The 288,358-nt window shown below is 38.0% G+C and overlaps 3 protein-coding genes across 6 annotated transcripts; 2 read left to right on the forward strand and 1 right to left on the reverse strand.

The window, feature by feature from the left end:
* Nucleotides 1-2,949: 2,949 nt before the first annotated feature.
* Nucleotides 2,950-11,727, forward strand: ddx20 (DEAD (Asp-Glu-Ala-Asp) box polypeptide 20). The gene is made up of 11 exons (XM_053503219.1): nt 2,950-3,203; nt 4,754-4,848; nt 5,735-5,903; nt 6,291-6,405; nt 6,529-6,671; nt 6,791-6,929; nt 8,671-8,729; nt 8,827-8,909; nt 9,014-9,119; nt 9,686-9,787; nt 10,381-11,727. Exons 1-11 carry the CDS (start codon nt 3,008-3,010, stop codon nt 11,556-11,558), a joined length of 2,385 nt encoding a protein of 794 aa, XP_053359194.1. The 5' UTR covers nt 2,950-3,007; the 3' UTR covers nt 11,559-11,727.
* Nucleotides 11,728-16,594: 4,867 nt separating this feature from the next.
* On the reverse strand, nt 16,595-196,146 carry kcnd3 (potassium voltage-gated channel, Shal-related subfamily, member 3). Of its 4 annotated transcripts, none has more exons than XM_053504485.1 (8): nt 195,692-196,146; nt 193,274-194,387; nt 44,972-45,140; nt 27,794-27,895; nt 24,520-24,552; nt 22,091-22,186; nt 20,794-21,062; nt 16,595-20,427 (listed from the first exon to the last, which is right to left on the reverse strand). In XM_053504485.1, exons 2-8 carry the CDS (start codon nt 194,374-194,376, stop codon nt 20,241-20,243), a joined length of 1,959 nt encoding a protein of 652 aa, XP_053360460.1. In that variant the 5' UTR covers nt 194,377-194,387; nt 195,692-196,146; the 3' UTR covers nt 16,595-20,240. The 4 variants fall into 4 exon arrangements, with proteins under 4 accessions (XP_053360460.1, XP_053360461.1, XP_053360459.1 ...); XM_053504486.1 differs by having other exon boundaries at nt 22,091-22,183; nt 193,274-194,450; XM_053504484.1 differs by having other exon boundaries at nt 193,274-194,450.
* A 63,229-nt stretch (nt 196,147-259,375) lies between these two features.
* Nucleotides 259,376-263,565, forward strand: LOC128530574 (protein NYNRIN-like). Its single transcript, XM_053504604.1, has one exon. The coding sequence runs from the start codon at nt 259,378-259,380 to the stop codon at nt 261,103-261,105; it is 1,728 nt and encodes a 575-aa protein (XP_053360579.1). The 5' UTR covers nt 259,376-259,377; the 3' UTR covers nt 261,106-263,565.
* Nucleotides 263,566-288,358: the final 24,793 nt, after the last annotated feature.

The following is a 288,358-nucleotide window of genomic DNA, read 5'->3' on the forward strand; positions in this document are numbered from 1 at the left end:
ACTAACCTCACTTACTCACTCACTCACTCACAGGGGGTTTAACTAACGGTTTTCCGAGTACAAAACAAAACGAGCTTTACGGCCAGTGGTCTAGTCAATGTCTGATCAATGGACATTTCAGTAGGGGTTCATCCATAAGAATGGGACTGTCCCTATTGTTAGTTCACACACTGAATACACACAGAGTTCCAGCTCTGATTGGATCCCAAATATGAGAAAACGCACTTTATTTTTGGCTCCTGTTAATTTTTTTCACTTTTTATGTCAGTACAACGAACGTATGGAATTATTAACATCAACAAATCAATCTTATAAAACAGGCAGATAGAAAGATAGAATTCCTCAATAATCAAAAATAATAGGCTATGCAATTTAATTACTTTTATTTTAATATTAAATATTATTATTATTAATATTGGTATTTTGTTTCGTCCTTGTGTGATCCGGCACATCGAGCGATGGCTACACACCACACTGGAGATACTGTATACTTGTCATTTTCGTGGCAGTTATTTAAGGGGTCGGGTCCCAGCTTGATCCCGGTATGTCATTCACACACTACAGGCAATTTGGAAACACCAATTAGCCTAACCTGCATGTCTTTGGACTGTGGGAAGAAAATGGAGAACACAGAGAAAAACCACCAAGCACCAAGAAAACATGAAAACTTCAGACAAGACAGACCAGAGGCGGGAATCGAACTCCAATCCTGGAGGTGCAAGGCCACAGTGCTAGCACTAAGTCACTGTGCCGCCAATATAACATATTAGGTAGTATAAGGTTATGTTTATTATTTTTTGCAATTGTACCTAGGGTTAGGGTTATACATTTATTTCTAGTCAAAAGAAATTACACATTTTAATAATTATTCCAACTGCCTTCAGGTTGATTATGGCATGCAATATGGTGGCCAATTCATGTGTGAAAATGATGCGTCATGCTCCCAGAATCACTCTTTTACAAGTTAACTCCTGGAATATGACTGTTCCATCAGAGGAGTAAATACATGCATTGATAGGATAACGTGATCATTCTGTACATTTAGCTAGTCAGCTGCCTTCAATGCTATATAACATTGCTGAGCGTAAACTTGACTAACAGTAGCAACCCCAGATCAGGGGTGCAACTACGTATTGCCACTACTTTTGTCACCATGTGGCACTCATACCAATTTCACACCACTGTCCCACCACGTTCCAGCCATATCACCATGTACCATTGAAACTACTGGCCCCACATTGTCTCACCGTGCCATTCACACCACTATTACAGCATGTCCCGGCAATGTTACCATGTACTGTTCACACCATTGTCCTGGCAATGTCTAGACTGGAACAAAAAATATCAGCAGTGGCATTTTTGGTCCAGACAGACAACCATTAAAATCCATGTATGGCCAAGCTGAACACCACCATGTACAGTACAGTGCATCTCAAATTATTTCAATATTGTGAAAATGTTCATATTTTTCTTCATTTATTACACATTAGGTTAAATATTTTAAGCCTTTTGTTTTAATTGAAATGATTATGGGAGGTGGAAAGGGAAGTGGTGGTTAGCACTGTGGCCTCTCACCTTCAAGGGTTCGATTCCTGCTTTAGGATGATGTTTGTGGACTTTGCTTGGTGGGTTTTATCTGGGTACCCTCCAGTTTCCTTACAAATACATGCAGATTAGGTTAATTGAGTTCCCAAATCTTTCTAAAATAAATTACATAGGAAAAATAACATTTCCCACCAGGCCTGGACTGACCATAGGGCATACCGGGCAATGCCTGCCGGGCCGACGGACATTTTTGGGCTGAGGTTGTTAGTCATAATTTAATATTTTTAAAAAATTTTATTAGGCCAATTCATTTATTACCGCAACGGGAGAGTATCTGAGACATGAATCGCGGCCCATTGGTGGACTGTCCTAAAGGACATTGAGCTAGTCCAATGAAATCTCAGGCCACGCCCTGCCTCCCTCCTGGCCAGCCCTCATCTTCCCTTGCCAAAATCTGCTATTTAGAGTTCGACCAGAATTGTTTGAAACAAAACAGTGAGCGCATATATCCTTTGATGTGTCATATGCCTCAGCATATTGTTTAAATAATCATGGTGGGCCGCTATGACCAAAAATGCCAGTGCCATTTTTTGGTCCCAGTCCAGCCCTGTTTCCCACGGTATTCTTTATATGTACACTGCTATTCACACACACAATTCTGATTAAGAAATTAAAATTAGCTTTGGCCATGTGGAAATTAAACCCAGTCTACTGATCTCTTACTATTCGTATGTCTAATATTGCAGTGGTGATAGGGGGGATTTCACTCAGGTGAAATGAAACACTGAAGTTTTGCACTGGGAGATGTAGTCCAAGATCGATCTATAAGCGAAGACAAGCGAAGTGTTAAGTGTAGTGGAGTTCTGAGCGGTTTCTGGTTATGTCATGACCAGTGTTGAGTGTAACGCGTTAGAGTACTTGGTCTACTTTTTGATGTAACAAGTAAACTAATGCGTTAGGTTTGCCATTTAAGTACTCAGTTATTTAGGTCCTTTTTAAAAAAATGTAATCAGTTATTTAGACTGACTAGACTTTAGTTATTTAGTTAGTTATTTAGTGTGTGTGTGTGTGTGTGTGAAAGTCGTCTTACAAGCCCCGCCCCACTCTGTTATTCCTGCTGGTATACCCCTATCTCACCTATGCGGTTTGACTATAACAAACAAACTGACAGACAGACGAAAATAATAATAAAAAAAATCTTAATGTGTTCTCTCAAATCCTTTTTCGCAAATATCAACGTACAGACATGACAACTTTCCAATTTTATAACATGTATAGATATATGCGGTGATATATGCATCACTAATACCGGTTTCTGGCGCCATCTTCTGGATCGAAAAGTGTATTGCACACAAACCTCTACTCTTGTCCACAAGATGGCACTGTGGACTCTAACAAGACCTATAATAAATCCACGAATAAGAGAAATGAAGCGCAAGGCTCCACTCAGGTAGTGGGAAGTATGGCGGCGTGTGTGCGGAAAGCTGCTCATGAGATTGATGTCCGGACGCGAACAGATGATGTTCTGTCGTCTGCCGGAGTGGAGTTCAATTCCTTACTGCTCTCTAAACCGGTTCTGGAGGGTTTGTCCGCCTCCGGCTTTCAGAGACCTTCACCAATCCAGCTAAAGGCGATTCCGCTGGGGCGGTGTGGACTGGGTGAGCAGTTACACTACAGCCTGAACAGCACATTACTTATAATAATAATAATTATAATAATAATAATGTTTCCAAATCTAACCAAAATATTGTGTTTTAATGCAAAGTTTGAGTGCAATATCAACTAGTTGTCTGCACTCAAACTTTTTGAAGTTGTGGATTTAGCTGTTTACAAAAGAGTTAATATATTGTATTATCTTTATAAATGTGTTTATTTGTGTTTATAAATTCTGTTTATTTGTTAGAGCTTTATACAGCCAACATCTTAATGTCTTAATCTTCAGACAGAATAGTTTTACATTAATTACTAATCTACTGGTTTTCACTAGTGACTCAGCTTTACACTAATTCAATTGATGTCAAATTGCTTTCTGGCTGTAAAACTTTCAAAAGAGACTTAACAGTGCTAGGTTCATGTTTTCTTACCTGTTACAATTTAAGATGATCGTTAGTTAAAAAAAATCACTAGGTTTAGACAATAATAAATGTCTGAACAGTGATTAGTTTAAGCAATCATGTACATGTATGTTTCTATTTCTTTTTTTTTGCAACCTCATTTTATTATTACACAAAGATAACCCGAGTCGATGCAATATACAGGTTTTTTTTTTTTTTTTTTTTTTTATTTTTTAATAATGATTTAATTTGTTAAGAAGAAAAAAAAAAAAAAGCTACCCGAACCTACCTACCTCTGTGTGACAAACCTAATAACTAGTGGTGCCACCCTTGGCGGTAACAACTGCAGTCAAGTGTTAACAGACAATGATTCTTTCACATCTCTGTAAAACCATTTTGTCCCACTCTTCTTTGCAGAATTGTTTTAATTCAGCTTCATTTAGACCATTTAACCTGTTTAAGGTCATACCACATTGTCTCAATCCTAGGCCAATAATTTTTTTTTTTTATTATTATTATAAATAAATAAATAAATAATCTAAAAAATCTAAAAAAAATTTTTTTTTTTAAATTCATTTAGAGGTGGACTTGCTGGTGTGTTTCCGATCTTTGTCCTGTTGCCTAAACCAAGTGCACTTGAGCTTGAGGTCTACTTTAGGTTTTATTTTGGTAGAGCACAGAATTCAACAACAATTATAGCAAGTTGTCCAGGTCCTGAAGCCTGTAAACCCAGAGCCCTAGACCTTCACTGGTTTGACTGTTGGTATGAAGTTCTTTTTATGCATTTTTTTTTTTTGTGCCAGATGTAATGGGATGCACCTTCCAAAATTTTTAACTCGTGTTTCATCAGTCCACTAAATATTTGCCTATTTCCTTTTTTTTTTTTTTTTTTTTTTTTTAAACATAGGGTCAGGTTGGTTTGGACAAATTTTCCCTTAATGAATTAAATCCTCATTTAAAAACTGCATCTTGCATATACTTGGGTTATTTGTTTGATGATCTGAATCAGTTAAGACAAATATGCATATTTATGCCACTGTTCATCATTAATTTGTAGGTGAAATTGTCTCTGTTTTGTGTGTGTGTTTTTTTTGTTTTGTTTTTTACATAGTTGTGTCAACCATAATTTATATATCTTGTTTTTACTTTTTTAGATCTTATTGTTCAGGCTAAATCTGGCACCGGAAAGACCTGCGTGTTCTCCACCATTGCCCTGGACTCCCTGATCCTTGAAAATGCTGCCACTCAAGTACAATGTGTTTGTTTTATTTATGTATTTTAATGTATTTGTTAGTGATTTGTTTATAGATTTAGTACCAGTGTTATTTGTTAATGATTTTACACTAACTGCTGATTTTAGTGCTTGTCAAGGTTAAAATGTTAGGAGCAAATAATCACTGGGTCATTCTACATAAATGTCTTTCCATTGAGGCCTTCTTACTGAATCACTTAGATTTCCTTCATGCTCTATGGAAATTGTCAGTATTCCAAATAAAGTAGTGTGCAAAGCTCAGACTTGCATCTGTAGAAAATTCTGAGGCTGCCAAATAAAAAGGTACCACAAGTCATTACTTTTGAACTATTAATGCTAGGGATAAGTTTTAGAAATTGTTGACTAGTTTAAGTATTTTTATATATGACCTAAAAGGTTCACACTCGCATATTTGCTTATGTCTGGCCTGCTGATTGGTGGATACAGAGAGACATGAAGATATAAGCTTGGTTCTCTACGTCTCCATACTAATTACTCATGTCGTCATTATTATTATAATTATTGTATATATTTTTTAACTATATTTTTACAAAACTGTGTATCTGGTAAAACTCAAGCTAACTCATGTACAGAAAAGAGAAATAAAAATGAATTAATTAATTAATACATGAATAAGTTTGTATGTGACAAGGTCTGGCGTAAGAAGAGGATGTTTTGCTCAGCAACTCCACATTTAGAACCTTGAACCAAACTATATTAATAAAGCTGTCAATGTTGTGTTGAAATTTAGGTATATGCAGCATTACAAAGGCAAAGGGAATATGGGCATTATTTTAAGAAATTATGAAGCAAGAACATTCTTTAGACAATCTTGTCAGGGTCTATCCTTGCATTTCTTTTTTTCTTTATTTTTTTCCAACAGGTTCTTGTTTTGGCGCCGACCAGAGAGATTGCTGTGCAGATCCATGCAGTGGTAATGGCCATTGGCAGTGCCATGGAGGGACTGGAGTGCCACGTGTTTATTGGTGGACGGCCTGTGAGTCAGGACAAACTCCATCTGAAGAAATGTCACATTGCTATCGGATCTCCAGGTTCGTGTGAATATTGCAGAATGTAAGCTGTAGGTTAGAGTTCAGTCCACACTGTATTAAACAAATTTGTTGGTAAATATTTTCCTGGAGCTGTCTTTAGCTGAGCGATAGAAGGTTAAGTTTTTTATCCAAAAGCCTACCATGGGTTTCTGGATTTGTAATGGGACCTTTTTTGGAACTTCTGAGCATGTTTAGCCCATGTGAGCCAGGAGAAGGCATCTAAACCTTGTTTTAAACGGTGGTATTGAAGTTAGTATTGCTATTAGCCTTTTCCCTCCAAATGTGTAGATTCTATTGTGCTTTAGATTAATGCAGGAATAATATTTGTGTTAAGGAGAGCTGGTTTGTGTGTGTAGAGTTATTTTGAATATGGAGTTGATGTTTTAGGTCGTATAAAGCAGCTGATTGAGATTGGAGCGCTGCTGACAGCCAGTGTTCGTCTGTTTGTTCTGGACGAGGCAGATAAACTGCTGGAGGAGGGCAGCTTCCAGGAGCAGATCAAGTGAGAAGCACACTCTTCCCAATGCATTTCTGCTGTATACACTTTATAATGTTTTTGTTGTAAACTGAGTGTATTGTGAATCAGATGTGCTTTTGGATCAATATCTATATCTTTACATTTTAGCTGGATCTTCTCCTCCCTGCCAGTAAATAAACAGATGCTTGCACTCTCTGCAACTTATCCAGACTCCTTAGCGCAGCATCTGTGCAGGTACATGAGAGAACCGACATTTGTGCGCCTAAACCCCACTGATCCGGGACTCATTGGTGAGGCTACATCGCCCTTCTGACACCCTGTTTTAAGGGATACTTAAATTTACCAAAGAAAACCAAACAAGCTGATCATGACTATCGGATGTGTTTCTTACCCATTTATTCCAATGCAGGTCTGAAGCAGTTCTATAAGCTGGTGCACTCACATTCCCTGCCTCATAAGATCTTTGAGGAAAAAGTACAGAATCTGTTAGAGCTATTCAGTAAAGTTCCCTTTAATCAGGCACTGGTCTTCTCCAATCTGCATACAAGGTGTGTCTGCTTTTCTAAAAGATTAGATTTTCATATTATCTATGATATTATTATTATTATTATTATTTATTTCAATTTTTTTCGTGATGTAAGATTTCTAGTTTTCTTATGAAAATAAACTCCTGTGGTTCACCAAGATCTGAAATGAGCTGAGATGTGTTAGGGCAGTGGTTCCAAACCTTGTCCTGGAAGACTCCTTGCCCTACACAGTTTAGTGTTTTCTCTTTTCTCAGTACACCTGATTAAACTAATATTCTAACTAACACCATTTTTAGAATTAAAGTCAGGGAAATCACTAAACTTTAAAATCAGGCTTAGGAACCAGTATATTAGGAAAGCTACAGCCATGGCCAAAACTGTTGGCACCCCTGAATTTCTTTCAGAAAATCAAGTATTTCTTACAGAAAAGTATTGCATTAATGCTTTTTTTTGGCACACACACATTTGTTCTTTGTGTTTTGGAACAAAACAAAAAGGGGAGGGGGAAAAAAAGCAAATTCGACATAATGTCACACAGAACTCCAAAAATGGGCTGGACAAAATTTTTGGCACCCTTAACTTTAATATTGGGTTGCACACCCTCTGGAAAAAATAACTGAAATCAGTCGCTTCCTATAACCATCAATGAGCTTTTTACACCACTCACCTGGAATTTTGGACCACTCTTCCTTTGCAAACTGCTCCAGGTCTTTCATAGTGTAAGGGTGCCTTTTCCCAACAGCAATTTTAAAGATTTCTCCACAGGTGTTCAATAGATTTAGATCTGGACTCATTGATTGCCACTTCAGAACTCTCCAGGACTTAGTTGCCATCCATTTCTTGGTGCTTTTTGAAGTATCTTTGGGATCATTGTCCTGCTGGAAGACCCAAGATCTCGGACGCAAACCCAGCTTTCTGACACTGGACCCTACAGTGTGGTATTTCTCAGATTTCATGATGCCTTGCACACAGGCAAGGCACCCAGTGCCAGAGGCAGCAAAACAACCCCAAAACATCTTTGAACCATATTTGACTGTAGGTACTGTGTTCTTTACTTTGTAGGCCTCATTCTGTTTTTGGTAAACAGTAGAATGATGTGCTTAACCAAAAAGCTCTATCTTGGTCTCATCTATCCACGAGACGTTTTCCCAGAAGAACTTTGGCTTACTCAAGTACATTTTGGCAAACTGTGGTGTTTTTTTTTTTTTTTTTTATTTATGTCTCTGTGTCAGCGATGGGGTCCTCCTGGGTCTCTTGCCATAGCCTTTCATTTCATTTAAATGTCAACAGATAGTTCACACTGACACTGATGCTTCCTGAGCTTGCAGGACAGCTTGAATTTCTGTAGGTGTAAGAAGCTTTTTGATGGTTATATAAAGCAACTGATTTCAGTTTTTTTTTTCAAAGGGTGTGCAACCAAATATTAAGTTAAGGGTGCCAATAATTTTGTCCAGCCCATTTTTTTTTTTTTTTGTGACATTATGTCAAATTAGCTTTTTTCCCCCCTCTTTTTTTTGTTTGTTTTGTTCCAATACACACAAAGAAAATAAAAATGTGTTAATGCAATGCTTGTCTGAGAAATACTTAATTTTCTGGAAAAGGTCAGGGGTGCCAACAATTTTGTCCTTTTATTCTCTGTGGATTTCTTTATAATATTTCCCCAATAATAAGTTATTTACATACTGTGAGAAATGTTTTAACTGTGCTGCTGTTTATTTGTGTAGTAATTTGACTGATTTGAAGAGTCTGTGTTCCTCTGCAGGGCGCAGCACTTAGCAGATGTTCTGTCCTCCAAAGGCCTGCCTGCAGTCTGCATCTCAGGTGAGGCTCTCGGTTATATAGCACTCAGCTCTGTACTTTCGTATGGCTACATGAAGGTGTTAATTCTTAGTGTACTTTTGTGTGTGTGTGCATGCAGGTGGTTTGAGTCAGGAGCAGAGGCTGGAGGCGATGTCTAAGCTAAAGCAGTACCAATGTCGAGTTCTCATCTCCACTGATCTGGTGAGATCAGACATACTGTATCAGTCAATGTATACAAACCTGCCTGCAATACTGTCAACAGTGTTGAAACCTGTCTTTTATGTTTTTCTCTTTTCCTTTTATAGACATCTCGGGGTATAGATGCAGAGAAAGTGAATTTGGTGATTAATCTGGATGTTCCTCAGGATTGGGAGACATACATGCACCGGATTGGCCGCGCTGGTCGCTTCGGTTAGTTTGTTTTCCAGTTAACTCTTTTTGTAACTTAAGAACTACTCCTGTTTAACTATTAGACATCACATCAGGGACCTGTGGGACTTGTGATGCTGATTTAACACCATACATCGGCTGCAATATTTCACTGGATGTTCATGGCCATTTGATTTGCATCCGAAGTTCTTACGAATCCTCACGGGTGCGTGTCATTTGTGCTAGCTGATTTTTGCTATTATTTTAGCATTTAATTTTCTTCCCAATATCAGCTAATCATGTTCATTTAAATGTGGAAAGCTAAGGTAGTGATCAAGATAAATATTTGGATAATTGTGCAGCCCTAGTTCATTGTAAATCTATTTTCCTACATAAAGTGAATAATATATTTATTGTATTACATTCGGTGTCAGATTAGGTAGAAACTGTGCAGATATGGTTTTGCAAAGACTGCAAAAGAAACCTAACTCCCCAGGACAGTTTTGTCTCCACGGTTCACTTCCTGAAAGCTTATTATTTATTTATAATTGTATATAATATATAAGTAGAAGTACAATTAAAAACGAGATTTTTGTGTCTTGTCTCAGGAACTCTTGGGGTTGCTGTAACATACTGTTGTCATGGAGAGGAGGAGAACAAAATGATGGCCATTGCTCAGAAGTGCAGTCTGGCTCTCAGCCTATTACCAGGTAAATAGAGACAGTGATCGACTGTTAATCATCCCTCTTGCTGGCAAGTAAATCAATTGTCTTTGTCTTGGCTTCGTCCAAATTAAGTGTACGCTCTTTTCTAAAATTGATTATTTTTATTTTTTTAAATAAAAATTGGAATTTTATTTTGGAAAATTACCAAATCTGTTCTAACTGTTCCAGTTGTAAAGCAGTTTTTTTAAAGGCACAATTGTCTGCATTTGCCCAAATTATGCCATTTATTCTTTAAAAGTATAATTTGCTATTCTTCAGGAAGAATGGCCTTTCCCTTTGTTTTTAAGCAAATTTCAGGTATCCATTAAATCACTTTAGCCTTTAACCTTTGAGGCATTCCCCCCCCTCCCCCCCCCCACTTGAGTGCACGGAGTTCAAAGATTTTATAATTCTGAGCACTTCTGATGCAAGTTGAAATCAGCATTGGTTACACTGTGTTCTTAGGATCAGTCATAAACGGTTAGACTGTAAGATGCCTGTATAATTTTCAGTGTTTAAAAATAATAATAAAAAAAAATCTGTGACTTCTCGTGTGCCAATGTTGTCTGTTAATTGTGTCCTTCTGTTGTGTTTCTCAGATCCGATCCCAGCTGGACTAATGGAAGAGCCATGTGATTGGAACGTGATAGTTCAGCCTCCTTCAAAAAATGACCTCGCTCCTTCCCTTGGATCTAAAATAGAAAAGAAACCGGCCAAATCTGAGCAGACAGTCTCCAAATCCCCCAGAGAGTCTCAGCACACACTTCCTACTAAAGAGCAGACTGAGCGTCCCAGTACAGCTAGAATCCAAAAATCCCATAGTGACAGGAACAAGAGTAAAAAATCTGCTCCTGCCCATGACAACATACCCAGTGCTGAAAATCATCCAGCTCTTACGAGGAAGGAAATGCAGGAGGCCCTTCCTAAAATCCCTCCCCTGCCCTCTTTTAAGTCTCAAGCAGTGAGACCCGTGTCTTTCGCTGAGGCCATGGCTGATTTTGAGAACTTTATGACCTCTGGCCCTGGACGATCAGTTGAGATCATAAGACAGTATGGAACTCATGATGACATAAACATTATGGTAGATGCGGAGTATAAAAACCATGCTGACAGGGATAGTGCTGGGACAGAAGGGGCTTGTATTAAATCTTCCAGTAGACATGAAGAGCCAGTCTTAATGGAAGGAATTGCTCAATCTCAGCAGTCAGTTGGTTCAACCCCTCATCCAGTGGCCCGTAGGTGCATGTCTGGCAGCTCTTCTTCCTCTTTAGGCAGTGATTCCGAGATGGAGACAGAACAGAAAACGGATGCCTCAGCGTCCAGCTCTCTGTCCAGTGCACCACATCTTAACTCTGGACAGCAGCACATTGTAAAATCAACAGATACAGTAAAGCAACCCATCAAGTGCAGGACAAGTTTTTCCAAATCCCACATCAAGACTCCACATCCAAACAGTCATGCTCAGCCTCGTCAGCATTGCAAGTCAAGGTCAGTACCCGAGGAAAAGAGGGCTGGGAAGACTGCCACGGAAGGGAAAGAAGGTAGCTGGAGGATACAGAGAAGAGCACAGGAGGAAGAGGAGGAGGAGGACAATGATGAAGAAGACAAACAACTCTCTCAAGAAGGGAATGGACAAGACTATTGGAGAGAATGCTACCAAGCCTGGGAAGAATATTACAACTCTTGGAGTTCAGCCTATTACTACCACTCACATTATAACTGGCTGGCTGCATATCGCATGAATGCTGTATACATGATGGAAATGATGAAACGCTGATTCATGGACAAAAATCTCACTTCTGGGGACGGGTCAATCGGGTGACGGATGTAAAGCACATGTAGGAGGTCTGGATCTGGGTGGTGCATTAGTGCTTAAAAAAGTCTGTTAAACTGTTAAATTATGGCACAGTTTATTGTACTATTTACTAATAAAAGCAATAAAATCATTCTATTTGAAACAGCCTGAATTATTAATCAAAATAAATTTATTTATATTTATTAAATTTCTATTTATTTTGACCATTTATTTTATTAGTGGTAACTGGCATAGTTTCATACCTGTGCACTTAACTGCTTGCAAAGTGGAAAAAAGGCCTTATAACGATGTAGTTCTTATCCTCATAATAATAATAGTAATAATAATATATGCTTAGAATCAAAGTGGATCCAGATTCTTACTCAGAAACATGCTGTGGATGGGATGCCAATCCTTGGCAAGACACCATGTACACATCTTAACACTCATTTTAGGAAGGAAACTGGAGAACCTGGAGTAAACTTACAGGGAGAACATTAACAGAAACTCCACAAAAAACATTAAACATGAGCTCAGGTTTGAAACGGCTATGAAGAGGCAACTCCTAACTACTGTTTCATAATGTCCTGTAATTTTAGGCAGTGTATCATAATCTCTTGTTGGTTTACAGGTTTCTTCTATGGTTAGTACAATAATGCTTTAAAAATTGAAGAGAAAACAAGAAACCTGTCTAATAACCGCCTGATCAGATTGCAATTGAAACAACTGTGAACTAATGCTATATGATAAGCATTGTTAATATGTGGTGTGTTTTGCTTGTGGTGCTTTTGTTTAGCAGGATTTATTGTAGTAAGTTTGTAAAAATCAAAATGTGCTCATTTGTAACCTTGAGTCAGGGAACACATTACATGTGATATAAAGAGGTCTCATGTCTGTGCAATTGAAAAAAAAAAACATGGACACAATAGAATCGTTTGACTAAAACTAAAAGTAGCACTATGCACAACCCCACCTGTGCTATGATGGGCTGTAATTCACTAATAAATCATTTACATTTTCTTATCACAGTGATGTTTGTCTATAAAGGTTAACAGAATCAAAGCTATTTTAATATAGTGCTCCATGTCCATTAAGCAAAACAAAAAAGTAATTGAAAGATCTTTGTTAGTTAGTGACCCTTTTTCTTATGACCACACAGCTGTTTAGTCCCAATCCTATAAGACAAACACTTTCACTGTTAAGCATAGCTTCGATTTTTGTACATAATTTTACCAAGAGTGTAAGGAATCTTCAATCATCGTCTTTTAAATTTTAAAATTTTAAGTTTATATCCATTCTTCCACGAATTTGATTGTGCAGCACTATCCTACTAGGTTTTAACATGTGCATTTCTTAATCCAAATTAGGTAACAGCACATGTCCTTGATTTAATTCAATCATTTATTTTGTATAGTGCTTTTAATAATGGTTATTGTCCTAAAGAAGCAATTACAGAATTAAAAAGTATAGAAATAAATTAGAAAATGTACAGAAAAAATGTAAAGACTATAACTATGAGTTAGTCCCTGATGAGCAAACCGAGGACAAAAGTGTAAAGGAAAATCTCCCTGAGACTAAACAGGGAGCCATGCAACATTTGGATGACCAGGATAGATATAGCAGGGATTGATTTGCGCTTATATCATGTCCTTTGAGGCCAAACGTTTGGCTGATTGGGAAGGGTGTTGGAAATTTAAAATAGTTGGAGACTCTATATGTCTCTAATGTTTTTTTTTCTCCAATAGTTGCCTCTTCTGAATAGTAACTTTGGACAGGCAGTAACACATCAAAAGCACCAGCAGCACATCATACCATAACCTCATAAAAATTATTATTATTATTATTTACATTTACCACAATAAAAATACCAAAAACAGTATTCACATAAGAATGTAAACCAAAAATAGTTTCAATTATTTTAATGCTATCAAGCAGAAAGTAGATTGGAACTTGATTAAGGAGTGCAAAAAGGAAGTATTTTGAACCATGTTTGATTAATTATTCAATGAAATGCCAAATGAGACCCAATTGTGTATTTTATATTATACACATTCAATATGTATCATTCATGTATGTAGATCTGGTTAATATGGGAGCTGCAGACCCTGGCGATGGTGTTGACGTGTGTACCTGCTGCTGTAGACCCGTTCATATACACACTGCTCCATCGACACTTCTGTACCGAGTTCTGCAAATTCTTCTGCACCAATATGATGGCTGACCAAGAATCGGCTCGGTGATGGAGATTGAGCCCTGTTCGATTGTCTTAAGTGACATCTAATGGGATAAGAGTCTTGTAATATTCTGGGAATTAGAAATGTATGGATAGAGGGCAAAGCTTGTTTTAAAAACAAAATTAAAACTGATTTTGACTCCTTTTGGCATTATGTTGATAAATAAGTTGTTCTGGTAAGATAAGTTATGACTGGTGATTAGGGTTTTGTTTTTGTGAGTAAAAGATTATGAGGTCAAATCCCACACCTGCCAATGGGCCACAATTCCAAATTTCAGTAGATGAAAATGACTTGTGGTAAATTAACAAATTAAATACAGCACCAAGCACTATTTATGATTTGGTGCAAGTTGGAGACAAACGGGTACTGACATTTTAAGCATTTCCTTTCCAAAACACTGGATTGAAAACAAAGTAGAAAATTTATTTGATTTTAAGCTATTGGGACTTAAGACCTGATTTCTGATACTTTGATGTACAACTTGCATGCATTCACACTCACAGATATTCACTGCTATGTAACATTTATACTATTAACTCATTGTGGCTCAAAAGTTAAGGCTTTAACAAATTGATTTTTTAAATGAATTATGAGTTCATCCCTGATTGTTTAATTATATTTAAGAATGATATATGAATGAAAAATTGCACACACAGCAAATGAGATAGTGACATATATAGAGCTTTTATCAGGCGTTTCACAGTAGTGACAAGACAAGATCATAAATTATATTCAGCATCTGACAGGGGAGGCCAGTAGAACAAGGTGATAATAACAAACAAAAAACAGCAAAATAAATGCTGAGACATTAGGGAAACTAGTAACTACTAAGCAGACGGATGAATACAGGTCTTTAATAACGTATATGACAGGACGCATCTCGAACCTTTGATTACTTTCACCATGTCTTAAACAGACGCTGATTTACTTCAGAAACAGGTTTTAGCTCTGGTTCTAGTTTTCCACCAAAGGTAAGATGTTTTAGTGCTTAAATAGACTGGGCGTGTAAAGTAGCTGCCTCTAATTATGCTTTGAAAAACTGTCCATACACTAACTCTTTTAGGACACGCATTTTGTTTGTGTAAATTCCTTTATCCAAGACTGTAAAGTGATTTAAAGTGTCAAATTAAACATTGTCTCTAAATAAACAACTATCATGTGCTTTTCTCTAAATATTAATAAGACTGTGTATCTGATACAATGCACCACAATTTCTAACATAAGATCCCAGTCTAATTACTTTGTTGATCTGAATTATGGTTTAGGGTCCCGTAGATTTATTTCATTTTTTAAAATTATATTTCATACATTTTCTGAATGTTTAATCGAATAAAAGTGACATGTAAGCATATGAATAATTGCACACATTATTTGTGATTGAAATTAATTAAAAATGTTTTTTTGTAATAAACAAGTGTGATGGATGCATGTAAATGATTGAATAGAAAATTAAATAATTCCTGTCTCTGTATGGCTATATCGACTGGGGGGAGGGGGGGTGGGATGGATTTTGATCTTGATGCTCTTGCTTATTTAAAACCTTCATTCTGTGTCAGTTAAATATTTTAAAAGAACATTAAAGAAAAAAAACCCACATTGGTGCAATGTGGTAAAATGTGGCAGTGTAAGTCTCAATAGTCAGACACAGGGAACCGATGGTCTTGAACAATTATTATAATATTCCTAATTTCCTGAAGTAAGAACATTTACTCTATATGCTGGTGTTCTACTATATCATCATTATGAGAAAATATTTTATCTCTAATACAGTATATTTCCAAAACAGCCTTTCAAACCAACAATGTCTTTTACACAGTTTTAGTTACACAAGAAGTTATCATTTGAACTCACAGAGCTGTACAAAGCACAGGGGCGTAAATAGGGCAAGTAAGAAAAAACTGTGATAAATAACAAACACACAAAAAAAGAAAAGTAAATGGCTGCATTTACATTGCCAACCATGTCCAATGTTCGGAAACAGATTTAATATTGTTGCATAAGTATAGAGAGTTTCTAAATCTGAAACATATATTTTTTATTTCTGGTTATTTTACCCACATCTAAATGCATGTCTCCAATATCCAGCAAGATAGTTTTATAAACCAGGCTGTCAAACAGGACGTCTCTCAAATGGTGTTGTCCAAAACCACCTGAAGTAGTAAGTTCTTGCCAAGTTACACAGCACATAAAAGACCATGGATCAACATACTTACCAAGGTTAAGCTCAATGCTTGTATGAATTCCTGCTGAAAGCTGATTGGCTGACAGCGGCTGTGTTTTTAAAGTAATCCATTTAACACTTAAAATCCAAGAACAGATTAGCACACTGATGCAATACTCATACCGAAGCTTTGTTCGGACTAGCAATTATCCCACCCTGATCACTAAAAGCTTTGCAGACCATTTCATAACCTTGTACACAGATCTTGTATTTATGACTGTTTAAATAAATAAGAATTAATTAGCGTGTGCCAGCAATGTTTTAAAAAATCTCTATATATTTTCATACTCTTTTGATTAAGTAGTTACAAATGGAAAAAAATGCCTTTAGCCCTCAGGGTTCTTGAGATATGGAGAAAAAGATAAAAATGTTGCTCTATAGCACCACCATTAGGCCAAATGAGCCCATTTCTTGCCTGATCAATAGAATGGTGTAGTATTGCACTATTTGTTTTTAGAAAAAAAATAAATTAATTAATTTGGTGCTTGGGCCTATAATTTAAGGAGAAATATAAGAGAGTGTTTATAAAATAATTATAATAAAAAAAAGAATCATATCCGTGTCAAAATATAGGAATTGTGTCTCAAATCCAACAATGTAAATGCAGCCTAAGAAATAAAATGTAAAATAATGAGTAATGATGTTTTTCCAACAACATATACAGCCAGAACCTCAAATACATATCAAATAACCAAACAAATTCAAAGTAGAGACATAGATCCAGGGAGAGAAAAAAAAAATGCAATTTTTAAATGCAAATTTGAATTCAGGAGTATAAAACATAAAACATAAAACAAGTTCATTGTTCCTGTCCTAAAGCACAAACACACTTATCTATACTATTATTGGCAAAGCCATTCTCTCTACAAATGGCCGTCATAAAGAAACAGGGACTATGTAATATGTGTGACAAAGACGTCTGATTCGTCCATGGAAATGTCAGTCAAAACTCATTGTAGCTTCGCTGACACTATGGCAATATCGACTCGTTGAGTTCATTTAAGACAGTCTGTTGTTTTTTTTTTCCTAGAAGAAAAAGACAAAATAAAGCAACACAGAAGAGTGGCCAACACCAAAAGTTTCTATGCAGGTAGAATACACATATACACACAACAAGGTTTACTTTTTTTTTCTTTTTCAATAAAATGCCCACTGAGCAGGAAAGAAAACAACACTTAGGACCAAACCAACTATCAAAAGCATGGTTTTTCAGAGAGACGAGCGGACAGGGCAGCACTGGACCACAGTGAAAGAGGACAAGGGCGGCAGCTGCACTCGTTTTGCCAAACAATGGCCAAATATTACAAAATATCCTATTAACAATATTCACAAATGAACCAAGGCTTAGTACATGTCCTACTCACAAATTCTCAGCAAATGCCTTGTGCTTATAATCACAGATATTTTGAATACCTATTTCATATATAGAGAATTTTTTTTGGTTCCGCTTTACGTGGTTATTACTGATGATTTGGACACTGACACTGTTTGTCCACTCAACATCTTGGACCCAAAAAAGGAAAAGAGGGGACGTGGATTAGAAGAGGAAAAAAGATCCTTTCCCCAAGAGAGGCACATACTGTGTGAAAGGCTCCAGGCACGCTGAGAGCTTACGGACACGCACACACAAACCTATGGAAAGATCCTAACGTCTCAAATACACTCTATCTCTCTTAACCTTAGTTAAAACACTCTCTCACTCATACAAAGAAAAATAGAATAAAAGAAAATAAAAATCATCCCATATTCTTTGTCAAGCTATCCCTACGTTTTTTTCTGTCTTTCGAGAGTTTAAATATGGATTTCTTTTTGAAAGGCTGCATGATATCCTTGTAATTATAGACTAATATATAGATAATAGCAACAACAACAACATCAACAACAACAACACAAATGGAAAAGACTTGAAATATTACATTATGCTTATATTTAAATCGGATTCATTCTTCTATGCTTCTGTCTTGAATCTTACTTTAAAATGATAATCTGCAGCACCGAGTGAAGCAGATTCTGGGAAACTTCTTTAATTCAGCAATTGCCATGCAGTGTGCAGTTTCTGTATCTAATTATGGTTAGAACAGAGTTTCTTCATGTGACTGCTTTTCATCGTTAAATACTGCATTGTGCATGAAATAGTCACAAAGCCATAAATGATGGATGGTGGTCAATAAAAAACAAAAAAAAAAACAATGATGGACAAAAAGATATTATTATCTGTTCTCTAGTAACTGTTCATTCTGAGAAAACCTGTAATAGAAATTAATGGCAGGAGTGGACAAACCATAAGCCCAGGCCCAGGGACATTCACATTACATATCCAGGACGATCATTTTACATTAACAGTATTCCCATGGACAAGCAGGTTTAGTGGGCTGTTTATAAAATGGACATCAGTGTGTGTTTTGAGCAGAGAAAGAAAAACTATCAATGACATTTACAATAGCCAATCAGAGATGTCTGTTTTACTGTATACACATTTTTAATTGGTTTGTTGCCGTCATATTATAAAGGATGAATCTGTTGGAAAGACCTGGTAAATATAAAGACATTAGCCGTTCTCAATGATCTGAGAAAAGAGCCCACCACACTAGATGCACCTTTATGAGCACTAATATCCCACTAATAATCGCAATAATAGCCCAATCAGAATGAAAATGCATCATTTAAACACCCCAGTCAGAGCTGTCGGAATGCATCTGGACCAATCGTAGTTAGAATGAGAAGATTGGTGAAAATATTTGATAATCCATTCATTAGATGAATAGTAGCCATGTAAACATTTGATCTGATGGTTTATTACTCGTTGAAATAAATATATTCTTTCATGTGGGGGTAACATTAGGGGGGAAACGTTAGGCAATGTGACAACTTTATGGTAAGGAGATCTTTTCTTCCATTCCTGATCGGTAAACCCTGTGAGAACAACTCTCTATCCCATCTATGATTACTCAAATCCACTGGGTCTCTGTCTGAGGAAGGGGCATGGATTGGGTCACCATTTCACATGCAGTTAAGCTTCTAAGCAATCATAGATAAGACTGAATTTTGGTAGCAAGTTAGAAGACAGAATGCAGGATTTATCAGGAAAAAAATGGGAAGTCTAACCTAACCTCAAAACCTGTAGTTCATAAAATTTCTTTTTCTTTTTCTTCTGCTGTTATATTTCCATCACAGGGGTCAGAATGACTTTGTGCATGTCAAAAGAGGTTACATTCTGCTTGAATACTTTGTTTTTGTAAATGCACATCTTATCGGATCAGTGCCCAAGTTGACCGGAATTTAAAAAAAAAAAGAGAGAATTGTCCGTGCACACGCAAAGATAATATAACAAAGACATTCTGCATTTTGTTAAGGGCAAAAACATGATGATTCATCTGCATTGACATTATATGCAAAATGTCACCCCTCCCAGGAATTAAAGAACGTGGTTATTTTGCAGTCTGGAAAATTATTTTTACCTCTTTTTCACTTTCAGGTTAAATAACATTTGTTTTCACATTTTAGTCTCGTCTATTAGACCAAGTACATTGCAGCTTTGATTTGCTCAGTGGTTCAGCTAATGAATTTATGCTTTGTCCACCCCTGAATGGTTATCACTATTAACAAAATCTCAATCATATATTCCACTAAATAGCCAGAATTAAAATCTACTGAGTAAGTAACATTTGCAATATCATTCTCTTCACTTTTTAAAATGGTGAAATCAAACTACATGTGGCTGTTACTGTGGCTTTACACATTTTTAATGGTTGAACAGAACTGGTACAATGTCCATCAATGTATTTTTAGATGATGTGAAAGGTAAAAGTTGCTTATAAGCAGTTACTAAAACTGTTGCCTGTGAAGTTGATGAGACATCACTTCTCTAAGACACAATACAAGACAATAAGACAGGAAAAGAAAGAAAAAGTGCTTGATGCGGAGTGACTTTTGACATCCTCATCTAATCAATCTTGTGATGGATTGATCAAGTTGTTATGGCTCTTCTGCTATTGTTATCTCTCTTTCTACATCTTTCTCGCTTTCACACACACACACACACATACACGCACACACTTGTTTCCATCACCCCTTGGTTTTTGTTGTTCAGGAATCTGAGTCAGTGTTGTCCTTCTCCCACAAGGGGGCAGGCTACTCTATAGTTTTCACGTCCTGAGTGCTCCTCCCCACTCTCTGTTCCGACGTTCGCTTGGTTCTACCACATGTCCGTCACAGCGCTGAGACCTTCACCACACCGGCGCTGGAGTTGGGGGTGGGATTAAGCGGAACCTCTGGGCCGCTGGGGGAGGTGTTGGTGGGAGGAGTCGGGATGCTGATGATTGCTGTGGTAACCTGACTGCTGCCCTTACAGTTCAGCCCTCCTGATTCATCTGGCATCATGTTGAGACTGGAACGACTGTGGGGAGAATGAGAAAGAGAGAGAGAGAGAAAGAGAGTATTCATATACTACTATATCTACTATTCATATTGTTCGAGACACTAGGTCTTATAAAGACTTTACAGACACATTTAATGTGATAATCAAAAAGCAAACAAGGACAGAGTATTAAAGCACTTTCTTTCACATCATATGCTGTAAACCCGAAACAATGCTCCACAAAAACCACGTAATACACTAAGGTTGCTTAATTATTTACTATAATATATACCTATATAAATCAGTACTATATTAAGTACTATATTAATCAGTGTTAAGTATTGGATAACAAGTCATACTATGATATGCAATATAAAAATCTTATGTGTGTGTGTGTGTGTGTACCTAGTGCTGAGAGGCTGTTGTTGTCCACACTGGATATGTATGGCGCTAAGCTCCTGCAGGTTGTGAGCATGTGGATGCATGTGAGGGTGTGTGTGAGGGAGGGAGTGCGCTGCATTAGCAGGCTGAGTGCTTTTCTTGGCTCGTCGGGAACAGCAGGACCCCATGATGCCCTCCTGGCTGGCGAGGGAAGAGCTCTGTGATGGGAAACGCTGCAGGCCGCTATCCACATAACTCTGCTCAAACAGCTGCTCGTCCACAAACTCGTGGTTCTATAAACAGAGCGAGATGACGGTGAATTAGAGAACAGAAAAGGCGAAGGTTCTTATCTTTAATCTCTTGCAGCATTAACCTCATTTTAAATACATATTTGGGAAAACTGTTATTTATTACAGTAATTATTTTATACGTATATTACTGTTATTTATTCCTTATTTCTGGTATCTTACTGCTATTGTTTTGGCCTGAATATTTTGTTTATTACAAGTCAACTGGGGCTAATTACCTTACAAAGACAGCAAAGGGCGTAAAAAAAATTACAAGCAGCTTCTGTAACCTCATTTATATAAATGCATTAATGTATGTTTTTAGGTTAGAACGCAGCCTTATGACAGAGCAGATGATTTTAACTCCCTGATGTGGTCCAACCTCTCACGACACATCTGGCTGAATTTATTAAGGCCGTTAAGTAATTAGCTGAGCAGTATGTAGGTGTGTGTGGTGGGGTGGTAGGGAACACTTTGCAACCATGAGTTAGAGCGATCATTTTTGAGCAGTGATTCATCATAACGAGGAGTGATCAACTTCTACACAGCGACTCCCGGATGAGAAATGCCATGTCTGGTCAATTAGTTAAACTGCTACAGGTGATCTAAAACATGGCATCGTGCCGAGACGTGTCCCAGCGCTCCTCGTGTCACCTCACGGTCTCCTTTAAAGCTCTCTGCATCGAATTAAAGTTATCTCCAAAACAATCTGTGAGTAAACAGCATCTGATGAGTCAAAAACCTGTTATCTTGTTTAGATCACTGATGACTGAATGAACAGCCTAGCTTCATTTACTCTGCGGATTCCCTCACGACCTTCGTCTGAGTACTAGCACCAGCTGAAGCTTGTCAGTTGTTCTCCTGACGGTCTTTAACAGCTCAGTGCAATTCATTTCATTTCATCTTGTTTGGATAAGGAACGAATAAATGTCTCCATCCATGCAAGCTAAATTGTTAAACGTTGAGGGTTCGTGCGATTGTGTGTGTGTGAGTGTGTAATTCGATGTAGGTGTGTATTGTGGTGTGTGTCTGACCGTTGTTTTCTCCAGGCAGTGCAGCAGGTGGTGGTGTTGGCTTTCTATTATTGATGCCGTCTTATTCAGATGTTGCCCTTCGCCCGTGGAGCCCTGCTGTAGAGAGAACACAGACGTACACATATGAGATGCCCTTTATCTTTATTTACAAAGAATTCTCACCTGTGTCAGCCTTCACTGCTGATTTCTGCCAAATATGCCTTTTTTCAAAGGTTTAATAAAAAAATCTGGGTTTTCTGCCTGTATGAATTGTTATTATAATTTTTTTATTTTTTATTTTTTTAAACATACCTCTTTGGCTCCCTGCAAAATATCACATTAGGTAAATAAATTGTGATTTTAACCAACACAGCTGGAAGACCAGTCTGCTTAAAGACGCTTAAAATTTGTTTTACTTACACACGCTATGTTTCGATTGATTGTTTGGTTACGTGCAATAGCGAAACAGCCATAAGACTAATCTATTGTATTGGTAAAGGTTTTATGTCCCAGCTGTCATGTTATTATTAAAGCGTATGTGTAATACTGTTGAATGTTAATCACAAATAGGAAATTTATTTCTGCACAGATGTATAAATAGACCAAAAGCGGTCGATTGAACTTAGGCATGAAGAGAAGAGAAATGCTTTTCATTGTAAACATTGTAAACTCATGGGCCACTTCATTAGGTACACATTGCTAGTACCGGTATGGACACCATTTTGCCTTTAGAACCACCTTAATTTCTTCACTGCATTGATTTAAGAAGGTGCTCGAAACATTCAGTAGAGATTTTGAATAGCAGTTGTCGATCAGCACATGTATTAGATGCATATCCATGATGTGAGTCTCCAGTTCTGACACATCCCAAAGGTGCTCTATTGGATTGAGGGCTAGTCACTGTGGAAGCCTTTTGAGCATGGTGAACTCATTGCCATGTTCAGGAAACCAGTTGGAGATGATTTTTATCTTTGTGGCATGGTGCATTTAACAGGGTCCATAAAGGGATGTCCGTGGACATAAAGAATACTCAAGAAGGCATTTAAACAATAAGCAATTGGTACTAAGGGGTCCAAGTGTGCCAAGCAAATATCTCCCTACACCATTACACCAGCACCAAAATGAACTGTTGGTACAAGGCAGGGTGGATCAATGCTATTATGTTATTCACACCAAAGCCTGCCACCCAAATGCTGCAACAGAAAATGAGACTGATCAGATTAGGCAATGTTTTTCCAATCGTCTATTGGCATTTCAATTCTGTTGAGTCCATGTGAATGCAACCCGAATGCAGCAAAGAATTCTCTTTTTTTTCAAAGATTTAATTAAAATCAGGGTTTTCACAACATATGATTTATTATTATTTTTTACAATTATTATTATTATTTTAGGTATTATTTGGCTTCCTGCAAAATATTACATTAGGTAGATAAGTGGTGAGTTTAGTTCAGTCTGCCTAAAGACGTTTGAAATGTGCTTTCCTTACACATGCTACAGTATGTTTTGATTGACACGAGTGGCACCTGGTATGGTCTTCTTCTGCTGTGGCCCTTCAAGGTTTGAACCAGTCTGGCCATTCTTCTCTGACCTCTGGCATCAACAAAGCATTTTCACCCAGAGAACTTGTGATCACTGGATATTTTTCAGAGCATTCTCTTTAAACCCCAGAGATGGTTGCACATGGAACTACAGTAGATCAGCAGTATCTGACCAGATACTCAGACCAGCTCGTCTGGCATCAGTCACCTTTCTCTCTCATTCTGATGACCTTTAGTTTGACTTTCAGCAGATCGTCTTGCCCTTGTCTACATGCCTTAATGCACGGATATGCTACCATATGATTAAAATATTAATAATAATATTGATAATTAATATAATATATAATATTAATATATAATATAATATAATATAATATAATATAATTAATATTTTTGTTAAGCAGCAGTTGAACAGGTGTACCTAATAAAGTGGCTTTTAAGTACATATAAGCCACTTTATATATACATATATATATATATATATATATATATATATATAATCTTTGATATAGTGCAAGTAATTTTGATTTTCCATAAATGGATTAGAATATTAATGTAGAAGTAGGTGGGCATTTTTCAATAGCCTGCCGTCTCATGCTCTGTAAGCTATGAACAAAGCCCGTTATAAAGACAGAATTATAATTATTAATAATTAAAAATCAAAAGAAGAAACATGTTTCAATTCAGGAGAACTTAACAACTCAGATCTTTAAATAACACGAAATCTAAAAATATCACCATGGTCTCACATAGTCGTCATGCACACTGAATACACTGTATATACGTACAAAAAGAATGAATATATGCTTACACATACAGTACAGGACATACATGGTTTAATTATTGACTGTTTTTTTTTACTAGTTAGACAGAAAGAGACAGAGACAGAATAGAATGTGTGTATCTCAGTACCTCATGTGACAGTTTCATCTTGTAAGGTAGTTGCTGTAGTTCAGAGGTGACAGAGGGAGATAAAAACATGGGAAAAAAGGTTTACTGCCTTTGGAAACTCTCCTTCCAGGAACAGTGTTATGTAACACAGAGGTTGCGGCATAAGTGAGTTCAAAGCAAACAGGTCATGGAACATCGCGCCAATTTCAACACACACACAGCCTTTGGCAAGCACTGCTAAAATTACACCATTGTTTGACATTAACGCTCCACTGAGCCAGTGCACTTCATTAGGCCTCCCGAGAACACCAGAGCTCTCTGTAATGCCACACCAAGTATATGGATCTCTGTTAGTGCATAAGGTGTGAGCTCAGACACCCATAAACACACACAGACACACGCACACACACACACACAAAGACACACAGCCCTACGATTTCTCTCCAGTTCTAGGTCGCCTTGGCTTGAAGAGAAAACCAAAATAATAGCGGTGAGTCAGTGAGTAGGTAGAGAGAGCAAGCGAGTGAGAAAAAGACAGAGATACAGGGAACGATTTTATACCAGTTATAGTGGAAGAAGGGATTATGTCTGGCATCTCATGGGACAGAACAAAAACGTTGCAGGTGCAGGATGTTTTTACTGTTATGTGCGTGGGGTGGAGGCGGGTGTTTAGAAACGAAGTTTGTAGGTCTAGATGAGAGAACATATTTTCAATAATGCTCAGAAAAAAGAAAACATCACCAAAAGTCTTACTTTGCACAAAAGAGTGTTTGTGTAAGTTGGCAAGAGTGGGTATACGTGGGAATATTTTCAGGATTGGGTGGGAGTTCTCGGAGCATTTTGCAGGAACGGGCAGGAGTGCTTAGTGCATTCGCAAGACTGGATGAGCGCGGTCAGTGCATTGTGCAGGAGTGGGTGAGAATAGTGAGATCGTTTGCAGAAGGAGTGTGTATGTTTGGTCAGGGTGTCTATAGGAGCAAGAGGTAGGGGTCAAGGTTATTTATTTATTTATTTATTTTTTTTATTTTTCCCAGAATTCCTCCCCTTCAATAGGGGGCTCCCACATTAAGACTACTCCTACCACACAGTCGGGAGGGCCGAAGACATGTTTCCTCAGAACCATGTGACGCCAGCTGATCACATCTTTTCGAACTGCTGGCTTACGCACCGTTAGGCGTGACACACTCAGCGCTCACAGACGCCCCTTATTGGCTGTAGAACCATAATTAATGTAAGAGCACAAGATACCTCTCATCCCTCCCCTCTGAGAGAGCTCGGCTAATCAGCTTTCTCCAGACCTCTCCGGATAAGAGAGGTTACAGCATTACCCGGGAATCGGGCCAGGGGTGGCTCAGTGGTTAATGCATTGGACTACGGTTCGGAAGATCCCAGGTTCAAACCCCACAACCACCAAGTTGCCACTGTTGGGCCCTTGAGCGCGGCCCTTAACCCTCAACTGCTCAGATGTGTAATGAGATAAAAAATGTAAGTCGCTCTGGATAAAAGCGTCTGCCAAATGCCTAAATGTAAATATAAATGTAAATCGAACTCACAGTCTCTGGATGAGAGAGTGAGCACTTTACCGCTGCGCCATTCGGAGGCCGGGTCAAGGTTTCTGTCGGAGCTGCTGGGGATGGTAATCCTAATTCGCAGAAGTGGGAGGGAGGTGATAGTTTTTGGAGGGGTGGAAGGGACTGATCAGGTAATTTGTGGGAGTGGTTCGAGTATATCTTGGAGCGGGTGGGGGTGGTCCAAATATTTGCAGGTCTAATTGGAAAAAGAAATGGTTGCACACATCAGACATCTCAAGACGTCAGACCTTGTTCCATGATGATGGGTCTCGTCTTGCCCGTCACTTTCTTGCCTCCTGGATCAAACCCATATTAACAACAACCCCAGCTATGGCACAAAACAAGCAGCGTGAATGGGGCTTTAATGTGTGGGCGTAGTTAGAGAATCTGTGGGAGTGGTCAGAAGTTGTGTGTAAATGGGTATAGAAGGGCAGACTGTACATAGAAAGTGGATGGGCATGATGTTAAAAAAATAACCATAAACCTATTCTGCCTACCAACCCTTCAGTGGCTTCCATTTTTGGTTCCTAAGTATTCTCTGTGCTTGCCTGACACGCAGCACTCCAGATGCACATGACTGATGTTGTATGAATGAACGTTTGCAAGTGCCTAATCGATGAGCCACTGTGAGCTGTTCACGTCCTCAGCATTTTGACGCAAATCCGTTGACGTGCATCTTTACAGAAGTAAAAATCAGCCCCTTATAACGCTTCAGGCAGGACAGGCTGATCTGAGAGCGGTGGCAGTGCCACCCACAGGTCTGTGTGGGCACAGTGCCCCGAGGCTGCTCAGCTCCACCAGTGTCAAGAACAGCAGGAATAATCACACACATTGTGCTGTAGGAGATGCCACCGGCTTCAACTCGATACCCTGAAATCCCTATTATTCTGCTGGGCAGCATTGTGTTGTAGGAGATGCCAGTGAGTTCTACCCAATATCCTGCAATTGCTATTATTTTGTTGGGCAGAATCTGTTGGGGTGAGTCTACGGGGCAAAAAATAGCAACAAAAAAGCAATATAGGAGGAGGTTTGATAAAAGAGGCAAAGGTCCTTCATTATTTCTGCCTCTGTTGTTTGTGTCTGATTGTGGGACTGACTTGATTAGCCTTTGATTAAAACAGCACGGAAAGGAGTAGAGTAGCGAGAGAGAGAGAGAGAGAGTGAGAGAGAAGAGCTTTTATTTTGGTTCCACATCTTGTGTAAAAGAAAAAATATATATTGTGGATATTGTATATACAGAGCCTGGGTCATACTTTTTTTTCTTTCTTTTTTCAATATCAGAAGCAGGCAGAAAGCCATCACTTTTAATGAGGTGTCCAGCACAAGCTTTACTCTGTGTGTGTGTGTCTCTCTCTCTATGTCTCTCTGTTCATTCCTGAGTAAGAACATGCTGAAAGCTATGTGTACACTATGTATGAGGTCTGTTTCTTTGCTGTGTGTATAGTTCTTTCATGTTCCACATGCTGACAGGTTTACATTACACACGCACAACAAAAGAGGCTGCTCTTAGTTATTTCTTCCTTTCTTTCTTTTTACTGATTTCATTCATGATCCAAGAGTTTTTATGCTCAAGAGCTAGTCATGCATTCATGCATCTTTTGATCCATCCATGCATCCATCCATCCATCCATCCATCCATCCATCCATCCATCCATCAAGCTGTCTTGGGTCAGAAACACAACATAGATGTGGAATGATGATGTGTGTACGTGCATGCTTCTTACCGTTAGCTCCAGGGCTTGGTTGAGCATGCCGTTCCGCTTGCTGTGCAGGAGGGCGTTCGAGCCGCCCGTCTTTGAGATCCGCATTCTGGCCAATCGAGCTTTCTGCGGTGAGACAAGAAATCAGGCGTCAGGACTCTACGCTTATTGTGGTCCCTGGGAGACACTTTTAATATGCTTAAATTTCACACGAACTGCCGAAATCCGGTCTTAATTTACAGTAACATCAATTTGACAGACCATTAACGGTGTTTCTGATACCCGCATGCATTAAAGTGAGTAGTAGAAAGAGTGGGAGAAGAAAGAAGAGAGGCATACAAGTCACTGAGGGAAAGTTTTGCAAGTATTTGGAAACTCATTAAGCGTATGATAAATTAGGGTACATTACAGCACACAAACATTATTCCTTGGTGACTCGAATGAATGAAGGGAACAAGTATTTTCGAGGGGGGTATAAACAGGCTGCTCTCCAGGACTGTTTATACTTAGGCTTTATCACAATATTGAAAGCCTTAATAGAATTGTAAATCAAACCACTTCTGATTTGTGTTCCTGTCAAACCTCCAACATTAAAGTCTTTTTAGTAAGCAAGAGTGCGCTTCTTGTTTAGACAGCTTATCAGCAGAATGCACAGGTAGTAAATCTTCAAAGTCTTCATCTAGTGCTATGTAATATGACACACACACACACACACACACTGACTCGATATATAAGATCACCCACAAACTACGTAAATATGACACTCGAAAAGTGCCTTGATATCAGAAAACTCAAAGTGGTGATAAAGAACATGACGATGCAACAGCAAGTCTGTTCGTTTCAGATATCAGGACACCCCAGGTGTTGTTACTTTGCTTATGCATTTTATCTAACAAAGTTTTTAGCCGTCTACCCCACATACCATTATACACTGACTCACTGGAGCATGGACTCCATCACAAGACCTCTGAAGGCGTGCTGTGGTACTTCGCACCAGAATATTAACAGCAGATCCTTGAAGTGCTGTACAGGTAAGTTGTGTATGCATCAGACTTTTCTTTTTTTTGTCCAGCGCATCCTATAGATGCCCTACGCACAATTTAGATTTGGGGGATTTGGATGCCAAGTCAACACCTTGAACTCTTTTTCATGCTATTTAAACCATTCTTGAACATTTTTTTGCAGTGCAGTAGGACAAGTTATCTTGATAAAAGATGCCACTGTCATTAGGGACTACTGTTTTTATAAAGGGGTGTACTTGTTCTCTAACTTGGTACATCATAGTGTTATTTTTTCAGAGCTTTTGTGGGTTTAGACCAGACAGGCTAGCCTTTCTTCCCCTGATGTATCCATGGGCTTAATCACCCCTGACCTTGTACAGTAAGTGATTCCCATGGCATAATAGGGAATGACAAGATCTGCCATTTTGGAGATGCTCTGACCCAGTCATAACCTTTTTAAAGTTGTTTGGAATGTCCATTTTTCCTGCTTCCAACACATTAACTTTGAGAACTAAATGTTAACTTGTAGCCAGATATATCCCACTCATTAATGCTACTGGTGTAGTGATGTCATTTCTATCCACTCTAGCATGTGAAATTAAGGTTGACCTAAAATATAACTGGAGACAATAATTCATGATATCAGGCAATAAAGTTTACTCTAGATAAATATTTATCCAAGGGCAGCTTATTAGTGGCATCTATTTTTAATTGCTTACAATAAACATGAAAATAAATTAAATACTGTGGTTCCACTTATCCTGTACAGGGTCACAGGAGGCCTGGAGCGTATCCTAGGGGACTCTGGGTACTAGTCAGGGAACACTGAATGGGGTGGCAATCCATCAAGCATGCACACACACACACACACACACACACACACACACTCTACATATGAAATCAATCGAACCCCCAACTATCAAGTCAAACCCTTGACCCCAGATCAAAAGAAACAAATACCTCTAAATAATAATAATAAATATATATTATATATATACACATAAATATATACCATATGACTAATTAAATTTATTAGAAAAAATTACAGGCACTGTCTGTGTGAAACTGTTTAGTGAAATATAAAAAGCAGTCCTCTACCTTTAAATCCTGTTTAGGCCAAATTAGTTTAAATCCATATACAGATAGGAATCTAAATATCGCAAAGACTTAAAAGATACAGACACAGATACAGTAGTGACATTTTGCTGTTAATTACAACATGGATAATTATAAAAAGCATTGATTTTGTATCATTTTATAAATCATAAGCAACTGGCTAATCCTTTGTGATCCACATGCACAACAGTCCCACAAGATGCAGGAAAAGCCTTTGCCAAAATTATATTTGCCCTAAAACTCACAAAGGAACTGAACACCCCAAGCTTTCTTCAATATTCCCTTGACAACCTTAAATACAGTATATAATCAAATCAAATTGATCTGCAGGTGGAGAATAGAACCTGTTAGGAAATTTGAATTCCATGTCTACCATTGACTACGCTAATACCTCGACACTGTCCTTCTTTTAAGACCAAACATTTCCTCATCAATGTCAGATGTCATTGCACAAAATGCATATAATAAAATCTCATTTTGGGTGATAATTTTTGCTCGGTAGTTTTAAAGAATATCTTTTTTTTATGACTGACAGCACCAGTCTACATTTTATATAATACAGAGTAATTACTAGAGGACTTTTGGAATTACTATACGGGTCAGAAAAGTTTAAAACTAGTTTGGAATATGAAGTCTTTGCATTCGCAAAATGCTTTAGGCGACTACATACATTACTGTGTGGCTATTAAACAATTTTGGCAAAAAATCACTAGTCAATTATTCATCCTGTTGAGCTAACCCCCACGTCTCTTTATCCTTAGCACTTTGTCTGCTTAAAGTCACATTAGAGATTAATCAGTAAGGAAAAGCAGCAGCATAATTCTTACAGGACCTACCATAGCCAGGACAACTATTCTGAGGACAAGAAAATAGGACACCATAGATAAATATATCAGTGAAAAAACTGTCTGCCTCAATCAAGAACAAAACAACACAATTTGATTCTATAGGAGCACCGCGGATCACCTGCTTACATCAGTGACCCACTAACATTTACTACACCAGGTCTGTACAAGGTCGAAACTTGTGCATGTCCTTGTCATGTCATTTGATCCCCACCAAGATGTAAAAATATGCACCTGTGATCCATGACATCAAATCAGATATTAAGTTGCATTCGGATGATTTGAATCAAGTATATTTTCAGATGCCTGGATCAATAAGGTCCAAGTTTATTCCTGTAACATGGCCGGTTATTGATATGAAATCCATATGGCCAGTGGAAATTTGTTTAATCATAAATATCCATTAAAAGTCTATTCTGAGAATATTTCAATGAGATGTCCAGGAAAGTAGTAAGAAAGAAGGAACCCTCAGCCTCATTTTGACACCAGCTACAATGTTTAGGATTAAAACTGTTTAATTTCTGTTAAAAGATCATGAAGATAATATATTTATCATCCGATTTCTGCCAAAATTGAAAATGATCAATTTTACCTACTGCACCCAATTGGCCGTAGCAGAAAACTAACCTGTGCAACCTGACTTGATATGACAGGTTACAATTATTATTATTATTGTTATGGTGTCACAACTCTCATTACAGTCATTTTGTTCCATCATTGCTGCTTTCACATCATTCTTCATACTTGAACACTATAATTAAACATAATCAAGTTAATTATGAGGGACATTTAAGTCATTTTCAGACCACTTTAAGCACAGTACGATGATGAGCCACGGCAAAACATTTGAATGGTGCAAGCGTTTTAAAGAAGGCCATATGTCCGTGAATGACGATCCTGGCCAAGGTGGGATGAGGCCTACTACAGGTGTTCTAGTGAACATTCAGTGTGTGGATCAATGAAAATCAACGGATAACTTGACATCAACTTCCGGTTGATGTCCTGAACTTACTCCAAAATTTGTGTCAGCATTCCAGATGTGAAAAAAGTGCAAGAAAACTTTCTACCTTGATGTTATCCGAGCACTAGCGAAAAATAAGGATAAGGGTTCAAATAAAATAGAATGAAGGGTAGAAATAAAGGGAGTTTATACTCGCATAAATGTGGTCTGTTATTCTGCAACATTACACATAGTCCAGGTTTTCTCTCGAACTTCATCGTAAATTTTCACTTTCACTTTAGATTTGTAGCAATATTAAAATAAATAACATACACCTCCAGAAAGTAGTATTTTCTCTGGTTATGATATATGGCCTGAGGCTTGAACAACGATGAAGTGAATTTTATGAATTATACAGTGCATTTTGAGGGTATACGGATCAGCTTTTTCAGCACGGAGTGACTGTATAAAACTTGAAGCCTGCTTGAAGTACCTCCCTTTTATTTGGATTATAAGTCTCTCTTAGCTAAATCATTTTCAGCAAGTTTTATATTTACACTCATGTTTTTTTCATTTACTTCATGATGTAGTAGATGTTTTTTCCGTGGAATATAATTGCACACTCATAAGGACGGTTTTAAAAATGTACAACGGCATCTGTTGGATTTTGGAATAAACTAAAATTTTTACATGTTACCATGAAGTTAGGTGTGAGATCGCATTTATTAAGTAGATTTCAGTTGCACACTTATAAGCACGTATTAAAGCTCCATCCAGCGCCATCTGTTAACTAATGAAAAACGTTTTAGATTTGTTTTTTATAAGGGCGTTTTCCATTTAAAATATGATATTTTCTCTTCCCGTGGGCCGATTGCAATAATAGAAAGCCTATATGTTACCTCAAGCTTGGCCGAGTACATCTGTGAAAACCGGTGAAAAGTTTTTACAGGTTCTTTACAGTTTTATTATGTAATGACGGGACACAGTATAAGCAGGGTGAGGTTGCCGCACTCCACAGATCACATCTCTAAAGCTAAGAAACTACTTTCTGTTAGGGAACAGGTGAGTCCAATACAGCGTGTGTAGAATGTCAAGGTTCACACACATTTGTGGAAAGACAGGAGTGTTCTCATACAGCCAAACCAATTTAATTCTTCATAGCCTGCCTGTGTTTCTAATAACCAATAAAAAAAATCTCCTACTCTTAAAAAAAGAAATAGAGAACGAGTGCAACAAGATGTAAGATGAAGTGATTGATCAAAGTAATCCAGAGACCATCACGAGCCAGCATGAAGTCGTTCAGCTGCAGACCAAAAGCATATTGCTTCTCCATGCACAGGGATCGGATGTGTTACGTTGGACATGAGGAACAACCGAACAAGCTCATTTTCACAGCGGGTATCATTTGGAGACGCTTATACAAGCTTTTCTATGGTACATTACACAGCAGTCGGAACCTTCAACCTAGCAGCAGTTTAATGGAAAAATGTAAAATACAAAGAAAAAAATGTTTGAATCAGTGTAGAGTGAAAATTTGAATCCAGACTTGCACCAAGGCTCGGATTTTTACGAAGGCACTGAAGCAAAATGTCATCAAAACTGACACAGAAGGATGGAATGAATAAAGAGCTCGAAGCAAACGTTTATTTTATGGTGTGAATTCCCATTTCCCAGCAGCTGAGGAGATGTGAGTGCGGTTACAGTGCTGATTATCTTGCTCTAGGAGCCACATGAGGTCCTTGAAAATCATCAGCACAGCTCTGCCGAACCTTAACACCACATGATAACCATTAACCAACATCCAGGCTGCACTAAATAAAGTCAAAGTGTACTCAAGCTAATTATTTGTGTGTAGTTTGCCAGTTTCCCAAATAAGGTAAAAATAAATAATAATAAAAAAAAAAACATCACTTATGATTTGATCTCGTGTTGATTTACTTATTCATTCAGGAACAAGTGGCAGGTCCAGACCTTCTTCCTTTGTAATTACTTTTTTGTAATTACCTATGTTTTGTGTTTAAATGAATAAATAATAACGAATTGGGGTTTAATGGGGTTAATAGAAGTATTATTGTCACAATATTAATTGAGATTGTATGTTAAAACTAAATGAAAGTTTTAGTTTTCCAATGAGTTTCTTGGTGTCAACTTTATAGACCTTTGCAGTATATAATAAAAAAATTGGAAAAAAAAAAAACAACAAAAAACAAAACTTCTGAATATGTGAAAGACAAATAGGGTAAAACTTACTTTAAGCAGTAATTGAATTCATAGAAACATAGAAATCACTATACACCGATCAGCGATAGCATTAACACCACATAACATTAACACAAGATCATTGATTATAAATTTTATGCCAGTAAACTGGTGACTCCAAGGCTCACCCATGCCCACAGGAACCAAAAGCCCAGTCTAATCCCACAGAAAAGCCAATGCAGCACAAACATGTGAAAAAAGTCAATGCTGGTCACAACAGAAAGGCACCAGAACAGCCAGTGGACCACTGCCCGCTATGCACGGGACCCAGCAAGCAAAGAGCCCAAGCACACTGACCCTGCCTCCAAACTTCCTGGATGGAGCACCCGTGGATGGGTTAGGCGTTCATGTCGGATACACGGGGAGCTGCAGCACCCAAAGGAATCGCTGTCAATGTGCTGGTGCCAGACACCTCTAGAAGCCCTGTGGAGACATGTCCTGAGGGGCAAGAGCCTAAGGGAACCCAAAACCTAGCTAGTTTTAATGTCACTGCTGATAGGCGCAGAAAAATGGTTCTTGAATTACATAAATTTTCCTTCAAGAACATTTAATAACAAGTTTCATACTGTATATTCAGCACTGTAATGAATGAAAGCTTCTTTTTTTTAGTTTTTTTTGGTGTCTGCTTAATTGGTATTGAAAGCCTAAGGACATACACAGTCCCTGTAAGCAAAAAGATGATATAAAAAAAATTCCAGTCACCATTGTATACAGGTTACTTCCCCTTTTTTTCCCCCATATTTCAAACCCCCAGATGTCAGTCTAATTGTTATGAGAGAGCGGTGAACTCTTCAGTGTTAGTGCTGGAAGTAGATGGAAGAGAAGGAGACAGGTGCAGTGAGGGGCTAATCTGTGTCACCATTCTGTCTGTCAATCTCATCAGTCCTGCACTGCACAGGGGAGATTTCTTTACAGGAACTGTCCTCCGTCTCCATCGCTGACTTTTTATTTGTGTCTCTTTCGCATAATGATGGAGTAGTAGAGAGGAGAGAAGAACTCTCTCAGGCTTTCTCTCGATCCTCTCTCTCTGCCTTTCTCACAAAGTCATCTAGTTACTGAGCTACGTTTTAGGGGGTGCTGAGAGACCGATAAAATGTGAGGTTAGATGGGAATATAGTAATGATAGGGCTGTCTGCAAGCAAACAGGAACTGAAGTGTCATCAAAGTGCTGTCAGCTGGCTGACTAAAACTCATCCTGGAACCATGAACTGTTTCCTGTGCAGCGGAGATGTACAGCAGTTACACAACAGCACTGGAGGAGCTGCGCTTATTATCCACATGAGCTACTCGGAGCTCGAACTAGTGGGTGGAATTTAAAGTGGCCTCTCGTCCCTTTGATGTATGCTTCATTAGAGTGAAGGCTACTTCATAGATTTTGCTTATCAACCAGCTGTCATTTCTCTTCAGTGTGATATGCCACTTCAGATTTAAGATGAAACATAGTGAATTAGACAGATAATTACAGTAAGGCGCAATTGTGACAGTGGGTACCACTTTAGTTGTTTACAGGGGAATGTGGCAGGTTTGTGGGGGGGCATGTCATATACATTACCATTTCTGCCTTGCATTTCGAATTTGCAGATCATACACTCACAAATATAGACATTTCTCAATACCAATGCTGTGTTTGCTCACAGAGCAATGCTATTAGACAGTTCTGCATACAGTCATACCATTTGACACTGATGGGTTGTGCTACACTGCTTCGTTTCCTAAACCAGATACAATAAATCTGATCAAAGGATGTGAAGATGGTGAGAATGCAGGTGCAGATGCTACCTTATTAAACGTAATGACAAACACTTAACCTAACCAAATGAGAACAGGAACTTTGGCTCTAAACAGGAAATGTCAGATAATCACTAACACTTAGTTTCGCTGAAAAGACAAACACAGACTAACTGAAAACCTGGAGATAAATACACAAAATAATCAGTGACAGACTCAAAACACATGCCCTGCTGTAGTTTTGGTGCTTGCTTCATCGTCACTACATGGTAATATAGTTGGAGAACTACGATCATGGGGATCTTTACCGCTACAGTGGGAGCCACGTCAAACAGCCGCTTGGAGCATGATAGGTCCATGACAGGACCGTGACAGGACCATGATCGATCCGTGCACGGAATGTGATCCCCCGCGATGACGTAGTTAACAATGCCCCGCCCCATAAACGCCCCCATGCGCTTTCTAAAAAGATGGTTGCAATGCTGTATAATTCCGCCAGATGGAGCATTGACTGCTTCTGCAGTGTCCAAGCATCCGTATACTATATTTAATATATATAACATAACTTACGTCAACATAGTTTCATAAATAGATGATGTGGTAAAAAAGAGGGATAAAAAACGATTCATAAAACAGATTTAAATCACTCAATACACAACCCATGATGCTTATGCTATTTTTAATTAATAATTAACTAATTAATAAAACTACTTATTGCAATATTTTTCACGACATCCTTAATAATACTTAAAGACACGGTAACATCTGTAATTTATCTATACCGGTCGTTGTAGGTACGGAATACAAGTGCAGGCTATGTACAGTATTTTACATTACAGTAACACCAAATCACTTACTCACTCACTCTAACTCACTCATCTTCTATACCGCTTTATCCTGTGTTCTGGGTCGCAGGGACCTGGAGTCTATCCCAGGAGGCTTAGGGCACGAGGCAGGGTACACCCTGGACAGGGTGCCAATCCATCACAGGGCACACACACACACACACACACACACACACACACTACGGGCAATTTGGTAACGCCAATTAGTCTAACCTGCACCTTTGGACTTTGGGTACCTGGAGGAAACCCACCAAGCACAAGGAAAACATGCAAACTTCATGCACACGGGAGACGGGCATTGAGCCTTGCCGGGAATCAGAGCCGGACCCTGGAGGTGCAAGGCGACAGTCCTATCCACTACACCACCGTGCTGCCTACCACCAAATCATAGTCCAGAATTACATTGGATTGGCCCTTCTACTGTATATGTTAATAAATTGTTTGATTTAGCAGTTGGTGTGGTGATGTTGTGATGTGATGTAAGATCAGCAAAATAAGCCATGAAGTATCATACTGTATAAATTAAAAAAAACACACACAACTGCAACATGAAATAGTTACTGTGATTTCCAATGAAACATCTCCATAATTCCATCTATTACAGCCCTTTTGTGCGAGAATTTTTTTCTTTTTTATTTAATCATATTAATATATTTAATAAGATTAAATAAATATAAGTTTTACCTGTGTGTAGATTTAGATACACATAAGAAAGGTGGCAAGACAGTAGAAAAAACAACCCTCCCTGAAATGACATGAAGAAACTGTTAGAGGAACCACTTTCAAAAGGGAACCTTTTCTGGCACCGTAGGATTTACTCCATACAGGAACAAAATGCAAAGAGTCTTACATGTGTCGAAAAATATAGACTTTGCACACTGCAAGTAGAGTCCTGGGATGAGTACAGGATAAGTTTTTTTTTTTTTTTCAATCACAGCAGCAGTTATATTCTACAGATCTTACTTTATTTAGATGAGACCATCCTGGCACAGACTCACCAGTAGACTCACCAATGCTTTATTACTTTAAGTTGCAAGCAAACATTTTATTTTGTGTGTGTGTGTGTGTGTGTGTGTGTAAAACTGAGTAAGAATATGCACAGGAAAGTACAGCTTTAGTCATAAGCTGTTTTGGACATCTCCAGGGTAGCTATATGAGATTATCCTAAGCATTAGATTTAAGTAAGACTTACAAGTGTTTAATATCATAGTGTTAGATGTATTTCAAATTGGATACAAGCCCATCTAATGGATGAGCCAAAACACCCACATACATTATGCTTACATTTTACATTTTACACACACACATACAGTGCACGTCTTACTATCCTTTCGAGGACATTCCACTGAGATAATTATTACTGCAGTTAATTAATATTAGGTTCACCCCTAAATCAACCTCTTACTTTAACCTCAGCAACCACAACCTTTCTACTTTTACAGTATTCTATTTATAAGTAAAGAACCAGTTCTTTTCTTTTCCTAAAAAAAATGAATAGATAAAATTCTTTCCCGGGACCAGGCACGTATCTGTTCTATTCTATCCTTGTGGAGACATTTATACCTTATAATTATATAAAAACATGTCCAAAGAGAGTGAGAGTGTGTGTGTGAGAGAGAGAGAATCCACTGCTCTATGATTTCTTGCATTCATGCTTAGTAAATTATACATTTAAGACTACTGAGTTGGCCCACCTTCTGGTTCCTTACTTTGAAAAAAGATTGCATCATAATCTAAATAACCACATTTAGGAATTTTTAGGAGAAGTTCTGAAAACTAAGTAGCAGACTGGTTCAGATGTCTTGCCTATTTGAACCATTTGGAACAAAGTGATTAATTTTAAGAGAATCATAATGTAGTATATGTTTTATTGGTTGCTTTTTTTTTTTTTTTTTTTTTTTAAAGACCTAATATGTTTTAAACAGATTTTACTCGTATTATTCACAACCAACCAGTCATAGTGGTCATACTGTATGGAGCATTAACATGTACAGTCTTTGATGCAGTGTATTCTGCTCTACGATTCTGCAGACAGGTGAGATGATACAAGGTCGTCTGCTGAAAGTGACAGCAGGAACAAACAAGGCAGCGCATCAGTACCCAGCCAGTCGGCTACATCTGGGAGAGCTATTTGTAGAAAGCGTGCGCCGTGCCTCTCCGGCTCATTCCGCCCTCCCATCTCCCTCATCAACAGTAAGCACAGATGTTCCTGGACTGAAGGTTAACTCAGAGGGCTGGGGAAAAAGGCACTCACTGTTATTAGTTAAGGCTGAAATGTGCAGGGAATCCACGGCCACAAGTGGAGGTAATAAATAAAAAATATACTAGGCAAAAAGAATAATTAATCCAAATTATATTTAATACTAGAGTTTTTTGTTTTTTTTTAGTCTAATCTTCCCAGCAGAAACAGATTTAAAGAGTCAGAACCCCATTTGGAAACTTTCTGGAAACCACCCAAGAACCCTTGACGTTTTTTTTCCCCTTTAAGAGTGTAGTATATACAGACAAATACACCTCATAAGCTTTTTCTAAGCACTGTTCGAAACTTTCCATCTGCACAATCTCCTGATACACATTAAAAACTGATCTCAGGTCAGCTAATGAAGCATCTGGGCTGCAGAGGGAACATTAACACATCGTTAAGCGCTAATGCAGCATCCGTCATTGTTTAATATGGCATAACAAATAAGCAAAGCGCAATGCAGAGATCCATACTAATATAGCATAACCGACTTTTGGAACAACCTCATTAGCATGCACCACACATAGCGAGAAGTTTACTTTGGCGTCAAGTGCTCTGTGGCTCTGTAGTCAACAGCCATGCAAGCGTTCACGCTCTTGTTAAAGCAGAAGCCTTCGAGTGCAGTTACGAGCTCCCGTACCAACATACAGCAGTTAACAGTGAAGTGAGTTGTGCTGATAAACTGGAATATTTATACCGGGAGAGAAAACAAAGGAAAAACTGCAGAAGCATGTAGGAGACCCATCAAGGAGTGATTGTTGTCCATACATGATCTTAATTTCACAGGGTTCTAATGTTCCAAGAGTATAACTCAGCGTTTTTCCCCTTACCTCACTGCTTCCATAACAACAATTAGAAATGCAAACAGACATGTCGTTAATGTCATATTGTGTATACATCACTGCTGAAATGTCTCGTCACAAAAGAAAGCTGGGAATCCTTGTTTTTTTAACATGCAAGGCAGTTCATAGTTTCTCTGATGTACAGCTGATTACATTTCTCGCAGGAAAGATGACAAACAGCTCCTGCAGTGATGATTGACAACAACGGATTGTTACGGCTTGTGATTTTAGGGACTGTGTTGATGAATTGAGTGGAACAAAATGCATGCAGGAATGCTGTCCAGAGAAAGACGGATCATTTCCGTTCCATACAAATACAAGGCTGTAATTAATATGTAGACTTATTTATCATTCTGGGAAAGGAGATAACATGTGCAAACGCATAGGATAAAATTTGTTGGTGGATGTCTCTAACATTAAAAATCAAAGTAATATCACTGTTTTTTCCCCCCTAAAATGTAGGCCTCAGTTTCTAAAGAGATTACAAAACATTATTACTGCATATTAGATCATATTAAATATTTGTGGGCGGCGTGGTGGTGTAGTAGTTAGCACTCCCGCCTTGCACCTCCAGGGTCTGGGTTGGAGTTTGCATGTTCTCCTTGTGCTTGGTGGGTTTCCTCCAGGTACTCTGGTTGCCTCCCACATTCCAAAGACATGTAGGTTAGATTCATTGGCGTTCCCAAATTGCCCGTAGTGTGTATGTGTGTGTGGCGTGTGATGGATTGGCACCCTAATCCTGGGATAGGCTCCAGGCCCCCCGCGACCCTGAATACAGGATTAAGCAGTATAGACAATGAGTGAGTGACTGAGTAAGTGTGTAAATATATGTGGAAGTTTTGCACCTTTGATAAAAATAGCATTTAAAGACAAAAATTTGCCTTATGAACACTTATTCATGTTTACCCTATTTTGAAAGTGTTGTGATACATTACTGATGTTTAATCTGTGATGCTGATGTCATTTGCACCATGGTTAGTCCCAGTATAATGTTAACTGTTTCTAATACCTGTGAAGCTAAGCATGCAGCTACATAACTGCAGAGGATTTATTGCCTGTTATGGATGGATTACAGCAGTACATCTTGTGTAAATACACGTGTATCAACTTCAGGTTTGGCTCATGTAAGTACACAAGCGAAACAGGAAATTCTTACTTGGGGGACTTTTAAGGCGTTCTTACTGTATATTGCAGCCCTCCGTGATGCGTTCAGCGCAGAAACTCACACTGCAGTAGCAATAAAAAAATAAAAATAAAAAATAAAAAAAACGCCTCAATGTACTGTATTCTCAAACCGGAAATCCCTGTAACTGGTGTACACGTTTGCAACTCTGAATCCCGTGATCCTGTGATGCAACCTTTCAGGACGTCATTTGTCATGCTGCACTGTCTATCATCGAACTCATCTCCAGTACAACTGACTCAATCATTAGACTGCACATAAAATGGGAAATGAGGGAGACAGGCCCGTGGTGATTTTACAGGCAATTAGATCACACTTAATTAAGCAATAATAAACACTTGAGAGAGGAGAATAGAGGGAGAGAAGGATAGCTGGATGGAAGGATAGATTTTGCTGTGGGCCTCCGCGCTGTCACTGAACGAGTCCCCCCACGGAGTGTTTGTTTAACATGACGGCTGGTGGTCTGGTGTGTGTCATTGCGGAGCGGCATGTGGAGAGACGCACAAGGCAATGACAGAGCTAATACTCTTATTCATCACACTCCAGAGACAAGGGAACACACTGTGTTATTAGCCGTCTTCATCTGGATAAAGCAGAACATCTGTCACACCAACAACCGAGACTCAGTGCAGCAGCACAAACCCACACGTGCATACACACATGCGCAACACATACGCAACATGAAGACATACAAGAATGATAAGTGCTTCTGTAACACGGTTTTTAACAAGACATCAGATCAGGCATGAGTGTTTCTCGGGCATTTCTTAGGAACCACAAACGACCACTTTAACACATTATATGTTTTTGAAAAGTATCACATGGCTGCTTGCAGTCTAACGCAAATGCGTAAAAAACTATTTATGAGGAACAGTTTCCATTAGGATGGATGGCGCATTTCGAACCTGATGAGGTTTTAACTGGATTAAACACAAGTCTGATCCTCCCGTGCTCAGTTCAGTCTCGAGTAAGTGGTATTAACCCCAGTTACAGTCTCTATAGCAACCATAGAGGAGGATTCACTCCACATAGCAACATGGGACTCGTAGTAACCTTTGGCCTTGTTGTATCATAGTTCCTGACTCATGAGAGACAGAGATACAGAACACAGCGATATACACTGATTAGCTGGCTGAAAGGGCCTCATTGTAATTCAGGACAATGCTGATTGGCCTGTGTCTTTCGGGAAGATGGGCATTACTAATCAAATCTCTTTTCTTAACCTCATTAGCAGATGCTTGAATGACCTGCTGTCACCTAATGGTTACTAAAAAAGCTCTGTCGCTTTTAGTATAATGACTGTCATGTCTCTCCAATATCGAATGAAATCTTTAAAAACTGAAATGAGGAGAGGAGATACTCAGACAGACACTACATAATGAAGGTTTGAACTGGGTTATGGGAATGAAAATGCAAACCTCCTAAGATGTCTAACTGTAAAAATATAATAAATAAAGTCAAACTTTTTAAGATTTATGACAGTTTCACCTTTCATGATAAAAATAACATTTGATGATAGCCTAAGAATATATGTTTTCCCACTTATTTCTAAACTCTTTACTATTCTGAAAGATTTTTCATCGCATCGGTGATGTATACAGTAATCTGTGTACACTTGATGCACAGGTGTGCCGATGTGTTGCAGGATTCAATTTACGAAGAAGCTTTTTTAAAATGCATCAATGCCCTGGCTATTAAGAACTGACCCCAATTTTATAACTCTGTCACTATACACACTCCAGTGTACAGTATATTGTATGCTTTAAAAAATACAATGGGGCTAGAGATAAGACATTTAATTTAAAATTTCTGTAGTTTTAGGATACTGTGCTATACAGGATTAACAGACAATAATTCCAGCTTCTTCTGATGCATAGTAAGTTCTTGTATTTTTCCATATTCGCATGTTTAATTGTAATTCTATACATATAATAAAACTGCAAAGCTGGTGTGTCTGTACTTTGAAGATAATCTCCCTCACTCATAGTCTATACCGCTTCATCCTGTATTAAGGGCCGCGGGGGGCCTGGAGCCAATCCCAGGAGACTTAGGGCACAAGGCGGGGTACATCCTGGACAGGGTGCCAAACTATTGCAGGGCACACACACACATTCACACACCACTGGCAATTTGGGAACGCCAATTAGCCTAACTTGCAGGTCTTTGCATTGTGGGAAGAAACCAGAGTACCTGGAGGAAACCCATAAAGCACAGGGAGAACATGCAAACTCCATGCACACAGAGATAGGAGTCGAGCCCGGACCCTGGAGATGCAAGGCGGCAGTGCTAACCACTACACCACTGTGCCGCCGCATTGTAGATAATTGCAAAATCCTTTTTTGGAGAGGCGTAAGATGAGTAATAGAACAAATTAATTAGATTTTTGACTGTCTTTTTGTTTGTGCATGCATCACATAAAAACTACTGAATTAATTTTAATGGGGTTTTCAATCGGCCCACTGGAAGAGAGATATGCTATTTTAAAATTTAAACAGGAAACGCCCTTATATCTTAAAAAAAAAATCTATCTAGAAATAATCATTAGTTCATCTTAAAATTCTTGCGCTGTACATTTTTAAATATATATTTTTATTTGTATATTATAAATGTACAATTAAACTGTACTTAATAAACGTGAGCTCATTCCTTCAATCCGTGCACGTCATGGTAACAGAAAAATTTTACTGCCTTTCAAAATTCAACAGATGCTGTTTTACATTTTTTTAATACACGCTTATGAGTGTGCAAATAAATCCCATGAAAAAAAAAAGTCACGGGCACATCTAGTATATGATATGTAACGAAAGTAATGTTTTCGGTAAATTGTGGCCATTCACGTGAATTTCCACTGTGTGTACCAAAAAATCCTTAATCCTTAACTCCTTAATTGGAGTAATGAATTGGCGTGAATATCAAAATATTAAATAAACACATCATTCAGATTTTCCTTTTCTGTTTTAGATGAAGTAAGGAAAAAGCACCGTCACTTGCTTGGGACACATTTCTGCTCAGTTTTTATTTTGCCCCATACCAAACTACAGAAGAACACAGCATATCACAACTAAAAGCAAAACACACTCAATGCTCCGTTGTTGGATGCAAACAAGAACACCAATCCTGCTTTTTACTCCCAAACCCATATGTGTGTGTGAGGACCTATTCCGACTGTCTGTAACTCAACTGTGAGTAACTTTATCACTTTGTGATTTGCCTGTGAGGTTAATATTGCTTAAGCTAGCTTGTATTACATTTAGGCATTTGGCAGACGCTCTTATCCAAAACGACTTACATTTTTATCTCATTACACATCTGAGCAGTTAAGGGGCCTTGCTCAAGGGCCCAACAGTGGCAACTTGGTGGTTGTGGGGTTTGAACCTGGGATCTTCCGAAGCGTAGTCCAATGCCTTAACCACTGAGCTACCCCACTGAGCTACTCACCAAAACATAATGACGGATAAATCGTTTTGAGAATTTAAGGGAATTTGATTTGAGTATTATATCAGGATAGTGGGGATTGCTCTTAAAATACATGAGAATCAAAATGTGAGGTTTCAGCAGCAATAAATCTATTGCTTTGGACATAAGAGTGTGATTTGTAATGCCGCTCTCAATTTTTATCCTGTTTTTATACATAAAAGTCAAAACACAACAACTGGTATTGATCTTAATATCCTGGTGGATAGCTAAAGAATAAAAAGCTAAAGAATGGTGGGTTAGACATAACCAGCTAAAAATGGGTGGAAAATGCAAGAAAATGATAAGTGAAATGCTTAAATAAAGATGGGACATTTGTTTCCCATTTCTTATGTTTTGATCGGTTAGAAAAACACATTTCTGCAAGGGTGTGTGTGTGTGTGTGTGTGTGTGTGTGTGTGTCTGTGTGTGTTGACACTGAAACAGCATATTTGAAACAGGGGGCCAGAATGCATAATCTGAGTGGTCTTCCAGCTGGATCATCATTTTGGAGACCTCTAATACTCATGGTAATGCATCAGGAAATAAGTCTAATAGACGTGCTTCCAGTGTTAAAGAAAAAAGCTAAACATTTGAGATGTATTTTTGTAGTTATTCACTTAATAATATATTAAAAAAATTATGCAATTACACGAAGTGCATTATTGAGCTGCCATGGAGAATGTGAGTGCCAGGGAACCTGGTAGCATATGGTCACTAGCCAGAGGAGAGGGACGGCAACACTGACCTGCACCTTCTGCGCCCTTCGCTTGTCCGCTCTTTGGTTCTGGTGGTAAATTCGACTAAAGTTGGAGACGATAACAGGGACAGGCAGTGCGATCACCAGCACACCACTCAGAGAGCAGATTGAACCGAATATCTTCCCTGCTATTGTCTTAGGGACCATATCACCATACCTGAAAGAAAGAAAGAAAGAAAGACAGAAAGGGAGGTGGGGTTGGCATTAATACATGTGCAGCTTGTCTCTACAGATTGTCTTCCTGGGGAGTCAGTGCCCTATCTAAGAAAGTTAAACACATGCATGTACAAACAAATACATAAACATACTGTACATATCCCATCCCTACCACACACATGCTGTACAAACACTATTCTGTATCATAGCAAAGTTTTTGTAGGAGGGGTGTTCAAATCAAACCGGGACTTGAAGGTATAAAACTGTTAGAGATTTAAAGAAGAACTCAAGCACAGTGCAGAGATGAGACTCCGAGCCACAGTGAATGACGACCCCAACTTAGGTGGATAATACAGAGAAATAAATAGTTATTCTGAACAGTCAAAAGTCTCGGTTTGACTTGAACATCCTAAAACTTTTTTTCTTTAAATGAATTTCATTGATTAATAATCTTATCTGATCCAGCACAAAATACCTGTTTAAAATAGGCCACAATAGAAAGGCACCAGAACACCCAGTGTAAACAACCCACAATGCAATGGGCTGAACCCAAGCTGACCTGGCCTTCAAACTCCCCAGATTTTAATCCGATTGAACATGTATGGAATGCCCTGGATAAACAAGTCATGGAAGCCCCACCCTGCAACCGACAGCACCCAAAGGACCCACCATTAACGTCCTGGTGACAGATCACAGCACACATGCAGTGGTCTTGTGGAGTCATGGCCTGAGAGGCCAGAGCAGCACCAGGGGAACCAAAACACATAAGGCTTAATGCTGTGCATTCAACAACAATGATAATTTGTCGATTTTAGTTTTGGGGCAGTTTTTATTTGTTTGATGTTTACTATATAATAGTTTTAGATGCTGCGCTTCACTTATGCTCTCATCTAGTGAGTCTAAAAACCTCAGAGCACACCACTCAATGTTTTACATTTGGAAGCGGGAAAATATTAGTATATCATTTAGTAACATAACTTAAAACACACTTAACAGCCACTTTAATATGAACACCTGTACCACTAATCATTAATACAATTATCCACCAAATTAATCATGTGGCACCACTGCAACGCATAAAATCATGCATCTTGATGAGGAAACATCAGAATGAGGCAAAAACAGACAGCTGCCTGGTACCAGTTGCCACCTTTTTCCAATCAGTCCAGTTTCAGTGAACCCGTGCCCAGAATAGCCTCAGATTTCTGTTCTTGGCTGACAGAAGTGGAACCAAATGGGGTCGTCTGCTCTTGCAGCCCACTGGCCTCTAGCTTCTACGTATTATAAAATGCTTTTTTGTTCACCAGGAATGATTATTGGCTTAAGTATAGTCTTCCTCTCAGTTTGAAGCAGTCTGAATAAAGTTTTTGCACACAGAACTTGCATTCATTGGATTTCTTAATTTTTTATTATATGTTTTTGCTGTTGCACAATTCTGTGTAAACTGTAAAACATAAAATCTTTCCCATAGTGTGTGTGTGTGTGTGCAGATATCGCAGGTGGGCTGCAAGATGCAATTTACAATAAATAAAGTATGAATATTGTTTTTCGTTTTTGATGTTATTTATTTTAATAAACAATTCATTTGAATTGAATGAATTCAATTTACAATAAATAAATTAATGATATTGTTTTACATTTTTGATGTTATTTATTTAAATAAATAATTTATTTCAATTTAATAATTTTCAATTTGACTTTTAAATAGTAATCACGGTGAATAAAACAAAGCAACAGGATGTTTTATTTTCATTCATCTTCATCTCATATGTTGATCAGAGTTTTGCCTGGCTGGGCCAGAAATTTCATATTTATATTTCAAGTTGGGCCATGGCGTTCTCACTTATGGAAATAGTTGCTCTAGAGACTGATGTGTATGAACATTTCAGATAATTGCTGGGTTCTTCAGGAGCCAGAAACCACACCGTGGTTAAACAGTTGCATGAGCGGACAAGCAAACAGGTGTTTCTATTAAAGTGGACAGCATACCTACTGTACAATAAAACGAGATGGAAATTTTGTTTAGTTATGACAATTGAAATGCATTAGTACTGTATGCATTGTGTAAAACTGCGTGTTTTTTTTTTACATAGAAAATTGGGAGGAAAAAAAATGAAAGATTGAGTTATAAATGTTTAAGCAAACATATCTAAGATTGCTAATTATGCTTTTGGTGTAAAATATTGGACATTATTAAATAACTTAAAACAAAAAAGCAACAAGTAAGCAGAAACAAAAGGAAAACATGCACAGCTATTGTGTTCCTTTACAATACAATTTATTCCCTTAAACATATATTATCTTTTACATCTGAAGGATTTATTCAGTGAAGGATAATGGGTTAATTAAAACTTATCCGGTTCCTTCATTACATCCATTTAGTATAGAGGAAAGGCTGGATAAAAGCTCACACCCTAATGAAACATGCACGTCCCACTCTTGGCAAGAGATCAGAGCAGAGACTTTGTGGCCTGAATGATTCACTTTGAGTAGAAATTGTTTTGTGAGAGAGACAGAGAGAAAGAAATGTCTCTATCTACCCTGCCAGATCATTACCACATAACAAAAATAAAAGCTTATTCATCGAAGTCACACAGACACACCAAAATATGACTAGACGTGACTCATTTCCTCAGTAAGCTTAAAGCATATGAATCACTTTAGACTCTCATACGAAATAGAGATTTGACTAAGAAGCGACATCAGAGTTAAACAAAACCAACCTATTAACCATTCTAATGAGAAAGATATAGTGATTATTAATAAATTAGCTTTATTTTACTCTTTGATGGCCTTATGGAGGACTAGTAGTGCACATTTGAACAAGTTCCTGGAATTGAGATGACACACAAAACTAGTCACAAAAGTGTGTTACGCACTGTGTCCTTCTTTCTCTTTCAACCTTTACACCCATCCTCACTCCTTTTATTTTTCTTTTATAGCTTTTCCATGGGCTCTTTGATTAACCTTTCTTGTGACGGACCATGGTGGGAAAAAGAGAGAATGAGATAGGTGGGGTGAGAAAGAACAACATACACAGTGAGGAAGAAAGACCGAGCTCATCATTTCTTTTTACAAAGCTAGCTTGACACTAGAATGAGTTCCACTTATAATAATCGATGTCTTGCAACTCCACACAATTTTCACCTTTACTCTGAACCAAAGCATCTATTGTAATTTTTATGCACTTTTAAAAATGTAAAAACCTGCATCACTTTAATAATATCTGCAGAGTCTTTTGTTATATTTTCTCTAAACTGAACCAACGCAGCATTTTTTAAATGGACATTATGTTTAATTCTGAGCGATGGACTGCTTGATATATCTACTGCAGCTTAAGACAGTATACTTGACACACAGACACACTGTCTGAATGTCCTTTAACTTTAGTCACAGGACAAAGAGGTATATAAGCACTAATCCAATGGTGGGCTTTTTCAGTCGTCACTTTGTCTCCCCCGCTCCACGCTCATCTATGATGCTATCTTCCAGCTTCTAATTGACTGAACACATCTGATCCAGGGATAATTTGAAAACATGCAGGCCTGCAGATTTTGAGAACCGGAGGTGGGCACACACTTGCACTAATCCATTCCCTAAGTGGAACCATAGGAAAGTTTTGCACCATCAAGGGACAGTTTATCAGAAAAAAAAATCCTAACCGACATTAATCATGATGGATATTTTATATGATTTATATGATTTAATATTTTCATTCATTCCTACAACAATATAAATAAAATGCATTTTATTTATAGGTTTTAAAAAATATAAAATATAAATGTAAAGTTATTTCACAAAAAATGTCTAATGATTACATACGTTTCACATACATAAGATAAGTGCTCTCTTTCACAATCAAAGCAATGACAATGTCTTTAAAAGGTACTGATTCTGTATTTACTTCTTACTTTTATACAAACTGATTGTTTCCTCGCTTGCTGTAGTCCACTATATAAGCAAAGGTATTTGGAGCTTAGGCTAATTGCCTGGAGCGTGTAAGTGTATACTGCATGTGCGTGCCCTGCAATAGACTGGCACGCCATCCAGGGTGTACCACGCCTCGTGCCCCAAGTGCCCCTGGGATAGGCTACAGGTCCCCCATGACGCTGCGCCCAGAACAGCAATGAGTGAGTGTGTTGCCACAAAGTTGGCAACACACTCACTCCTTCAAGCGCCTGCATCCCAGACAGCCTTACCTTAGCATAAGTTCCTTTTCAGTAAGATAGAGGTTGTTATAATGGCAAGGGGAACTACAGTATATGTGTAATGGGATGTTTACTGTAAATATGTTTACATTAAACAATGATGTTTAATTCATTGTTTTGGAACTTGACCAGTATTTGGTTTTGTGTTGCTTTTGGTGGGAGATAATAAAAATGAATGACCACATTCTGAAATATTTTTACACTAAAGGAAACAGCTTTCTAAATGTGTGCACACACAATGACATGACAGGTTTAAATGGAAATCAGACAATGCTTACACAATAATTAAAGTTATAAGTTTTTATTGTATGTGTAGTTAACAAGGACCTGACTTTGCCATATCTGGAATAGAAAAGCAAGCATTTATATGGTCTAAAAGAAGTAACATTATAGAAAAGCTTTCTCTCATCCACAGTCATGTGTGTGTGTCAGTGAACTATAGCTCAGAGCCAATGATGATAGACAGAGCAATTCTCCATGCCTCAACAGCAAGCGGTAGAGTGCTGAGAAGAGGTCATTGTGGGTGTGTGTATGTGTACATTCTATTCATTCTGTGTCCTTGTTCTGAATTTCCACTTGTTTAGCTCTTCTGTCTGAAATGCTATTGTTCCTGTAGTGTCTCTCTGACCAGACAAACAAAAGCCTGCATGACTCATGTCCAAATGAGGCACAAGCTGATAACAAACTGATTCAGTCACTTTCCATCTCTTACACACACAAACACATATATACTGTATGAGTTGAGGGTTAGGGTTAGAAAGCAAGCAAGAGAGAAAGAGTCTTTTCCTCATGATAGCTTGATAAAAAACATTGACAAGTGTCACTTAGACTATCAACTGTTGCCTTGTTATATGTTTAGAAAAATTTAACCAAAACGCTATCTATAACATATTTAAGGTATATTTGGAATAATTGTAAACATTACAACTTCCACATACTTTTAATGGAGCTATGGAATCATTCAAAGTACATATGTAACAATATCCTTTTAAATATCAGCCAAAAAAAAAGGGGGACTTGAAGAGGTTTAACTAGTGTTAAATCCTGTATAAAGCTTGCTATGCTAGGTTGCTACAATTAACTTAAGTTAGCTTTGTGATGTAATTGGAACATTACTGCTTGTCACAGTATACAAGATGAACTCAAAAACAGGTTATATGATGAAAATTCTTGATTATGTTTTTTCCTATGTTCTTACCCAGCACATTCAAGTGGTGTAAAAAAAAAAAGTGATATAATAACAGAAACATTCTTTAAAATTAATGGTACATGAGGTACATTTTATTATTACCACTATATATTTATTTATTTATTTATTTATTTGTTTGTTTGTTTGTTTGTTCGATCGTCATTTCACCCTTGCATCATCCAATGCTGATGATCAGTGTGTCACATTACGTTTCTGAGACCCCCATAATCATTGTTTGGCAGCACAGGAGCTCAGTAGTTTAGCCTGTCACCTTGCTCCTACTTGAATATCACCTTAAGTCAATGTGCTTAATGGAGTTCTCCCTATGCTCTGATTTTCCTAGCAGCGCAGTTTGACTGGTGCTTCCAAATTGGCCATTGTATATGATCGTCCTGTAGGTTGCCAGAGGCTGGGATACTCAGTAAGGAAATTTGCTCTGTAGCAATGAGCACTGTCAAAAACTAAAGTCACAACTTAGCAATGTCACACTAAATGGATGGAATCTATCTTTTCTTTTTATTTGTGTTTCTTTTTTTTTTGAGAGTATAAAATGGCATTGATAACTGTGAAACTGGTTTTACAGTATCAGTAGTTAAACCGTTTTTAGGACAACAAGTTAAAATGTACTTGATTGCAAACCGGATTAGAAATTGTGAATGAGAAAGAAAGTGCAGGAAACCAGAGTAAGGGTAAAAGGCACATTTCTTGATGTTTTTTACTAAAAGCTAATATTTTCACAGTGTGTCTAACACTTCAGTAAGTTGCATTTACCTTTAAAAAAGAGAGAGGAGAAAAGGGGATGAGTATGTGAAAGACAGAGAGTACATATGAGACCTACAGAACGAGAACTGACTGAGACTGCAGTGCAGAGAAGAGTAATAGGCTGATGTTTTGGGAGCACTAATGTGAATGAAACACTAGGTGGTCAGATGATGGCTAGTAGATGAAAATAGAGGAGAGAAGAATAAGGCTGCGGAAGAGTTCAGCACCATGGTCAGCTCCTCACACTCTATTGAATGTCTGACAGTAAATAAACCGAGTCTCACAGCAAAACCTTTCACATCCAGCCTATCCTACCTTCAAACCATTGAGTATTCAATATACTTAATTTAATGAACTTTTATATAACATAAGTACTGTAGCATATATATATATATATATATATATATATATATATATATATATATATATAAATTACCATGCTGCTCTCACTACATTTCTCTTTAGTCTTGCAAAATTGATTGTATTTGTAGTAAAGACGAGATGCTTTATTCATAAGTCTGGTCATTTAATAAAAAGCACAAATGTTATCCATGAAGTGGGCTTGCTTTATATGTCCACAAAGGTTTATTACATATTGATCAAATTCAAATGGAATGTAGTGGTAAAGGTTTACTTGATGACGTACAATATACTGCAATAGAACATCTTGTACAAAGCATTAAGGTTAAATCTCTGATAAACAATGTACAGTGATCTTGATTCTTGAGACACCCGTCATTTCTTTATATAAAATTAAATTATGTAAATGATCTGATCATCTGTCATCATCTGCATCTGGTTCTCACTGGTTCAAGCCTTATTTAGATGTTTTTCCGAATACCTGAATAATTCATAGGACACTGTGTGGCTTAAACAAAAAACATCCCTCTGAATCTGGTTGGGTACAGGGACTTGACTGAAAATGAGAGCTAAAATCTTGTCAAAGATGAGAGCCAAAAAACTCATTCAGGAAACCTGGAGAACTCTTCCTCAATAGTTTTCTACATTAAAAATACAAGAAAGTCTGGCTTCTCAGAAGAATAATATGAAGAAATATGGGCTGGCTCAAGACTCCTGCACAGTACTGTGCTTGCACCAAAATATATTGATACGTCTAGAAAGTGCTGCAAATGCACTCCATGCAATTTTTCCCCCTATGAAACTGCGTTGGACAGTAAACAAGTTACACCATCATCATGTTCAGCTTCTTCCTGGCCTCCATTTGCCCAAATCTCCACACGATAATGATTATCACTGCACCTGCTCTACCAAATAATGATGATCTTTGCACTATTATGCATTTCAGATACACAGGACTGCTTTATTATAATCAGATCAAGTACCCCTGCTTTTTCCTCTCTCTCCTTCGTGTTAACAAATGTTAACAGACCTGATCTGCCATGATCGTTTTGCTGAACTAAATCTCAGGTAGTTGCAGTAGGCTTTGGTAAAAGAAATGTGTGGGTATGTGTTTCTGTGACAACAAACTCACACAGAGAAACATTTGAAACTAGAAATTAAACCCAGGTGTGCTGTAAAAACCAAACTTAAATCATATATCTGCATTTATTCTAGCTGAAGGGGGATTATGAGGCAGTCACATAACAGAGTTATTTAGAAGGTCTGTATCTTTTTATAAAACATGTTACAGGAATAAAGAATTGTGTTAGGATTGATGTGTTTTGGCAGGTACACTCATGTTCATACTGCCTATAAATCCCAAGTCCAGCATTCATTGATTTTCATGTATAAATTTTAAACCAGCAGAAACATGGCGTCTGAACCAATTGCAAAGTTTTGTTTAGTTAGCGAAAGAACATCACAGAACAGAGGTTATTTTTAACTTGACAGCAACAAAATAACAGCATATAATTAGTCATTTCAGAATTTAGCATGTAATCATAGGATTGTGCTTTTTATAAAAGCCTCACAGATGTTAGAAGCATTTAACCTTTGTAATAAAGGCTCTGCATAATTTAAGTGCTGAAAATGTTGAAAGCAATGTCATTTTAATGACACAATCTGACAATGTTAAGGAGGTCAATTATTTCTATAGCATCCCTAAAATCACAAAAGATAAAGAAACAGACGTTAAAAAGAGAGCCAGAAGTTAAGGTAGAGGCTCAACCAACAGGTACAGAACTACATTGATCGAGGGTAGATAAAATTTGGTGCTGGTGCAGGAAATCTCCACCAATAGCTACTGAAATCAAATGTCAAATTGCCACAATTAAATTCATTAATTAAACCATTTATTTAAAACCATAATATTTCCAGAGGTATCTGTGACTATGCCATGCATTACAGATGACAAAGACTCTCAGGTGCCCACATCAACTTTGCAGTCTCTGTTTCCAGCTGCTTAAAATTAATTGGAAGAAAGAATCAAAACCAGAGGGACCTCATGGCCAGATATCAATTGATTAAGTAAACTGGGCTGGAGGAAGATAATTGTGGTTTCCAGCACTCGTTAGGAATAAGTCAAATACTGGGTGTCAAATTTATTTCTTATAATAAGGCATGACCTGCAGGAATAATTTATAGCAGTACACAATTTCCTTCAGGTCATTTGATGGAGACTATTATGCAGCAGTTAGTTCTGACCGAGTAATCTGATTGCTAAAATTCTAAAATTCCATGAGCCTCAATTATAAAAACAGATGTATGATACTACTTTCCATATACTTTCTTACAATTCCAGATACTTGTTCTTACAATAAAAGTGATATAAATCATGAAACTGAAATCAAAATGTCTTTAAAAATACACAAATTAACGAATTGTTGAGTTTCATTGAATGAAACAAAGTCCATGAAAAATAGATATAAAGTACACTGAAATGTCTTCATCTGTCCACTTATTGCATGTACCCCCCCTATAAATAAGGCCACAATTTTTTATCTTTTTCATCTTTTCCTTTCCGTCAGCAAAACTAAAACAAAAAATAGGTACAGTACAGTATATTTAAGTTAGGTGTGGTGAGCTGGGTGTACTGTATCATATTCATTTACAGTACATTCTGTCTGATATTCATAGATGGAAAGAAAAAAAAAACAGTGATCAGGGAAACCATTTCCTACCTCTCACCCAATTATTATTTCATTTATTGAGTGTATTATTACATTAAACCTCTCATCACCATTACATTAGACGAAGAGAAGAAAATGAAATGTGAGCAAAAAGAGATGCAAAGTAAGGTAAGATTTCAACCAAAAGAAGCCTTATAATAAATAACAAAAGAAACACGAATTATTATATGTGTCTATGTGTTTATTTCTGAGTGATCATCTATGGCTGACTCAGTAAACAGCATCTCTTCCCTACTGAGAAGAAACACTGTTTACGGAGAGTGTAGATTATGTGTGTGTTTACACAGACTGTTACTGAACACTCTTGAGGACACACAGGCATTATACTGAAGCGAGATTGAAAAATATTTTTTCAGATATTTATATCATCAGATACATTCTATTCATGTTTCCTTAAAAAAAAAAGGACAAAGGAAAAACTTACATTCTCATATATTTTGAGAAATTACTGTAACGTTATTAAATAACAAAACTTACAATCTTATTATACTGTATAAGGACACAGATCCCTTATTCAATACTAGTAGAAGCATTTTCAGCAATTCAAGCTTTTATAGGCTTTGTATACCTGTATTGTATTTCTTAATTGCCATTTTGAAATCTCTTCAAGCCTGAGCTTTGGCTGGGCCACTCAAATACTTTTGACTCAGTGTGATGTTTTGTGCACTATACACTTCACTGACTTCATTGACTTGACTTATTCTTCCTTTTGGCAATCACTGCCACTTAGAGACACTTTCACTGCTTGACGCTACCACCACCATGCTTCACCACAGGGAACAACATTATTCAGTTAATGAAAAGTTTAGTTTTTTGAAAGATTTCTTGCTCAAAGTCAATCCTTAAAGTAAAAAATTACACTAGAGCATCTTTTTTTTTTATGATCATGCCCTATGCCTTCTACGCATGAGAGGCAAGCAAAAACAACACTCTTGAAAGAGAAAATATTAAACAAAACAACATGAAGTATTGAAATTTTAAGCTAAGGTTTTAAAATAATTGCCACTGGCATAAAAATGGTAGAGTCGAGTTGTAGTCTGAATGGCAGTAAATCTCTAAATAAGTGTTTTTTCCCCCAATTTAGTATTCTTTCATTTATTTATTTTCAGTAACCCTTGACAGGACCTTGATAGATTCACAGCCTATGCTGGGAGCACTGGACATGGGGCAGGAATTCAATACAGAGTGAATTATAAATGGAATAATAAATAATATATTGACCAAGGTAGAGTTTATCTATGTATGAATCCAGTCAATTTATTTACAGTTTTGGAAAGCACTTCAGCCATTATGTTATGCTTTTCCTATTGTAGTCACAACTGTTCTCTCACAAGCCTGCTACTTGTTGGTACAGTATATAGACAAGTGCAGTCTCTAGAGTCTCTGATCACGGTTAGAACAAAGATCAATTGCAAACATGAGTTCAGTGACTATTGGCATTTCCCAGGGCTAACACATAATGTAGATTGTGATCTGCATGATATATGTGCTAATAGAAACTACTTGACAACAGAAAGAGCAACAAAAAGAAAACCCTCCATTTTAAACCATGAAAGAGCTTTAGATTTGAACTACGATTTCACAAAAGTCAACACCTCACTAAACACTATGCTAATTTGTGGTGACCTAAATGAACAAGTGCTTAAATACGATTTTTTTGAATGAAGAACCATAAACCAAAATAACTAGGGATGCACCGAAATGAAAATTCTGGGCCGAAAACGAAACCGAAATTTTTGGATGCACTTGGCCGAAAACCGATACCGAAACCGAAAATGGCTTCATTAAAAAACATGTTTAAAATATTTTCTTTTTGTTTGTATTAAAAAAACTACAAATTAATTAAGCAATCAAACTTTTATTGATAATAAATAACAGTAATAAGGCTGTTTAACAATAACAAAACTTGCTTCCAAGTGTTTCCAAACCGCCGACATACTCCGTGTTTGATGCGTAATGACAGCGCGAACGAGACGGGAGGATGGGAGAGGCGTGGCGACAATTTCGGCTTTTATTTTCGGCGCTTTCTTACGTTTCGGCCGAAACCGATAATGCTATTTCGGCCGAAAATTTTCGGCGGCCGAAATTTCTGTGAATCCCTAAAAATAACAAACCTGTGTTTAAACAGAATCATGTCAGATTCTACCCAACTGGTAGGGTCTCACTGCATAAAAAAAAGGACCAGCCTTAACCATTGAGCAAGAACCTTTATAGCTGCTAACCGGCCACTAAAGTTTTCTACATAAAGTCCACATTCCCTTGTCTACAAAAGAATTGTACATGTCCCAAGTGTGTCTGTGTCAGCAAGTCGGTTATCTCTGACCTGTTCACTACACTGTCAGGTGAGAGAGGTCTGGTCTTAAAGGACTCTGACAGCCTAAAGGAGCACCAAGAGATCAGCTCACAGATGGAGAGTCCTGATAGACTTCAACACCCTCCATTTCATTCTTTTTTTCTCCACTCACACAGTTCTATCTGATTCCGTATTGGTGACATGTAACAGAACAGGCTGAAAACTGCTAAACAAAGAACAATTGTCTGCAAAGGATTGCAATTTACTGCAGCAACAATTGAAAGACTTCTGGTGTGTGCAAAGAGCAGGAAAAGAGTGAATGGTCTGTCTGAATACTGCAGGCCAGACGGCGTATCTCTGAGCCCATATCCTTTGAGTTGCATGTGAGGTCAAACTCGAAATTCTACAGTGTGACCTCACGTTAAAAACACAAAGGATATGTGCCGTCTGGCCTTTGTAAAGAACATTCATTTAAATTGAATTCATTTTTTTTATAGTGATAAACAGCTTCTTCCCACTGACCGACTTTGGCATTAGTAACATTTTTCCAAGAACACTTGTGTATTTAAACAGATACAATAGGTGGCAATATTGACCTAGTCGGTTTGCAAATTGCCAATATACAAAAAAGAAGAAAAGTACAAGCTCATGACTCATAACCCTCATGCTATGCCTAACATTATTCATATTTTGATTAAAATTTAATAAGGGTCACTTTCATGTGCCTTCCTGCTTCCTAGGTTGTGACCATTTAGTTAGGAGGATAAGATCAGCATGTGCTGTATACATACACAGATATCTGAGGGTACAGACTGTGTTAACAATGTTGCTTTCCAGTGGTTGGTTACCACAACAAAAAATATGTGGCTGCAGTACTAGTTATATAACTGTAATGTTTTGTAATAGGATGTGAACATTCCCATGCCTCTATGCCTATAAAACAACCTTCTCATCGTGCTTCCTGATTCCTTATATGGTAACACTTCCTATAGCGCGGGTTCAGCCGAATACATACAAACAGCTCATGTCCGCTGGAACCCTTTTGTTGACTGTTAAATGCTAATGTGTTTCCTCTCGTTTGACTTTCTCCAGGTACTGAATGTACAAGACCCAGGTCACCTGGTCAAAACCTTAAATTTGCTCTCTTTGCTAATAATGAACAGAGATCTTCAGACACATCATGCATGAGTGTGTCTTTGTACTTCTCCTGGTTCCGGCTAGTCTGGTAAGTGTACGGAAGTGCGGCGAACAAATCAAACAATAATTCTTCTTCGGGTACTCTAATGAAACCTAACAAAGACACACCCATAACACATTTCTGAGTAAGCACGGCATTATATTGGCCCTCACAAAGGATTGTATCTAGTTAAAAATGATAAACATTTCATAACTTCTGTCAGATTAGCTCTGCTGAAAATTATTAATAGCATTAATTTTTTTTTTTAGAAATCTTGCCAGGATAACTCATTTTGATCAATTATTAGCATTGATGAAAATAATCTAAAATTCCTCTCAGATACCATATTAAGGTATTTTATGTTAGCTACAGCCATAGCTGTAATGATTGTAAACAATTTGAGAGGTAGATTTGTTAAAGAAAATGTGAGTCTTGCTTGCTGTGCAGCTTTACAATGACCCGGAGAGACTGATTGGCTACCTGAGTAAAATGAGCCCTCCCCCTGTCTCTACGACAGTGGGATCCACATTTATTGTAGATTCAGTTTTAAAGTTCTTATGGAACTTACAGTACCATTATATGTCAATGGGGCAAATTTGGGCACCACTTGTGCCCCAGGGGTACAACTTATACCCTTATGCGTGGTATGTTCTGACACAGAATGCAAGCCTCTTCAAATGTGGTAAATTTAAGATTTCTAAAAAATTCTGCCTCTGCACCAGAATCCATTGGTCCATCCATGCACTAGAATCCATCCAAATTGGTCTCAATGTTAAGTCTATGGAATTTACCATAGACTTAAAAAAAAAAAAGTCATGTCAAGTACCCCATTCAAGCACCCCATTCCTGAACGATTTGGACGAAAGAAGATAATAATTGCTTCACTTTGCAAGCACCACTAATTATAAAATTGACCAAGAATAATTCTCAAAAAAACTATCAATTTAGCTCATTTAAGCTAGTGTTGGCACTAATGGGTCTAATCTTCCTACCAAATCTCTGACTTAAAATTCCTGTGAGAAATCCTGTAAGTGGACTCATACAGTATTAGCCACATAGCTAGCATCAGAAGTAAAGGTTACAAGCAGTCATAAATATGAGTTGAAAATCTTCCAAGAAATCCAGCCAGGTTAGCTGATGATAGCTAGCAACTCTCTGAAAATACATGCTATTTTGCACACTGCATTTTTTCTTTCCCACATTCCCGAGCCCCATGTTTGTTGCATTGCTGCTGGGATGTAGAGTAAATTGTACATGTAATACATCATATGTGCTTTTTTTGTTTATTTGTGCTTTATGTGTTAGAAAGAAGTGCTTACCCAGTGTTTCCAGCTCTTAGAGAGATTTAACGGGTTACACTAGCATCCTTTTCACATTTATACACTATGGTTCTGTCTTTACTGCTATTACACAACGTAGCTCTTACACAGTTTAAACTTTCAACCCACTCATGCTTGCTCGTTCTGCTTTTCATCCTCCACTCTTTTTTTCTTCTCCTTATTTCTTTCTTTTTCTCTTCCTCCACCTCTCACAGTGTGTTAGTGTGCCATACTGAAGTAACAGATGCGCAAAACGCTTGCTTTCACACAATCGCAGAATCACTTGTACCATCCACTGAAGCAGATGCATAACAATCGCAAAGCACTACTGTTCGTTAATGGCCACCCTGAGGAGAAAGACATTGGCTATAAAAGGCCAAGATAATGTTTTAATGTTATTAAATGAGATTTCTGGAAGTAGATTTATACCTTTGCTGCTGGAAGCCAGGCGATGGCTATTTCTAAGACTATCGGCATGCTTGAAGGTGCGTCGTCTTTCAAAAGCTCAGCATGACAAAAACATACAAGCTCAATCTAGGCTGAATAACTCAGGGGACATGGATAAGGAAATGCACCCACACAGGTACACTCCTCCCTGGCACCAAGCTCTGAAATGACTAAAGATAAAGAAATTACCAAGACATGAAAGGATCTGTAGGGATTTTGCTTGAAGCAATGACCACCACATGTTCACGAGACGTTCTTTCTTTTTTTGTCCATTTACATGACATTTGGCATGGTTTCTAATAAAACACATTTGGCATGGATTCAGCCTCAAATGCCCCTTGTGGAATTGGAAGCTCATCTGAATTCAGCTGCCTGGTTCTGTTTTGAAGTTTGTAAGTAGGTTGCATGGGAAACTAGGCCACTGGTACACCACCACTCTGGAGATGTTTTTCTGTCTCTTCCTTCAGTAGGCGACTGTCCTACTTCTCCAACACACTCATGTGCCCACACACACACACACTACAAGGCAAGTGACAAAGCATTTTGAGTCAAGTTGTTGGTCACAAATAGGACAGAATGGATTGTCTCAGTGACATACAGCTGTCAAGATACAAGCATTTATGATTGGCGATTTTTATGAATGACAGATGATGCTAGATGTTTTGAACTTTAAATATCTAACGATAAAGCCGTTTCCTTTAGTGTTTCTCCAAAGACATGTTCCAACTGACAAGAGCAAAATGTCTGGGGAGTGCAAGAATTTTTATATATATATATATATATATATATTTGTTGAATGTCTGTTCTTATTGGCTCTATTTAGGTTTTTTCTTTCCTCCCTTTATAGGCATTGTTTTAATACGTCTTACTTCTGAAAAAAAAAAAAAAATCCACTGGAGTATGGTCTATTATGGCAACTCTGACAGGCCCTCAAATTCAACTAAATCCATCTCAGAATTCTTACTTTGAATTGAGCCTGCTTATGATTAGTTTCTAACGAACTACCAGTCTAATATTAACTACCAAAGATGTATAAATAAGCGAACATTGTAAATAAATTTGATCTTTGCCCCCTGGGCTTTATATCCTCACTACTTACACATGCCCTCATGAAAAGCGTGCCTCTCATACATATACGTATTTGGATTGAGTTACATGCATAACTTGTTGAAATACAGTTAGAATTATAGGATTATAGGGAGTGATTCTAGCATAGGAACCTTTTAAAACTCTACTATAAAGCTAAAACTGTAAAACACACGGTGTATACTGTGTGTATTGCAGTCGGTAAACGGCACCCAGATTCTCTCACATCCTTTTTGATTAAATGTTCTTGACTGATAGACTTGATCTTCAGTCCAAAATCTAATTCAGACAAATTCATAATTTATTTATCTGATTCCTATCTTGTGTGGTTAGAACTTACATTGTTCCTCTTAAAGAGTGATATCAGTTTCGTCTCTGCTGGCTGTCAGGCTAAGGGTAAGGTAATACCTTTTGATAAGGATCTCCAGTCTAATCTGCATGGAGAAGTGGGTTAATGTTGAAATCATCTGAGTAGCGCACAAAGTTTCGACCTAATTAAGGACAGATAGCCTGATCAATCACAAATGGGTTTGAATTTCTTAATTGGCTTTTAATGGTCATTGATCCTGATCAACTGTTTTACAGATAAAAAAAAAAAGTCCTGCTTCCACTTAACAGTACAGAAAGTGAAACTTACTGGCCCACTTCTTTCCCTTTGTGTGTTTCATTCAGTTTAACTTTTGAACATATGGGATGACAAACACCTGCCAAATGTATCACTGGCCAAGCAAATCACATTCTCTCATAGTAGGGTGCCTGTAAAAATGCTGTGAAGTATCATGCTTATTTTAAACACCGTATGGTGCAAAAAATCCAGTTAGTGAACAGCTTTGACCCATCTGATTCAACTGAAGATAAAAATGAGTTTCATAAAGATAGCAATCGAGCCTCATGTTGTTGCCAAATGGGATGTATACCTGCTCTCAGCATACCCCCTAGGTATGATACAGCAGAAGCATACTAATACAACATAGACCATGCATAAACAGATCTCTGTTTCTACAATCCAAAAACAACCACTAGTTTTCTGAGATATGTACATGGATGTAAGCAGATCCCCGAACCCACCAGGGGGCATTGTAAGAACGAGCAGCTAACAACTAGCATGTCATTTAGGATCCTGAAGTCTTCAGAAACAGCCTGGGGATAAGAATATTACTAATCACATTTTCTATAATTTAAGTCATGAATAAAGTAAAAGAATTGGGACTTTTAATTTATTATGAGAAGATTAGTTGCTATGGTAGCAAATTCACTAAGTAATAGAGGGTAAGGTGTGTTAGAAGGATTTTCTCCTTTCGTTTTACAGTGTCAAAGATAAAGACAAAAGCTTAGATTGTACAGTTTCTAAGACTGCAAATACAGTTTAATATGAAAGTTTGAAAAGACCATTATATAGAGAGCCTTTTATTTAACCATCAGTTAGGAAAGTGTGTCTCTTAATGCTCCAGCTGAAATACCCCTCAGATATTGCATTTCTTTTTCTCTCATTTCATTCCTCTTCTGAACAAACCATTTCAGTGTTTATGTTAATGAGCTACTGCTGAGTCCCAGCAACAACAGAGCCGAGCAATAAGCCTGAGGATGGTATTTTGTAATATGAGCTCACCTTAGGGAAAAGATCCAATTGGTCATTGATCAACACAAAAAATGGGATTTTTTTCCTCTTTAGTTAACTATTAATTTTTTTATTTCTACATTTATTAAAAAAATAAGACGGAGAGAACTCTTAATTATGTGAGTATAATCAACATAATAATTAAGCGGCATATGACATCTAAAATTAATGTATCCTGTCAAGTTTGTTCTGATAGGCCATGTTAAAAGCCACAAAAGAGATGCTCTGGGCCAACACCAGGTTTATAACAAGCTCTTTGGCAGAGACAAAGAGGACAAAATAGAGTAAATCAAAGCAGCCGTGTGTGTGCGCACATGTGTGTGTGTGTGTGTGCGCGCGCACATGTGTGTGTGCGCGCGCTTCTCTCTTTCTGGCTCCAAGCCTCCTTTGCCCAGGGCCTGGAGATCTCACAGATGGACATTAATAGTTTCATGTTGGAAAGCTTCATCAAGCCCAGACCGCTGTACTCTAATCCCAACACACTCTGCAAACGAAGAATGACCCTCCCTCTCTCTCGCTCTCTCTCTCCCCATCTGCTCTCCTATTTCTGTGGCTTTTGTCAATCTCTTCCTCTTCTTTCACGGTCACAGTTCCCCTATAGGCTTCTGTCTGATGGTTTCACTTCTCTTTCCTCCATTCTTTCCCTCCTTTTTTTTAATAAGGGGATATTACTGAATGAATGTGGAGGCACGAAATAAACAGGCAAAAATAAAGTAAATAAATAAATAAATAAATGAAGATTTAGTATCAGGTTTATCTTTCCACTGCTGCCATTCAGCTATCAGGTGGGAAATATGATGAACAGAAGATATAATAACCATTATAGTAGAAGAGAGTGGTAGAGGAGAGTGGGGCTATTTGTCACAATTATAAAGCTCTAGTTTTGGAATACATAAACACATTTGACCACGGACTATTCATAATAAACAAACGCCATTTTTATATGAGTAACTTATATTATATTTTAACTTTAAATATTTTGTGATAAGGGATCGCAGGTTAAAGTTAAAAAATAGACAGGCAGGATTATTGTCGAAGACTGTACAGGGTTGCAGGAGTCCTGGAGCCTATCCTAGGAGACTTCAGGCAACATGTGAGGTACACGCTGGATAGGATGCCAGTCTTTTACAGGGCACATGCGCATACATAATCACACACTATGGGCAATTTGGGAACACCAATTAGCCTAATCTGCATGTCTTTGGCCTGTGGGAGGAAACTGGAGAACCCGGATGAAACCCCTCAACCCTGGAGGTGCAAGGCCACAGTGCTAACCACTATGCCACAATGCTACCTAAAACAATAACATAGAAAAGCTAAAAAGCAGATAGTCTGAAAATAATGCCACAATTACACACAGAACACAAAACGGGACACATGAGCAGTTAAAAAATTGGAAAAAAACAGGAAAAACGAAAACAGGTATACTAGAAGTCAGGTCTGTGTGTGTGTGTGTGTGTGTGTGTGTGTGTTATAATGTCTGGGCTAGATTTGGATCAAAATAAATAGTTGTCTAATAGTTGCAAATCTCATGTAATTGTAGAATGTGGACACGAGATAAACCACTTTCTTTGCTAAGAAAGTGATGCATGTACACTACCGTTGAAAAGTTCGGGGTCACTTGCAAATTTCTTTGTTTTTGTTTAGTGATTTATTTTCTACAGTACATTCTACAACAACACACACACACACACACACACATATATACATATATATATATATATATATATATATATATATATAACATATGGAATTAGGTATTTACGTAAAAACAAGAAAAACAACAATTAGTTGTTATTTTAAGACACAGAGGTCAGCCTTTCTGTAATATTTTTTGCAAGAACAGTATTGTCAAGTGCATTTGCAAAATCTGTTAAGCCCCATAATGAAACTGGCTCTCATGAAGGCCGTCCCAGGAGGGCGAGACCAAAACCTACCTCTGCCGCAGACAAGAAGTTGATTTAGAGTTATCAGCCTAAAAAATGACAGATTAACAGCACCTCAGATTAGAGGCGTTATGTAGTCTTTACATTTACATTTAGGCATTTGGCAGACACTCTTATCCAGAGCGACTTACATTTTTACAGAGCATAAGTAGCAGAAACATCTCAATATTAACTGTTCAAAGGAGATTAATGCATTTTTGGACGCCTTCAGAATTCCTTTACGATGTACAAAGAAATAAAAATCAGGAACCATCATGGAGTTAGAAAGTGACCACAAACTTTTGAACGGTAGTGTATGTCCTTGACATGAAAAACAGCTGATGTGCCAGTGTAGTGCTTTGAGCTTCATCCTTATGCAATAAAATCTTTCAGAAATAAAACAATTCAAATATGATCTATATAATATAATATTACTCTAGTGAGTAATTTTTTTTTGTTTTTTGTTAAATATCCCTTATACCTTTATTGGTAGTATTAGCGTCTCACAATAAATTGTATAAAAATTACAATTGCCGTATGGCCCTGTGTGATTTAAATGGCAAAAGGCTGCTTTTTTAGGGTTTGTCAATAATTTAAGTATTTTTTATGTACTTTTAAAGTGACCAATTTATTAGGTGTCAGACTAGATAAATATGTTTAAACATAAAATTTAACATTTATTGTAATTATCTTAATTATGCCAAAATATTCAAAATGTGATTTTTTTTTATTAAACATGCAGCCCCAGGTACCACTGACACAACTGACCCCATACTGTTAACCCATTTATCCTAATTATCAAAGTAAAGCAGAGTCAATTACTGTATCACTTTTCAAATCAAAGTCCCAGTTGTCCTGTTTTATAGTCACTATCGTGACTCATGCATTATGATTGTATTACTGTATTCCCAGACCTGTGTGCTCAAACAGTTCACTGAATCAGTGAATAAATGCGTTACGACTCTTGATTACGAGACTACAGTGTGCTGAATTTCATAGTATCAGCGCTTTTTATATAGTTTCCTCAGTTCCTCAGCATGCTAAGGCTGTAACAGAGCAAGACTGACTGATTACTTCGTCTTACATCTTCTGTGAAAAGCTGCACTCAGACACCCTGCAATGATGAAAGATCTTATGATCTAAGATAAGATCATAAAATAATATCAAGTAAGATCAGTGATTGTGTGAAATGAGGTATGTCACCAGGAGGTGACTGCACTATTGTATATTAATTGATAGTTTGCCAAAAAAAGCATCTATCAGTTATAATTATTTACACATTTTTGTTGTGGTAGTATGCATTTTGTATGGTGGCCGTGAAGTGCAAAACAAATTAACAAAACTAAAAACAAAATAAATTAAAAAACAAAATAACAAAAACAAAAACAACAAAACCCAAAACAAAATAACAAATTTAAAACCAAATTAACAAAATGGAGAACAAAATAACTAATTCAAAAACGTCTCGGGTTACTTTGCTGTAACCCTGTTCCCTAAAAAGGCGGGAACGAGATGCTGCGTGAAAACGCTATGGGAATATCTTTTCATGTTGCCGGTTGTGTACCAAACACGCCAAATTTTGACTTATATAAACTCGGTCAGGTGACGTCATCTGATTAGACGGCTCATTCCTATTTATAACCTGCAGATTATAAATAGGAGTGAGCCGGCAACATTCCTCAAATTGATTGGTATGAACGGACGTCCGGTCATGTGGGCAGTGTGGCATTGGGACGCAGCATCTCGTTCCCGCGTTTTTTAGGGAACAGGGTTACAGCTAAGTAACCTGAGATATTCCCTTTCAAAGGCTACGCTCGATGCTCTGTGAAAATGCTATGGGAACGAGAGTACCAACGTCGCCGCACTGCAAGTGTCTGGACACCGCATTGTGTAGCCTGTGCGCACAAGGCAGAGAGGTCTTAGAACTATGTCTGGGAAGCTGACTCGAGGACTCGTGAGCCCGGCGTGACAGGAACATCCAGGCTATAAACTCTAACAAATGTGTGTGGAGAGGACCAGCCCGCCGCGTCACACACTTGTTGCAGGGGAATACCTCTTGCTAGTGCAATAGATGAAGCAATACCCCTGGTTGAATAAGCCCGGATTCCGAAAGGCGAAGTGAGGCTACGCGCCTCATAGGAGAGAGCAATAGCATCTTTCACCCAGTGTGACAAGGTCTGTGTAGTGGCGGCCGCCCCCTGGTTGCGGCCTCCATAGCATATAAGGAGCTGCTCTAATTTACGCCACTGGCTGGTGCGGTGCACGTAGATCCGAAGAGCACGTACTGGAAACAGTAGGTGAAGTTTCTCCTGCTCCGAAGCTGTAAAAGGCGGAGGACAGAAGGCTTCAAGAACAACAGGGTGCATGTTTGAAAATGGAACTTTCGGAAGATTGTTTGGGTAAGGATGCAGAATGGCCCTGACTAGCCCAGGTAGAATGGGGAGACTGACAAGGCGCAGATCTCCAATCCTTTTGAGAGAGGTAATGGCCATAAGAAAAACCTCTTAAGAGTCAGAAGCGCTGACTCTAGCGGTTCAAAAGAAGTGTCAATTAGACCTACGAGCACGATAGATAAATCCCATGAAGGGGTCGTGGCTCTAGTGGGTGGCCTCAACCGTTTAGCTCCACGAATAAAACGGGCAACTAAAGGGTGTTTTTTTACAGTAACCCCCTTGATTGGAATGTGGCAGGCTGAAATAGTGGCCACGTACGTCCTGAGGGTACTAGGGCACAAGCCTGAGGACAACTTATCTTGCAGGAACTCCAGCACTAAAACAATTCGGCAGTAGACTGGGTCTACCTGCTTCATCATCCACCAACTTTCGAAAACATTCGATTTGAGGGCATAAGCTTTCCTAGTGGAGGGAGCTCTAGCAGCTAGAATAGTGTCAATTACGCTGGCTGGGAGACCAGCTTGACTTAGTTGGTCCCGTTCAGGGGTCAAACGTGAAGGTTCCAAAGCCCGGGTCTGGAATGAAATATTGTCCCCTGCGCCTAAGACAGAAGATCCCTCCTCACTGGAATAATCAAGGTGAGCCATTGAGGAGAGATATTAGATCCGAGAACCATACCCTGGCCGGCCAACGGGGCGCTATCAGTAAGAGGCGCAAACAGTGTTGACGGACCCTCGCCAGGACTCCCGGGAGCAGAGGTATTGGAGGAAACGCATAAAGGCACAAATTGGGCCACATATGGGCCATCGAGTCCAGACCCAGGGGAGCTGGATGAGTCAGAGAGTAGTAGAGGGGACATTGTGCTGTCTCTTGGGAGGCAAAGAGGTCCACCTCTGCTGTAAAGAATCTTTCCCAGATTTGGCTGTTCAAGCGGCGCGAGTGCAGTCCGCCCTAGCGATTTATATAGGAGACTACCCATGTGTTGTCCACCCGCACTAGAACATGGTGGCCTCAGCTGCTGGAGGAAGTGCTGTAGGGCCAAAAATAGAGCCATCATTTTGGGGCAATTGATGTGCCATGCAAGAAGATGACCTCTCCAGCGCCGTTGGGCTGGACGGCCATCCAACACCGCGCCCCAGCCAGTAAGGGAAGCATCTGGCATTAACATTTTGCGACGAAAAGACGGACCTAGAGTGGGACCCAAGGTAAGAAACCGGAGTCTGAACCACATAGAAAGGGTACGACGTCCTTCGCGCGTAACCCTTATTTGCCTTCGGGGATTGGCCCTTGTATGAAATCCCCTGGCTCTTAGCCACAACTGAAAAGCTCTCATGTGCAGAAGGCCCAAAGGTATCACTGTGGATGCAGCTGCCATGAGGCCTAAACATTTTTTAAAGTGATATACAGTCACTTCCTGGTCTAGTCTGATTTCCTTGAGGGTGCTGAGGATGGATTGCCCACTTAGTGATCGAATCCCATCTGACACCCAAGTATGTTGTCCTCTGAGGCGGAACGAAAATGCTTTTGGTAGCGTTGAGTCTCAAACCCAGCGAATGGAGATGAGCTAGGACGAAATCGCGATGTTGGAAAGCTAGCTGCTGAGACTGGGCCAGGATTAGCCAGTCGTCTATGTAATTGAGAATACGGATGCCCTGGAGTTGCAAGGAAGCCAGGACTGCATCTATACATTTTGTATATGTGCGGGGTGATAGAGCTAGACCAAATGGAAGGACCCGATACTGGTAAGCTTCTCCCCAGAAAGCGAACCTCAGGAACTTCCTGTGTTGTGTTGCGTCCTTTAAATCTATCGTCACAAACCAATCTTCTGGTTGGATTTGCGAGGCCATTATTTTGATGGTTAACATTTTGAATTTGTACTTTTTGAGATAAAAGTTCAACCCGCGAAGATCCAAAATCGGACGCAGCCCCCCGCCTTTCTTGGGAACCAGGAAATAACAACTGACACTCTCCTTCTATGCCTCTCGAGAATCAGATCTGATCGAGGCTGGGTGGCCGACGGCCTCGACTCTTGAGCACGGCATGGAAGAAATTTCCCAAAAGCCTGTTCATACAGCTTAGCTTCTCGAAACCTAGTGGCAACGGAATTCACAGCGTTGCCAAATAGGCCGGAAGGTGGGACAGAGGCAGCAAGGAGGAATGTTCGATCCTTGTCCTTGATGCCAGATTCAACCACAGGTGTCTTTCAGCGGTCACCAAGGAGGCCATAGAACGGCCGATTGCACGGGCTGTCTGTTTAGTTGCACGCAGGGATAAATCAGTAGCCCGGCGTATATCATTGAATGCGTCGTGATTCAGTGTGCCGCTCATGCTTAAATCTTTCAGCAGATCAGCCTGATACGCCTGCAAAACCGCCATGGTGTGCATCAAGGGTTTTTGCATCACCGATGTTCGAATAAAACAAAATTTTTTTTTTTCGAATAAAAAAGTCGATGGTACAAAAATACGGGAAGAAAAAGAATTCCTCCAAGAACAAGATAACTCGTTGTGGAGGTCATCAAAAAATGGGAGAGAGCGGCGTTGTGGCTCCATCTCCTGGCCACCCGACAGAAATCTGTCATCTAATTTAGCTTGTTTTGGGCGAGCCTGCTCCTGTGGCCAGTCAATATGCAGTTGTTCGGCTGCGCGCGTTATAACTTCGAGCAATTCCTTGTATTCTCTATCATCTTTAGACGATCGTTCTGAGAAAGCTACTTCCATTTCCACAGAAGCAGAAGAAAGAGTCTCTTCAACACACCCGCGAGAAGCACCGGAGTGCGCTCGTGAAGTGGAAGGAGAGACTTCGGGATCGGAGGAGAGGGCGAGATCCAGATGCCTCGGCCAGATCTGCTTGTGATCCCCATGAGTGCAGCGCGGTTCGTGGTTTCCTAAAGAAAGCGAGGCACGCGCGAAGCAGCTTTATGGGGAGAAGATCACAGTGCTCACACTCTCCATTAAACCCTTCGAGAGCTTGCTTCTTACCCAAACATTCAAAGCAGAATGTATGCATATCGCCCTGCGAAAGGAATTTTCGCAAGGAGGGGGACATCTAACTCTAAACTTCACCATATTATCTGGTGAGTTTATAAGCTTTAATTCTGCTTGTTTATATTTTAGTATGCTTTTGCTGACACATACACACGCACAATGCGGTGAAGAAAAAGATCTGAGGAATGTTGCGGCTTACTCCTATTTATAACCTGCAGGTGCGTCTAATCAGATGTTGTCACCTGACCGAGGTTATATAAGCCAAAATTTGGCGTGTTTGTTACACACATGCTTCACAACCCGGCAACATGAAAAGATATTTCCATAGCGTTTTCACACAGCATCGAGTGTAGCCTTTGAAAGGAAACAAAATATCAAAACCTAAAACAAAATAAGCTAACCCAAAACTAATTGGTTTTGTTATTTTGTTTTCGGATTTGTTGATTAGGTTTTGAATTTGTTATTTTGTTTTGCATTTTGTTCATTTGTATTGCACTTCTCGGCAAGTCAGATACAAACCGGAAAAGGTAGGTATAGTTTGCGAAAGAAATTCTTACCGCTGATTGGACGAGACATCTGTCACTTAAGATATACAGGAAGTAGGAACTTGTTTCTCTATCTTGGTTTTTTGTGTGTTCTAATTCACTTTAAACTACGGTGGCCATGAAGTGCAAAAAAAATAAAATAAACTAGGGTTATTGTAACTGACTTCAGGGCCACCGTATGAACGCCATATTTGAAACCACAATAAGGACAGTACATGTTTGCGCATTCATACACACACGAATCTACCGCTACTACAGTACTTCCTGTATATCTTGAGTGACAGCTGTCTTGTCCAATCAGCGGTAAGAATTTCATTCGCAATCTATCCCTACCTTTTCCGGTTTGTATCTGACTGGCCGAGAAGTGCCATACAAATTAACAAAACGGAAAACAAAATAAATTCAAAACCAAATTAAAAAATCCGAAAACAAAATAAAAACAAAACAACAAAACTCGAAACAAAATAACAAATTAGTTTAATTTTTTTTTAGGTTTTGATATTTTGTTTTTTAAGCAGTTACTTTGTTTTTCATTTTGTTAATTTGGTTTTGAATTTGTTATTTTGTTTTGGGTTTTGTTATTTTGTTTTCAGTTTAGTTTTTTTGTTTTCAGTTTTGTTAATTTGTTTTGCACTTCAGGGCCACCGTAATTTTGGGATGCACTAGCAAAAAAAAACTCTGCTCGGACATTTTATTGCAAACATAATTTAGGCTAAAACAGAACTAATATCAGGCAAATGAGGGTCAGGCTTAAAAAAAATAATCATTTGCTTGTTTCGCTTTTCTCTGGGTCCAATCAGAGCACCAGAGCTGACAGAAACCCACAACACCTGTCTAGTACAAATGCTGCAGGACACACTGCAAAAACCCACAACACTAAAAACAACAGTGCTTGACAGCATCCAATAGATGGCAGTCAGCTTGGTATGTCAGGATCCTTATACCGCAGCTATTCAAAGCAGGTCCCTGCAGATATATGTGTCTCTGAGCATCATGTTGAAATGCTTCCTGGGTTACACAGCCTGGAATAGGTGACTGACATTTCAGGTTCGATTAGCAGAATGCATATGTGTGGTAGCTTGGGAGAATGTTGGGAGAGTGCCATTGTTGCTGGATTCAGAGAAACAAAAAAAAAAAAAAAAAAAAATTGTGAAATCCTGTGTGTTTAACACCTTATTTATTATTCATAAATTTTTGAATTATTTATTATTATTACTACTACTATTGTTATTTTCATTATTACAAAGTTTAATCAACTCTCTCCATCTATCTAATTTTATTATACAGTATGTATATATTTTTAGCAATATAAAAAAAAATAGACAAAGACCAGCTGTCAAAATGAGTATGATGTTCCTCCACCTTTATAGTATATTTAATAAAGACAAAAGGTGCATAATTACTCTATAAGATAGGATGGATTCGGAGATAAATGTTAATGATGCTCATTATCAGAGAGCTCACATTTCTTATGTAAATGTATATATAATCTTGCTAATGTGTCACTAATTTCACATTTCCAAAAGTAGATTAGGTAACATACTCTTTTTAGAGGTGGGATGAAAATTAATTCACATTAGATATTGCATTGTAGAGTATAATAGACATCTTAGAGGTCTCCAAAACGTAACTGTTAATTTTACAGCTGAAATATAATTTCAATTATGCATTCTGTCATGTCTGAATTTTCACTAATATTTCAGACATGTCATTTCGGTGTGTGTACAATAGCTTTAAATTAATGGCCCCCCAATGCCTCAAGGCTGATATGTATAAAAATACCATCTTTTATCCACTCATGTAGACATCTTAAAGCATTTCTGAAGTATACCTAAACTTACTTACAGCTTCAATTTCTGACCCATTGTATTTATACAAAACCCTCTTGCAATTGTCTCTCGCTGAGGAAGCAGTCTGATATAAAATGTTTAAAACATGCACAACTTTTGGGATAGCTGTCAGAACATAATCCACAGTAAATAAATGATGGCCACTGCTGCTTCACTCAGAAAAAATAAAATGGCAACTCCTGTGTGGAGCTTCCCATCCTATTTATCTCAGGAATACTCTAAACGTCAGAAGGAAAACCATCTCTGCAGCAATCCACCAATCAGGCCTATATGGTCGAGTGGCCATAGAGTCTCATCAGACCAAAGAATTTTGTTTCTCATGGTCTGAGAGTCCTTCAGGTGCCCTTTTGGCAAACTCCAGACGGGCTGCCATGTGCCTTTTACTAAGGAGTGGCTTCCGTCTGGCCACTCTACCATATAGGCCTGATTGGTGGATTGCTGCAGATATCTTTGCCCCTCTTGAAGGTTCTCCTCTCTCCACAGAGGACCCCTGGAGCTCTGACAGAGTGACCATCAGGTTCTTGGTCACCTCCCTGACTAAGGCCCTTCTCCACCGATTGCTCAGTTTAGATGGCTGGCCAGCTCTAGGAAGAGTCCTGATGGTTTTGAACTTCTTCCACTTACGGATGATGGAGGCCACAGTGCTTATTGGGACCTTTAAAGCAGCAGAACATTTTTTGTAACCCTTTCCCAGATTTGTGCCTCGAGACAATCCTGTCTCGGAGGTCTACAGACAATTCCTTTGACTTCATGCTTGGTTTGTGCTCTGACATGAACTGTCAACTGTGGGACCTTATATAGACAGGTGTGTGCCTTTCCAAATCATGTCCAATCAACTGAATTTACCGCAGGTGGACTTCAATTAAGCTGCAAAAACATCTCAAGGATGATCAGGGGAAACAGGATGCGTCTGAGCTCAATTTTGAGCTTCATGGCAAAGGCTGTGAATAATTATGTACTGTACATGTGCTTTCTCAATTCTTTTATTTTTAATAAATTTGCAAAAATCTCAAGTAAACTTTTTTCATGTTGTCATTATAGGGTGTTCCATTTTGGAATAAGGCTGTGACATAACAAAATGTGGAAAAAGTGATGCACTGTGAATACTTTCCGGATGCACTGTACAAATGGTCATATTTTTTTATTGTATATCCTATTTATTTCCATAGACATACTGTACAATACATACTGACAATACATACTGTATGCTTTTAGATGTACAATGTTTTGTTATCTTTCAGAAATCCCCTTTTTTTTCACTTATTGAATAAGCAAGTTTAACAGTGTTAGAAGTTTACTTGTGGTTATGAGATTGCAAAAGAAAAACATAGTTCTGTAAAAAGTACTGTCGATTTTAGAGTTTCCCAGTCTGTTACGCTACACTAGCTAGAGCTAAGTGCTTACATGTGAAAATGCAACAAGGGAATCAAAAGAAGCAAGACTCTGTAACAGGGAAGTTAAATACGAGAATCAATCAAAAAACCAAACAAAAGGCAACATGATCAAGGACATGCGACGGTGCGAGTTATTCGCGCTGGCTGGTGGGAGCTGTAATCCAGCACTTTTCCGACACAACATTGACAGTACTATTCCATACAAAGCTTTGCACACTATTAGCATCTTCTCATTCAGCTTAAAATAATAATTTAACAAAAAAAAAAAAAAAAAAAAGAGGAAACACATTTCAGGGACATTAACGATGCTATTTAAATTCGCTTAGAAACAAATTTTAACTGTAAGCCTTACTCATAATGAATAAAACTTTTAAAAATATATTTCTTTTTGAATAGATAAATATTGCTCTGTAGTTCTTTCTTCACTACAATTAGTAAAGACAAAAGCTGATGGCTGACAGTTGCCTTGATGCGGCAGGGTCTTAGTCTTTGTGTTGCTCTAATTGTCATTTGTTAGAGCACGCACACACATACACGCACATCTCTGTGATGGTGAAATGTTTTGACATGCCACTGAAGATGAGCATACACAGTGGAAGGAATGCCAGAAGAACGACACCTTAATTATTAGCCTTTCACTGAGCTTCAGCCAGGCCGTGTGTGCGCATGTGCATGTGTGTGTGTGTGTGTCAGGTTCAAAACAGCAAACCCCTTATGTACCACCATCCAACTCATTAAGACTTCTATCTGTTGTTTTCTGTCCTCTGTGTATTCAGACAGGTGGATTTCAGATAAGCCGCGCTTCCTTTACCCTGGAATGAGAAAGCCGGAGGATTTCTGTCCATCTGTGCAAGGAGATGAAGCAGATGCTTATAAAGATAGTGCAAGGAAACAGAAATAAAGCGCATCAAAGCACTGCCTATGCCCCGAGGGCACATGCTGCATCCAGCTTTAAGGCCCAAACTTGAGCTGTATAAGAAGCAACACACCGTCTCTAGGAATGAGTACACAGTCAGTGATACGTAAAACTGCTCTAAATACTAGAGCTGCTGGGGTAATTCAAAGAGTAAAAGCTTCATCGTTTCACAGTGTCGTAGTACTACAACTGAACTTCTGGTGAATCTTTCAATTATGTGTTTTTGCACATTGAGTAGAGAAAAGCGAATTTAAGTCCGACGTCAGAGAATTGTAAATGTCTAGGCAAGAAGACTCAAAAGAGACAATAATCACTCTAGTAAGGAAGTTATGTTTGTGACTGTATTGATGTTTAAAAAAAATATATATTTTTTCTCTTTTGACAAAAAAAAGTTGACAGTAATTTATCTGACTTATGGTATATATCACGAATGTAAAAGTGTGGTGCTGTAACAACCCTATAGAACAAATATACAAGGCAAAAAGGAGCAGCCAAAAATATGTAGTGTAAGAAACTAAGTAGTGTAAGAGTAGTGGTGTTTAATTTATTGAAGAGGTACAAAGGACCTTTCCATAAGCAGCGTGCCAGAAAATGTAATGAAAGAAAAGCACAGCAAAGTTCTGACCATAATCCTGACACCAGTTGACTGGTATATTGATAATCTTTTGCTTTGATTACAGCATGCATTTGCTGTGGCATTGTTTCGATAAGGTTATGCAATGTCACAACAGTTATTTCTCTCCAAAGTTGCAGTAATTCCTCTCCAAGTTCTTGTATTGATATTGGGAGAGTCTGACTGCTGCATAAAATCTGGTCATATAGTATAATCTTGATGGGTGCATTACATCGTTCACCTCTCTTCTTACCCTGATGTACCCATCACTTTGGAAAAGTTAAATCTAGTGTATCTTTATGCTCCCTTTAGCTATGACTACCATATGACTTCTGACACGGTTGTTTAATGAATGAGAAGCTACTTACTGCATCAGCTAGGGTTAACTAACTTGTTCCCAGCTGAAACATATTAGTCATTGCAGTAATTATCCAATGGAAGGCTCTTACCCATTAGCTTAGTTAAATCCAGGTGGGGACTTTTTTGGACACGCAGTGCTATTAAACAATTAAAAACAATTTTATGGCTCGACCTTGTGTGTGAGCTAAAATTATTGTTTGGAGATTAAATGATGTTTGCAATTAACTTTACCACATGAGAAACCAAGGAGAATGATAAATAAGGTAAACACTCTATGAAGGAAATGATTTCAAGTCCACTGTTCAAAAAATGAGATAATAAGCAACAATGGATTTTTTAGCAATGTAATGAAAGACATCAGGGACAGACTGTACCCAAAGAGTACAATTCCTTTGGACACTACACTTTATTACAGATTGTAGAACTTACTTGCAATTTCATATATCCAAAAGATTTTTCTAAATAGACAGGTTTTTTTTTAAATGATTGACTCAAGGACATCAGACAATTTGCAATTTCGGGTTTTTCTTTACTCTCCAGTCCAGCTAATTCCAAACAATTTCAATTTTATTTTAGATGATTATGGAGGCCAGGTCATCTGATGCAGCACTCCATCAGATTTTAAGATTTTTCAGTTTTTTAAGATTTTCAGGTTAAGTGTGCCCTCAATTGTGACTAAGTCACCAGCAAAGCACCCTGACATGATCACACATTCTCCTCCATGTCTCAGGGTGGCAACGACACAATCGGGAGCCATCGGTTCACCCTCTCTAGGGCTAACAAAGAAATGCTTATCAGGCCAAAGGGCAGTTTTCCACTAATATAATGTCCATTCCTTGTGTTTCATGGCCCAATCAAGAAACACTTCTGTTTGTTGTTCTTTTAAAGTAATAGTTTCTTTGCTGCAATTCTACCATGAAGGCCTGACTCTGACAGTCATAACTGAACAGTGGACGTTGAAATATGTCTCACACTTAAACTACAAGAAGCATTTATGTGGATTCTACTCTGAGGTGCTGAAAATCGATGATTTCTGAGGCTGATAATTATAATAAACCTATCCTCTGCAGCAGAGGTAGCTCTTGTTCTTGTTTTCCTGGGATGGTCCTCATGAGAGCCAGTTTCTTTAAGGACTTTCATGATTTTGGCCAATACACTTGGAGATACATTCAACGTTTTGAGTTCCCTTTCAAAAGCTACACTCGATGCTGCGCGAAAGCGCTATGGGAAACGATTCCTCGTGACCGGTTGTGAAGCACGTGTGTGTCAAACACGCCAAATATTTTGGCATCTATAACCTCAGGCAGGTGACGTCAACCGATGAGGTGCACCTGGAGGTTATAAATAGGCATGAACCGGAAACACCCTCAGATCATTTTCTCTTCAGGATCCATGTTGTGTGTGTGCGTGTGTGCAAGCATTTTAACAGAAAGCGAAAATAGAAGTGTCTTACTACTCACCAGAAAGATGGCCGAGTAAGACACGAGTTCGTCCCTCCGTGTAGAAGAATATCTCGCTGAGGGCGATCTTCGCGTTTCTGTCTGAGTGTTTGGGGGAGGAGCACGCTATCTCGGGCTTCAGGGAGCAGGTAAGTATTGCGATTTTCTCCCTATTAAAGTCCCGCGCGCTCGGGTTCGCCGTCTTAAAGTGAAACCGCGACCCGCAGCGCATTTCTGGCGTGCAATCTGGCCGAGGTGCGCGAGACAGGATTTCCTTTTCTCTCGCTCTCTCGCCAGATTATGAGTCTTTTACCTTCCACTTCTCCAGCGCGCTTCGGCGCTTCTGGTGAGGGGGGAAAAAAAAAAAAAAAAAAAACTTTCTCTCTCGCTCCCGCGGAGATGGAAACTATCACTCCAGACCGCTCCACTAGTGATGAGCCGGTGTGTTAGTTTGTGTTAGAGGTGGTAACGACGCGTACACCTCGATTCGCGGTAAAAATAAAAATAAATAAATTAAATAAATCCCCCAAACGCTCACGGTCAGCCGACAGGTGTCTGTCGGGTGGCCGGAGGAGGAGGGGCCTCAGTGATGGCCCCTCCCCTCCTGGCGACCTCCATGAGTTAACTCTTTCATGGAATAAGCCATATTTATCCTGTGTTTTTGTGCTATTGACATTTGGTTTGTTCCAATGTCATGGATGAAAGCGCGGTCCTTTATGATGATGTCCCAGATCAGAGAGACGCTCACGGGCTATCTCTCCCCTGGGAGCTCATCCTCTTGGGAAAAATCCACACTCCCTACCAAGCGTGTAGACTAACATCTTCGTTGGTGGGAGAAGATTTTTCAGGCAGCGGGTCAGCCTGGTGCAGCCCTGCACACGATGGCTTTGCAGGCAGACCAGACTGACCTACTGAGAGCTGCACCTTTTAGAGCGGCTGGCAGCGGGGAACCTACTGCCAGCTATGTCTCTTTAGGTACGAAGCTATGAAGAGGACCAGCATCCTTAGGAGGCCGTGGTTCAATCTCCGCCACCATTGGTGTTTCGGAGAGCAGCGGTCTCCAGTGACACACCCATCTAGCCGAGGTGGTAAAGTTCGTGCACCTTTAGAGAGGCTGGCAGCGGGGAACCTACTGCCAGCTATGTCTCTTTAAGCACGAGGCACTATAAAAGACCACCACTCTCAGGAGACCGGTGTTCAATTCCCGCCGCCACTGGTGTTTCGGGAGACAGCGGTTTCCAACAAAGTGTTAGGTGCTCGGTTCCCTCCTGTCGTGTTTTCAGGACACCAAACACCTAACAGCCACCACCATCACCACCACTCCTCTGCCTAGCTGAGCAAAAAGCTACCGCCCCTTTGGAGAAGCTGGCAGCGTAAAAGCTACTGCCAAGCATGTCTCCTGGACTACAGGATTCAGCCATTGTGTTTCTACGGCGTGGGTTTCCACCTCCGTGAAACCACAGTGAGCACCTCTGTTAATTCAAATCACAGGCTGGCTGGCAAAGGGGGCCATAGCGCATGTTCCCCTCCCAGACGAAGCCATCCGGCGCCAACACGTCGCCCTAGCTCACCTATCTTTCTCTTCAGGGCAGAGTTCTAACGCCCAAAAGCGTTCTCCTTCCTGCACGAGATATGAGCTTGAGTGTCATGCGGAATCCGAGCGCAAGGCCGGCACAGCTGTTTCCTGCGTGCGCCGAATTCCATACAGCACTCCAAAAGAGTATAAGCTAGGCCAGGTGGTAACATTACTGCTCCCAGAGTGGTTTCAGTGGTGGCTAAGTGCCGGGGGATTTCATCTAAGGGCCAATCCCCAGAGGCAACAAGGGTTACGCGCCGGGAGCTTCGTACCCTTTCTATGTGGTTCAGACCCTCGTCCTTGACTCTGGGTCCCACTCTAGGTCCGTGCTGTCGTCGCGAGTTGCTAACGGCAGACGTTTTTCCCTTAGGGGCCGGAGCGCGACCTTAGATGGCCGCCCAGCCCAAGGGAGCTGGAGAGGTCATCTTCTCGTGTGGCACACTAATTGCCCCGAAACGATGACTCTATTTCTGGCCCTGAAATACTCCCTCCAGCAACTGAGAGGCAACAAGGGTTACGCGCCGAGAGCTTCGTACCCTCTTCATGGAGCTAGCGCCTTGGCATTTACATGTCATCGTAGCTCACCTCGTTTTCTTTAGGATCGAGTCTCAACGCCATGGAAAGCGTTCTCTTTCCTACACAAAGCATACATTGAGTGTCATGTGAGATCCGACCGCACTGCGGGCACAGCTGTCTCCTGCGCGCGTCAAGTCCATTCTGAACACTCTAAAGGAGTTCAAGCTAAGCAGGAAGTAACTTTCACCGCTTCTGTGGTGGCTAAGTGCCTGGGGATTTCATCCAAGGGCCAATCCCCAGAGGTAATAAGGGTTACGCGCCGGGAGCTTCGTACCCTTTTTATGTGGTTCAGACCCTCGTCCTTGACTCTGGGTCCCACTCTAGGTCCGTCCTGTCGTCGCAAGTTGCTAACGGCAGACGTTTTTCCCTTAGGGGCCGGAGTGCGGCCTTAGATGGCCACCCAGCCCAAGGGATCTGGAGAGGTCATCTGCTCGTGTTGCACATCATTTGCCCCGAAACGATGACTCTATTTCTGGCCCTGAAATACTCCCTCCAGCAGTCAGGAGGTTAACATGTCCTAGCGTGGAAAACTACACTAGGACATGGCAAAACATGCAGACCCAGTCCACTGCCGAACTGCTTCAGTGCTGGAGCTTCTGCAAGAAAATTGACCTCAGGCTTTTGCCCTAGTGCACTCAGAACATACGTAGCCGCTCCTCGCCTACGTCCTGACTGATGGGGCTGGTGGAAAGCACCCCTTAGTTGCAGGCTTATTCACGGGCCTCATCAGCCTTCTTATTGTGCTTAGGCTTTGCCATTGGCTAGCTAGAGCTATTCTGCATCCTCACCCAGCTATCTTCTGCAGTTGTCTTCGAAGCTTCTGTTCTCCGCCGTTACAGCTACGGGGCAGTAAGACTTCATTAACTGCGTCTAGTTCATGCTCATTAGGATTTACAGTACACCACCGCACTAGCCAGTGGCGTAAATCAGAGCAGATTTCATATGTCTTGGGGCCGCAGCCGGAGGGCAGCCGCCATTAGACGAGTTGGGTTAAAGATGCTAGCGCTCTAGCCTAGGAGTACAGGAGAAATTCTGTCCCTCGGGACCTTTTACACTCCAGCCCAACTATCTTCCACAGTCGAAGCCTTCTGTCCTCCGCCGCTAGCTCCGGAGCAGTTAAGACTTCAGTCGCTGTGTCCAGCTCATGCTCTTCAATTTACAGCGCACCTCTGCATTAAGCCAGGGCCGTAAATTAGAGCAGGGTTTCATACGTCTTGGGGGCGCGGCCGAAGGGCAGCCGCCATTAGACGAGTTGGGTTGGAAATGCTAGTGCCCTAGCCTAGGAGGACAGGACAAATTCTGTCCTTCAGGATCTTTTACATTCCAGGACATAAAACATGTAGACCCAGTCCACTGCCAAACTGTTACAGTGCTGGAAGTTTCTGCAAAAAAAAAAAAAAAAAAAAGCCGTTCTGCATTTTTACCCAACTATCTCCCACAGTTGAAGCCTTCGGTCCTCCGCCGTTAGCTCCGGAGCAGTAAGTCTTCATTCGCTGTGTCCAGCTCATGCTCTTCAATTTACAGCGCACCTCTGCATTAAGCCGGGGCCGTAAATTAGAGCAGGGTCTCATATGTCGTGGGGCCGCGGCCCAAGGGCCGCCGCCATTAGACGAGTTGGGTTAAAGATGCTAGTGCTCTAGCCTATGAGGCGCGTGGCATACTTCGCCTCTAGTGCTTAGGGCCATTCGACCAGGAAGCTTGCCTTTGTCTATTGCTCCGGCAAGAGGCTTCCAAAGATGGCATGCGGCAGGCTGCCTTTCCGCAAGACATCGGTCAGGCGTCATGGTTTGATGCCATGCTTACGGGGTCTAGGACTCCTTGGGGGTACTGTGCGCACACGTCACAACCCTGGGGGTCCAGACACTTGCAGTGCGGCGGAGTGGGTATTCTCGTTCCCATAGCGCTTTCGCGCAGCATCGAGTGTAGCTTTTGAAAGGGAACGTCTCGGGTTACTTTGCTGTAACCCTGTTCCCTGAAAAAGCGGGAACGAGATGCTGCGCTACAATGCCGCACTGCATGCGTGACTGGACATCCTTCAGACAAAATTGACCTGAGGGTGTTTCCGGTTCATGCCTATTTATAACCTCCAGGTGCACCTCATCGGTTGACGTCACCTGCCTGAGGTTATAGATGCCAAAATATTTGGCGTGTTTGACACACACGTGCTTCACAACCGGTCACGAGGAATCGTTTCCCATAGCGCTTTCGCGCAGCATCTCGTTCCCGCTTTTTCAGGGAACAGGGTTACAGCAAAGTAACCCGAGACGTTTCTTGTCATAATGTGTGTGTGTGTGTGTTTTTTTATTTGTTCTCCTGAAGATAATTTTTTTAATAGCACTGAAGCACTCCATGTTATATGGATTTAAAACAATTCATTTCAATGACTCATTAACATTTACATCTTAATAACATTTCAACTTTATTTATTACCTGCGCTGGTGTTTTTGGTAGCGCCAATGCCATGTGTACCGGCACATGCACAGGTTCTGAATCATGTTTAACCATAGCATTTGCTTTTTTTTTTTGAAAAAAACTTAGCCCTTATTAGTCTTGTTCTTTTTTTTTTATTAGTGTTGTTTCTTTTTTTGGCCAAATGTAACAGCTTCTGTCTGATGCCTGATTTTGTGAGCTGTGCATGAGAAACGCAGCTCAGCACTAGGTGCTTGGAAATAAAATAATACATCTGGCATGGCTCAAGCGCTGAGCTGCACGTGAATTAGAATTACCTTTACATTTTGATTATCCACCTCTGTTTGCCCTAAACTTTCTTAAATCAAAATGCAACATCATGTCTGATTGCAGAGTCATTCTGTGCAAGCAGAAGCAAAGTTCAAAAAGCAAGTTTTGCTTAGGTCAGAATTGGGGAGGGTGCCAATGCAACAACTCAGGGGTAACATTATGTTATATGACAAGTTTCCAGGAAAGAAATTTTGCCTTGATTCCTGATCCATAAATCCAGTGAGAACAAGTCTCACACACAAGTGTTTATTTTGGACTTTCATCCACTGGGTTTGTGGTTAAGGATGCTGAAATTATTGGCTTACATTTCACATTCAGTTAAGCATTTAACCAATCATAGACGAGACTGAGCTTTTGAAACTAATCATAACACATATAGTATGTGGGTATTTGTTGGAAAAATAAAAGAATCCTAACCTAACCTTAAAGTAGTTTTTCTTCTGTTTAGATCAGCATTTCTATTAGTTATATTGGAATCTTTAATCAGAATGAATTCAATCTGATTAAAGAAACACGGTGCATGTACAGTAAACATAGTTGTTGAGTTGAAGCAAAAGGGTGACAGAAATTCCATATACTGTATACTGGAGTTTTCACACCTAGGGGAAATGTTAGGCTGCCAATCCACTGCCAGGCTTTGGGGAAATGAATAAAAACCCACACAGATTTAGAAAAACAGGCAGAAGTCCACAGAATCAACCACAGCTCAGGTTTTAATTTCAGTTGCACTTCTCATACCACCAGTTGCCTGCAAGGTCTAAAAAGAGTTTTTTTTATTGAATAACACTAAAAGAAATGTGTGAGAAATATGTGAGTTTCATCAGTTCTTGTATTCTGTCTTGAAATGGCACAACAATGTAGATTTGATTTCCTTTCACGATAATCAGATCCCAACATATTTGATTTCCTTATTCAATTCCGTTTACTTGATTGCGGTATAAAGCAATCAAATCAATATGTCAGATTCACATACAGCATGCAGAGTGAAACAACACCAAAACAGGAGTTAATAACAGGAGTTAATAACCGAATATTTGGTCAATCGTTCTTCAGTAATAATGTTAGAGCAGTCAGCTTTGCAGGAGTTTAAACCCTGGACTCAAGATAGAAACATAAACTAGCTAGGGTGTGTATGGGTGTAGAACGTGTGGTACTTATTAAGACAGAAACAGAAAGATTTGGCCGTGTTCTATCCTTCAAAATGTGTTCTTATCATTGGTGCTTTAGTTTTTTTTTAATTGATGATTACCTTGGGTTTTTTATTTGCATAGTAATATCTACAGTGCCATAAATGGACTTGCTTGAAATAGCTACAGTATATAAAGGATGAAGTATCAGGATCATCTCTGTGGCAATTTTAGCTACAAAACTCCAGCAGACACCCTGATGTGTGATGAAAGAACAGCGAGGGAGAGCATCACTGCGAATATGCGGGGCTCCCTGCCTTTCCCTGATCTGTCAGCTGGGTGAGTGTGTAGCTGCCAATGAGTGCAGATCTGCCAGGATCATGCTCATGTACAGTAGGAAGCCTGCTGCCTCCGGAGAGGCCCGTATGCCTTCCCTTAGGAACATCGAGCTACTTTATGAGATTTAAAGCCCTTTCAGAACATGTGCTCTCTGCCAGCAACCTCTGGGGTCTGTATTCTTACAGAAGCTCATTGAGGGCATGTTCATTGTGAAGCAGGTTTGCTTATCCCCAGCTCGGTGATGGAGGTGAGAAGTGAAAGCAGAGCTCTCATGCTGGATCAGTGGAACATGTTTTGAACTTGTTTTGCGAGTGCAGGCCTGGCTGGGGGAACAACAGACATTTGGGACAGACTGCACCAAAATAGTAAATTTTATTTAGACAGGACTGTTTATTATAGATGCTGTGAAACTGGGAAGAAAGTTGTGGAACAGCAACAAAGTATATATATATATATAACAGCATTAGTTAGTTACTGGCTATCTGGAGAGAATTTATTTTAATGAATAATGTTAACATGCTTTCAACTGATAATAAAAAACAAAATCAATTTCAAGCTGATCTTGTATCCCTCTCAGTGAACTTGCTAAAGAAGAACAACAAGCTGCATGTTTTTTTTTTTCTTTTCGGCTTAATTTTTGGTAAATAAATAATGGCAGATAAAAAGTTATCTCGTTGTCTGTCTGAGGTTGTACATACACAATCAGACACACAGATCAGATACATGTCACTTTGTAAACATCTTTGGCCATTACAGATCTCAAAGTGTGCAGCTCACTTCCGAAACTAGAGAGGTAAGAAAAAAATAATAGATGTTTTACTCATAGATACATAATGAAAAAGCCCAGGTTTCCCATTCTCACAGCTGTAATTGTATCTATTCCCAGTTCAAAAAAGACTTTTGGATTGTAATTTCACAGTGGGGCTGAAAAAATTGGGCTTGATTAGTTCCAATCAGCATGATGGTGTAAAAATATCCCAAACTACTTAACTGACATTACACCGAAATTTTGTTTGCTATTTAGCAGCCCATCGCCATCCTTCCACAACTTCTCTCCAGCTCTTGTAAAAAATAACAAAAACAGACAAGAAACTGGTTAGCATTTCATCTATATTTGCTGTACATTACATCCCCCCCCAAAATAATAAATCAATAAAATACACATTCAGTGTACACCTAGGAATGTAATGAAGGTGGCACAGTCTGGTAACATTTATTTGGCCATGTTATGGACATTGGGATGCCATTGGTATCATAAGGAAATGATGGTGGACCAATGTTGACTAAATGACAGTGGGATACCTTTCAACAAATGACCCTAATACAATGCAAATGCAAATATTTACTGATTTATTTTTAGATCTTTTTCACGCACATCTTCAGAATGCTCATACCTGCTTTGGTTTACCATTCAGCAGTTAAGCCAAGGCCCTGAGTAAGACTTGAACTCAGGGTAATGAAAGGGCTGAATGCTAGCCACTAATCCCCCAGGGAAACACAATTAAAGCTATTACAGTAAATGCTCATATATTAATAAACAATGAGCACCACAAAATAACTCCTGCAAGTCAAAAAAATACTAGACCACTGTAGTTTTTTTAGGGCAGATGACATCATAACCTATGACATAACCATGTGTCATCATAACTATATGACAATTTCATACAGTGTTAGGGTTCCTGCTGCAAAGATGCTAACTTTTTACTGATTGTATCTAGGCACAGATCTGGAGAAGGGAACAGAAAAATGTCTGCAGGTCCAGATGACCAAAGTGGCCTCCATGATCCATAAATGATAGAAGTTAGGAACCACCAAGACTCAGAGCGAGCCACACGGCCAAACTGAGCGATCAGAGGAGAAGGGCCTTAGTCAGGGAGGTGTCTACAGACCATTCCTTGTTTTGGATTTCATGGCTTGGTTTGTTCACTGACTTGCGCTGTTAACTGTGGGACCTTATATAGACAGGTGTGTGCCTGTCCAAATCATTGTTGCTTTTTTTATATAAATGCTTCTATAAACAAGTTATCAAAGAATTTCTTAATATACAGCTTGATAAATGAGGCAAAATGTACATATAAATAAATATACTCAAATGGCAGGTAAGTCTGTTTTTGCTGTTTAAGGGCAAAAAAACATTACTTATCCTCTTTATTTATTTATCATTCATGCACTTATCCATTCATCTTCTATACCACTTATCCTGTACAGCTGGGGTACACCCTGGACAGAATACCAATCCATAGCAGAGCAGACTACAGGCAATTTGGGAATGCCAAATCGAACCCTCGACCCTGGAGGTGCAAGGAGACAGTGCTATTATTATTATTATTATTATTATTATTATTAGGTAGTAGTAGTAAGTCTGGGTATCTTTAAATAATGAGAGCGTTTCCTAAAATACACAATTTCATATATATTTTTTTTTGTTCCTGGGCACAGGTCCCAGACCCATGGTAAAACACAAACTCTGTCTTTAAATAAATCAAAGGAAACCCCATATATTAGCCCTGTTGGTAACAAGCCCCAGAAACCCAAGACTAAAGAACCGGTAGCCTTGTGTGCCAGTAAGTGTAAACATTAGAAGCAGATGGATTTCTCACAGCAGCAGCTTTTTTCTCTGGCTATTACACAGTCTCACATTGCCTCTTCTTTCTTAGTTTTTTTTTTTAATTATTATTATTTCTTCCTTTTTCTTTCTGAACTCTTTTGATCATTTTGATTCGGCAAACTTTTAACTCTGACTGAGTGCTTCACCAATAAATGAAAATTTTAATGCTGAATTTTCATTTTGCAGTTTTAATTAGTTTAGTAGAATACATTTTGGATAATGATTGCATAGTCACTCAATTTATGGCTTCTTTCATCTGTCTGTGTGTTTTTTCTCCCACACACAGTGCAGTATTAAATTCTACAAACAGAGTTGAATGATGTAAGAATATTTTTGATTTTAAAACTTTTCTTTTTAATTATCAAGCACTAATATGGATAAGGGATAATGCTGTAGCACAACCTCAAATAATTGAAACAATACAGACAAAAAACCTCAGCCATACAGACTGTTAAAAATAAATGAAAATAAAACCTTACCTCTGTCATATTTAGGAGGTTATATGATTAGTTAGAAGGAAATAAAGTTGTTTTTCATTTGTTGCCTCTGCTCTTTTTAAGGGAATGGCTGTGTCTTGGGTGCTGTTGAGTCAGTGTGGAAATCGATGGCAGACAAAATGGAATATGAATGGTGAGCCAGGGGCCACTAAATACCAGAAAAATCCATCTTGTCTGCAACAGTATTGGCTGCAAAACCTGTTAAAATAGATATCATCTGGCACCGATAGGTCATATAAAAGCTTTTTGGCCTGCAGGCTTAAATGTATGTAAAACTATATACAATGTATGAATACAGTACATGCTAAAAGCATGTTTTATGTACTTTTCTGTAAGTGCTTTGTTATGCGCTGGCTGTTGACTAGTCCTCTCTAGAATAACGGTGAAGCAGCCAGGCATGATCCTGCTGCTTTATGATTTCCTTGACACAGGCTGCAGAGTTCAGACTGCACGTTTTAAAGTGTCAGAGTGATTTATGCCTCCAAGTCGAATCTTCGGTCTGCAATCAATTTTAGAACAAAGGACGTGTCAGTCACAGAACTCCAGTGGACAGTAGACTTTCATATGACAAGAGAAATGCATTCAGAGCCCTTCTAGAGGGCCTAGAATGTGTGAAACCATCCATGATACCATTCAGACAGGTGGCAATAAAATACAACACGAAGGAAAGTTTAACAGGTAATGCAGACATCTCTGTATGCTAATCTGTCAAAAGTGCCGAGTGGAATTTGGAGTCGGCACAGACTGTCAAACATCAATTAAGCAATATCACACAAGCAAAAAATGCTGTTAAAATAACTATCAGCATGTCTGTAATTTGGCCATTGCCGGGAGGCTATAGGAAATCACAGTTGTCCTGATATTTAGTAGAGCGACATGATAACGAGTGTGATACAACAGATCTATAAACAAGAAATTAATACAAAGTCACTGACTTTTCAGATAATATGCTCTATTTTTATTATTTTTTATAATCCTTAAGTTTTGGTAATAGTTTCAATGTAATTATATATTGCTAAAATTGGAAATTTATTTAGCAAACACAAACATGCCAAGTAACACAAGTACAGTAAAATGTCCCATTGCTAATGTAATGATCATTAATAAATAACAGATCAGTTGGTGCTCTGTTTGTCCAATCAAATTAGTATACAATGCCGAATCGAAATCCCGAGCCCAAACCTCATTTAAACTAAATTAACAAATATTATAAGTAAAAAACAATAGCCAACGTTTAGAAAATGTTTATAAATTGAAGCTCAAGCCTTTGAAATCGTTGGGGCATTCCTTTTCGAAATAGACCCTATCTTTATTAACTGATGGAGGTTTTGAGTTGTATACACACATTCTTGCCTAAACAACTGTTAAAACTTCACCTGTGACACAATAACAGTAATATTTTGAACATTTTGCAGGCTGCCATTTGGAGAAACTAAAGAATAATAAATAAACCAGTTGTTGGGTCAAAATAACCCAACCAGGTGTTCATTTGTAAATGACCCACTACATCTCATATGATCCAACATGAGCAACCCAACAATTGTGGTTTGAATAGTGTTTGAAGTACCTGAAATAACCCAGAACTTAAATAACAACAAACAGACACAGAGATACGCTATATAGTGAACTTGATCTAAACAATATTTAACCAATGTTTTTTTTTTTTATTCATTATTGTACAGTAAATATCAGTAGCTCTGGTTCGAACTTTTTATGTTTGTTGTGTAAAGTACTCATGTGGAAATTACCATCACTATTGTATTCCTTCGATACAACATTTTTATGACTAAATTGCATTTTAAAACTGTGGCGAGTGAAAATGTCGCTTTGCGCCACCTGGCGGTCATTTCACGAATGACTTTGAAATGGCAGTGATTTATTTTGGCCGCTGTCGTTTTAACGCGGCTGTGAGCGTGACGGTAATAACCATTCCGAGTGGGTACCTACTGTACACTGATTAGCCCAACATTAAAAACATTGACATTATAATTACTTTGGATTTGAGTTCCTCTTTAGCCACTGGGACAACTCTGGCCCCTGGAGGCGTGTCTCTAAAGGGCCTCTAGGGTTGTTCTGTGGTGTACGGCACCAGGACATTGGCAATGGATCCTTTGTTGTGCTGTGGAATGTGGGGTGGGTTCTCTGTGGACCGGACTTCTTTGTCTGGTGCATCACATGGGTGGGTGCTATATGTGAAATGGGATTTGTGGAGTTTGGGGGTCAGCGCCCTTGGGCTCTTTGCCTGCTGGGGCTTGTGAGCAGCAGGCTATCATGCACTGGGTGTTCTGGTGCCTTTCCATCGTTACCAGCACTGACCCTATCTACAAAAGGTTTAGGTATAAAAATCATTGATATAGTGAAACTTTCTGTTTGGAAATATTAATGTAGATTTCATAAAAAAAGCTTCTAGTCTTAGTGTCAGATTTCAACAACAGGAAATATCTCAGGACAGAGGACGTTTGTTTCGGCATTGTTCACTGCCACTGCAACTCCCTCCTTTAGCCAGCAACAGGCTGTAAAACTTCCTAAGTATTATTTTCTCTTTTTCTCTCTTTTTTTTGTAATTTCCCCAAATTTTCTCCTTAATTTATGCTAGTTCCCACCCACCGTATAGGTCTCTCTTCGCGTATGACAGTTACCAACCAAGGAGGACAAAGGTGCTTCTTCTTAGACAAATAATGGCAACAATCTACATTTTTCAAACTGCTGTCACAGATGAAAGAGATATTTATTCTTTTCTGCATGCTTGAGTTATATGACACCCAATATTGACTAATGTTTTTATAATTGAAAAGATAGAGAGAGATTATGCCACCCTTTCTCACACAGAGAGCATGGCCACTTTGTCTCTCTTGGACTTACAGTCACAGATGGCTGTGGCATCTACAGGATTCAAACTCATTCTTTGTGGCAAATGCACTTCTGTTGCACCACTCAGGAGCTATTTCTGTAGTGTTACTCAGGAGTCCTTAAAATGCTTTAAAACTCTTATGTCAGTTCAGGGCAGATATATTTCCATTAGGCACCAGGCCAAATTTCCCAGTAGAGACAGAACTGGTTTTACAAACTAATCTAATCAATAAAAAAAAAACATCATATTTGTTTAAATTATTTCTATTGATATTGTGTTATTGTTATTGACCCCATGCACATGGACAAAGACAAACCACAAAGTCCTTCCATTTGTCCTGCTAAACAATGTATTATTCATGCTGCATAGATTACCGGTCAGTACATGTGGACAAACTGCACTATTATTCCACACCTTTCCTGTGTGCATTATGAAATATATATGAGCTGCCTAATTTACTCTGGGCACAATTCATGACCAGTATATACTGTAGTTCAACTCTATGAGACTGACACACCTCATGCAGGCAGCCTAACACAAAATAATCCAAAGGGCAACTAATACTACTTGCATCATCAGTCCACCCAAAGTAAATAGAATAAACCTGAATAACCCCAAACCTCAAAGCCCTAATCTCTACAACAATACTGGGGTAAACTATGAAATAACACATATGAAATTAAATAACAACAACAAGTCAGTTGTTATTTTAAGACACAGACGTCAGCCTTTCTGGAATAGATCTTGCAGGAACAGGATTGTCTAGGGCATTTGCAAACCCATCAAGTACCCTGATGAAACTGGCTCTCATGAAGACCTTCCCAAAAGGCAGGACTAAAACTTACCTCTGTCGCAGAAGAGAAGTTCATTTAGAGTTATATGCCTAAAAAAGCCCAAATTAACAGCGCCTCGGATTAGAGCCGTTATGAAGGCTTTACAGATCATGAGTCGTAGATTTAAAAAAATATATATATATATATAAATATATATATATATATATATATATATATATATATATAAATATATATATATATATATATATATATATATATATTTTTTTTTTTTTTTTTAAAGCAAAATCATAAAGAATTCAAGAAATCTGGTCATGAAGCAGCAACATTATGCTGCAAATAAATAATAAAACAAAAATCATTTGAAAATTCTGCTTCTGTAAAGCCTGGGATATCTGATGAATACTAATGCGCTCATGATTACATGAACGAAAAGACTTCAGAGTTCAGTAGAATTATTCAGTAAGACAGGGAACAAGTACTACAGTATGTATGAGTGTTAGGTGTGTGTCTGCATGGAACTCGGGAGTGGTTTAGTTTCCACTTATCCACTGGTGTGTCTTCAGGACGCCTGGTGCTGTGCTTCAGCAGAAACACTGAAACTAAACAAACTGCCATGGATACTTTATGTAACAGTGGATTATGTGAGAAGCTATTCCCACTCCTCCAAACAAGTGAGAGTGTGAACTGGGGTGAAGGTATTGATTTATTTTGTACTCTCACCTTGGTAGATTGTGGGGAGCTGGTGTGAGCTAGTGTAATGTAGAAATATCTCTCTCCTGCACACACAATGGTTATATAAGAATAGTATGGAACTTTCCATCTATCTAGAAACTTCTGTTACACCAACTAGGGACTGTGGAGGCCAATGATGACCATTGTATTTATTCCCATCTTTATAACCGTGTTAGGACCTCCGGTTAACATTTTCACAGGCATTTCCACATTACAGGAAATTTGGGACCACCCCGGAGGAAACACACCAATTATGGGGAGAACATGCAAACTCTATGCACAGAGATCTGAGAAGGGAATTGCAACCGGACCCTGGAGGTGCAAGGTGATAGTGCTAACCACTACAGTATATATATATATATATATATATATATATATATATATAAGATATATATTGTAGAATCAAGCTAGAGCTAGCATGAAAATTTTAAATCTATTGACCAGTTCTACCCAGCCCTCTCTTTTGCTCTTCTTTACACTCTGCTTTGCACCTTGTAACTTTTTCTGAAGGGCCCCCTTGGTAGAAAGGAAAATCTCCCAGCCTATCCATCCCACTCTCACACATACACATCCAAACTGCACCGGAATTTATTTTAAACACTGTAATTCTTACAAAACTGCAACTTTTTATTGAACATAAAATAAATAAAGCGATGAATCACTTTAACAGTAGAATAATTAAAAGTGGCATGCATCGTTTGTCTTAAAAGTTTACTATGTAACAGCATTCAATGGTTTTCAACATATTTTCCACAAATTTCTCCAAACTGTTTAACAACGTTCATGGAAGAAAAGAACTAAAACCTTCTCCATGTTATGCTAGAAGTGCACAAGCATGTATTTGCTTTGCTGCAACCCTCACTTTGGGAACCACTGACCTAGCACATCATGACTAACATACACCATGTCTTGAAGATTCAACTGATGGGCATTAAATAATAACCAAGCTATAACTGGTCCTGCTTCATATCTACAGTACTATAAAAACAGCACAACTATTTAGCAATTCCACTACTTGACAGGCTACATGACACATTTAAAGCCAGCATAGTTTGTAACCATGGGCAGAGAAATAACAAGTGGGCCCAGCACCTACACTGAAATCTTACATAAAGCTCATGCTGGTCAAAAATACATCTAAAATGGAAAATAAAGCACTGATTATTTTTAGCGTGTTGTAGTAACTGAAGTGAACAACAAACCGGCAAAAAAAAGTCTTCATGGACAATCTAGCAGATGCAAACCAGTGAGCAAGAGCCACATTCCTGGGGGGAATCACCAGGTTAGTGGATACTAAACCACTTTCTACTGGTGTCATAAATTGCTTCAATAGTCACAGCTGCAGTCAAGCAGAAATAATGCCGAATCGGCATCTCTTTGGAAATTACTTCTCTCCCTAAACTCTTTTTATCTGCTGATTGCAGTGCCAATATAAATTCTTGATCTAGATATTTTTTTTAATTAATCGAATTTTAAAGTTTAATAATGCTGTCATGAGTGTATCATGTTTTAAAATAGATTTTTTTTTAAATAATTTTTTAAATTAATATATGTTCCAATTCAAGGGGACAAAAGATGCCATTCCTCTATATTACTTTAGGCAGTCTGCTGTAAAGTATCTACACCTTCCAGCCAGCACAGCATTCTGGGTGACAGAAGCGAGTTATTTGGTGAGGTTGTTTACAATTGTTTAAAAAAAGGACTATTTTATAAAATCATAAAACAAACACAATTGCAATACAAATCGAATTAGCCCCTATGTATCATGATTAATATCATATCGTCTGGTCCTTGGTGATTCTCATTTCTACAACAAACCAAACAGATTGACAATAAGGCTAGGCCTACTGTAGGCTATAAGCTAAATGCTAATGCTAATACGGCAAGCATAAAAAAAAAACTTAGCTGAAAAACAAAAAAGAACATCATATGTTAAATGAAAACTCAGGACTTAAATAAAGACATTTATTAATAATAATAATAAATAAGAAACACCTGAAAGCAATTCAACTTAATATAGTACTGAAACAGGATGCTGGGAATCAAAGGCAGTGTCAAAAGAAACGTCTCACAAAAAAAAAAAAAAAAACACGAGAGCTGTGAGTTACCTACCTGGTTGCCAGATCACACTGAACCACCAGTCAGTTCTGAAGATTTTCCCCATGCACAAATGATAGACACTTAACCTTACTGGAGTTCCCCACAGCTAAGCCACTACATGCAGTGCTGGTCACAAGACTGGTTGGAAAATGGGCATCTGCTGTAAAATCTGTTCTATATCATGCGGATCAAATGACCTGAAGAGGCGATTTATAATTTTTTTTAAATCTTTTTTATACACCAACATGTAAAAATATTTTCCAAGCACCCTTCCCACTACCCCTCATACAGCCACACATGTTTTGGTCTTATCATCCTTGAGAAGACCTTCTATTAACATAATTAATAACAGAACTAATTAATGCTTTCTCACACCTAAATCCTACCCTAACAAACAAACACACACACACACACACACACACTCATGCACACACGCACCCACACACAGCTTCTCTGCTGAGAAGGCTAAAAAGCTTTAATGTTCGTTAATGAGGTAAACAAAGTCTCAGGAACAAATACACAAACACAAACAAGCAACAACAAGATAACCGCAACCAAATTAAACTCCAGTGGAATATACTGTAAAACCCATTACCATTCCATTTTCCAAGCAGTGCAGTCAGCTATTCAATACTTTACAATGTGATTATAGAGTACATACACTTATCTTATCATACGTTTTTAAATGTGTTAGGGCAAATAAGTATGAAAAGCAGGACTTACCTACAGCAAATGCATGCACGGGTCACAAATTATGGGACATGATGAGAAAAAACAGAGAGAGAGAGAGAAAAACACAGATTTAATTAGGATAAAGAACCAAATGGTTACTTTTACAATTAAAGATGACTTGAGGTGATCTCATTATCATGCTTTATTATTAGTGCCAGGAAGCCAAAGAATGACTGAATCCAGATCCTTCTGCTTAATGAAAAATCTTCAGGCATCGATTCTGCATGACCAGAAGCAACCTATAAAGGAGCTCTTGACATTTTATATCCTGGAATTTGGATAAAAATTTTAACAGGTATTTAGCATCTCCCTAACCAACGCCCCATCAGCAGGATACCGGAAATTATTCTAATCATTTCTGACGTATATTCTTAAATGGAGGAATTTTTTTTTTACATGCTGAGAGAAAATTAATAATAATCTCTCCTTAATGTAGAGGTTCAAAAGTCAGGTATTGATGACAGATTTATCTGATGGCTGTAAATATTCTACAAAACTCTTGTGTTTCTGACCCCTCTCAACTCACTTACTCACCTTTTTAAACACTTACTACAGGGGTGAGATACCGGCTCAGTTCAAATAAAACCTCGAAGTACAGAGACGGTTTCTTCCCCCAAGCCTTTGCCCTGCTCAATAATCGACCGGACAAACCTCATTAACACAAACCAATGCACTGCTGAAATACTGCATTGTGTCCTCACAGTCCAAATTCTATCAATGTAATATACAACCCTCATAAGTTTGCATATATCATTGTGTTTGCACGTACTGACTTTGGTTCAGAACTGTTTATCCTCTTCATACTGCTCTGTACTTTGCAGATTGCACACACTAACACCATATACAGGTAGTGTATATATATACGCTTCATTTATATTCATTATTGGATTCATATGATTTATTTATATTCATTCTTCATATACCTGCACATTAATGCAAATGTTAACACATTGCCTCATGCATCATGCAGATAATGTACAGGTCAAAACCTTCAGTTCATACATTAAAATCATGAATCAATGTTTAAATCATACATCAAAATAAGGAGAAATGTGATCTAAGTAACTTTGACTGTGACATGGTTGTTGGTAATAGATGGGCTGGTTTGAGTGTTTCAGTAACTGTTAACCTTCTGGGATGACACCATTCAACAATTTTAAGAGTTTATGCAGGATGGAGCAGAAAAAGGAAGAAAAATAGTGAGCCCTTGTTTTGGCATCTGACAAACCTTTCTGAGTAGAGATGAATGCTGAGAATAAACAGACAGTTTTAAGCTGACAGGAAGTCTATGGTGACCACTCGTTACAACTATGGTGAGCAAAAAAGCATATTTGTATGTACAATATGAGAAAAACTGGGTTGAAAGAGCTGAAATCCACAATGGGTTACACCCACCTAAGAACAGGAATCTGATTCTAAATTGGGCACAAGTTAATCAAAATGCCAAAGCGTGATGTTTCCTCAATTTCTAACTGAAGTCTAGGGGCAAATAATAAAAATAAATCCCTCTACTTGGTTTATTGTTTATTGGCTGTTGCACTCATACTATCCTGTCAGTCATATGCAACTTTATTATAAACATGCATTACCACTGTATACATATAATTACAAGGTTTTAGCATAACTAAATAATCACAGCATAGACAAGACCTTTATTAATACGACATCTTTTATATAATTTCAATGAGCTTTTCATTCGAGGACTAAAAGCATAGACGTTACAGAGAGAGAGCCAACACATGCAACATTATGGTGCTGTCTAGAATTATTGGCAGAGTTCATAAATAAACTGATAGACACATGCTTTCTCACTCACTCATTTACTCACTCATTTACTCACTCATTTACTCACTCATTTACTCACTCACTCACTCACTCATTTACTCACTCACTTACTCACTCACTCACTCACTCTCTCTCTATACTGCTTATCCTGTACAGGGTCAAGGAGGCCTGGAATCTATCCCAGGGTCTATCCATACCCTGGACATTCGCCAATTCAATGCAGTGCACAAACATCCACAAACACACACTTACACACTACGTGCAATTTGGAAATGCCAATTATCCTAATCTGCATGTGTTAGGACCATAGGAGGAAGCCAAAGGACCAGCAGGAAACCCACCATGCACAGGTAGGACATGTAAACTCCACACACACAGATTCGAACGCGGGACTCGAACCCTTGACCCAGAAGGTGCGAGGCCACTATGCTGGACACATAATCGAAAATTGAAAATTTTTAATGAAAACAACAGGAGATATTTTTGTCTTTTTTTTATTTTAACCAAAATAATTATAATTAAAGCATTAAAAAAATTTTATTTACCTTTAAATGGGGGCTATAAATCTGAGAATGCACATGCAAAAGCACCATCTCATGCATTATATTGAGGGGAAAAGCAGTGGTTGTTGTGGTTTATATTATATAGAAATATGTATATACAGTAAAACTATAAATGTAGTTAACAAAATTGACATTTCTGTACAACTGGCTGTTATCACAAAGGAAGATGTGAAGATCAGTGATTTTGAGAATCCTTTATAAGAACGTTTGTATGACACAGCACCTGATCTCTAGCCTGAAGCGGTTTGGTAATGCAGGAACTCAAACCCCTTGCACATTTGGCCTGCACTGGCCTACATCATTAGCTTCATTATGAGTAGAATGAGCTGAGTTACAGATCTGCTACACAACCGCTTGAGCTAAGTGGACATGTCTGTCCACTTCAGCCGATGAGCTTAAACTCTCACGAATACAGGTGTGTGTAACTACCAGAAAGACATGGCAAGTGAATGTGATCAGAGTCAGTGAAGGAGAGGACAATAGCATTAAGTGCAGTTATTTCATCGGGAAACTGCTGGAGCTCATGTTCAAGGTTACACAGAAAGTGTCCATAAACTTTTCTGATGAAAAGGCTCATAACACAGCATCCAGAGTAGCTGTCTTTCATCAAAGATCTCAGAGCAATGGTGCTTATCTGATATCCCTTCTGGCTGGTTATTACGAAGGACAAAGTCTGGTGCAAAGGACAAACATTCAGCAATCATTATGAAACAAATAAAAAGTTTTATTTCATCTTTAAACTTATTAATGACAGCATGGTGGCATAGTGGGTAATACTGCTGAGCTCGTTCCTGAGAATGGAATTCTGTATGATCTATGTTTGAGTTTCCATTGGTTTTCAGGTTTCTTCCTTCCTCCACAAACATAGTTATAGGTCAACTTGTGAGAATGAATGCATGAATGTGTGTGCTGGTGCTAAGAGATATACTGGCATCAATCCAGGATGTACAGTATTTCTGTCCTACGCCCAGTATTCCCAGTATAGGCAATGAATGGCCTGCAACCCTGACCAAAACAAAGGATTTACTAAATATGAATGAAGAAAAAAACTGTGTTTCGGGAAAACATAAGGACATGACCTCCCACGACTCTCAAATCCACTATTACAGTACATTCACATCACAAAAAGTCTTAGATGGTAGCCACTGGATTAGCGAAAACATAAGCTGTCCATTACATTAATAAAGTATTTAAGCCCTTCTTAGATGAAGCTTACTGCAGTGTGTGATTTGAAAGCTGACTGTTGATCAGGCCAGAGCTGGCTGCCTACCAAAATCGTTAACAGAAAAAGAAAATGGTAAAGCTCACTCTATACAGCTAGCGCCTCATACAACAATCAATTATATTCAAAAATAAATCTTCCTGCATTGTTAAAATCAATGGGGAATGAAAAGCCAGAGTGCTAATGCTCTAGAGCTCCACTGGCTGACTCGATGGCTCTGCTTTCTCATCCACGCTATGCTAAAGATTCGGGGAGCCAAGGGAGGCGAATCTGCAGGGGGAAAAAAAAGCATAAACCTGATGTCATCTTTTACACAAAAGACACTGATAATAGAATTTCAGCCCCTGCCATTTCCTTTTCCCGCTCTCTCCAAATCACCTGCCCCTCAGAGCGCGCATGAGGGATGCAAACCCGCGCGGCGCCCGGCCTCCCTCGGGCTACACTAATTGTGATATTTGTCATTCGCTCCATCAGGGCACGTTTCATTTGCTGCGCTGTTATTGTGTTGCAAATTTGCAGCCACATCCTGAGAGCTCCTGTTTGCACCGGGGTCTCGTCCCCTGCTGTACATTCCACAGGCGCGAGCAAGGACACCGCTGCGCACGGAAGACTTCCCTGTATAGATGCACTAATGGGAGGGAATGGGGAGAAAGGTGCAGGCAGGTAGGGAACCTCTCTTTCATCACTAGTTCACAGTAGGGGACAGATAGAGAGGGGAAGAGTGACAAAGAAGAGGGGGTTAGTACCATGACAGAGTGCTATTTTTAGCACATTCCCCTTCCATACAATGTACTTCTAAAAGGCATAGAGAGACATCAGAACCATGAAGCAGCATGTACAGTATATAAATGAGCCGCGACATGCACCGGGAATCAGACAAAAGGAAAAAGGACAACACCAAAACAAACATGATAATTTCACAAAAAAATATCCGTTTTGCTGGAACTGTTGCAGTTTATTTGACTAATGCCTGACTTTTTAGATCATTCATAATATAGGAAGTGCTAATTGAAGACTTCTGTCACTATACATTTTTAAAAAATCTAAAGCTCACACGTGGCTTAGTGGTTAGCACTGTGGCTTCGCACCTGCAGGGTTAAGGGTTCGATTCCCACCTGGGGTCTGTGTGCATGGAGTAGACATGTTCTCCCCGTGCTTGGTGGGTTTTCTCCCAGTACTCTGGTTTCCTCCCACAGTCCAAAGACTAGTGGTGTGGCAGAAATTGGCTGTAGTTTAAGAATTAGTGTGTATGCGTGTGTGTGTGTGCCCTGCAGACTGATGGACTGGCACCCTGTTCAGGGTGTACCTGCCTTGTGCCTAAACTTTCCTGGGATAGGCCCCAGGCTTCCTGTGACCCTGTACATAGGATAAGCAGTATAGAATGTGAATGATGTATAAATGATGATGAAGTTTACACAAGTAAGTGCCAAATCAGTACCTCTGAAGATAGATCACTTTTGGGGATGTGACTGTAGCCTGTCCTGTGTAACATTGTACTGACCATGTTTTTCATAAGGTGTTCTAAATAATTAAACAAAAATAGTACACTGTGATTTTATCTAGTTTTTTTCTGTTTTTACCAGCTAAGCAGAGTTGAATTGCCACTAAAATGCCAGAGGTAGAAGTAAAAATGACTTAGCTTAAAAAAAAAGAAGAAGAAAAAAGTGTCTGGATGCATTTCCCTGCTCATGCTGAAAGCCCCATGTCCTGCTGGGCTTATTTCATGTCTCTGTGTTTCTCACTTTCCAGCCTAAGTGAAAAGTACACACCAAAGAGATGTATTCAAATTTCTAAATGCTGTGAACTTTATTCAAATTCATAATCAACAACAAAGGCATGAATGTGCAGCTTGTAGTCACAGACCACAGTGTTTATACTGTATAGTAGTAGTGATACTTATGGAGAATAAATGTGACCCAGTCTGTAAAAACGCAGCTAAAGTCATTCTTTTGTGATTCATTGCATTCTGAATAAAACCATTCTACATATTCTACATGCATATAACTTTAGCATACTATATGATAAGATTTATTAAGCTGTTTTACAATATAATTTAGGCTGGATCGACTTTGATGGTCTCTGTTCCCTGTGTTTCAATGACACATCTGGGCATTACTTATTTTTTAAAAATGTAAAATGGTTTGGTGTGGATTAAAAAGATGGTGATGCGATGAGTCCAGTGTAACCTATGGGTACTTATCACAGTGGGCGTAACTTCTGAACTCAGAACCTAAGTACTTCTTATTACATCATATTCCAGTGACATTAAAGTCACATGGCTCAAGTGATATTTTTGTCTTTCTTGCGTCCTATTAAAAAGCTTACTTTAAGGTATTTAGGACGCATCAAAACTATAACATAAATAGTTACACAAAAAAGTTATTGCACACGTGTTGCATATGAGCAAATTAAGGAAAATAATGTATGATTTTATATAATGCACTAATTATATTCTTAATATATATATATATATATATATATATATATATATATATATATATATATATTTTTTTTACTTTTCGCCCTAATTTAGTCGTGTCCAATTTCTCCCCCGTCGCTAGTAGGCTCCCACATTAAGGCTACTACTACCACTTAGTCGGGAAGGCCGAAGACTATCACATGTTTTCTCCCTGAGCCACGTGACTCCAGCCGACCGCATCTTTTTGAACTGCTCGCTCACGCACCTTTGGGGGTGGCATAACACACACGGCAGCGCTAACCGCTCCTTCCGCTTGCATGAGCTCACAGACGCACCTGATTGGCTGTAGAGCCGTGATTAATGTGGGAGCACTAAGTACCTCTCATCCCTCCACTCTGAGAGAGCTCGGCCAATCAGCTTTCTCTAGGCCTCCAGCTGCGAGAGGTTACAGCAATCGAACTCGCGATCTCCAGACGATAGGGTGAGCACCGCGCCACTCAGAGGCCCCCCTCATTTTATTCTTTTACTTTCAACTTGAATGTGTGTATATACATACATTATAATGGTATAAATACATGAAGAACTTAAACTGCTGGTCAGCTCTTAAGAATGGTTGGTTATATTCAGATTTTGTTTGCAAACCTTATTTTGCTTTTACCAGCCTGTTTGAACTGAATGCTTCACTTTTTTTAAGTTCTAATGTAGGCTGGTCAATGTGGGTGAAAATAGGAAAGAAAATTTCCTATAGCACTGATTATTCATACAGTAATAGTAGCTGAGCAGTAATATTTTATTGGACTTTTCTTAATATATTTGAACTTTTACCTCATTTAGTCTATAAAAAATGCTGATTATTTTAATGACACTGCTTTAGTTTTTACGTTATGTTGTTAAGCACTGGCCTTACTGAGGGGTGTGGCTCTGGACTATACCCCATGTATCCTGCTGACTTAATATGCCCCTTGATGTTGGACCATCTGTGCCATTGGACTGATCCAGTAAATTTAATAGAAGCAATGACTTGGGATTGTCATGGTATGAATTGAAATAAAAGTGTCACTTTTAAACATTCAAGTGCATCAGAGAGACAGAGAGCATTAAGAAGGACAAAGAACAACAGCAAAAGCAACTGAGAAGCAAAAAGGAGTTAAAATGGGTTTGCAGAGTGTGGAACGACACAAGCAGAGTAACGTAAATAAAGCATTCTTATTGCAAACTGTGCAAATAAATACCTTCAGTTGTTCCAAAATGTCAGTAATCAACTGAATGCTCTTTCCATCCACAACTAAGAACACAGCTAAGAAAAGCTGTAGCATGGTCAGGATTTAACCTTGCAATCGTCTGACATTAGAAACACTTTTCTGGCGTGCAACTCTAAAGCCAGAGGCTCATTCATTACCATAATATATCACTGTCTATTTGATATGCCTTTATGGATTGTTCAAACACAAACAGGTGTGTACATAAAACCTAATAAGCAGCGGTTAAAAGCTCTCATGTGGATTTTTGTGCCTGTGTATGATTCTGGTCAAAGTACATGGGCTGGCAGAGACCTTTATAGCACAATGATTCTAATCTAATCTACTGGAGAGGATATTGCATTCTCCAGTGGCATGAATCACTGTTAGAGGCAACATCATGAACGCACACAGGCACAAGCATAAGCAGAGTAATTGTCTATGATGAGTGAACTGCAAGCAATGCACTCTAAGCTGGTTTCAGTCGCCCTTTTAAAGGAATGATAGAGGGAGAGAGAGAGAGAGAGAGAGAGAGAGAGAGAGATAGAGAGAGAAAGGCAGTATCAGGATATTCTAGCTGAAAACATACAACTGAATCGGAAATTCATGAATGAGTTTTGTTATAAAGGAAAGATGGATAAAAACTGACACACATTTAGTCCTGGGAATTGAATACAGTCGAGACTCATTTTTCGTTCAGAACGGCTTCAGATCTCCAGGCAGAGTTCAGAATGGGAACAAATTTTATTGAGTAATTTGACACATGGACACTTAAAAAATGAAATAAGATTATCAAAAAAGAGTGAACACTGATCAGCCATAACATTGATTATGAACAATGGGGATTCGAGAATCTGTTGGAGCCCAAAACTGACTCTCAAACCAGCAGTCATCACTATTAACTTATAAATAGCTAAAGGTTATTCAGGGCATTGGCTCAGTGGTAGGTTTCTCGCTTGCCATGCTAAGGGCATGGGGTTCAATTCCCACCCAATGCCCAAACCAGGATATAATAGAAGGGTTCTGTCAAAAAGGGCATCCGGTGTAAAACCTGGACCAAATTGCTGGATGGCTGTTCTTAGATGGGAACTGTCAAAAAAGACTATCAAAACACCCACAGCCTGCTGTGTATGAGGTTTAAGCAGGCAAAGATTTCAAGAATCCTGATCCGGCCTCCAAATTCCCCAGATCTCAGTTCGATCGAGCATCACTGGGATGTGCTGAACAAACAAGTCGGGTCTATAGCAGCCTTAATTTGACACAATTTTTTCACAAGATAGATGGTGTTATACCTAAAGAGATTATTATTATGCACAATAACATCATATGTCATATTAATAATAAATTTTAATAATAATGATTTTTGGCTAAAGCTGTATGTAGACTGTTTACTAATTATTATTATTATCATGTAATACCAATATATTGGCACTCTTAATAATAATAAGTGGTTCAGAAAATTAACGCAGGTCTCGTGTGAGCTTTTTGCACGCCAGCGAGGTGCAGTGACTGATGGGTAATCTCACTTGTCCACATGATGAATTCACAGTGGTGAGTAATTGTTTAAGACCAGCAGTTTTGCTCCCTAGGGTTTGAAATCTTACTTAACATAACCGAACACCCTGTGCAGTCTACTTCACAGGGATCTCCTAGCAGATCAGAGGGCAGCTATTGTCATGCTCTCAATGCCTTTATGACCGATCATGCCGGCACGAGTTGAATCAAATGCATATACTCACACTGACGCAATTGCAAGCGAACAGAAATTCAAAAGCTGAAGCATAAATGTCATAAAAAAAAACTGGCAAACACGTCAAAGAAAAAGCCAGAATCACAAAATTCTAAAAAGTAAGTGATTTTCTCTGACAGTACCTGTGCACTGATTATTCCTTTTATAAAATGATCTCACATGGGAGTGTGTTTCCGAGGGAAGTAAGGTAGCTAAAAACAAACTAATTAATTAATTGCTGTTCAAAAATATAGTTTAAACTATTTCGTGAACTGCATCCAGCGTTTTTTTTTCACTCCAGATATCAGGAACAAGTAATATGTCTGCTGTAGCTCTAAATAACAGTAATAAATACTCCAGGTTAGACAAAGCAGCCTAGTAAATAAGCATACAACTGTTAAATCAGTCTAAGCGAATTTAAGATGCACAGTGGCAGACTGCTTCAAGGCCTACTTTTATGTTTGACCCTTAAAATCCTCTACAAGTTTTTATTACAGGGTCTTAAATCCTGTTGATCCTTAGTGATTGATCTTGTGCCTAAAACAGGCTAGGAAAACAATTAGAAATAGATCAGATGGCTGTTTCCCAAAGCCAGCGCGAGGTGGACAGGGTGCACCGAGCTCAGCGGTAGCTTTGTCTCTCCTCTCGGCAGGTCACATGGACTTGTGCAAATGTCACCAGGGCGACATTTAAAAGGGACGGGCTAAACGTTGCTTTGGAGAGGGAGAATCCTACCGCAGCGCTGCCTCTGAACAGCCTGCTGTCTCTAATGACCTCTTTTCCATAATGGAAACAGATCCCTTCTGCGTCAGACGTAAGGGTGGAATGAAAGCAGTCTAAATAAAGCTAGATTCAAATATAACAGCAAGGATAAAAATGTATTCATGACGAACAGGAGACAGTGTGGGCGGTAGTTTAAGGATGACAGACAACGAGACAGAACAGGTAAAGCCAGGAATATTGGACAAGACAACGAATGATGATCTATTGGAGGTGCAGCTGTTCTCTCCAGGGCTGTAGTGGTAAAAAAAAAAAGGAGACTATGAAGTATGTGGTCAAGGTAAAGCACACTACGGGACAAAATAAATATACTGATTATTTTTTGGATGAAAAAATTCATCCAAAAAGTTAAAAATTCATTTTTAAACAACAGCATAAAAGGAATAAACATTGCCATTCTTAAAGTTCATTAATCATCCTTAAAACAATATAAAACAATGAAAAATTTTAATATCAACCACTACTGAAGAATTGGACAATCCATCATGCGTTTGAATGACAAAATAAAAAAAAATGATACAAACAATAAAGCACATCACTACCTGGATAGCCCTACAATAATATAGACCTAACAATTTAATTTAATACGTTGTGACGGCACTGTGGTTAACCTCTGGCCCGGCACCTCCAGGGTCAATGGTTTGATTCCCGCCTCAGGTCTGTGTGTGTGGAGTTTGCATGTTCTCCCCGTGCTAAGTAGGTTTCCTCTGTGTACTCCGGTTTACTCCCACAATCCAAAGACATGCAAAGTAGGCTAATTGGTAATGCTTTCCAAATTGCCAGTAGCATGTGAATGTTTATGTTTTTGTGCATGAATGTGTACAGGTATGTATACACTCATGGTATTGGCACCCCATCCAGGGTGTATCCCACCTCATGACCCGAATCCTCATTACACTGTACAGGATAAGGTTTTATGTTAAATGTCTTCGAGGTTTTTTGCTGGCATTGGCAGGAGAAGGCTTCAAAAATCCTTGTATATCCATGTTGTCAAACTTTTAGTGACTGACACAAGAGACTACAGTATGTGATTACAGTAGACAATGGAGGTATTGTAAATGCTGATTAATATAGGATACACTACGAGTTGATCTGACAAAACAATATGAATAAACAGAGTTATAAAGAGGCCTTTTTAGGAATAACTTTAGCAGATTTTAAAGCTGTGTTAATGCTAGTCACAGGTGTCGAAACGATATTTCAGAATTTTAGGAGGTAGGGAAATGACATTTATGTGCATTTAGCCTCCACTACAGCCCTGGCCCTCTCCGTAACCACCATTTAAAAAGGGCCATCTGCCAATCATCCTGTCCTCAAGGGCTGGTGTGTGAGTGCGAGGCGCTCTGGTGTTTGTCCGAATGCGGCTCTTCAAAGCGGAATGAAATATGACAGGGCCTGCATCACATCCTCGTCTACCACAACAATTTGCCAACGATTAACAGTTATTATTTGTAAATGAACATTACGGTCCTGTGAATTATGCAACATCTGGGAGACAAGATAGCTCCTGTTCCCATTTGTAAAAAAAAAAAAAAAAAAAAGCAGATACACAGAAGCTTTTGAATTTGTAGTCAGTCCTGCTGTAATAAAACAGTAATAAAAACTTTAGTTATGCCCCTTAGAGGCGTTTTACTAATATGTTTTTTTAGAGTATGGTTTTCTCTAGAGCTGTGCAATTTAATCAATTAAACAATTGGAACAAAAACAGATGGCTAAAAAAATCTATCAATTCAGTTAATTGAATCAGGGGATCAGCTTTTGATTTAGAATCAATTCATAATTTTATTTACAAACAATGGATTTACAAACTAAAATTAATGTAGATTTTCTTAAGCCTGCTTTTCGAGAAAATCTGATTTTCCGTTGCATCTTCCACAAATACTGTCATTATCTAAGAGTATCTCTTTCATGTTTATGAGCGGTTTGTTCAATACCACCTCCTCCTGGACCGAAGTGTTGAGCAGAAAATTGACAGGAAATAAGAATACTGCTTCGTACGGAACATGACAGTTAAACAATCAACAATGCAGCATTCCACTGTTTATTAGATACTTTGATAGTTTTAATACATCAAAAGAAGTGAGAAATAGGAAAACATTTTTTTTAAAAATATATAGCTGTTTGAGACATATCAGACAGTAAACATAGCGCTATTACTTTAAATCAAGTTAAATTGAAAATCGCAATGTCCAAAAATCGAGCTGAAACATCGACAGTCTACCTATTTTTTTCAGCTTTATTTTCTTCGCTATGTTTTTTGCTCTCCTGTCCACATAAAGCCCAGTGTTTTGGAGCACATGAAAAAGAAGATTTTTTGAAAGCATGCTTTAAAATGAAGTCATATTACTCAGCTCACTGTTTTATGTGTGCAGGAAAAACAGTCCCTCTAGAAAACATGGACATCAGAACATACAGCTATGCAGCCCATTTAGTTGTGTGTGTCTGTTATCCAAAAAACAAAACAAAAAAAATGGACACTGGACAGATTGCTATCTTTTTGTTTGTAATTTCTTATATAATAGTTTGCAATTGAGTTCTGACATCTGAGATAATAAGTTAATACGTGAAATCTTTAATGGTGCATTATTTGATTTTTGGTAAAACATACACGGCCAAAACACAGTAGTAGTTTTAATTTTTTTATCTTGAACAAATAATACAGAAAATGTGTGTGGTCAAGAAGCTACTTCTAAAGTTTTTCACCAACCTTGCTTCCCTGAAAATTTCAAGTTACTAAATTCAGCTGTTTTGGAGAGATTGTTTTTATATGTGCCCCCAAAATGGCCTATTTTCAGCATCATTCTGTTTCGTTTCAAACAATAATAATTAAAAATGCAAATTATCCATATTTATTAATAAATACTAATACTAAGATTGGTGTAAACTTCTAGAAGAATATGACCAAAAAATGTTGCTAAAAAAAGTTAAAAAGAGATGGTTTTTAGTAAAAGTAAAATTTAAATGTGTAGTGTCTGTAACCATGTCAAATTCCCTTAACAATATCTTAACAATTTTTGAATAATACACTTTTTCAGGTTTTAATCTTTTCATGTGAAATCTAAATTGGTTAAGTTTCATTGAGTGACAATTAGGATCATTAAAAAAATTTTAATTAAAAAAAATTATGGACACCACAAAAAGTGTGTGAAGTTGTACTGTATTAGACAAATGTGTTACTTTTTATCTGATAAAAATATATTAGATAAAAATGCTTTGTTTTTTATGCTTTTTTACAAAAAAAAAAGCATGAGTTGGGAGATAAGCATTAAGTACGAAAAATGGTTTTATATGATTCTATCTAAGTAGGTGGGACACCATAGACGGTATTAGTCTTGTGTCTGTTTTTCTTATAGAATCTTCGCTGTGTTTCCGCATATTGGTATAATTTCCTACATTTTGTCACAATGCACATGCTCTTAGACTTACTGTCACTGCATTGGAGTGCTCATATGAGTGTTTGCCTATAGATAGACATGCGGTATATTTTCTAAAAACGCTATACATCAGAAACTTTGGTCTAAAATTTAACTCAGACCTCTGGTCTACAGACTTTTATTCAGAAGCAAGACTGAAATAACTCTATTGAAAAATAAAATCTCTCTCTCAAAAAAAAAAAAATCAGAGTTTCTAAAAATATTATTTTACTTTGGGGTTATTAACCTCTTAACCTCATCCATCAAAAAAATACGAAGGATAGAAAAAGTGGTAGAGAAGAGAAATGCTGCTATCCAGAACGGGAAAATGGATTTGGAATGAAATGTCTTTAATATCGGACAGGTCGTGACAGAACGTCTTGCTGGTGGGAGAGCGCGGGAGCAAGAAAGAGAGAAAGGACTGTGAAATTAGGTCTGTCCATCTGTCTTTCCACCCTGTTGAGGACAGATTGACCAAAACTGAGAACATGAATCAGTCTTCCGCAGCACTCTCTCTCTCTTTCTCTCCCTCTCTTTCTAACTGCAAATTCAAATATAAAAGCTGTTTATCCATAATTTTTCAGAGACAAGTGTTTACTCAATCACCCAAAATTAATAATGCTTGCGTGAGTGTGTGTGTGTGTGTGTTGTGGAAGACCACAAGATTTAGAGATAAATAAAACTTGTTTTTTCGGTTTCTATGTGTGTTAAAAACAATGAAACTGTACTGTACCTGCATCTGTATCAGATAAAGCAGTTTCAGCATACGAGTGAACAAACCATGTGGAACCGAATGCGGATAAGTTGTTCATACGTCCAAGAGCTGTTCAAAACTTTTTTTTGGGGGGGGAATTTTTGCATTTTGTGGGGCTTTTGCATTTTTTGCAAGATTTAGAAAATACATACAGTGAGGCAAAAAAGTATTTAGTCAGCCACCAGTTGTGCAGGTTCTCCCACTTAAAAAGATGAGAGAGGCCTGTAATTTCCATCATAAGTATACCTCAACTATGAGAGACAAAATTGTAGGATTTTTGATGAATTCATTGGTAAATTTCTCTGTAAAATAAGTATTTTGTCACCTACAAACAACCAAGATTTTCTGGCTCTCACAGGCCTGTAACTTCTTCTTTAAGAGGCTCCTCTGTCCTCAACCTTGCTACCTGTATTAATGGCATTTGTTTGAAATCATTATCAGTATAAAAGAAACCCGTCTTTTATCTTTTATCTTTGTCCACAACCTCAAACAGTTACACTCCAAACTCCTCTATGGCCAAGACCAAAGAGCTGTCAAAAAATACCAGACACAAAATTGTAGACCTGCACCAAACTAAGAAGACTGAATCTGCAATAGGTACAGTAAGCAGCTTGGTGTGAAGAAATCAACTATGGGAGCAATTATTATAAAATGGAAGACATACAGTACAAGACCACTTATAATCTCCCTCAATCTGGGGCTCCACACAAGATCTCACCACGGTCAAAAAGATCACAATAACTGTGAGCAAAAGTCCCAGAACCACACGAAGGGACCTAGTGAATGACCTGGAGAAAGCTGGGACCAAAGTAACAAAGGCTACCATCAGTAACACACTGTGCCGCCAGGGACTCAAATCCTGCAGTGCCAGACGTGTCCCCCTGCTTAAGCCAGTACATGTCCAGGACCGTCTGAAGTTTGCTAGAGAGAATTTGGATTGGGAGAATCTCATATAGTCAGATGAAACCAAATTTTTTTGGTAAAAATTCAACTTGTCGTGTTTGGAGGAGAAAGAATGCTTCCAAAGAACACCATACCTACTGTGAAGCATGGGGGTGGGAACATAATGCTTTGGGGCTGCTTTCTGCAAAGGGACCAGGATGACTGATCCGTGTAAAGGAAAGAATGAATGATTTTGAGTAAAAACCTCCTTCCATCAGCAAGGGCATTGAAGATGAAACGTGGCTGGGTCTTTCAGCATGATAATGATCCCAAACACACCGCCCGGGCAACGAAGGAGACCCCATAGAAAATCTTTGGAGGGAGTTAAAAATCCATGTTGCCCAGCAACGACCCCAAAACATCACTGCTCTAGAGGAGATCCACATGGAGGAATGGGCCAAAATACCAGCAACAGTGTGTGAAAACCTTGTGAAGACTTACAGAAAACGTTTGACCTCTATCATTGCCAACAAAGGGTGTATAACAAAGTATTAAGATGAAATTTTGTTATTAATCAAATACTTATTTTCCATCATAATTTGCAAATAAATCTTTTGAAAATCCTACAATGTGATTTTCTGAATTTTTATTTTCTTATTTTGTCTCTTATAGTTGAGGTATACCCACAGTATGATCAAAATTCAAGACAACTCTCATCTTTTTAAATGAGAGAATTTGCACAATTGGTGGCTGACTAAATACTTTTTTGCCCCACTGTATCACCATGGGTCCCAAGAATGTTATCAAGGATGGTAGCAAGAAAAAAAGGGAAACACTTTCTGTTTAATTTTTAAAGCAGCCGGTGCCACGAGGAATCATAAATTAAGGTTAAGTGAGATTTAATGTCGATTTATTTCATATTTTATTTTATTTTATTGTATGTATTTTCTAGATATTTGTTTTTTTATGCAAAAATATGATCACTGTGTTGACATTTAATAATATTTTAGGTGGCTGGAACAGATCATTTGCATTTACATTATTTCCTGTAGCCTTGCAACTTTTCGCCTTAAGAACAAAAATTTTGCAAGAATTTTCGACATTTGAAGCATTTTGGGGCTTACAAGTGAGCAAGGCTGTCACGCATACTTTTGGTTGTGCATATATCTGGTTGCATGTACTACCGGTAGCTGACAATAACCTGTTTGCATTAGTGGAAAGCCAAACAAAGCGAGTGTTTTGTTTGTGTTTTTTTTTTGGTGTTTTCTATTTTTTTGCATTTTGTGAAAACTTTTTTACGATATAACACTATGGGTCCCAAGAATTTTAGCAAGAAAGGTAGCAAAAAGAAAAGGGAGACACTTTCTATTAATGCCAAGAGGAATTATAAATAAAGGTTAAGTGAGATTTAATACCTATTTATTAAAAACATATTTTACCTAATTTACATGTCTTTTCTAGATGCTTTGATTGTTTTTCTATGATAAAATATGATAATTTGGTCATGTATTCTTCTGGTAATTTTGGCATTTTGTGCAAAATTTTGTGACGACATAACACCATGGGTCCCAAGAATGTTTAGGAGCAAGAAGCCAGTACCATGGCTTTTCTAAATGTTTTGTTTTTATATGCAAAACATACATACACTCATTTACACACTATGGCCAATTTGGGAACACCAATCAACCTAACCTACATGTCTTTGGACTGTGGGAGGAAACCGGAGTACCCGGAGGAAACCCACCAAGCACAGGGAGAACCTTAACACGAACCCGGACCCTGGAGGTGCAAGGCACCGTGCCGCCCTGCTTAATTTACATATATTTTTCAATTAAACATCTTAATTAATGAGATAGCTCATGTCACAGACAAGCCCAAGATGTTCACTAATCCCTTGCAAAATATTAAACAGATTTAATTAGAGAAAAGAAGAATGTTTGACGCGAGTAATTCAGGCAGAGTACGAAGGGTTTACTGACTGGACCAGTGCTAAGAAAGCACTAAATAAACCCATAAATAAACAAGTAACACAAACCCACTGACTCCAATCATTGAAACTAAAGAGAGCAACAGAGATTAGGTGCAGTTGAAGCTGAGGGATTTAAAGGTGAGTATAGAGCAGGACGGTTTAGCCAAGTGTAACAAATAACATGGCTTTGAAATGAACAATCATCAATCTTCCTGTTACTGAGCCACAAAACCCACCATGCACTTTCAGAAAAAAGGAAGTTCCTTAGGGGCTCTGACAGAAAAACTCTGGTGTAGGATTTCTGTATGGGACCTTTACTGGTTTATGCATTGGGACACTTAAATAATGCTTTTCTTAAGATTTAAGAAAGACCGTTTTTCCTAACAGTAAAGAAATATGGCTTCATTGGGGGTTGTTTGGAAACCTTTCTGAGAGGAAACCACTTTTGTATTGTTTCTATCTGAAAATGTTAGTACTTCCCACAATGGGGCACTTAAGGAACCCTTACAGTTTCTAGGTTCTTTTTTTTAAAGGGTAACATAGACTTGAAGGTTGTCAGCTTCTCATAGGAGCCAGGAGCCCTGTCTGATTTGAAACCTCTACCACTATATTTGCATAGTTGTACATAAAACCTATAAGTTGCACAAAAATGTAGAATTTTAAAAGTGACAAAAAGAGTCATGTGGTTTGTCCTTAGCTTCCAAAATGGATTCTGTACATTGAACCGTCTCTGAAAGGAAAAGACCTTCGCTATGTTGAAGACTTTCACATAGAACCATTAAATGTTAACCAAACTCTCCAAGATTTTAAATTAAAGACTGGAATTTAATATAAAATTTACTTGGTTTTCTTAAAATGGTCAAATAAAAAAGCTCTCATAGTTGTTCTTAGGAAGGTTTTAAGGAAACTACCTATATTTTTGGGTTCTATCTATACCTTTAATAATACCTGAAAAAACAAAATGAGAAAAACTATTTACTTGTCAATTCACTATTTGTAGACCATAGTATTATCATAAATTTAAAAAATATTCAATTTATATGCTATAATAATCAATCTTTCAAATTTTTAGGCTAGGGTTGAATTCGTGGACATTGATAATGTGATACAGGAAAATAAAATCAACCAAAAAAGAAAGAATTAAAAAAAATTCACCATGTTTCCTATGCAGAAAGCTTTAAAAAGTACAAAAATCAAACATTTGACAATAAACACAAAACCAAGGACAAATGGTTTATTAAATATAAAAAAATATTATATAAAAAAAAATCCTCCCTTTAATTCTGGGTTGAATTAAGAGCAGGGGTTGTGATGTGGGACTACATCCTGAGTGGGATGCCAATCCATCTTACGGCATCATGCACTCAAAGATATAAAAGCATTCATTAGTATACTGTAAGTTTTTAGGAGTTTAGAGGAAACGTAAGAACTAGTAGAAAACCCATGTAGACAAGTGGTGCATGAGTAAAACTCCAGGTGATAATGCTAAACTAAAATGAAGCTAACCAAATCCATGTTTGTCCAGAGGCTAAGGCTAGCTACCAGCAGGCAAGTTGCAGCCATGCGAACAGAAACGGCGTGGTGGCTGGTCTTCCAGTATGTGAGCTTATGTTAATGTATGTTTGCATGCATGTGCAAAGCGTAAACACTCAATTACATGACTATTTCAGTACCAACATTTACCCCCTATTGTGAGACAGCGGCGTACTGGTTAGCACTGTCGCCTTCTACCTCCTGGGTTGAGAGTCCGATTCCTGCTTTGCATCTATGTTTGAGTCTGCATGTTCTCCCCGTGCTTGGTTGGTTTCCTCCAGGTAGTCCGGTTTATTCTCAAAGTCCAAAAACCTGCATACTAGGCTAATAGGCCCAATTCTCAAATTGCCCATTGTGTGTATATGTGCCCTTTCATGGATTAGTACCATACCCAGGGTGTACCCCACCTTGGGCCCAAAGTCTCCTTGGATAGAGTCTAGGACCCCTGCAACCATGTATAAAAGCGATGCCAAAGGGAAAATCTACCCACATTTGGCACTTGGTAGGAGTTAATTTTGGATCCTGCATCAAAGGCAACAATCTCACTGGAACTTAATTGGATCAGGGTAATACTACAAGAATTGATCACTCTTACTTTAACTGAAAAAGTCCATGCACACTCATCTGGAGATCATGTGTTTGGATCTTGAACAATCATGGTTGTCGCTTATCTTTAAATGTGTTACAGTATGCCATCCCTGAAGTTGCATGAGCAGAAGTTTGGAAATATTTGATTGAATGTCCTCACATGTGACATTAACCATGTGACATTAAGCCTTGCTCTTCCTGGTTGGAAGCTGCTGTGTGATAAGTGAGACATGCCTGTTCGGAGGTACCCGACCCACACAAATGCAGTAATACAATCTGATTATCTGAATATTTTTAAGTAGATAATTCATAATATTTTTTCTTACGTCTGACCGGTGACAGTCCCTTTTTTATTGTAATCTCTGAACTACAGTTCTACCCATTTTTATAAACGTGTAACCCAAACACATGCCAGATTAACTGCGCCTTTTGAAGTATTCCGCTTGCCAGTACATTTGTAGCCCTGACAAATAAAAATCGGAAATGCGACGTGATTTAGCACCCATAACATACAGTATTTCCCATGTGATCCTCTAGAAATGAAAGTTTATTATCCGTTATGACAGGCCTGGAAGTGTCAATAAAATAAAGCTGGGGAAGAAGCCTCAGCTAATTATGACAGGCGTTTCAATCTTCTAGAGAGGGGTCCAGATTTACAATTCAAATTCAGGCACATGAGGTGAATATTTACATTTGCATATTGGTCTAGCCACTAGAGTTTCATTCCTTTATAAAGAGGTTAGGTGTCATATTTCTGACTTTCTCTTTAACAAAGAATTGTAGTTATAAAAAAAGAATAAGCCTTGGCATTGTTAAGTGGACTACAGCAAGGCATTAATCCTAATTTGAATTAACCCAGCATTAATAACTATTGAGCCAGCATGTAATTGAAATTCTTAACATGGAAAGCTAAATGAAAAGACTATTGTAACAGCAGGAGCGTTGATCACGAGAAGGTCTTGGTCAGGATACACACTGTGTAAGTGCGACAAAATTGAAAGCATGGAGCAAGCGAAGGAGTAATCTCCTGCTTTAAGAAAGAACAGGAAGAAAGCAAGAGGGGTGAACGAACTGACAGAGAGAAAGGGGGGAGAAACGTGGCTATTTCAAAATGGTAAAAATGGATTTGTAAAAAAATTCCTTTAATATCCCACAGGTCGTGACAGAACGTCCTGCAGTGTGTGGGAGAGAGAGAATGAGGCAGAGAAAGCGAGAGAGTCTGTGTGAAATCTGGGGACATCCTTTCCACCCTGTTGAGGAACAGATTGACCAAAACTGAGAGCACATATTACTCTTTCACTGCTGTGCTCTGAATAGTAAGAGCAAAACTAATCCTCGGCTATACAGAGGCACTAGGACTGCTCAACAAGCAGATGAATCTGTGTGAAGTTCGGCGAAAGAGAAAAAAAATTGCAAACAAAAGCAAACTCACTCCTGAAGAAAATAATATGCTGGAGCATCTTACATCACAACTTTATACGCAATCATCACTCACACGTTGGTAAGATCATTCTCAGCTGTAAATCAATAAATGCAAATAAATAAATGTTTTACTAATATTGTTTGCTTTCAGGCGGCCTTACCCTGCTCTAATTGCTGTGCCAAATATAATCCCCCCCCCCCCATGACACCTAACCCCACCCCCCTACGCTACACTACGCTATCCACTATCCTCAGTATCTGATCACCAGGATGAAAAAAACATCATCTTCATCTGTGGGAGTTTTGTATCTTTCAGACATTTATTTCCACCCAATCATGTACCTGTGAGACATCAGCACAGGATTATGTGAGAGCAAGGCAGAGTTGAAATCCTGGGAAGATTGAACAGATCTAGTTCAATTCTAGAAAAACAAAATCATAATTACGATGTTTCCTATGATGCACTGACGATATTCTTCGGCATCACACTGTGCCTGTTGTCGCTGTCGTTTTTCTTCATTTTAAATGTATGATGTTGTTGCTCTTGACTTTTGCTTTATTGTTTTAATATTTTTAGCTGTTTGTCGAATTTGTCAGCCGGCTGCCTGTTGTGGTGAAGCTCAAGACCCGAGCATGAGCAGCAGATTTCACCCAGCCTTAATCCTCCATGCACTATTAATCTATTACAACATTTAGGGACACTGAAGAACAGAAGAAATGTGAAGAAATTCAGAAATGAAGGTGCTTTAGGGGAATTTGTGCTGATTGTCATAGAAATAGCACAATTATGAGACTTGGTCATTCATATGCAAATTACTTAGCAGACATAAACTAAGTTGAATGAATACTTACTTTAAAGCTCAAATGTTTAAGAGCAGAAAAACTACAGATGTGGGATCGTTGGAAGCATCATGTTGAGTGTCAGAGGGCAACAATAAGCAATGTAAATGTGCACATCCAGGTAAAATACTCAATAGAAAGCTAGAACATGACCCTCACATTTACAGGACAGTGCACTTTACCTGGTTTTGGAGTTACCTGGTTTTGCCGCATGGTACATGCAAATGAAGGGCAAATCTTAGGCGCATCACACTGGCCTCACACTGTCAGGAAGCAGTGTGGATGCAAATGCAAGTAAATGACTTTTAATAAAATCATAGCAACCAAAATAAGCATGGGGTACAAAAGATTGGAGTCCAGGGCGTAACAATCTGGACTACAATTATTGCTGGGACGATATAGACAAAAGGTGAGGAGAATAAACCATGGAGGTACAGGACAGTCATGCAAATCTTTCTTTTCATTAGTAAAGGAGCCCGCTGGGTTTTTAATTGCCATTTTCAGAAAAAAATGTTTCCCCCAAATTCTCATTTTTCCGATTTGGGAATGAGCAGCCATGAATTTTGCACAAGCCTCCACGAAATTTCTATGAAACGTTTGGCAGGGTCTCTCAAGCACAAAAGAACAATCTTAACCTTGTTGCAACTTTCACTTTTCTGAGGGTCTGTTTGTTATCCATGTCGACCCACTTTGCTGATTCTTTCTCACTGCTGGGAATGGTGTGCTATTACTTTTCTAAGGAATCTGACTTAAGGTTTTTTGGAAAATTCTGGTTTTCTGATTCAGGACTGGGCAGCAATGTTGACCTGAATTTGCGACATCTACTGTATACAAATCATACTATTTTTTAATTATGAGGAACTGTTTGGGACCCATGCCAAACCGCTTTGATCCTCTGGCTCCTAGCTTGATTGTTTCTGGTACAATCAGAAAGCATGGCATGACACGTCGAATGGCTGAAGATGTGGTGGATGAAAAAATTCACTCCATAGATTAGAACAGAGTTTTGTAGTGTGGACACACATAAAAAAACACTTTTGGACTAAGTAAAAAAAAAGGGCCATCTTGTGCTCAATTTTTTAAATACACACATGAAGCTTGACATCCAACAACCTGAAAGACATTTATGCTGGATACATTCTCTATCCCTGAGAGATTTCCGTGTGGAGGGGAGGGCGGGATGCAGCGGGTAGCCCAAACCACACCTTCTTGACTCACACACAAGCCCTGGAATCACAGGCAGGACACAGACTTATATATTTGTAGCCATATGGGCTAAGAATGAGCACTTTTCGCAGCATTTTTAATCGAAGAAAAGCATTGTGCTATTTTACACCTACTTTAATAACAATTTACTAAAATTTGATTCTGGTTCCATTTATTCCACTTTAGAATATCAGCTAACTTACTGTTTTTGGATTGAATCCCGAATAGGGTTAAATGGAAAGCTAGTGTGTTATGTTTTGTACGATGTGGAATCCCTTGTTCCACACACCAAGGAGTGCCCTTATTAAGGGGTTAGAGAGGGATTTGGGGTTCAGCCTTTTGTTAGGCGCTAGCTAGCTTTGTACAGTAGCACTCGTTGGTCATGAATTAAGCAGTGAGGTGAGTCATGAACCTGTTATCACCTTGCCAGAAGTTCTTGTTAGTAGATAACTAGCAGTCATGAAAGATCAAAACATAACACGGGCGGTTCCGAGGCAATTCCGAACAACTTAAAATCAAATATTAAGGAGACAAAGTGTTGTTTAAAAAGGCAACTACCGAGAATAGGTTGTTCTCTGTAGATCTAAGATTTGGACCCTAATAGACGAACAGATTGACAGATTATACACAAAATCATCTAGTGTAAAGCCAGCTTCAGGCACATTTTAAGAAATTTACTCACCCTTAGACTACACTGCTTTATCCTGTATAAAGGGTCTTGGGGGGCCTGGAGCCTATCCCAGGAAACTTAGGGCACAAGGTGGGGTACACCCTGGACAGGGTGACAATGCTTCGCTGGGCACACATACACACACATTCACACATGATGGGTAATTTGGGGACGTCAATCAGGCTAATCTGCATGTCTTTGGTCTGTGGGTGGAAGCCCACCAAGCACGGGGGGAACATTTACTGTAGTTAAGCATAAATAATTCAGGAATTTGAAATGTATTTAAAAAATAATAATAATAAATACACAAACATAAATCAATATTACATGTAAACATTGAAAAATAAACTTTTATGCAGACACTCACTCACTCACTCTTATGTAGACACACACACTTCCTCTAAGCAGTTCCTTTAAGCAGCTGTGTAAGACTTTGAAAATGTATGTTATTAATGCCCACAACGCAGGAGAGGCTACTAGAAAATAGCAAAGCGTTGTCAGCTTGCAGTTTCCACTGTGGAAAATGTAATTAAGAGATGGCAGTTCAGGGAAACTGTGGAGGTCAAGATGAGATCTGGAAGACCAAGAAAACTCTTAGAGAGAACTGCTCGTATGCTGGTCAAAAAGACAAATCAAAACCCCATTTGACGACAAAAAACCTGCAGGAAGATTTAGCAGACTCAGAAGTGGTGGTGCACCGTTCCACAAGACCTTCATAGAACTCTTTGGCCACAATCAGCAAAGGCATGTTTGGAGAAAAAAAAAGGAGCAGCATTTCATGAAAAGAACACCTTGCTAACTATTAAGCATGGCGGTGGATCTATCATGCTTTAGGGTTGTGTTGCAGCCAGTGGCAAAGAAAACATTGAACGGGTGGAGGGAAGAATGATTTCCACAAAATATTAGCAAATTCTGGAAGCAAACATCACACCATCTGTAAAAAAGCTGAAGCTGAAAAGAGGATGGGTTCTACAACAGAACAATGAACCTAAACATACCTCAAAATCCACTATGGAATACCTCAAGAGACGCAAGCTGAAGGTTTTGAAATGGCCATCACAGTCCCCTGATTTAAACATCATTGAAAATTTGTGGGTAGATCTTAAAAGAGCTGTGCATGCAAGACGACCAAAGAATATTACAGAACTTTGCATAAGACTACAGGCAATTTGGGAATGCCAATTAGCCTAATCTGCAGATCTTTGGACTGTAAGAGGAAATGGAGAACATTTAGTAAAGCATAAATACTTAAGTAATTTAAAGTGTCTATTAAAAAATAACTCTTATGTAGACGGTTTCATTAAGTGCCGGCGCACACTTATTACTCTTCTCCCCTAGAAATCATTGCACAATCCATTTATTATATCCCTAAAACATTGCGCCGTTTCTCGTCCCGCAGTTTCGAGACGACCCACACGTATGTTACACTGTTCCGTGCGGCTCGCTCGGGAATGGTGTGCTACTGTATGACTTAACTTATAGTTAACATACTTATAGAATTTAACATTGAGGCCGGCCTCTGCTGTGACATCACTGCCGTGACTGTGATGCCCAACCGTCACAGAGGCACACTTAAAATTTCTTTAAAATATTTTCGCTCTCTAGTTATTATTTACAATTGTTTATTGTTTACAATTAAATATCTTGGTGGGTAGTTACCAACATCTTTGCTCATACTGTATGTGCTTTGGTATATCAGACATCCTCTGTGATGTTTTTTCTTTGTTTCGTTTTTTCTTTCTTTCTTTGTTTCTTTTTTTTTTCTTTCTTCCCTCCCTTCCTTTTTAACTGATCTGATTTAAAGGTAAAGATGAAGCAGTTATATGTCCAAAAAAATCTCCATCCCATGTTCTGTGTGTAGACATCAGACATAATATACTGTAGTGAAATAAAAATAGTACATGTTTACTGTGCAAGGGTATTAAAGAGTGATGGAGAGAAAAGATGTGTCACTCCACTTTTATCAGGAACAGAACGAGCAGTTGGTTTGCGTGAGCTCTCAGAAGCGTTAGGGGAGTGTGCATAGGCAAGCACTAAATCCCCAAATGTGAGCTGCTATTTTGGGTTCAGCCAGCCGATCTGCGATAAAAGTCAGTGAAGTCCAGCGGTGCACGGGCACACACACACACACACACACACACACTTGCAAACATATATATACCATCAATGCAGCTGGAGTGTTATGAATGACAAAGCACACACTGACCACACTTTCGCCCTGTCGTTCTCACACACCATTTCAATCAAGCCCTGACTTCTTTTGAACGGTGTTGTGTACTTTTGTTGCTTGGCAACTAAAGCCAGAGGGAAAAGAGCTCATACACGCTTTACGGAATCAGGAGCCTGAAATCGCTAGAGGGTTTTCTGATCCTTACAGCTTCACATCGCTGTGCAGGCGCTTCTGTAGTGCCAGCTGGAGCAGTCACGCATTTAAATCTTCGATAGGGAACATCGCTGCAGTTCAACATAATAAAGACAATCCACTTATAGCTCAGAATAACTTTGTTAGATAGCTCTTGACATTGGAGATCAGACCATATTATCAGGATTTGATTTGTTTGTAAGAAGTTGATGGAATAGTGACGGGGCCAATGAGTAGCATAGGTGGAGTTAAAGTTTAATTATAGAGTTAAGAGCAAAGACGTGCCCTAATTTCTACAATAACTAACTAAATTTTAAATTCTACAACACTTAGACAAATCATTCTTTCTCTTGCAACTCTACAATAAGCTGAAAGTAGAATTACAGTTGCATTTTAGACCATATCTTAAGAAGGACACAGCTGACACCGGTTGTCAGGTGTGTATAAGATGACTGCGAATTCACACGTATGTGTCTATGGGTTGAAAACCAATTACAGGAATGTAAACACCTCTAGCACACCTGCTCATTCTTTTCCATAGTGGTGCATGTATGTGAACTCTCAGACGTCCCCTTGGGTAAGATGTGACTGTCACAGTGATACATTAGAGGCCTATTTATCAAACCACAAAGTCTGCATCACTGCTGTAATCTCTGCATACTCTGCGGTCTGAATAAGTCCATTGCTGGATCATTAAAATATTTATATTGTACGTATTTAACCCAGGCGGCACGGTGGTGTAGTGGTCTCTGTGTGCATGGAGTCTGCATGTTCTCCCCGTGCTTGATGGGTTTCCTCCGGGTACTCCGGTTTCCCCCCACATTCCAAAGACATGTAGGTAAGGTTAATTGACGTTCCCAAATTGCCCGCAGTGTGTGAATGGGTGTGTGTATGTGTGTTTGCCCTGCGATGGATTGGCACCCTGTCCAAGGTGTACCCTGCCTCGTGGGATAGGTGGAGGGGGGGTTGGGGGGTTAGGGTGGATTAGTCCAAGTACTGGAGAAACAGATATGTCTTGAGTCGTCGTTTAAAGATCGTTAAAGCTTCTGCTGTACGGAAATCATAGTATTAATAGTATTTCACACAATTTTTTTTAAATATTAGAGGAAATTAATAGCTTTTTGGGGATGTATTATCCCTAAGCATTACGTTTGCGACATAACCACCACAGAATATCACCAGAAGACAAGAAGCACATTAATAAAAAGTTTGTGGAGAGTTCTGGAAATTTGAAACATTGATATTAAACGCACAAATAAAATAGAATTGTATACAGTAAACCATGCATGAAATGAAACTCGAAAATAATCCACGACATGGTGGTGTGATGCAGTCTAACATAATCCACTCACGCCTGGAGCCTATCCCAGGAGACTTAGGGCATGAGGCGGGGCACACCCTGGACAGGGTGCTGATCCTTCACAAGGCACACACATATACTCACACACTCATTTACATACTATGGGCTATTCTTAAGAAACACCAATTTGCCTAACCTGCATGTCTTTGGACTGTGGGAGGAAACTGGAGTAACCAGAGGAAACCCACCAAGCACGGGGAAAACATGCAAACTCCATGCACACAGAGACGGGAAGCGAACCTGGCCCGGATTTAAACCCTGGTCCTGAAAGTGCAAGGCAACAGTGCTAACCACTTCACCACCGTGGTGTATTAAATTAAACGTTTGGTGAAGTTCCACTGTAAAAAATATTAAAGAAGGACTCATAGCAATGTTTAATTATGTTCATTTTTACATGCTCAGTGCAAGAAGAAGTCATAGATTTGGGACTAAATTGTACAAGCCTCTAGCGGCAAGTGTTATGATCAACAAGTGAATTTAGTTGACTACCTGGAGGTACTGAATGACCAGGTTATCCAAACAGTGTACTTTCTTTAAGATTATGTAATTTAATTACATTTTTGTTAGCTGATTAATTGGTCTTAACTTTGCGAACTCCTTTAAAATATACCACAGCTGTTGCAGAAAATAAAAGCACCTTGCATCTTCCACAAATACTCGTGTTTTACAAGAGTATCGCTTCTTTTCCTTTTGATTTTTTGGGCAGTTGGTGCATAACAGCCACCTACTGGCCTGGAGTGTTCAGAAGTTTGGGAGGAAAAACTAGATCGTAATAAACATTACACTTAAATAATCAACAACACAAGTTATACATCATTTCAATGGTTATTAGACATTTTAGTAGTTTTAATTATTTAACACCTTTAGGAAATATAGCTTTTTACTACAGATCAGACTGTGCTACTGAAGCAAATCGCATTGCATGAACAGTCCACCTCACAGCTGTAGCATATTCCAGAACACAAACTGTGAGAGAGCCGAAACACTCTTTGAGAATGAAATATCATTTTCACACATGGATTAGCCACCAACACTGTACACCATAATCATAGCTACAATACGGCAAGTCAAAGGAATATATGTGTCCGGCCAAGGCCCTGATCTAACTGCATATCATAAAACCACAACCCTTACTAACTATACTAATTGAAACCCAAAATCAAGAAATATTAATAATAATAAATGCTCCAATAGATTATGTTTGGAAGTTATTGGCAGAATAACTGCACGGTGGCTTATTATTCCGTGTCTGGGTTTGATTCCCGAGCAGATTCGATTCCCACTTTGGACATGGAGTAGGCATGTTCCCCCAAGGCTTGGTGGGTTTACTCCTGGTGCTCTGGTTTCCCTCACAGACCATATACTGTACATGTAGATTAGGCTAGCTGGTAGTTTCAAATTGCCTGTGGTGTGTGAATAGGTGTGTGGTCTGTGACGGATTGGCACCCAGTCCAAGGTGTACCTTTTGCCCCAAGTCTCCTGGGATAGGCTTCAGGCCCCTCCATGACCCTGTATACAGGACTGTATAGAGGTGTGAGTAATGAAGGCCGGCTGCACAGCAAGATAATTATCATGGACAATCCGAAAAGCATTTAGAACCAAGTGAGTTCTATGTGCATGATGAAACTTCACATAAAGACTATGAAACAGCAGCGTATACAGAGACAAACTAATTAAGCTGTTAATTAAACAGAGCGCATGGGCACAATTGAGTGCCACACCTAACACAGGGCAGGTGCAGTGTCAAGGCTAGAGCATAAACAAAACACCATGGTATGTGATGTAAAAAAAAAGAAGCAAGACTTGTACTGCTTGGAATCTGTGACAAATGAGCCTCAGCAGGTAACCACAGATGCCTGGAAGTGCATCTCTCCATGTTAACTTTCACAGAGATCAGAGATATCTGTTTGGCTGTGTGGGTGTTTCTTTATATTCACACCAACCGATGACTCAGACTGACAAAGTTTTGTGCTGCTTTTACATAAGTCTTAAACATGAAGCCGATTCCCAGAATCGCTCTTTTGTAAAAACAGAAAAGTCAGATCGGCAGCGAACACAGGACTATTCATAAAGCCTGACCTTCAATTCTAGACCGTTCATAAATATTTCTACAGAATCAAAGTCAATTCAGCTTTATTTGAGCGGCCTTCGACAGATACTGACACAAAGAGTTCTGGGATCTCAATAAGCGAAGAGCAGACCTTGAGAAGCCTGAACAGAGAAACGTTTACTCCTGTTACCAATAGCAGGCAGAAGGACAGACATGGCTGATAAGAACATGAAAAAAAAAAAAAAACAGATCCTGAAGCTATACTATTATGCACTGCTACGGATCAAACAAGCAGCCTATATCTCTTCACATCACATACCCATTGGATGTCTGCCATCAGTCAGCCTGCATTGTCTTCCTTTGATGGATATCCATATAGAGAGGGTTCATTTTTCATTACTGACTATGGGAGAGCCTGTGATTGAATAACATGATAAGAAGAAAAAAGAAAGAAAGAAAGAAAGAAAGAAAGAAAGAACGGAAAAAAACCCTTGTTTCTTAAACTGAATTTGTCTCCTAAATTCATTGCACCACAAAGCTAGATGTGTGCAGTGTGCGTCAGATACTTAAGGCTCACTCAGCAGGAGCATAAGCTAAGTAAAACAACACAGCTGATATATACAACACCGTGACAGCCTGAATACATAGTGTATTTTCTAGCCGAGGGACTGGGGAGAGCCATACGGGCCCCTTCTGCTAGCTCAGTAAAGACCGCTATTATATAATGCAAGTGAGATTCTCTCCCCACACAGAAGCACAGAGTTGGACTCTATTCTTCACAGTCAGTGAGAATCTTGTGGTGTTGCAAAGCTGTTCTACTAAAACTCTACCCATTCTGAACAGTTTTACTCTTTCATTTCTCTCCTTTTCCCAAAACCATGGATCTGTGTTCACGCAAGTGTTTTATGTACCTGCTCTTGTACTTACAATGCAGACAAAACTGAGGAAAGCTACCCACATTGACTGCCTACACACACATACAGTACACACACACACAACAATATAAACTCACAACATGGTTTTATAACAAGCTGAGGTTTGAGAGGAATGCTAATATATTTCCGAATCTGAAAGAGAATCAGAATGTGCCGTTCAAGTCAATCCAGGATTTTTAATTGTGCAGAATAACAGAATGCACTTATGAGACTAAAACTAGCTTTTTTTCTCTATCTAATCCCCTGGTACACAAATGCACTAAACCCAGTCCTCTCAGTACACTGCGGAGTTTCACATCTGAAATGCTGGTCTCCCAGGAACTCCTATAAATGGCCCAAAGATATGAATATGGGGCGAGGTCAGAACTATACAGGGAAGTGGCAATCACTTCTTGTAATGTTCGTGAATGTTTGTGTACACATTTCCTACAGACAGGTTTGTCTCTTTTGCAAGTTGGTAACAACATGACATCCATCAGTTTTCAAGGATCTGGTGTTCCCCTTGCTGAATGTACGCGGGAACAACGTCAGTAGGCTCGGAGCAATCTCGGCCGGCGTCATCATTCATGGACGTGTGACCTTCTTTGACATTCAAATGTTTTACTGAGATTTTTTAAGAGTCTCATCATCATATTGTGTTCGAAGTCCTTTGTAAATGTCAATCGACTTTATTTTTTCATTCACAGGAAGTCATCACAAGTCCCGGTTTGACTAGAACACCCGTAATATCTAATATAAATAAACCATTTACAAGAGCATATCATAAATCGATAGATTCAAAATTGTAATCTTGTTCCTGGGAATTTTGTAGCTGGAAGAAGCCTACCAAGCATTGTGAGAACAAGCAAACCCCATGCACACACAGTCCCAAAAGCAGGACTCAAATACTCGATACTGGAGGTGCGAGGCCATGACGCTAACAACTACACCACTATAAACTATAGGGAAGAAATGCGCAGTTTAGATAAACCATCTATCCACTTTGGAACCTCTGTAGTCCAACCAGGAACCATGGAGGCCAGTGGTGACCATGGTATTCGTTACCATTTTGTACGACCTCCAGTTAACACTCACACACCATGGGAAAATTGGGAACGCCAATCAGCATGTCTTTGGACTGTGGGGGGAAACCCACCAAGCACGAGGAGAACATGCAAACTCTATGCAGGCAGACTCAATGCAGTAATCAAACCCAGGACCTGGAGGTGCAATACGGCAGGAGGTGCTAACCACTAAGCCACCATGCTGGCAGTATAAATTATACAATTTAAATATGTCAAATTTCATCATACACAAATGTTAAAGCTTAAGAGAGGCTTAGATAGAGTAACAGTAAATAAACTGGACAAAGGAAAAAAAGGAGTCCGATACTGCACTATACAAAGAAAAAGCATTCATGACTGAAGGATCTTCTCTTTTTTTTGCTGAATTTGTAAGGCATTGATTTGTTCTCTAATTTAATGAGAAGCCGGTGAATGCTACAGTAGAGTATTTGGTCCATTTGTCCGGGCTTATCAGTGAACTTTTTTCACTTAGTTCTTAGTTTTAGCTAGTTTGTATCTGGTTCATGCATACATTTTTGGACAGGCTGCAGAACAAAATATGCAGATTAGATAGGAAAACACATTGTAAAAGACAAACCAGGTAAAAAACTAACAATTCTCTACACTTTTAGCTAAGCAGTTTAAGTTCACCCTATAATAATGCATGCAATAATGATGCAAGTAAATCTTTTATATTTAGCACATGGTTTAACTCACTGCAGAAACTATTCCTTTTTAACCATCACTTGGGTTCATCCAACATTATGTAAGGAGCTTATTCTGCTGTTTATGGTAACACAAAATGTGCTCATGCACATAATCCACTGTTTAACCCAGGGTCATAATCCAGCCCAGTTTTAATAAGTATCATGTGGCAAACTGAGGCATAAGCTAATTTAATAATGTTGTCTATTTACATGTGTATATGTATTTGAATTATACAGTGTACATGCTTTAACATTAGGATTAAATGGTCAGCCTTGAATGACTTCAGGATACAGAAATCTACCATGACTAATGAGAGAGCATTGATCTTTTTAACCCAGCCTCATGAGTAACGATATCATTTTTTCATCAAAGTTGCACATGTTTCTAATAAGATAATTCATTATAAACGCTCATATGAAATTTCATTCACCACTAAAGCCCAGACACCTATAGGCAATTATCTTGGACACCGCTCAGTGTATGCATATGTGAGAAGCGTTCGTCAGGGAGTTGACAGTCAGCAGAGAAAGTTGTTGAAGCGTAAATCAGTGTACATGATTGCACTGTCACCATCTATCCGTTTTATGGCTTGGCGACATACCCTTATAAACAACTGACTTGTATGCATGTGTGTGTTTGTGTGCACCTTCCCCCTTTTGCGGTGTAATCAATAAAGTCCTGCTTGATAAATGACTTCGGTCCCTCCATGTTGGCTTTTGCATCATGGCTTTTGTGTTATTTAAATCAGCTGGATGGTTCCTGTGCTGCACGCTGAACTCCTTCACTGATCTCATTCCTGCTTGTCATCCTTCAGCGTTCCTATCCATGTCCAGTCTGAAATGAAGTGTAATTACCTGCATTGTTTGGTAATTAATCAAAACTTTTAAGTGATTTACACTGGTGAGCCGAAGCTTATACAAGTGGCTGAGGTTTTTTTTTTTTTTTTTTTTTTTATTATTGTGAAATCCCAGGAAACCTACATACATAATTGTTTTGGTCTTATGGGCACACAGTACACAGCACAAGATATGAATAATTAGTAATTTTCTAATGACTACATGGACCAGAAACCCACAGCTTTTCATGTAAAGTGGTGGTCTTAATCTTGAGCAAATTGCTAGACTGATTTTACTTGTAAATCCCACTAGCAAACCCTACAGGGATAATGGGGTTCAAATAGGCTGAAAAATCCTGATTCTTCTTGTTGGTGTTTGGATTGCCAGATTTTAGCCATGGCAAAAAAGAAAAGATAGTCATTGCTACAAAAACAAAAGTCAAAATCCTCACTGTTAACTTTACCCTAAACAACAGAAAATAAGGCCCACTAAACATTGGACGTCGGATAGACGTGCAGATCACGTCTATATTGGGTCCGTCGGTCCATGACCAGTTCTGGACATCTATTCGACGTCCAAACTAGGTCCACTATTTGGACGTCCAACCATGACCCAACTTGGACGTCATTTTGACAACCCAATCTGGTTTATTTTTTTTTTATGTCATTTTGACGTCCAAACTAGGTCCACTATTTGGTCGTCAAAATTACGTCTATCCGACATCCAATGTTTAGTGGGTTAAGGTCATAAAAGAAACTATTATATTATTACTGTCAGGTTTCCACCTAAATTAGTGCAAGAGGTTTGTTTTTTTATAAAAATGGCTGTCAAGCACGTGCTTCGGCTCACCTGATTACTAACTGATTACTAAATAGAGACTATCACACACTACCACCTAGTATGTAAGCCCTCGCTAAGAGTTCCCTACTGCATTGTACAATATACTGTATGCTCTGCTGTTTGTGTATGATCCTATTTCAGTTATGCTGTTTACATGATCGCTTGGCCCCGGTCTATGCCTGTTTGCCCATCGCTCACCCACCCTTTGCATGTTTACTCGATTCTGATCTTGTGTACTCATGTTTACTCTGGTTGCTTGGATTTTATTACAAGTCATTTACCTGAATTTGCATCCACACTGCTTCCTGACAATTACGTTGAAAGCATGTGATGAAATAAATTACAGCTTTTTATGCACCAGTTAATATCTACTGTGAATTTAAAATTAAATTTAGACAGCTATAGAAAAATATATACCAATCAGCCACAATTTTAAAACCATCAAGGTTTTCGGTTCCCTTATGCTTTCTTTTGTGGGGTGGATCTGGCCCCTCGGGATGTGTCTCAGCAGAGCCTCTGGTCGTGTGCTGTGATGTCTGATACCAGGACTTTGATAGCAGATTCATGTGGGGCTGTGGAGTGTTGCAGGTTGGGTCCTCCATGGATCTGTCCTTTTCGTCCAACACAAGCATGGATGTTTGATCAAATTGGGATCCGGAGTGTTGGAGAGAAGGTCGGTGCTGGACCCTGTGTGTGGTGCTCTGGATATTCTGGGAAGCATTGGCCAGATGCCCATGATCCTGTTAGCAGTTTGCTGGTGTATAGTTAGTTGGTAATAAATGTTGTTCAGTTTGGGCAATTTAAGCCCAATCTTCACCAAGCTGCCACTGTTGGGCCCTTCATTAAGGCCCTTAACCCTGTCTGCTCCACAGACAGGAAGCAGTTACTCCAGCTTCCTAACATGCAGGGATATATGAGGATAAAATAATTTCACAGTGCTGTAATGTACAGTATACAGTATGTGACTAAAAGGCTTAAAGTCTTATTTTTCACCTGGGGGTGATGTTGATGTTATGGCTGATCAGTGTATAGTCCTTTTCCTTTTACAAGAAACTGGTAATTTTTACCAATTAAATTCAAGTCCCTATAAGCAAGTTTTTTTTTCCTTATAATACCAACATGCTGTATCATCTTTAGCCTGGAGCAGCTCAGTGGTTAAGGACGGACATACATTTCAGAAGGTCCTGAGTCCTTGTTCAACCAAAACCACCAAGTTGCCACTGTTGGCCCTTGAGCAAGGCCCTTAACCCACAAATACTCAGATGTATAATGATATTAAAAACATAAGTAGTTCTGAATAAGGCGTCTGTCAAATGCTGTAAATGTCATTAAAATAAGAATAATATAAAATAAAATAAACAGACTGGATACCGTTCAAGTTGACAACAAACTCAAATGTGAAACATGAAGATACTATGGCACTCAGTGCTGAAGAGTCATTTGTATTCTGCAGGGCTAATGCTGTTACTATTGCAAGATCAAAATGCACTCAGAGAAGTGTCTTTGCAACATCTGAGCTGTTCTGTAGAGTTGAGTGATTTTCGTTAGTGTGAACACTGAGGCGTGTGTTTGACTTTCATCGGTGTGTCAGCTCAAGGTTTTGCATATATATTTGACATGCTCGCTCACTGGCCACTTTAATGGGAACACCTCTACCTCAGCTCATTTAAGCAGTTATACAAACATTCAATCATGTGCCCGAACACATAAAATAATGCAGATACAGATAAAGATCTGCAGATAACATTCAACATCCAACATCGGAAAAGTGTGATCAAACAAAGTGTGATCTCTATGAAATTCAGCATGGCATGGTGCAAGATGAGCTGCTTTGAATATTTCAGAAGCTGGCGAAGATAAAAGCGTCTTAGGAGGCACAAAATGTTAAATGTTGTGGTGGATGAGTTACAAGAGTAGAATACCACATCAGATTAAACTCTAGTCAGCCAAGAACATGAATCCAGTGCTCCCATGCACACGTAATTATTATAAACCTTATTAAGGATGTGCAAATGTTCCTTAAATGACAAAATAATATTAATATTAATAAATGCTTTGTATATTTGTCAATGCGCACTGCACTGTGCGGTTTATCCCAGAATTCAAACAGACTGAAAAGCAATGCAAGGCAATGTTTCAGAGATATTCAGAGAAAGATTACAATATAGTTTGACGATTTAAAAGAAAAAGGCATAGTTGAACAATATTGCAAATAAATCTAGTCTGGAGGGAAAAAAATGAGTTGAAAGAGCCAGCTTTTATGGTTCAGACAATCAAAATGATGTGTCTCTTGGAAAAAAAAAAGCTGAAATTCCCATCATAGTTTTGGACAAAAGAACATCAAATTAGTTGAAACAGACTTACAGTTTCTCACCCACCACCGTACATCAGTGTTTGTAATATTTCATTTGAATTGGCTCAAGCGAGTTATTACAAATATACAACTGTAGGCCACGTCTTTGAAGAAATCCTTTAAATCAAAGCATGAAAGCGGCCGTGATGCAACACAAAGTAATTTAAGTGTCACTTCATCTTCACGCAAGTGAAGGATCTGTGATATTGCTCTATACAATTCAAAATCTGGTTCACTTTATTTAATAATGCCCTGGCTTATTTTATATATATACGTGATGTTCACTGAGAGCATGCTGAATTTAAAAAAGAAAAGAAAAAAAAAACTTACAGAAACTGGAATCAAAGCACTGAGAAGCCAACGGTCAAACATTCATGTAGCGTGAGAGGAGCATAGCACCTGAATAATTCATGCAGCTTGAACTTTTACATTCAGAATCAGTTACATCACTTACATTCTCCCTCCGACCCAATCTCATAAAGGATTCATAGGAGGTCTACCATAACAGAAATTTAATTGGATTTCATACAGGGGAAGACATAATAAAGCTACAACCACTAACCCTGACCCTAGACCCGATTTGGACGATATGCCTCATAATATAAAGTTGACATTTGGAGGCAACTGAAATTAACCCGTGTCAGTGGAGAGTGCCGATTTTCACGTACTTGTATGTGTTCCTTGTATTGTTCCTGTGAGAGGCTCTTAATGCATCACCACCATGAGAAGGATTAGTTAAGCTTGATGATGATGATGATGACAATACTGACATTTACTATTATTGTTATTATTATTATTATTATCAAGGCTGCATGATGGCTATAACTGTGGCCTTACACCACGGTTGAGGAGTCACAGAGTTTCGTGTGTTCTCCCTATGCTTGGTGGGTTTCCTTGGGGTAATCAGGTTTCCTTCCACAGCTTAAACACATGCAGATTAGGTTAAGTGGTATTCCCAAAATACCAGTAGTGTATGAATGTGTGTGTGCGTGTGTCCTGTGCAAGGTAAAAACAGAAGCATTAAGACACTATTGTAGTCTATTTAGTTAGATTGAAGTAGTAGTTTACCCTTAAATTTGTGTTCTGCAGTCTTTACTGACTGTAGTAAATGCATTCCATCTTCTGTCAGTAATGTTTGCCCTTTTAAAGTTGCAGGAAGAATTTGAATACAATAGCAAGAACAGGACAAGAGTGTCTTGTTTACAGCAGTGTGATTTATAGATGCAATCAGTAACATCCCCTGTTAGCTTGCTTCTCTGGAGACTTCTGGTATTAGCTTTTAGCTTAACTTAGAGTTTTTCTGTGTATAACATTAATATTGCTTTCACTATTATGCTTATATTATTGTGCTATTTTTCTGTTCTGTATTTTATTTGTCTTTATTCAATGTAAAGCTGCTTTGTAAAAACACTATGTATATGAATTAGAAATGGAATTTGAATTATAAATTGTTTCAGTTCATGATTTGTTTGAATTTTAAAGTATAATTATTTTTTATAAATAAAATAATTAACATATTCTAAACAACAATTCTCCACCATATTATGAACACCATTGTTTGTAGTAACCCAAGTTCACAATGTAATGTTGGTTTTGTTATTTACTGTAATATGAATTATTAAAGATTGAATTATTAATACATTGTCTAACTGTTGCATAGACCCCTTTGTATATTTTGTTAAAAGAATTTAGGTAAAGTTACGAAAATATTTTGTCTTCTGATGACTATTGATAATAGGTGTGGATAAAGAAAAGGTGCATTTGGATCAAAGGAATGTGGCTAGGCAGGTTATATAAAGGTTAATAATAGTGAAATAAAAACAAAAGCTATTATCAAAATAGCTATCAGGAATAAGCTATCAGGATAAGAAATCAGGAAATATGAATAGAAGCAATAATGTCTTATTGTCACATCACTGCTATACCAGCACTATAAATGTTGTTTTGCAGAGAAATAAAGGAAACATTGTAATATTGAGGCCACCCTCTCTATATGTACTTATTTCTATTCTAGTTCTAAGAATCTCAGCTCAGGGAAAACTATGTGTGTCTATGTATTAGTGTGTGTGTGCTTGCATATGTGCATGTGTGTGTGTATGTATGAATGTGATTCTGTGTGTCAGTCATTAGCTGATCAACAAGTGAGCTGAGCACTTGTCTCTATTCATATTTAATGAGCATTGGGGCAAACCTGTCTCCATTAATAGAGCATTAGAAATGACCAGTCATACACACGGAACACTGCTGCTTCTACATCTCTCTCTCTCTCTCTCTTACTCACTCACACACACACACACACACCACACCACACTCTCTCTCACATATGTCCCTGTTTCTCTCTTTTTCTCTCTCATTATCCCTCTTCTGGTTAATGACTGTTCTTTTTGACTGTCTCAAAGAGAACAGTTTGAGAAAAGGTACCGTGGTTTTCTTTACAAAGAGCTGCACGACTTAATTAAAAGTTACACAACCTCTCTTTGCTCCAAATGCTTCTCTACTTAGACCTGATATTTTCTCTAGTTTTTGAAGTCTTTCCACATGCACAAAGACATACAGTATGACCAAATTCTCCTAATAAAGCCAGAATATATATATATGTGTGTGTGTGTGTGCTTCATGAAAAAAGTACACATTTGCAAGTGCAGCGTGTTTGCTTTGAAATTGTTTTTGTGTCTGAATTTAACTTTAACTTTTTATACACATTTCGTTGTGCTGTGACTTTGCAGATGTGAGATTATTGTAGGTAACCTTAGTAAAAAAATGCAACAAAAATCATATCGACATAATCACATATGGACTTTAGCTTTAATTATGACACACAATGTGGTGCCCAGTTCACATGTGAAAATGATTCCTTATGCCCCCAGAGCTATTTCACAATTTGAGTCCTGGAACAAAAAAAATGCATTGACGTGATATCAGCAACCCACAGATCATATCTCTGCCTCCAGAGGCTTGTACAGTGGCCAATATATATGATAGGTGCATCGCTTCATGAGTTTCCCTTCTAACCTTGACACACCCATCACTCTGGTATGGGGTCTGGCCTATAATCAGACCACATGACTTTTTTTTTTATTTTTTTTGCTTCTTTATAAACCGAAGCCTTTTTTTCTTATTAGCCTCAATAACAAGGGGTTTTCTTATGGCCACATAGCTGTTTAGTCCCAACCTTGTGCAGATGGAAAGACTCTTACTTTTACTATTAAACATAGCTGTCATTTCTACTGCTGATTTTTTAAAACTAAATTCAGTTTTGTGTACGTAGTGTATGCATCTCAACGAGAAGTAAATTCTGCTTAACCTGAAGACTTAATTCCAACTTTGCTGATAGAAAACTCTGCTCATAAGCATCATCATCCTCTCATCTACCAAGGGAAAATGTCAAAGCTGGCATTTGACAAATGATGACTCAACATTGCTCTTGACTTGATTGATCAGTTCACTCTCATCACTAATTATGTTCAGTTAGATATCTCATGTTGGCTAAATTCCCTATGTTGACCCATCTCCTCTAAATGTCACTGACAGTATGTGTGCTTATTTCAACTGTTAACAACTTGATCAAAGCAATCTTCAATACAGTCGAAAAAAGTATGCTCAGCTAGCAAATAAAACAGACATGCCTTTTTACAGTCATGTCTAGTTTTAAATTATTACATCAAATGAAATGTAAGATTTTATAACATTTAATGAAGGTCTGTTTCGGTTAATGATAGATATTGATATCTTCTTAAAGCATTCATTATGTATGTATGTATATATGTTTGTAAGTATGTATGTATGTATGTATGTATATATGTATGTAGAGTATGTATGTATGTATGTATGTATTTTGTGCCTAAAATATTGCTGTTGTTTACCAGAATTTACACAAAGACATCTAAGCATCTTTTCCAGACGTCACATCGATATCTAGTCAAAACAATAAACAAAAGAAAAAGGAAACAAATCAGCAAGATTATTATTACAATTATTATTATTATTTAGATAAACTTTCTGTTTCTCAAACAAGCAAAAATGTAATGCCCCGATTTACAGCAAATTTATATATTTTTGAAAAATATTAGGCACTGTATGCTGTGCTCAAACACCATGCTACAATACATTAAAGCAAAAAAGGCAAAACAAACAAATAAAATAAAAATTCACAAAGCTTTCATAGGCTGCTATACATTTTACTATTTAATTCCCACATCACACAAATATAACAGCTTAAAATTGATTTAATATATCCTTTGTGTTTCTATTAGATTCTCCTGCAACAGTTTTCCCAACTGTATTAGGAATTCTATTTTAGACAAAAAAAAATCCTCTGACGATGCCATACAACCCGAGCCTACATGTCCTTTGAGATTTTTTTTTTTTCAGCCAGCACATGTAATGTGAAACGCAGGGAGATTGGAGACTCAATATATTCCTGCTTATATCTCGTTTCCCCTTCAAAGCATTATCGATTCTGTAGTTACTGCACATATTAGCTGCATAGTCATGTTACATAATATTTACTGCATTTACTACTGTTCAGTATATATAAAATGCTATTATTTACACTGATGTATATACTCATCTATCTATCTATCTATCTATCTATCTATCTATCTATCTATCTATCTATCAGTTCCATCACCTCAACAGAATTAAGAAGATACTCATGATAGAGACATGACATCACAATGCTCTTACGCAGTTGCTGAAAGCCACGATACATTATACATTGTAGAAATGGCAATATGTTTAGTTTGAAAAGTTTAGTTTAGTTTCATATTATAAGTGTCCAAATTTAACTTTAATCTTTCATACAAATTCAGTTGTACAGTTTGCTATGACTTTGCAGATGGGAGATTACATTATGAAAACATGGTAAATAAATTTATACACTACTTGGCCCAAAAAATAAAATGAAATAAATTGAGAAGTACAATTGAATCAATTGTGTTTGGCTGCCCTTAGCTTTGGTTAGCATTGTTGCCTCCACGCTTGGCTGTTATTCGTGTGTTTCCTTCGGGAACTCCAGTTTCCCACAAGACAAGTATTGTAGACTGAATAGTATTTAATGGTATTTTTTAGTGTGTGATTGGATGTGTGAGTGTGTGCTTGTACTTTGAGTAACTGGTAACTTTTAGGGATTTCAGTGACATACTACAAGCATGGTGCAGATGGGAAAGATGGAATACATCCTGACCAAATTGTCATGGTGATGTGACTGGGATGTTGCTACATCAATAGCGTTCCAAGAAAGACGTAATTATGCTTGTGGTAAAAGATGAACTTGATAAATGCATATTTTCTCAGTTTGACCCCATTCCCACTGCATTCTTCAATATTTTTAGGACACCAAGGGAAATTCATGGTCAGGGTCTAAACAGAAACTACAATATGTGTCTGTTTGATTTGAGTTCACAGGCAAGTTTTACTTTATAATTTATCAAACACAAAATTAATATTTGAGGAATAGATTATTAAACATGCCAAAAACTTAACAGGTACTTTAAATGTACAAATATAATAAGTGGTCCAGTACAGTACATAAGGAATTGATTGGCAATGAAGTGATACTGGCGGTTTGATACTGGATGATTTCCTCGCACAGTCCAAAAACATGTAGATTAGGCTAATTGGCTTTCCCGAATTGCCTGTAATGTGTGAATTAGTGTTTATGTGCATGTGTCCTGTGATGTATTGGCACCCCACTTCATGCCCTGAATCTCCTGGGATAGGCTAGGTAGATATACATACAAATAGAGATTGTTGTTATCAAGGTTAGGAAAAAGTAAGGATGCAGGTGCAAACTTTATTGCATCACATTATGAACCACATTTTACCCCAGGACATTATGAACACAAAGCTGGAAGAAACAGGGTCTAAAACTAAATACTAAAGATGCAAAGAGTAACACAAGGCAAACATGACCCCGACTACCAACCAATAAGGCATGTCATTAATTGCATAAAGGAGATAGTTGTACACTTGTGAGCAAATACACACAAATAATAAGATAAAATGTCTTATTTAAAAAAATAAGTTTGAAACTGGTATCTGGTTTGCATATCACAAAATGCAGTTGTGTCCTCTACCTTGGGACTGTCGCACAATAATGTACTTTTCCAGTGCTGCTGAAAAAAAAAAATGCTGAAAAAGTTGACAATTACTGAAGCACAGCACCTCAGCAACTCTCAACATACAGTCCATCTGTTGTAAAGAGCACACTCGGGAGCTGAAATCACATCAGTGTTTGATGTGGGCTGGATTTCGAATGACAGTGTATGGGTCTGGATGGCCCAAAGAGATTACAGGATTCATTTTTCCTAAAACGACCTGAGAACCACCTCAACTCTGTGAACGATGAGGCCAGTAATCGCTCATTCACTGTGCGCAAGTGGACTGTAGCTGGATCAGACAAATACCTAGCATTTGATCCACACTGTGGTATTACACACACACACACACACACACACACAAACACACACACACAGAGCCCATGGCCCAGTGATCAGTCATATTCATTATTATATATAGCACGAAAATAAAGCAGCCGGAGGGACCCGAGCTGCTGCCTGGCTGCATAATGACAGTTATTTACTGAGTGTTCTTCTAATCAAATCATAAAATCTGCACTGCCTGACAGATGGCTTAAGATCACTAAAGTGAGCATCAATATGTCAGAGAGAGAGAGCATTTTCCCTTCGTTCTCTCTCTCTCTCTCTCTCTCCAACCCAGGAGTCAAAACCGTATCATATTTTTGTAACATTTCCTAAAAAACCTTCATGCATAATACAATTTAAATACATGTAAAACATGTTGTGTGCCATGAATATGTTACATTTGGTAAATATTCTTACTGGAAAAATTTGCCAAAAGCACTATAGCACACAAAGTAGAGAGACTGCACCCTATTCAGTACTACTCTGTATGATCTTAACTATATAATGCTTCTGAGTCATAGATACTGTAGTTATGCACATTATTAGCATTATGTTTATAAGAAGTATAACTAAAATGAGCATAAAGGCACTGCCTAGTCAGGAATAAAAGGTGCCATTTGGATTTAAATAATCAAATAATTAACTCAATAACCTTCAAATGGATAATATACTGCATTATACTGCAGTAATTTATATGTTGTAGCTGGCAATAATTTTTTTGAAATCTACGGAGCCCCTCTGGTGACATTATGGGGAAAGAAATAATCTGTGGCCATGACTTACTAAGGTGTGGGAATGAGATTTTATGTTGTGGCCACGACTTACTAAGGCATGAGAACAAAAGAGCATGTTATGGCACAACTATTAGTCTGGGGACAAGAGAGTATGTTGTGGCCACGACTTTTTAAGGCATGGGAACTAGGGTTGGGTACCTACAGTATATAACCGGTATGTTCCGGACCGAAACAGAACGCGAATTTCCGTGCCTTATTTCGGTGCCACTTACTGTAAATGCCTGAACTGTCGATTAAAATATCTGTTCTTTGGAGTTATGATGACACAGTTGTAATAAGCATCTGATTCATCAACACACATTATCGCAAGTAAAATTTAAATACTGCATTCATGGGATGTCAGAAATGATCGAAAAAATTCATTTTCTTAATTAGAAAAATCTTGAGAACTTCTAAAAGCTTTGATAATACAAATCCAAAACATTGTTGCAGTAATGTTACTATCTATTTTATTTTTGTAGATTAAAAGGTTATTAAATTAGATAAAAAATTTAAAGCATAAATCATCAGGAAATGAGACCATCCGTGATGCAGCAACTAACGTTACACTAGCTCTGACGGCAGCAGGTGGTCTCCCGCTATTTTAGCTGGCTAAAATAAACAACTTTCGTTAAAATGCCCAAAACTAAACGATCGAAAGTGTGACTATATTTCACAAGAAAGTATTCTGACACCGCGACAAATGTGCAGCAAATGTTTTACAGCAGTTGCGTGTAAAGGGGGAAACACATCAAATCTAATGAAACATTTGAGGGCACACGGAATAAAGTTAAAAGCAGAGTGATGCACCGTGTTTGACAGCTTACGGACAACAGCTGGCACTATCGGTGTAGATGACCCCAGACCCAGTCATACCAAACGATTTGTAAAATACCAATGTAACATGGATTCTGTTTATAATTATGGCGTTCCAGCTAGTACTACAAGAGTACTTATATATTTATATATACTTTAAACTTTTAATATATTGTTAAATTTTAAGCATTCATTTTTTTGTTTAATAAAAATGTATTCTTAAGTCATCCACCATCATTTTGTGGCTTTTGTAAAGTATCGGTTCAGGCACCATTTTGGCACCAGTACAGTTTTAAAAGTATTGATTTGGCACCCAACCCTACCCAACCCTAATGGAAACAAGAGAATATGTTGTGACCATAACTTAATAAGGCATGGGAAAGAGGTAATGTGTTGTGGCCATGGCTTACTAAGGTGTGGAAACACGAACATATGTTGTGGCCGTGACTTCCTAAGGCATGGAAACGAGATAATATGTTGTGGCCATGACTTACTAAGGCATGGGGATGAGATAGTATGTTGTGGGCCAAAAATTTGGCCTGTGTCAAGCGAAGAAAACAACTAAAGCAAATGCTGAAATTCTGTGGGATTATTAAATGTTATGGAATTAGATTTAAAAATTGTCCAATGCATTATTAACACTTGGAAGAAAAGTGCTGAACCATCAAATTCACAGTGGTAATGTGGTCGGAAAAATTCATAAATAGAGATCATTTAAACGCTTAGTGAAGTTTCATGACAGAAAATAGACAGTAGAAATTATAGCCATGCTTAATATTGAGGGTAAGAGCATTTGCAGGAGTGAGACTAATCTCAAAAAATGGCTTCAATTTGCCACTGAGCATAAACGTCTTTGGAGCAATGGAAAAAGGTCATGAGTGCACATGAAGCAATGTATCCCCAATGCATCGTGCCCACTCTACAATGTTTAGGGTTATCATCTTGGGATGCTTCTTGGGCAGGTCTAGGCTTAGTAATATTATGTGACAATTAAATTATGTCATCTTACTACCTGAATGCACTAAATGGCCAGGTTTTCCTACCAATGGATTTTTCTTGACAGCGAGGCATGTTCCAGAACAACCCCATTTGAAAGTCTTGAAGGAGACTTTATGGAGTGGTTCATTAATACAAGATCTCAGATAGAAATGAATGCAACTCTGGATAGAAATAAATGTTGTGATGTTCCAAAAAGTTGGTAAAACAATGTTATGGAAATCACTGCTAATGGTGGTCTAGTAAGATATTAGAGTAGGTGACTTTTTGGGGGGCTGGATAGTGTATAACCTTTATAACTGCACTATAATGTATAGAACTATTACTATTATAAAACCTTGCCCATGGTTAATTAAATACTTTCTTTGAGAAGTTTAAAAAAAATGAATGACTGATTATTGACATTCAGTTTTGCTTAAATTATTTTAAAATAACTTCTTGTTTTAACTTCAAAAAACTCATATTTTTTGTCCCACAGCATACCATTTGTGCACTTTTCAATGCATTGTATGCAAGGACATGAGCTCTTTTCTGATGTATTACAACACTTTTATGATGGTTTTATGTCTTATACTTTTGTGTTATAAATGCATTTATAATCTATTGTGTGTATCACCAATAGGAAGTGTTGCACATATTTTCATGATAGAAAAAAAGGACGTTTTTATACCAGGCTTGACGCTGACCATAAATAGCTTTCAGGTCAGAAAGAGAAAGAGAGAGAGAGGAATTGTGAGTTATGGCTATCTCTTCTGGCAGTGGTTTCTTGGTTGTAAATAAACACATTTTTCTATAATAATGTCATCGAGGCACACACACCTCATCACAACCTTTTACTGCAAACTAATAAACCCAGGAAGGCCAACAAGGGCAGGCTGTTTCCTGCTCATACCTCTAGTGACTGACCTGAGAAATGTTTTAGCTCACTCTGAAGAGCAGCAGCATGGTTTGTGTAGGGATGCTCGACACCACATCCGTATATAACAGCATGAAGCACCTGAAGGTCTGTTTTGGGCTCAGGGTGTACCGCTAAAGAAAAAATGCTTGGAGTTTTGAAAAAAATTACTGTACCTTGAACATAAAGAATGGTATGCATGATGTGGTGTGCTGTTATTGGAATGTAATCAGCAATGGGAAGGTTTAATGTTTAATTTGTATCAGAATTACAGTTACCAAACCAAAGCTGATTATATTTTTAAAATGTAGTATATTATTCATCTTATACCCAAGCAAGGCTTCATCTTACACCCATCAAAGATTAAAATTGTAATTGTTAAAAAAAAAAGAGAGATCATATTTTTTACTCATCTCAGTTATGGGTAATGTTTCAGCATACCCTTAAAGCAAGGTGGTCCTTGTTATCACTTACGTTACTGTAGCTATACATAGCTGTTCCCTCACCAACCTCATTTTTTCTTTCACATCAAGTCAATATGGCAAAAATATGCAGCTCATCACATCATCAAGGGAAAAGGAAAAGGTCAAAATCAGTTTGTTCTACACTTTATTAAATATCAATTAGAAAATGTAATCTAGTTGAGCCCAGTCGTTTAAAATGTTCAGATTTGTATCATAAACGAGCAATGTTTGAATAAAGAAATGTTTGACAAACTGGTTAGAGAAAACAGATTATGCAGTTTTATAATATCTCAAACAATAAACATTTACCAAATGTTAAATTCAAATCTCTCAAATGTTATATTCTCTCAGCTGTCATATTGTGAGCCTAGTCTGTTCCTATAGTGGTGACCATGTTGGTTATATCTTCTTTTCAACTTGGTCTGCGCAAATGGATAGCACATGCTTTGTCTAAAAGTCTGTATTCTGTTTAACAGGGCCAGAGTGAATGAGTGCCATTGGCATTTGTCATCAAGTAGTTGTGCTGCTACACTGAGGTAGTTATTAATGGTTGCTTATTAATATTCAGTTCCACTTGAAGGTAGCTTGAGCATGCAACTGTGGTTTTATCCAAACGTCCATCTATAAACTTGCTATAACGAATCTTGCTATTCAGCACACCTGGTAATGTTTCCTCAGTCACCTTATTATCCGCGTTAAACGTGGCATTATCACTCACAGCCCGACTCACATCTCTGCTCTGTAATTATGGGAAGCCAATAGGGTCAAACTCTAGCATCGAAATTTCTGGATTAATCATGTGTTAATGTGTTTATATTGACAGATCTAAAAAATATATTATAGCCTTGTGTAGCTGATATACCGGTGATGCTAATACAACATTAAGTGTGTAAATGTACATCATTTATTTAACGAGATTCCCATAAACCTACCATTATTATCTAAAAAGAACAATTACATACATAAGGGGCATTCACCGCACCCAACCAGTCCCTGTGCAACATTCTTACTACAGAAATCATAATGTGTTAGAATTAGCACATTGATATACTGCACCTACTGCCTGAGCTGCTTTTACAGAAGTTAATGAACCTTCTGCATAATCAGAATCATATTACATTCTTCCTCGTTCCCTAAGGGGCTACTGCAGTGTACAAGTGTAAGACCGGTCATTAATGCTACAGGACGGGGTCAGACCTTTTCTAGAGACCATGCTATTATTAGCAATAAGACTGAGAGAAGTGCCTCAGACCTCTGCAAGCACTGTGATCTTTCATCTCTCTAGGATTAAATTGCTAATTCTATATCCATAAGGTGCTCTGACACAGTCATTTCACTTGCCATTATTATGCATAAATGTTGGTCCTTTAACATTAATCAAATTTGTCCATTCTGAGAAAAAGTATTAACTGTATTTCCATGCCATTAGAAACAAAGAAATCTGATAAACAAAGCTGAGTAAAACAACAAGTAAGTGATAATATTTATGCAAAGGAAAATCGCTGACATGTTACATGAGTTCACATGTTAATATCAGGAACAAAAGAAAAAAAATCTATGTTAACGTAATCCTTAACACCCTTCTACTGGAAATTTCTTTATACAGTATGTCCTTGTACTCTATCCTCCACTGAAAAATCTCCAAAAATGTCATGGAATGACATTATTGTATAAAAAGGGACAAATATTTTGTTTTATTATAAAACATTATATACTCATATTATATAAAGATTTCCCATTCACTTTTTTAGTGTGATGTACATGTACCTGTGTACCATAATTGTCTTGAACCTATGCAGTACAGGACATGAAAATTAGCCACAATCAACTGTAAAGAAAAAACAGTATTATAAGTTTATGAAGAAAAAAAGAGCGTTTTACCCAAAGTTGGGCCGTACAGTAACTTCAAAGAAACAACCAGGAAATTAGCCTTTTAATTAACATATATTCATCAATGACATCAGATTTATATTATAAGACCATATTATGGTTTTCCATCAACTTGTTTTTTTTTCTTTGATTAATTGCTGCTTACATTATACACGATACATTTTAATGTATGGATGTTTTCAATGGGATTAAGCTTGCCTCAGTGCTACCTACAGTACCAAAACTGTCCTCACTGTATTTTTAATAACATGTTTCAGCAGACTTTTTTTTACATACATTAACAGTTTAATAAATAGTTTTATAAAAATGCCACCCAACTTAATTGGCATGACCTCAGAAAATTCCACTCATGCAGTACATATTCACTACCCATTCAAGACCAGAAATCTGGTTTGGGCGCAAAGGCACAAAAGCAACCTTAAACTCAAATTCCTACACGAGTCTTACATGTTGACTCCACACTAGCAGTAGTGAGTCATTCTATTTTGTATCTATGCAACAGATGTCCTTCGTGTTCTGATCGACTCCCAAGCCTCTGCACACTCACTGATCTCACAATTAGCCTGCTGACGTCAATCAGCCCCTAACTCAGGCTACGGGAAACTCATCACCCCCCACTTCCTCTCCGCATTCCCTCTTGCTACGCTCTCCATTTTGCTCCTTCTTCCTTTCATCCTCACATGCTTGACCCCTGTGTACTTCCCTTTGTGTAGTATGTATAAAATCAGATTTCAGGTTTTTGTGATTTCAAGACTACTTGTCACATCGTAGCACATGATCTCAATAATATTTTGGCTGAATTCTATGGCAGACTGTATGATGTATTTTGCATTTCAAATTATATGGTAATGATCCTCTGACTATAAGCCTGTGATTAAACATCATCAACTAGCATGCAGAAAATAGAACAGCATAAACAGAGATGTTCTTCAATATTATTATTATTATTATTATCTTAAGTAAGCTTATGTTAATAAGGTCCATAAATATATTCAGTTTATGTTGTTTCCACTGCTGTATTGGTAATTGTGAGTTTGCATTATCCTTCCTATCGCATGCTTTTAGATGACCGTTATAACCGTGGTGTCACTGTGCTATTTAAATAAACAACTGACTATGTCTGTAGGTGGCTGCTTTTGATTGCAGTGAGCCTGTAAGAAATAACACACAAAGCTAATAGGAGACTTTGTTTGGGTTGGATGGTAACGACCTGCTGCTTTGCATAAGTGTTTTATTCTACAAACACTTCAGTAGTTTTATAATTTTTTTTTTACTTCTTAATGAATAGCATGCTTTTTTTTTAACAGTTTCTGGTTGTGTAGTTAATCTTGTAAAACATTTGCAAGACAAGTTATTAATGCCAGATCACAGGAGAAGCAGTGCTGCTATGCTGAATATCAGCACGGCTATGATGAGGTTGATGGTATTACAGCCATGTTGATATTTAGTATAACAGCACAACCTTGAGTGTGATATTAATATTATACAGCAGTACTATAACCACAATTTATTACCAAAGATTATGACTTGTTTGTTTATTTAATCAGTTATTTTGCTTTGCCAACACATATCCTTCCGCAAATGTCGGAACTAGCTTTCAGCTAGCGACCTACAGTACAGTTATAATTATTAGTGTAATTAATAGGGATAAAAGCAGTTTTCAATTCTTACCACTACTACTGTATGTACACTACAGTAAATGTGAGGAGTATAAATCATAGTGGAGGTGGACAGTCCTGTAAATCTTTTATTTATGTCTCCACTTATTCTCCTTTATACTAGCCTCAGCTAGTACAGTACTAGCTAACTATCTGTTCCGGGAATTAATCCCAAATAGCGTAAAATGGAAAACTAGCTGACCACCACATAGGGTGTAAAATGACTTGTTCCACACACCAAGTAGTGCCCTCATTCAGAGGGTAATGATTAGTAGATGCAGAGTGATACCTATGGATCAATGTCCTGGTGCTGTTATACACTCATGGAATGCCCCTTGTCCAGTCAAATTGCTAATCACCTGTAAATTATCTGCCAGCATCTCCTTTTCTCGAGTTTGTACGTTTAAAAAAATACACATTTTACAACAGGAAAGCATAACCTTTTCTATCCTAAAGACTTTTCTATGGTGGGAAACATTACAAAACCCTATGAATGTTACCAAAGCGTGAGAGCACTAATTTTACGTTTTATGTAAGCATCTTAACAAAACTTCACTGTAAATGTAATAGTAGTTAGGTATTTAGGATAGTTAGGGTTGCTATCATGTAACTAATAGTAAATTTAATTCATTTTTTTACTGCTTACATGTTTAAACATAAATAATATTGCTATACTTAGACAAATGTTAATTGGTGGTTCCATCACAGCGCTTAAATTAAAAGGAATACAATGGTAATCACCATTGGCCTTCACTGTCCTTACTTGGACTACAGAGGTTCCTAGATGGATGGAAATTTAGATATACAAGTCATTGTGTAACAGGGACAACAATGCATTAAACTGAGAATATTACTATAAACCTAGTGCTCATGCTGCAACTGGAACTGAGCCTTTCTGTTACGTGAAATGAATGCAAAACGACTGACCAATCAGATTCAGGAATTCCACCCACACAGTAGCACTGTAGTACAAGTCACAACAGTGCATTTCGAAGATCTCAACACAATACCATAGAATTATTTTATGATGTTCGATTTTTATCTGAAGATGCAAAACTGAGCTGAAGAGCGCACAGCGTAAAACCAGCTTAAGGCTGTGTACCAAGTAATGCCTTCCTCCTCTCTCTCTCTTTATCCTTTTTTTCTCCTTTTATTTCTTATTCACTCTAGTTTTGTTTTCAGGTCTAATAAAAATCTGTTGAACTCCATAAGCCACGTCCATGTCCTTCTGCACAACCTCAGTGTTAACCTTGAAGGGCTATCTCAGAGAAACACAAAACCCAGTTTGACGATAATAGACTTCCATTCCCATCCATTCATCTTCACAGGAGCTTAACATGTTGAATGAACTTCAATTGTATGCTCAGAGGAGCTGATTGTATATCAGTGGTTCTGTGTACTCAGTTGGATGTCCCGGTCAATCTATTCTAACCTTCAACAGTCATATGCATGGACAGGAACACCGCTGTAGGGGTGTGAACTCTTTTCTTCATTCCCATCATTATTATTATTATTATTTTTTTTACAAAAATAACTAAAAATGGATGAATAGTAGAATGGAATAGTACACATTATGCTACACTGTACGCACTTTCTTTCCCCCATTCTCTCTCTCTCATTGCTCTCTCAGTGCTGTAGATGAGAGCACATTAAAGTTGCATGCAAAGGAAATTGAAAAATCCCATTTTGGTGCATACAAATGAAGCCCTTTTATTTGGCTCTGGAAGAACACAAAAGAAAGCAGTGGCAAAAGAGGACAAATGCACCATTACATAGCGTTGTCAGCGCCAGTCACTAAATCAAGCCTGTGAATGAAGGAATCATTCAATGATTCCAGATAATTTCCTCCAGGAGACTTTGCAGAGTAACTACCTTACTAGGCACGTCTGAGAACTAGAGTACCTAACATCTCTTAGGGGTCATTGTAACGTAAGCACACATAGATGTGTACACAAAGTCTGGCACGAATTTAGTCAAAAGGTCACCACCCATTCTTAACTTTAATCTACTGTAGGGATTAGCTCATTTCTTTCTTTTTTTTTTGCCAGTCTTTACTTTCACCTGCACCTCATTTTCTATGTCACTCTTCCTTCTGAAAGATTGCTGTCAGTTCCCTTGGGCTGACAGGATCAGTGGTCACATCATGTAATTAACCTCACCTGCATTTGCAGCCTGCGCCGACAGAAGGAGCGAGCTGACACACAAAGACAGACACAGATGGATATAAAGGACGTGAATGAGGTGAGTAAAAGGTAGGGAGATATAACTGTCATGTCATACATCTTGTATTGTTGTATCACTGTTCAGTTTTATGCCAGCAACAAATAAAGATGTACTACAGTACATATAGCTACTGTATACTCACTGACTCATACAGGGTCACCTGGGGGTCTATCTCAGGAAATTTAGGGCATGAGGCCTAAGTTAGGGCACCCTGGATAGGGTGCCAATCCATCGCAGGGCACATACACACACTTATACACTCATTTACTCACTATAGGCATCAATCAGCATTTCTTTGCACTGTGGGAGGAAACCGGAGTACCCGGAGAAAACCGACCAAGCAGTGGTCGGGAATTGAGCCAGGTCCCTAGAGGTGCAAGGCGACAGTGCTAATTAAAGATGAATCGTCCTTTTTAAATGGGTCTTTAATATGACTTACAGTAGTAGAACAAGTAGTCTCAGAGAGTGATTCGTTAATTTTCTACATGTAGCAGCATTTACCTAATGCAAGGCACAAACACATTAAAGATCAAAACAGCATGGCTCCTGGTGTCCAGTGTATGTCAGATGCGAGGAGATATAAACAGAGACATACATACTGTACCCAGAGGCAATATTATTACCAGTCCACCTACTGGCATGTTTTAAGGAGGTGTGAGAAACCTGATACGTGGTAAATTACATGTATAATAGGAGATCAAGTCAAACTGGGACATTTGATTGTGCAGAAACACAGTTATGGGAGTAAAAGTCTTCATTTGTCTTTATCATCCCCTGCTACACTAATGTACTAATGCACTTATTGTGTTGCATTAGTGCATGGATACTATCAAGGTAGAACGTTTTCACAGTAAAACTTAAGCCGTATTTTAAATCTGAAACGCTGGCCTCCCAGGACATCCTTTAAACACCCAAATGTGGAAATGACAGTTGTGTCAGGACTATAAAGGAAATGTGGCAGTAACACCCACCCTGAGTTCCTGTAACGTGCAAGTGGTGTTTGTGGTTGATTATGTGTACAGTCCCTACAAACAGATGCGTCTCTTCTGCAAGATATCCGTTGATTTTCAAGGATTAGGATATGTCTGAAAATGGTGTTGATAGGATTTTTATCCACAGTGCACACTAGCTGTTACACAAATGTTGCAGAAAACAAAACCTATCAGTAAGCAACAATTATACTGGGAGAAAATGCCTGGCTAATGAGAGAGCTCAAAGGGAAATGGCCTAAGTGTTTCGATTTAAAGCAAAAAACTCACCTAAGAACTGGAAGATACAGCCTTGAACAACAGTACAAGGCCATGTCTGGATTCACTCCTGTTTCCAAGAACATAAATCTAAGGCTACATTGGATACAGGCTTGAATATCTTGAACAAACTGGACAGAGGAAAATTGGAAAAACATAATCATGTCTGATTAATCAATTTTTCGTGCTGCAAAACGCAGATGGTAGGGTCAGAATTTGGCATCCACAGCATGAATCTTTGGTACCAGCTGCCTTGTGTCAACAGTTCACACTGCTGCTGGTGTAAAAGTGTAGGGAAAGTTTTCTTGGCACACACTGGGCACTTAAAACCAACTGGGGATTGTTTAAATGCCACAACGTGTAATATATTGGTGCTGTTCCCATGTAGCCCTTTATGGCCATAATTTATCCATCTTATAATGTATACTTCCAACACAATAATGCTCATGGTCTCAAAGCACATCATGGTTAGATGAACAGTGGTCTCCCCAGTCACCAAGACCTGAGATAGACCTGAGGTAGAACAGGGAATTTGCAGAATAAAAGTTCAGCTGACAATAATTCATAACAGCATGGATGGGAATCTTAAGTGAGTAACTCCAACACCTTGTGAAATCCTGGCCTCAAACAGCTAAGGCTGAAAAATGATGTTCCTAACTGTTTTTATTGTATACATATTCTTAAAGGTAATTCGCGCCCTCTTTGTCTTCAGGCACGCTGTGTTGGTAATGAACATCCGCTGTTAACATGCTGCGCTTTCATGTTGATTTAGTCTAGAAAATCCCATATGTTATTCCATATGTATAGATACAGCCTGACAAGTCAAAGAAAAAACTAAAAAAGTCGCTTAAACTGCACAGAACGAATGAACCCCATCTTTACCTTAATCACTGTTTTGATAAGGGTGGTGAAGAGCATTTCTGTCATTTTAGTCCAAAATCTTCCACAGGTGTTCACTTGGGTTGAAAAGGGCATAGCATATGATTTACATAATTTTCACACTCACCAAATCCATTTACTGAGCCCTTGTAAAGAGTAAATGGGGACACTGGCATCCTGGAATGTTTCCATAGTCTTTTGGAGAGCACTGGGTTGATAATTAGTCTATAGCCGGAGGGGCGTTATTATTTTTAATGATGTTATAGTAGTGGGACTTACCATGAATTACAGAATAAGGTACATTATAGCTCACTTGCTCAATCAGTTTCAGTAGCCACCTTATTCTGATCTTTTTTATGGTGGATCCAGAACCTGTGCCAGGAACGCTGGGTGGGAAGTGGGAATGCACCCTGGATGGGATGTTAGTCCACTGCAGGGTATCATAAACAGAGACATACATACTGTACCCAGAGGCAATATCATTACCAGCCCACCTACTGGCATGTTTTAGGGAGGTGTGAGAAACCTGATACGTGGTAAATTACATGTATAAGAGGTGATCAAGTCAAACTGGGACATTTGATTGTGCAGAAACACAGTTATGGGAGTAAAAGTCTTCATTTGTCTTTATCATCCCCTGCTACACTAATGTACTAATGCACTTATTGTGTTGCATTAGTGCATGGATACTATCAAGGTAGAACGTTTTCACAGTAAAACTTAAGCCATATTTCAAATTTTGAAACGCTGGCCTCCCAGGACATCCTTTAAACACCCAAATGTGGAAATGGCTTGGAGTTGTGTCAGGACTGTAAAGGAAATGTGGCAGTAATACCCACCCTGAGTTCCTGTAACGTGCAAGTGGTGTTTGTGGTTGATTATGTGACAGTTCCTACAAACAGATGCGTCTCTTCTGCAAGATATCCGTTGATTTTCAAGGATTAGCCATTCCACTAGCTTAATGTTCATGGAAATGACTGCAGTTGGCTCCGAGCCACCTTAGATGGGATCATCATTCATGGACATATGGCCTTCTTTAAAACGTTTGCACCATTCTAATGTTTAACTGCAGCAAAGGGGCTCATCACCGTATTGTGCTTAAAGTTTTCTGTAAATGTCAATCGATTTTACGCCTTCATTCACGATAAATTATGTCACAAGTCTCAGTTTGTCTTGAACAACCCTCATACGAAGAAAGAACAGGCACAGAAACCCAGGACTCAGAAGCTGTGAGACGCCAACGCTACAGACTGCACTGGCCTACAGTATTTCTCATAGCTGCTTATTATTACAGTTTGTTATTGTTTACTACTTAGAACACTAACAATTATTAACCAGTTACTTTGGTTAACATACAGTAAGCACTATTTAATCTTTAATTACTCCCAGTAAACAAATATTCATAACATTTAAATCCAGTGTATATTTAACGAATTTAGTTTGTTTATAAGTTTAATTATTTACACAATTTTTTCAAATTATACTACATCTTCCTAATTTGCCAAGTATTATGGAAATGATTATGTGTATAATGTTCAGAAAATAAATTGTATGCAATAAAATAAATATACTTTTATAATAATAATAATAATAATAATAATAAAGGGGGAAGGGCACAATTTTCTAAAGAATGTATTAGAGATTCCGCATTGAGTACAAAAAGCCTTTTGTAGAGAATACAATATGTAGAATTGGTTAAAAAGTATTTATTGAACTAGTCTTGATAAATGGTCTAAAAGTAGTTTGATTTAACAGCTCAAAGATGAACAGGCTTGACTTTGCTCGAGGACTGCGTGCCATTTGGCGCATCGGATTCTACCCTTTGTCTCTGTTTTTATCAGAGCTTGAAAGAAGATGTGTAACAAAAGACAAAGCAAAGACCTTAACACTCAGGTATCCATCATCACATCACTGCGGTCTGAAGTGTCAGTTTCATGTCTCACTGTTTAAGTTTGTGTAACTCTAGCTTGTGAATTTTCAGTTATGCATAAACGATAAGCACGGGCCCCATATTCATTAAAATTCCATAGGCACGAGTGCAGATTTAAGCACATGTAAGGACACGTAAGTGAAATTGTATCTTATTTATGAAACAGCAAAAAAACATACAGGGATTTGTGTTTGTGAATCAAATCACACCCGTGTAGAAAAAGCTCTCACCCACTAATCCTTTATTTACACATCATATGCATACTGAACGCCTCAATTTACTTGCATATGCATCTCCTTTGAAATGAAACATGTCCTAATTTATGCATGTGCCATACTGTAAAAGAAAAGCATTTACAATGGCAAAGAAAGGAAAGAGCAGTCTAAGATCCCAGAAAAAGCACACAGAGTGAGGACATATACATTTTTGAGGTGCTTTTGACTAACGATAAGTGCAAATAAAAAGGCTATTATGGACAATGACTAATCCGTTTAACGCTATAATCAGGTAGAAAATTGAACCATATTACAAACTCACCTGAACTTATTTATAGCTCGTGTGGCACAGTGATACAGCATGCAGTGTTGCTGTCTCACAGCTCCAGGGTTTTATATGTCCTCCCAGTGGACTGGCCACTCTGAATTGGCTCTAGGTGTGAATGTGTGTGGGGTCTGGCATCCTGTTCAGGATGACTGAAAATCAGCAAATGGATATTTATAGCTAGCTCGAATAGATCCGATTTACATAACTCGCCTGCCCAAACACCTGCATTCTCTTGCACAGTGCTGTGAAAAGTATTTGCCTTCTTGTTGATTTTTTTGGTTTGTTGCATATTTGTCACACTTAAATGAATGAGATCATTAAACAAATTTTAATATTACACAAAGATGTTTGTGTAAAGAAAGATGAGCAGATATAAATGACGATTTCATTCATTAAGGGAAATACAGTAGCTGTCCAAACCTACCTGGCTCTATGTTATTGCCTCCCTGCTAAATCACGAATGAACTTTTATTTTTGGACAGCTGAGTTAAATTTCACTTGCCACACCCAGGCCTGATTACTACCAGACCTGTGGAATCAAGAAATGACTTAACCTCTGACAAAGTAAAGCATGCTTAAAAATCTAAAAGAGGTATATCATCCAAAGTAATTCAAGAAGGGATGAAAAACAAAGTAACTGACATGTATTGGTCTGGAAAGGGTTACAAAGCCATTTCTAAGGCTTTGGGACTCCAGTGAACTGAACAGTGGTGAACCTTTCCAAGAGTGGCCGACCTACCAACATTACTCCCAGATCACAGCTACGACTCATCCAGGAGCTCATAAAAGAACCCAGGAAAACATCGAAGGAACTCCAGGCCTCACCTGTCTCAAGTAAGGTCATTGTTCATGATTTAACAATAAGAAAAAAGCTGGGTAAAAATGGCATCCATGGGAGAGTTCCAAGGCAAAAGCCACTGCTGACAAAAGAACACAAAGGATCGTCTCACATTTGGCAAAAAACATCTGAATTATTAAAGATTTTGGGGCAAATATTCTGTGAACTGATAAGCCAAAAGTTGAACTTTTTGGATGGTATGCATCCTGTTACATCTGACATAAAACTAACACAGAATTTCAGAAAAAACATCATCATACCAACAGCTAAACATCTTGATGGTAGTGTCATGGTCTGGGTGCAGCTTTTGGACCTGGACGACATGCCATAAGTGATGGAACCATGAATTCTGCGCTTTACCAGACCAATTCTCAAGAATGTCCAGCCATCAGATCGTGACCTCAAGCTTAAGCGACCTTGAGTTAGACAGCAGAACAATAATCCGAAACACACCAATAAATCCACCTCTGATCGGCTCAAAAAATATATATATAGATTTTGGAGTGGCCTAGACAAAGTCCGGACTTAAACCTGATCTGGTGGCAAATATGCAAAAAAATAAATAAAAAAGCTGAATAATTTATTTGATTTGAAATCAATTATAATTTGAACACGTTTTCAAAGCACTGTAAATGCATCTACAGGGTATCCCAAAAGTCCCCATACTGTAAATTCAAACTACTGTTTTTTAACAAAGTGTAACTTTATTAACAAAACAGCCTATACATACTCGCCATTGTGTTGTAAGCACACACGGCATTGTCTCACTCACTCATGATGAACTCGTGTTAACAGCTTTGGTGTTAACTGGCACATTGTGCCGTTGAATGTGTTGCCTTAAATGATCTTTGTACTGTATCTTTTCCTGGTACATCATACCCTTCACGTGCCACGACAGGTAAAAGTCTGGTGGATTTAGACCTGGGGATCTGATATAAACTAAGTTTAAAGACACTTTGTTAAAATGCTGATTTACCTTTACAATCCATAGATTGACACTCAACCCCATTGCCTACCTAAGTTCTTCACTTTTATGTGTATCTATTGCATCTAAATGTACTATAAAAATAGTTTAATTTACATAATTAGACCTTAAGGACCACTGTTGCCTTTGATTAGATTTTCCCTCCTCTATTTTCTTGGCCAATTCCCAACCATCTGCCAGTATTTCTTTAAAGAGCAGCTAAATACACTCACTTTAAAGAGCAGCTAAATGGGCTCACAGACACAGTTGATTGGTCAGTATTGCAATTCTACATTCTGCAAACGATGTGACCTTAAGGTTATTCTTTCTTTGTTGCAACCAACAAGGAAAGAACATCTGACTCCACTACTCTTTATCACTAATTTATGATTTTGCAAACCAGACGTTTACCAAATTGGTAAAAAGATTACTGAAAAAGACGATGAACATGGGAACTGTTGGTGTACCATACAGTAAGTTTGCAACTTTGAGGAACAACGGGCCAATGTGTTCCTGACAAAGATCCTGTCAAAACCTTGTGTGATCGCGTGGGCGCAAAGTGTTTTGTTATTGTTATTATGCTTTAGGTTCTCTATAAGAAATCATCTAACCCAGTTAGCAGTGAATCTAAACACAAGAGCCTAAGGGCACACAGCCAATCAGTTCCAGTGCGGTTGACTCGGAGTATTACATCATCGGAATTGGACGTATAGTGGGAATGCCGAGATGCTGAATAATGCATCAGTGGCCTGCGTACCTTCGATGAACGAGAGAGGGCAAGAAAGATAAACGAGTGCGAACGTCTGTATAATCCATCAATGTTATTGTGCTGGTGGCAGGATGGCCAAAGCAGGAATGTGAAAATGTTTCTACTGTCAGCTCAAATATGCACAGGATGATCTCTGACTCTGCCATGGGAAAGAGCAAAGCCACATGCAGTTCATTGAATGTTTTTTTCTTAAATACTGTAGGTGTTAGGAGTTTCTGACATTGTGTGAACTTTCCCATGCTTCAATCTCTTACCTCTCTTTTTGTTCTCTGTCACATATCTAAAAAAAATTACCCCCCCGTTGCACTTTCCTATACGGCAGTACTTTATGTAGATATTCATGCTCTTTGTTTTCCATAGAACTTAACCAGAACTTACTTTATTAATGACTTTTTTGTTCTTTGATGAAACAAATGTGCAGTACTATTTAAAAGGCTTAGCACCATATTATCTTTAGTGCAAATTTGGTTATATATGTTTTTTCATGTCAGCATTATTATCTATATTTCAAAACGTAACTTAAAAGTTAAGAAATAAATAACGTTACAAAAGAATATTGTACAGTAATGCATGCCTGTAAAGAAAGCAAAATATTACATGGCAGAGCATTTTTCAGATGGAAAAAAAAAAAAAACATATTGCAGGCTCCTGGGTTTTGATTGAAAATAGAAAAGAGCAAGTGTGACAAAGTTACCAGTATATTCTCCAGCACATTCAGTAAAACTGTCTAGCTGTTTTACTTACGAAACTGCAGAAATATCTAATCTAACACTTAAGATTATTTTCAGGAAAAGAGTTTTCATGCCAAATACTGACTGTTTGTCACACTTGCTCCATTCCATATATATATATATATATATATATATATATATATATATATATATATATATATATATATATATTATTTTTTTAAATTCTTATTATTATTTTTTTTTTGCAAAATCCAGGAACATACATTATTTACTTTTTTTTTTCCATCTGAAAACTGGTGCTGTGTGATATGTTGCTTTCTTTACAGGAATGCAATTATTCTTGCTCAATGTTATTTATTTATTTATCCATTTTTATGTTATGTTTGGGAATGGATTAAATGGTTTTGTACATAATAATTTCAGACACGTATGAGACACAAGGTGTTTGGCTCAAAACTAAAATACTCTGTGCTGTTAAGAAACCAAAGAGAACAAACATACAAACACATACACATAGTGTCTATCATGTGTACTATGTGTACTGTATGTGTTTGTTTGTATGTGTGTGTTTCTCTCTCTCTTTCTGACAAGAGGCAGAGCTGTTCGGCAAGTGTATTAAGGTGCGGGGGACACCTCGTCTGGTCTTCCTTCATTTTAAACCTAACAATAGTGCTCACGCCTGGTTCTGTCGTTTTTACACTTAACAATTAGTTCATGTTTGATGATCATAAAAGGTAGCGTAAATGTTATCTCAGTTTGCAGTGAATCTGTGATCATAATCGTTGTACAGTTATCCGTCCAAAAGCTAGACCATTGACAAAGTTCACAGTTTAAATTTGTTCAGAGCTATATTTTGTTAACTTATCTTCTCCTGTAGCTGACATTTACATAATCTTTTTACACACAGTTACAGTAAAATGAGTAATTTTCCTGCTGTTACATCATGAAGCAATAAAAACATGGTTTTACAAGGAACTTGTAGTTAAAATTATAATTAAAACAGAGTATCAGGGGTAACCAGGGTTGTTTACTTTAATAATTTACATTGGCTCTCTGATGTAAACAGTTTTTATTGCTCTTTAAAGAGTCGTTTATGGTGCTTTTTTTTCTATGTGTACTTTAAAATAGTTTAGACTGTGTTCTGTGATTGACATGCAACACAGTTCAAACAAGGCCTTGTGATGATTGCTCTGGTTATAGGCAAATTTTACAATGAAATGAATGTGTACCGTATACCAGACAGGTGTCGTGTTAAAGGTCTGTTTGCTTTGTCTCATTCAGCCTGCACAACTTTGCACAAAAACGTGTTGAAATCTTAAATTCAATCGAGACTTGTATACGTTTTGTACCGCTGTACAGTGCACACGGGTTCATGCACATAGAATTTGGAAGAAATTGTCTTCCCTGGTGTTCTACACAATATTCCCCATAATAGTATGATGAATAGTATGCATTATGTGAGAATGATAACTTGATTTACTGCACTTATGTGATAATGTGTTATTCAAATTGACTTGAATAAAATGACACAGAGATACTGCATTCTCCATTTTTGGCTTTTGGTATATTTGTAACACAAAGTTGGAATATTTGAGAACATTACTATGATATTGGCATAAGTGCTAAATACATAGGATTACATTGACATAGTACTGGGGAAAAAAAGTTGCTGCTTAAGAAGGATCAAATACTTGATCTTCATCAAGAATAAGAGTATTTACATATAAGAACAAACAAAGATAGGAATTAAGCCTGTGGAGATGATGTTATGATCCGGGGATGCCTCACATAGTCAGGTTTGGATTCAATAACATTATGTTGCAAGTCAGGTGATGATCATATTAGATGTAGACTCAACATGTACTGTAAAAGAGTGTTCCTGGGAGCAAAAGGAATCTTTCGCACACAGGAATTGGCCGCAACATTGCACACCAAAGTCTAATGCTAAAGACGGTTAAGTTAAAGATCAGAGTGTGTGACTTTTTGGGCCAGGTCATGTAAATGATCATTTTGTAACATAAATGAAACAGTTACCAGTTATTAAAAAATATAAAATAAATTTGTTAATAAACTTCAACAACATAAAAGGGACTTAAACATTACAATATAACATACTCTGAAAAAGATCTTATTAATATAAAATACTCAAAAATTGCAAACTATAGCGTTTTCTCTTGACACGCCAGTGTGTTCTCTAAAGAGTGGTTTAAAAATAGAATTTTCATTGCACTAACTGTGAGACAGTGGATGTAAATATCCCGGCTACTTTCAAAAGTTGTTTGATAGAACGGTTAATCAATTACAGCCTGTGCATAAATCAAAACTAATTGGCTGAGAGAATTGCCTTTGGACAGAAAATTTCTGCAGGCTCTGTTTTCCTCTGTTCGCCGTGTCTGATGGAAGCAGTGGTGCGTGCATGTGTGGATGTGGTTGTAGAGATGTGTGTGTGTGTGTGTGTGTGTGTGTGTGTGTGTGTGGCGATGGGGTGCATTGTTATGGGCAGGCACGAACATGACCTGCACATCTTCTTAAATGAGTGAAAATTGGATCGGCTATTTGGAAAAAAAGAAGACTGGGAGATTATTATTATTATTATTATCATTATATTTATTTATTGACCTTATTAGGCACGACTGTTCCATGTGAGTGACACAGCTTTCAAAATATCACACACTTGCTTTTGCCTTAAAGTCACACCTCTGTATTGCACATAAAATTAGCTCTGCACACCTGCTCATGAGTGCACACACACACATTCACACACTTCCCTTATCTTTAAAAAATAGCTCTAACACACTGTTTAATAAGGAATAATGTATCACTTTTAGTAGCTAGACTGGTTAAAACTGTGGACCTGGACTCTATCCTGGGAATCTCGATCACGAACCCTAAATGTGATACCAGTGACACTACTTGAACACATACTATTCACACTATGTTCACCCACTGGCATGCTTTTGGACATTTGAATGGACACCGGGGCACCCACATGAAAAACACAGTAAGCTTAAAATTGGACCAGATTTTCATCACAACCCACCATACTGCTGTGCTCCCTATTAATACACTAAGTAAGTTTTATTTATTTATTTATTAATTTTATTGGCCTTATTTAGAAAAAGCCTTAAACTAAATAGATTTAAAGTAGTAGTCTATTTCTTTTTAAAATAGTCTCCTACTTTAATAGCTTAGAAAACTAATCTTATTTAATAAAAAAAAAAATCCGAAAGAAACTAGTATTGCCTCACTTAAAACCAATTCTTTTAGTGCACTTTTAATGAAACCCCACTGCTAACATTCCTGCTGTGCGTGTAAAAAAAAATGTGTCTGCGTTTTACCGAAGCACCTGATAATAATATCATTAAATCGCTGTGTAAACATGCACTCCAGTATAAGGCCGCACTGCAATGTTGACGGTGCTTATTTATACATGGCCATGACTTTATCTCATTCCCGCGCTTGGATATATCGTCGCCATGACGTGCACTTAGTGTACATTCAAATGACATGTTACGTGACTGTGACCATGCATAACTGTTCTCATTCTCACTCCCTGTCGAGCTACACATGGTGCTCCTGAGCTGCCAGTGATCCAGACCAACTCTGACCTCCAGACCTGTCTGAGTCATTCTGGTGTTCTGCTTCTGGATGGAGTTCTCATTGTATGGCGGTCCCATGTGGTCTGCCTGGGATGTGTGTGGTGACTGGGGACGGTTCCACTTGACCATGAAGATGATCTTGGACTCGGCTGATGCGGGCAGCTGTGCTCTGATCTCTTGTGACTGCAGTTGCTCAACAATTCAGGACTGAAACACTTTTGCACCTGAGCCTCCAACAATGTAAGTGCACTTGTGTCCTCCAACACAAAGTATTACCACCAATCAATCCATGCTGATTTCCGTTATCACCCAAATGAGGATGTGTTCTCTGTTGAGTCAATGTTTCTTCCTATTCTTCACCTTCAGCATGCACATCAAAGACAAACTCATAATAAAGATTTATACATATTTCTTCACACTTTTCAAACTCATTTCCATATTTTTTTCAATTCTGTTAAGCGACAATGACCACTCTTAAAAGCACTGTATAAATAAAACTGAATTGAATGACTTACAGCCTTGTTTCTTTGACCTATTGATCTCGTTCCCATGCCTCACTAAGTCGTGGCTAAAACAATACTGGTTTTGTGTCTTACTGTAAATTGTGGCAGTGCATTAGTGATATTAAGGGGAAAGTCTCCGCCTCTTTCTAATCATGCATTGCACACGTCTAAAAAAGAAACCACACCTCAGGGGCAACACGTGCGGTGTAGCTCCGCCTACTTGACGGAGGCCAAGAGATATCTAACATTCTATTGACCTATATTTCACAAACATCTAATTGAAAGTGTTTATTGTGTACCATTTACGTCTGACCTTCTCGTCGCTCCTGGTATTAACGGATTAATTATAACTCATTTTCTCAGCATTTACTCACAGCCAAATCCCACTCACACACACACACACATACACACACGTTGTCCTCTATTGAGAAGCAGCTAACAACAAGGGAGGGTGAGAGTTAACACCTGCTTTTCTTATTGACACGTTCTCTTTTTAACTGTCACTTATTCATCATCATATGGCAGCTGAGTGCGCTCGGGAGCAAGCGGCAAATAGCATTTGGTTTTGCTACACGGATTAATATGGTGTGTGTGAGGGTCGGTTGTTCTGTGAAGCTTATGTTTCATCCAATAGGAACTGTTCCATAGGAAGGGGGCATTTTTCGCTTATGACAACTGACTTACAGGCAGAGGTGTGTGTGAGAGAGAGAGAGAGAGAGAGAGAGAGAGAGATAAGAGTGCTTCTGTGTCTCAGTTCTCATGTACGTGTTTGTCTAATAGAGGCAGGCGAGAGCCTTGTGTTAAGTAGCTGTCTCTTTAGCCAGGGTGTCTGTACTGTAAGATGTTTTCTCTCTTCTACTCACTTTCTCACACACACACACACACACACACACATACACACATAATGATGCATCTGGTTGCATCTGCATTTGACTAAACCCCAGGTCACTTTGTTGATCATACTTTTTTATTCTAATACAGTCATTTGTTTAAGTGCACGTGTGTGTGTGTGTGTGTGTTTGTGTGTGTGTGTGTGTGTGTGTGTTTGTATTGCAAAGTGCTCCTTTATTTTGACATATTGTGCAAATGATAAATAAACCTAGCTTGACTTGACCCTGATGGATTGGATTGCACACACACACACACACACACACACACACACACACACACAAAACCACAATAAAATATGTACACACATGCAAATATATTCACACACACACACACACACACACACACACACACACACACACACACACACACACACAGTGCTAGAGCTTAATAGTAATTGAGTGTGAGCACTAGTAATGGATGTTAGATGAGAGTCTCTCAGAACTGTGAGCTTCTTTCACTCTTAACACACTTAACCCTGCAGAGCTCATCAGCAGCAGCATTCAACTCTCTCTCTCTCTCTCTCTCTCTCTCTCTGTCTCATACACACACACACACACACACACACACACACACACACACACACACACACACACACAGAGACACGCCATAAAACAGGTGCTCATTGTAAGAGATGTGTGGCTGTACTCTTACAGAGTGTGATTATGCAAGTGTGAGTTCGAGTGTTTGTAAAGGAGAGGTGAGTGGGAGGAGTGTGAGTCGGGGGTATTTTTAGAACAGCTGTGAATCTATGTGTAATTGTGGGTGTAATTGTAAGTTTGATTTGCAGTGATATCAGCTGTATAGCTGTAGTAACTCTATATTAGACTAAACGTCACGCACCTCGCTCCTGTTCTTCATCACTATCCTTTACCGCGGTTCACACTTCTTTGACCCTGAATTGTAACATTTGCACATTTGCGCAGATCCCTTACACCTTGTCTTACGCAGCTTTTACTGACTTCCTGTTTTCCTGATAACGAGACTTGTTGACACCCTTTAGGCTGGATGTGAAATAAGTGGTGTTAAACTTGCTCGAATGTGTTTTATCGTTACTGAGCCAATCATTTCACTCTGCCACCAACAGAACAAACGTTACCTGCTGAACCGCTCAGTGTATTCATAGAGCATAAAGCAGGGAAAAGCATAAAAGGCAGTGAATGTGAAGGCCCATGAACTTATCGTCATGGATCGTCAGGCCTTTTGCTATGACGTGTGCATTGCGATTTGGTGCATTATTGTCCTGGATGTCGAGTAAACTGCAGCCCTAAAGGAAAGCACCTGTTCAGCAAAAATACCAAAATAGACTATGTATTCAAGTGATGATCGATTGGGATTAATGGATCTAACATATACCAAGAAAACATTTCCAACACTATTACATGACGTCCACCATCACACACGGCAGGGTGAGTCCGTGGCTGAATTCATGCTCCAAACTCGAATCCTACCATCTGTATGTCTCAGCAGAAATCAACACTCCTCAGAACAGACTATGTTGGTCATTAGTCCAGTTTTTAAATGTCCAGTTCTCGTGCTCTTAAGTGGCAGAAATGGAACTTGACGTTCTGCTGTCGTACCACTTCCACCTAAATGGTTAACGTGTTGTGCATTTTAAGATTGTTGTAGCCTCTCTGTCAGCTCGACCCAGACTGGCCTTTCACTGTTGACCTTTCTCACCAACAAGACATTACAATACACAGAACTTGTGTTCTGAGTTAGGAGAGACACACACACACACACACATATATATATATATATTTCCGTTGTGTGCGCGTGTGTGCAAAGAGTGGAGGAAGGGTAACTGTGTAAGACGAGAAGGGGGAGAGGCGAGCTTACTTACATACTTACTTACATACACAATGGAAACACTTATCTGTCGGGATTTAATAAAAAAAGAAATTAAGGGTAAAGTGAAGGTTAATTTGTTTAATTTTTACTTAATATTTTGTGTGTATTTACGTATTTGAGTTTCCATTTTTTTTTATGGGAAAATTCGATTTGGTTTACGAGTGTTTTGGAATACGAGCCCACTTCCGGGAGAAATTATGCATTAAGAATTATGAATTATATATCGCCCCATGATTGGCTGAATAAATAACTGTAGTATAGTACTACAGTTCCTGTCAGTAATACTGCTGTAGAAATACTGAAGCATTTGTATGCGATATGCAGTCTATGCACATATCACAAAGACTGAAGTGTCTTCATAATGAATGCATGGTCGTCACCAAAAATTTCATAACATTATGTTAACACACGCCTGGATACTCCAGTTCAGCTAACTGCCAAAAATTCTGCTTTCATAGAGGTCTGCACAACTGCTGAAGATCAATTAATCAAGGGCTGGTAGGGGCCTACTTACAGTAGAATAGCCTGCATAGGTTTTTCTTTTTGGCTTTATTTTTGGGGTAAAATGTTATACGTTGGAGTTAATCACATGTTGTACTTGCACGTACATGTGCATATTTACATGAAAAGAACATAGAATTAAAATAAAGGGACTAACTTACTTACATAATTGTAAGCTTTCCAAATGCAGTCTATAAAAAATTATATCATGTAATCCTAGGGGATAAAATCCTAGTGATACTCCAGTAATAATTACACCCAGTTGGTACAGGTGGAGTATCTCCGCCTATCTCACAGTAGAAATGTGGTTGGATTACCCAGTGGAGAACGCCTGCCACGGGGATGCAAGTCACTTGGGCCCGGATAAATGGGGAGGGTTGCTTCAGGAAGGGCATCTGGCCTACAACCTGTGCCAAATCAAACGAGCGGATCAGATGATCCACTATGGCGACCCATAACTGGAGCAGCTAAAATAAAACAACTCCTTTAGTGAAAATACAGTATCTCACTCTCTCATTTTTTAACATTCCAATCAGATAGGGTTACTTGAAATCCACATTCGTCATACAGGTGGATTAAATCCCTTCTTGTCTTAGATGTTCACTACATAGAATACAAGATACAGAGAATCAAACATTCAAATATTTGATAAGTAACTCAATCGATATATACAGTAGGCTTGAGTTGATCAAATTTTACAGATTAACATTGTTTTTTTTTTGTTAATAACACTTATGATTCAGCGGTTGTGTTTCGTTCGTTTTAGTTCACAAATCAACACGATGCTGTATGTAATATGGCTAAAATGCACAAACTTTTTCATATTATTGCATTTATTAGTATGTTTATCTTTTATTTGTCTTCCTTGTGGTGCCAAGCATAGTTTCTAGTTCCCTGATACATACCCCTTGCCACCCATGTGCCCTACAGGACATGTGCATGCTTTGATTTGATTTAAACTCCATCCATTATACTTTACGGCATCTGAACAATAGGGTTCTTTTGGGTATAACTTTATTTCCTATAAAAAAAATAAAAATAAATTCAAGCAGCTCAAAATTGGATTTGTCCCGGTTTTAAATAATGTATTCTTAAGCAATATGTATACATGGAGAAAAGCCAATTTTAAAAGATGGATAAATAATGCGGTCCTGGGGTGTGCAAAGACTTTCGGATCTTTTTTAAGATGAATTGTTACCCATGGGAGGTTATGAATACAGCAGAGCACAATGAAAACCAATGTTTTGTCATTTAAAGATTTTTCCCTCAACGATTTGCATTTTCATTTGAAATCCTGCAAATGAAATCAGAACTATCCTGCTATAACTACTATTACAAGTTAATCAATGGCCATGGACTCTGTACTTTTGGGAGATGAAGGCAGTTTTCTCAGTCTTTCTCACTCGCTCTGTAAGCCAATCCCCTTTTTGCATGCTTGACGCTGTCTTGTGCTTTGTGAATAATGCATGCGTGGAAATGGAAAGAGGGTCAAGCTTGTCAACACAGAGTACATCTTTATCTGATCTATCGCACAGGCAGTTGGGCAGGAAAACCCAGTAGGTTTGTCACTGTGTGTATGGGTGTGTATCTCAGAGTGTGGCCCCAGTCATACAGCTTTAATTTCATTAAAGCACTGTGGGGTAAAAGAGCTAGTGTCTTTATGTCTGGTTAATGTTTCATCTGCAGTTCTTTGATAGACAGCTAATGACCCTGCTGCTGCTTTAACGTATCATGAGTGCTTAAGCCATTTGAATAAAGCCTAATGTACATGTGTCATAAAAAAAATACAGTAATATTGAAGGGCGGCATCGTGGTGTAGTGGTTAGCACTGTTGCCTTGCACCTCCGGTGTCCGTGTTTGAATTCCGGCCAGGCTCGATTCCCGTCTCTGTGTGCATGGAGTTTGCATTTTCTCCCCGTGCTTGGTGGGTTTCCTCCCACAGTCCAAAGATATGCAGGTTAGGCTAATTGGCGTTCCCAAATTGCCCGTAGTGTGTAAATGGATGTGTGTGTATGTGTGTGTGCCCTGCGATGGATTGGCACCCTGTCCAGGGTGTACCCTGCCTAGTGCCCTAAGCCTCCTGGGATAGGCTCAAGGTCCCCGTGACCCTGAATACAGAATAAAGCAGTAGGTGAATGAGTGATTGAGTAATATTGAAGTCACCAATGATATGCTGCTACTTAACATGTCACACTATCCAGAATCGACACCAGATCCATAGTGCAGTCTGCGTTTAACACCTGCCTTTGTACAGTCAAAATAGGCTCGCACAGTAAAGAGCTGAATTGCTGTGTGTAATTAGCATTGATAATCTCCTCTTAGAAAGTATTGACATGAAACTTAATGCAGATATGAAATGCAGACATGGAATGCAGACTGGAATGCAGATATACATTCATAACGGAATAATTGACGCCATTATCTTATATGTTTATATTATAAATATAAATTAATTTAAAAAAATTTTAACATCCTATATGATATACACATCAACCCTAAACTATTGGTGTTAATCAACAATATAGGCCAGGGGTACTGAATTAAAGTTTAAGGAGATTTGTCTTGCTGATGACTATACATGCTTTTCAATATCCAAAACCCATTTCTATTTATGCTATTAAATTTTATTACTTGTAGATATTGTAAATTGTATATTGTAAGTTTTTCCTAAAGCTTTTTTTTCTATATTGTAAATTTTTTTCTTTAATTTCATACTTTATATTCTTTATTTGAAAACTATTTAATTTTAGGTTTACAATCATTTCACTTTATATCATACTATGTATGTGACGGGTTGAATTTAAAATTAAAAGTCTATTTAATGAAATGTTCTTTGAGCCGAGGTCAAATTTCATGCTTATGCTCTACACAGTATATGCAGGCCTTGTAAGTCTATAAAAATAAGCTAAACTGTTTAACTTTGTTAAACGTGGACAATTTCAACTTTGATGGGCTTGTACAGTGTATTTTTTTTTATATTTGTATGGAATGCAAATAACAATCTTTAATCAATACTCAGTGAGCTCTCAGTTTGGGTAGTTTACAAGCGTTTAGCTCATAACGCGTCAGATATGGTTGCCCAAACAACCCGTCTTCATCTCATGGTGACGCTACACATTTTATATTCTTACCGCGGTTTCGGAATACATGAGAAAAACTAATTTTAAACTTCCTGCAGGATGAATAAACACAAGTCAATAAGTCCATTCATCTTTGAAGGTTCGGGTTTAGTTTTCTTTTCTTTTCTTGGAGTAACCCATGGTCTGTTGCACTTTCGTTTCTGTTTCTTATGCACACTCTGTTTATACGCGGTCGATAGACTCTCTGTCTATAAACTATCGAATTGATAACCTCACCCACCTCGAGGGAAAAAAGCGACAGGTTACTAATTATTCTCATATATTAGAAAGGAGTCTGGGTCCAGATAGAACTGTCACTCGGTTTTCCATTTAGTGATGCCTGATATGGACAAGCCCTTAAAGAGCTCAGAGAATTTGGGTTTGACATCCCTGTTCTAATGAGATGCATTTATTTGAAAATGTATTAAATGTATATCACGCAATTACAAAATTCATAGATTATTACATAATATCACTACTGTATGTGAAGCTCTTAAACTTATACAGACTTATATTTTACCCAGTGTGTTCCGTATTAAGGATTATACTTCTGTGTGCAAGTTACACTGAAAAAAAATGCAATATTCTTTTTTTTAGAGCTAAGGGGTAAATTATAATTAAAGCACATTTCTAATTATGAGATTAAATTATGTAGCGTGAGTGAGATTAATCCATGTAGTAGTAGTACAGGTAGTAGTAGTAGGTAAACCAATTACATTATGAAATCTCATAGATTAACTATAGTATTACAACAACATGAGTCGAGCATGTGTGGTAGCATACTGAAGTGGTAATGCGGCTGTTGTTTGATTCTCAGTCCGGATGAAAGCTTTTGTTCCTATATTATTTAGGGTTTTAAAAATAACTGATGAAATTTAAGTTGTAAACTGTAACTCAGTTCAATCATGTAGAAAATATTGTTAGCAACCCGTGTTGCCAACAATATTTAGTTTGTATTTAAATAAACTAACTTAGTTAGTTCATTTAAATACAAAAAACTGTCTCTTACTCGCACACTCATTGTCTATACCGCTTTATTCTGTATACAGGGTCACAGGGGATCTAGAGCCTATTCCAGCAGACTTATCCCAGGAGGCGGGGTACACCCTGGATGGGGTGTCAATCCACTGAAGGGCACACACATATACAAACTCACACGCTCATTCACATTATAGGACAATTTGGGAACGGCAGTTAGAATAATCTTTGGATTATGGGAGGAAACTGAATTACCTGGAGGATGCACACAGAGCAAAGGCAGGAACTGAACCCAGACCCTGGAGGTACAGTACATGGAGGCAGTGCTAACTAGTGACACCTAAATACTAAATACTGATTTAATGAAAACAACAATGACCAAAAATAGTACCAGTGCATTGCCTTAAAAAAGGGAAACAGCTCTTGTAAAATTGTTTATACTGTACTGTATACTACATTTTAATATTTGATGTTCATCTGTGAGATCAAATTTTTATTTATGTATTTAAGCCATAAAATTGTATTTTCTACTCCTCAACATTATGATAATTAATCCAGTTTCCACGCTATTCGATCTTATATTCGAGATTATATCAGAAACAATGAGTAAAAAAATTTAATAATAAAAAGAAGACGTTAAACTTGCTTGTAGAGGAGAGACACACAGTTTGAGGGTCACCAGTTCCCACCAGCTGTTTATTCACACATTATTTACTGGCCAATCATGAGGAAGTGGGTTTGTGGAAAAACCATTAAATGCTTTTCTGATGCTTTGAAACAGATCGGAGAAGGCTTCCTCTCTAATCTGAGAGCTTTCTCGATGTAGTGAACTCTTAAAGGTCAGAAAGGAACTAAAACTTGTTGTTCTGAGATCAGATAATACATGTTATGTATGACCATCAGTGGTTTAGAGGACGTCTAAGAATAATACTTGCAAATAAAGCTACTGTATGTGCATGCATTTGTGCAACAGTATGTGGGAATATTATGGCAAACATGACTGTGTATTTTAAATTATAAGCATATTGTTAGATTTGCTGTTACAGACAGAAGAAACAGCACTGCACTGTAGATTTGTATTTGATAAACCATAGACAATTCAATTGTTGCTTTCCTAAACAGTGCGACCAGAAAAATGTACTTTTTTGATGTTTCTGATTTCATATTTATTTATCTGCAGCTATATATAAGTTGATACTCAAAACAGTGGATAACCATGACAGTCATGTTGATGCTTTTATTTTCGCCACTTCTGTAAAACTGAGCTGACAGCAGTTGATAATTATGCCCCTAGAGTCCTGTACAATTGGAATGGTTCAAAACCAAGAATCTGGCTAGACTTAAAACATGATATTCACCAATAGTCTCCATGTAATCTGACAGAGTCCGGGCAATTTTGCCAAGATGAATGGGCAAAAAAAAAAGAAAGAAAGAAAGAATGAACACATGAATGAATAATTTAAATAAATGAATGAATAAATGAATTAAGGAATGAATGATCAGGATCCAGATGTGCAAAGCTGAAAGAGAAAAATCCCAGGAGTCTAGTAGTTGCAATTGCGGGAAATGGTAGTTTTACAAAGCATCGCTCCAGGGGTAAATACTTATGCAATTTATATATTGGACATATTTTCTAAAAGCCCAAACCACCAATTAAACCAATTTTGATTCCTGCTTATAACACTACATAATGTAGAAAAGTTCAAGAATTGAGAATATTTATGCATATCATCACACATGCTCAAACTAAGTCTACTATAGTCACAGCTGTAATAAAAAAAGAAAACGACTCCAATATTCCGCTGTGGAAAATGTAGGCTGTTTACATGTATTATTAAGTACTAAGATGTGTATTTTTACACTTTTATTGCAATTAACAGTTTGGTACTTTTTGAGATTGACTTACATAAATCAAGTTTAAAAGCAGAACTTAGGATTTTCAACAATCAAATGTGTTTTTTAACTTTACATATTTAAACTGTAACTGTGTAAATCATTATGGAATATTTCTGCTTAAGTATAATTCAAAATTTCTCTAGTTCACAGTTAATTTGTTAAAGTATACTGACGTGAATCCTAAAAACTAAAAAATATGTGTCGATTTGTACTCTTTGGCCCATTACACAAATATTTCACAGCTTTGAACAAAATGGAATAGTTGCCAACTTTTATATGTAAATGATCGTCCCTACTGTAGAGAAAATGATGCGGTTATATTTTTTGATCTCCTTACTGCCTCACTTGACTCTACTTACTGCAGTGCAGAGTCAGAAGCTGCCAAAACACATCGGCTCGTAGAAATTCTTCTTGAGTGCTGTGATCATGCAGAACACCAACTCATTCCATATGGTATTCAACTAAAATTTGTAAAGTTCCAGTTACATACTGTACATGTCCTTGCTCCCAAACTAACATGACTGAAAGTTGACCTTTTAAAGGTCCCATATTTAACTTATTTCTTTATCACAGGCCTCACAGGTCATCCAAAGTGTTTCTGTTAATGCTCCAGCTTAAATAACTCTCTCCAATAACGCACTTTCATAAATCACACTCCCTGTTTTACGTCAATTTTAGCATCTACAGTATGTAAATAAGCTACTCCTGAGCAGAGCTAGACAACAAGCCAAGATAGAGTATCTTCTTATATGAGGTCACATTAGAGACACATGTTGTTTGTAGATGTTCACTAGAAACCCAAAAATCATTAAATAGTAAATTTTGAAAAGCTTGTGTTACTGTTCCCATACTGGGTTCATGAATAGATGAGAAACATACATTAAATGAAATGTGGACGGAATTAATGCACACTTCTGTACGTTCATCATTAAATATTATGTTTTCAATCTTTTCAGTTATGTAATTTGGTACTCCAGACCAGATGGAGTAAATGAATTTAACTAAATCGACAGAAGTCGGTGAAAATTCTCCCCTTGTCTCTTGTCCAACGAGCTGCTGTCAGCTTAATACAGTAACTTTATAAATGTACGTGATTGAGTAAGTTGCAACATATGCGTATTTTGAAATCCAGAGCCCTGAAACCATAGCCATTTTATTATCATCATAAGTTTATCGGCTGTACTAAGTTCCTGGTTCAGCCCATAGAAAAACTTGATGAGTCTACATCTGGACCCCTGCTGTTTACAACAGCTTTAATGTGGACCTCTCAGCTGTGCTACAGTCACATAGGGTAAACCATTCAACTTGCAGATGTTTTCAGCACATAGTCATAGACACAACATTTAGGAGTCTACACTAACAACCAACCTGCTATAATTAATTAGAAGAATCACTGATCATGAAAATGCTGGACAGATGACCAAACTTTATGGTTTTTGTTTTTAATGCACCAGCTGCCTTTCGGTCTGTAATATCACCTCAAACGTGTACAGTATGTGGTGGATCGTTTTAAAGATAAGTCCCTGTTAACACATGAATTGCTACTATTCTTCACATGAAATGCAGAATAAAACATAGACATAGTAGAACAAGGACAACATAAACTATTGCTAGAGCAACAGTACTTTCAAAGACAACCTACTAATCAATAAGTTGTATACAGGATGTTACAAATAAAAAGAATCATTCATCCATCCAGGAACCTCTGTAGTCCAACTAGGGAAAGTGGAGGCCAATGGTGATTACCATTGTGTTTATTTACATTTTGCGACCTGGGTGGGACCTCCGTCCAATATCCACGCACCACAATTGGCTTAATCTGCAAGTCTCTGAACTGTGGGAGGAAACCGGAGAAAACCTACCAAGCACATGGAAAACACAGACCCTAAGCTTGGTACCGTACTGTACTAACCACTAAGCCACCATACCGCCAAAGAGAATCATACTTAACCTTAATTGTAATTTAATGCATCAGAGACAATTATGCTAAAAAAGTCTAACATTTGTCAGCATTATTCTCTTATTATCTGTTCTCACCATTGTTGCATTTAATTATGTTTAATTAATTGGGGAAGCAGCAAACTGTAAACACAAATAAAATCTGATTAATCTCATGGCCCTAGCCAAAACAAAATGATGAAAGATGCTCTAATAAGATACAAAAATAATTTTTTATTGCTCCAAATGCTTAAATAAAGTCACATCAAACATGTTAAAAAGCTTTACACAGCACGCCGCTTCCTGTTTTGTGAATCCTGGTGCATGGCTTGCTTTGCTTTTATACGCTTCCTCCTCCACTTTTATATATTTGTATCAAAGCTAGTTCAAAACAGTTTTTTTTTTCCTTCGTCTGTGTCCATGCATTTGTACTGGTGTTGTTGAATTGGTTTTAGCTTTACTATGAATACAAATGTGACATATTGTGAAAAGTGTTTCTTTGTGTATGACTGCTTTGATAAGCCAGGCCTAGAGGGACCCATGCTCAGGCAATGCCAGATGATAAATTCAAATCTAGCTTGAATGCATCTACATTAAAGAAAAAAAAAGAAGAAGAAAAAGGTGTGTGAGGGCGTTTGAAGCTTTGAGACATATGCATGTCCTAAAGCAGGTAAGGTTCATCTCATACTGCAGTGGCTCTCTAGTGATATAGAGAGCAGGAGCAGGGATGGAAACTGACATGCTTTATCACAAGCAAACAGAGAGAACACAGTGCTCCTTTTCCAAAAATGGTCAGCCCATCTACAATCAGAAGAAACAGAGAAAGAGCGCCAGCATATAACCACATAAACATATCACGCTAATCCCTATAGTGTGGGAAGGTAAAAAAAAAATCATAAAAAGAGAAAAAGAGAAGCACTTTTTGCTTTAAATGCTGGCAACATGCTGAGTAGGAAGACTGTGAGATAATGATTGGCATCAGAATTTCTAAGCCTAATCAGATTTCCACTCTATTCATCTAGTGGAGCACACTTTGAGCTTCTTGTCCTTTATCATCAATTTCAGTGCGCATCAGCACACCCACTTCAGTAACCTCACAGCACACTGGAAGGTGATAAAACCAGCAGTAGGTGTAATGAGGGCTATCAGAGAAACATCAAGGTGAAGCGGGAGCAGTCACAACCCTGCGGGCGATAACCTTTCGATCGTTCTTATTGAACTGAAAATCGTCATGTGCTGAATTTACAGTACTGCACAAGAGACTTGAGCTACCCTTTATTTCTGCAAAGTAATATCTGTTCAATTATATGCAGAAAATTAAATAAATAATGTTTCACTGTTCCACAACAGGCTGCAAAGTGTCTAAAGATACAATTCAAAAATTGTTTGATTGGTTATGTCTTTAGACAGAATGAATCTTCGAACTGCTTCACACGAGTCATTTACGAATCATTTAGAAATGGGATAAAATTGAATCTATTTTTGAAGAAAACTAAAGTGTTTTTTGACCTTGCAGACATGTAAACATGTTTTAAAAGACTCATAAAGCAATATTAGCAACCTTTAAAATAAAAAGTAAAAGTACTATTGTATATAGCCAAAAGATCAGGAAAAATAATTCTCATTAGCTCATTTCTACAGTTTTGCAGTTAAATCCCAAATTGTGGGGAATGCAAAGCAAGTGCCCTATGTAGGGTGTACAGATTTGGGATTCAGCTATATGTTAGATATCGTTTAGCTGGTTAGAACAAGGACTTTAAAGCAATTACTAAGAACACAAATAGTTAAGTGATCTTCAAATCATGATAATTCCGTAATTCCGCCATTAGGGGTGGCGTAACACACTCGGAAGACAGCACGCTCCTTCTGCATGCGTGAGCTTACAGACACCCCCGATTGGCTGTAGAGAGTAATGAGAGTAATGTAAGAGCACTAAGTACCTCTCATCCCTCCTCTCTGAGAGAGCTCGGCCAATCAGCTCTCTCTAGACCCCCGGCTGCAAGAGGTTACAGTATCACCCGGCAATCGAACTCGCGATCTCTGGATGATAGGGCGAGCACTGCTATAGGAAGCTTGCAATGGACCATTCTTAACCCAATTTCAGTAGTTTCAGCATAAGAATGACAATAAGTTCAACCTTCTAAAACAGAGTAACATCTGTAGTATACAAACACAAGTTTGGATCCTTCTGATGCCAGAGCCATCTGTGGCCTGGAGTATAAAAAAAGAAAAAAAAAAAACTTTCCTGTCAGTGAGAATGACATTGACCAGTCATGTGAGCTCATGATTGTATTTGGGAGAGGGTAGAGTAGGTAGCTGCTGTGCAGCTGTTCCATGACGCAATTTTAAAACACAACTTATATTGTCTCAGAAAAGTGGTGTGCTCGACTTTACCCTCTTCATGTGATAGCGGAGAGCTATTTAGGGGGATTAAACCACAAATTGGTACAAATGGGGTTTAGATAATCTAACTTATCAGTAATAAGCATAAGTAAGCTTTGGTATTTGTCTGTACGGAGTCACTAGGAATATCTTATAAAAGATCAGAATCAGTTATTAACCAAACAATCTGTAAATCCCTGATGGGTTCACTCCTTTCAGTTCACATTAAAACAAATTATTTGATTAAATCTGCCAAAGAACAGTGAACTCAGTCCTGATTAAGTAATTGACTTGTTGCTATGAGCAACTAATACCTCTAATGCAAACTCTCAGGAGGTGAGTAAACACACTAAATGCTGTGTATATTATAAGTTAATCTTAGAGTCTTACCAAGAGACTCCAAAAAAAAACAAAAGGCTTTTGCAGCTGGCTTTAGTTTACAGACTGCAATGCACATCCCTGGGTACACAAAATCACTTCCTGATTAGGCAGTTTGACATCACGCGGCATTCCGATTGGTCAGCCAAAACAGGATAACGCTATCATATCCAGACATTTGAAAGAAACTTTAGAAATGCAGTCACATACAGATGGAGACGGTTTGCACAGTTTGGGGGCGATGGCACTAAAGCACCTTCATCTAAAGCACAGCATGCAAGTTTCTGCAAGTAAAGGACCTCAGGGTGCGAGATGGGAGGTGAGGCTGGAGCTCAGAAGGGCTTTGACCAAGAAGGGCTTTGAAGGTAATAAAAAGAAGCTTACACTGGGTGTGGGAAAAGATTCAACATGCGTGTGATATGAGCAGAATTTTGAATGTTAATGTATGTAGGAATACTTTCCAATGCCAGGTTCACACTATACAATAATCAGAACAATTTTGCTCCTTTCAACAATCACAAAAGGCATGATGAATACAAATCACTAGCTTACTTTTTATGCACAACCTCCTGTCCCACACACAAGTATGTGCAACAACCCGAAACACTATTCCCTATACATAGAAACTTTTATTTGAAATGTACATATATAAATATGCATGTTTTAATAAGCCTCACCTTAATGCTGTTATTATAGCGCAAGCTACTCATTCTGAATCCCACCACCTCCACTACATACATCATCATCTCCTGTTGGTAGAATGATTTTACAAGGTGAATTAATCATTGTACCTACAGTAGATGACAGATGATCTTTTTGTCATTTAGCTCAACATGCAGTAGCTAAACCTCATAGTTTTACAGATACAGAGGGGAAAAACAGTAAAGAGAGGAATAAAGTCAATGCTTGACAATGCAAAGCAAGAACACAACACTGCATCTCATTGCTATAAGAACTTACTCACTTTTTTGTGGCAGGGCATAAACATGATTCCATGTTTGTTTTGATCTTAAGTAATGACTGCTCATAAGAAATGCATGCAAGCTCGCCGGGTCTCAAAGTCTTTGATCAAAGCTTGGATTCATATACAGGGCAAATGTCGTCTCAGACGTTTAAATTATTAAGTAATTGTGGAAATGTTGCCCCAGAGACGAGACTTTTGTGCAACATTTGACTACAACTACAAATTCCAAAACTTTTTAACTGATTTTAAAGATGGAAGTTATAAGTAGGCTATGCAGTAATAGTCAAATTAAAATATATATTTTTCATTTGTCATGTACATAATCATACACAAGGCGGCCGGGTGGTGTAGTGGTAAGCACTGTTGACTTGCATCTCCAGGGTCCGGGTTAGATTCCCGTCTCTGTGAGCATGGAGTTTGCATGTTTTCCCCGTGCTTGGTGGGTTTCCTCCCACAGTCCAAAGACAAACAGATTAGGCTGATTGGCGTTCCTAAATTGCGTGAATGAGCGTGTGAGTGTGTGTGCCTTACAATAGACTATATACATGCTTCAGGCCCACCGATTCTGGATACAGAATAAAACGGTGTAGAAGATGAGTAAGTGAGTGAGTGCAGAATGCGCAAAGTGGAATTATACTAAAAAGTATATATAAAAGGGTAAAGATATGGGTATGAGTAAAACATCAGGTATGGAGTGAAATGTTATGTTCGCAGCAGTGTTATTGTCTATAGTATAACTGCACATTTTTAATATACTTTATTTGTAATATCAACATTTACAAGTTGAGTCCTTGTTGACAAACTTAACCACATCCATGTTGCAGCCCCGAAAGGAGTCAGTTGATGCATTAATATTGTATTATGGGAAGATACTGGTCTGTATAAACTCCAGCTTCATCAATTATTGCTAAAGCACGGTTGTTAAGCAGAGCTGCAGCTGAAAGTTTATGAAATTGGATATGGATTCTGAGCTTTGACATTATGAATACGAATAAAATGCTTGTAGTTTTATCGGGTGCCGATAGTTTTTTGGTTCCTACATGTACAATTCACAATTTTGTTTAGTGATTTTTCCATTCTTTGCTTAGTGTATTATTAAATATATAACAAAATTTCTATTCATGGTTTATAGCATGTATGCAAAAAAAAAACACTTTTAGGCATTTTTTTTTCCATTAAAGATGTCCAACACCATTACTGTCTTGCCAGTTGCATCGCTGTGGGATTGTTTCCTGTTCCTGTTCCTTCTTGTTCTAGTTCACTAGTTTGGAGCAAAGTCAACTAATTTTGTGCACTGCCCAGAAAAAAAAAATCTCTTTCCTTCTTCTAAACAGATCCCACTGTTCAGCTTCATTCAAATGAATTTGAATAGAGATGGTTATATGACCATGGCTTTATAATTAGTCTATCTAAGTACAGTACGTAAACCTATATAGTAAGATCACCTTATTTCTGGTTTATGCCTATTTAAGTGTAAAAAGAATCATCTGTGTAATCTGAAAAGTTCAGAAGCAACTGGAATTAAATGAAAGCCAAATTACACGTACGCATGCAAATATCTTTCTATTATAAGCTACTATTAATTAGAAATGTGATTAAATGCAATTCCTTTTTGCACTGCATGTGTCTCATGTTCTCTCCCTCTCCTCCCTCTGTGCCTGTCAGTCTCACTTCTCAAAGCGAACACTTTCTTCAATTACAATGAAACAGTTTGCGCAATAAATCCCACCACTGTACAATACTAATCCTTTGGCTCATATCATTTACACACATGGCTTTTGACATAGGGTTGCATGGACACTGAACCTAATGTTGGTATCAGACTGACATCAATCATTGTTTACACTGTGGGCAAAAGTGGCTCATATCTGAGTTAATGAATTTTTTGTTAGCCTATTCATATTATGCTTTCAGCATGAGCTATATCTAACACAGAACAGATCACACCCTTAAACGCACTCACAAGCGCAAATGAAAAATGTGGCACATTATGCATTCAAGCTTGCCGTAAAAAGGAAATCAGAAGTGAAAAAGATTTCATATGATTTGTGCTGCTTACACAGTATCTGAATCTCATAAAATCATATTTGGGCCATAGTAGCCTGCTGTGTGAACAGAGCCTACGATACTATGTGAAAGGAGGTTATGCGACATAAGTCTAGTGTATGTTACTGAGAACCGACAGCAAGAGGAGAAACTGCAGCAACAAGAGGAACTAGAGGATATTTCTAAAATACAATAAAAGCCTGATAAAGAATGTCATACATAAAGCCTGAACATGAAAAGTACATCGCCAGCAGCACACAGCAGGGTCTAACACTGCAGCAAACAACGGCTAGGGAGGAAAAAAACTTATAAACTATCTTAGGTGAGTGAAAGAAATAATTATAAGAAATTGTTCCTCATGATCGGTAACTTTGACAAATGAAAGATTCCAATGCAATACTGTACTCAGAGCTGTACAGAAACCCACCCCTTTCTATTGCAACTCTACTGAATCCAAGGTCATCAACATAGCTGGCAAATTTCTTCTATTTAAAATCAGCTGGCTAGTATTTTTAAGAAGAGCCCTAATAATCCATGGACACAATTTAAAGTAAAGACATATAAGCATGTGTTAAATGACCCCCAAGATTTGTGGTTAGTCACTTAATCACTTATAGTCCCAAAAATCAGGGTCTCAGGAAACCTCAATCTCAGGGTACGCGGACTGGGTGCCAAACCATCTCAGAGCACACACACATACAAACACACTCTTATTTACGCACTATGATCAATTTGGGAATACCAATCAGTCTAATCTGCATGTCTTTGGACCGTGGAAGGACACCAAAGTTCCCAGACAAAAACAACCAAGCACAGAAAAAAACGTGCAAACTCGAATTGAACCAGGACCCTGAAGGTGTCAGGTGACACAGCTAAAAACTATGCCACCGTGGCACAATGGTTTGGTTTTTGCAATAGTTTTGCAAAAACCAAAACAAAAATAAAATATTCTAATGCATCCCTATTTTTTTTTTTCTGGACTGAGAATCATGTTTTACTGTCTACAAAAATGTTGAAAATGTAAGTGCAAAGTAATGTAAGTTTTCCTAGGTATCCAGCGTGTACGTTGTCCTGTAAAGGGTTCCAGAGTCAGGAACCTTAGAGCAAAATACCTAAATACTGTAAAAGTATAGGAAATCTAAACCAGACACACACACGCATAAGACAGAACAGAAGAGACATAAACATGATTCAGTATGAAATCTTTATATCAGATCTCTTTCTAAGACATTTTGAAAAAGATTTCAAGAACTCCTGCACTATACTCATATTATGTATTTCATATAGTCACATCCAACAGTACTTTATATATATCAAACCAAGAAGCAGACTGATTTGTAGTAAAATTGCCATAAGTCCTACTTTAAAAGAGTCAAATCGAGATAATGAGACAGGAAACAAGTAGGCACAGGGCCAGTGTAGCAGCTGAACATAACAAACCATGTAATCATTATCATATACTGTTTCTTACTCTATAGCACATAAAAATCCCACAGGAGTTACTTACTGCAAGATCTGTCTATTGGAGTGTTGGATGACTATCACTTTGTGTCCAAATCTCTTTTTAAGAATAATCATGTTCTATTAAATTGTGTCTTTTTTTAAATGTAACTTCATTAGACTACTTATGGTCAGTAAAAGCTTGGCAAAAATGTTGTATGTAAATGTGGAATGACAGCTTTAAAATGACATTCTATAACAGAAGGGCTTGTACTATCATTTTAGATTCTTTTTTGAAAGAATGAAAATACATAAGCATGTTTTTTTTAAGTAATAGAATTCTATGATGACAACACAACCCTAGGTTAAAGCTTGATAAAGATCATTATATAAGTTTCCTTGACAGTTCTGGCCTGGAATTTCCTACAGGCTACCTGAGCCTCCAATAATAAACTGGACTCCATATTAACTTAAAGACATCAACTGTTATATTGAATTTCCAGCTGCCTAACACACCGTATAACTGCAAATCAATTTCTGCTATCTGTTATCACCCAGATGAGGATGGGTCCCTTTTTGAGTCTGGTTCCTTTCAAGGTTTCTTCCTACTGCCATCTCAGGGAGTTTTTCCCTGCCACTGTCGGCCTCGGCTTGCTCATCTGGGACGACCTAATCATTTTGATTCATACACACTCACATTTCATACAAACTTTCATAACTTTCTTTTGATTGTGTAAAGCTGCTTTGCGACAATGACATTTGTTAAAAGTGCTAGACGAATAAAACAGCACTATAAAATTTAACTGTACGTATTACATGGAACTATTTATCCTGGACATTTATGGACACTTATGCACAGTGCACACCTGCATATTCATGCACATTTAAACATATTTCTATTTCATTTTTTTGCTGGGTGCACATAAGACACTTATACACAAGACACTTTTATGCATATTTTCTATTTAAATCCCACTTCATCTCTACACTAAAGTTCCTATATTTTTCTATATTTGTACAGAAAATCATTTCTTTTTCCATATTTGTACAGCTAGGGTTTTTTATATTGTGTATTTGTATAGCTAGGGTTTCTTATATTTTTCTATATTTTATATTTTGTTCTATCTTCTTTGAACATATATTTTTTTCCTTAGCTAAAGTTAATTTATAGAATAGTTAGTCAGCTAAGGCTATTTAAAAGCTAAATAAGTCGAGAAACTTAAGACGTCCATAGGACTCCATGGTTTATTCTCTTCACCTTTTTGGCTACATAGTACTAGTGAGAATTTAAAACTGCTTTCACTAGCTGTCGGTCGCTGACTATCAGTCGCCAGCTTAACGCTGGTTTCACTATTTGCAGAAGGATATGTGTAAGTGGTGACAAAAAACTGGTCACATAAACAAATCATTATCTGAATAAAAGCAATATGAAACTCAAGGTCGTGCTGTTATACTGAATATAAGCACAGCTGTGATATTTTTGGCATTTAGACTTTACCTCATGTCTACAACCGCATCACAGCCGTGCTGATATTCAGTACAACAGCACTCCCTTTAGTGTCATACTTAAGCAATATCACACTATAAGGAGTGCTGTTGTACTAAATATCAGCACAGCTGTGATACAGTATCTGTGGAACTTAGAGTACACCCTCGTGCCTACAACCATAACACAGCACAAAACAGTACTTTACTGTCATATTGCTTAAATGCCATGCCATATTGTAGTGAGTCACATGTTTATTTTATGACAAATAAAGATTTTAACTTTTTTCTCTTTTAAACTATTTGCATTAACATCAAATCTTCTATGGCATACATGTTTAAACATAAAATTATTTTATAATAATTAAAATTATTTAAATGTTCCTAAGCTGTGGTACTTTTAATCTTTGCATCAGTCTTAGAGTATATGGTGTAGAAATGAATATAGGCTGTAGCACTTCGGCTAATTTAAAAAAAAAAGGAAAAGAAAACAACAACTACAAAGCGCAGTTGCATGTGATGAAATGCATTTTTAGATGTAGAAAGGTCACTTATAAGATTCCTATCAAGAGGCAGAGGAGGGTCTAAAAGCCAGTTTACTTCATCAACAAGTTGACATTTATGTTCAGAGCTTCAGCCTCGAAAGCCCCACCCCACTGCCCAAACACACACCCACACACGTGTGTTCCTGCAATAACACTCTGTTTTAAAGTGTTTCTCTTTCTTATAAACTGCTTAACAATAAAAATATTAGATGCATGTCCAAGCCTATTGTAAACATTGTAAATACTATAGGAAATAAAATAAATTGATGGAATAGTAACATAAAATAATATAATTAATTAAATATAATTTAATAAAAAAAATTTATAGGGTGATTCACCCGAAAGAGGCCCCAAATATCCTCTAATAACTCTCACTATGATTAGGCAATCTGAACCAAAATTAGGCAATCTGAAACATCCTGGCGTGTTCAAAGCTCTATATCCAGTACCTACAGCGGGACAATTTTTTTGTTCAGATTGCTTCGTCCTACTAAAAAGTATATATATATATATCAGCCAAAATAAATAATTTAATACAGAATGTATTGCTATACATATTTATATACATATATAAATATAATAATATTATGATAATATTAAAAATATTATATTCATATAATATACATCATACTACTTTTCTTTTCCTGAAATGTATGTATATATATATATATATTTATTTAAAAATTCCATTTCTGGGGTCCATTTTTGGGGAGAACCCAATAAACTCCAGACTATTTTCTAGATAACAATATTCTCTGGATTATAAAATAAAATTTAAAAATACTGAAAAAAAATGTTATTCATTTACATAAACATCCTGCAGATTTGTTTCAGCTGACACTTCCCTTGCTATTTTTAAGAAGCACATACTGATCCATATTATCAGTACATCAGACACTACCAGCAAGCTATAATCTTCCTTTCTTGCTACTAGCTATCCAGTAATTGCTGATACAAATGTGGATTATTTAAGATTGCTCATTCATTTTAGCCCTGAAATTATTCTTAAATATGAAAGCTTTTAAACTGTTTATACTATTTTAAAGCAAAACATTTCTGGATATTTTCCTTTATATAAATGTTTAATTCAGGGCATTAAGTCGGACGTGCTTAGTGAAGTAAACATAATACTAGATTTCCTAAAGATCGGTGAGTCAGTTTTATGCAGTGCATTTCTCATTATCTCATTTCAATTGCACCTGTCAAGACGTGAAATGTCCCATCGGAAGTGGACAGTGTAGCAATGGAAGAAGGTGGCCTGGTCTAATGAATAATTTTTTCCTTTTAAATCATGTGGAAAGCTGGTGCACAGTCCAGTAGGAAAAAAGGCAAGTCAGCAGACGCAGTGTAATGCTCTGGGAAATGTTACGCTGGGAAACCTTGGGTCCTGACTTTTATGTGGATGCTACTTTACCATGTACCTCCTACCTAAACGATGTTGCAGACCAAGTGCACCCTTTAAATGGCAGCACTATTCCCTCAAGCCAGTAACCTCTTTCAGCAGGAAAATGCACCGTACCATGCTGCAAAAAACATTCAGGTATAGTTTGAGAAAAATGGCAAAAAGGTTTCCTGACATTAACTCCAAATTCCCCAGATATAAATCAGATGGAGCATCTGTTAGATGTGCTGGACAAAAATGTCCGAACCAAAGAGGTCCCCGCTTGCAGTTTTGGTCAGGTAGAACTGCTGATCAGGTTACCACCCAAATGATGAGGCTGGTTCCTCTCAAGGGTTCTGCGGACTACCATCTCAAGGATTTTTTTCCCATTTTTTTTTTACAACTTGTGTCCTGTATATGCTAAAAACAAGGACGCTGAATATCTTAATTTATCAGAACTGAAGTTGTTGCATGTAGAGATGTTTTTTTTTTCCTTTAGTGTGGGTCGATTCTAAAAGATTACTGACTTTAGAAAAAGAGAAAAAGGCAGCAGATGTTTAGTTTGGTTCTATTCAATCTTCTGTTGTTAGTTTCAAAGCCATATTGCGTTCAAAATGTAAAGAAAAATATTGAATTTCATATAAGGAATAGTGCTTATGGATCTAGACTTTTGAGCCATCCTATATTTCACTGGAATAAAGTTGTGTCTGCGCCTCCTCGCAGCCAAGAGCCTGAAAGTGTATATGAAGGATGAGTCTGAGAGATAAGACAATAAGAGGAGGCAATAGATATGGAATGAAAGTAGGAAGAATGGCATCCCAGGATGGACGGGCTCTGCTGTAACTCAGTGATAAGACACCAGATGAGGAATTTGGCGCCTGTCTTTTTTTCTACAGGGAAATAAAACAAGCCCATTACCATCTGCACAAACCAAGGCGCATTATGTATAAACAAACCACAACACGATCCAGCCATCATCATTAACTCTGACCTCAATGTCAATGAAAACACACACATACACACACACACACTGCTTTTTTTTATGGGTGTCTCAACAAAGTGATAACAAAGACAAACTATTATCTAATCCAAATCAGATTCTCATTTCTTTCCAAAAAAGAAAAAGCAGATGTATAAAATATGTAGTACTTTAGGATATTAAATATGTATAATGATTAATTTTGTATATAAAATATGTATTAAATATGTATAGAAGCTATGAATGTGTCATTCTCTGATGTTTTATATAATTAGTCACCACATCTAATTTATTCTGAAAATAATAAAATGTTTGAAAGATGATTTTAATTCATAAGGAAGTGTCAGCGATATCCATATCCTTATATTAGTCATGTTCAATTAATAATAATAATAATAATAATAATAATATAAATTAAACCAGCATTTACTTATTTTAATGGCTGAAATAAAATGATATTTTCATGTTCTCTACTATATTATCAATCTGACTATATTACTAAAGTTCTGTAAAATAACCTTTATAGAATTATGCAACTTTATGATGATACAGTTGATGGTTTTGACTGTGTATATGTGACTATCTCCCTCTTTATGTGTGTATGTACAGTATGTGTGTGTCCCCTCTTCTTCTCTTACACAAGTAACAGCCTGAGAGGACAGGTACTCTGATCAAACTGGCAAAAAAACATTGCTTTTAAGATATTCAAGCCTGGCCTACATAAAACACTGTCACAGAACAAAACAATTTAAATAAATAAAAAGAAACATGAAAGGATCCAGGATCAGCCATAGTAGGAGGAAAGAGAACAAAGACTCTTGAAAAATGTCAGGATATAAAAGACGAGCCTTTATGAAAGCCAACATTAAGAGTGAGAAAGTTTTGGTGCTTTGTCTTTATGACACAGACAGAGCTAGAAAGGCATGCCGAGGTAGAGACAGAAAGACAAAGACAGTTTTATGACTACACTAACAGTGTGGGAGAAAAGAGGGAGACACTGTACCCCACAACTACACTCTTTCGTATCTTTACATCCTACACCCAGGAGTTTATACCCCACCACCCCCTTTTGCCACAATCCTGTTGCGTCCTCTACATACCATAAATCAAAAATGCCATCCATATCCTTTCAAGTCATACATGTCCCCCATCTCCACCAAGTCACTCCATCTTGCGGTTTATCTTCATACCGCTGCATGCCATACCCCAGAACTTTACATCCACCCATTCCCAACTCACATCCTGAGTTTCATACCCAACCACTCTACATTCATTCAAGCCCACCCCATACCCCGCTCTCAATAACTCGCATCTCTACATTCACCCAATTCAATTCCATACCCTGCTGTTCACACCCCACAACTCTACATTCACCCATTCACACCCACAACTCTACATCCCCTGAAGCCCATCCCACACCCTGCTGTCCACACCCCACCACTCTACAGTACATCCACCCAATCCCATCCCAACTCCTGCCATCTGCAGTCCACAACTTTACATCAAATTAACACCATCCCACACCCTGCCCCCTCTAACCTACAACACTATATCCACTCATATCCTGCCTTTCATACCGCACAACTCTACATAGACTCAATTTCATCTCACACCATGCCCTAAATAATTTTAAGGTAGACATCCACCCAATCACATCCTATACCCTTTAATTAATACCTTACACCTCCACATCCTCTAAACCCTGCCGTCCATGCTTCATGCTTCACATCCTCCAAATACTGTGACAACATTTGATACTTCAGCTTACATCTAGCCTTATTATACACCCTGCCTGGGATAAAATCGTTTCATTCCACACACCTCATTCCATACCCCACTAATCCACATCCTGACTTCTACGTCTACATCCATCCAATCATGCCCCTCACTCAGTCCTCCATAACATACAACCTGATACTTCTTTAACTTTTTCATCTTATGCTACACTTGCCTTTCATACTATACTGTGGCACATTTTCATATTTCACACAATTCCCACTGTAGTCAGACCTAACCCTGCCCTAACCTACATCCTGCTATGTATATCTCATAACTCCACATTCTTCTTGTCACACCATATACCCTGCCCTTCATAACTTAATAATGACTCCTCTGCATCACCTCCATCTTATTCCACCACACAATTCTTGCCTTTCCCACAAAATGCATAGCTTACATAGTTAAAAACTTTAAATTCTCCCTAAATTTAGATGTCCACCTTTATGGTCACATCTTTAAATACTACCAGTCCCATTCCACATCCTGCCCTCAAAATCCCACAATTTTAAAGCCTACCAGTCTTTTGTGTTATCATTTGTAACCCAAAATATTTCCAGGTCATCCCAGTCACATTAATCGTCTGCACTCTACCAGTCTACTTCACAACATACACCAAACCCTGCCCTCTATACCCCACCACTCCCTTTCTCCACATCCTGCCCAGTTCCATGGCATGCCATGCTCTCATATCCCACGACTTCGCATCCTTCTAATCGTGCCCCATATCCTGCCTTCCACACCACTTCTACTAATTGGCATTTCTCAATTTTTTTTAAACATAGGTCTTTTGTTGAGCTACTGTACATTTGGGCAAAGGTCCTTCAAAATACATTTGCCAGAACCTTGAACCAAGGGACTTTTGCATTCTTATATATGTGTGTGTGTGTGTGTGTTGAGAGGGTTTAGTGAAATACGAGCACTACATGTCACGACAAGACAGATGCAAGGAGTGTGAAAAGCAGAGGAATAGTGTTCGTTATTGTGAACAAAAGCCACAGAAAGACAGAGAATGTGTCCCCAGTAAGATGGATAAGCAAATCTGACTAGCTTAATATGCTTTTTACATGCAAATATATACACATATGGTATTTAAATTCTACCCGTATGTTTAGTGTACAATTCTTACATTAGTTAACACAGTCCTCCCCCACACACTAGGATCTAGCAGCAGGCCCTGCATTTTGTGTCTAGCCATTCAGTGGGTTATATGCTGCAAAGAAAGTAGTTTTGAATTAAATAGATCTTGGTGCCACTAATGAAAACAATCCAGCATTACTGTTATGAAATACCAATCATCCAGTAGAACAAAAAAAAATTTCACAGCCTGCCAGATGGCCAGTTTGCACTGGTAAATTAGATTAGGTAAAAATCTGTGGTGATTTATGAATAAATACTAACATCTGTAAAACTATCAGGGTACGTCAAAAATTGTTTTAGAAAAGACAATTATATTCTTTAGTGACATAGTCTCTTTGCTTTTCGATACACTGTGTCTATCTGTCATTAAAAATTTGTTTTAAGCTGAGCTGCAAGCAATGTCTGCACAGCTATCTTCACTTCTTCATCAGAAGTGAATCTTCATCCTTGTAGGGCGTTTCAGGGGACCAAACAGGTTAAAGTCCCTTAATGGAACAAGATCAGGACTATAGTGAGGATGCTTTAACAACTCAAAACAAAGTTTTCGCAGTGTCGACAGTGTGGACAGAAGTGTGCGGACGTGCATCAGCATGCAAGATCACAACGCCCTTGGATAGTCCTCTTTGTTTAATCCAAAGTTTAGGCTTCAGCTCTTCAATAAGCATGGCGCCATAACGATTGTTGAACCTTTTTCTGATATGTTCCAATACTGGCCCAAACCCAGAAAACTGTAGGCATAAATTTTCCAGCTGATGGCTGACTTTTGAACTTTTTCTCGGTCAGGCGATTGAGGATGTTTCCGTTCAATACTCATTATTTTCAGGCACGTAGTAATGACTCCATGTCTTGTCCCCAGTAATAATTCTCTTTAAAAAAATTTCATCTCTCTTAGAGTATCCAAATTTTGCTTCCAGATACTGTATCCAAATGCTTCTGTTTATGCTCTTCTGGGAGTTTTTTCAGCACCAGGGACACCCTCAGACTACAAAAAAAAATAATCACTGCACTCTGCTCTTCTTTTATGCAAATCACAAATGGGACATCCATTTTTGCTCGCACTGCAGTTACAAATAAACTGATGTAACACATTTAGAAATGCACAGAAATGACTGGGGAGACAGTAGCCCTTAATGGAAAGCACTGATAAGACAGTGAGGCCAACAGGAATTTTAATATAACCTGGGTGCGGATCATTTTTGATTTACCCTTGTATGTAGCAATGTAAAAAATACTCACTCAATGGGTCAGTGTTAATTGTGCAGCCATTCCTATTAATATAATTCCCCCCCCCCCCCCTAAAATTCTCTTCTGTAACAAATATACAAAAACATTGAGTGTCTTCTATCTGAAAAATTACAACTATTTCATTTTATTTATTTATTTATGGATAATTTCATTTACCCAACTTATTGACTTCTCCCAATTACAACACAGCATATCAACTGACTTCATGTAAATTTTGTCATTTTTAAATAAGAAGCAGCAATGATCCTGCTTAGTCTGACCAGCTACCAGCTGGCAAAACACAGGTCAAGCTGGTAGGCTACCTCTGCCAGCTGGAAAGTGCCAGCAAATAGAAACAGATTTTTAACAGCTTCGAGTAATTTAGGATTGTAGACAAAGTCAGTTTAAGAAAAGATTTTCAAACTGCGCAATTTTGTATTGCGAAACACATTTTCCAATAAGAAGTAATGTAAATGCAGATAATCTGTTCCAGCCACCAAAAAATATTATCAATATTTTACCGAATTATACCAAATTCCAACAATACAATCATATATTTGGATATGAAAAACAATTAAAATGTTTAGAAAATACATAAATGCATACATAAAATATAAAATAAACAGTCATTAAACCTCATTTAAAACTTAATTTATGATACCTCTTGGCACCGGCTGCGTTTCTCTTGGCTCCCTTTTCTTCTTGAAATTATCCTTGCTTCTTGCATAAAATGCAAAAAAGCCACAACAAAACTCCAAACAAACGTAAACTCACTTCACTTGGCTTTTGATGGACGCAAACAAGTTTTGAACAGTGTAAGGAAATACGCTAAATACAATCACTACACAATTTATACAATTAAACTTATGTGTGGCGAGCTCAAACATTTTGTCAAACGTCAGACAGTTGTAGTTGTAGTAGTAGTAATAGTACTAACAGAAGAAGTGGTGATGAGTCGAGTATTTAATTAAAACCCAAGCAACGCAGATCCATGCTGGCATCACATTATAGATCAATGACGATAAAAAAAAAAAACATATGTGCTTATATGTTGTGTGTCAACGGAGATACTTCAAACTGTGCATTTGGGGTTTTCAGATCTATCAGGTAGACGGGTAATCTACGGGTGATCTTTTAGATCAGGTAAAAGATGTAATTACTTTTATAATGTGTCCATTTTATTTTATGACATCACAAAAATGCAGAACGCTCAAAATAAGCATAATAATTATTATTCTTGGTTATTAAAAACAACAGAAAACATTTAGAAAACATGTGATTATGGGTATCTGAGCTATTTGTTTACTATGTGATCCATTCTTTTGCATTTTTCATGTCATGTAAGAGTAGATGGTTAAATTGAATTAAAATAAAGTTAATAATATTGACTAGGTTGTGCTGAAAAAAGGGGTATGTCACTCTATACTGCACATTCCTGAGCCCTTTATATGTTTATTTAAAAAAAAATGCCTACAATACTCAGAGTTTAGGGGGTATGGCACGATCTACTGTACCCTAGACCAATATTGCCATATTAATAATTTCAATACATAAAATAATGAAGGGAGCGTGGGTGAAAGGGGCTAAAACCAGAAATCTCTCTCTCTTCTCTAACTATGCCTCTGCCTGATGCAATGTTACAGTTAGAATTTCTATTATACTACCCCACATATTTTACTCTTGCTGTTTCATAGAATTTAAATGACATAAATTAGTTAACTTTGCTGAAATCTTTACATAAAGTCATTTCACTGAGCTTGACCTTTCTACAGAGGGCAGAATAAATGAAAGCACGTCCTTATTTAATATTACAAGCACTTTATCGTTAGTTAAAATTAACCCTTGGGACAGAAACAGACATACAGAAAACTTGAAAACTGGCATATTTCACAGAGAACACATATTTCAAATTAATTTAAAATTATTGACACCCATAAAAGAAGCCCCATCCATCCCCACCCCCGCCTTATAAATCCTAGTTGACCTGTCTAACAACAAAGACAGCGATAATAAGGCATTTATTGTGGGTCTTGTTCTAGACAATTGGATCGGTATTGACAGGAGGCTGATCCTTCAGCTGCAGATAGCGAATAGCTTGTGATAGTGAATTTGTGGCTGGATTGTCAAATTACTTGTGGGTCCTTATCTCAGATCCTGTGTCAGAGGTCAAAACGCTATTGAATCTTTCCCTCAAAAACTAACACTGACTCAATCCATCACATATACACACAGGTTTTACACAAAACTTATCTTACTATCTTCGTGAGGACCTTTCACTGAAATTATTATTAATGCAGTTAATTAGTGCTGTGATTACACCTTAATCTAACACTTACAGTAGCTTAAAAGTGTATCCAGGTTTATAAGATCTTAATCTTATTTTGTAACATTAAAAAAAAGCACAGATCTAAAATTAAAAACAGAAACATCACATTTTTATCAAAGCTAGGAATTGTGGCTTGTGCATAAAACTGAAAGTAGAGCACAAGATTACTCACCGTCTATATCACTAATTCTATACAGGGTCAGGGGGCTGGAGCCTATCCCAGAGGTCTCGGAGCATGAGCAGGGGTACACCCTGGACAGGAGGCCAATCCAACTCAATGCACCAGCACACACTCCCTTCTACACTACCGGCCAAATCTGAAACACCAATGTGCCTAATCTGAATGTCCTTGTATTAGTAGATATGGAACTTGAAGGAAACCCACTAAGCACCTTGAGACCCAACGTGGGACTCAAACCCTCGACCCTGGAGGTGTAAGGCCACAGTGTGCCACCGTGACACCATAGCAGAAGATTAATCTATACCAATTTAATCGTCATCTTTAAAACTTCTCTCCTACTGTATATACTTTCTACTTAGATTGGTACTTGCTGTTTAGTGCCACTTTACATCTCTTCTTTGCAGAAGCTGTTACTGCCTACATTTCTTTCTTTATTTTTTTATTAAATCAGCTATCACATGACTAAGTATACCTTTTGGAGATTAAAAAAAAAATATATATATATATATTTTGGAACGATTTGTCGATTTTAATTGGAATCGTTTGTGTATCTTTGTCAAAAATAAGCCAAATAAATTTTTTAACGTCATTAACTTAGTAACTTGCTTTAGTGTTTAAAAAAACACACTTTATAACACTATATACATAACAATACAGTTTTTGCTAAGAAAAAGAAAAATGGGACAATGGAAACACAAACTATAAAATATTTCTAGCCTTTTGGATACATTTGGTCCCCACTAGGATATAGAAACACACACACACACACACACATACACCCTTTACCGTTTACCCTTCCACCAGCTAATTCTTTAACCCCCATCCCAGTCTCCTGATTTTATCTCTCTCCTTTTATTTCTTTAGTTCCCTGTGCTGTCCCTTTACCTCTCTCTCCTTCCTATAGTCCTGCGTTTCATGGCCCGTGGCAGTATTTATGGTCACTAACAGAGCTGCATTAATGCGCAAAGTTGTTCTGCGTACAAACCCACAATCCGTCAGCCTTTTTCTGATGGAAATAAATAAATAAATAAAAAGCAGCAAAGTGCTCTATGCCATCATATGAAAGAGAGCGGAGGATAAAAGGCTATTATATCTGCTTCTCTCTAGTATTTGTAGGCTTGCTGAAGCTCAGAGGAGAGATCTGTGTTTTTCTTAAAGGTCAGCTGGGATGTGCAGCCCTGCCTAAAGGTCAGACCCATCTCATTACCAACAGGGAAAAAACACCTCTCTCTCTCTCTCTCCCTCTCTCTCTCTCTCTCGTACTTTCTGCTTCAACTACAACATCACAAATCCTCTCTGATTCTACACAGCAGCGCTTAGAACCGAGGTGCTTACAGAACTAATACCAGTAAAAACAGACAGCCGTTTCAAGGATCAGCTTTTTTTTTTTTTAGGGATTTAAAAAAGGTTGATTGGATTTGATTTCAGGTTTCCGGCTTGATTAAATGCAGAAAGAAAGACCATGACTAGCTTCATGAACATATACTGGCTGTCCTAAAAGACATGACTGATTCAGAAGTGTGAAATCATTGGCCTGCATCAAGCAAAGAAAACAACTAGGGAAATTTAAAATGACTGGATATGGGTTAAAAGCTGTGTAATGCATTATTAAAACCTGGAAGGATAAGGTGAAACCATCCACTTCATGTTGAACGATTCACATGGGTTAAACTCTTAGTGAAATTGCATTGTAAAAAAAATCAAGAACAGAAATAGTTAGGTTTTATAGCAAAAGAAGACCATTTGCACACACAACATAACAAGAACCTACAGAATAGGATTGGGACTAAACAACTGTGTGGCCACCTGAAATCCAAGTGAAACTTAGTAGAAAAAGAAGCCTAACTTCAAATAACAGTGGAAGAAGGGAAGTGATACAAATATAATGCACTCGCTGTACAAGATTATGGAAGTAGTCTTATGATCTCGGGTTGCTTCAGTTGGTCATGTCTAGGCTCAGCAATCTTTTATGTTATGACCTGAATGTACTGAACGACCAGGTTATCACATTCTGTTTTTTTCCCCCTAAATGCAGGTGCATGTTCCAGGATGCAAGTAGTGCAAGGGTGATTCTGGGAGCATGTGAAATCATTTTCACAAATTAATACACTCAGATTACCCTGCGCTGACAACCTGAATTCATTTTCGGACCCAAGAACACAAATAAATCCAAATAAAAGATCTTATCTAAAACAGAGACTAAACGGAACAGGTTTTCCTCTGGATTTATGTTATATAAATGCATATACATTTCCCACTTGTGGTGGCTTATTTTGCCTTCAACAGCATGACATCTTCTACTGCTTTGCTACTGTAATGAAATGACCTGCTATTGCCGCTAGTAAGCCCAGGTCTCATATGTTTATTCTTACAGGTGCATATACAGTAGGGGCCGATGATTGAAAGATTAATTTTTCTCACTCAAATAAACAGGAAAAAGGCGACATGATGGCTTAGTGGTTAGCACTGTCGCCTTGCACCTCCATGTTCCTGGTTTGATTCCCACCTCAGGTCTGTGTGCATCAAGTTTGCATGTTCTCCCCATACTTGGTAGGTTTCCTCCCACTGTCCAAAAACATGCAGATTAGGTTGACTAACGTTCCCAAATTGCCCATAGTGTGTGAATGAGCATGTATACTGTATGTGTGGCCTGCAATGGATTGACACCCTGTCCAGGGTGTACCCTGCCTCATGTGTCCTGTTATAGGCTCCAGCCCCCAGCCAAACACGACCCTGTATAATGTACATACGGTATCTGTATATAAAGACTATAGACGATGAGTGAGTAAATGAGTCATATCAATGATTTGCTACGTATTGTGACATACTTCTTAAACGCTATATTAGGTATATCAGTAACACTTTCCTGCTTTGTCTATCTCTCTGTTTTTCTCTCTTTTGTATCGTTTACACGAGCACATGTTTAATTTAGTGTTCACTTGCTAGAAGTCATGGCTCTGTGTTTTGTCTTGACATGAGGGCTTGCTCTGTGTTTGAAACAAAGAAAGAAGCAGAGAGGGAGCACAGAATCCTAAGAAGAAAAGTGATATACACTTCACGCTGTGGAAAAAAAGAATGACACACACACACACACACGTACACTATTCTCACAAGGTCAAAACTTGGCTTTTGGAGTATACTATATATATTGGAGATTAGAGAAAGTAGGGGTGATATTTTTTCTCTAATCTTTAACTGTCCAGTTTGCAGGCCTCCTTGTCCACGATGAGATGTAACTTTTTGCTGTTTATTCCTAGAATAATAAACAGTAAAATATTTTTGATGATACCTAACAGTTTAACTACAGATGAAATACAGAATACAGATGAAAATAAACATCCATCTTCCAAGTGCAAACTGATCATTGCCATTAATACTAACATGACATAACAACCATTATGCTTCCCGTAAATGGTCTTTGTTTACCTAAGACTAGGGTGTTAAGTGTCTAGATTTGATGTACAGTACTGTATTATTTTTAGCACAAATTTTATTTTATATGTTTATCATGTCAGAATTATTATGTACAAAATAATTTAATATCTCCAAAAGTATGCAAGAACTGAGATCATTATGCTAGATATTGTTATGTTTTCAGATATCTTTCTGTCTGTCCATCTGTCCGTCTGACATCACTTTTGTGCTGACACTAAAAAAACGGGTGGTTGAATGTTTGTCGGACTTTATGAGGAATTATTATTCTTACTAAGACAACTCCATTTGATTTTGTAAGTGATCCAAAAGTGCCAAAGTTATAACAAGGTCAAATGTCTGAAAGGACCAGACTAGTTTGTGGTGAGTTCTACTTTTCATTTTCTCTCTGCTGGACCTTCTTGTCCACCTGGCAATGAATAAAAAACTATTACTGTGCTTGTCCCTGGTGCCCATATTACTAATTCGTCCACCGCCGTTGTCATAGTAACTTTGATCATACAAAATGCATGCATTTGATTCAGATTACATGCAACATGGATGTGAGCTCGGATTCAGTTCACTTGTATTTAGAATAAATATAAATACTTAATTCTGAATGACACAAATTCTTACATGCACACAAAACTGTCTCAATCTTAAGATGTATCCTGACACTAAAAACTGTTCTAAATCGAGGCACTATAATCAGTGATTCAGCTTCCCTTCTGCAAAAAAAAAACCTCCATACATGCCTGCAATATCACTGAACATGCTTTTTGGTCTACTTTTCAAAGCAGCATCTGTGAACTCCTGCTACTACACAAATGAGCTTTAGTGGTGCATTTACAACAAATAAATCACCAAGTCTCACTCTCTCGACTTTCATTAACTGCTCGTACTTGTCGAGCATTGATCAACTGTCAAAAATACAGTGGGTGCCATGAATGTAAGTCGCTTGTACAGATAATAGAAAAAAAAGTTTTTTAACTGTAACAAGATAAAGCAGCCACTGGCTCAGGGCTACATTTTTACAAACATTTTACTCACTATTATGCTCACAGGCTCTAAAATGGAACTTATTCAGGTAGCTGATGTCCAGCACCAAGGCCGTGTGTGGGCAGAACTGTGGTCTGTTTTATTATTTGGCTGTGATTTCTGGTTTTTAGGCCTAGCCCTTTCTGAGAGAGGGACCCTAATGGTGAGCAATGGATGAGCAAGTTTCCTGCAAAATTGATGTTTAAGTTACATCAACATTTAAATTCAATGTTTCTTCATCATTGCCATATTGGCTTTAAAGCAGATTTGCTCATGACTTTCACCATTTGGCACTGTGAGACCATCTTAATTGGTGAATACAATCTGTTTTTGTCCAAATAGACATATTTTTCTGGTATCTTGTTTTCCCGTCTATTATAGTCTCACAAACAGCTTGGAAATGTCCTTGTGGTTAACATTTGTCAGCAGACGCTCTGGAGCATGTTGTTAGTCACAACAACACAGTCCTAAAGTATGCTTTATTGATGAGGAGAGTGGCGTCCTCCCAGATACACACACACACACACACACACACACACACACACACACACACATACAAAAGCGAGGGAGAGCAAGAGAGGGGGAACACACACAGTTGATAATAAGTTATTAAACCCAATAGGTGATCTTCAGTGGCATCCCATATTTAACTCTTAAATATTAAAGCTTTAACTCTTATTTTAATTACATGTACCACACTGATAGGTTCGGTTCAGACATTATAATGGCAATAATCTCACGAAAATGGCACGATAATCTCAATGGTTCAAAGTTTTTTTTTTTTAAGCTGAAATGATGTCATAGCCCTGTGTGCAAGTAGACCATACCACTGCAACACTTTGTAAACTTTGTAAATCTTTTGCAAACATGATATCAGTCACAACAATTCACAACAATAAAGATTACCTGATGATTTGTTACACGGATAAAAGAGCAAACAAGCAATTGACATTCACCAAGTAATGCACTTGATCATGGGGCTAGTTAGCAATTTGGAAAAACTTGGTTCACAGGCAATTCAGACTGACTTAAGAAGCAGGCACTAAAGAGACAAAGTGTTATTTAAAAAGTTAGTGTTAATAGATGTGTTTACTTGTTGAAGGTGTTACCATGACTGGTTTTAAATGCTGGTTTTGGCAATGGTCAGAAGTGGGCGTGACCATGGTACAGTAGATGTTGTGAAGACAGATTCAAAAGGTCAATAATGCATACTGGAGTCCAACTTTTGCTGCATCCTTTCTGATAGTCTTCACTGCATCACTAGAGAATGTGGAGTGATAAATGAAGCTCTTGCTTTTTGTTTTGCTTTGTTTTTTTCAGTACATTTCTATTCATTACGTTTTAAAACATTTACATTTCTTCTCCCTATTAAGTACCGTTGTGACATCAGGCAGATGCAGCTGCCCCCTCAGAGGCTGGGTGGCATGTAACCGCTAACTTGTCACAAGGAGAACAAAAATACATCACCAACCAACAAATTAGTGTCAGAATCTCTATGCGCATCACTAGATAAAGTTTTGGACGATTTTTCAGGGTGGACTTTTCCTTTGAGCGCATTTCATCTCTCGCCTGTGACATGGCAAACTGCACCTTTGCATATATAACACCCACAAACACACACCCACACACAAACTCGTGTACACGCAGCTGATGACCCAGTTACGTGTTTTATAGCTTCAACATTTCAGAGGCAGCAATAATCTGTCATGACTCATATCCTCACTCATAAAACCTAACACCTCAATTATTCACTCATAAACCAATAATCTTAATTAATCCAGCACACTCTCATAAAACCTATCATCCTACTGAGTGGATCTGGGAGTCTCTCTCTCTCTCTCTCTCTCTCCTCATGCTGCCCTCTCCTTTTTTTCCTTCTTTTTTTCTCTTTTCTGTACTGAGCCACTTAAGAGGCACAGACCATAAAGGTGAACATACTGTGCCATAAAGAATTATTGAGTTTTGCCAACTGCTTGTTTTAATGTATGAGATGTGTAAACACAGCCTTTGGCTTGTTTCACTCTGCTAATAATATTAATTGGAAGATGACTGACAATAAATAAAGTCAACCCACCACTGCTAAATTCCAAATTTAGACCTCTGTAATAACATTACAATCAAATATAGGAACTGGGGAATGAATGTTGAAATCAGTGCTTATATAAAAAGAGTTTATTTCATGTTTAAACAAAAGGACTAATGACATCAGCAGCCTGACAGGCAGCTGAATATAATGGCCATCTGTTGAAATGGTGAACTGCAAAAAAGACGGATTGGTTAAAATAGATTTCATCATATAGACCTATTTCCTATAGACAGGTTTTATAGACCTGTTGCAAATAGTAATATCCCAAACCCCATCTATTAAAAAGAGCAAAACTCACCCCAGAGTGGTCATGGTGACAATAGTGTACCAGAAGGAGGCCGGGATGCTGGTGAACTTGCTAGAAGCAGAGCCTTTCTCAGCGTAAAACATGACGGTGGCAAAGATGATAATGGCCATGGTAAGGGAGAAGAGGAGGAAGCCTAGCTCAGAGGCACAGCTCTTCAGAGTGTAGCCCAAAATGCGCAGGCCCTGGGAGTGACGCGAGAACTTGAAGATGCGGAAGACGCGGAAGACTCGTAGCGTAACAAAGGCGCCACTCACATCCTCATTGTTGGTCATAACCAGGCCTATGTAGTAGGGTAAGATAGCCACAACATCAATGATGCTCATGACAGAGCGCATGAAGCGGTAGCGACTTGGTGCAGCAAACAACCGCATTAAATATTCCACGGTGAAGATCATGACGCATGCTGTGTCCATGCAGAAAAAGGCTACTGTATAGAGCTCTCCACAAGGTATGTCCCGCTGGTTGGGTTTCGAGCCACACGGTACTGTCTCCACCACATTGGTAATGACAGACACAGCAATAAAGAAGCCAGTGACATAGTAGAAAACCAGGGCCATAGTGCTGGTATGTGGGTTCTCAAAGGCACGCCACATGGTCTCACGGAAAGTCATGTTTGGCAATTTGCTGTCCTTGCTGTCCTCAAGGTCATCCATTAGGCGCTCAGCGTTCTCACGTTTGCGGTCCTTGTACTCTTCGTAACAACAGTCGCTGATGATCTCAGGGATGATCCCGAAGAAAGCCAGCTCTTCATCGTAAGCTGATATGCACTCATAGCGCGGGTAATGCAACTTGCCAGTACGATAAAAGTTCAGGATGCTGCGGAATACGTCCGGGTCACGGTCAAAGAAGTACTCACGAGTCTCTTCATTGAAAAAGAACTCTTTCTCTGAGCTACCGAGCAGGGTATCAGGATAACGGTCCAGGGTGTTGCGCCACGTTTGAAAACGCCGGCCACTGACGTTGAGGATAATGAGCTCATCCTGGCGTTTGTTCATGTCAGGTGGAGCCACTGGCATGGGCAAGTTGGCCACGGGCATCCAGCCAATGGCTGCTGCCCTGGCAAAGGGGAGCCAGGCCGCTACGCCCGCAGCCATGGTTACTCCGTCTGGGGGTGAGGGGAATAGGTCAAACACCTTCACAACCAGCTTGACTTCAGATCAGACACCATCTACAGAGACAGTGAAAGCAGAAAGAGGCAGGGCGAGTAAATGGATCTGAACAGATATGAATTAAGAAAAACAGTAGGCTGAGAAGATGTACAACACGGAACCAAGGGGGAGAATGCACAAGAGTTGAAATAGGATGAGACAAGGCAAGACTGGAAAGGGAAAGAAAGAGAATAGAGAATGAGAATGCGGGATAGACAGATAAGACGTATGGTGAGAGTTGAAAAAAGTGAAAGAAGGCATGATGAGAGAAAAATCTAAATGTAAAAGCAGAACAATAAACGGTGAATGTGAGCGAGGTTAAAAAGACACAGGCAGGAAAAGTCAGGGATTGGGAAAATCAGTTTGAAAAAAAAGGAAGGGAGCGGACATAATGATATAAAGCTGGAAAAAGAAAAAGCATGAAACAGACATAGGCACGAAGATGTGGCAAGAAAGACCACATACATACATGTAAAAGTAAAAATATAACAGTTAACAATTTGGAGGATCAAACGTACAAAGAGAAGGAGATACTCTTCCAGTATCGGACCTTTAAACGGGATAAACTTTCCTAAAAGACCTGCCATTATACAGATTCCAATAACGACTTTCCTTTAAACATATTGACCAATTTGCAACATTTAATTATAGAAAAATAGATTAAACTAAGTAGGATGAAGTAAATGAACAGCCTCCAGCTCTGAATGACTAACCTAGGAATCTACAGCTCGGTGATTTCCCTAAGACAGTGAGAGAAAATGAAATGTCAATGGTTTGAGGCATTGAGAAGTGAAATGGGCGGTTTACTGCTGATTACAGTGTGATTAACTGTGAGAGTGTTGTACTTAAAATGAATCATTTGGCTATGATGTGCACACTGAGGCTTGATTCAGTGCTGTGTGGAGCAGACAGGCGAGGGTGGGCAGCACCCAGACCTGTTGATCACGAGTCCTGGGCGAAGACAACAAATGCATGCAGCTAATAATAAAACGGAAAGTTGCTGCATTGGGATATGCATTCAGAGGTGTGTTAAAGATCACGCTCTAAAGCGCCAACTCAGAAGGATAATCGTGTGAAAGCAGATCAATGAAATCAGGACGGGGGGGGGGGGGGGGGGCTATTCTGTAACAATCGCGTTACTGTTCTGTGATCGACTTTGTTATTATTATGATTTTTAAAACCATAATATTTTGATTAAACATCACATAGCGTTGACTGGAACAGCTTGTATTTATTGAAAATAGTATTTTTGTTGACTTACCCGCAAAAATGAATAAACTACACGAGCATCTCCGCACCGTAACAGTTCGGTAAAGTGGTCGCTCCGCCTTTAGAAAGTAAAAAAAAAAAATTAAAACATAAAAATAATGATAATAAGATTAAACTGTTAAACTGCTTGATTAATCAGCTTAAATAAAATAGTATCCAGGTTGCGTTCTGAAAAAAAAGGAATAAACTCGCGACGTCAAGGCGTCGAGACAGACGGATGCTTCGCTCCTGCATTCGTTGTCATTCTGCGCGTTTTAAAGCTCCAAGTATCCGAGCGCGTGCGTTCGCTTCGGCGGAGAGAAGCAGCGCGGCGCACGAGCTCTTTCCGCGACTTCCGCAGGATGCTCAGTTAGACAGAGCTCTCTCGCGCGCGCGCTCTCTTTCTCTCTCTCTCTCTCTTTTTCTTGCTCACTCGCTCGCTCGAGCTCGCTCTCTCCGCGATGCTGGAAAAGCGCGAGACGCACCGAGGCAGCATCTGCTTACACTACTTTCTCTCCGCGCGTTCACTTTCACATGCACTTCCTTTCGACTTCACGAGCATCTTCGAATTTTGGGCATTTCGTGTTGGATGAATTAAAAAATCAAAACGCGATCCCAAATACACATCTTGCACGAGCGAAAGTATCAATAGTCAATAAATAAATAAATCATTAGAAGCAAAGGGACATGTGCATTGCTTGAGGTGCGAGCACTTGCTTTGTCTTACAATGCAACACTACAGGATTCAAACCTTCTCTCTAACCTGTTAGTCTTAATAATGACTTTTGAACATTTGAACTCACGTCTGAATTTGTACACGTTTCGTATTGCACTTTCCACGTCATGCACGTGTTTTTATTTTTACGCAATTTCTCATGATCCGTTTAGTTTCTTGTTATTTTTTGTTCATCCTTCATTTTCTAGCATCATATAAGCACTCATTTTTTCAGATTTTCTGACATGTCTATGAATGCTTTGCTCCTATGACGTAACGTGTATTCGAGTTTTTAATATGCGCCTTCAGAGCACGCAGGATTAGTGATAGTGTTAAACGCTGCTGCCTCACAGTTCAGTGTCCCTGGTTCGAGATCAGGTGTGGATTTGCACATGTTCTCCTCGTATTCTTGTGGGTTTGCTCTTGATTCTAGGTTTTCCTCCATCCTTTCACAAACATCGTAGTAGTTGGACTTGCTACTGCAGTTTGCCCATAGGTGTGTGTGTGTGTCCATGGTGCCCTCTGATGGATTAGTGTTACATCTTGGGTGTGTGTTCCTTCTGGTTTCTGGCATAGGACCTGGATCCACCATGATGCTGATCAGGATAAAGTGGGTGCCAAAGATACCGTAAGTAAGTACATATGTAATAGAAATACACGTTTAAATTACATATTAGTTGCATATAATCATGTGTGTAAAATTTGGGCAATACATGTGATTGCTCAGTGAGGACACCTGATCATATTAGGTAAAACAATTAATATTTGTTTGATGTGTTTGATAGAAATGAATATCTCCAACACACAAACAATTTTAAATCTGCAGATACTGTATTTATACACCACGGATCCTTGGGGATTTCTAGAGTCCACTTTAGGAAGCAATGCACTATAGGCTTTCTGGAACAATAAATCAGTGTCATCATGCTCCTTAAATGAATCAAAGTCTAAAACGTGTGCAAGGAAAAAATAAATCACACACCAAACCATCTATTTTCCCTCCCCAGTTTATGTGCAATTAGATTATCGAGGCTCCTAGCTCTGCACATACAATGAGGTCAATTATCTGGTAAAAATATGAGGATGATGAGATCTCAGAAGTATGCAAACATTATGAGCAGCCCTTTGTTTCTTACTCTAAACAGTGCAGACATATTCACTGCTAGACCAAGCAATGCAAACTTTAATTAATTCAGCAGGGACTGCAAGTGCACATCCTGTTGCTGAAGGTCCTGAGGAATACTAATGACCTCAGGCAAGTTGTCATAGTGTTCACATTGAAGCTCCTGAACATTCTCTAATTTGTTTCCTCTAGCCTTACATATGTGTACATATACAACTCTAAAGTGCCATATGCTCTTTATATAACACAAAAGTTTAATTAGATGTTGAACTATATGACGTTGGACCATAGGCTGTCAATTATTTTGCTGTTGGTTAATGGTTTCTGCTGTAATCCGTTTATAATGCACTTTTTTATTCAGCTGTACAACGCAGAATGACCAGAACCTATTAATAGGATTTGCATTTCAAAGGGAAACTGGGGGCAAGTGGCTGTAAATGCTTTTATTATTTCAAGTGTCATGATCATAGTGCCTTGCAGGAGTCAAAATACAGGCAGAGCTCGTTGAAAAAGGGAGATCTTTGAACAAATTTAAAGCACAGACAGAAAGAGGACAAAACCAGAATAGGGAAAGTACGAGGGCTGTTCAAGTCAAAGCAAGACTTTGTGCACAATAGAAGAACACAGTTATGAGTGTAAAATCTAGCTTTATTTCTCTATATAATAACCTTCTACACTAATGCACTTATCCCAGCGTTTTACTAATGCTTGGATACCGTCACACTGGCCTCCCAGGAACTCACAAACATGCAGGAATGACTTAAAGCAAGGTCAGGACTGTACCGGGGATGTGGAAATAATTCCCAGCCAAGTTCCCGTAATGTCCAAGTGATGCTCGTGAGTGATTCTGTGTACAGTACCCACAGACAGATGCATCTCTTCGGCAAGCTGGTGGCAAGTTATGTATCAATCTTTAAGGATGTGGCATTCCAATGCACTCCGAGCCACCTCAGCCAGGATCATCATTCACAAGCACAGAGTTTTTTTAAATGTTTGGACCATTCAAAAGCATTACTGCGGCCAAGATTCTCATCACTGTACTGTGCTTGAAGTCTTCTGTAAATGTCAATCTGTTTTACGACCTTTGTTCGCAAGAAATCTCATGTCATGTCCTAGTTTGACTTCAATGCCCCCTGGTAGAAAAAAAATAAAACAAGCACACAAAAAATACAGTGTTTGAGGGTATAATCGACTATCATATTATACCCACACTTATAATGTATACTATGTGCTAATTTTATTTGGTTTATTTGTAATTAGTTCCATTTATTGAGACAGATTATATTCACTCGTGTCTATGTTAGCAAGCAAACATAACTACAGTTCTGTGTGTATAATTTATTATTAATTATCAGTGGCTGCTCAGGGACAGAGGCAACATCACAGCTGAACTTTGTCCCACCATTTTTATTGGTTCTGTTTATATTCCCTGGTGTGAACACACTAGGTAGTTAATCATGATCAAAATGGTGTAGAGTAGTACAGAAGTCAGCAATATGAGACAGTTACACAAGCAAGATTACAAGGCCATCAAAAATAAGGACAAAACCAGACTGAGGCAAACAGTGGGTTTACATGACACTGTGGAATTGAGATCGGGGTGACACTTGCTCCTCATTTTTTTTGTTTTGCAGCCAGTGCTAAAGTGGACTGTCATGATGAAGACACGATCACATCCATTTTTCAAAATGTCATGATTTTCAAGCATCCACAGAAAATTGCGGCATATTCTTTACTAAATTTATGTGTGCTGGCAGTAAAGGTGCTGATAGCGGTAAAGGAAGGAAATGATAGACATTGATATTATTGACATCTTAAAATGCCTCATCTTGGAATGCCTCAAACCTACCCTTAAATCATAAAACATATAAAATTATATTAGCCTTGTGATCCTTACACATTTGTGCAGTTTCTGACCCTAAGGGTCTTAAATTTGGTCCTTAATGGAGTTAACCACAAAAATATCAAACCTTCATTAAAAAGTTCCTCCAAACTATCTGATAAACATGGTACTATTATATGGTTTTATGAACGTCAGGATATATGCACTACATAACTGGTCATGGCTAACTGATAATAGTTTCTTCCTGTATAGCCATAAATGTTTTATGTATGCTTGGTTGGATTGGGTTTGGTCAAGCATATTATTACTCTTATTACAGTATATGTAAACATTTTGACACATTAGAAAGTCTTCGATGCAGCGGAAAACTTATGTTTTAAGTAGCCTAAGATAAAATTTGCAGTAAATATTACAGACATAAGCTAGTTGCATAAAATATTATTAATGAACTCCTTATGGAATACTTTGTACCCAAGCAACACATCACACATACTAACCTGTGATTTCCAGGTGCCTTGGTGTTAGCTGATCCACACATCATTCACACTCATTTTCAGACTCAAGTGCAACCAACAACAGGATAATTCACGTGCCACCAACAACCTTTCCTGATCACACACTTCTGATTAGATCAACCTGTTTCTAATATGCATGTCTAGACTCAGGAAAACAGTCTATATATAGTTTTATTTTTTGCCACCTGCGCAGTTCTGACTTCTTTGAAGCATGACTTCACAAAACCTTTGGGTATGTCCTGTGGTGTCCGGCACCAGGATCCTGTCTGGCACCAGGATCCTTTGGGCTGCTATAGGTTGTGGGGCTTCCGTAATTTGGATTGAAGTGCGAACTTGGGCTCTATATATGAGTCTTGGGGGGGCCCATGATCCCGGCCCCATTTTAACAGCTGGATGTTTTACTGGACATGATAGCGAATATGTCAGATTTCTTCTGATAACTTTGTCACTTTCTATTTTCATGCAAAACCCATAAGCCTAAATTATTATTTTTGTTTTCATCTGAAAACTGGTCTGTTATGCAATATGTTTCTTTACAAACATGCAAATATTCTTCTGTATTGGTATTTATTTAACTAGTGGATTGACTTGTAATGCTGACATAATAAACATATTTGGACTAAGGATAGAAAGGTATATACTGTACAGTACTATGTATTGAATTACATATAATATTAAAATACATATAATAGTGATAGGCATTTTATGTCTTATGGCTGAGTTCTTGCTGGCTAGTAGTCATTTTTTTAACAGGACTTAAATTTATACAAGTATTTTATTTATGAGGTTATTAACTGAGATTAAAGAATTTTGTTTTATAATATGTTTTAAATGAAATCAAAGAGTAATTGAGTTTACGGAACAATATTGTCCGTTATCTCTCTGGACAGTATTGACAAATTTACTTTTTAATTGACTATATAAATTAGAGAGTGTGAGGCATTGTTTGTTGTTCATTTGTCTCCCTTTTTATCCCTCAATTTGGTCACCTGCCAATTTCCACACGCTAGCCAGCTCTCTCCTGTTAAACAACGACTACTAGCCAGCAAGAATGAAGGCTAGCATGTGCTTCCTCCATGAATGAGAAGCCAGCCAACCAGGGCTTTTTTTTGTTGAACTGCTGCTCAAGCTTCATCACCAGGCAGAAAATTGCTATCTTCCCTCTTTCCCTTACATGAGCTCTCATTTCCCCTTTCCACCAAGGCAGTTTCAAGGTTGGTTCACAGCCAGTGCATAATCTTAAACCAGTTCTTCACAGTTTGACTGCCAAAGTCCTGGCTCTCAGAGAGGAAACCTGGTTCCCCAGTAGTAACAGCACTTGCTGGCATCGGCTCTTCATTGAGATAGAATATCATAATAAAGAAAAAACATGTTGGCCCCATTTTGCTAAAGACTAGTATTCCTCGAAGTACGCCTCCGGATGGCGCAGTGGTAAAGTGCTTGCCCTATCATCTGGAGATCGCGTGTTTGATTCCCGGGTGATGCTGTAACCTCTCGCAGCCGGAGGTCTAGAGAGAGCTGATTGGCCGAGCTCTCTCAGAGAGAAGGGATGAGAGGTACTTCGTGCTCCCATATTAACCACGGCTCTACAGCCAATCAGGGGCGTCTGTGAGCTCACGCAAGTGGAAGGGGTGGATTGTGTTGTCCTCTGATTGTGTTACGCTGCCCTTAGCTTAATGTGGGAACCCCCTAGTGACGGGGAGGAATTAAACATGACTAAATTAGGGAGAAAATCGAGTAGAGTAAAAGAAAAACGAGTAGTATTCTGATTACAACAGTATAAATTGTGGGACAAAGCACATTATAACAGAAATATGTCACAAATCCTAATATTGAATCCAGAAAAAAAAAATATTTTTTTAACGGCAGATATCTGCCAAGGAGGCATGGTGTCTTAGTGGTTAGCACTGTCACCTTGCCCCTGGGGGTTCGATTCCCACCTCAGGTCTGTGTACATGTTCTCCTTCTGCTTTCCCCCGGGTTATCCGGATTCCTCCCACAGTACAAAGACATGCAGATTAGACAAATTGGCTTTCTCAAATTGTCCATATTGTTTGAATGAGCGTGTGTATGTGTGTGCTTTGTGCACTGGTGTGCAGTCATGTCGGAAGAGGAAGGGGCCATCCCCAAACTGTTTCCACAAAGTTGGGAACATGAAATTATCCAAAATGTCTTGGGATGCTGACGCATTAAGAGTTTTTTTTTTACTTGATGTAAGGAGCCGAGCCCAACTCCAGAAAAACAACCAATCAGCTCTCTCTAGGCCTCCGGCTGTGAGAGGTAACAGCATCACCCAGGAATCAATCCAGCGATCTCCGGATGATAGGGCGAGCATTTTACCACTGCGCCACTCGGAGGCCCAGTTTAAACATGACTGCGCAGCAGTGCACAAAGGGTCGGCTGAATTTATATTAATCCCTATGGATTAAGGATTGGATGTTACTTAAGTTTATATGCATGTGAATGCAGGCGAGCGAATACTTTGGCAATATAGTGTATCTGACATATGTGGCAGTATAGACCTATGTGGTGTTTCTTCCCTACTGTAGATGGGGTTACCCATATGAAATGAGAATAGTTTCCGTTTCAGGAATATGCTCACGTCATGTCCTGTTGGTCTGATTTCTGATATTGTTGTAATTAAGGCCACGTGCTTGCATTTCCTTGTTGTTTCTTTTATGTTGGCATCATGTACAGTACATTGGTAAAATCGGTTGTTTGTGATTTAAGTGTCCTTTGAGTGCTGGCTGTTTCACTCTTCTGGAATCAGCTTTACATGTTGCATAAGTGGAATGTTTATTCCTTTTTTTGTAGCATGATTTTATAACAGATTTCTTTGTTTTTCGAAATAAGAGATGATCTTTGGGTGAACTTTCCAGGGTGGCATAGTCAGTCTTTAAAATACAGGGTTAAATCCCCATCGGTTGCAGCTACATAATGTTAGTAGCACCTGGTTTTCTTATCGTTGACTGCCGCATGGTGGTGTAACAGACATAGTGCCACACATGTACTATGTCCTGTTAAAGTGACCTAAGCATGCCATGATGATTCATGCACTTCTCTCTGTTCTTGCATAAACACTTAGTCTTAGTCTAAGTCTAAGTCTTATTCTAAATGTACCTACTCTTTCTCCAGTGGGTGATTAGTTTTTTTTTTTCTTTTTGTAAAACCTGAATACAACTTGGCCGGCTCTCAATATTTGACACTGGCGCATTATTTGTCTGCTCTGGCCTACTAGTGTGTGTGTGTGTGTGTGTGTGTGCGCAAGTGAGTGAGAAGGAGAGAGAGAGAAAAACCGCGGTTGATATCCATCACAATTGAAAAATTTGTCCTGTGCATTGAGAACAGTTCAAAATGTTCCACTACTACTCATTCATGTCATTGAGTGAGTTGAGACTATCTAAGAGAATCCATTTATGTGTGTGTGTGTGTGTGTGCGCGTGCGCGCGCATCTCTGTCTGTGCACACATACCCTGAAAAAGTTTCTCAGCAAGCAACATTACAGTCTGAATTTAAGCCCTTGACCTTCAAATAACTTACATTTCTAATCAGGACTATTTTTCCACTTGCAACCATCAAGCAAGTGCCAGTGAGAGTCTTAGCACATGTGATTTACAGTGCTTAACATGGATATATATATATATATATATATATATATGTATATGTATATGTATATATATAGGCTGACCTTTGGATGCCCTAATTAGGTTCAGTCATGCATGTGTGTTTTATATAATTGTATGTTATATTTTCTTTCAAAAAAATTTCCTGCAAAATGAATCAATGATACGTTTGTACATTTTCAGCAACTGTGCCCTTCAAATAACCTTTATACAGATGATCACTGCAAGGTTTTAAAATTTCGACCATTTGCGGTCATGGCAATTTCCTCTGAGACAGCATATGGTTGATTGACGCATGAGCTGTCTGCGTAATGCATCTGCAAAGAGTGTGAGTGTATGCGTGTGTGTGCAAGAAGAAGAAAAAAACACTCCTCCCCAGTCAGGATGAATAAGGGAGGCTGAATAACACAGCTGTGATGTGTGTATCAAAGGTTACTGTCTTTAATGTGTGTGTGTGTGTGTGTGTGTGTGTGTGCGTGTGTGCGCTGGGGTGCATGGGGGCACATGCAACTGAAAAAAAGATTACAAAATGCTCATACTATCAAAATCTCAACGTTGGTGCGAAACTTTGACTTCATCCCCGCTGAGCACATTTTGGTTAAATCGAAACACCATCTTCACACCAGGCCTCCTCACCCATCATCACTACTTAACCTCTTGTGGCTGAATAAGCACAAATCTTTATAGCCACACTCCGCAATCTACCGGACAGCCTTCCCAGAGGAGAGGAGGCAGTTATAAGAAGAGTAAAGAGGTGACTTACTCCATATCCTGGCCTTATAAATGATTCAGACAACACAAGAGTTGTAAAAGCACAACATTGCTATCTTTTATTGGTGCATATGACTTGAATTTTGATCATAATGAAAAATTACAGAAATAAATTCTACTAGGGTGGCACGATGGCGTAGTTTTAAGCATTGTGGCCTCGCACCTCCAGGATCGAGTGTTTCGTTCTTACCTCAGGTCTGTGTGTGTGTGTGTGTGAAGGTTGCATGTTCTCCCAGTGCTTGGTGGGTTTCGTCCCACAGTCTGAGGACATGCAGATTAGGCTAATTGGCATTCCCAAGATTGCCTGTAGTGTGTGATATATGTTACCTACGATAAGCTGGCACCCCTTCCGGGATGTACCCCGACTTGTACTCAAGGTATCCTGGGATAGGTTCCAGGCCCTTCACAATCCCGTACAGGATAGGAAGTATACAGTAGAAGATGAATGAATGAATGAATTACATTACATAGCTAAAGGCTTGTGGACATCTGAACATCACATTTTATTGAGCATACTATACCAAACTTAGTGCTTTTTTTTTTTACTGTTATAATTATGTTTACTTTACTGGGAAAGCTTTCCACCAGATTGGGAACTTTGCTGTGGGGATTAGTTAGGTCAGTCACTGATATCTGGCAAGAACGCCTGGAGAAAAGGCAAAGTTATAATTTTTCCTGAAGCTGTTCAGTGGGATAAAATTTTTGTTTAGTTCTACAACTGTGCACCGGGAACACTGTCATGTTGGAAGATGCTTGGACCCCTTAGTTCCAGAATCATAACGTTACAGCGTGCATCGTCTACAATAGTGTGATTCCCAACAATGTTTTGGGGAAGGCCATCATATGGGTGTGATGGTCAGGCCTTCACAAATCCTAGATCTAGAACTTCCATCTATACCACAAAAACATCAGAATCAGTTCAAAACCACCCAAAGCACTAATGGGATATGATTCAATATTATGTTAGAATGGCAATTTGCAAGCAATTATGTGCAAGTATTTGCTTACATAAAGTGTAGCTTTCATGTGGAGCTGTCTGATCCAGATGGCTTTAATAATTTAATCATACATTTTTTTTTTTTATTACACTGATATCTCACTTTGAAAATGTTCTACTTTAGTTGAGTTTATGGGCCTGTTGGAGGAATGGCCCAAGTGACCTTATCAGCACAGCATGTGGTTATGGATTGCCCTACTTAACCGTGATGCACCCAATAAGAAGGTAATAAGCATTAAAATTAGAAGCTGTTGGAAACAAGCTCATTTTTTAAAGATTCTTCTCAGTTAGATAATGCACTTCTCTATTCTCGAAACATTTCAGTGTTTAAACCAGTGGTAACACACTTAGGACACCCAGGTGCAAACTATACACAGTTTTATACACAGTTTCGGTACACAGAGTAAACCTCTTCAGCAACAGTGCACTTAGGACACACAGGTGCATATCTTACTCTATAAGGCAACACAGCCACCAGAGCTGCTGCCATATGAGTTGTCTGTAAACAGAAGTGCAGCTCTGGAATGGAAAATTCTGGCCCAACAGATCAGTTAGAGCCTGATCTTAAATGCAACTGCCATATGAGGCTAACAACGTCACAATCTACCCGCTCCATAGCTCACATGCTGTCTGACTGAACATTTAACACATACTACTGGCTCAATTCCAGGCTTTTAAAAGCAAAGCCATACAGTATACTGTATTTAATTAATTAAAGAAAGCCTTGGAATTAAGGGCCATAAACTATTTGGGTTGCACAGTCATTAAATTGTATTTACAAAGCAGTACAAAAAAAAAGTTCATAGTAATAGTGACATCAGAGTACACTGATGATGGTGACCAAAGTACTGTAACTACACAGTCTAGCCAGACTGCAATTACACCAAACTCTTAGAGTTCAATGAGCCACTGTGAGCGCTTTGTTGTATTTTGTTTCTTTATTCTTTTTCTTTTACATTACCAGAACTAAATGAAGGGTATTTCAATTCTAAGCATGTGGAGAATATTGTCAGCATGTACGGTACATACAATAATGCATATACTGTACAAGGGTTAAATAATGGTTTTAAACCCATTTAATTTTCACCCACACTTATGGCATCCTTCATGTAAACATATTTACAGTACCTCTCCGAATCCTTGACTCAGCTCAGAAGATCATTTTATTTATTGTTGCTTCTATAGCCCATATGGATTCATGTTTTGAACTAGATACAGTATGTATGTACAGTAATTGCTTAGCAGGGGGTTTCTGCAAAAGAAGACCGCTATTACAGTAGATGGGACATCATTCACCAAGACAGAGAATTCATGTACTGCATAAGAATGCACCTTGTTTAATTATGGTGTTTAATACACAACAATAAAAATAGCCGAGTTCCTTTTGGTTATATTGCAAGAACAAACATATACTTTTACAATGCTTTTCATCTAACTGAACAGAATATTCAATAAGCATCCAATAATTTGTAAGACATTTTAATTTACATTATATAATACATGCTTTGAAGCACTTAATAAAATATTTCCTGTGTACTAGTACAAATAGTTATAGCATTAACTATATTGTAGGAATATCGTCATAATAAAACCTAACATATTGCAGGAACAGCAATAAGGTTTATTTTTCTTTTCTATTCTACACAGATGATTAGCCTACTACAACATTCCACAACATGAAAGTTGTATTTAAAAGTGGGTTAAAAGAGGGGAAAAAGAGTCAGTTGTTCACCAAATTCCATCCTTTTTTGACACTGAAATTGATTTTAAATAATAATACTGCTTACTGTTGCCCTTGGATGATTAAAAAAAAAATCCAACATTCCAACTCCCTTCTGAAGGTGAGAATGACTCAGCTGACTACGGGTATTAAACCGGAAGCTGGTGCCCCCTTTATGACTGCCCATGCTCTTCTGAAAATGCTTTCCACTAGATTTTTGAACAAGGCTGTGGGGATTTGTGCACATTTGAACAACAAGAGCATCAGTGAGGTCAGGCATTCACGTGAACTGGCACAAAGTTGGCATTACAATTCATCCAAAAGGAGTGCTGTTGGGTTGAGGTCAGGGCTTGGGCCACTTGAGGTCCTCTACAGCAACCTTGGTGAAACATGTCATTTAAGGACCTCAGGGGCACAGGGTCATTGTAAAGATGCAAAGGCATGGAAAGAGGATCTAGACACTTGTCAGTTTGATGAAGGCTTACATGTGGGTTTGATGGTCAGGGGTCGACATCGTTTTGGATAGTCATTTTAGTAAATTTGTTAATGAACTTTTATCTGAACTTTACTGAAAATATTTCCATTCTGGGGAACGTTCAAACCTTTACTCCACTACACTTTTTACCTTTTGACTTCACTACATTATGCAAAGATCTGTCATTCCTTATATCTTATGAATAATAATAATAATAATAATAATAATAATAATAAATCAGATTACAGTGTTTTTTTTTTTTGGCTGAGTTGCTGTGGCCTGTTAGTTGTACCCATTAGATGTCACTACATAATGAACAAAGAACGCTACAAGATCAGTGCAACAGCTTATAATATTGATTAATTGGAAAAAATGCTTAAATAAAGTCTTAAATGCTTTATTTATTAAAAAGCTTAAATAAGACTCTAACTCACCTCCCCTTTAATTTCCAAATGCTCTCTTTTCTTGTCTCCATTAAATCTGAACAAACACATACGTAGAGTTAAACCCATCTTTGTGCAAGTGGTCATTGTCTTTAATGGGAAATCTAATATTAGCTTGCTGGAGCAAAATCGTTTGCTGTGTATTTGATTAAAATAAATCCATCATTACCATGATCAGGTCATGTGCCTCACCAAGTAGTTAGCAAAGTAATTGGTAATTCCTGAGCAGCAAAGCATTAGACCACAACCCAATAATCAACAGCAATCCAATCCCGAGCTAGTAATCACTTAAACATTCAATGTAAACATCTGGACTTGAGTAAATAAGATCTATTTGAACTACTGTTGCATGCAGCTGATTAATTGCTAAAAAAGGTTAGCAGGTGGAGTAGATTTCTATTCATACTAACCTCATTATTAATTCCACAAATTCAGCTTCCACTGGCTGTGATCATAATCTCTGCTCACCTACAGTATCGAACAATCCAGTATCTCGGAACATACATACTGTAGTTCATATATTGAAGTACCCAAAACCAGAAGAATTTCTGTCTGTCTGTCCAGCCAGATTTTGTCGCAGAATGCAAAACTGGCTAGACAGAATTTAATTTAACGGTTCTTGCCTGAGGTTAACCCTGCACCATAAATAAAAACAAAATGTTAAGTAGAAGGAAAGTTATGAGCAGTTATGTGCCACATTATATCATAGCATCAGGCGCTTTTTGGACGAATATGAAGTTATTTTTCCCCTCCAGGTGGGTGTGGCTATACGAGTCACTCAACAGAGTATATCAAGGCAATACTTTAATTTATTGCTGGTTCCCGTGTATTGATAGGATATGCATAAGACATAGAAACGACCGTAATGCACCTACAAGCTGGCAAATCCTCAATACACACACATGGCAGCACGACTCATCATGGCTACACTATAAAAACTAAACCTTGCACCATAAATACCTTGCATTAATGCCAGTAAACTGGAGTCAGGCTCTTACTATGAAAGTCAGGCTCTATACTATGAAACTAAACATGTAAAGAGCAGTTATGTGCCAGATGCTTAACCTTTTAACTAACTAAACTTTTTTTTTTTTTTTTACAAACTCTTTACCCATCAACAATACGGTACTTACAGTAACAGTACTTATTAAACTGGAATCAGGCTCTTACACTGGAAAGCAAGTACTTTTGTGCTTATATATTCACTGAAGTAATAATTTGCCTTGGGGATCTTTAGTTTTACTCAAGTACAGGATTTGTGTACTTTGTCCACCTCTTCTTTTGGGTGTATGGTAAATTTTAATAATAGGCAATATTTTAATTTGTAAAATATGGTAATTTTACACAGGGACCTCTTTGTTGCTACTCTGTGACATGTCTTTTAACTCTGCTCACAAAATGGCCATAGAATGTCTCTAAGACAGCACTTCTTGACCTATGTTGAAGTACAGAATGTTTGACCATTAATTTCATTTATCCAATAACAAGTTCACAGTTCAAGTTAAGAAATTAGACACAGCCAGTAATGTGTTTCTGTTCGTGAGTCTTTTTCATAGGTCATCTGCTTATTTCTGCTCCTGCAGTGAAGGTGCTACCAACTGTCACATCCCTCATTTACCTCAATTGAGGTTTTGCACAACACAAATGTTGAATGTAGAATTTTACTACAGTAAGTATCGTTAGGAATTATGTTTATTGTCAACACATTTTAATAAAAGTTTCTCACAATTTATGTTACCTGTTCGAGTTTAGTCTTTAAGAGCTGTTCCTAATAAATATACTGTAAGTATATCCACTATGTCAGGTGAAATACTACCTCTCTACTGATTAAATTTTAATTTTCACCTACTGTGAAAAAAGAAAGAAAAATGCTTAAATGGTGTAGGAAATGCCTGTACACAGGTACTTGCAAGCAATGTTAGATAATATTAGCAACAATACTGTACTTTGTTTCCCCAACAAAAAGCTAAAGGATCTCTTAAGGTCAGGCATATCTCTACAGATCTACACCTGCTTTCTTGCCCATTCTCTTGGGGACAGGATTTCATCGATTTGGATTGCAAGGGCACAGTCCTTCTTTTCAAACAACTCATTTAAAGCAAAGCGCTCAGGTCTCTTTGGGGCAACAAACAAATGGGAAGAGAAAAATTCTATCAAAGAGTACAGTATAATGGCTTCTCAGAGGCATCAATACATGGGTAGACTGAGATTAAATAATGCAGATGAGAGAAGACAAGAAAATACATCTTACAGCACCATTCCCTCTATCTTATCTGGTCTTCTCTTCTTGACCCTCACATAAATTACTCACTTCAGGATGCTACAGTTTCCTTAACATGAGGTGCTGGATGGCACCATATTGCTCTATCAAAAGGTAGTGTGTGTTCCACTGTCTTTACAGTTACTTTAAAAAGAAAAATATCTACAAAAAGACGCTCAAACCTCTGATCTGGAAAACAAACAATTGGGTCTTTAGGCTCATGGAGAACCTGCATGTTACTGGCATGTCATGTTGATGCTTTTGAGGTTACATCAGCCACATAAGCTCTGATTTGATCATCTCCATGAAATTCCTCCTCCTAGTATTTGCTGCATTGTGGAAAGATATCACCAGTATTTTCTTCAATGGCAAACTCGTTAAGTACGTCACTTATACCCACTACTACACACAATCCTGTTTCCACTTTTTTTTTGTAGTGAACTTTGTTCTTCTGTCTTTTGTAATATCTATTTTAATGTAGTACGCTTTCACTAACAAATGGTAGTCTTATTCACCCATCGAAGTTAAGTGTTTATATATATATATATATATATATATATATATATAATTATTTCAAGTAGATTTCTCTTTCTGCTACACATTTTAAAAATACATCCCTGTATGGGGGCCATACATTTATTGCTTTTTGTCATCTCTATGAATAAACAGTATTTAGTCAAAAAGCATTACTCATTATTGTGACATGTGCCTATGCACCCAGTAGCCTCCTGTATGCAGGTGACAGGAGTGAAAGCAATGTGTTCTTTTGCTGTTGTTGCCCATTTGCCTCAAGATTTGGCATGCTTTGTGTACTGATATGCTTTTTATTTACTTCCCATAGTTTTGTCTGAGCGTGAATATTTGAATGAATGCAGTTTTTTTTGTCAGCTCAAGCAAGTCTAGTTTTTCCTTTCCTAGCCTCTCTCCTTTCCGTTCAACAATGCGGTTCAACCTGCAGAACTGCCACTCACTGGGTGTTCTTTTGTTGTTGTTTTTACGCCATTTTGTGCAATCTCTAGCGATTTGTGTTGTGTATGAGAAGCCCAAGGTGTTCAGCATTTTCTGAAGTACTCAGCTTATCCTGTCTGGCCCAAGCAACAACCATACTGATCACTAAGATCACATTAACCAAACCTAAGAGAACATTTACTAAAGTTTTTGACCCGGATCTGGAAGGTGCTGTGCTGCTGCCAGATCATTAGCTGACTAGTTCCATGAACCTGCAGGTTTGCATCACATTACAGTGCAAAACATTATGTACAATATTGTGTCGGTTCCCCTTGTACCACGGTTGTGCTTCCGGCCACTTTTGGCATGACTCCACAAGATTTTAGTGTTTGGCACCCCTTTGTGCTACATTGGCTTTTCTGTGGGATCAGACCAGACGGCCTGGCGTTTGCTCCCCACAGGCATGAACGAGCCTTGGGTGTCTATGATCCTGTCACCAGTTTACTGGTATATAATTGATAAGCAATGTTAGTTTGGTGGGTTACTTTTATGTCTGATTGGTTTACAGTTCTGTATATATATCCTAATATAGTATGTGGCTTAGCTAAACGAAGGGGCAACACCAGTCGAAGAGTGCCGTGATGCTTTAACTCCAAATTAGGTAGACTTTTTTATTATAACAAAAGTTGTGGTTTCCAGATGAAAGAGTACATTTTCTCAAAAGGAGCTAGTGCTTGCAGTTTCAGAGCTGCTGCCTACAACATGAATTCATTTAGGAAAGATGTGAGAATGAGAATAAATTAGGATCTATGCGTATGGTTTAATATTGTGGCTGACAGCAGCCTAATGTTTGCCATTGGACACCATTTATACATCATCAGTGGAACTTTCAGTATGTTTCTAGAAGATTATTGTTAAAAGGTACTGGACAGCGTTGTTGCAGTAAATCTGTCATCATCTGTGAAATTGTCTTTGTACTTCTGGTACAATAGGTATTGTAGTTTTAAGTGAAATGTTTCCGTGTTCATTTCTGTTATGTCTAGCCCAGGTTCTCCAATCTCTGCAGTCAAAAACACTGCAGTTTTCTTGACAGAGATTAAGGCAATGCTTGGAATGTCTCATCAAGTTTGACGTATTACCTGAATTCACAACAGGGAACTGTTCTCATTAGCTTTATTAAAACACAGCCAGACTCTAGACCTATTTGCTGTAGCACATTTATTGCCCTCTTGTCATGGTTTGTGAATTAAGTAGCTAGTCAAACTTGAAAGTTATTAGATTTATATCTTATTACCTATATCATCAGCTATAAACCCAAATCAAGGACACCTATAATTAACGTCCCACAACATACTTTTTACACTTTTTACAGTGCCAGAGAAATGCAGCAGGTGGATCTACTACGTGACTGTGTTTCACCAAACAGGCTTAGCAACAATAATCACATGACTCTGTTTAACCAATCAGCTGCAATAACAATAACCACATGTAGTCAGAACAGAGGAAAAAAAATCTCTTCAGCCCGTGGTAGACAGTGAAGGAAACATGTCGTGGTTAGTTTAGCTGTTTTATTTAATGTTGCAATGTTAACTTATATAATTAGAAATAAGCTAAAGGCTAAAAAATATCAGTTTCTTACATTTGTTCTGCTGGACACAGTTTATTGTAAAGTGAGACTCTTGTACATGTTCTAATGTTATTTTCTATCTGCTGAGCCATTTGGAGGGCAACTGAATATACAGCATATCTTACACTGGAAATAGTTTACACTCTTTAAACATACATATGGTATCTACAGTTGGTATTTGTTTCAAAAGCTTTATGTTAAAAAAAAAGGTGGTTAGGAAATTTGTGATTCTTGTTCCTTAATTTGTTATTTTGTAAATATTTTTAGTTTTATTCATTTATTTGATTTTAATTATTTGGATATGTCAGAATTTGTACAGCATTTTGTCATTTTTTTTCTGGCTGCTTACATACTGTAATTTAAAAAAAAAATTATAATAATAATTGGACATTACGATGAAACAGTTACTTAGTACTTAAGTAGTTTTTTCACCAATACTTTTTTACTCTTACTTAAGTTATATTTTGGATGATTATTTTACTTCTACGTGAGGAATATTATTTTAAATACAATAAATTTTTGGCTACTCTACCCACCTCTGGTATGCGGAAAGGAAACTTTCCCACGCTCTGATCCCTGTCTTTAAACAAAAAGCTGGGATATTCAAAGAATGAAGAAATTTACTGTGCAGTAATTTATATTTAATGGATAAAGGCTGAACTAAACAGAACTGAACACTCTTCCAGTACAAACACCCTGAAGAACCTTGGACTGAAACCAAGCATTTCTAAAAAAAAAAAAAAAAAAAAAAAAAATGTTTTTATGGTCAGAAATATAAAATTTAAATCTCAATTTAGCTAACATTTTATTCAAACTTCTACAATTACAGCTAGTACATTTTATGATTTTTTAAATACAGCCAAATAATTTTATCAGGTACTGGTCTTAATAAGGTACCAATGAAATCACTAAACCACATCCCTAAGTTAGTTTAAGATTCCTTTCATAAAAAGAAGAGCTGTATAATATAGTCTTGCAAGCTGATCATCCTTGGCCTGAAGGCCGTTGAGTCTCTCTGTGTCATAATGCAGTCTTTTTTTTTTTTTTTTTTTTTGTCCTTCACTTTGCAAGACTGGAGACAAACACATAGAAATGCATGCCAGAGTGCCCCGGCCACACGTCCACCTAATTAAACAAAACCTTATGGAAAACGAGTCGCTTTCTTTTAAATGCTTTTACTAATCAGTACAGGGGGCTGCTTAGGGATGATTGCTGAAGGTGTCTGTGCACTTAGAACTCTATTTTAGACACTAATGAAGAGATATTCTAATTAAAGTCAATGCAAGATGTTGTAAAACTGTCTCCTGACCGCCTGACTCACGCTCCAATACTCCAGCGCTCAGAGACACACTTAAATATTTTAAAATCAAAATATAAAAATGCTAATGTCCTCCATACGGATACATACAGACAGTTTGAAAACTCAGGATATGAGTTTCAGATGTGGGTGTTGTATAATGCTGTCTGTTTCTGAAGGTCTCTTGACAGACTTTCTAAAGAAGAAAAAAAATGACATACTGTTGCTTGTTCTTTTTCTTTGTATTCTTCAGGTTAAATAGTCATCCTATTCTGACATTTTTTATATACCGCTCCCATTTCAATCATTTATTTTTGCAATGAACATTTGTTACACCCCCCTGTTGCTGCATTTGCGACTGCACGGTCCCACTCTGTCTCTGCAGAATTCTGGTCACCTGTTCATCATCTTTTCACGCCAAGCACTGCATACTATAAATAAGCAAGAACACTCTGTTTCGGTGTAATAGTCATTTTGATGCCAGAAGCAATTCTGAGATTTACGTGTTTTTTTCCTTATATTCCTTATTCACATCACATTGTTTGGTTTTTGAGGACTGTTCACTATTTACCTGACTCCCAAACTCATATCATATGTCTCAATTATGTCCTCAATTATAACAATTTACAGGTTTTGCAACTGTGAAAATATGGATATTAAATCTGCTAATGAGAGGTTATTTTCTATGGACTTTGAAGTATGGATGACAAACGGTTCTAAGCATGAACAGGTGTCAAGAACTTAATTAAGTTTCAAAAGAAAAATATCAGAATAAATAATGAAGGTGACAAATAGAGAATGGCAGGGTGGAACAAATGGGAATGAGGAGTGTACCGGAGTAGAAAAATGCACAAAGTAAGTGTTTCAAAATATGAAGATGAAAAAGAAATGCAAGTATATAGGACACAACACATTCTTGACACTTGACAGTACCAGAATCCTTATCACATTATTGACATTGCATTGCCACATGCTGTATATATATATATATATATATATATATATATATATATATATATACACACACACACACACACGGGTCAGTTTATTAGGAACACCTGTACACCTGCATGTTCATGCAATTTGTGTCCAGACTGAACCATTTAAGGTATTTTTAAAAGGTATTTTTCCAATATTTAACCCTTAAAACTCAAGCAGCACAAATTTGGGCTGGCAAGACAGCGTTGGTGAGAACAACTCGGAAAACCAGGTAGGACCAAAGTTCTCATTACTTTTATAAAACATAATTTGTTCTGTAATTAATAATATGTGCACGGCATCACCAAAAAATTTTTTCTGCTCTGTCATGATTCTACAGTTGGTTAAAAAAATTAAATAAAAGTGTTCATCTATATTGTGCTAAAAAAGAGAAGATATATATTTAAAATAAGTTATTAAAGCACAGTAATGGAAAAAAATGCTAAAAATGCTCTTAAGAGCTACAGTAGGTATCCAGTGCCCATGATAGCCTCCGGTTCTGGTTTTTGGTTGGCAGGAGTAGAACCCACCAGTTTCATACAGTATATTGTGAATGCTTTTTTACTTATTATGGTTTTAAAGAGCGATTATTGAATTTATATCCTTTGCCAGCTCAAACCATTCTGGCCATATTCCTTTGAAGTCTCTTATTAACAAGGCATTTTCACTCACAGAACTGTTTCTTACTCAGTGTTTTTTTAAACTCTAGAGACTGTTATGAGTAAAAATCTCAGGAGATCAGCAGTTTTTAAAATACTCAAACCAGCAAACCGGCCCTTCTGGAAGCAACATCAAAAGCCACAGTTTTTCTTCATTCTGATGTTTAATGTTAACATTAATCTCTCTCTCTTTCTTTCTCTCCCTCTCTATACAGTATATATATATATATATATATATATATATATATATATATATACATATTAGTATATCTTTTTAAAGGGCAATACTATAGAAATAAAACAAGGACATATTTTAGAGTAGTCAATGTGCAGCTTGTATAACCATATAGATTTACTGTCCTCTGAAAATATTTGGCAACAAAAGCCAGTACACCCTAAGTGATAACAGCTGTCCATTTTCAACCATGCAAAGTCACATGTCCTATTCATCATGTTCATGTGTTGGCCAAGTATGTCTCCAGACCTGAATCCTATTGATCATCTGTGGGGCGTCCGCAAGCGGAAGGTGGCAGAGCGGCATGTGTCTAACATCCAGCAACTCTGTGATATCATTATGGAGGTGTGGAAGAGGATCCCAGAAACAACATGTGCAGCTCTGGTGAATTCCATCCTCAGGAGAATAAAGGCTGTGCTACGTAGATAACAATGCTGCTTACACAAAATATTGACACTTTGAACACGTTCACTTAAGGTCTACTTATTTTTGTTGTTAGCAATTTAGACAAAAAAATCTGCAGGTTAAGTTATTGTTAGAGGACAGTACATCTGTAGAGCTATACAAGCTATACAATTGATTACTCTAAAGTATATCCAATTTTCATTTGTATAGTATTACTATCGTCTCTGGAGAGCATATAATAAAGTGGTTGCGGAAAAGTGAGGCATGTGTGTGTGTATATACTGTATATGGGTTGCATATAAGGTGAACTTTTTAATTATTATCATTATTAGGGGCATTGGTGGCTCAGTGGTAGGTTTCTCACCTGCCATGTGGAAGGCCTGTGTTCAATTCCGACCCAATGCCTAAACCGCAGCCACTGAATGAAGTTCTGTTTTTTTATTTTTATTTTGCCAGAAATTTGCTTGTAGGAAACTTAGATGAAACTAGAGGTGTGTATCTTTACTGGGATCCTGTTCCATATGCTTCCAAATTCAAGATTTCAATCCGGTTTTGAAATTTTATGATTCATGAAAGACTCATCTCTGAATAATTTCTGGATTGACTGCCATTTCACAAGGATGTCACCTATTTGTGTAAAAGGTTATATAAATGTCATAACAGAGTGCGTATTTACCCATGTTTGAGCTGAAAAGGAGATGATCTCATGTAAAGAGACAAAGACACATGCCCATGCAGTAGCCATGGCAACCTGTCTCAAACACACACTGACTTTCAAAGGGGCTGATGTTATAGAAGTGTATTTGCAGAACACAAAACCATTTTTTTCATTTCCTGTTTTCATGCAAAGCTTTAGAGAAGCTCCTGTATTTGCATCTGCTCATCTTTTTTCTTCTTTATCTCACCCCCCCTTTTTTTTTTACATCACATCCATGTTCCCTCTATTGCTCCTCCACTGGCTTATTAATAAGTTACACTGAACTGAGTGACATGCTTTATTCCCATGTGAGCAAAGTGGGACAACTGGCTAATTATGATGTAGACTCAGTTATTCACACTGAGCTGAATGTGAAATATTCAAATGACGTTCACGTTCACTTCAGTCACTGGTCATTAGACTACATTTACTCCCGTCCCTGAGGCCTCTTTATTAGAACCAAACAGCAGGAGCATAAATTCTGCAGAACATACACAGTAAACACTAATGAAGATCTGTCACAATCATGATTTATCTAGCTTTTCACTTTCATGATTATGTTAAACACATCAATTATTGCTAATGGTGAGGCAGAAAACTGCAAAATGTTCTGTGTAAAGCAACGAGCTGCAATGCTGCAAAAGGGTGCACCACTGGGAATTGATTGTATTTTAGTGTTTCAGCCCTGACATTGTGTCCCTACCTGAGAGAGAGCACAACCTGACCACAAGTCCTGTGGGTGCTGGTGACACAGATACAGAATGTCATAGCTATGTGTGTGTGTGCAATGGAGAGAGATGGAGAATAAATAAAAAGAAGAAAAGAAAAAAGAGAAACTTCAACATTACTAATGAACATTTAACATGTTTTCAGGTATTTGATAAATTGACAAATGAATTTTTTTTCCATCCATCCATCCATCCATCCATCCATCCATCCATCCAACCAACCAACGCTTTAAATGGGCCACCGCAGAACTATATATATACAAGCATTAACACATAATGGAATGTTTTTGGGAAGGAAATTTGGAGAACCATTAATCCATCTATCCACCTAAAGCTTTGGATGGACCATCGCAAAACTACAGTATATGTATACCTGCAGTAACACATTCCTTTACTCACAGGGCCAATGCAACTTAGTGGAATGTTTTTGGGAAGGAAATTTGGAGAACCCAAAGAAAACCTACATGGATCTAAAGAGAACATGCAAACCTTACACAGATGAAGATCAGACCAGGGACCTGGAGCTGTGAAGTGGCGATTCTACACATTATACAAGTGCACATCAACAAAAAAATTCTTAAGCTTGAGGACAAAACTTTAAAAAGAGAAAAAGAGCCACACTCTCCACTTCATTCTTGGCTGGCTCCTGTATTTAATGTTCCCTCTGTTAAATAGCTAGCAATTAACTCAGTCCTGACTGGCCACGGGCAGCCGAGTGGAGAATTTAGGAAACCTAATTATCTGCGCACAGTGCACCAACCCTGGAGCTAACCAGCTGAAGAGAGATACACATTCACTTTCACATCCTAATCACAGCTTCTTGAGATGAAACAGGGCTCTAAACAATCTAAATATAAAATGAATCTGTGCCTTCGTAAAATGTTATAGGTGTAGCACTTCCTCACAAGCTAAAAAAGAACAATTTGATTAAAACACACACACACAAAAAAAATGAACCAGGTAAATGAAACATCGTATTATTCAAACGGCAGTGATCATTACTATTACCTGAGAAGAAAAACACATTTTAAAAACACTCAAATTGAGATGCCCTCTTCTCTATCATTTTTCTCACTTATGGTAGCACTTGGCAGAGCAATCAGAGGATAAAATCAATACTGAGTCATAAATCATTTTGCTGCCATAATTCAGAAAAGAGTACCAGATTTGCAGGTCAAACATCATTTCTCAGTTTGTTTAAGCAAATGCTCCTTTACTGCTCTGTGCTGTTTAAGGGCAGCACTATCACTTGACTCTGTTTTTCGGAGAATAGAATAACACCTTTTTACTGAGATCAACATTTCATCTAGTTTCATTTTCAGCTTCAAAAACCCAAACAAAGGACTGACATTCAAGGTCTCTAGGGACCTCTCAAGTCAGATGGACTGTATTATAAGGACTTATTGATTTCGGAGTTATTGATGAAAAGTGTCTGGTCCTTCTGAATTGATGCATATACTTCTGGGAACATTGATCATCCTGCAGCTATAGATAAGCCACACACCATAATCCCGTTTTATCAGGAAAACTTCATTTCTGAATATGTGTACAAAGAGTAACAAGTAAAAAGGTAACACTTTACTTAATGGTATTGTTTATAGGATTAGACACCCTAAACCAAGATTAACCCACACAAACTTGATGAAAAATGATTACAATTGGTCTCCAGGTATGTGACTTAGACTTAGCAAAAAGTTTACTGGGTTACAAAGTTGATTTTTAGGGCCCAAGCACCATGACATCAGCCCTATTACATCATAGTGTCTGAAGGGCTGAATAATAAAAATCCTTTTTTAAAGGATTATTATTATTATCATTATGGTTATTATTATTATTTTCAATCATCTAGACCCTTTTGAAGTTCTGATCATGCTCAGAGAAAAACATACAGGTTGTTAGGTGCGCCCGGGTGGCAATGGCGCAGGTGCTTGGTCCCGGTCATTACTGCTTTCAACTATATTTATGACTATTATGTTGGTATTATTAAGTATTGTAATAACAAAAATCAAATAATGTAAAGAGTTTATTATATTAAACTAAAATTATTATTAGACTTTTATTTTATTATTCTGATTTTCTTATTTTCTTCAAATACCAATGTAAAAGGCCATAAAATACAAACATGCTTACTAGTACTAGAGCTCATACCTAACTATTATCTTTCTGTAAAGTTGTTAATCTGAATAAAAATGGAATGATTACATTTGTGCGAATAGGAAGAGGTGATGAAAGTGTCTGAATGTGGAGTCCAACCCCCAGGCACCCAAGGGATGACCCAGGATTTCACGAGAAGGAACTAATTAAGTTTCCTTATTCTACCCAATTCTCTCTGCACTGAAGATCAATAGAGGACTTGTAGACTAATCATCAGGCCTTGCAAGCTATGGGATTGATTTCTACACATTAATGTGGATTAGTGCTGGAGCCCACAGGTATTTATTTATTATTATTCTTTTTTAAGTAATCTGTTAGCTACAAAATTTTATGTAATTCACATTGCATGCTTTTGGAGATTTGAAAGGTCAGACTGTAAAAATGATCAGATAATTAATATAGGATTGCTATTATTTACAGTAAGTTCAGAAATGCAAGTCAGATCGCGACTGGCCGTCCTTTAGGGTAATGAGACTTAGCCTGGGTGTAGAGGTCAGTCATGATCACTGCACCCCTGGGTCCCCTACACATTCCCTACATCCAGCCTCAGCACTTGCTAGTAACCAAGCAACCTTTCATTACTGCTTCGAAGCCTGTGCTGTAGGTCTTTTCTTTCCGATCAAAAGATGCGATCACAGCATGCCTGAGAAGCGGTAATTACCCAAAACATGCTCCCACACCAGTCGTTAAAAGCAGAAGTTTAAAATTTCTGTTAAAGCAGTGATCAGCTAGAGGAACTTAAACATAGGGTTGTTTCTCTTGTTTGTGACAGTGAAGGTCAGTTAGGTATGAATAAATAAGGGTGCTGCCTGCAAGCTACATTTCTTGCTTACATTTTAAAAGGCGTGTTAAGCCAATACCCATTATTTTAGTAGGTGTAAGGAGTTTTTTTTTTTTTTTTTTTTAATGAGCAGAGTTACTCATTAAACATTATATTTATTATAGGTAGGTTGCTCTGTGTTATATAAACTAGCTGGTTGTAATTCTTGTCGTTAAGTACTTACTTGACTACAATCTAATAAAATCAAGTAAAAGCCATTTTGGGGCAGGAGACATACCAGGCAAATGAAGAAAATGAAGAACAATTGTCTTGCTATTTGTAAGTAATATGGAGATAGCTCAGAATCACTAAGGCTCTTAAAGCATGGACTCCATCATCTTCATGAATACACAACACACAACTCAAGATATATTACCTCCAGAAGTGGGTAGTAACGAGTTAAATTTACTCCATTACATTTACCTGAGTGACTTTTTAAAATAAATTGTACTTCTATGAGTAGTTTTACTGCATCATACTTTTTAATTTTACTTGAGTAGATTTGTGAAGAAGACACACTACTCTTACTCAGCTGCATTCGGCTACACTCGACTCGTTACTTTTCTTACCATTTAGTCTACACATGCAGCTGGTAGATCTACCACATGACTGTGTTTCACCAATCACACGTAACAACAATAATCACATGTAGTCACATGACCACACACAAACTTGCGGCATAGCGGGAAAAAATCTTCAGCCGTGCTAGACAGGGAATGAAAACATCAAATTAGCAGAGGCATCTGTCTCCAATGCTGCAACAGAAGAGGATGAACACCTCTGGCCTCATATACAAAGAATTTTTTGCTTACACACAGCACAAAAGAACAGCTTCATACTGCGGTGTCTTCTTTGTCTGCCAAAGCAGACAAGACATTTCAGCATATACTGTAAAAACTTGACTTCTAACCTGAGGAAACATGTCGCGGTAAGTTTAGCTGTTTCATTGAATGTTGCAATGTTAGCATATATAATATAATTATACAGTATATAATACTGTGTGTATATATACAGTATAATTATTATAAATAAAATATAATATTTACAAATAAAAAAAATTATAATCAGACATTATAATTAAATCATTTACTCAGTACATGAGTAAAATACATTTTTACTCTTACTTGATTAATATTTTGGATGACTACTTTTTACTACAACTTGAGTAATATTATTTTAAATTACAGCTACTCTTACTTGAGTACTTTTTTGGCTACTCTACCCACCTCTGATCACCTCAGGAGCAGCAAAAAATGTTCCGCAAGATTTTCAAAAACAGTAAAAGACTCCTTCCTGCAAACCTTCCTGTAATTTAATTCTTATGAGAATTTATGAGACCGCTTTGTGTTGGGACTGCCAACCTTATGTCAAGCATCAATCATAATGTTACGTTATATACCCATTAGCCTAAACATTAAAATCTCTTATAAATTGTGTGGGTTTCTCCTATGCAATATGTAACAGAACGTACAGTAGGTGACTTCACAAACTGTCTGGAGGTATGTTGTGGTATCCGCCACCAAGACATTAGCAGTAGATCCTTTAAGTCCTGTAAGATGTGTGATAGGACCTCCATGGATTGGACTTGTTTGTCCAGCACATCCTACAGATCACATAGAGATCTGGAGAATTTGAAGGCCATGTCCTTGAACTTTTTCTCATGTTTTTCAAATCATTCATGAACGTTTTTTGCAGTGTGGCAGGGTCTGTTATCCTGCTTAATAGGGCCAGTGGCATTAGTCAATATAGTTGCCTTGAATAGGTATACTTGGTTTGCAGCAATCTTAACGGTCCCATGAGGGTTATAACATTTTTATTAAATAATACAAATTAAAATTTTATATGAGTGTCATATCACAACAGTTACCTTCCCAGGTAAGCAAGGTACATACATATCCAGCCCTCCACATAAAAAAAAAAACATTATTTATTAGAACAAGCCAACTTCTTCCATTGCTCCATAGGTGGATGGGGTCAGCAAAGCGTCTGTTTTCTATTGTTGCTAGAATGATTTTTTTTTGCTACAGTAGTTATTCTAAGCTCTTCCTCATGCATATCTATGAACCGTGTGAGCCCATGACCCTGTCACTAATTCACCAGTGTCCCTTCCTGGATGACTTTCGTTATTCAGTCCTAACCACTGCATACTCACAAGATCCATTGTTTTATGAATGCTTGGACCCAGTAATTTAGCCATGACAAATTACTTTGACCCTTGTCAAAGTCATTCAGATACTTACGCTTGCCCCTTTTTTTTCTGCTTTATAAACAACAACTTTAAGAACTGACTGCATAATATATCACACCCCTTGACAGGTGCCATTAAGATAATCTGTGTTATTTAATTCACCGGTCATTGGTTTAAACATTATGGCTGATTGGTGTAAAATTTTAAATAATCCCAAACAATGATACCAAACATGCACCCATCCCTGAAGGACAGGTAAAGACTTTGCTAAGTGTCATGGCAAATCGTCCCTTAACTAAATATTATTCTAACTAATGCATATCAGAGATGGAAATGTAGCAAGCACAATAAAAGCCTTTTTTAAAATCATAACTATTACATTTAAAGTTCAAATCTGTTTACAATACTTGACAAAACTCTGATGGTATCATTGGGTCCATAAAAGCAGTAGTACCCTCTTACTGTGATGGTACAATGACTGCATTTTAATTATCAAAGCAGGAAGATAATTAGTGCTAAAAGGAAATCACACCTTAATGGCTTGATATTAAGCTGCAATGAATAGCTTCTGAAACAGCTGACAAACCTCCAGTAAGGCTTTGCAAGGTTCTACCTTTAAGGATAAACAAATAATAATAGGATGAAAAGAGAGGGAGAGAAAGATGGTGTCAAAACAGCAGGGGATTGGTTATTATCCTGCTCTCTTGATGTTAAAATGAATAAAATAAAAGTGACATTTTTAGGAACAGCTCATCAGCCCCAAAAGAGCTCCACTCTGCAGTAGATTCAGCAATCCATACCTGTAGCTTAGCCATAGACTCATTAGCATCATAAACCTATAAACACACACAAACACACACACACACACACACACGTCAGCTCGCTAACAAGGAGGTATTTGGCTTCCTTTCATCTGTTTACCAAAAGTTCTGACATAAGTCTGTGAGAAAGATTCTTTCATCATAAGAGCGAGTACCGCTTTGAACACTTTATATGCTTGTTAAGATGATCGGAACGCAGTAGTACTTTCAGAATGTCAGACCCTAACAGGCTAGGGTTCATTTCTTTGCAGTTCTTTCTTTTTTTTCTGACACTGCAAGGCCTTCACCTGCTGCTGCACTCAAAAAGCCTTGAGCCAAACCAATCATTAATTTAGTGCTTTTTTGCTGATGCTTCACGCTGCACTGACTGAGCCTCATTCGGGACCTGATTTAATAATACGGATTTATTTAATAATACAGAAGTGATGCAGAGAATGAGGGAAACCCTGGCGAACATGATTACATCAAATAATGAGACAAAGCATATCTTAAGGTGTTGTCTTTATGTATTCCTTTGAGAGATTATGAAAGGTCCCTTGTTTACAGGTTGAATGTTGCTACATTGATTGATTAACATACAGAAATCATCGGAGCATGCATGTTATAAATGTGTAATTGTCTGGCTTTAAAGGCACCCATTTAGAATTTTCATCAATCTACTAATAAAATACCTTATTTTATTCTTTTACACTGTTGCTTAAGCTCAGAGCTATCTTGGTGTCTGTTACTCTTCACAATCTGGCAGATTCCTCAAGGGAGGCTCTGTTCGCTTTTTGCAATTAGATAAAAACGTAAAAGAATAGTTCAATATTATGTGATGTCAGTGACTTTGACCACTATTGCCATTTTTGTTGGAGCTCATAATAGAAAGTCATATGACTGATAGAAAGACTACAATAACTTACTGTACATAACCACTTACCAACAAGGTGAGCATTTTGGAACACTTCAACAACACATCAAACCTTGAAGTGGATGGGCGGCAAGAATAGAACACCATATGGTGCTTTATTCCTGTCAGTCAAGAAAAGAAATCTGAGGCAACTGAAAATCTTTCTCCTCCGACCCCTCTCATCAACATGTTTTTTTTCCCTTTCTCTCTCTCTCTCTCTCTGAATATACATTAAAAAAAAAAATCCGCCCTCTGGCTGTAGAATTTATTTTCATTAACTTTTAGAAAAGACAAATTGACCATTTACCAACATAATCTTCTTGGTTTACGATACACTCTGTCCATCTGTCAACAAGCTATTGTACAGTATGTCCTTTATTTAAAAAAAGTGTTGCACCATGTCTTCAGTTCTTCATCAGAAGTAAATCTTCATCCTTGTAGGACTGCTTTCAAGAGACCGAACAGGTTAAAGTCTGAAGCTTTAAGACCTCTAAATAAAGTTTTTGCAGAGCGTCTACAGTACATTGTGGGCAGCCATGGCTGTTGATGGGCATCTGGCTCCTTCTTGATGACTAACACCAATGTACAAGTTTCTCTTGATGGTGTTACATAAAAAGAATAGAATAATGAGAATGTGTCTAATTAGTGACTGTTAGCAGTAAACAGGTAGATCATTAAAAGAGCAAGCAGAGTGAGCGAGGGAGGAAATAAGTCCACCTGCAACGCCCTATGTGCCTGTACGTTTGTGCCGACAAGCTTAATCAAATTAAACACAAGCGAAATAATAAATGTTAACTTGCATCTGCTGCCTGCTTGGTCTTTCTGACTGCTACCATTTCTCACAAACCGGCAAGGCACAGCTTGATGCAGAACTGCCAGTATCCTGAAGTCAAAGGGCAATCTTGCAGCTGGTGAGCAGGATGCCCCAACAGCATCGGCCACCTTCTGCCACCTGCTTGCGGTTGCACATCGGTTCTGGGAACACAAAAATATGGTTTGGGATGAACACCAGGCTTACACAATGCTACACAAAGTTGTCCAGGGATTCTTAAGGTGAGTGGGATTTACGGCCAACACAGAGGAGTGTGCAACTGGGTGGGTGGTGGTATGGTATCTGGACGGTTTCTGGAGCTAGCTGGCTATTATCATGGATTTACATTAAGAATCAACATTATGATTGTTTTTGTGTAAATTTTCCACAATCCACCTATTATTTTAGATGATTTTTTGCTTCTACTGTTAAATTATCTTAAAGTACTCTAGTCCTCGACCTGCTAATGTGTCTCAGGGGAGATATTTACACTGCTGCTCTGGGTGCCTGGTGAGCTAAAACTCCAAAAACTCAGTGCTATAAAACGCCTTCTCGAACTACAAAGCAGAGTTCAGGCAGTGCAGTTGGCTCTGCAGAGCTAATGTTGTCTCCTCCAGCAGTAGTGATTGTTCTGCAGTATAAGCTTAGTGAGCAGTAGTTAGAGGTTTTTTTTCTCTATGTGAGGAGTCGGTTAAAACTGAATGTGGTAAGAGGAGACTGTTTACTTCATTACAATTCGTCTCCATGTGTAATTGAGCAAAGACATAAGAATAAGAGAAGAATTGGAAAAAAAAATAGCATTAGATTGTGTATTATGAACAGACTTGGATGTACCATTTCCCCATGACTTTTAGGATGAATGAGCTGTTGTTCTGCTGAATATATATTTCATCTTTTTGGCATCACTAGGGTAAGTATTTTGATATTGCCCTGACCCCTATGTAGTAGTTAGATCCCTATACAAATAATGCAAAATCTTTTAAATCTTCTAATTAAATGTATTTATTAATCATTAAACAAATAACTAAACAGGCCCTGAACAAGCAGACTTTGTATCCAGTTCCTTTTTTTGTTTGTTTGCTCAGGGAACAATCTATAAGAAACTTGGATGGTATAGTCATATGGCATATTTTGGGCAGTACCATCGTGCCCATTAAGGTATATGGTTCTACCAAGTCACATATTTAAGATTGGATCCCATTTCTAAACTTTCTTTAGAATTCCATTTCTATATGAACAGCTCGATCCTAGCGATTAGTATAGTGGATGCTCTAAATATTCTCTACATATACAGTAGCATTGTACCAGCTAAAGGGACAAATGCTGGAGAAACGCTGGAGCTTTTTCAAACTGACTATCTTGGTTCTTGGTCACTTCCTTGACTACGGCCTATCTCCTCCAATCAATCATTCACTTTGGCCAGGCGGCCCAATCTAGGAAGCGTCCTTGTGGTTCCTTACTTCATTCATTTACCGACGATGGAGGCCAATGTGCTCATCTGGACCTTCAGTTAGCAGAACTTTTTCTGTACCCTTCCCCAGATCTGTGCTTCAATACAATTTTGTCTTGAAGGTCCACAGACAATTCCTTGGACTTCATGGTTTGGTTTTTGCTCTGACATGCACTGTTAATTGTGGAACATGTGTGTGCCTTTCCAAATCATGTCCAATCAACTGAATTTACCACGGGTGGACTCCAATCAGGTTATAGGAATATCTCAAGGATGATATGCGGATCATCACACACACACACACACACACACACACACAGACACACACACACACACACACACAGACACACACACTATGGGCAATTTTAAAACACCAATTACTGTAGCCTAATCTGCATGTTATAGACAGATTATAGTTAATATTCATATACTTATTATATTTTGTTCTTTTACTATCTAGTTAACCAAGGAATACTGTACTTGAGAACCCAATTTGAATAATATGGAGTATGTTAATTTGAGATGAGTATCTGTTGTCTTGTTTTGAAAAATATATGATGTTATTTCTTAGTTTAAGCTAAAACTGTTTTTATATTCCTTCATTTGGTTCATCATTCATCCTCAGCAATCTCCCAGTAACCAGGAGAACTAAGTGTGAGATAGAAATCTTTATTTTGACAAGTGCCTGTTATACTAAATGTTTTCCACTAGGCTGATGTTCTGTTGATTCCAATCAAAATGTATTTTTGACATTTAAAAACAATATAAGAGTTCAGGGAACAAAAAAAATATGTCTTTTATAAAGCTATAACATTTCGATGCCTTTCTCTCCAACTCTATTTGTCTTCCACCAACAATTGTTCATGTGTCAGTGTATGTGTTATGTCAGTGTATGTGTTTGGGAGAGTTTAGTAATTATTAGTGTCCTAGCACAGTCCAACGTTCTGACCTTTACAGTGTTACTGCAGAGTTATGCCTGTGGGCCACACAGACCTCTCTCTTTCTCTCTCTCTCTCTCTCTCTCTCTCTCTCTCTCAGTCGCACCGTGACTATACTACATGCCTGAATTTTCACTAATTGTGTTATCACAGTAGTTAAATACTGCATGTCATCTGCAAACTCCACTAACTGAAAGATGCCTTTTGCTTAGGCTCTGAGGAAATAAGTTGGAAGCGAGAACTGCAAGTCTGTACAGAAGGCACACATGCTGGAGGTAAATTAGTAACAGTGTAGTCAATGAGTGTCACTTTGAGAGCGGCTGCTGTTATTGTTAGGATCTTTTGAAAGCCAAGCTTATGTAACACCCTTAGCACACCTAATAATTCATGTAGCTACAACTTTGATAGCTCTCCCTTGTTCTTCTTCGCTCTTTCTTTCTTTTTTTCTCCATTTCTGCACTTGTTTTATAAATCATTCAAAAGTTACAAATATGAGGCTAAATTAAAGCCTCTAGTTCAACAACAGGGATCATTGTATTTTGGCTGTGCTATGCTTTTGGCCTCTCATTAGAAAGAAACAGCAGTCTAAAGCTGTTTTCTGGATAAAATCATTTTACACATATGATTTTATGTCGAAAAAAAGTGTATCACAAAAAAAAAAAGACATTAGCTGGGTTTTTACAGACTGGATCACATATATATAACAGTGGTTAACCTCTGTATCTCTCGTATTAATAACATTTCTCGTATCAATAAACACATTTAAGAATTGTGAAATTGTGGATTTTTTTTTTTTTTAGTAAAATGTTTGTCTGTCCCAATGGCTCAGGCCTTTTGAACTTTTTGTCTTTTACCATTCAAGATCTTTTTTTGGCATAAAGAAGTGCACAGTGCGGTAATATGCCATTGCATATGTCACATTTCAGAAAAGGACACATTCACATATCCAATATGTGGTATTTGCAAGATAAGGTCATTCTGATGTGCTGAGAATAAGAGGTTCAGATAGTTGCGTCTAATTCTGTTAAATAAAGAAAATGTCTCATTGTGGCTTGATGCATAAAATTTTTAACATTTTATTTTTTATTCAATAATCAGTAAATTGAAAGAATAAAGGATTTAAAACAAACGTCTTGGGTTACTTTGCTGTAACCCTGTTTCCTGAAAAGGCTATGGGAACATCTTTTCGTGTTGCCGGTGTGTATCAGAATGTGTGTATCAAACACGGCAAATTTTGGCTTATATAACCTTGGTCAGGTGACGTCATCTAAAGGGATGCACCTGCAGGTTATAAATAGAAGTAAACCGGAAACATTCCTCAGATCGATTTTGTCTGAACGGACGTCCGGTCACGTAGGCAGTGCGGAATTGGAGCGCAGCATCTCGTTATGAAGTAAGCCCACGCGCCTCATAGGAGAGAGCAATAGCATCTCTCACCCAATGTGACAAGGTCTGTGTAGTGGCGGCCGCCCCCCGGTTGCAGCCCCATAACATATGAAAAGCTACTCTGACTTACGCCACTGGCTGGTGCGGTGGAAGTAAATCTGAAGAGCACGTACTGGACACAGTAAGTGAAGTCTCTCCTGCTCCAAAAGGCTGTAAAAGGCGGAGGACAGAAAGCTTTGGAACAACAGGGTGCATGGTTGAGAATGGAACTTTTGGATGATAGCTCTGTGAGGATGCAAAATGGCCTTGACTAGCCCATGGGCAAACTCTAGACAGGATGGGGAGACTAACAAGGCATGCAGATCTCCAATCCTCTTAAGAGAGGTAATGGCCATAAGAAAAAACAACTTAAGGGGCAGAAACCTGACAGGCGCTAACGCTAGTGGTTCGAAAGGGGTGTCAATTAGACCTTCGAGCACGATAGATAAATCCCACGAAAGAACCGTGGCTCTAATGGGTGGCCTCAACCGTTTAGCTCCACGAATGAAACGTGCAACTAAAGGGTGTTTTCCCACAGTAACCCCATCAATCAGAACGTAACAGGCTGAACTAGCAGCTACTTACGTCCTGCGAGTACTAGGGCACAATCTCGAAGACAACTTTTCCTGCAGAAACTTCAGCACTAAAACAATTCGGCAGTGGACTGGGTCTACCTGCTTCGTCATGCACCAACTTTCAAATACATTCCATTAGAGGGCATAAGCTCTTCTAGTGGAGGGAGCCCTAGCACTTAGAATAGTCTCAATTACGCTGGCTGGAAAACCAGAAACAAAACGTGAAGGTTCCAAAGCTCGGGCCGGGGGTGAAATATTGTCCTCCACGCCTGAGACAGTAGATCATTCCTCACTGGAATCACCATGGTGAGCTGTCGAGGAGAGATACTGGATCCGAGAGAGTAGTAAAGGGGACATTTGGCCGGAAGGTGAGACTAGGGCATCAAGGAATCGATCCTTGATGCCCCAGATCAATGTTCGATCCTTATCCCTGATGCCTGTCAAGTTTAACCACAGGTGCCTCTATGCGGACACCAGGGAAGCCATAGAATGGCCAATAGCATGGGCCGTCTGCTTGGTCACGCCAAGGGACAAGTCAGTAGCCCGGCATAATTCTGTGAATGCTATCTCATTCACGGTACCGCTCATGCTCAAATCCTTTAGCAGAGCAGCCTGATACGCTTGCAAAACCGGCATGATGTGCAAAGAAGCGCCGGCCTGACCTGCTGCTTGGAAAGCCTTTCCTACCAGGGTAGAAGAAGTTCTACACGGCTTTTTCAGTGAGGATGATGTTCCAGGAGAGAGATAGCCCGCGTGGTCTCTTCTATCTGGGGCATCATCATATAACCTTGTGCTTTTGCATTAACGATATTCGCATAAAACGAAGTTGATGGTACAAAAATATGAAAAGAATAAGGCTTGATCCAAGAACGAGTTAATTTGTTATGGAGGTCGCCAAAAAAGGGGAGAGAGCGGCATTGTGGCTCCATCTTCACAGCTCCTAGAGCGTGCTTTTCGCAGTGAAGTGTGAAGATCGCCCTCCGAAAGGAAATTTTTGGCAAGGAGGGGGACATCTTGTTTTACACTCAACCTTTTTATAGGTGAGTTAACACTTTACTTTGCTTTGAATATGCTTTGCTTGTACACACACGCACATGTCGGTGAAGACAAAAGATCTGAGGAATGTTTCTGGTTTACTCATCAGATGATGTCACCTGACCGAGGTTATATAAGCCAAAATTTGGCATGTTTGATACACACATGCTTTACAACCGGCACCCACGAAAAGATGTTCCCATAGCGTTTTCACGCAGCATCGAGTGTAGACTTCGAAAGGGAACTTGCTTTTAATATAACTCCTTCACTCACTCATCATATGTACTGATTTATCCCTTATTGAGGATGGTGGGGAGCCTGGAGCCTATCCCTGATGATTTAGGGCACTAGGTGGGGTACCCACACACCACACTCATATGCTCGTTCACACACTACAAGCATTTTGGAAACACCAATTAGCCTAATCCACATGTCTTTGAACTGTGGGAGGAAATCCACCAAATACAGGGAGAACATCCAAACTCCACACACAGAGACCCGAGGTGGGAATCGAACCTGGACCCTGGAGGTGCAAGGTGGCAATGCTAACCAGTAAGCCACCGTGGCACCTTATTTCATGTAACCCAGGTTAAAATATAATAAATAAACTAAAATTGAATACAGATAACATCCTCAACACATCCCCAATGCATTTATTAGCTCAACAACCTTTCTACTGGGCAACTATAAAAACTCCAGAATGACCATAAATTCAGTGATTGTAATTCTAATTCACTAGTGTACAAAAAATATGGAAAAAATAAATGCCTTTCCTGTCTAGTACAAATGTTGTTAACTCTGATAGACTTTATCTTTTATCTCACACCCTTGTGTGCTCTCTCTCTCTCTCTCTCTCCTGATTTTCTGCAGTGCCTGCCAATCATATTGGAGCAGTACTTCCTTTGGGGCTGTGATGAAGTTTGACATATCTGAGCTGCCATATGATGCATGCATACAAAATTCACAGAATCGTTGCCCCACCGCTGGATGTGAATTATGATTGTGATTTGATTATTTATGATTTATGATTTATTTATCCCATTTTTTGAAGTCATTTTTTTGGTCATTTTTAACAAAAATGACAACAAACTGATATATATATATATATATATATATATATATATATAATTATAATATATAAGATATGATTTGACTGATATATGAGAGAAAAAAAAGATTCCATGAATGATAAATAATTGTGATGGTAGTTTGTCTGCCTCCTGTCTCCCAGAACAGGATGAGTTTGGATGGACAGATGGGGATGATTGACAGAAAACTTATTAAGTCTGCAGGCTAGTGTGTGCCGTTTACAGCACTGTGCAGATGCCGACATTTACTTATATAAACTGAGAAACTGCCAGAGCAAATCTAAAAAATATCTGTCTGTCTGTCTGTCTATCTATCAATGGGGACCCCAAAACCTGGGTCCTTTCAATTTGAATGGTTTTAATGTTATGGCTCATTGGTGTGTGTGGGTGTGTTTGTCACTAAAAATGTCTTCTTTCTCGTGATTTGCCCAGGATTGTAGAGAACTGCTTGTAGAGCCTCGGGGTTCTTCATTTCTTTTTTCCTTTTTGTTTTACCTTTTGCGTCCTCTGCCTCTTACTTCCTATTTCAGTTCATCTGTCCCTAATGTCTCTTATCTCAAATGCATTTCTCCTCTACACATTGTAGACAAAATGAAATGGATGTCTGGATTGCGCAGTCTCATTGAGATATATGGAGAGCTGAATGAGTTAGTACGGCAGAGATATTATTTTATTCACATCGACATTGGCGCCTAACACCCATTTTATTTTGGCCAGTGTCTCATGAGACTAAAGAATTACTGTGACCTCAGGACAGAGTATGGCAAATGCCAAAACACAGTAATTTACCGAGAGGGACGCAGAGAGTAAGAGAGAGAGCGAGAGAGAGAGAGAAAACAATAACCTCAGCTGAAATTAACTGTGTGAAATCGCAAGGGGAAAAAAAAACCTTATTCATAAATTCTTTGTGGAAAATTCCAAAAAGAAACTCAATGCCTATGGGTTTGATATAATATGTTATATGACTGTGATATATAATAGTGTGTACTACTGTGTACATTATAATCTAATTAAGGCTGTCAATATTACCGACTGCAAATAATATTTAATAACAAATAATATTATTATTTATTAAATGATAATGTTATGAGATATTATAAAACTGCATTATTTTTTTTTTCTAACCAGTTTTAGTCTAACCATGTCTTTATTCTAACATTTCACGTTTATAATACCAGTAAATTTTACAATTGTGATTAATCCTGATTATGACTATGATTAACTAGATCAAAAAAATGTTATTGATTTACAGTACTAAATGCATATTAAACTATAGAGTATACAATAATATTTAGTACTAATGTTCCCTACTGTACTGTACATGTTAGACAGTGTGTGCAGCTGGTAAACTACTTGTCTGAGCACCTGTTGAGCAGCACTGGATCATCACCAGGATCATCAGCATTATCATCCTTCCACTTCACTTTGTACGCCACAGACTTTGAGTACAGGTCAAAGCTCTGCAACATTCAGAAACTTCTAATGACTCTGTTGTGGTTGGGTACATCAGAGCTGGACACAAGGACAGAGACCTGGTCAATAATTTTCTGTGCCAGTGTGTCTCAGTGTTCCAACGACCATAATGAGTTAGATTGTTAACCTGGCAGACACCTATCATTTCCATGGTGTCTTACTTGGCTAGAACTGGACTGGAAGGCCAATTCACAGACTGTGAACAGAAAAGGGATGAGCAGGTTTTTTTTTTTTTTCGAGGAAGTTCAGGGACAAGTTCAGGGACTATTTTTTTTTTTGAGAAAAAAATGTAACAATCTTTTGTAGCCAGCAGACTCTCCTTTGCAGCAGAAGCAGCCGAGCAGGTGGCATCCAAAGCTGGAGATGAGACAGAGGGGGGAAGGGGGACTTTAAGAAACTGATCAAGAAAACTGCCAAGGTCTCTGGCTGCTTTATAAGCTGTTTTGAAGTGGTGGAGAAAAAAAGAGGAGCCTCAATAAATTTTTAGCCCCTTCATGACCTACTGGTTAAACAGCAGAGCTTCTTTAGTTCTATCAACGTTAATCAAACACAAGGCACTATCTTCTATTAACCCTATCCCCATTAATCCAACCCCCACCACCCAACCCCCCGACCCTCCGAAATAAGAAAGTAAGGGGGGAAAAAACGCTACAAATGCACATTCATGAAGAGCAATGACACACCCATGAACTTGAAACAGATAATCCCAACTCATCAAGCTTTCCTCAAAGTTATCAGGACAGCACCAAGAACAGTGCTCTGATCTTTGCTCTGACTTTGAGAAAATCATTAAGACAATTTGTTGCTCTGCAAAAAGCCCATTAAGCTAACGAGCAATGGGAAAAGAGGGGAAAATAGAGGGGAATGGCTGATTAGGAAAGAACACACAGTGAGTGGGTTGGCCCTATTCTCTGATTAGATTAGGGCACTAACAGGCTTGGATTTCACAGTCACCATTAGGACACACTGTGGCTGACAGGGCAAGTATTTAGGCACACATATACATAAAACAGTACATACTGTAAGTGTCAATAAGGGCTTCTGAGAGTTTAACTTATATATTGCTGTATCTCTACAGAGTATGCTGTAGTGCATTGTACAAAGGTTAATGATCATTATTTATTCATTAATTTATATGCGCGAACTGCTTACATCTGGTTAGGGCTGGAGTAAATATTCATACAAGTAAGGAATGCAAGTCCGGAATACTCCCTGGGTGGGGCACGAGACCATTAAAGGGCATCATGCAAACTCAGTCACATACTCATAACACTACATACCTACAGTAGGAGCAATTTATTATAGCCATTTCATCTACTGTGATGCTTTTGGGAGGTGGGAGGAAACCTTGGGAGAGACTTGGGTTTTCAAGATGTGAAGTAGCCATTTCACTTACTGACTTACTCACTCAATCACTCACTTTCTATCCTGCTTGTTTTTTACAAGAACGTGGTGAGCCTGGAGCCTATCCCAAGGGTCTCAATCCATGCACACGCATTCAAACACCCACGTATACCCTATGAGTGTTGGGAGGATAGTAGGAACCTGCATGGATTACATTAAGGAAACTCACGAAGCATGAAGAGAACATGCAACCGCCATGCAAACAGACCAGTGGTGGAACTCACACCCTAGACACTGAAGGTGCGAGGCCACATTGCTAACCACTACACCACCATGCCACCTCCACCTATGCACTCTATGCATAAAATAAAACAAATAAAAATTTGTAATAACAAGATGCAAAACCAAGCCTTTACATTAAATAATTCCAAAACTGGGTAAGAAATACCCAACCATGGCCCAAATGACACTTCACAGAATTTAAGTGCACATTGCATCTATGGAAAGGGAGCATAAAAGTTTGTGATGTCATAAAATTGGATCAACCTCTAGTTATGAGGCAGCAACACAATACTAAGTGACAACCTTGCTTTCTAGCTACCTTTGCTTATGACAGTTGTACTGTAAACAACCTCTTGCAAATAAAGATTATGATAATGACAGAACGGAAAGTAATGTCTCTTAACAGCTCTATAGTTCCGAAGCTCAAGCCAAAGCCGAGTTTTCTCCAGGCTCCTAGGGTTTTTCTCTACCTCCCAAGATCATGTCGAAAGGAAAACTGCCTATGCTAAATTAAATTTTGTTTAACGACTGTTTTAATGTCATTAAACAAATTTAATGATGATTTATTAATAATAATGTGTGCATGGTGCCTGGCATTTAACTGGTGCTCCACCCAAGGTTTATTTCCTTGTTTATCCTTCTTCCTCGTGATAGACTCAGGATGATGATGACAGAAAATGAATAAATGACATCACACTCTTGCCATGTAATTAAAAATTAAACAGTACATGTACTGTAACTGGTTATCCAGGTGCTTACATTACCTTTAGTCCATTGTTGAGGCATAGAGGCATTTCTGCAAAGTAAGGCATATTGTAACAACAATATATCACAGGCAATAGAACAGATTACTAGGATATTTAGGTGCCAAGATGAAGTGCTGTATTTGCAAGGCAGACATACTGTGTTCTTTATTTCACATAGTGATATAATGTAGAAAAAAAAACTTATCTAACAAACTCTTCTAAACTAAAACTACAGCAGGGAATGTTAATAGATTCTCTCTTTTCACTTGTTCATTTCATTTCTGTTGGCACTTACTGTATCTAGCATTATTAAACCAAGGTAGGTATTATTCACATACAAATTGAAGTGTAAATGCACCCTGGAGATCTTTAAAATAGGTATTTTACAACAGATTTAATGAAATTGCATAAATCACTTCACAAGGTCTGAGGGGCATTTTAGCGACATGGTATATCAGTGTTAATGCACTCATTTCTCAAAGTAACATCAAATAACCAAAACAAACCCAATACATAACAAAAAAAAAAAAACAGTGCATAACTGATAAAACTGATGCATTTATACATTTTTGTATATGGAAATGCAACATGTTTTTAATGCAGCAACTTTTAAAAGATTAAATTTATTTTCTTTGTGAAAAAATTGGAATCTAAAGAACAACACAGGACGTTGGTGGTCAGATGTTATAAAATGATTTGCATATGGTACAAAACACTAATCGGATTCTGATATGGCTACCAGAAGAGACATGACACACTATAAATGTCCAGGTATGTTGTTAAAATCGTATCAAATTTTAATTCAGAGAAATGCATTGCACAATATGAGGAACACACATAGAACTGGGATTAAACAGCTGTGTGGCCATAAGCAAACCACTTAAGGCCAATCCAAAAAAAAAAAAGAGAGAACTTAAAGCTCGGACTTTGGAGCAATGGAAAATGGTCATGTGGTCTGATGAGTCCAGATTGACCCTATTCCAGAGCGATGGGTGCAAAAGGGAATGAGAGCACATGAAGTAATACATTATATGATCTGGGGTTGCTTCAGTTGGTCAGGTCTAGACTCAGCAATGTTATGGGGCAATGAAATGAAGTTGGCTGACAATTTAAATATTCTGTACTGAATGACTGAGTTATCGCATTAAAGTTTTTTTTTTCTTCCCTAATGGTATGGGCATATTCCAGGATGTGGATGTCAAAATTCACTGGGCTCAAATTGTGAAAAAGTAGTTCTTGGTATAAAAGGACTTTTTCTTACACATTTGACCGCCACAGTGTCCTGACCTCAGCTTCATTAAAAGTCTCTCCTGGAGAATACTTTCTGGAGTGGTTTGATCTTGGAAAAAAATCAATGCATTTTTGCACAGAAATAAATGTTATGATGTTTTAAAAGGCTGTAGAAACAATGTATGTTTGTTTTTAAAGCTCATCTCAGACCAAATTGAACTGCACCTTTTTTTTGGCAAGGCAGTGTCTGTTATGTACAAGGCAGATTACTGATATTTCCTTTCAAGCATTATTTTCTAAGGAAAAATGGCTTTATGCATACAGTATTATAATATTGTGTAAAGGGGAACTACCTGCAAATACAGAGTCAGCCATATATATATATATATATATATATATATATATATATATATATATATATATATATATATACTGTATAAGCATATACATATAAGTATGATTTATATTATATTAATAGTAATAATATTATTATATATATATATATATTAATATAACAAAGTATGCAATACATTTAGTTTTAAAATATTTATATACGTTTTTCTTTTCCTGAAGTGTGTATGCCTTTTTTTTTTTTTTTTTTTTTGTGAGAGAGGGTGAGAATTTTAAAAATCTGGTCACATGTGCCTTTGGATTTTTCCTTGGAATCTTTAAGCAGTTGATCTTGCTTTACTACTGTAGGTCATGGGTAACTTACATACAATTGAGAAACTCTTTAAATGGCAGTCATTCATGTCACCTGTCACTTGCTAGCATGCAAGTAAACTAGGGTAACCTGCATGCTAGCTTGATAGCAGAACAAAATAAGGGACCGGTCTGCTACAGTACATTGAGAAAGTAACACTAACTACATGAACATACCCAACATGCAATAACAAATCAGATTTTTTATTTTATTTGAAGTTTTCTCCAAGCCAAAAAAGAAAAGTTCCTAACATTAAACTTTCTGGTTAAAATCAGCTCCTGAAGTCTGCTGTTAGGTGACTCAGTCCCTGCGGCCTCCTGCGGTCAGGGGGTCATGCAAAAAACTTCACTTGAGCTGAAACAGCCCTTAAGATGTTGACAGGGATTCCCTCAGGGCTAAGTGGCGAAGGGAAGTGCATAAGGGTGTGTTAAGAACATTACTGAAACACAGCCTCGCTCTCCATATGGAGTCAGACACTCCAGAGCAGACTGCTATGAGTTCTGCCGTGCGCTTTTTTTTCATCATGCTGAGCAAAGATAAAGGAAAAATAAGCCGGCAACCGTCTCTGTACACTTGAAAGGACTTTGAGTTTACTGCGAATTGGATGCCAATCTATTTCACAGCATTTTTAGAGAATGCTTTTTTTCTGAATTGAGGACTCCTGCTGACAACATTTCAGCGAGGGAAAGATATCTTGATGGTCCATCACCTTGCTATTTACCTGAATGATAAATGTGTTTAAAGCGAAGAAAGACATCGATCACAAGTTAGGTCACTGTGTGTGTTTGTGTGCATGTATGTGAGTGTTTTTTTGTTTTTTTATTGAAGCATTTATAATACTAAAGGGTTAAGGTTAGGTTTATGTATAGGCAAAGCATTCATTAGCTGCATTAATAATTATTCTGGGTCAGTCTAGGTTGACCTTTTGTGGTGCCTTATTCAATTTGGCAGACTGAAAAGAAAGAGTGGTAGTGCTGGAAAAACTTATGTAATGACAAATCAAAATGAAATAATGTAGTGAGAACTCTTTAAAGTAACCCAACACACACATGCACACATCTGTTCATACCACTGAGCTATGTACCAATGCCAACAAGCATGATTGCAAAAAACACATTGCAAATTACATTTTGATTTATTTAGCTGATAATGGAGCATAAAAAGAATTATGCTGTGTGAACGAACCAAAAGGCCAGTAAATGTCCTTTCAATCATAGCCACACATACTGACTCATTCTATTACACAGCTATGAGCCTCAGTAGACACAACCTATACTACATATGACCTCTGATGACCAACTCCAGTCTTTCACTGTAGCACTGTTCTAATACTGTACATCACCAGCACTCTGCAGTATTCAGTATGGACCATGATTAAACTCTGTAACCTTGCGACACATCATTTTTCGTATTCATCATTCCTAATAATGTAATTTAAATAAATTACAATTTAATTTAGTTTAAAAGATGTTTTATGCGAAATAATTGAAGTCAGGTGGCACACTATAACCTTTGGTCATCAAAGCTGCATATGTTCAAATCTGATCATGAAATGAGCATGCATTTTGATTTTCCAGGCAATATTGGAAAGCCTTTACAGAAGAGTACAGGTTATTATAAGAGCTAAGTAGGACTGGGGTGTTCCACAAACCTACAGTAATATGCTGTATAGAATAGCAAAATAAATAAAGAAAATAATAATACAAATAAAAACTGTAGAACAAACACATTATTTTATTTTATTTGGGATCCTCATACTGTTTAGTTGTTTAATACTCATACTCATTAATTGTGGGTTTAATAAGATTTAAAAAGCAATTCTTATTTAGTTTAATTGGTATACTTGTTTGTTTAGTCAGATATGAGTTATATGTCATGATTCATGTAATTGTGTTTTATATATTAGTTTATAGCTAAAAGATTAGTTTATATACACACACATATCAATATACTATAGATAGATAGATAGATAGATAGATAGATAGATAGATAGATAGATCACCCGACCACCAATTGCCCCTGTTGGGCCCTTGAATAAGGCCCTTAAGCCTCAACTGCTCAGATATATAATGAGATTAAAAAATGTATGTCACTTTGGAAAAGGGCATCTTTTCAGCAACAAATGCTGAAATGTAAAAGATAAGGATTAATGGACCTAGGACATACATGCACTCACAATAAAAATGCAGCCGTTCTGTGTAGGCACATGAATAAATCACTGGTAAACACAGGTACAGTACATCGATGTATTACTAATTTGGATTGGTACTGTATGTATAAGCCCATTTCTTCTTGATGAGTTATTAGACAGAAAATAACAGGTTGAGTTCGACAGCAGGGAATGTGACTTTGAAAATCTGCCATTGTTATTTTTAAATCGCTTTGATCCAAAATTGTGATCACATTACCACCTGCTGAGAACCCAGCTTACCATTAAAGGTTATATCATAATGCTGACTTTGAGATGTCCTTAATTTATGCCATCCGGTTTTTATTCGGTTTCAATTAATTTATCCATAACAAAAAGAATAAACATTTTATTGTGGCTATTGAATGTAAATTAGATCATCCTTACATGTGCTAATTGTTATATTTTAAATAATGTTTGATGTTATTAAAACAAGTCTTGTTAGGTTAAAAACAAGACATTTTATTATGCATAGTGCTCAAGGAATAATTTTGTAAGGCAGGATCCCTGATGCCACGTTTGCAGTGAAATATATTCAAATTGTATTACGTAAAAATTTTGATTAGGTATTCACATTTTATTAACCGCATTTTTTTAAACAATTATATTGATCTATAGTGGTGCTTACCACAATATTCAAACATACAGTATGATGTACGGTGTGGAATCTTTAATTTTGAATTAGATCCAGGATATGAAATATAAATAGACATGCTGAAACAGATCGTCGTCATAATGAAGGAGCTGGCATTGCATACTTAAATTGGTGTTAGTTTAAAAAGGACCATATTTGCACATAAGTGGGATCATTTTTCTAAACTATTTCTGGAAGCTATTGCAAATAAAGCCAATATGAAATGATCAGTGATTGCACTGTGGTTAAACACAGTGGGAGCCCTAAAAAGCAATTTCAACTGCAAATAAAGTAGAAAATAACAGTAGAGGAAAACAGACTAGCTAATTAGGGTTTTACTCAAGCAATGATGCACTCAAATATATTAATGCCACTCAATTCTACTTATATATTAATAGCTGTCATGCTATTGATGAAAGCAAACAACCACAAAATTAGAATTCAGTAGCTTTCTGTGTTTTTTTTTTTTTTTAGAAAATTGCTTCCTTTTTTGCTCTTTCCATTAATTTAGGTAGTTTGTCTGTCTATGTTGAACTTGGTGAATTGTCTCTTTATCGCAAGTCCCAGCTTCTAGCACTATTTATGTTTCATATCATAACTCTGGCTTGCATCATGCATCCCCCTCCCTCCTTCGTTTGCAGTCATTGTCGATGGTTGACTATTCCAGCACTGTTAACTGCTATTGCATTACTGAAGACATTTTCTCTGGTACTGATTTTGGTTTCTGATCCTCTGACTATTGCCCGATATAGGAAACTAATGCATTAATTTATACACTGTGCCAATCAAAAAGATCAAAGACGGATGCTTATTTATAAGGATGTTAATGTTCCTGCCCTCTCAGCAACAGCATATCTGACTCATGAAGCTGATTAGCAATTTACTGCAACTAATGACCAGAAGGCATGCTGTAAAAATCAGTGCCAAGATATTAACAGCCATTTATGTGAGTAACAACACAGAAAGTCAAAGCAAATTACAAGCCAAAGGTTTCTGGGGAATTTGGTGTGATGCACTGAACATTCTGATACCTTCCTATCATAGTGAACATTACATTTTTTTTAGCCATTTGTGCTACATTAAGTTTTCTCTGGGATAGGACCAGACAGGATACCCTTTGCTCCCCATAGGGCATAAATAAGCCTTTGGTGCATTGGGAAGAATTTATTTTTCAGCTTATTTCGGATTGCAAAAAATACTAAGGTACGGGTCAGGTCTCATGGTCTATCCTCTATGCCAGGATCTCTGCAGGGTTTGTTTTTCTTTATTTCACTTCTGCTCATCCATGCTTCTTCTGTTCCCACCAAGCCCGGAAAAGAAGAATTTGACTCTTTGGGTATATTCACCCTTTTAGTCTGATGTATTTAAATTGTGTGGAAAAAAGCTGTGGAGGTGTGCAGGAGAGAGGCAAGATCGAAAATACCAAAAAATACATATTTCAAAGACTGCATCAGACCTGATAACCTTTTCGAGTTTTGCAGTTCTCCACTTTAATATTGGAGTACGCTATTTATTCCAAATACTCCAAATGAGCTGTCTCTGTTCATAATGAAATGTCAGATTAGCCAATTGACATTTGCATAGGTGTTCTGAAAGGTGCTTGCAAATAAAGCTCTTGGTATCCACTCAATGGAATTGCATATTGGCTTTTCCATTGGATATCAATTGGACAGCATGGATTGCCATTGGAAGTCCATGTAAACCCATGGACCTTCCAGATGGTATGGTGTGTTCAATGGAAATTGTGAAGCATACATAAATGCAACCCTATGAAAATTTAAGGTTCTTCCAATTAGCTTTCTACAGAAGATACTTAAGGTCCAAGAGGTCATTGGGACCTATATAAATTTACCATAAATCCCTCAGACTTCCATGAAATGCAATATAGCATCGACCAGGAGTACAAATAGTAATGTTAACAGGCCCGAATTTAATGACAAAAATTTACAATCCATACTCCAATGGGTAATTTATTAAGTAATGCAGCACAGTGGTATAGTGGATATCCCTGTGTCCTTGCAACTCCAGGGTTGGAGTTTTGCCTTGGTTTTGTGTGCAAGAAGATATAATTTCCTTCCCATGGGTTTCCTGTGGGTACTCCAGTGTCCTCCGACAATCCAAAGACATGCAGGGTAGGCTAATTGGCGCATCCAAACTATCCTTAGTGTTTGAATGAGTGTGTAAGTGTGTCTAAATGTCCAAAGCCTTATTAATTAGATGGGAGCAGGAGAGACCAATGGGAATAGTGTCCATGGATAATAAATGTCAAAGAAAAAGGGAAAAAAAAAAAAAAGCAAGATTTCCAGTAGGCAGCGGCAAAACTTAAAATTTGTCATATTTCATTATGGAATTTAAACAAATACCTAATTACCAAAGATTTAGCTCAGCATAACCACTAACTTAAACAACTCTCACTAAATCATTTATTGTCCTTAATACACAATTTATATAATCTATAAAATATATAACAGTAGAAAAAATGCCCAGAATGTATATGAAAATAGGAATGAATTTTAAGGAGAAATGAAGGTTAAAAGAGTGTTAGTGCTGGGAGATTTGACGGAGGAGAAAGGGGTGAAATAAGAAAAAAGATAAAAAGCTTTAAAAGAGTGACTTGTGTTTAAGAAACTGAAAATGAGTGTGTGGACTGCAAATTGTCACACTGGGTTAGATTCTGACATGTACAAGCTGAAGTTAGCTATGCACTAGTGTGTGTGTGTGTGTGTGTGTGTGTGTGGCGGGGTATGTATACACTCTCTCTTATACACATACTGTATACAGTACTCCAAGGTTTACAGGTTTGAATTTCTTACTGTATTCTGTCAACTACTTTTTATGAATTTGTGGGGGAGGCTATGCGAATGTGTGTGTGTGTGTGTGTGTGTATACAAAACCTGCATAGAAATTCAGTAATACATATATAAGTAAAAAATTTAACAGATTACCATAATGTCAGAGCTTGTTGGCACTGCAAGAGAATGAACCGAGTGTGAGAAAGCACAAACTGCATGATTTGTAAGTAAGCTACATCTTACAAGAATGGTGCTGCTCTACTGAATATCAGTACGGCTGTGGTGCGGTCGTTGGCAGGAGGATGCGGCAGAGAAGGAGGATGCTGAGAATTTCATTCAAAGTACTTTCGTGGAAATGTGGAAAAGTTTGAAGGGGAGTGAATACTTATGCAAGACGCTGCACTATTTGTATTCAAACACTTACATAGCCTATTTAAGTGGTAGTTTCCTATTTTCCTTTAGTCTTTTAAGGGGAAGTCATGGTCAAACGAAATGATTGCGCGGTTATTTTACGTTTAAACAAAACCAGCATTTTAAGACGACTAAACATACATTAAAACATCAAATACAATATATTAAATATAAGAAATAATAACAAACTGTAAATACAGTATTTATCTGCAATGTAGGTCAATTTTCAATTTTGTTCACTAGCTGCCTGGTGAACCCGGCCTAATCGCCTAATCGTAAACAAACATACAGCCTGCTACATGTGCAGTCCAGAAAAATCCAATTCTCTTCAGCCAATGCTGTCATTTTCCATTTACCTTAACAAGCCTTATTTGATCATTCTGTCCATCCCTCCCTTTCATCCTGTTTTTATCTAGACCTGCTTAACCATAGGTGTCAAAGACCTGACCTTCCACAATACATGCCTGGCACATTAAATAAAGCAGCAGCAATGTTGAATCCTCCAGGGATCCTCTCCCCAGGACAGCAAGAAAAGCAGAGACAAACGACCATCATTAGATCATAATGACCAAACAAACAGGCTCCTCTAGCCTTCTGAGCACCGAGTGGTTCCCCCTGTCTCATCTGAACAATTACCCGGTAATTTACACAGGCATTGTTATTTGCCTGCAATGCACAATCACTCACTTCTATTACGGCTATAGATTAGTGATGAGAGAGCAGGCCTGCGGAGAGAAGTGTGCCCTTGAGGGCAGGTTTCATGTGGGTGATGTGGGCTCAGCTGGGTGCCAGCTGCAAAGGGAATAATAATAACTACGACAGAGGACATTCTCAAATTGCAAATATAACAATTCGCTGCAGGACTCAAAACAGACCATCCTATCCTTTGTTTTCATGTAAATTGACATGGATTGCACATGGAGAGTGGAGAGGAATCTCCAGCATCACCATTAGTATAAATTAGCAAAGTCATATTTGCAAAAGGCTTTAAAAAGTTGACATCACCTTACCACCAGCCAGTAGATTCGAGAGGACCTTTGAACTGCATTGCCTTTGAACCTGGTGGCGTGCAATATGTATTGTTTTCTGTAAGCTAAAAGAAGAAAAGAGCTAAATCTTTTGGTCATGCATGCTCAAGTTGGAACACACCTTCTAATTGCATTGTCTAGATTTTTATTACTTTCTACATTGTGAAACAACGCACCAAAACAATCTCTTTTGAACAGTTGATAATAAGTTGTTCCTACTACTTATGCTCTGTAAGGCCTTCATAATAAATCTAATCTTAGGTGCTGTTAATTTTTGATTTTTGAGGCTGGTAACCTTAAATGAACTTCTTTTATGCAACAGAGGTAAGTTTTGATCTTGCTTACCTGGGAAGGTCTTCATGAGAGACAGTTTCATCATGGCGCTTGACGGGTTTTGCAATACTGTTCATGTAAAAACTGTCCCAAACTCAATTTACTATTTTTTTTTTTTGGATTTATGTGAGACTCCTTTGTGACTATGGTGTTTGTAAAAATGTTTAATTTTATTGAATATAAGAAGAAACTATTTCAAACAAAAAAGTCACATCAAAGTAATGCAATGAAACGTTAACATGTTTGGAAACATGTCTTTTAAAAGTCTGCTTGTCCTAACAGTGTTACAACAAGATATAAAGATATTTGCAAGAGCTGGTATTTGCCACAGGCAAATATTAATATAATATTAAAATGACGTACTCTGTCATCAGCTGAGAAGATTAGTCTCGTCTGACAGCATTACAGAAATCTGCCAGGGGCACAGTTTTACTGATATGTCTGGCACGTGTGTGTGTGTGTGTGTGTGTGTGTGCATTGCTTTGTGATGGAACATGGATTAAAGGAAATCCCTAGCAGCTGTAAACCTTATCTCAGTCGACCAAATCTTTAGCACGTAGATGAATACGAAGGAAGTGTAATGTGTTTCCTTTTACAGAGTAAAGAATGGAAAACTTATTTCCTCACAACTTACTTCTACTGTTCTGTCTGAGTGCAGCTGTTAAGACATTTTATAAATGTTTCAGTATGCAACAATATAATGTGAGAAAGTGTCATAGCTGTTTTTATGGGGTGCATTTGGATGCTATGGCAATATTGTTAAAGTAATTCTGATTATTTCTGCTTTCTCAGTGCTTTTCTGATATCTGTGCATGATGATGAAGAAACTGTGGTTTTTACACAATTTCTAAATTTTCCCTACAACAAACTTGTTTCAGGGTCAATTTTACAAATAAAAAAATATCTGATAATATAATATTGTGCTTTTAATTTAAATTGTTTAAGGTGCAGTATTCAGGAATAGAAGCATATATACAGTAGCATCTTTTCATATATATGTAAATACACAGTAGCAAAAGGGCTAAAGTGAAATTCTAAGCTTGCTGTTCTGTGTTTTATGAGTGTATGCAATTTCTTTTTAACGTCCTTGCTAAAGGAACACACCATCTGTATCCGATGCTGTTTTATATTTATTTTGAGTGTCTGTGTAGAACATGGAGTCCTGGCCTTTCATCTGAGTGACTCAGGTCTGAGTCGAAGATACATGGGTGAAAAACCCTGCTGTTTTCTTTTCGACTCTGGTTCAGTTTTTCTCAAAAGGTTTGTATGAATAGCATTACTGGCCACAACAGCACTGTAGGCTTTTACTGGAGGGAAAACAGACTATAAGCTAAAATCCTCAGGATATACCTTTTGCCTTTGTTTTATTTATTTAACCTTTCTCATCATTCTTTAACATGACCGATTCTCTTTTTTGATCTCGGATATCTTAACCTTTTTTTAAAAACAAAAAAAAATGTTGAATCTTTTAAACAGAGCAATATGATAATATTGTATGAATGTATATATACTTATAGTGCAAAAAGTAATCTTCTATACTGCTATTCTTGTGTGTGTGTTAATGTGTGTGTGTGTCAGGGGGTCTGGGCATGAGGTGGCCAAACCATTGCAAACACACACACATACACATTGGACTGGGTGCCAAACCATTGCAAACACAAACACAAACACATACACATACACACACACACACACACACACACAGTACTAACCACTATGCCATCGTGCCAACCTTATGTATGTTTATGTATGTATCAACAACAGCAGCAACCTCATTTCCCTCTTGTCTGTTCCAACCTCTTAACATTCAGCATCACCACTATACTAATTACTGGCCTGATCATCTGTCATCATCTGCACCTGTTTCACACTGGTTAATGTCTTTTTTTTTTTTTTTTTTTTTAAAGCTTGAATGGTACTTAGGACACTGTGTGGTGTAACAAACAAAGAAATATTCCTCTGAAACTGGTGAGGTACAGCGACTAGACTGAAAATGAGAGACAAAAACTTGCCAAAAACGACTGCCAAGGAAGTGCTTCAGAAAGCCTGGAGAACTATTTCTCAAGACTATATTAAAAATACAAGAAAGTCTGAGAAAGATAGACATGAGGGGTCGCTCAAGACAGTTGCACAGTACTGAGTGTGTGTGTGTGTGTGTGTGTGTGTACGGTAGAGCTTTCTTGACTCAAAGGAAATGTGGTGCAAATCTCACTTTCCTACTTTATTTATAAAGATAAGTGCTTGTGTGTAAAAGCAGTCACGTAAACCCTGTACTCAAGAAAAATCGAGCAACCACAGTACACACAAATCATTTGCATAATAGGAATTGAAAGCATGGAAAATTTAAATAAAGATGTGCATAAACTATCTGCACCAAGCTTACCCTAGCTTAACAGTAGTGTAACTTTTGGAACAATGTCATCAAGTCTAAACACAACCCATAATACTGTTCTCCTCAGAGAGTAAGGATGATTTTCATGAGCTTAAAAAAAAAAAAAAGAAATAAGGTGTTATTACTTTTAAAATAATTATCCTTATCCTTAGTGAGTCTGTTCTTACTTGTCTCATTTAGTTCCTAAATCCTTCTTGAATGAAAAAGCAACTCAGCCAGCTGAGTTGTCATATCTCTGATGGCTTCAGACTTGTTACCTTCTTAGAGCTACACCTCACTGACATTCACAATTAAGGCATTTAATTGCAGTTATGTCGTCTCAGCGCAGACTGGAGAGGCAATATAATTCTCGTTATCTTGAAGGTTGTGTCTGCATCAATTAACTTCACATTTTTCCTTTCGTTCCTGGGACATGGCTGAGCTCATGGCATTTCTGCTCAGTGCCTGTCATTAGATATATCGCAACCATTAGAAAACAGCCATGAAACAGTCATAAATTATTTGCAGACACAGATTGATCACAGTAGGGCCCTGCACGTGTTAACATTAGTGTTGTTGAAAAAATCATGTGGCATGTTAATGTGAATGCAAGACTCAGTGTTTAATTCTGCATGCGCCAAGACAAACCATTGGTCTTTAAAATGCCACCAATGGCTACTGAGGACCATATACTGTAAAAGAGAAATAAAAAGAATTATATGTTTTTCATGGATACATAGGAGTTATGTATGGGTGCACAGAGCTTTCTGAGAGCAAATCAATATGATAATAGTGTGTGTCTTTTTCTTCCTGCAACACACTCTCTCTCTGAAATGCACAATTTAAGCACACTCCAACTGACAGAATCGCTCATCTCCCCTGGAGAGATAGAGAGACATGATAACACTGTGATGACAGCATCCAAAGAACTGAAAATGGATGCTGTCTTGTGTAAGAAGTGTGAGATAAGGCCACTGCCTCGCGATGCAGATATCATTTTTGGTGTGTAACAAATTATGTAACGAAATTTTTGAGGGGTCCCAGAGATAGTTGTTATGCTTTATGTTTCCTTCCAGTTCTAGTAACAGTAGTGCTATTTGAGATAAATGTGATAATGACAAGCTCCAAATATTATGCTATTATGGCACAAAACCAACCTGCAGGCCAATGGCAAAAATCAGGAGATGAAGAGAAAGCACAAATCCAAGTCAACCACAGAATTTGGCAACAGCAAAAGCAAAATCAAAATGATGGAACTGCTCAGAACCAAATTGTCAATTTCATAGTTTATGACACAAGGCAAAAGATCTGATGGAGCTTGAACTTGTTTTGCAATAAAGGATGGAATCAAATCACAAAGCTTAGCTGTGTAAAGTTCAAAAAGAGAAAAAAACAAACAACTTACTGTTATATTAAATACAATGAGGTGCTTTTATAAACTATTAAAGTTTGCCTTTTTTAAAAGTCTGTCTTAAATAATAATTAAAATAAGAAAAAAACATGTACAGTACACTTCGTGCCTAATTTAAGATACACATCTGTATACATCAGTGCTCTGTATGAAGCTTCTCCAGTGCCACTGCACGAAATTGACATCGTTGATATCTTTCAAAGTTAAGGTCCCCAGTCCTTAGTCTTTACCTGGAACTAGTCATATGGCGAACCGGAACTGGCTACTGTATGTGGCAAATTGGAACTAGCTTCTTATAAGTAACATACAACTACAGTAATTCCAGGAAATGAAAAGAGTGAAAAACCTGATTTTGCTCTCAGCTGAACTCCACAATGCGTTTTTGCGCAAGTTTACTTACAGTACATTGCACTTTTGTTCCTGGTGACAAACTTAATGGTCTGTGTGCAGCACAGGAAAATTTATAATAATCAGGACCGATGATAATGTACTTATATGCACCTCAATTTTAATTTGAGACAATCTTTTCAAAAAATATCTATCCTTTAATTAGACATGGAGTATACACCTATGCAACATTTTCCCCTGAACTTGTTTATTGGAATTTCCGATTATTTATTTATTTATTTATTTATTTATTTTTGGCTCTAGCACTATTCTGGCATCACACTCTCATCACCTACACCTGTGTTGTAACATTGATGTCATTGCTGTCCTTGTATATTTATCTACTGGTGTTCCCACCCAGATCGCAAATACGTGAAGCCCCAGCGATGGCACTCACTTATCACTTTCATCTGGCCCACATACGACTGTGAAATGGCAGTGATGAATTCATCCAAACTTGGCTGCCAGAACAGTCCCAAACACAGCCTTGATGAGATTCAGTGGGTAAGAATGTCTACACATTCTTACTGAAATTGCAGTTTATGTGATGCAAGGCCAAGATTAATCACATGAGATACTTTTTTCTATCTTTTATATTCCCCTGGATTTGCACTTCAGGCTGTTATCAAGTTGGAAGATTAAAATCCTTTTCATCTTCTTATTTATGACACTGGTTTGCAGGTTTTGTGCAAAAACAGTTACTGAACTGTAAATATTTGGACCTACCTATTATTTAGTGCAGTTAACACCAAGCAGTCCCAAATCACAATGCTGCCATCACCATGCTTCTCAGAAGGCATGTTGTTATGTTTTGTGTAATCACATCCTTGTCTCATCTGACCATCAAAAATATTTTTGCTTTGATTGTTTTAATTAAATATAATATAATATTTATTTATTTATTTATTTATTTATTTATTTTTGCTAAATGATTTTTTTTGTTCGTGCTTTTGACTTGAAGCTCATTTTTGTCAGAAACGGCTGCAGTTATGCCCTTCCCCAAAGCCTAGTGATCAGATTCTGGGTTATTTTAAATAAATGTAATTATTAACAGCTCTCAAGTTTGTACATAATTCTGTTTGATTGGTTAAAGCTTTTACATCAAAACCTGCAATTCCAATACAATTTTTTTTTATCCACTGTAGACTAACAATTTGAAATAGCACCAACAGATGTAATTGATTTGTTTTGGGCAATTTTTGACCTTGATTCAATGAATGTCTAATATGCCTGCTTATAAATGAACTAAATCAGCCGTACTTAATCCTTAAGTGCCAGCCATCTACTATCATGACTTTGTGTGTGATAAGCAATAATGTTAGTTCAGAAACAGGCCACCAAACAGTACTGTATCTATATGACTTTGTAGGCAAAGAAATTGATGAAACTCTGCAATACATGCCTTTTGTTCTACCCAAGTTTGAATTCAAACTACCTCCAGTTCTCATTAAGTTGCATTATTCTTCCTATAGAAGTCATTAAACATACAGAACATACTGTATGTAGGTAAGTGTTTATTCAAAGTAGAAAACTATGAATGTGCTATACCTATACAGCATGGCTTTATAAACGTTACACTGCAGATGGTGGGGTCTCTACCCTTGAAGAGGGGGTGGAAGTAAATTAAATTTCAATTACCACTAATTCCACTGAGTGATCCAAGGTGACCATGACATTCATAAAAAGACAGGACACAGACAGGACTGCATCACATAAAAAAGGCTGTGGCAAAGAAGAAAAATTAAATTAAATGACACAAGTAGGGATAGTAAGCTAGAAAAAAATTTTTGTTGTTGTTTTTTTTACCCTTGGGCTCAGTGAGATTTTGCAAAGAATTTGAGTTGGCATTTGCTCTTTTAGCACATACAAGAAGAAACAAATTAAACAAATATTAAAAACTAAGTATGTGAACATAGAGTACCCTACAATGGGAACAAGATTAATTATGCATATGTACACATTAACAGATTTGTAGACATTATGTCATGTTCATATTTGACATGTGCTGAATTACTAACACTGTGCTCTACAGTATACTGTCTCAGAGAATATGCACTTACTTATCAGTGAGCACTGTTATAGCTTGATAAAGGTTTTAGAGAAGTACAGGAGAACTAATCTGCTTAGATTTTCCCAAGCTTGATGTTTCTTGAAACTTAGAGTGCTTCATTACTATTTTTTGTTACTAAAGAAAACCATTGAATTTCCTTTCACAATGAATTCTATAATTACTTTACATTATGTAAGGTAACCACTTTAATGGTTTTTGAACGACTCTTTTTCTATTTAATCCACTCTCACTCATCAGTCTCTCCCCTGGGGAGGTCACACATGAGGTTCTAAGTTTGATGCAGTTACAAGTGGTGCTGCTAGCATGATACTCCTGTGCAATGCAGCACTTTTTTACTTAGCTTGCTAATTCAGATACATTAACTTGATTTCGGTTTTTCTCCGTTTACACTTATCTCTCCCTCACATGCTCTAACTCAGTACTGTACCACAGCCTCTGCAAAAATCCTGTGACTCCAGTCATTTTATCTCTATTCTGTCTCCATTTTCCTTACTGGTTGGCTCAGAGATTTTTCATACCCTCAATTGTTTATATACTAGCAGGCCAGTGGCTAGCACAGCTAGCATATTTAAGCTACTGGTTCTAGGAAAATATGGTTGTACAACACCAGTACAATCAATTGAGTGCTTTAACTCAGTACCACGACCTGTGCAAAAATCCTGTGACTCGAGTCATTTTCTCTTTATTCAGTCTTCATTTTTCTTAATGGTTGGCTCAGAGATTTTCCATACTCCCCATTGTCTATGGACTAGCAGGCCTGTGGCTAGCACAGCTAGCATAATAAAGGTACTGGTTCCAGAAAAATATGGTTGTACAACACCAGTGTTTTTCTTTAAATGGTGGTTAAGTACACATCCTGTAACTAGCTTTTAACTGTAATTACGGAGTACCACAGCATATTTACTGAAAATGCATAATTAATAAACTTGGGTAAGTAAGCTGGGAGAGGTTCAGAAGGACAATCACTAACTGCCCTTAAGGTGACATAAATAATAGGTTATTATTAATGTGCTTGTCCTAATACAGTATACTGTATGTCCTATATTAACAGCTCATGCACCATAATAAACAGATGCAAAAAATATTTGATGTTTTAAAAATTATAGTTAAAATGTAATGGTTGTTTTCTAAATTGAACAATACAATGTTTGAGAACTGTAGGATTACAAATTTATAAAATGTTAAATCTAGCTTCCAACGTAATAGTATATAAACTGAACAAGTTATGTACATTGGGTTTTACATTTTAAGGTAAAGTTGGTGACATTCTAAGAAGATCAAGTCTTGTACCCCAGGTGTCAGAGACATTAACCTTTTGTCTTTATGTACTTCCTGACCACTGGGTAAGGTCCCAAAGTCAATGTGAATGCTAATCTCAAGGCCAGGCTATGCCTTTTGTCTCTATGAGAATGTAAAGGTTTGGGGGATACTGTCAGGCTGATTAGATTAGCACCTATGCATTTGAAAGCCACTGTTATGCTGATGAGATCAGGGCTGGGGAACTTCCGTTACCAGGCTGACTCCTGTACTAGACTATGCTTTGTTTAGATTGTCTCCACCTCTTTGTATCCCTCCCTCTTGTAAAGTATAAACTCTTCCGAGCTAAGTTTTCGGTCAGACTTGGATGACTACAGCGACGCTCGGCGAGTTCTCAATAAAGAGTAACTTCTGCTTGAATGATATCCCAACGTCTCCTGGTCTCTGAAAAAGTTCCCAACAGTTTTGGTGCCGTGACCCGGATAGAGCTGCTCACCTGAATCCAGATTGAAACTTCAAGCTCAAAGATCTGACTTCATTCCAGACTGAATCTTTTTGTACAAGCAAGGATTGGTGAGTTCCACTCTATCCAAAAGAACCTTTAAGACCAGTACAAATTTGTTATCCTCTGCGCCGTCAGAGAAGAGTTAACATACTGCTGTAGGGTTTGGTTAACTAAGTTATCCTCTAAAAGTTTCTGTTTAGAGATGGTTATCCTCTGTTCAGGCAGGGAAGATTAGCATTACGTGCTAATATTTATGTGTTATCCTCTGTTCAGGCAGGGAAGATTAGCATTAAGTGCTAATATTTGTGTGTTATCCTCTGTTTTGGCAGGGAAGATTAGCATTACGTGCTAATATTTGTGTGTTATCCTCTGTTCAGGCAGGGAAGATTAGCATTAAGTGCTAATATTTTGTGTGTTATCCTCTGTTTTGGCAGGGAAGATTAGCATTACGTGCTAATATTTGTGTGTTATCCTCTGTTTTAGGCAGGGAAGATTAGCCTTATGTGCTAGTATTTGTGTGTTATCCTCTGTTGATCAGAGAAGTTTTAGTGTTTTGTCTTAACAAGCGTATCAAGCCTCTGTTGATCAGAGAAGTTTTAGTGTTTTTTTTTTATTGTGTGGGAACAAACCGATTTACAAAATGTTTAAACAGAATGCTAGACTGATCCCCACAACTAAAAAAGGTGGTCTTGCGACTCCTTCATGGTCTGATAGTGAATTCATATCACTGTTAGGAGTGCAGATGAACATAATAGTAACTGAGAAAGTTAGACAAGAACTAACTCAGAAGTATAAGATCCATCCAGACAAGACGTGGTCGGTAGATGAGTGCAAAAAGGTATTAGGAGCATGCATTCGTAAGAAAAATGTGAAAGGCATTATCTGCTGTCATAGAGAATTTGGTTTAACGCTAAGTACACAACAGTCTCAGCGTATCTCAGAGCTAGAGGAACAGATCCAGGAGCTCCGTGCTAGGGTATCCTCTTTGACGAAGAAACTGAACCGCAACCAAACTTTAGCAAGAACTGATTTAGATAAAGTTAGTCAGTCGGATAACAACTATCCTGACTTACAAGCTTTCTTTGATACAGATGTAGCCATTCAGTCAGTAACTGATGTGCCTTTAGATTCAGTAAATGTATGTGGTGCTAGAAAGAGATCTCAGGGAATTGAGGGAATTGCAAGTGTTACTCCCAACTCTTCTGTTGTCAAAGTCCAAACTGTTGCTAAATCACTAGGACCTAAGGATATAGAGAGACTATCCCAGAGCTTACCCTCAGCACGCACTAATTTTTCTGAATTTAGAAGAGCTTTGATCAGTAAAATGCGTCTCTACAACATGTCATTAGAAGAAGTCACACAGCTGTTGTCACAAATTCTAACTGAGTCTGAATTCAACCGATTTGAGTCTGCTGTTACGTCTGAACTAAAACATGCCAGTAAAAGTGATGTGAGAGAGGGTGTCTTGAAAATTCTCAAGAACATCATGGGACCCAAAGTAGACTGGTCCAGGATTACTAACTGTGTGCAGAAGAAAGAAGAATCTGTAAATGAATACACTGAACGGTTTTGTCAGTCAGCTGTAACTTACAGTGGCATAGTTGAGGATTCTGAAAGTGTGCTTGATGATAAGGGACCCCTAGTCCGCATCTGGTCAGATGGCCTTATAGCCGAGTATAGAAAAGCATTGCCATTCCTAGATCTAACTTGGTCTTCCATGACTCTCAGAAGTAATCTTGACAGGTTAGCTGCTTGGGAAAGGGATGCTGATGTTAAGGCAAAGGTGAGAGTCGCAGCAGCCTCGTTTAGCACAACAGACCCAGACCATAGATGGCCTAAAAGAGAAAGCAAATGTAACTACTGTGGAAAACTAGGACATTGGGAGAAAAGGTGTCGGAAGAAGTTGCAAGATGGTAGAAGAAATAGTATGCATAATTCTACTCCTTCTCAGCCTGCCTACAACCCTGAAGTAGTTCCGTCTTTGTCTACTCAAACTTTAGGACAGCTTGCTCAGGCTCTTCTAAGGGCACAACAGGAACAGGAAAAAAACTAATTGTTGGGGCTGTGAGTAGCTACCTTTCCCCTGTAATACATCACAATGACAAAAGAATTTTTGTGAAAGGTAGCATACAAGAGAAAGAAATTGACTTTTTGCTTGATACAGGTGCAGAAATTACAGTAATTCCTACTAAATTGGCTAGAGATTTAAACATCCCATACAAGAAAACTAAACTGTGTTTAACTGGTGTAATAGGTGAAGATTCTGTTTTGTATGAAACTCCGCCCATAGAAATACAATTAGGCCCAAAAACTTTGACTACAAAATTGCTATGTGCTCCATTAAATACAGGTGCAATTCTAGGCATGGATCTACTGAGACAAGTACATCTAACTTTAGACATGTCTTCAGAATCTGCTAGCATAAAAATTTCCTCAGCACAAGTTTCTACTGATAATGCAGCCACTCCTGAGTATGCTTTCTTGCAGAATCATCCTATTTGGGCTAAAGACAAGGATGATTGCGGTTTTCTGACAGGTGTAGAACCAGTCAAATTAACAGGAACTCCACCTCCTGTTACCAAACAATATCCAATCAGTAAAGAAGCTTTACAGGGAGTTAAACCTATTGTAGAAAAATTGCTGAAACAAGGTGTGCTAGTTAAAACTAACAGTCCCTGTAACTCACCCATATGGCCCATCAAGAAAGCCAATGGGACATGGAGACTCACCATAGACTACAGAGTAGCCAATAAACACATTGATAAAATCACCCCCCTAGTAGCAGATCCGTCTACAATTTGTAATGGCTTACCATTAGATTGTAAAGTTTTTTCAGTAATCGATATGTCTAATGGATTCTTTTCTATTCCTTTGCACTCTGACAGCCAGGCATGGTTAGCTTTTACGGTTGACTATGAGCAATATCAGTGGACTCGTCTGCCACAAGGTTTTCAAAATTCTCCGACCATATACCATCAGGCTGTCAGACGTGATTTGTGTGACCCAGAGTGTCCAGTTAAACAGTCCACTATGATCCAATATGTTGATGATATTTTGATTGCCTCAACAGATCATGATGTTCATCAAATTGAATTGGCAGCATTGTTAGACTATTTGCATGCAAAAGGACACAAATGCAGCCTTCACAAAGCTCAAGTTGCAAAAAACCAAGTCACTTTTCTGGGTCAAACAATTGGTACAGGAAATAGATCTATTACACAGGATCGAGCCGCCTCAGTCAAAGCAATACCTCCGCCTACTACCATTAAAACACTTAGATCCTTTTTAGGAACAGCTGGTTACTGTAGACCTTGGATTGAGGATTATGCCCTAATTGCTCAACCGCTCTATGACTTGTTGAAAGGCCAGATTAAAGATTCTGATACTGTTTGTATGGAAGAAATTCATCTTAAAGCTTTCAATGCTTTGAAGAGAGCATTATGTCAAGCACCCGCATTAGGAATTGCACAATCTGATAGGCCCTTTGTGCTTTATGTTCATGAACACTTAGGCTTTATGACTGCATGTCTAATGCAAGATCATGGGGGCAGTTTACGCCCAATTCATTACTATTCTGGTAAACTTGACATAGTCGCTCAAGGTATGGGCCCATGTCTTAGAGCCGTGCAAGCAGTTCATCTAGCGCTTCAAGCTTCATCAGGAATGGTGTTAGGGCAGACCGTAAATGTAAGATGCCCTCATGCAGTGTCTGCACTAATGAATCAAGCAAAAGTCACTTCTGTCACCTCTTCTCGTTGGGGAAATTGGTTAACGACCCTCACAGCCCCGAACATTGTTTTACAGCGTGCGTCAGTTACAAATCCATCTACATGTATGATGTCTGCAATGACTGAAGTTGTGTTAGAGGATGTAGGAGAAATGACTCACGACTGTGTTACACTTACATACACACCCACAAGTGAAGTAGCAGAAACTCCTATAGAGAATGCAGAATTGGAGTTGTTTGTTGATGGTTCAGCTCAAGTTATTGATGGCCATAAACGAGCAGGTTATGCAGTAACTTCCATCACTGAAGTGGTAGCTTCAGGTCGTCTTCCAGATCATTTTTCAGCTCAAGCTGCAGAACTAGTAGCCTTAACTAGAGCATGCACGCTAGCTTCAGGGTCAGTTGCAAATATCTACACTGATTCCAGGTATGCTTTTGGAGTAGTTCATGATTTTGGTGTCATTTGGCAAAGTAGACAGTTTCTAACTTCTGCTGGATCCCCTATTAAGCATGCTGGATTAGTAAAAGATCTAATGTTTGCTATGAAACTTCCAAAGAAATTAGCTGTGATCAAAGTGAAAGCACATCTCACTACTAACACAATGGAAGCTAAAGGTAATGCTCTTGCTGATGTAGCTGCTAAACAAGCTTGTTTCTATGCAACTGTACAAGTGTGTTCAGGTAGTACAGCACAGAAGACCATTCTGCCTCCTGAAACGATAATTGATCTGTACAAAGACGTCCCTCTATATGAAGCATGGACATGGTTGGACAAAGGAGCCACAGTGGATTCATCTGGCTGCTGGACCAAAGGGGGAAAGTATGTTGCTCCCGAATCACTGCTGCCATATTTGGCACAACAAATCCACAATTTGGGTCACAGTGGTCCAGCGACGATGAATCACAGGTTCTCAAATCAGTGGTGGAATCCAAAATTTAGAATTGTAGCCATCGAAACAGTCAAGAGATGCGTTACATGTCAGAAAAATAATGATGTGCCAGCAGTAATTACAGCAGCTGCAGTGTTGTGTCAGGGAAGGAAAACTTGGACTCACGTGTCACATTGTAAAGTTGTTCCCCCACCTGCAGGGATAGGATAGGACACACGGACCAGTGAGGAGCCCAGGGAAGAACCGAATGCAATAGGCATCGGGGGCCAAACCCTGTGGTGAAGACTCCCTCATAGGCCCTCCCCATTCATTAGTTCATCCTCACCTCACTGTTCTTTAGGTGTCACGGTAATTAAGAAACAGGGAAAGAAGGAACAACAATAGCAGACACAGATTGAACAGAGGATACAACCCTAGGGTTTGAAGTATTTTACAACAGATACTGCTTTGTCGTCTTTTGTTTTCTTTCTTACTCTGTGCAGATACCACTTGATGGCTGTCCAGAGACCAATACACGCTGACCTCGTCACCTACAAAGGAAGCCACAACTTCTGACAGACAACTAGACTCACTACCAAGCCAACTGTCACAGAAGATAAAAAAAAAAAATAAAAATACACAACGCAGAGTATCAAATACGAGAACTTCAGTCATCCATCAACATGATCAAGATTGCTGGACAAGACATTCTTGATCTTTTAACAAAATTACACCAAATGACTGAAGATAAGCTTTCATGGTTTGGAGACATGTTGAAGAAACCCTGGCTGTGAATCAAGGAAATAGCAATTCTGCTGCTGTTTTTCCTTCAGGTGTACTATCTATGCATCCACAGTATCGAGTGTTTCATTCAACAAATAACCCACACCCATCAAGAAGAAATGGCCGCTCCAACCAGAAAAGACTATTATCCATAAGAACTTCACAGACACTAGCTAGATGTTTGTTTATATGTCATCATGGCATTCATCACTGCAAGCAACAACAGAACAAGTGCTATGTGCCTGTAACGATCACAAGTTACAAGAATTAAATCTCTAAATTTGTATTTGGTGAGAGTTATTAGAACTCTCAAAGGGGGAACTGTAGGATTACAAATTTATAAAATGTTAAATCTAGCTTCCAACGTAATAGTATATAAACTGAACAAGTTATGTACATTGGGTTTTACATTTTAAGGTAAAGTTGGTGACATTCTAAGAAGATCAAGTCTTGTACCCCAGGTGTCAGAGACATTAACCTTTTGTCTTTATGTACTTCCTGACCACTGGGTAAGGTCCCAAAGTCAATGTGAATGCTAATCTCAAGGCCAGGCTATGCCTTTTGTCTCTATGAGAATGTAAAGGTTTGGGGGATACTGTCAGGCTGATTAGATTAGCACCTATGCATTTGAAAGCCACTGTTATGCTGATGAGATCAGGGCTGGGGAACTTCCGTTACCAGGCTGACTCCTGTACTAGACTATGCTTTGTTTAGATTGTCTCCACCTCTTTGTATCCCTCCCTCTTGTAAAGTATAAACTCTTCCGAGCTAAGTTTTCGGTCAGACTTGGATGACTACAGCGACGCTCGGCGAGTTCTCAATAAAGAGTAACTTCTGCTTGAATGATATCCCAACGTCTCCTGGTCTCTGAAAAAGTTCCCAACAGTTTACATGTATGATGTCTGCAATGACTGAAGTTGTGTTAGAGGATGTAGGAGAAATGACTCACGACTGTGTTACACTTACATACACACCCACAAGTGAAGTAGCAGAAACTCCTATAGAGAATGCAGAATTGGAGTTGTTTGTTGATGGTTCAGCTCAAGTTATTGATGGCCATAAACGAGCAGGTTATGCAGTAACTTCCATCACTGAAGTGGTAGCTTCAGGTCGTCTTCCAGATCATTTTTCAGCTCAAGCTGCAGAACTAGTAGCCTTAACTAGAGCATGCACGCTAGCTTCAGGGTCAGTTGCAAATATCTACACTGATTCCAGGTATGCTTTTGGAGTAGTTCATGATTTTGGTGTCATTTGGCAAAGTAGACAGTTTCTAACTTCTGCTGGATCCCCTATTAAGCATGCTGGATTAGTAAAAGATCTAATGTTTGCTATGAAACTTCCAAAGAAATTAGCTGTGATCAAAGTGAAAGCACATCTCACTACTAACACAATGGAAGCTAAAGGTAATGCTCTTGCTGATGTAGCTGCTAAACAAGCTTGTTTCTATGCAACTGTACAAGTGTGTTCAGGTAGTACAGCACAGAAGACCATTCTGCCTCCTGAAACGATAATTGATCTGTACAAAGACGTCCCTCTATATGAAGCATGGACATGGTTGGACAAAGGAGCCACAGTGGATTCATCTGGCTGCTGGACCAAAGGGGGAAAGTATGTCGCTCCCGAATCACTGCTGCCATATTTGGCACAACAAATCCACAATTTGGGTCACAGTGGTCCAGCGACGATGAATCACAGGTTTTTAAATCAGTGGTGGAATCCAAAATTCAGAATTGTAGCCATCGAAACAGTCAAGAGATGCGTTACATGTCAGAAAAATAATGATGTGCCAGCAGTAACTACAGCAGCAACACATACTCCAGCTCCACCAGGACCATTTCGTCACTTGCAAGTTGATTACATATCGTTACCTCCTTGTAAAGGAAAAACTGACGTCTTGGTAGTAATAGACAAGTTCTCAAGATGGGTAGAAGCTTATCCAACAGGACGTGCTACAGCTACACATACTGCTAAATGCCTTGTTACTGATTTCATTCCCAGATGGGGATTACCAGATTACATCGACTCAGATCAAGGAACACACTTCACAGGACAGGTAGTCAGGGAAGTGTCTAAAATCTTGAAGATTAAGTGGAATCTTCACTGTCCATACAGACCACAAGCATCAGGACAGGTTGAACGAGCAAACAGAACAATCAAAACCAGGCTAAGCAAAATGCATCAGGAAGGAGTACCATGGGTCGAAGCGCTGCCGGCGGTACTATGTAGTATGAGAGCATCACCTAATAGATCAGTAGGACTGAGCCCTCATGAGATTATTACTGGACGTCCAATGCAAATGCCAGGTGTGATTGATCTTAGAAATGCTGATGTACACTTTGCTTCAGATGCCCTGATTGCTTACTGTGAAAACCTCACGAAGGCAGTACAAAGTGCCAGAGAGAGAGTTGAGTCTTGTTGGCAGACTCCACCAGAAGGTGGACACACAATCATCCCAGGTCAGTGGGTCATGATAAAATCATTTAAGAACAAGCCATTAGAGCCTAAGTGGCACGGACCACATCAAGTGATGTTAATTACAGCAGCTGCAGTGTTGTGTCAGGGAAGGAAAACTTGGACTCACGTGTCACATTGTAAAGTTGTTCCCCCACCTGCAGGGATAGGATAGGACACACGGACCAGTGAGGAGCCCAGGGAAGAACCGAATGCAACAGGCATCGGGGGCCAAACCCTGTGGTGAAGACTCCCTCATAGGCCCTCCCCATTCATTAGTTCATCCTCACCTCACTGTTCTTTAGGTGTCACGGGAATTAAGAAACAGGGAAAGAAGGAACAACAATAGCAGACACAGATTGAACAGAGGATACAACCCTACGGTTTAAAGTATTTTACAACAGATACTGCTTTGTCGTCTTTTGTTTTCTTTCTAACTATGTGCAGATACCACTTGATGGCTGTCCCGAGACCCAACCACGCTGACCTCGTCACCTAAAAAGGAAGCCACAACTTCTGACAGACAACTAGACTCACTACCAAGCCAACTGTCATAAAAATACACAACGCAGAGTATCAAATACGAGATCTTCAGGCATCCATCAACATGATCAAGATTGTCGTACTTGTAATCATCATGGACATTGCACAAGCTGTAGACTCCAGAAACAACATCTTCTTAGAATTGATGAGCATGTCAAGAAACGCCTTGTTTGCTGGAAAACACGTTTGCATGCCACACCCGCCTTCAGTAGGAGCAGGAATCCCATGGGTGGCACATCCCATCTCCCACTGTGACACATGTACCTTATTTGAAGTTCATGCCAGTGGAATATACAACAAGAGTACATGTCACAACATCACATTTCCTCCAGCTTCTCCATGTTGCATTCCTGGATTATCATCTTGCAACCTAACTTCAGCTACTCCAATCATGACAGATCTACTCTTGCCAATGACTTTTCCTTGGTGCATGGAAAATTACGCTCCAGCCTCGACCCCACTGGGTGAAATTCCCCGTGAACATTGCAGCCTTGTGGTTGAAATGAGAACCAAATCTCATGTGGACATCACTCCATCAGCAAGGGGAGAGGAAAAGGACTTAGAAGGGTGTCTTCAAAGGACATCATCTCTAAAAAAACTCTTGGCAATAAATCAGTGGTGTATGATTCCTCCACCAACTGGCATTTTTTGGTTATGTGGAACTTCTGTATACAACATCCTACCTAGCCAATTCAGCGGCAGATGCACCCTGGTATATGTTCTGCCGGCTATCAGAGAAAATACACACACCACTTCAAGATCTCCCCATCTACATAATTCAGCTCCTACAAGTAACAAAGAAGATAACTGCATTCCAGGACTCACTTGTGCACAAACATGGTGGTCAAGAACCCTTGGAGCATTAATCCCATCTTATGGTGTCATACAGGCCCTTGATCAAGTCAGAAGCTTATCAAATTCAGTACAGAAACTGGCTAATGATACGGTTTTGGCCCTGGGTAATATCACAGACACTCTCGCTTCACACAAGATAATGATCTTACAAAACAGAGTGGCTTTGGATTACATCCTTGCATCGCAAGGGGGAGCCTGCACCATTATCGGCCCTGAATGCTGCACTGGGTTAATGGATCCAACCAAGGACTTAAACAAAATTCAACAGGACATTCTTGATCTTTCAACAAAATTACACCAGATGACTGAGGATAATTCTTCATGGTTCGGAAACATGTTAGGGAAACCCTGGCTGTGGATCAAGGAAATCGCAATTCTGCTGTTGTTTTTCCTACTGGTGTACTATCTATGCATCCACAGTATCAAGTGTTTCATTCAACAAATAACCCACACCCATCAAGAAGAAATGGCCGCTCCAACCAGAAAAGACTATTATCCATAAGAACTTCACAGACACTAGCTAGATGTTTGTTTATATGTCATCATGGCATTCATCACTGCAAGCAACAACAGAACAAGTGCTATGTGCCTGTAACGATCACAAGTTACAAGAATTAAATGTCTAAATTTGTATTTGGTGAGAGTTATTAGAACTCTCAAAGGGGGAACTGTAGGATTACAAATTTATAAAATGTTAAATCTAGCTTCCAACGTAATAGTATATAAACTGAACAAGTTATGTACATTGGGTTTTACATTTTAAGGTAAAGTTGGTGACATTCTAAGAAGATCAAGTCTTGTACCCCAGGTGTCAGAGACATTAACCTTTTGTCTTTATGTACTTCCTGACCACTGGGTAGGGTCCCAAAGTCAATGTGAATGCTAATCTCAAGGCCAGGCTATGCCTTTTGTCTCTATGGGAATGTAAAGGTTTGGGGGATACTGTCAGGCTGATTAGATTAGCACCTATGCATTTGAAAGCCACTGTTATGCTGATGAGATCAGGGCTGGGGAACTTCCGTTACCAGGCTGACTCCTGTACTAGACTATGCTTTGTTTAGATTGTCTCCACCTCTTTGTATCCCTCCCTCTTGTAAAGTATAAACTCTTCCGAGCTAAGTTTTTCGGTCAGACTTGGATGACTACAGCGACGCTCGGCGAGTTCTCAATAAAGAGTAACTTCTGCTTGAATGATATCCCAACGTCTCCTGGTCTCTGAAAAAGTTCCCAACAGAACTCACTGTGGTAGAAGCTAAATGAAACGCTCCAGACCATGTAGTTACATTAAATATATACTATGAAAAGGTAATGAAACTCTAAATACTGTTTTGCCACAATAACAATTAAATTAAATATCAATAGCATCATAGGTACACTGTTGTGGTAGGCAAGTTATCCTCCGTGGACAAAATGTTTTTTATTTTTTATTTTGTTTCTGCAGAGCATGCACCGTTATATACAGTGGGGCAGAAAAGTATTTATTCAGCCACCAATTGTGCAAGTTCTCCGACTTAAAAATATAAGAGAGGCCTGTAATTTAAAAAAAAAAGGTATACCTCAACTATGAGAGCCAGACTCAACTGGCTTGAGTCCCCCTGCTCAAGCCAGTACATATCCAGGCCCATCTGAAGTTTGCTAGAGAGCTGGATGATCCAGAAGAGGATTGGGAGAATGTCATATGGTAAGATGAAACCAAAATATAACTTCGTGTTTGGAGGAGAAAGAATGCTGAGTTGCATCTAAAAAACACCATATCTACTGTGAAGCATGGGGGTGGAAACATCATGCTTTGGGGCTGTTTTTTGACGACTGATTCGTGTAAATCTTTGGAGGGAGTTGAAAGTTGAAAGTGTTGCCCAGTGACAGCCCCTAAACAAACAGAAATGGGCCAAAATACCAGCAACCGTGTGTGAAAACCTTTGTAGTGAAAACTTACAGATTTACAGAAAATGTTTGACCTTTGTTATTGCCAACAATGGGTATATAAAGTATTGAGATGAAATTTTGTTATTGACCAAATACTTGGTTTCCATCATAATTTGCAAATAAATTAATAGGAAATCTTACAATGTGATTTTCTGGATTCTTTTTTTTTTTTTTGTCTCTCATAGTTGATATATACCTATGATGAAAATTACAGGCTTCTCTCATCTTTTTAAGTGGTAGAACTTGCACAATTGGTGGCTGACTAAATACTTTTTTGCCCGACTGTATGCATCATACTCTGTAATGTAGCATTGTTAAGTGCATTTATTTGTTTAATTTGTTTTTCTTTTTAGCGTGCACGATAATGCAACAGACATCATCAGCTTCAGTAAGTGGTACCTCAAAGTCAGGCTTCTGATGGACGTGCACTGAGTGCAAAATGAAAAATGGGATTGCATCTGAATGGGACACCAGTACATCTTAAGGATGTGTAATAGGCATGTAAAGCAAAATATATATGAAAAAAGAGAAGAAAAAGAAAATCAATATGTATGAGCACTCTGTAGTACTCCATATATACATCTATAATTCAAGCCAAGAAATGCCCACAGCAATCACTGTGCATGTTTTTGAATGTGTGTGTGTGTAGCACTGTGCATGTTGGTATACTTTCCTTTCTGATTAGTATAGTTTAAGTACAAAGTTTTTAGTATGGTTCAATTGAAAAACCACGTCAGAGCTTGTGTGTTTTAATATTTGGATAATTAATGTAGATGTGTGTGCATGTGTGTTTTGATTACTGTATGTCCCTGAAATCAGCTTTACCTTACTGTATAATAAAGGCAATTATATGATGGATTGTATTGTGTCACTGGTACTGGTACCAGTGTGACACTGGTACTGGTACTTCCCTGGTACTTTTTTTTAGAAGGTCTCTGGCTTGCCATTACAAAGACACAATAGCTTCGTCCCTTAGGCTAGCATATTTGTATATATATGTGAAAAATCCAATAGCTGTCATTTCAGAATCAGAATCAGAAAGAGTTTTATTGCCAAGTACGCTTACACGTAAAAGGAATTTGTTTTAGTGACAGAGCTTCCAGAACAGAAAACAAATGACAAGACAAAAACAGCACGACAAAAAAAAAAAAAAAAAAAAATTGACATCAAATGGAGTAGGGTGTGGGATACTTTTTAAATATCTACTTATATTTGATATCTACTCTACATTAACCGAAACACACAGAAAAGTCACCACTTTAGACGGGTCAAATAACTGTCCTTCATGAAGCAAAGAAAAAACTAAGAAGATTTGACATTGCTAAAATGATAGGAACTGTTACTTCATGGAAGTAACGTCGTCAGAAAAATGCATGAATACAGATCACATAAATGATGGGTGATGTTGCATGATTAAGAAAAATCAACAATAGAAATCACAACTTTTTTTTTTAATAAGAGAAGAACACTTTCATATGTAAAATGTGACAAAAAGTTGTGTGGCCATAACAAAACCACTTGTTAGTAAAGCTAAAAGATAAAAGGCTTCAATTTGCAAGGGGGTATACTGACTGGAATTTGAACCAATAGGAATCAGATGAGTCCAGATTAATCGCATTCCAAAGTGATGGTGTATCAGGGTAGGAAGAATTCATTGTACAGTACAAGCCTCTGGAGGCAGTGTTATGATCTTGGGTTGCTTCAGTTGGTCAGGTCCAGGCTTTTAGCAAGGTTATTTGCCAATAAAATGAAGTGAACTGAATGACAAAGTTATCACATCAATGCATTGTTTCTTAAATGATAAAATGGGTATATTGCAGGACAAGAGTGGTTCTGGAAGCATGAGGAATAATTTTCATACTTGAATTCTGCATCACATTGCTCACAGTAGTCAGCTGGTGTAATAAAATCTTAGAGTGTTTAAGAAGACTGCAGGTCCTCCCGAGGGCGAAAGCATTATGATCCCAGCTATCTACAGTAACTAGTTAGTAACAGTACAGAATCACATACAATTAGCTACAACATCTTGCTTAAACAGTACACTGGAGATTTTTGTAAAATGTATGATTTGTCCTCCCCAACTATATGCATAAAAGCAACAGTTACCTGATATTTACTCATCAATCTACTCTAACACTTAAATTTTCTTTCAGGACTAGCTGCTGTGTTGAGGGGGAAGTGTTGGTGGGAAGTTAAATCTGTCTCCATGTTGATGCTGCACACAGAGACACGTAGGTGGTTACTGCAGATTGACTGGAATCGTGAGAGATGGAAAAAAGGAAAGTAAGAACGAGGATACGTATCAGCAACAAATCCAGGAAAAGGCAGAATGCCAATCTTGGGTTGTTTTTATCTGTCAGATTGTCTTGTTCGTTTAAGTCCTGCTGTCATTTCTAAGATGCACACCACAAGCTGGTCTCTTGTAAAGTAATTACAATAGGTATTGATTTTTTTTCAACTTCTGGAGCTGAAGACCTGGACCTGGACTTGAAGACTGAAGAGGTTACCTTTAATATATATATATATATATATATATATATATATATATATATATATATATATGCATCCAGTTTTAAATTAAATTTTCTGCATATATGTATGTGAGCTAACAAAGCAAAAGTATACATTTCATGCTTCATGCAAAAAAGAAAAAAAAAGAATTCAGTTCTGAATATTAACAAAAAAGCAACAAGCAGCTTAGTCACATGCAAATACAGTCTCCCTAATGTTTGTGTAACTGAAAATGGCCAACATGCAAACATGAATGTCTTTCCTTGCATGAAAATGATCCTTCTATTCCTGGCTTGGCAGATGCAGACGCTTCAGGAGACAGACTAAATCAGAACACTTTCTATATTTAGACACTGACATAACATTAGTATTGCTGCCTGTAGTGGAGCATCGGGGGTCGGTGAAGTGGTAACGTAGCAACTGTTGCTAGGCAACCTTGTTAGTAAGCATTGATTTACTGTAGAGGGGGCACGTGAGGCTGCTCGAAATGACTTTCACTTTGAAAAGGCATGAAAGCTATTTAAACATGTTACGAACCTGTTGCGTGCGTCTAACACACAGGAGGCCCTGTGTATTTATATACTGCATGATAAAGAAGTGAAAGAGCAGATGATTTCTAAAGCTAGTAAGGCTAAGGCTCATTTGATTATGTTCTGTTCAGCCCTGCTGACTGAGCATCCATCAAAGCGTCGGCTGTTGATAATGCTATCAATTAACAATTCATTACATTAGCCTGCATGTTAATGACTTTGTAAAAAATTCAAAGGGAAGCAGAGCACAATTTATCCTCCGCGCTAACATATGCCACCAGTTCATTAGCCAGTGGCGATAGCCATGTTTGCATTATTGCGCAGCATATTTGCTCGTCTAATGAATGCTAAACAGTCTGCTTGCTTTGCTCTACAGGCAGAAAGAGACGGCACCAAGGCAGCAGAGATGACGGAACCTCAACAAGATAAGCTCCAGTCCTACAAAAAACAATAGTACATTTTTTAGCCAGATACTTTTAAATACTATTAACTTAATGAATCCCAACAGAGGAAAAAAGGTGCAAGCTTTACAGGTGCAGTTCATCAGTCTTAGTAAATTCAGCTGCAAGGATATTGTGTGTGTCTACAGCATCATTTATAGTGGTAAAGATTTGATGTGCAAGACATAATTCTGTTAGGAAAGGTAGGATAATCTGCTGGTGCTTTAGCCTTGGAAAAGTGCCCCTGTCTGTTAAACTGTCGTCTCCACCCACTAATTAATTGTAGTCGTTAAAATTCAGAGAGCATTGTATTCGAAAACTAACACTGCTTGAAAAAGCTTGCAGATGAACAAGGAACACCCAGGCTTAAATAAACTTCATTATTGCCTCATTAAAAATGCATAGGGTGGAATGAAACATTCTAGATAGCAAGGATGAACGATTTGACCCATTTCATCTAAGACAGTTATGGTCCTAGAGAGCATGGCAGTTATGAGCGTTCAATATACTCCTAGGTGGCTCTTCTCAAATGTCAGAGACAGTATTTTCTAATGTGGCTAAGGAATTTCTCTTTTTAAAGAAATCATTAGATTTTAGCCTTGTGTAGCTCATACATATTGATATGTCAAGTAAGTAAGACTGCAAATATATTTAATTCTATTTAATGAGTTTAAATTAAACATACAGCCATACGAAATACATGTTCTCTGATGTATCCCATTTTCAAATGTTTGAGGCATCTGGAAAAATCAGTACCATCAGTTCTTTGTTATGCCAATAGTAGTGCATCCTAAACCATTTATGTGGGGTTGCTTCTCAGCCAAGGGTATGAGCTCACTCACAATTTCACCTAAAAACACAGCCATAAATAAAGAATTATACATCCACCAAGAGCATCTTCTCCAAACCATTCAAGATCAGTGTGGTGACAAATAATGCCTTTTCCAGTATGATGGAACTTCTTGCCATATCACCAAAAGTGATAACTAAGTGGCTTGGAGAACAAAATATTAAAGTTTTTGGTCCATGTCCAAGAAACTCCCCAGACTTTAATCCCATTGAGAACTTGTGGTCAGTACTCAAGAGGCAGGTGGATAAACAAAAACCCACAAATTCTGACAAACTCCAAGCATTGATTGTGCAAGAACGGGCTGCCATCAGTTAGGATGTATCCCAAAGGTTGATTAACAGAATGCCAAGGCAAATTGCAGAGGTTCGAAAAAACTTTGCATAAACTTAATCAATAAAAACGTTTTACACTTCTGGAATTCTTGTAATTATGCCTCAGTATACCATAGTACCAGTTGACAAAACTATCTAAAAACACTGAAGCAGCAGACTAATATTTGTGTCATCCTCAAAACCTTTGACCACGGCTATACTTTCTAAAACAATAATCCACCTTTATTCCTGCCTTGGGTCTGTGTGCTGTAGTTTGTATGTCCTCCCCATGCATAGTGGATTTCCTCCAGGTACTCTGGTTTCCTCCCACAGCCCAATGACTGACCAAATGCCAGGTAAATTGGTATTACAAAATTGCCTGAAGTGTCTGTGTGCACCCTGTGATGGATTGGCATACTGCCTAGAGGGTACCCAAAGGCTCCTGGGATAGGCTCCAGGCCACCGTGACTCTCTACAGGATAAGCAGTATAGAAGATAAATGAATGAAAAAGATTTACCCTTGTTTTTGTTTTTTTGGTTCACTCAACATTATTTACCTGAATGGAAATTCTGCCCTTAATCTAAATATATTGATAAATGATGTTTTATTATTAGTATTTTTTTTCAGTGGGGAAGGGATCAGTTTAACAAATGCAGCAGTAATTAGTCTACACTACTGTAGATCCAAAACTGGGGTAGCTATTTATGCATTTCTTAAAATTTCATCAACTTTTTAACAGGTACTGTATGTGTTACAGTTACAGGTACTGGATGTGCCATAGTGAATGGAAAATAAGCCTAATTATTTAAAATGTGTGTGATGCTTTGGCTTTTTTTTTACCTGAAAAGAGAAGAGAGCTTTGTGCCAGACCACACACAAAATAGACTTTACATAATCAATTAATACCTAATTAAATATTAAATATATGAATAACAAAAAGTTTAGCCTAATAAGATTTTTTTTTTTTTTTTTTTTTTAGTAATCAGACTTTAAAATATTTTAGAATTTTACTTTAAGTTTAGTTTACTTCTGGTTTAGGAAAAGAAAAATACTTCAGTTCATAACTAATTAATATATTGAAATTATACTGTTGTTAGTTTGATGTCTTTTAAGTTACTCTGTTATTTGTTCAAAAGATTAAAATTGTCCAAGAGAAAAAACATCCTCAAGGTTGTCTGGAAATGCGACAGATGTTTAGAACAACCTTCAAGCTAATTTTAAAACCATGCAGAGGTTCACACACACATTCTCATGACCTGTGTACCTTTTACATATTGATATAATTAATATTGTCTATTTTACTCAAATTAATTTGGTTGGAAACATACTTAATTTTATTTAATGACATTAACCTAAACATACTGTACAAATGTGTACCACTCTTTACTTTTGAGGCTCTGGGTTCCTGATTGGGGGGTTTGCAGGTACAGTGGATTTAACCAAATGTTGATTGATGAAAACCAGATGACACATTCTGAGTAACATTTAGACAAACATATTCATAAAGCTGATAATGCATTACAATTTAGGAAAAGCTCAATGAATGTTACATATTTGCATAGTGATTTATTTAGATTTTACACATTACTGTTGTCCATGTATTCTGGATTATTTTATTTGTGCTTCAAACAACCATGGGCACTACATCAGAGTACTGAATGAACTACTGGCCCCCCTGTGTGGCCACACAGTCTATATAGGGATGGTTAGGAAAACAGAACTTCAGGCTAAAAGCAGTTGAATCCATTTCAACCCTCTCACCCTTTCCCCCCTTTCCTCTCTGTATGCTTTCAAAAAATTCTTTGATGAATAAAGGATTATTTCAGCTGAGCAGGTGAATAGTGGGAGGTGGCTGCACTGTTGATTTTCACCTTGTTATCAAGTGCTCTATGATACATAAAGACTTCAGAGCAAGAACTTGGCCTGAAAGTAATTTATCTGCACAATATCAAATGCAATCATCCCTATTCAATCTGACAGCTTCTGCTCTCCTCAAGATGTATTGGAAGTCCAAAAAACCTGCCAGGAAACACAGACTAAGACCTGCCTGGCCTTAGTCTCTTCACTGAACAAACAGACCTTAAGTACTATAGGACCCTCAGTATTATTGGTTTAGTATTAAAAATATATATATAAGTACACATTCCTGATGAAAGTTTATGCTGAGTACACTTTTTGTTTGGGTGTCTATTGTCATAGGGACTTTCTAGATATTATGTGGATATAGTCCTGCTGCTGGATGATTGGCTGACTGAATAGAATCGTTATCCATTATTATAGAAACTCAAATACTGTAACTACTCAGGAAGCATTTTAAAACCGAGCATTAAGGTAGATGTACTATAACAGGAGATTTCCATTCCAGGAATCTAAGAAACCACTCTGGTTATATAACGCAACACCATGCAGAAATATAGGGAAATAGAAAGTACAGATATTTGTTGTAGGATGTAGTGGAGTAAAAGTAAAAAGTATGAACTAAAAAAATACTCAAGTAAAGTACAGACACATGAAACATACACTTCAGTACACTTACAAAGTAGTGACTGACAGTGAGAACAGGCAAGATCTGGTGGCATTGTGATCCCTGATGTAATTTAAGGGCATTAGCCTGCTTGGGTAATACATTGTCATGTGGTCTGCCTGTTTGCATTCATATTTGCGTTAATGTGAATCGTGTAATTTATTTAATTAAATGAATTGTTGCTGAGCAAGAGTACCATGCAACTATACGACTAATATATTAACAACAAATAATCAGATATCTATACATTCCTAGACATGTTCGTGTTTTTAAGTGATTTTTCTCATAATCATGAGACATTCTGCAAGAGCTTTATTCTACTACCAAATAAAAGACTTTCCTGTATAAATACAGTCGCAGAAATATTTAACAATTTGGTGTGCATGCATTTGCTGATTCACTTTTCTTGTCGTAAAAAGTAAATACAGTTATGCCACACTGCGAGATTAATAAAATTTCTTTGGTGGTGTATTTTAATGCATAATTGAAAGTTACTTGGTAGACTTGTTTTAGCACAATGGAAACTATAGCTTTGGTTTGGCTTTGTTTTCCTGCCTTTATTTCCAGAAACCAGCATGTTAGCGGTGTTAGTACTGGCAAATTGAATTTAGCAAATGTGTGTTTGCGTGGTGTGCAACGGGCTGGCACCCCATCCAGTGTGTGTTTCTGCCTCACGGCCAGTGTTCCCAGCAGGATGAAGTAGCTACAGAAAGTAAGATTGAGTGAAAACTAAAAAAAAATCATACTATAAACATATATTCAAGGACAAACAGGGCATTTCCCTGCCACGCACACACACACACAAACACACTACATTTGATGGATGTCAGTAGGCATTAGATGAATAGCATACCTAAAAATAAGGCAGTGGGTTGTGTGAAAAAAATGGAGAGAACAGTCATCCAACTGAGAAATAATATGAATGAACATGAAGCTTCTATGACCGCCACTCACAGGTAAATAAATGAGCTCAGAGAAATCTCTTCTGTGACTTTGCATTGACCTGCAGTGCTCACTGTTGTTTTGTCCGTGACCTGTAATTAGTTTTCAAACCTAATTATGGTCTTTAATAATCCACAGATACCCTGCATGACCTGATTACATATACGACAAGAGGAATTACATGCTATAATTGCACAACACTCGCTCTCTCTTACTAGTCATATGAATTTAGTCTAAACTTTCTCTTGTCCTAAATCACTCCCTCATTGTGTCTCATGTTACTGAGACTCATCATCAATCCCAGGAGACTTGGGGCACGTGACGGGGTGTACCCTGGACGGGATGCCAATCCATCACAGGGCACACTATTCACACACTCAGACACTACAGGCAATTTGTGAACGCCAGTTAGCTTAATCTGCTCGTTTTTAAACTGTAGGAGGAAACCAGATTACCCAGAGGAAACTCACCAAGCATGGGGTGAACATTCAAACTCCATGCACACAGACCTAAAACAGGAATTGAACCGGGACCCTCGGGGTGCAAGAAGGGAACCAGCATACTAACCACTATATTATACATAATTAGTTTCCTTTTCATCTATTCTTTTTTGTTACAATATCGCTTTCCACCTCCATAACATATCTGGAGTATTTTCTCCCTGTAATCTGTACATTGAAAGCACACTTGCAGGTGAAAAGCTACTTGTAGTTTTCTTTATTGTGGTTGTGTGTTGATGGCTCCTGTGGTCTCTTGTAGGTGTGCACTGTTTAGTTAAACTTATTAGATTAGAATAGGAAGCTATGTGTACTAGGTACTAGGTATACATACATCAGCTGCACTACTGGTCTCTTCTTCCTTTCTTTCTTTCCTTCTCTCTTACTTTGCAATGTCTTTATAGACATTTAAAGACATTATAGACATAAAAAGAGTTTGCATATGAATAAGAACCCCCTGGTTATAGGGATTTTTCTCACATAAATGATTAAAGGAAAAAAAAAAAAAGAAATTTGTCAGACTAAAGGTGGCAAATGATTGGTTTAAAAAATCATTTCAGCTAATTATTTGGTTTTGTCACCTAATATGCATACATTAAACTGAGAAAATCTAATTTTAAATGTCTCCCACCATGTTATTACTATCTCGTGTCTTTTTTGATGAAATCATGGGCCTGTGTTGTGCACGTACACAGAAAAAGTATTGTTGCTTCCTATAGTATAAGTGTAGGGTTTATAGCTAGATCATAAGCTGTTCCAAAACATGATATTTTTCTTTGGGTGTTCCTAATCCTCCACGTTCCAAGCTACTTGTTTAAATATACAGTATACATATATTGTCTACTCTTGCTAGATCTCATACTCATTTATGCTATCACTTGTTGTAAGCAGTGTGCACAGTATAACACATCTGGCCATGCTTATGGCTGTTAACAACATGCTGGCAAGAGTCTCTTCATGCTGGTGCTAGATTATGTATGGTAAGTACGCACAATTAGGACCTAAAATGTAGGAGTAAGCTTGTTTTCTCATGCTCGTTCTCTTTGCATCTCTATACTCCTGCTCTCATAGAGCACAGAACAGATGGACATTTTGAGTTGTAAAAAAACAAAAACAATTTTGCAATATAATGCAAGAGAATGCGAGAGAAAAGTATCCTCCTACACATTCACTTTGCAGGGTTCTACCTACATTCCCACATCCACACACATTCTCATTTTTCTGATCCTGTCTTTTATTTAATGTGTGTAGGTGATCCATAACATTCCCCTCTCTCCCTTTATCCTTCTCTCTCCCACATGTGCCTCTTGCTTCTGCCTTTCTTTAACCTCTTTCTCTTTGCATGGGTAGAAAAAAGCATTTACAGTACAGTAAGTCTGTATTTTTTATTCTGACTCAACTATCCCTCATCGCATAAAAAAAAAAGGTTACGGTGTAGTCCTTCATTAGTACGGTTTGTACCTTTCCAAAACATTTTCTCAGTAAGATTAACATAATGTGACTTAGCAAAGTGTGACTCACATTTGAATAGTAAATGATAAGTCATGCCCATGAATAAAATGTGCAATCATTTAATCATACACACATCAGTATCTTGCACAGTACTGTATGTCCCCTGTAGCACCTTCCAACATACTATCTGCCCACAAGCACAATACAGCTTTTAATGTAATAATCCCACAATCGTAATACATTTCTTGCAAACATAATATTACATTTGTGGGAAGTTATTACAATTTTGAAAAGCTGAAGATTTTCACCCTCCCACAAATGTAACAAGTCTCTGCAAATGTCATAGTAACTTCTGTTAAATTTGTGGGAAATGTATTATGTTTGTGAGATTATTACAGTAGCCTTTAAAACCCAAAGCATTTTAGTCATTTTTTGCATTAATACATTTTAGTAAAAATATACTGTACAGGGGTCAGGATTGTGCGATATAGATTGTGAAAAAATGTTTTGACTGAGGCAAAGGAATAGCACAGCAACATATGATTATGTGTTTTATGGTTGTTTTTCATTGTTTGTATGACCAACATAATAATAATAATAATAATAATAATGATAATAATAATATGAACACTACTACTACTAATACTAATAAAATTTCATTCCATTTTGCAGTATTGGATAAAATGTATGGGTTATACAAGTAGTGATAACTTTGGAATCATATACATGAAAACGCAAATGCATGCTTTGATTTCTGAAATCTCCTCACTGACACACACTGGCAGGACTTTGGTATTTAAAAAATCGTTCACTGACCAAAGCCATGTTGCTAGCACGGACCAGTGCCACTGCAATTAAAAGCTGCAGATTGGTATTGCTTTTTTGGTTGATAATATTTCTTCTGTTTTTTATGCAGGCAGGTCTTACAACCCCTAGACCTTTTCCACATTCAGTAGTACTACATCCCGAATGTGAATTATTTAACTGCGATTTCATTTTCTATTCAGACTTTCACAGTTCATAGTGTGACATAGAGCTTAGTTAAAAAAATAAAAGAAAAAAACTTAGACATTTCACATTTACATAAATATTCCTTTTGCATGCATGGTAGAAAGACCATTAGCTGCACTTAAAGTTGATTTTTTTTGATATACTGTATGTCTCTATTAGCTGTGCACATCTTAAATATTTAAAAAGTTTTGCCAATTAATACTGGGAGAGTCTTGCAACAGATATTCAATTAAATTGAGTTTGTAGCAGAGGTAAAGAGTCTTGTAAGGTAATGTATCTATGATATACTTTTGACTTTCACTAGAGAGTTAAGGACTGCCTACTTTTTGCAGAAATCAGTTTTTTTCCCACTGTTATTGCTGATGAGACCTCTTCATGCACTCACTACTACTTAAAAAAAAAAAAAAAACTTTAAAAGATGTGATGCCATGACTTTTTTTTTTTTTAATCATAATATCTGTACATCAAAATATTAACCATAGACTGAATAAAAATAACTAGACCATCCCTCCATGAGGTCATGCATAGGTTTTCTAAAGCCAGTTTTAAAGCTCAATTTTACGGTGTTATGGTTGTCGCCATTTGTGCAGGGCCTGACTCCACCTACTGTAAACCCCAGTTAGTTTGGAACCCAACTAACTAACTTGGTTACAGTACCACCCACAAGCAAGGCAGCTTATTTATACCATAAGTAATGTTATAGTGGCTAATAGAAACATTGTAATGAAGCTGTCACCTACTGTAAATTGGCCACACTACTAATTATGCATAATTTTATGACTTAATATAGTTTAAATGTTGTGTTACATAGAAATTCAGAAAAAAAAAACATAGAAATACAGTTGTCATAAATAGGACGTCTAGCAATACAGTCCAAAACCTGTTTTTTTTTTTTGTACCAAGCTGTAAACATGTTTATTTTTGTTGTAAGGTTGGGCATTTTAGCATGGCGGTCTAGTGGGATTGACTTGCTTTTCAAAGAACATTCGAGGAACTGCACATTTTGGCAGTTCCACATTGGTTCTATTATTCAGAACCAGACGTCATTAACACATATTGGCACAGAAAGTGCACAGAGCTCTTTTTTTGGAATACCTCCTTTTTCAGGATCCCGAAGCTTGTCCACAAAAGTGTTTAAAAGAGACTCCAAACACAAAACTGTATGTATATAATAATTACAGGAATCAGCACAAAAGTAAATAACATTAATCCACAGCCCTTTGAAAAGCACAGATTCTTCACTCAAGCGTAGAGACAGGTGTTGTCACTGGGGCAGAGGGGGCTGAAGTACGACTAACATGTCTGGGACAGTCTGTATGATGCAACAGGCAGAAAGAGCACACTCCATGAAGAAGCCCTGCCATGCCTCCAAGATCTCACCCACCACAAGAACACATTCCTTTATCTCTTTTTTTACTGTCTCAGTTTGATTCTCCTCTGTCTCGCCCTGCTTTCCTGTTTTTCACCTTTTCTGGATTGTGTCGTGAATAGAAAGAAGCCAGGCTGTTTTTTATGCTGGAGTTAAGCTAAAGTAAAGTTGATTACAGTAAACAGCCAAGGAAATCATGCTTGTCAGTCTGCTATTTTATTTTTTTTGCTCCTTTTCCTATTTGCATCTGACGACTGATGAGAAAGAAAAGCAGCATAATTAAGTGTCTGACCCTTTCTGATCTCCTTTACAGTAAATAGTGCTCTGTTGTGTATACTGAGAATAGAAAGACTTTAATATAACTCTCTCTCTCTCTCTCTCTCTCTCTCTCTCTCTCTCATACACACACACACACACGCACATTTTTTTATTTGCTCTCCTTTTTCTTGGAAGTGATTCAGCAATAATCTCTAGACTGTCAAGAAATCCTCACATCACTACTCCTTTCCCCAGATGACCAAGAAAAAAAAGTATCTGACCATTTCTCTTGGTGCTTCCTGCAGCATGTGAAGCAGGGAAGGTGATTAGAGGCACTGACCATGGCTGTTCTGAAAGAAATTTCCATTTTATTTGCCAATGCTTATGATTTCTGTTTTTTTTTTTTCTCGTTAGAGTTTAGTGTCTGAAGCCCTTACTACACAACTTTATTTCACTTTCAGTTAATTCATTCTGGATTGCTAGACCAGGACAACACAGTAAATTAAATATCATTACAACACTCCAGCTTTTAAACAAAATAAAAGGGATTACAGGGCTTCAGTATGTCCTGGTATGAAGAATTAAGAGGATTTGTTCATTGTTCACCCACTGAAAGCATTTATAAAACTCATTTCTTTTCCCCACATAAATCATGTACATTTCTAATATAATTGTCATTAGACTTCACACTTGATCACAGGAAGATTGAAATATGAACAAAGCTGGATTGCAGGTTTTACTTTTCTGGGTTTAAAGGAAAAAAATCTAGAAAAAAATTATATGTAAAACAATTATTAGGATTTAGAAAGAATTTACCCATCTAAAATAAACAATGAAATATTATCCACTCAATTTTTTTTAAAGATGTAAAACATTTAAAAGAGTGTTTCCCAACAGAAATGGTTTAAGTTGAAACCCATGAAGAACAAACTTTTATTAACTAAAGAACCCCCTTAGAGACTGAACATAATAATAATAATAATAATAATAATAATAATAATAATAATAATAATAAGTGACATATATTGCATAAAAGAACAAGGTCCCATTTTTCTTGTTATTACTGTAATTTATAATGTAACTGTATTTCTTGGCCTATTGAGACTATTGAACCTAATTGTAGACAATTTAAAACAAGTTTAATAATAATTATTAATTAGTGTAAAACAATATACACCACCGGGTAAAAAGTTCGGACACACCTTCTACTTCATTTTTTTTTTCTTTGGCATTTTACATTAATACTGAAAACAACCTATAAATAAGCACATATGGAAATATGTAGTAAACTAAACAAATTGTTAAACAACCCAGAATAGGTTTTATATTTTAGGTTGTCCAAAGGAGCTATATTTAGCCTTGATGACAGCTTAGCACATTCATGGCATTCATTTATCAGAAGTAGACTGGAATTTTCTACACACATCTCCTGTTATACTGAACCTCCAGCCTACTACTGTAACAAACAGTAGACTCTAAAAAATGCTGGGTTGTTTCTGTAAACACATAGTTGGGTTGTTTATTCTGGGTCAAAATTCTAGGTTAATTCGGGTACTTTAAACACATTGTTGGGTTGCTTTATGTTGGGTCAAATGAGATGTACTGTAGTGTGTCATTTACAAATGAACACCTGGTTGGTTTATTTTGACCCAACAACTGGTTTATTCTTTATTCTCAGTGTCTTCTCACCTTGGAGTTTCTTCAGCATACTGTATATCAGATTGATGGACACGAGTACTCATCTGTTAAATTTTTGGGGACAGTGTTTTCTCTGACATTTTTGTCAAAATCAAGTTAATAATTTTCTTATTCTGTGACAATCTATTTATATTATGTAAAGTTGTTTACATTTTGGGTCTTTTTTTGAAAAAAAAAATCAAATGTGTCAACCCAGCAAGAGCGTTAATTTTACACCCCCATTTGGGTCAAATAAAATAACCCAGCACTTTAACATTTAACCCAGCAAGAGTGTCAATTTAACCCACTGGTTGGATTGGATAAACAACCCAGAATTCTGAGTTAAATGGTTAAACACAGCACTTGGGTCAAAACAACCCAGCGCGTGTTCTGTCCAATAGTGATCGGCTGGGTTATGGTTCGGTTGATTTTTAACACAGCAGTTTTTATAGTGTACAGTATGACTGTAGATCAAACTCTGCTATTTGTTATTACCCAAATGAGGTTGAGTTGAGTCTGGTTCCTTCCAAGGTTTCTTCCTAATGCCATGTTAGGGAGTTTTTCCTTGCCACCATTGCTGTTATCCTTGGCTTGCTTATTAGGGACAATCTTATAATTTTGATTCATATACATTCCCCTTTCATATAAGCTTTCATATTGTTTTTGTAAAGCTGCTTTGCGACAATGACAATTGTTAAATTGAATGATCAGATTCATGAGAATGATTTTCAGTTCAGTGGTGTGCCTTATTAATATTTCATTTTTAACATTTCTGCCTTCTTAACATACTTTATACCATCAGTTATCTTGTGCAGAGGAAGGATGTCAGGTCTTCATGGTCGTATTGCTGCAAAGAAACTTTACTATGGAAGAGCAAGCAGAAGAGACTTTCTTGGACCAAGAAACACAAGAAATGGACAGAGTGGAAAAGTGTTCTTTGGTCTAATGAGTCTGAATGTGGTCTGACCACATTTTGGTTCCTAGGTCTTTGTTGGATGTAGAGAGGGTGAACAAACCACTGCAGTTGTTTCTAAAACCACAAATAATCATCACATAGGCATTTGGTAAATTGCCTATTTTTCCAAGTTCATTCCCATATTTCAGTAGCATTAACATTTACAGTAGGTGTTTTAAAAGTAATGGTAACACACTACCACCACCATATTTTACTGTTGGTATGATGTTCTTTTTCTGAAATGCTGTGTTACTTTTATGCCAGATGTAACGGGACACGCACCTTCCAAAAAGTTCAACTTTTGTCTCGTCAGTCCACAAGGTATTTTCCCAAAAGTCTTGGCAATCATTGAGATGTTTTTTAGCAAAATTGAGACGAGCCTTAATGTTCTTTTTGATTAAAAGTGGTTTGCGCCTTGGAAATCTGCCATGCAGGCCGTTTTTGCCCAGTCTCTTTCTTATGGTGGAGTCGTGAACACTGACCTTAATTGAGGCAAGTGAGGCCTGCAGTTCTTTAGATGTTGTCCTGGGGTCTTTTGTGGCCTCTCGGATGAGTTGTCTCTGTGCTCTTGGGGTAATTTTGGTCGGCCGGCCACTCCTGGGAAGGTTCACCACTGTTCCATGTTTTTGCCATTTGTGGATAATGGCTCTCACTGTGGTTCGCTGGAGTCCCAAAGCTTTAGAAATGGCTTTATAACCTTTACCAGACTGATAGATCTCAATTACTTTTGTTCTCATTTGTTCCTGAGTTTCTTTGGATCTTGGCATGATGTCTAGCTTTTGAGGTGCTTTTGGTCTACTTCTCTGTGTCAGGTAGCTCCTATTTAAGTGATTTCTTGATTAAAACAGGTGTGGCAGTAATCAGGCTTGGGGGTGACTACAGAAATTGAACTCAGGTATGATAAACCACAGTTAAGTAATTTTTTAACAAGGGGGGCAATCACTTTTTCACACAGGGCCATGTAGATTTGGAGTTTTTTTTCTCCCTTAATAACGAAAACCTTCATTTAAAAACTGCATTTTGTGTTCAATTATGTTATCTTTGTCTAATAGTTAACGGTTTTTGATGAGCAGAAACATTTAAGTGTGACAAACATGCAAAAGAATAAGAAATTAGGAAGGGGGCAAATAGTTTTTCACACCACTGTAATTTAAAGCACAATTGCAGAGCTTAGTGTCTGAAGTACACACTGCCAGGACTTCTATATAAGAATTTTATTTAATAATTGATTCATTTATTTATTCATTTATTTATTTATGTGAAATTGGTCATTGATCAATGCTGTGGTGCTGTACTGCTGAGTTTTAAGGGTTAAATAGTTCACAACCTTGAAAATAGCACACTATCCCAATATACATTTTAAATCTGTTTATGTGGGGCTATATATTTTCACCAACCTGAAAAAATATAATTTACGCTGTTTTTTGTTTATTATAAAAATTATGAAGGATGAATCATGGTTTGAATCTTCTCAAAAATAGAAGCTCTGAATACTCAACAGGACACCTCAACAAAGCACAGGCTGCAACCATTGAAGTTAAGAAATCTTTTTCATCACACATCCTGGACTTCACAGAGAATAGGAACTGAAATATAACAAAGAACTCTCTCTGTAAGGTAATAAATAAATTTGTGGGCTCCGTAACTTTTTGCCTTTTTAATTTTTTTTAAATTTTTTTTTAGCTTTGTATCATTTCTTAAACATGTTAGCATGCAAAGTATTTAACTAAAACTTGAATCAGAGTTTACACTTTCCAAATAGCCTTAGGGCTGAAAGCTACATGAAAACCCCAGATTCGTAGAAATGATTTTATTCCACTATTTTTTAACAGTTTTTATATATTTAACTGTTTTCTCTTAAATAGATCGTCAGAGTTCCAAGCAGACTTTAGCCATTTAGATAGCATGTGTCTGGGTAGGTGTCTGTGTTGATCAGCTGAATAGACAGACTGTCTCTCTGCAGCCTTGTTCCTGTCTCTCTTCCTCCATCCCAGAGGAGACTCTTTAATACTGCTTTGTCCTTGCAAACACACAAACCCTTGCTTTTTTTCCGAAGGTTGAAGGATAAATTGCCCAAAGTACTGGCTAATGCAGACTAGAGCACCCATAAACTCATTAGATAAAAGTATGTAGAAAACATGTGGAATACTACTACTACTACTACTAATAATAATAATATTTATAATAATACTAATAATAACAAAGTTAGGTGAATTTCAGTGTTATTTTGTGGAATGCAAATGTGATTACATGTAAAAAATGAAAATGTGAATGTAACTCCATGTGCTCTCTGCCCATTGGCATTGATGGCTTGTTGAATTTATTTCTGTCCATTCATTTCTGTTCTGTGCCTTGTGATTCAAGTTTTATAAACTGTCGCTGAAACAGTCTCCAACATCATTCACCTGTTTCTTGCATGGTCACCCTTTCCAATTTTACCCATCTATCATTCCAAACATCATTATTTTCATCAATGAGAGAAAAAAAATAAAAGGTTAAGATCTGTGCTAAAGTCTGCAGAATCCTTATCCTTAGTTACATATTTGAGATCATCTCTTTCCATCTAATATGCAAGATCCAGTGGTAACATCATTCTGGAAGAAAAATTCTGTCCATGGCAGTCTTGATTGTCCAACAGTTTATTGAAGACACAACTTCATAGTAATTTAAGCTTCATCTGGTTTTTCTATATAACCTTAGGAATAACCGTTGCTGCCAGAGCCTTTTCTCATGATTTTCTTTTTTACCAAAAAGAGTGCATGTAGTAAAATTAAATGTTTAGGCCTATTTTAATATCCATTTTCGTGGTCTGCTCAAACTAAGGCAGAGCGGATGTATTTCAGGGCAAATGGTGACTCGTGATGAAAGGCCAATAAAATTTACAGTATTCTTTGTCATGTGATTAGAAATGTGAACATACAATACTTGCTGTGGGAAACAGGAGCTGCTGTGAGTGAACTAAATGCATTCAATAGATTTTTGGATAATGTTGAAGCCAAATAAGGACATTTACACTGTTTGTACCATTGCAATTACCAAAGATTTAATGAACTACATAACTACAGTACAGTATGTGAGCCAACTGATGTCCACTATATGTTTGTGAAATAAGATATTATGGATTTGGATATGGTAATATAACTCAAATTCAAATTATTTTCTATATTTACTGTAAAGAAGCAATAATAATACATGAACTGTGCAAGAGAGTAAAAAAAAATAAGGACTTGGTAAAGAACACAGATGGAGAGGGGAGAACCTTCTGTAGACTCTGTAGGAGGACTGGAGATGCTCACTGTGCCCAGGATTAAGGGCTGTAGGTAGATGTAGCTGTAGGCTGAAAGCAGAAGCAGTACATGAATTGACTGAGATGGCACACTGGGACAGAGTCAGAGAGTTGTCAGAGTCAGAGCAGGAAGTTGTTCAGAAAACTTACAGTTGTAAGCAGCAGATGTAGACAGATATACTAGGACAAACAAACAAACAAAAAAAAAAACGAGTAAACTTCACTTGTAAGGTTGTTATTCAAATGCTAAGGCATACACATAGAATCCAGGAGTACAATAAATGGTCATATTTGTATACTTAGGGAGTCAGGATTACTAACATAGAGCAGGTCAGAAACAGGCACGGTCAGGTACATAGAAGTTTGGATCATTTTAGTGACTCATAATGAACAAATCTTTTTTCAGTCATTTAGTTCATTCTTTAGATCAGAAAAAAAAATAAAATGTTTTCAAAAAACAGACCCCCAACAAATTTTGGCTATGATAGTTCCAGTAATGAAAATATTACAATAAAGCTAAGGACATATTATGATAAACAAAATGAGCAGGTCACCTCTCATATCTTCTGGTCTAAATCATTTGTTCTTTTGTCACAGGACTGTCATAGACGCTATGCAGTACATTACAAAGGAAACAGAATTGAGCGGTTCTTCTTATGAGTCTTCTAGTCCGAGACGAGAAGAGGGAGAAATCAGCTTGATTCGTGTTTAAGAATGAACCAAAATGGCCGGCCAAACAGAAAATGTGTGGAACCTTCACAAATGTTGTCTGAATACTAGCTATAATTTTTTTCATGATCTTCAAGAATTATTGTAAATAAAATGTTTTTGGTGCTCCAGTTAGCTGTCTCAAAGCTGCAAAACAGTTCATGTACCCTGTCTAGTTAAAAAAAGGTAGAAAAAAAGAAGAGGATGATGCAATGTACCCATAATGAATAGTGTCCACTGTACAGTACAAGCCTCTGTACACATGAATTGGATACCATCCATAATCAGAGCTGAAGGCTATCAAAATATTTTTTTTTTAGGTTTTAGGTTTAGTTGTAATACCTTGTGTATTTGGTGCACTGTTCAAAAATATGTGGACAAGGCTGTCAGTGAATCCAATTTTCTAACTATCTCTAACTAAATGAGGCAATCTGGGATTCTGAGATGTATAAAGTAAGTACAAGGAGACCCTATTTATACAGTAGTATATTTATTTAAAAATTAAAAGATTCTAATAATACAGCCATTAAAAAATGGTGTACCTGGACACACTTTGCTTACATTTTTTGACATTTTCTTCATTTATAAGAGTTGTCCATGGGTACTCAGGTTACAGATTCTACTGGTTCTACTTTCCTCCACCTTCCAAAAATAGTTTCAAGATGTGTCCTTGACTCACGATTAGTGTTCCTAGGATCCATCATGATGCTTACTGGTGATAAATTTATAAATGAATTAATAAGCTGGTGTCAAAAAAAGTGCCTGCACCAATATCTACATATACTTATAATGAACACAAAACACATGTGAACACTGAATAAAATTGAGTTTGGAAATGCAAAAAAGAACAGACAATCCCTTTGTGATACTGTTTCCAGAATGGCCTTCGTGACGTTTCTTTTGTATTTTCTCTAGGGGGAATCCCAGGAAGCATTTTATGAGCCATTACAAAACTTTATTAGAACAGGTGAAGTTAGATGAGTCATTGGAGAATTCAGTTAACATTACATTACAACTGAGTGCAACCTAATTCATTTTCCAAGCACAAAATGTGAATTATATCAGCAAACAGCAGGAATAAAATTGTTGCTTTTCAGTTCAGTTTTATGTACTAAATACTTCTTTCTGCATATGACAGCTTTCATATTTTATTGTAATAGCCAGAACCTTATAATTAGCCAAGATATGGCATTTTCATTTGGTTTGTTAAAGTTTGCTTTAGATAGTAACCTAAAACATACACTCACAATAGTTAATGTACGGTAACTTATTTATGCTGTAGTGGTAGTTATACAAATATTTCATGGGAGGGTTAGAAGGAGGGGGGATTCACACTGAATTCTTACTTTCTGAATTCTTAATGACCCGAATCTTGGTCTTAAACTCCCAGCACACACATTCATTCTCATGTGACTACTACTTCAACATAGCTGGCTTCCACTCTCATCCGCAGTACTTAAGGACCGTACATAAGTAGTGTATGTTCATTACTAAGGAATCCTTTATCGTTTGGCTCTTTTGTCTATGGCCATTGCATAGGTTTATTGCATGTTTAAGGCTTTCCTGCTACATTATATATAAAAGTCCTGTTATACTACAATTGCATCCTCCTGTTTTAACCTAAAAAACAAGAAGTAGGTCACCTAAGGATATACAGTACATCTCTGGTGGACTCATACAAATTAAAAAAAGCAACCATATGGTTAATAAACAAGGAATATTAGCTCACATTTTCTTAAATAAAGCCTGTATTATATACTGTATGACTTCTATCATCATAATCATAGATCACTAAACATTTTTGGAAGCTGTATTATATAAAAAAACAGACATTAACCTTTGTCGTGTTTTATGTTCCTATTGCAGAGTCACTCATGCAGGATACATCCCAAACTGAACTATATGTAAAAGAAATGTTATTGCTGTAAATGCCCAAGAGCTCCTTTATTCTGACTTAAACAAAACACTTACTCTTTTCCTTGTTCATGGTGTTTTAACAGTTTGGGTTTATTGACAAAGCTCATCAAGATGAGAATAATTTTCCAGTTTGTGGGATCATATAAATGAAAAGAAAAAAAAATGGTCTCCTAATATTTAAATAATACATTAAATCATAAAAAAAAACAAATCTGTAAATATCAACCACCATCTGTTTTTATTTATTTATTTTTATTTATTTGTGTTTTATCTGAATGACAGACTTAATGAGAGACTAATTTGTGTTTATTTCATGCATCATTTGATTATGGTTGTAATTATGGTTGTCCTCTGAGGGGGTTTGAGGTGACCTTGTCTGCTCTGTGCTCCAACATACTGGATGACTTCATCTAGAATTGTTCTTATCCAAATAGTAGTGATCTCTTTTTCCGCAGACTATTTATTTATTTATTTATTTATTTATTGGGATGTTCTAAACTAGACATTTTTTGACAGAATTTTATCATTATTAATATTATTTCACTTTATTATTTTACTAACATCTTTAGAGAATACAAATCTACAGTATGAGATCTATTGAAAATGGGTTTACATGCCATTTGCTATCAGTACCAAATCTTTAAAACTGGCTTGTACAATTTCTGAATTATTTGTTTTTAAAAATGACTTTTGAAAAGCATTTTTGTTAAAAGTGATATGGGAGAGAGGGGTGCCACAGGACTAGTTAATCACAACCACCGTTGTTATTAAGCTAGCTAATTATTATTAATAATTGCTTGTTATTAAATCATAAATGATTAGACACTCTTATCCAGAGCGACTTACCAAAATGCTTTGATGTTTCTGTCATTGCTTTAGATGATTTTAAATTTAGATAGTTAAGCTCACTCAGTCACTTACTGTCTGTACCACTTTATCCTGTATCCGGGGTCGCAGGGGGCCTGGAGCCTATCTCAGGAGACTTAGGACACCTGGACAGGGTGTCAGTCCATCGCAGGGCACACTTACACTTATTTACTAGGAATCAGCCTAATCTTCATGTTTTTGTACTGTGCAAAGAAACTGAAATACCCATATTATACCCACCGAGCGCAGGAAGAATATGTAAACTTCATGCACACAGACCCGAGGGGGGAACCGAACCCGGAGGTGCAATGGGACAGTGCTAATCACTATGCCACTGTGCTGCCTACAGTACATAGTTAAGCTGTTAATTAGAAATATACTGTAATACAACTGTGAACATAGTTTATAAAAAATGAAATAATACATTGTGTCAATAAAATTCCCTTAAGTACATTTGCATTGTTGGTAAAGGCAAGTGAATGGAAATATCCTCTTCCTACCACAGACTCCTCAATTCTGTGAGTGGCAATCTGATACACAATTTAAGGTAGAGAGGGTAAGTCAATGAGGGCATGTTAAAATCAGTATTTAAGTGCAAGACATGACATTTTCATCAAACTGCAGTTCAGGTACATTTAATAGTCAGTCTATTTCCCGCTGTGCCTAAAGGCTCAATAGCAGGGAAATGGGAAATTCATGCATAAACAGATTTGCACTCTCTCTCTGCTGTACCTCCACACATGCACACCCTAGAGATGTGTCTCTGGGACACTCATTAACCCCCTCTGAGTCATGTATCATTTTTAGAAATGAAAATATAAGTACATTACATGCTTATTCACCTCTACCATGGCCCATCTCTCTCATTTCTCTGAGAAAGTAGAGAATGTAATGTCGGTTGGGTATGTAATGTAGGGGGTCTAAGAGGATGTTGATTGCAGGTTTCTGTCTCACTCTCCCTGTAGGAGGGATAAAAGGACAATGCTTCAACTTAGTCTCTCTACTGGAGCCCGTAGTTCTCAGTAGTTGAGATACGGAAAGTTAAACGCAGCTCTATCAGAGACTGATATATCACTGTCAAGCTATGTCAGTGACTAGCCCATAAGCCCTTAGTATATGGCACTATATTCAATTCTCACGAAATACATGTACCTGACACCCAGATAAAGTGGGTCCCTGCTGAAGAAGCATCCAATTTCTGTTTTTATTTTTTATTTTTATTTTTTTTTTATGTTGCAGAAACATTGGTCAATATAGAAACACTTGCATTTTATTCATGGTGCTCTCACCTTACATGCAGAAGAAAATGTACTGTATGCACAGGATTAGAAATTCAATCCACTGAACAATCAATTAGGTTGACCCTACTAGAAAAAAAACAACAAAACAAAACAAGACAATAATTTAAATGTAATAGATAAATTGTGTGCAAAAGCCGGACATGTAAAAAAGGGACAAATTAAAGCATATTGGATCAAGTTTTATTAAACTGAATAACAGAAATGATATCTTATTCGATCCAGCAGTTGGATGAAGACTTTGCATTCCATTAATCACACAATAACAGCAATCCTAACTGCTCACTTGAACAGTGATGCATCTCTGAAATCAATCGGTGTCAGCAGAAGATGAAATTTCTTAGTCTGGGAAATCACTTTACAGCGCCACAACTCCCCATCACTGTCCTTTCCTCTCTCCATCAAAGCACTTTATTGCATTTCCCATGAAAGTGTTCTTTTGACATCTTTGCACCCAGATCCATTTCGCTAAAGCCCTCTGCACTGTCGAGACCCCAAACTTCCTGTGACTGTGATTTAGCCCCATTAGTGGCCACCTTCATATAATCAGAGTTCCTTTCATGGGTGGCTCAGGGTGAGATTTGGGAGCCAGTGGGTTGGCGGCTGATAATGAAAATAGGAAAAACTGATCTTATTCAATTGACTTTAAGCCATACCATCAAAAAGGTTTTTAATTTAACAATAATGGAATAATCAGAAG

The sequence above is a fragment of the Clarias gariepinus genome, chromosome 9, assembly GCF_024256425.1.
Source record: "Clarias gariepinus isolate MV-2021 ecotype Netherlands chromosome 9, CGAR_prim_01v2, whole genome shotgun sequence".
Classification (NCBI taxonomy): domain Eukaryota; kingdom Metazoa; phylum Chordata; class Actinopteri; order Siluriformes; family Clariidae; genus Clarias; species Clarias gariepinus.

Coding starts and splice junctions, on each gene's coding strand:
- ddx20 (XM_053503219.1), top strand. CDS start 3,008: ATGGCGGCGTGTGTGCGGAAAGCTGCTCATGAGATTGATGTCCGGACG. Junction 4,849..5,734: donor TTGAAAATGCTGCCACTCAA/GTACAATGTGTT, acceptor TTTTTCCAACAG/GTTCTTGTTTTGGCGCCGAC. Junction 6,672..6,790: donor CACTGATCCGGGACTCATTG/GTGAGGCTACAT, acceptor ATTCCAATGCAG/GTCTGAAGCAGTTCTATAAG.
- kcnd3 (XM_053504485.1), bottom strand. CDS start 194,376: ATGGCTGCGGGCGTAGCGGCCTGGCTCCCCTTTGCCAGGGCAGCAGCC. Junction 27,896..44,971: donor GAAGGGCGCAGAAGGTGCAG/GTCAGTGTTGCC, acceptor GTCTCACCGCAG/AAAGCTCGATTGGCCAGAAT. Junction 20,428..20,793: donor CAACAGCCTCTCAGCACTAG/GTACACACACAC, acceptor TTCTCCCCACAG/TCGTTCCAGTCTCAACATGA.
- LOC128530574 (XM_053504604.1), top strand. CDS start 259,378: ATGTCTGCAATGACTGAAGTTGTGTTAGAGGATGTAGGAGAAATGACT.